Source organism: Capricornis sumatraensis, chromosome 4 (genome assembly GCF_032405125.1).
Source record: "Capricornis sumatraensis isolate serow.1 chromosome 4, serow.2, whole genome shotgun sequence".
Taxonomy (NCBI): domain Eukaryota; kingdom Metazoa; phylum Chordata; class Mammalia; order Artiodactyla; family Bovidae; genus Capricornis; species Capricornis sumatraensis.
Window position 1 is genome coordinate 68757922 of NC_091072.1, and position 223517 is coordinate 68981438.

A 223517-nucleotide genomic window follows, 5' to 3' on the forward strand; every position below is an offset into this window, starting at 1 on the left:
ATTTGAGGCCCGTGGCCTGAAAAATATTAGTATACAACTTGGTATCTTAGTCTTACTATGTACTTTTTGAAAGTATTCCTCACAAGAGAAAGAGTTAAGAATACCTGTTTTATTCATGCCTTTTTTTAAAAAAGAATTCCCTATCTAGTTATATTGTAGTCTTTTTATTGCTGATTTTTTATTCCTGAATTTTTGCTGCTCATGACCAATTTTAATACCACTGTGTTTTCCTTCTATTAAACCAGAAGTAAAAAGTTTAATTGGCAACTCTTAAACTTTCTTTGTGGCACCTTTACCCTTGGTGCTCCAAATCCCAGACCGAGGAAAGGAAAATTTTCAAGTAGCAAATGAAACATTGATCATACATTCCTTAAAATCACTTACCAACAACAATCTATGAGATAGCAGGATTTAAAAGTACATTTGTCTTAAATGAATGCAGTTCTTTTTGCTTCTCACTATCTGGTAAAGAGTGAGAGATGACACCTGAACAAACTGATCAGAGAAGATAAGCATTTATTGCCCTATAAGCGCCTTCCCAATCCTGTCACTTCTGACCACTGTCTTTCCAATGGACACACCTCAAAAATCCTACCACAGAGGTTCTTTATATGAAAAGTCTTGTCCCCATCTAAGGCTGCTGCAGCCTTGATGTGAAGACATTCATAGGAGAACAGCTGGAGAGTTGAGACCCAAGGGTAGGAGAGTTGCCCAAAAGACTTCCCCTCTTTAGGGTACAGAAATGCTAAGAAATCTCAAAGGATCAGCTACAGCTTTATTTCAGTATTTAGTAAATGCTACATGAGGGTGTCCCTGTCCGGCTCTCTGGCACTTGAATCCTGTGTGGAGACGTACCTCCTTTTCCAGGGACTGTGCTGCTGGGAACTTTGGGCAAGTCACTTACCTCTTTGTGCCTCAATTTCTGTATAATATTTCTAACCTACCTCACTGAGGTGGTATGAAGATTCACTAATGTATGTAGTGTGTTTTGTCAATCCTCCAGTGAAAAGCACTATCTAGATCACATTTGGGATCACGTTAGCCAAACGCAGTACATGGCCAAATTAGATGTGTGCTGAAGACAATCAGTCACTGGGTCTATATTAAACAGCAACCAGAGAAACAAATGGCAAACAATTTCTATTTTCAAGTTTCTTTGCAATTTTTTTGGTGCAAGACCATTTATAAACTTTTCTTTTTTCTAACACTAGTGTCTACAGCAGCATTTAAAAACTAATTCTGTTACTTTTTTCTGTATTAGGGATTTAAAGTCTATTTCTTACTGTATACCTGATTGAAGCAGTTCTTGGAGATGAATGTTTTAAATGTCTATATCCAAAAATAAACATTTTGATGTAAATATGGACTGTTTTTGTCTTTTTCTTCCTTCAAATTTTCTAGTAATAGATTTTTTCATTCTAAGTAGCTCCAGAGAAATTATTTTTCAAGAACAAAGTGTCACTGTATATGCTTTGTAAATTAGCAGCTATATTCTGTAGTAAGTAAATGATGTTTAAAGAATTTAAAATAATTCAAATTCTTCTAAATGATGTTAAGGCTATGCGATCTTACTCCTGGCCTCCACTGTCACCTTGGAATTCTGAATGTGATGACGTCTAGACAATGAACATTTCACTTAGTCCAGCAGACTTTAGCCTTGCCTTGTTGACATGAAGTTATTCCAGCAGAATGCCTTTAAAAGATGTTACATAAAAAAGCAAATGATGGCATACTTAGGGACACAGAGAAATAAAACATTTATAACAATTTGGTTAGATCCAAAACAGTAGGAGACAAAGTTAAATACCAACATTATTTCTAAAGGGACCCCACTGGGTTCAAGTTTTACAATAAATGGCCCTTGTTTTGTTATACAGCCACAGGATTTAATTATTTGTACTTTGTTATTTTCTACTAATTCTAACTCAGTGAAGCCAAAATTAGTGAGATCTTCTACACTGTATGGTTAACACAAAATTAAACACAAAACAATATAACTAGAAAAATATTTATTAAGCTTTTAATAAATTATGTGCACACAGCTTTTAGAAAAGGTAGTGTTGTGTAATATATATATAGATATCTTAAGTTTTTTCAAGAACTAGAGGTTTGTAACTTTTACATATAGTAAACCAGAAAACGTTTCTGACCATGTGATTGCTAAGCACCCCAAAGAAGAGGGAATGCAACATAGTCCTATTTAGGCAAAATGCTACCCCCCCAAAAAAAAAATCAACAAAGTAAAATTGATAATTGAAAAACGTGATTCCCTATTTAGTTCCTTTTTATTTGTTCATTTATTTTACATTCTCAAAGGGTTGTCAATAATATTCTAAATATCTCTGACGCTGTCTTAGGGCTTCACTTATCATTACCATAACCTTAAAATCCTGACATTCATGCAACACAGCGTGTAGCTAGTACCTTTTCTTGAGGCACATTCAAGTGTTTTGGCAAACAGTAATAAAGTATCTAAAATGCCACATACATTAAAACTTCAAGCTTTATTGAGTCACTGATTTCATCCCTTTTGATCTGCCTTTTCTCCAAGCAAATCATTCCCCAGGAGATCCAAGTTCCTCTAGTTGTTTCCTTTGTGTTGTTTCAAGTTCTTCTAGTCTTTTGCGAAGTAGAGAGAGTTCCCTTTGATGCTGTTCCTCCTTAAAAGCACAGAAAAAGCATTGCAAGAAAGGCTGTTAGAAAAACTGGTGGAAAAATAACCGTTAGGCAGTGGCCTCAGTGCCTCTTTTATTCAGGTCTGCAACATGTGGCAAGAAAAGGATGACCATTTCAGCAGTCTAACACTACCAGCACGGTCTAGACTACCAACTAGTCCTCCCTTTTCTCCTGCCTCAGGCTGTAGCCTTCAGCCAATACCCAAAGTCTGTTCTTCTCTAGATTTAAAGTTCACCACAGAATAAATTAGATGATAGTAAAGCAGGGCCCAGGTGTACTAATGTGGCAACTTTCCAACAAGATGACTTTAACAGAAGTTTATTATATAAACAAAGCACTTCATCAGAAGTACAATTCAGGGACTCACAACATTAAAAATCTTCCTTGCTTACAACATTACAAAATGTCATTGCTTATTAACAGTTCATCTTCTGAAAGTCATCTGATCAATTTGGTTCCCTCAACATCTCAGGGATTTGATAAAGTAAAACTCACTCAAGTTTTGGAAACAGACAGATCTAGGTATGAAACTCAGCTCTCAGTTATGACCTTGAGCAAGTCACTTCACCTCTCTGACTCAGCTTCCTCATCTGCAAACTGGGAATACTAATATCTCCCCTCAAAGCATTTTTCCATTAGGATTAAATATTGTTCGGAAAGCACATAGTACAGTACCTTTGCATAAATGCAGGTAATAATCAGAATTGTATGAGTGACCTACAAACTCAACAGTCTACTCAAAGACTTTATCAGTTTCTTCCTTTCAGGTCCCCAGTAGGAGACTTTACTCCTAGCAGCATCATTGAAGGATAGATTCAAATCCACTGTGCCTCTCAGCAATTTTTCTGGTAAAGATTTAGGTATTTAACTATTTAAACACATAAAACTTACAGAAGTATCTATCTAACTTTTTTCTCCTAAAATAAATGCCCATACCTGCATGTGAGGAGGAAAGGACAATTCCATGCCTGGAATCACAGTTGATGACTGAAGACTAACAGGATTGATGGATGCTGATGGAGGCATATTAGGAACCAAAATTAAACTTCGAAATTCATTATGTCTTCTCTGTATATCCTTTAGTCTTTTTTGAAGCCTTGTATACTCTTCAAATGGAACGTTTTGTCTTAAAAAGGAAAAGCATTTCTGTTGCTTAATACAGTTATATTCTGTTGAAGAACAGTATGAGTCACAGAACATAATTGGGAGGGAAGGATTTTTAAGATTTACCAATATATAATACTTAAAATTGGAGAAGAAAATGGCAATACATAAAATGCGGTTTACCTAGAAAGATAAACAGAAACATGACATGGCATCTTAGTTATATGTGTTATTGTTGGCCCTGTAGGCTGTCAACTTAAAGTTTTATTTGACAATTAGTCAGAGATTAAAAACATTTTGACATTTTTAATTCTACTCCCCCAACCCATGAATCTTGAAACTAAAAGGACTCCTCAAAAAAAAAAAAAAAAAAGTGCCTTATTTTACTTCAGGAATCAAACAGAAATAGAGAAAATACCAGGTTGAATATTATGAATTTTGTAGGTGAAATACGGTCTGCTGCTGCTAAGTCACTTCAGTAGTGTCTGACTCTGTGCGACCCCACAGATGGTAGCCCGCCAGGCTCCCCCGTCCCTGGGATTCTCCAGGCAAGAATACTGGAGTGGGTTGCCATTTCCTTCTCCAATGCATGAAAATGAAAAGTGAAAGTGAAGTCGCTCAGTCGTGTCCGACTCTTAGCAACCCTATGGACTGCAGCCTACCAGGCTCCTCTGTCCATGGGATTTTCCAGGCAAGAGTACTGGAGTAGGTTGCCACTGCCTTCTCCAAACTATGGTCAAACATAGCTAATTAATTTTGTCCTATTTTTTAATGTACCTAATGACAAAGGTCAAACTACCCAACTTAAGAGAAAATGACATGGATTAAAAAAAACTTTTCAGGCCTTCACAGTTCACCACTTTTTTGGACATTAATTTCCTAATAATCACAAGTAATCAAATATAGTTTCAAAACCATTTAAAGTTCTAGGTGATCTGTGCCATAGCTGCCCACTCTTGAATTGATAACACTTCCTCCACAACCATTAATTTTGAAATAAGTTGAATTTTGTTTTAGAATGAATGTGGTGGCTTCTCACTTTGGAACAGAGAGTATTTGTAAAACTGGCATTTATTCCACAGTCTGGAAACCTCCTGGATGTTCTTAAAAAAAAAAAAAAAAAACCACACACAACTGTTCACATTTTAGTACTAATTATACCCAAAAAGACCAGTGCACATTGTAAAGCATCACTGCTTGATATACAGGCAACTTCCATTACAGAAAAGTCTGATACTGTCTAAATGCTGAAAGTGAAGTCGCTCAGTCGTGTCCGACTCTTTGCAACCCCATGGACTGTAGCCCAGCAGGCTCCTCCATCCATGGGATTCTCCAGGCAAGAATACTGGAGTGGGGTGCCATTTCCTTCTCCACAATGCTGAAGACTTCCACTAATTAGCTGAATTTGAAAAGATTTTAAATCACATGGGTCATACAATGCCACTACTACTAAATTAAAATGGTAAATCTCTGCTCAAAACTGCTAATGATGCAGATTATTAGTTGTGCTTGGATATAAATAAAAACCAGAAACTACTGCCCAATAATATTTTCCACACCAAAACAGTAAAAAACTGAGCCTTGACTCAAAGTTGTCAATTTGAGACAACTTGTTGAGTTGTCAATTTGACAACTCAAAGTTGTCTAAGTGGCCACAATTTCGAACTTGTAATCACTAAACGGTCTTGTCTCAGCAGCAAGGATTTACACTACTCCCGGCTACCAAAGCCAGGGACTGACCTTTCCATCAGTCCCAACCATACAAAACAGAAAAGCATATGTTAAAGACCTTCTGGTTTGAAGAAACATTCAATCAGAAAAAAAAATAGCAAAGATAATGAATGAGGAGTCTAATGAAGTTTTAGGATTGTTTTCAATTTATATTTTAAAAGCAACCCAAGTACATTATACTCAGAAACAAAGTTCTATAACATCAAAATACCACATGGGGCATATATACAAACAAACATATTACCTATTTAACACCTGATTTTCTGTTTCCAATTCTTCTCTCTTTGCCTCTAAGATTTCTACCTTTTCCTGCAGTCTCTTTAATTTGTTTTCATGAAGAGATTTTCTCTAAAAAAAGAGAGAAACAATTAATACGAACAAGTATGGTAATACATACTCTCCTATTTGAACAAAGCTATATAGTGAATATTTTACTCGACCAAAAAAATTTCACTTAGAGATAAGTATTTTCAGTGAATAATCAGAGCAAAGATCACTGGATACAATGCTTATTAAAAATCGCAAAGATAATAATGCACAGATCTAGCTCATACCCTCAAAGTAACAAACAGAACTATTACAAATGCCAAACCAGAAAATTAGCATCAATAAGGAAACTGTGCAGATAAAAATTCTAAGAAGGGAAGAAGTCAAATTTTACTAATGAGTTTGCCTGTCACCTGGTAATCATGAGCTCTTCATTCTCCCAGAAGATATCGTGGGTTTAAAATAACTATAAATTTAAAATTAAAAGCAAGTTTGCAATTGATAAATCACTACCAAAGTAGTAAATTAAAGGATCAGACAGCTAAGACTGATTATGGATGCATCTCAGTTTGAAAGCATGCCTTTCTAAACAGAAAAATTTTCTAATAATATGGAAAAATCAATGTATAATGCAAAACAAGTAAATGAAAAAGGTAATACCTTTTTAATTTTATAAAAAGTTTGCCTTAAAAAAAAAAAAACAACAGAAAAACACCTACAAATGTTGACACTCATTTAGTAACTATAGACCTTTTAGGTTTTTGGTTTCTAACTCTTTACTAAAGGATAACAGGCTTACTGAAGAATGAGTAGAATATAAATGTACAGCAGAATGTAAACCCACAAAGCAAACACTGGTGTCATCTCACAGGTCAAGAGCACTGGCATACCAAAAGGGCCCCTACCATTCCCTCCTTTGAATCTCTACTCTCCCTGTCCTCTGAAAACATAACCAACTAATCTACTTCTAAAGCTGCAGTTTAGTTTTGCCTGTTTTTGAACTTCATGCAAACAGAATCATAGCGCACATTCTTTTACAGATGGCTTTTTTCTTTTACTCAATACTGGGAGATTTATTCATGGTATTGCTTACAGGCAGAGTTCCCTCACTGCCTACCCTGGCACTAAAACCACATTTCTGTCCTTTATTAGCGCAAGTATATATTTATGTATTGACAGATGATTCGGGACTCTATTCACCCACACACATCAAAGAAATCATACAGTGTATATACTTCCATCTCTCGATTTTTTGTTGTACAACATTTCATCTCTATGATTAAGTTGTGTTTATTGCACAGTTCTCTATTGTTATCCCATTATCCATTTTACAAATACCTCATATTTTATCCATTCTCCTCTTGATAACGATTTGAATTGTTTCTAGTTTGAAGCTGCTACAAATAAAGTTTTTATGAACACTGCTGAATATGCTTTTGGTAGACATATGTCCTCATTTCTCTTTGAGTACATATTCAGGAATGAGTCATACAGAATATATATGTTTTAACTTTAATAAACTGGCAGTTTTCTAAAGTGGTTCTAACAAATTATTAATCACATCTTGTGTGCATGCGTAGCTGTGTCTGACTATGTGACTCCATGGACTGCAGCCCACTGGGCTCCTCTATCCATGGGATTTTCCAGACAAGAATACTGGAGTGGGTTGCCATGCCATTCTCCAGGGGATCTTCCTGACCCAAGGACTGAACCCAGGTCTCCTGCATTGTAGGTGGATTCTTTACCATTTGAGCCATCAGGAAAGCCTAGTCATCACCTGCCCACCAGCAATATATGAGAGTTCTAACTGCTCTGCATCCTTACCAACACTTGGTATGGTCAGTCTTTTAAAATTTTAGCTGCTCTGGTGGAATAGGATAATATGTCACTGTACCTTTAATTTGCATTTTCCTGTTGTCTAATGAGGGTGAGTATCTTTTTATGCATACTGGCCATCTGGATATCCTTTTTTAATAAAATGTTTGTCATAGTCTTTTCCCTGTTTAAGAAAATATTTTGAGTAATCTGTTTATTTGTAGGAATTCTTTACATATTCAGAATATGAATACTTTGTCAGATATATGTGTGGCAGATTGACCTCCCAGTGTGTGGTAATATTTTTTCTCTTAAGAGTGTCATTTTATTTAAAAAAAAAAAGTGACACTTTAATGTCTTTATCAATTATATCTCTTAGGACTAGTTCTTTTTTTAATGTTCTGTTTCAGAAATCTTTACTTATCCCAAGATCTGTAAGATTTTCTCCTCAGGCTTCTTTCTAGCAGTTTTGTTTTTTTACCCTCACATTTGGGTCTGTGGTTCATTTTTATCTAATTAGGTTGGGTTAAGGATAACCAATTGACCCCACATCCTTTAAGTCCTCCAGCTTTGTTGTTCTTCAAGATTGCCTTGGTTGTTCTGGTCCTTTGTACTTTCATATGAATTTCAGAATCTACTTTCCAGTTTCCACAAGGAAAACTACTGAAATTTTGATTAGAATTGCATTTAATTGGTAGGTCAGTTTGGGAAGAACTGACATCTTAATAATATTGAGTTTTTCAAATCAACTATGGTATAGTTTCCTTTAGCTAGGTCTTTAGTTTTCTTAGCAATATTTGTAGTTTTCAGTGTAGTCTTGCATATCTTTCATTAGATTTATTCCTATTTTCTATTCCTTATGCTAATGTAAATGGATTTAAATATTTTATTTTCTGTTTGTTGTCTATGTAAAGAACTGAACATCACAGAAATGCAAGTAAAATCCACAATGAGATATCACAACTGTTAGAATGGATATTTTCAGACAAGAAATAAGTGTTGGTGAGAATGTGGAAAAAAGGGAACCCTCTTGCACTATTGGTAGGATTGTGCAGCCACTATGCAAATTAATGCAGCCACTATGGAAAACAGTGGGCTTCCCAGGTGGCTCAGTGTGAATCTGTTTGCCAATGCAGCAAGCACAGGAGACCCGAGTTTCACCCCTGGGTTGAAAGATTCCTGGAGTAAGAAATGGCAAACCGTTCCAGTATTCTTGCCCGGAAAATTCCATGGACAGAGGAGCCTGGTGGGCTACTCTAGTGCATGGGGTTACAAAGAGTCTGACACAACTTAGCAACTAGCATGCACACATGGAAAATAGTACGGAGATTCCTCAAAAAATCAAAAGTAGAACTACCAGTAATTCCACTTCTGGATATTTATCTGAGAAAAACAAAAATACTAACTTGAAAAGGCATATGCATCCCACGTTCACTGAAGCATTACTTACAATAGCCAAGACATGGAAGCAAGTGTCCATCAATGGATAAATGGATAAAGAAAATGTGGTACACACACATTATAATATGGTTCAGCCATTATAAAGAAAATCTTGCCATTTGCAACAACATGGATGGATCTTGAGGACATTTTGCTAAGTATAATAAACTAGACTGAGAAAAACTACCACGTAATCTCACTTATATGTATAATCTTTAAAATAAAATAAGCTCAAAGATATAGTGAACAGATGGGCAGTTGCCAAAGGCAGGGGTTGAGGGATGGGTGAAGTGGGTGAAGCAGATCAAAACGTACAAACTTTCAGTTAAAAAATAAGTAAGTCCTATGGAGGTAATGCACAGCATGGTGATTATAGTTAATAACACTGCATTGCAGATTTGAAAGCTGCTAAGAGATTTATTTATTGACAGAATGTCCACTAGAGAAGGGAATGGCAAGCCACTTCAGTATTCTTGCCTTGAGAACCCCATGAACAGTAGGAAAAGGCAAAATGATAGGATATCAAAAGAGGAACTCCCCAGGTCATTAGGTGCCCAATATGCTACTGGAGATCAGTGGAGAAATAACTCCAGAAACAATGAAGGGATGGAGCCAAAGCAAAAACAACACCCAGTTGTGGATGTGACTGGTGATAGAAGCAAGATCCGATGCTGTAAACAGCAATATTACATAGGAACGTGGAATGTCAGGTCCATGAATCAAGGCAAACTGGAAGTGGTCAAACAAGAGATGGCAAGGGTGAACATCGACATTCTAGGAATCAGTGAACTAAAATGGACTGGAATGGGTGAATTTAACTCAGATGACCATTACATCTACTACTGTGGGCAGGAATCCCTCAGAAGAAATGGAGTAGCCATCATGGTCAACAAAGAGTCCGAAATGCAGTACCTGGATGCAATCTCAAAAACGACAGAATGATCTCTGTTCATCTCCAAGGCAAACCATTCAATGTCACAGTTATCCAAGTCTATGCCCCAACCAGTAATGCTGAAGAAACTGAAGTTGAACGGTTTTATGAAGACCTACAAGACCTTTTAGAACTAACACCCAAAAGAGATGTCCTTTTCATTACAGGGGACTGGAATGCAAAAGTAGGAAGTCAAGAAACACGTGGAGTAACAGGCAAATTTGGGCTTGGAATGCGGAATGAAGCAGGGCAAAGACTAATAGAGTTTTGCCAAGAAAATGCACTGGTCATAGCAAACACCCTCTTTCAACAACACAAGAGAAGACTCTACACATGGACATCACCAGATGGTCAACACCGAAATCAGACTGATTACATTCTTTGCAGCCAAAGATGGAGAAGCTCTATACAGTCAGCAAAAACAAGACCGGGAGCTGACTGTGGCTCAGATCATGAACTCCTTATTGCCAAATTCAGAGTTAAATTCAAGAAAGTAGGGAAAACTGCTAGACCATTCAGGTATGACCTAAATCAAATCCCTTATGATTATACAGTGGAAGTGAGAAATAGACTTAAGGGTCTAGATCTGATAGATAGAGCGCCTGATGAACTATGGAATGAGGTTTGTGACATTGTACAGGAGACAGGGATCAAGACCATCCCCATGGAAAAGAAATGCAAAAAAGCAACATGGCTGTCTGCACAGGCCTTACAAACAGCTGTGAAAAGAAGAGAGGCGAAAAGCAAAGGAGAAAAGGAAAGATATAAGCATCTGAATGCAGAGTCCCAAAGAATAGCAAGAAGAAATAAGAAAGCCTTCTTCAGTGATCAATGCAAAGAAATAGAGGAAAACAACAGAATAGGAAAGACTAGAGATCTCTTCAAGAAAATTAGAGATACCAAGGAACATTTCATGCAAAGATGGGCTCGATAAAGGACAGAAATGGTATGGACCTAACAGAAGCAGAAGATATTAAGAAGAGGTGTAAAGAATACACAGAAGAACTGTACAAAAAAGATCTTCACGACCCAGATAATCATGATGATATGATCACTAATCTAGAGCCAGACGTCTTGGAATGTGAAGTCAAGTGGGCCTTAGAAAGCATCACTATGAACAAAGCTAGTGGAGGTGATGGAATTCCAGTTGAGCTGTTTCAAATCCTGAAAGATGATGCTGTGAAAGTGCTGCACTCAATATGCCAGCCAATTTGGAAAACTCAGCAGTGGCCACAGGACTGGAAAAGGTCAGTTGTCATTCCAATCCCAAAGAAAGGCAATGCCAAAGAATGCTCAAACTACCGCACAATTGCACTCATCTCACATGCTAGTAAAGTAATGCTCAAAATTCTCCAAGCCAGACTTCAGCGATACGTGAACTGTGAACTCCCTGATGTTCAAGCTGGTTTTAGAAAAGGCAGAGGAACCAGAGATCAAATTGCCAACATCTGCTGGATCATGGAAAAAGCAAGAGAGTTCCAGAAAAACATCTATTTCTGCTTTATTGACTATGCCAAAGCCTTTGACTGTGTGGATCACAATAAACTGTGGAAAATTCTGAAAAAGATGGGAATACCAGACCACCTGACCTGCCTCTTGAGAAATCTGTATGCAGGTCAGGAAGCAACAGTTAGAACTGGACATGGAACAACAGACTGGTTCCAAATAGGAAAAGGAGTACATCAAGGCTGTATATTGTCCCCCTGCTTATTTAACTTATATGCAGAGTACATCATGAGAAACACTGGACTGGAAGAAACAGAAGCTGGAATCAAGATTGCCGGGAGAAATATCAATAACCTCAGATATGCAGATGACACCACCCTTATGGCAGAAAGTGAAGAGGAGCTAAAAAGCCTCTTGATGAAAGTGAAAGAGGAGAGTGAAAAAGTTGGTTTAAAGCTCAACATTGAGAAAACGAAGATCATGGCATCTGATCCCATCACTTCATGGCAAATAGATGGGGAAACAGTGGAAACAGTGTCAGACTTTGTTTTTTTGGGCTCCAAAATCACTGCAGATGGTGACTACAGCCATGAAATTAAAAGATGCTTACTCCTTGGAAGAAAAGTTATGGCCAACCTAGATAGTATATTCAAAAGCAGAGACATTACTTTGCCGTCTAAGGTCCGTCTAGGCAAGGCTATGGTTTTCCCTGTGGTCATGTATGGATGTGAGAGTTGGACTGTGAAGAAGGCTGAGCGCCGCAGAATTGATGCTTTTGAACTGTGGTGTTGGAGAAGACTCTTGAGAGTCCCTTGGACTGCAAGGAGATCCAACCAGTCCATTCTGAAGGAGATCAGCCCTGGGATTTCTTTGGAAGGAATGATGCTAAAGCTGAAGCTCCAGTACTTTGGCCACCTCATGTGAAGAGTTGATTCATTGGAAAAGATTCTGATGCTGGGAGCGATTGGGGGCAGTAGGAGAAGGGGACAACCGAGGATGAGATGGCCGGATGGCATCACGGACTCGATGGTTGTGAGTCTGAGTGAACTTCGGGAGATGGTGATGGACAGGGAGGCCTGGCGTGCTGCGATTCATGGGGTCGTGAAGAGTCGGACACGACTGAGTGACTGAACTGAATGAACTGAAGAGACTTATCTTAAAAGTTCTCATCACAAGAAAAACAATTCTGTGGCCATGTATGGTGATGGATGTTAACTATTAACTAGACTTACTGTGGTAATTATTTTATTATACAAGTATCAGATTTTCTCTATGGAAGGTTTTAAATTAAGGATTCCATTTCCCTTATAGATACAGGACTATTTAGATTTCCTAATTTTTGTTAGTTTTATTGACATGTTCAAGGAATTTGTTCACTAAATTGCAATATTAACATAGTTATTTTTATAATATTCTGTTTTAACATCTGTAAGATGGATAGTGATATCCCCCTTTTCATCAGGATTGAACCCGGGTCACCTGCACTGCAGGCAGATCTTTACCGTCTGAGCTACCAGGGCCCATTATATTGTCCATTCGTGTTTATTTACTTATCTACCTATGAGGAGTCTGGGGAGAATCAATTTTATCACCATCTGTTCAGATTGATCAACCTTGGCAAGTTAAATTTTCTCTATTGTATATTTTCTCTTCATTGACTTCTGCTAAATCTACCCACAGAGTTCATAATTCAGTTAATTCAGTGTTTTTTAGTTCTCAATTTGCCATTTAAAAAAATGTCTTCTAGTTTTCTGGTCCAATTCTCAAGCACTTATTCTGGAGCGTACACAACATGGTACTTTTAAAGTCTATGCCTGATAACTCCATTACTTGGATCCCCTGTGGGGGGGTTTGCTTACATTGGTTGTTACTTCTCTTGATTTTCAGTGTTATTTCCTCATGCAACTATTTTTAAACCATTATTAATAGAAATTTGTTAAAACTGATGAACCCGTACTGATACATTATTATTAACTGAGGTCCGCAGTTTTCACTGTCATCCTCTGTGTTGTTCAGGTCTGTGGTTCCATCACATGCATAATGTCATGTATCCAATTAACACATCTACTGTGTGTTAATTGGTCAGTCATGCCCACTGCTGTGGCGTCACACACACAGTTTCACTGCCATAAAAGTTCCCTGTGCTCTACCTGTTTATCCCTACTCCCTCATCTCACAGTCTGGCAACCATGGATATTTTTTCTGTCTTCACAGTTTTGCCTTTTCTAGAATGACATGTATTTGAAATCACATAGCAAACAGTCTTTTCAGACCAGCTCTTTTCATTTAGTAATATGCATTTAAGGTTCCTCCATATCTCTGCATGGCTTAATAGCTCATTTCCATTTTATCACTGAATAATATTCTCTTGTGTGGATATAGCAAAGTTTTTTCTAACCATGCACCTACTTAAGGACGTATTTCTTGCTTCCAACTTTTGGCAATAATGAACAAAGCTGCTATAAATGTTTGTGCATAGTGTTGTGCGTGTGCGTGTGTGAACGGAAGTCTTCAACTCGTTTGAATAAATACTTAGGAGTGTGATCACTGGACTGTATGGCCAGACTATTTCAGCTTTGTAAGAAACTGCCAAAGTATCTTCCAAAATGGCTGTATAGTTTTACAATCCCACCAGTAAAAAAAGTTCCTATTGTTCCATATCCTTACCAGCAGTTGATACTGTGTTTTGAATTTTAGTCATTCCAATAAATGTGCAGTGATGTCTATGTTTATTTTTTATTTAGGGATAGATATTACAATTTAAAAACTGAGGAAGTAACTTGAAGCCTACAATGTTAGTTTCCCTTAGAAAAGATTTATACTTGTTTCTGGCAGGCAGCTAGGAACACCAACAAATAGGGGTTAATTTAATCTAGTTATAAGGACAGATTATCTGAAGTTGTGCTTCAATACCTGCAAGGACCAAGCTATTTTCAGTTCACTCTTAGTCCAAGGGTATATTCCTTCACAATGTCAACCCAAAGCACTAGTGGACTCAGACCTGAGACCCTCTCTCTAGCAGATTCTGAACTCTGATTTTTGTTTCCCTATGAGGTTGTCAAAAGCTCTGCTTCACTTCTCCGCTCTCTCTTCTAGAACTGGCAGTCTCCTCTAAGGGAAAAGCAGCCAAATGCCGTGCTCACCTCTCTAGGTTTCTCTCTCTCCAGGACCTTGGCCTCTTTAATTCTTCACTGCCCTTCATGGGGATATTTTTAAAAATATTTTGTCTGCTTCTTCTAGTTCTCATGTGGAGAGCTGATCCACATATTTCCTAGTCTGTTATTATCAAAAGCATATGCTCCTTTTAGGTATTTTAGTTCAACTATCAGCAGACATTTTAAAGATGGAAATGCTTAATACTTCATTATTATATGATTATATAAAACTTTAATCTTAAAATCTAGTTATATTTCTCCATTTTTACTGCTCATTTAAACTGTAGCAATTTTTCACTTTCACCAAATCTTAACCAAGTATGTATATTTATATACACATACATATACAGAGTACCCACTTAATTGGGCCCTATTTTAATCATAGGAATACAAACTGTAGGGATTTCTGAGGGAACTCCAAATAAGGACAAAAAACATGAGAAAAAGCTTTTTAGAAAGGATAAGAATTGAATAAGAAGAATCTGTAATTCTATAAGAATGTGGATTCCCCTGAAGGTTCTCCTGCAGTGGACTGATGGGTAAAAACATTGTTTTGAAAAGATTAATATGGCATCAATGTAAAAGATGGACCCTGAAGTTTGCCTCTTTAGAGGAAAATCTGGAGATAAGCTTCTTGAAGATAGATAGGGTCATGACACTGTTATCCTCATCATTGTAAAAACAAACAGCCATTTACTGAGCACTCTTCTTTGCCAGGAACTGAGCTGGAATGTTATAAAAGAGCCGCATGGCTGGTTGACTAGTAGACTCAATGAATGCCTTAGACTCTAACATTATCTTAATTTCCTCACAGATCCCTCATTATATTGACTCAAGTCTCCGTCTTCAAACTAACCTGGAGAAACTGACCTTAGTTAAATACGACTCTACTAACTGCACAGTTGGACCTATAGCAACTGAAATATAGCTGGCATGTACACGTGCACACACACATACACAAAATTATGCTGACTAGTCTCAAATTAACCGGCACTAACTTCAAATGGGGCTTCCCAGGTGGCTCAGTGGTAAAGAATCCATCCGCCAAGCAGGAGACATGGGTTCAATCCCTGAGTCAGGACAATCCCCTGGAGAAGAAAATAGCAACCTACTCCACTATTCTTGGCTGTGGAAATCCGAAGGACAGAGGAGTCTGGCAGGGTATAGTCCATGGGGTCCCAGAGAGTCAGACATGACTTAGTGACTAAACGACGTCAAATGGGCCCCAGAGGGTACCTGGGATTTCTATTAATTCCCTTAATCCAATCACTCTCCCAAACTCGTATTCTTTCACAACTTCTGGTCTCTCCTCAAATCTGTTAGACCTCCACTCTTCACAGTCTGAGCTGGTGACCCAGATTCTTTTTCACATTGAGAAAATAGCAGCAATCAGTAGAGAATTTCCACACATTCCCATTACATCCATCAATTTATCAGGAATTTATAACTAAATATTTTGTCGTCTTTCCAGTTACAACAGAGACACTGTGTCCCAATCCCTTCCCCCTCTGAACTGAATCTAATGCCCTTCTGCCTACTAAAACACATTGTCCCTTCATTTGCCGTCTTTCTCCCGCATTATCAGTTTTCCCCCTGCAACTGAATCATCCTATAACTTCTTCTTAAAAGCCGCCTTTGCTCCCACCCCAGCTCTCTGTTCTTCACAACAAAAGTCCTTGGACAAACTATGTTCTACTTCAGTCAGACCTGCATACCTACTATTCCACAGGAACAACTTGGGACAAAGCCACCAACAACGATCACAGGTTGTTGTTCAGTCGCTCAATTGTGGCCGACTCTTTGTGACCCCATGGACTGCAGCATGCCAGGCTTCCCTGTCCTTCATCATCTCTTGGAGCTTGTTCAAACACGTCCCATTGAATCAGTGATGCCATCCAACCATCTCATCCTCTGTTGTCCCTTTCTCCTCCCACCTTCTATCTTTTCCAGCATCAGGTGACCAAAGTATTGGTGATTCAGCTTCAGCATCAGTCCTTCCAATGAATATTCAGGGTTGATTTCCTTAAGGATGGACTGGTTTGATCTCCTTGCTGTCCAAGGGACTCTCAGAAGTCTTCTCCAACACCACAGTTCAAAAACATCAATTCTTGGGCGCTCAGCCTTCTTTATGGTCCAACTCTCATATCCATACATGACTACTGGAAAAACCATAGCTTTGACAAGATGGACTTTTACTGGCAAAGTAATGTCTCTGCCTTTTAATATGTTGTCTAGGTTTGTCATAGCTTTTCTTCCAAGGAGCAAGCGTCTTTTAATTTCATGGCTGCAGTCATCATCTGCAGTGATTTTGGAGCCCAAGAAAATAAAAGTCTGTCACTATTACCACTGTTTCCCCATCTATTTGTCATGAAGTGATGGGACCAGATGCCATGATCTTAGTTTTTTGAATGGTGAGTTTTAAGCCAGTTTTTTCACTCTCTTCTTTCACCTTCATCAAGAGACTCTTTAGTTCCTCTTTGCTTTCTGCCATAAGGGTGGTGTCATCTGCATATCTGAGGTTATTGATATTTCTCCCAGCAATCTTGATTTCAGCCTGAACTTTATCCAGCCCGGCATTTTGCATGAGGTACTCTGCATAGAAGTTAAATAAACAGGGTGATAAAATATAGCCGTGATGCTCTCCTTTCCCAATTTTGAGCCAGTCTGTCATTCCATATTCAGTTCTGTTGCTTCTGAACTTGCATACAGTTTTCTCAGGAGGCAGGTCAGGTGGTCTGGTATTCTGATCTCTTGAAGAATTTTCCAGTTTGTTGCGATCCACACAGTCAAAGGCTTTAGTGTAGTCAATAAGCCAGAAATAGATGTTTTCTGGAAGTCCCTTGGTTTTTCAATGATCGAACAGATGTTGGCAATTTGATCTCTGGTTCCTCTGCCTTTTCTAAATCCACCTTGAACATCTGGAAGTTCTTGGTTCATGTACTGTTGAAACCTAGCTTCAAGGATTTTGAGAATGACCGTGCTAGCGTGTGAGATTGAGTACAATTGTGCAGTAGTTTGAACATTTTTTGGCAATGCCCTTCTTTGGAATTGGAATGAGACCTTTTCCAGTCCTGCAGCCACTGTTGAGATTTCCAAATTTGCTGGCATATTGAGTGCAGCACTTTCACAGCATCATCTTTTAGGATCTGAAACAGCTCAGCTGGAATTCCATTACCTCTACTAGCTCTGGGCTTCCCTGGTGGCTCAGACAGTAAAGAATCTGCCTGGAATGCAGGAGACCTGAGTTTGGTCCTTGGGTTGATAAGAACCTACCTGTAATATAGGAGACACAGGTTCGATCCCTGGGTTGGGAAGATTCCCTGGAGAAGGAAATGGCAACCCACTCCAGTATCCTTGCCTGGAAAAATCTCATGGACAGAGGAGCCTGGTGGGCTGCAGTCACAAAGAGTTGGGCACGACTGAGTGACTAACACACTTATACTTACTTATTCTTTCCTAGAGAATGCCCATGGATAGAGAAGCCTGGTGGGCTACAGTCCACGGGGGTCACAAAGAGTTGGACATGACTGAGCGACTAAGCACACCACTAGCTTTGTTTGTAGTAATGCTTCCTATGACCCACTTGACTTTACACTCCAGGATATATGGTTCTAGGTGACAGATCACACCATCATGTTATCCAGATTATTAAGATCTTTTTTGTATAGTTCTTCTGTGTATTCTTGCCAACTCTTCTTAATATCTTCTGCTTCTATTAGGTTCCTACCATTTCTGTCCTTTACTGTGCCCATCTTTGCATGAAATGTTCCCTTGGTGTCTCTCATTTTCTTAAAGAGATCTCTAGTCCTTCCCATTATATTGTTTTCCTCTAGTTTTCTTTTTAATACTCATATAGCCAAAGAAAATCTGTCTTCATCTTACTATTTTATCATCTTACCATTGTGAAATAAAGTTCACATTATGGGAAGACAAGAAAAATTTAAACATAAAAATTCTTCTCTGCCTTTGGCCTCATCTCCTCTCACTGTGTATCTGTCATTATGCATTGACCAAATCTCCCCCATCAGCCGGAATATCTGCTCAACCATAAATGGCAACATTCTCCTAGCATCAATAAGACAACTCCTTGAAAGATAACATTCCCTCTTGATCTTGTAAAGGGTCACACGACCCATATAACAATGGTGCTTAATTCTGGATTGTGTAAACTGTCAATAATACGTCATTTAATGTACAGCTCTCTGTCTCAAAAAAAACTTAAATAATAAGCTGCATCTTGACTTCTAATGGGGGAAACAGCTCTGAGAGCTTTCTGAGATGCTCTTCGGTTATAATCCTCAAATTTGTCTAGAATAATATTTTACAATTCTTTCTTATATTGACTGATTAATTTTTCATTGACACTGAAGAGCCTCTTGATGAAAGTGAAAGAGGAGAGTGAAAAAGTTGGCTTATAACTCCACATTTATAACTCAAAACTAAGATCATGGCATCTGGTCCCATCGCTTCATGGCAAATAGATGGAGAAACAGTGGCAACCGTGACAGACTTTATTTTTCTGGGCTCCAAAATCACTACAGATGGTGACTGCAGCCATGAAATTAAGACGCTTGCTCCTTGGAAGAAAAGCTATGACAAACCTAGACAGCTTATTAAAAAGCAGACATTACTTTACTGACAAAGGTCCATGTTGTCAAAGCTATGGTTTTTCCAGTAGTCATGTATGGATGTGTGAGTTGGACTATGAAGAAAGCTGAGCACCGAAGAATTGATGCTTTCGAACCGTGGTGTTGGAGAAGACTCTTGAGAGTCCTTTGGGCTGTAAGGAGATTCAACTAGTCAATCCTAAAGGAAATCAACCCTGAATATTCATTGGAAGGACTGACACTGAAGCTGAAGCACCAATACTTTGGTCACCTGATGTGAAGAACTGACTCACTGGAAAAGACCCTGATGCTGGGAAAGAGTGAAGGCCGGAGAAGGGGACAACAGAGGATGAGATGACTGGATGGCATCACCGATGCGATGGACATGAATTTGAGTAGGCTCAGGGAGTTGGTGACAGACAGAGCAGCCTAGTGACTGATTTTCTTCAATTGGCATCCAATACTTTACTGGTTATTTTCCTATCATACCGGCCACTCTGCCTTAACTTCCCAACTTCTAAAGTTTGGAATTCCTCAAAACTCAATCCTCAAACCTGTTCTTTTCTGTCTTCCTTCACTTTCTAGGTGACCTCATTTAGTCACATTGCTTTCAATACCATTTACACATTGGTGAGCCTCAAATCTTTATCTCTAGCCCAGTCCTATTCCCTGAAGTCCTGATTCATATAATCACCAGATTACTTAATGTCTCCACTTGGAAGTCTAGTGGGCACCTCAAAGAGTTAATGTGTCCAAAGGGGGCATCTCTGTTTTATCCCTGAATCTGTCCTATCCAAGGTCTTTCCCATGTCAGTAAACAGCAATTCTCCTTTAATTAGGTACTCAAGCCCAACATCTTAGTCACCTTTGATATATCTCCTTAATACCCTATAACCACTGTAAGCTCCACCTTAAAAAATGTATCCAGAATCCTACCACCAGTCTACTACTAGTTCTCTACAGCTCTCATCTGGACTATGGAAAAGTGGTCTTCCTGCATCCTCTTTGCCCTGCTTACACAACAGGCAGAAATTCTCTTAAAACATAATTCAGATTATATCATGTCTCAATTCAAAACTCTCTAGTGTGTTCCTATTATTCAGAATAAAATGCAAAAAAAAAAAAAAGCCCCAACATCACGTAGCCTCCTCCTACTTCTCTCCATTCCAGCTAATCAGGTCTCCCTTCTTGTATTCCTTCAACATACCAAGTCGACTCCTGCCTCCACCTTTTACTTTCTACTTCCTCTGGAACATTCTTTCCCTACAAACAAAAGATGGCCTCTCCCTTCTTTCCTCCAGGTCTCTGCACAATGTTACTTTATCAGAGCCTTCCCTGATCACCTATATAAACCACCACCCTCTATCTCTACTGGTTTTCCCCTTACCACACATCTCCACCTGATATGTATTTGTTTCTTTACCCCATGTCTCCCATCCACTATCATATAAGCTCCTTAGTACAGTCTTTGTTTGTATATCACTGCAAATAAAACAATACGTAGCATATAGCAGGTTCTCAATAAATTTGTTAAGTAAACTGACTAAATGAATACAGAGAAACTGTGTAGAGAAGAGTCTGAGCTCAGATGTTAGCAATAGGAGTAAAAAGAAATGAGGTGGGCACAGTGTGAGATACATTATAAAGGAAGAGTTCACAGGCTCCAGTGACTGTACTGGGTAGAAGAGTGTCTCCATAATATGTTTACACAGAATGTGACTGTGATATAAAAGGAAACATATTTGGTCTTTTTCCTATTGCTATTCATAATCAGCCCTTTTCAATATTAGCCCTCTGAGTTAATACTAATGAGTTAACTTAGGATGAGATCCCTAGATAGTCTTAAAATAGGACTAGTTACTAGAAAAAACAAGTGGTGAGAAGGTAGGAACTTTCAGCCCTCGTCCCACCTCCCATTCTCAGCTTCTGAGAGGCGGGGTATTGAGACCAACAGCTATCAAATGGCTTAACAAGGATACCTGGAAAGCCTCCAGCACAGTGAGTACACTGATTTGCTAGAAGGGTGGCACATCCCATCCCTTCCATACCTTGCCCTACACATCTCTTCTATTTGGCTATTCCTGAGTCGTATCATAATAAACCAGTAAATATGAATAAAGTGTTTTCATAGAATCTGGGCAGGGGTTTTACAGGCACCCCGATTAACAGCTCTCGGTCAACAGTGGAGAGGACTGTGAACCCGTCATCTGGCATGCGGGCAGCCTTATGAGATGGGACCCTTCAATCTGCAGGAGCTGATGCGGTATCAGAATTTAACTGAACAGTCAGACACCCAGTTGGTATACAGAAAATTATGTAATTGGTTCTTGGTCCTGGAAAACACTCCAGAGTGTTATTTTTTAAAAAAGGGTAGAGTTAAGATGAGAATAGGCCCTGAATCCAACATTGACTTGTGTTCTTATAAAAAGGGAGAAATCTGGACACACAGACAGATGCGCAGAGAGACCACCCTGTGAAGACAGAGGCCCCATCCACCAGCAGCTGGGAGAGAGGCATGGAGCAGACCCTTACCCCAGAGCCCCTAGAGGGAGCATGGCCCTATGGACACCTTGGTTTTGGACTTCTAACTTTAGAACTATAACATTATACATTTCTGTTGCTTTAAGCCACATAATTTGTAATACCTAGTTATAACCACCTTGCTTTACGCCACATAATTTGTAGTAATTTGTTATAGCAACCCTAGGAAACTAATACAGGGATTGACTAGATTTGGGAAAAGGGAGCCCTCAGGATGAATCACAGGTTTGAAGCATAAGTGATTGGAAGAATGGTGCTCCACTGAAAGAAATCAAAGTCCAGAGGGGAAAGTGGCTGTAAGAAATGGTTTTAATTTTGATTTTAGTCTGATACAATCACACGATAATCAAATGGATGCCTTAGTGCTATAAACATTACAACACAAAAGAGAAAAGACAAATCAAAAGATATTGATGCAAGAATCAAAGCTAAAATTTTCCTTTTACCACATTCTAGCCAAATTCAGTGAACTCTCTTCAACAATCATGAGCATTTATCTTTAATATCTTTCTTTCCTGTGGCTTATATAACAACATACTAGAGCTTCTACCTCTATGATCATCTGACCATTCCTCTACTAAATCAGCTACTTTCTCAGTCAACTTAGTTCATAGTCCTTTTATTTCTCAGCCATTCCCCAAATTTGAAGGGTCTAATTATACATCTCTAATCTGAACTACTGACCTTCATGCTTTATGTTCCATTATTTCTGGTTACCTACACAATATCTTCACTTGAGAGTCCAGGACTTGTCTACATGGATGCACTGTTACCAGTTTATACTGGACATGTGTTTAGTCAAATACATCTTCTCTTTGTACTCAACTGACACATGCTCTTTATTTCATTATGACAACTCTTCTTATATCCCCTCATAACTAAAATGCTTCCTATTTTCCTTCTTATTTAGCACTGTAATAGTAATTTTTTTTCTTTTGGAATACTTTTAGGAGTCATCCTTCACCTTCATTCTATACTGCAAGCCCAAATTCCAGACCTCTTACGTCATTTTAAGATTATTGTAATAGCTTTCTAACTAGTCTGTCTTCAAGCTTTCTTCTAAGAGAGTGGTTCTCAAATTTTAGTGTCCATACAGATCACATGGAAGTGACTAATAGATTCTTTAGGTATTGGATGTTATTTTATTTCTCCAATTAGATTATATGGTCAAAAAGGACAGGAATCAACCACGGCTTCTGTTCTGCTCAGTGTATAACATAATGCCAGGCCACAAAACATATTAAATAGATATTTTACAACTTTAAGACTACGGTTCATTTCTTTTTCTAAACCATTCATAACCACTAACCAAGAATTATTTCAAAGACATATACCTTAGAATAAAAATCACAAGTTACTTCAAGTGCCTCAAAAGGAAAAGCACAAATCATTGTCCTACCAAGAGATTGCTCTTCATACTCACACTTAAAGAATATGTGAGGAAAATATAGAGAAGTCATCAGTTACAGAAGGGCATTTCAACTCAAGACACTTGGTCAAGCTTTTCCAAACAATCAACAAAATATCATTACACACTGTCGTTACATCTTTGTGTAATGTCACTTACCAGAAAGGACATAAGCTTTGTGGTTAAAGAGGTTGGAGTTGTAAATGAACACAGTCAGATGGCAGTGAGCCATCTCACCTAGCCTGTAGGAAAAAGATCAAGCTGCTACTCCCCAGTTATAAGAACCTCTCACAGGAAAGTAACTCTAAAGGATTACGATTTCTGCTCTGGAGTTAATACATATTTGACCTGTTTTAAATCTTACCACGTAAGAAAGTTGTGACTTTCGTCATCTAAAGAAATTTTAAAAGTCTACTGCAATTTTATGAATCCTCTTTATGCTATCCTATAAGCCAAAATTTTCATACAGAAACATTAATTTGAATGGGAAAAGGGTCTGAGTTAAAGAAATTAATTTTATAGTGACTGTTTTGCCACAAGAAATAAGACTCATGTGCATTATGGCTACAATGCAGAGAAGAGCAGTAGAGTATCTGGAATCAAAGAAAGGGGGAAACGAAAAGACTAACAATGCAGAAGAAACACAGAACTAAGAATAGAAAGATGTAGGTTTCAGTCATGGCATTCCTAACTAGTCACGTGATCTTGGCTACCTGCCACTTCAGCTTCCTAATCTGCAAAACTCTACCTGAATACTAAGACCTTCCAGCCCTAAAATTACACACACTTGCATACTTTTGACTATTGCCATGTCACATATATTGTCTGTTTTTTCACTTTAACTGAGGTACAGTCGTAAGCCTACAGAGTAGTGTTCCACATGATGGGACAGCTCTGGGTCATAATTATTTACTGAATTAACAACTTTTTACAACTTAAAATCATAATCCACAGATTACATTTTTTAAAGTAAAATAGGTATTTACTATATTCATACACATCATTTGGCAGTTATTTCAGTAGGAAAAACATTCATCCGAGGTCAATACTGATCAAAGGTTATTTTGCAAGTTTCTTAAAATACCACCTTCTCCCCTCTTTCAGGTTCAGTTCAGTTCAGTTGCTCAGTTGTGTCCGACTCTGCGACCCCATGAATCGCAGCATGCCAGGCCTCCCTGTCCATCACCATCTCCCGAAGTTCACTCAGACTCACAACCATCGAGTCCGTGATGCCATCCAGCCATCTCATCCTCGGTCGTCCCCTTCTCCTACTGCCCCCAATCCCTCCCAGCATCAGAGTCTTTTCCAATGAGTCAACTCTTCACATGAGGTGGCCAAAGTACTGGAGCTTCAGCTTCAGCATCATTCCCTCCAAAGAAATCCCAGGGCTGATCTCCTTCAGAATGGACTGGTTGGATCTCCTTGCAGTCCAAGGGACTCTCAAGAGTCTTCTCCAACACCACAGTTCAAAAGCATCAATTCTGCGGCGCTCAGCCTTCTTCACAGTCCAACTCTCACATCCATACATGAACACAGGAAAAACCAGAGCCTTGACTAGACAGACCTCAGTAGGCAAAGTAATGTCCCTGCTTTTGAATATGCTATCTAGGTTGGTCATAACTTTTCTTCCAAGGAGTAAGCGTCTTTTAATTTCATGGCTGCAGTCACCATCTGCAGTGATTTTGGAGCCCCCCAAAATAAAGTCTGACACTGTTTCCACTGTTTCCCCATCTATTTCCCATGAAGTGATGAGACCGGATGCCATGATCTTCGTTTTCTGAATGTTGAGCTTTAAGCCAACTTTTTCACTCTCCTCTTTCACTTTCATCAAGAGACTTTTTAGTTCCTCTTCACTTTCTGCCATAAGGGTGGTGTCATCTGCATATCTGAGGTTACTGATATTTCTCCCAGCAATCTTGATTCCAGCTTGTGTTTCTTCCAGTAAAGCATTTCTCATGTTGTACTCTGCATATAAGTTAAATAAGCAGGGTGACAATATACAGACTTGACATACACCTTTTCCTATTTGGAACCAGTCTGTTGTTCCATGTCCAGTTCTAACTGTTGCTTCCTGACCTGCATACAGATTTCTCAAGAGGCAGGTTAGGTGGTCTGGTATTCCCATCTCTTTCAGAATTTTCCACAGTTTATTGTGATCCACACAGTCAAAGGCTTTGGCATAGTCAATAAAGCAGAAATAGATGTTTTTCTGGAACTCTCTTGCTTTTTCCATGATCCAGTGGATGTTGGCAGTTTGATCTCTGGTTCCTCTGCCTTTTCTAAAACCAGCTTGAACATCAGGAAGTTCACAGTTCACGTATTGCTGAAGTCTGGCTTGGAGAATTTTGAGCATTACTTTACTAGCATGTGAGATGAGTGCAATTGTGTGGTAGTTTGAGCATTCTTTGGCGTTGCCTTTCTTTGGGATTGGAATGAAAACGGACCTTTTCCAGTCCTGTGGCCACTGCTGAGTTTTCCACATTTGTTGGCATATTGAGTGCAGCACTTTCACGGCATCATCTTTCAGGATTTGAAATAGCTCAACTGGAATTCCATCACCTCCACTAGCTTTGTTCGTAGTGATGCTTTCTAAGGCCCACTTGACTTCACATTCTAGGATGTCTGGCTCTAGATGAGTGATCATATCATCATGATTATCTGGGTCATGAAGATCTTTTTTGTACAGTTCTTCCGTGTATTCTTTCCACCTCTTCTTAATATCTTCTGCTTCTGTTAGGTCCATACCGTTTCTGTCCTTTATCAAGCCCATCTTTGCATGAAATGTTCCCTTGGTATCTGTTACCTATTATTACCTGATAATCTCTCACCACTGGATGTCACTTTTGCGCCGAAGGAAGTCAACCCAACCTAACCTCAATAATTAGAATCTGATCTCTAAGATACTTACCTCTAAAGCCTCAACATAAAAGTTTTTCTGTGAAAAATAAAATCAGCCCTTGTAATTTCTAATGATTTCCAGCTAAAACCTGGCTTCAGATGCTTTTAGGCTTCAAACAATACACGGAGGCATAAGTAGGATTTCTGAGATCATCCCAAGCCGTGAAATAGCTTCACTAAAACCCCATCAATATCCATACACTGCTCAGTACTTATATGGGCAGAAGGAAAGAGAAAGAGAAGTGATAGACTCAGGAAAAAGCAATGAAGCAACATAAGTATATTTGAGTATAAAACACTGGTATTCCTATATAATTAAGTACTGTTTCATAATCTCACTGTTATACTACTTTTAGCATACAAAAAAAAGAAATGCAATATTCATAAACCAAGAAAGTGGGGAAGTAACAATGTTTAGGCTTCTCATGTTGTCACTCCAACTATCAGGACAAATTTGGCAGTTAAGTCTAATGACATAAACAAGTCACTAGGAACTGCGTCCTTTATTTCCAAATTCAGAATATATAATATACAGTTCTCTTAAGCAAATATGAACAACTGCACTTAGCAATAAACATACAGACATTAAGACACCAGTCTGTATATGTCCTGAAGTACCTTCATCTCACTTTAGACCTTCTCACTTTCTCACACCAATGCCAGTACTAAGGGAACTTATGAAATGAAGACATAACAACTCATTTATGGGACTTTCTCTTTTTTTTAAACTACGTTCCCCTTCACCCAACATACATGTGCCAATCTTGCTAAAAATAACTGCTGAATTGCTGCCATAGTGAGCCATGGTTACTAATGGGGCTATGCTGCATTCCTTGGGTCTGCTGTTGTAAAAACCACTGACTTAGATGAATCACCTGGTTACATTACTTCCATGATGCCCTGGACTAAATTTTTAGGTTCTGGAGAAAATACGCCTGCAAAGATGAAGTTTTAAAAAGATCATGAGTGTGAGAACTATCACAGGTGTTTCAGAAGCCAGGGGAGTCCTAGTTCCTTCTGCTGGGGCAAGGAGATACTTGCTCCTATATTCCTGAGTTGGAAACAAAAAAGTATTGGAACCACAAAAACAATGTTACAAGAACTGGTTAAGTACAGCGGAAACAGACCTAATCACACTGTAAGTGAAGAATGAGTTAAATGAGCCTTGTATGGGCTGGTCTAGAAACTATCAATGAAAACTACCATCTCTGTGGAAAAACGTATGTGGGTTCTGAAAAACTGACTTGTACACATATTTTGAAATAAACCTGTTGAGTAGTTTGCATGTTCCCAATTTATCTTTGCAAAGTTGACAGCAAAATGTCATGTTTAAATATCAAACGTAACATACCACTAAAGTCTGCTTTAATTATGTATTATATTCTCCTAAAAATAGTTATGTTTTTACTCTACAGAAATAATTTAATAAGAACCACTTGCCTTTTTTTGGGCAATTGCAGCTCGCTGCAATTTCTCTTTAGCTTGATTATACTTTTCTTCTCTGTCAGTGATACGTTCATGAAGCTTATGCTTTTCTTCCAACCATTGTATTTGCTTCTCTTCCAATGCCCTGTCAGAGAATGTATGCAAAACCTATTAACCCTTAGAATTAAATAGACATTACCACAAGTATAATCAAACTCACTACCTCCTCCTTCACCACCTCCTCCCTTATCCAACATAGGCATTCTTGCATGACCACCTATTTCCTAACAGCACCATTAGTGACTGTTTCCTACGAGCCAGCCACTGTGCTTATTAAAAGAGTGCATGTACTACATCATTTAGACCTCATAAAAATCTTTTTATTTTTTAAATGAAGGATAATTGCTTTACAGAATTTTGTTGTTTTCTGTCAAACCTAAACATGACTCAGCCATAGGAATGCATATATCCCCTCCCTTTTGAACCTCCCTCCTATCTCCCTCCCCATCCCACCTCTCTAGGTTGATACAGAGCCCGTTTGAGTTTCCAGAGCCATACAGAAAATTCCTGTTGGCTAGCTATTTTACATATGGTAATGTAAGTTTCCATGTTACTCTTTCCATACATCTGACCCTCTCCTACCCTCTCTCCATGTCCATAAGTCTGTTCTCTATCTCTGTAAATAAGTTCTTCAATACCATTTTTCTAGATTCCATATATATGCACTCAGTTCAGTTGCTCAGTCGTGTCCGACTCTTTGTGACCCCACGAACTGCAGCACGACAGGCGTCCCTGTCCGTCACCAACTCCCGGAGTCCACCCAAACCCATGTCCGCTGAGTTGGTGATGCCATCCAACCATCTCATCCTCTGTCGTCCCCTTCTCCTCATGCCCTCAATCTTTCCCAGCATCAGGGTCTTTTCAAATGAGTCAGCAGTTCTCATCAGGTGGCCAAAGTATTGGAGCTTCAGCTTCAGTATCAGTCCTTCCAATGAACACCTAGGACTGATCTTTAGGATGGACTGGGTGGATCTCCTTGCAGTCCAAGGGACTCTCAAGAGTCTTCTCCAACACCACAGTTCAAAAGCATCAATTCTTCGGCACTCAGCTTTCTTTATAGTCCAACTCTCACATCCATACATGACCACTGGAAAAACCATAGCCTTGACTAGATGGACCTCTGTTGGCAAAGTAATGTCTCTGCTTTTCAATATGCTATCTAGATTGGTCATAACTTTCCTTCCAAGGAGTAAACGTCTTTTAATTTCATGGCTGCAATCACCATCTGCAGTGATTCTGAAGCCCAGAAAAATAAAGTCAGCCACTGTTTCTACTGTTTCCCCATCTATTTGTCATGAAGTGATGGGACTGGATGCCATTTATCTTAGTTTTCTGAATGTTGAGTTTTAAGCCAACTTTTTCACTCTCCTTTTTCACTTTCATCAAGAGGGCCTTTAGTTCTTCTTCACTTTGATACCACCACGCTATTAAAAACTGAGCCCAGTAAAGATGGCAATCAGCCTTGTTATCAAGTCTTAATGTGATGTTTTCTAGCTAGAGTAAATTTCATATACATGCTATTTTCTAGTAACATCATAACAACTTACATCTTTAAAGCTTTTCTGTATGCTTTATGATTTTTTTGTATCCTCACTATAGGCAGTACAAATGAGATATACAAACCCTGAGGAGTCAAGACTGCATGACTAAGGTCATACAGATTTTAAGTGTCTTTGCTGGGACCAAAATCACATCAATGGACCCCTAGTCCAGCTATTTTCTGCTATGTAATCCTATAAATGGGCTTCCCTGGTGGCTCAGTAGTAGAGAATCCGCCTGCCAATGCAGAAGAAGAGGGTTTGACTGCTGGGTTGGGAAGATCCCCTGGAGAAGGAAATGGCAACCCACGCCAGTAGCTTGCCTGGGAAATCCTGTGGAAAGGGGAGCCTGGCAGGCTATAATTCATGGGGTTGCAAAGAGTTGGACACAACTTAGCAACTAAACAACAATCCTATGAATAACATTTAGAAACCAATGATAAGTTGGTTAAATTTGCTAGCTATCCTGTTATTAGAATTCTTAAGCACATGTGAAATCAAACACTTAAAGATTTAATGGATTCCACAAACACTTAAAGGATTCCAAGATACAAATTTCTATTTTTCTTTTTGCAAAATGTAAGCAAAATAATTTGGACTCCGTGATATGTCACAACACATTATGGACAATTATCTTCCTTACTTTTCTTGAAATTCAACCACATATATGAAGCCATGGACAAGCCTTAAAAAATGAAAAACTGAAAATAAGAAAAAAAATTTTATGTGGCAAACAGCCTTCACAAGAAAAAATGTGAAAAGAATAATGTTTTATAGATTCAAAAACTTATAATGATGTTATAATAACAAAGCAAATACAAAACAGTAGTTTTCTATCATATATAAACAGAATTTTCCAGGGAAATCTTGATCACCACAATCATCTCCCTACAGTTTACTAGACTGTCTATTACTAAGAGATTCCAAGATCAAAAAATATAAACAAATAAATGAGCTTTTCAAAGAGAAAATCCAAAAGATTCTAATTCTAGGAAGTAAATTGTACACATCAAAAATTTTGTTTCTGATTTCTGGCATTCTGAAGAATTTATATACTTGAAGTACTAAGAAATATATTGATTTACTCAATGAATAAAGAAGTGTTTCTCTGAAGGTTTTCAGAATACTGTGGTCAGGCAGAATTTTAACAGGTCTTCTTTTTTTAAAAAACCAATCTCAGAGTTCTAAAAGCTCATCTCTAGAAACAGAAAATACATTTCCTAAAACCACTGTACATGTCAATGGGGTATTTTAACTAATTATCAAAATACATTCAACACTGGAATCGTCATTAAAAGAATACAGCATAAAGAAGAAACAATTTGTACATAAAAAAAGCAAACTCTACTTTTCAACTTCTAGTTGTGCTTTTTCAGCTTGGCTTCTTAAATTTCGGCATTCCTGTTTTAACCTCTCCACCATTTCCTTCAGTATTTGGTTTGAATTCAGCAACTCATTTTCTGACTGTGCCAGTGAGGTCACTTGGATCTGCAAACCACTGATTTGCTTAAAAGAGGAGAAGAGAAACATAAGCAAATGCAACAGAATATGAGAGACATAGAAGACACTAAGCATCTTCCCTCACAAATGTCCCACCCAAGTGACGTGCCCTTGGGGATACCCTGGAACAAAATAATAAAAAGCAGCAGCATTAGGATCATTTCTTAATATAACCAGAGACTATAAAGAACCTTATTCCTCAATCTGCAACTGAGTCCTCTCTCCTCTTGCCCAAATAAGCAGGCCAGAAGAGGTACTAGAAACGGGGAGAAGGGTCCTTAGAAAGACAGCAGCAATGTGAGTAAAGAGAATCCAAATATGAGTCTTCTAGCCTCCGAGGAAAGAACAGATTTTAAAAGGTGAGCTGGGAAAGCTGCTAAGAAAACCGTCTCATACTCCCACAAACCTTTTGATTAGTGCTCCATCAGGGGGTTCTGCTTTCTGAACAGTCAAAAAACATAAATACAGGAAGGCTCACTCTCACATTGTTTCTGAGTAGTTTTCAAGCATTCTATACATCAGGCGTTGGGCAGAAGAAAGATAATTTGAGAAACCTAATGAATGGTAGGGATTCCTTTGCCTCTAGAACCATTTATCAAACTGTGAAATGTCACTCAGGCTTCTCTATCCCAGTTTACCTTTATCTGGGAGTACTTCTTCTCACGAAAAGTAGTTGATTATCTAGTTACAAATTAACAGGCTAGGAGATTCACATCACTGCTCTTAAGTTCTATCCAAATAACACATTTGGGACATATTTATACCTACTTCTTGCAAAAGCCATTTTACCAATTAATAAAAACAAGTTCTCATTTTGCTTTCACTTTCTTCTACCTCTAAAAGCCATTCTCTGAGAGAAGTTAGGAGGCAGACAGTTTAAGTGATTTCAGATCAAAAGAATCCATTATAAGACTCAAGAGTCAAAAGAAACCAGATTCTTTATGCAATAAAGAAGAAATAATTCCATTACTTTCTGATGGTAGCAAAGCCACCTACAGAATTATATAGGTACAAAAAGCAATCGTCAGAAAAATAAAGTAAAAAGGTTATGTTTCAGATTTTTATTTTAGAATGAATTTCTCCAGAAGAACTATTCAGTATTTTTAACTGCAGTTGTAAATACTAAATCTGTATTATAGATGGCTCAACAAGTAACCTTCAAAAAGCTTAATACTTTTCCATATCTTCAGGATGACAGAAAGCTCAATACCAATGAAACTAGATAACTTCTGAGTATTAAACATTATGCCCTTCTACTTCAGACTCAGAAACCATAACTATATATGCAAAGCATAAATCATAAAAATGGAATTTTCACTCCTCATAATATGTTTTGCCCATATAAATCTTTCCTGAACCCAAACAACTTTAATTAAAATATGAATTTCCTTCCATAAATACGACTCTAGATTTCACAAGGACGTAATAAAAACATAGCTCATGGAATAAGAAATGCAAAGTTACAAGTCAATCACCCAAGTAACTCAAAACAGGGATGATCTTTCTAATTCATTTTTTTAATTCATAATATCAAAATATTGTCCTTTAAAATGTAATTTAAAAAAACTGATCTTGGGACTTCTCTGATGGTCCTGTGGTTAATAACATGACTGTCAATGCAGGGCACAGGGTTCAATCCCTGATCCCAGAAGATTCCACACGCCATGGGGCAACTAAGTCCACGTGCCACAAGTGCTGAGCCCACACACCACAACTACTGAAGCCCAAGCGCCCTAGGGCCCATGCTCCACAACAAGAGAGGACACAGTAATGAGAAGCCTGCACACCACAGCCAGAGAGCAGCCCCTGCTCACTGCAGCTAGAAAGACTGTGTGCAGCAATGACGACTCGGCACAGCCATAAGGAAGTAAAGAGTGATAAAGACTGATCACGGCCACAGCATAGAAATATTCTAAGAAAAACAGCAATCAGCAAAAGAAACTTAATAAGCTAGAGCTTAAAGAGGTTTAAACACTTTATCTTTACATATCAACCTCATCAATTCATTATCAATTGAAATATTTTCAGAATTCTTACATATAAAATGCCCATAGATTCAAAACACAGATTTTAAGAAGCACTTAAAAAAATAAAAGCAATTTGTTTGCTAAAATAATACCTGTTTCAGGTCAGAATTTTCTTTTTTTTCTTTTTCTGCATTTTCAATATCCACAATTTGTTGTTGAAGTTTTAACCTAAAAGTCACAACCCAACAAAAGATATTATTAAAAATCCATAGTTCATATATTTCACTGAGTTAGACAGTCATCTTATTGAGTGCTCATATTGACACATGGCATTGTCTTTATGCAAAATGGTAGATTCAAAGGCAAAGATTTTGACTTCAAGCAACCAAGTTGTGTTCATATATAAGTAAAATGTAACAAATTTCTACTTCTGCTATGAAAAAAATCTATGAACTATGGGCACAGAGAAGATGAGAAATCAATTCTATCTAGAAGGATGAGAGATTACTACATGGAGATGTAACTCTGATGGGTATGGTTCTGACAAACACAGGGAACAGCCTGAACAAAAGGCTTTGGTGGAGAAGAGCACAATGGGTTAGCAAGGCAAGAGAAAGTAGCCCAGTTCAGGAGGAGCCATCTTACAGCTAGGCAGTGTTTCACAATTTACAACATGCTTTCAGACATACTGCTTCTTCATTTTCATTCCACTAGGTTATACAGCTTCTAAATGTATCTTTAAAGCCTACCATGATGTCTAGAGTATAACAGACAACCTTTAATTAAGGTTGGTCAGTTTAGTAATTTCTCACAATAGTTCTATGGAAGTAACAAGTTATCTTTATAATTCCAAATAATACAGAAAGACAGACTGAGGCTTAGCTAAGTCAGGCCCAAATCACATGGCTACCAAGCAGTCAAATCAAGATGGGACAAAGGTCTTCTCATACCTAAATATTCCTGTGACCCACTTCATTATGCCACAATTATACTGATTTTAAATCCAGAATTTAAAAGAAAACTATCTAGTACAAGACAACATGCTATGTTCTGTAAAATATATTGAGTTTTCATCCCTGAGATGAAAGAACACTTACACAATTTGTGTCCTCTTCAAAAGGAATGATACATTCTCAGCCAAAACCTTAAAAACACAGTGCATCCCTGGTGACCAAAGGACTAACCTCATGAGAAAGACTTTACATTAATTAGCTTTGACAGGATAAGCTCTCAACCCTCCCTTTTAAAAATCCTTCAAACACTTACCTCAAATATAATTTGTTTGGCACGTACTCTTTATAGTTTAGCATTAATAGCATGCCTTTTCAACCTAATTAAAACTGCTTCTTGGGAAGACAACATTCTCAAGGGCCTGGAGTTGTGCTTTAAACACTAATAAAGATTCAGTAAGTATTTGCTGATGGACTAAATGAACCAACTCAAATCTTGGATTAAATATTTAAATGCACAAGGTGGCTGGACAATATGACATGGAAGAAACCATAAAATACACTGCTCCTGAGACAGGTGCACACAAAGCCAGAAACAACTGCTCTAAAGGAAGAGAGCCAGTCTTGCTCTGCCTGTGCTCCCTTGACAGGACCAGTCAAACTCTGATTCTGTAAGTCTAGCTTTACGTAACGCTCTCAAACCTGTGCATTTTTCCCTTAAATGTTTATGGTGTTATTAACTTGGCACTTTTAAGTTGAGTGAGTGAGTGAAGTCACTTAGTCGTGTCCAACTCTTTGTGACCCCATGGACTGTAGACTACCAGGCTCCTGCCTCCATGGGATTCTCCAGGCAAGAGTACTGGAGTGGGTTGCCATTTCCTTCTCCAGGGGATCTTCCTGACCCAGGGATCGAACCTGGGTCTCCCGCCTTCCAGGCAGACGCTTTAACCTCTGAGCCACCAGGGAAGCCCAAGTTACTGAGTTATTAAGGGTTTCTTTCTACGTAACCATGAAGATGATAATAGAGGAGAAAACACTGTGGGTCCTCTCTCAGGTCCAGAGTTAAAGTGTGGCTTCAAATATATCTTGGCTCTTGTCAAGATTTTGGATACACCTGGTAAATCAGTTAAGAAATAAGACCCAGTTATGAAAGTATTCAGTTCAGTCACTCAGTCGTGTCCGACTCTTTGTGACCCCATGAATTGCAGCACGCCAGGCCTCCCTGTCCATCACCAACTCCCGGAGTTCACCCAAACTCATGTCCATCAAGTTGGTGATGCCATCCAGCCATCTCATCCTCTGTCATCCCCTTCTCCTCCTGCCCCCAGTCCCTCGCAGCATCAGAGTCTTTTCCAATGAGTCAACTCTTTGCATGAGGTGGCCAAAGTTCTGGAGTTTCAGCTCTAGCATCCTTCCTTCCAAAGAACACCCAGAACTGATCTCCTTCAGAATGGACTAGTTGGATCTCCTTGCAGTCCAAGGGACTCTCAAGAGTCTTCTCCAACACCACACTTCAAAAGCATCAATTCTTCAGCACTCAGCCTTCTTCACAGTCCAACTCTCACATCCATACATGACCACAGGAAAAACCACAGCCTTGACTAGACAGACCTTTGTTGGCAAAGTAATGTCTCTGCTTTTCAATATGCTATCTAGGTTGGTCATAACTTTCCTTCCAAGGAGTAAGCGTCTTTTAATTTCATGGCTGCAATCACCATCTGCAGTGATTTTGGAGCCCCCAAAAATAAAGTCTGACACTGTTTCCACATCTATTTCCCATGAAGTGATGGGACCAGATGCCATGATCTTCGTTTTCTGAATGTTGAGCTTTAAGCCAACTTTCTCACTCTTCTCTTTTACTTTCATCAAGAGGCTTTTTAGCTCTTCACTTTCTGCCATAAGGGTGGTGTCATCTGCATATCTGAGGTTATTGATATTTCTCCCGGCAATCTTGATTCCAGTTTGTGCTTCTTCCAGCCCAGAGTTTCTCATGACGCTTTCTAAATAAATTATGTAGACATGAAGAGAAACAAAAGTGCCCTACATACAAAAACCAAAGCCAAAGAAACCAAAAAATGATAGAGTATCTGACAATCATTAAACATGAAAGAGGTAAGAGGTAAGACTATCACTTGGTAGACTATAAAAGATGATCTACATAATTCTCTCCAGTTCACTTTGCTGAAGCAGTGCTGGCTTAGAATTCACAACTGATTGGAGATTTTTATTTCTTTAAGGAGAAAATGAGTCCTTGATTTAAGATCATTATAGTTAGGATTCTAAGGGATATTTACATTTAACAAAAAGTAACCTTAACAGGGATAAATTCAATGGTCTTAAATTTCAGTGACAGTAAGACTTCAAGACATGAAGGTATTATTTTGAAAAAGTGCTGAAGATGATTAGAAGGTTTTGAATAGTCAAAGGGTTTCACAAGCCAAAAGAAAATAAGTTTTAAAAGTACAAACTACAGAAGAAAGTACAATTAATTTTCATAAAAGGATCACTAAAGACTACATAAGAGAAATGCAATCTGAACTGAACCTTTCAGGCAAAATAAGAGTCTGAGGAGAAGGTACAGGTGAAGAAGAAGGTAACTGCCAAAGCAAGATGCCAGAGGAAATAAAGGGCGGGATGAAAAGCACTCCTTACTTTGTATATAAAGGAAAAAAAGAATCTTAATAGAAAGGGAGGAAGGGATGGATAAAGATACAGGAATTCTCAGATAGGAGGAAGTGGAAAAAATTCATATCTAGGATCCTTTGCTCAGGTACAAGTAAGAGCACGGTGGGACAGTGGACACAGTTTCCAAGCTGAATGGCAGCAGGGGAACCAGCCTAAGAGACTGGAGGAATTTTTTTTTTAACTACAAGAACTATCAGTTTCATTATCTTCAGTGAAAATGGGGTGGAAAGAGGAAAAAAAAAAAAATAGGTGTCTGAAATGACTGGCTCTAAGAGATGACAAGTGACAGCTAAGTGAAAGGGCTAGGAATAAAGATGAAGAATGCCAGAATTAAGATAAAATAAACAAATGGCTAAGGTGTTAGAAGAGTCAAGAATATGAATAGCTTGGTCAATAACAATGATAGGAAAGGACAGAAAATAGAGAAACACTGAAACAGAAGTGAAGGTCCTCAGGGACCATTGGGGAATATTCTGTATGTCAGTAACTGGTAGAAAAAAAGACAGGCATGAGATGGATGCAAGGAACATCAAAGGAAAGGCCATTTTAACCAAAGTTAGTCGAACAACTGCAGGCGGATTCTTTACCAGCAGAGCCAGAAAGCTGAGCGCCGAAGAACTGATGCTTTTGAACTGTGGTGTTGGAGAAGACTCTTGAGAGTCCCTTGGACTGCAAGGAGATCCAAACAGTCAATCCCAAAGAAAGTCAGTCCTGAATATTCATTGGAAGGACTGATGTTGAAGTTGAAACTACCTGATGCGAAGAACTGACTCACTGGAAAAGACTCTGATGCTGGGAAAGATTGAGGGCAGGAGAAGGGGACGACAGGGGATGAGATGGTTGATGGATGGCATCATCGACTCGATGGACATGAGTTTGAGCAAGCTCTGAGAGTTGGTGATGGACAGGGAAGCCTGGTGTGCTGCAGTCCATGGGGTCACAAAGAGTCAGACACAACGGAGGAACTGAATCGAACTGACTCAAACAATGGTCTGAAAGCAAGAGTGGGATTCACAAACAGTGATTTCTCTTCTTGGTCCCTAGTTGTAGGAGACAGGATGGAGAAATAATTTCTACTTAAAAATGCTGCCAGGCAATATATCATTAGGACAAAGTTATCAGTGGGGGGGGGGGTGTTTTAAAAATGCGGAGACTATAAAAAAATTTATTGATAATGGGACAGATTTCAGAAACTACAGCAAAAATTGTAGGTAAAGGGTAAGTTGAGGAATGAGAAACTATGCGATCAAGTACTCTACATTTTGAAAGTAATTATGAAAGAAACTATCTTTGGTAAGCAGACTGGAAGACCAAAGTACAGAGTATGCAGCTACAGAAAGGTTCAGTGGGAAACATTTAGAGTAACAGTGAGATGGAGCTGTTCTAAGTTCTCTTCGAAGTTCTGTTGTGCTGACTACTGCCTATGTTTTCTATGACAGGCAGCTGATATATGTCATTTCAACATTCAATAACTATTTACTGAGTACCTACAAATGCAGAACCCAGTCCTAAGTGTTGCAGATACACTGGAGAATAACAGACAAAATCCCGTCTTTAAGGAACTTACAGTCCAACAGCACTGTCTGATAGCTTTCTTTAATGATGGAAATGTTCTATAATTTGCACATCCAATGTGATAGTTCCTAGCTGCATGTGGCTACTGTACATTTGAAATGTGGCTAGTATGGCTGAGAAACTAGACTTTAAACTCTTGGCTTCATTCGATGTCAGTCTCAATTGCCACACAGAAGTTGTGATTTCTCTATTGTCTAGGATCCTTAGAATCAGTTTTTTGAGAAAGGCAGTTTTTCCTGAAAGCCAAGGTTCTTGCCCTGAGTGATGGAAATCATCTCTGATCATTATTAGCAAAGAGAAAAGGACCTTCCTGGGAAGATATACGAGACTCTATGAATAGACAGGGAACTAGAGAGCCAGAACTGGGCTAGAGTAATTGGCCTGAATTACAAGCAAGGACATGTCACACAAACTGTCTGGTCTGTCAACAGCTGCCACGTATTTTTCCATCCCTTATTTTGCTGTTCAAATTCTGTAAAAGAACTTGTTCAACTCGCCAAGTCTAAGTCTCCTGCTCCCTACTAAGATGATATGCAATAGATAATTCATCTCAAGATACAGTATAATAAGTAGAAAGGAAGATATATTAGGAGAGAAGTTTTTTAAAATGTTTCTAAAAAACTTAAGAAAAAATTAGAAAGCCACAAACAGAAAAATACAGCTCTGGCTTTACACTGCAAAAATTTTAAATGATCAAGTTCTCTTTCTCTCAGTTAGTTAACTGATGCTATTTCTCTAAGACACCTCTTCCCACTTGTGGTAACAAATTGCACTTTACCACCTCTCCCTCTACATACTACCACCATGCCCACGCACTCAGAGACAGGCAAGAAAACTCTGGCAGAGTCAGAGTGCCCTAACCCTCTGGCCACAGTGGTGGGCCCAGGGACAGGCATATGAACCATACACAAAGTCTTTCCAGATTTTCCTAATTTGAATCATCAAGTGAGAACTCTGCCTCTGATCTCAAAAGACAGTCTCGTCCTCACAGAGAAAGCAGCAGAAGAGCAGCAGATACAGGAGTTAGGAAAGAAGAGAGGAGGCAGGTGAAAGGAGGGAAGAAGTTACTCTCAGCTGGCACATTTGAGTTCCTGGATTCAGCTGTCCGTGAGACCAGCACAATCCCTGTCCTGTCCACAATATATCTCAGCCAATAAAGTAACCCCCCCACTCAGCCACCATCTTTTGTTATGCCTGAGTTAGCTGAAGCTGGGTTACTGCCATAGCCAAAAGTTGGTTGGGTATGTGATCTTATTTAAAATTGTGTAATTTTAACATGTTTTTAATTTACAGGTAACTATAAATTTTACAAACTTGTAGGGGGATAGCCTTTTGAAATACAGAATCCTAACTAGAATAATCATTTTATTATTTAGCCCAGTGATGAAGAAACCATGTTAATGAAGACAAGAGACTGGAATGTAATTAATAGTTGAAAGCATCTGCCAAAGTGATTAATCCCACTTTGTAAATAAATGGATACTTCTGCTTTCTATGCTTTAGACTTTTCATAATCTTCAGTTCAGTTCAGTTGCTCAGTCGTGTCCGACTCTTTGAGACCCCATGAATCACAGCATGCCAGGCCTCCCTGTCCATCACCAAATCCCGGAGTTCACTCAGACTCACGTCCATCGAGTCCGTGATGGCATCCAGCCATCTCACCCTCTGTCGTCCCCTTCTCCTCCTGCCCTTATTCCCTCCCAGCACCAGAGTCTTTTCCAATGAGTCAACTCTTCGCATGAGGTGGCCAAAGTACTGGAGTTTCAGCTTTAGCATCATTCCTTCCAAAGAAATCCCAGGGCTGATCTCCTTCAGAATGGACTGGTTGGATCTCCTTGCAGTCCAAGGGACTCTCAAGAGACTTCTCCAACACCACAGTTCAAAAGTATGAATTCTTGGGTGCTCAGCCTTCTTCACCGTTCAACTCTCACATCCATACATGACCACTGGAAAAACCATAGACGGACCTTAGTCAGGAAAGTAATGTCTCTGCTTTTGAATATACTATCTAGGTTGGTCATAACTTTTCTTCCAAAGAGTAAGCGTCTTTTAATTTCATGGCTGCAATCACCATCTGCAGTGATTTTGGAGCCCCCAAAAATAAAGTCTGACACTGTTTCCACTGTTTCCCCATCTATTTCCCATGAAGTGATGGGACCAGATGCCATGATCTTCGTTTTCTGAATGTTGAGCTTTAAGCCAACTTTTTCACTCTTCTCTTTCACTTTCATCAAGAGGCTTTTTAGTTCCTCTTCACTTTCTGCCATAAGGGTGGTGTCATTTGCATATCTGAGGTTACTGATATTTCTCCCGGTAATCTTGATTCCAGCTTGTGTTTCTTCCAGTCCAGCGTTTCTCATGATGTACTCTGCATATAAGTTAAATAAGAAGGGGGACAATATATAGCCTTGACGCACTCCTTTTCCTATTTGGAACCAGTCTGTTGTTCCATGTCCAGTTCTAACTGTTGCTTCCTGACCTGCATACAGATTTCACAAGAGGCAGGTCAGGTGGTCTGGTATTCCCATCTCTTTCAGAATTTTCCACAGTTTATTGTAATCCACACAGTCAAAGGCTTTGGCATAGGCAATAAAGCAGAAATAGATGTTTTTCTGGAACTCTCTTGCTTTTTCCATGATCCAGTGGATGTTGGCAATTTGATCTCTGGTTCCTCTGCCCTTTCTAAAACCAGCTTGAACATCTGGGAGTTCATGGTTCATGTACTGTTGAAGCCTGGCTTGGAGAATTTTGAGCATTACTTTACTAGCATGTGAGATGAGTGCAATTGTGCAGTAGGTCGCACATTCTTTGGCATTGTCTTTCTTTGGGATTGGAATGAAAACTGACCTTTTCCAGTCCTGTGGCCACTGATGAGTTTTCTAAATTGGCTGGCATATTGAGTGCAGCACTTTCATAGCATCATCTTTCAGGATTTGAAATAGCTCAACTGCAATTCCATCACCTCCACTAGCTTTGTTCATAGTGATGCTTCCTAAGGCCCACTTGACTTCACATTCCAGGATGTCTGGCTCTAGGTGAGTGATCACACCATCGTGATTATCTTGGTCGTGAAGATCTTTTTTGTACAGTTCTTCTGTGTATTCTTGCCACCTCTTCTTAATATCTTCTGCTTCTGTTAGGTCCATACCATTTCTGTCCTTTATCATAATGTTAGCAAAACCTTTTTCTCCACAGGTAGTCTCTTTCTGACCTACCACAAATTCTAAGTAAGACAAGTCACGATGATGATTGTTTTATTAACTGGTCAAAATAGACCTGGTTGATTTAGCTAGACTTAATAAATCAGAAGATCAGAATTGCCACAGGAAAAACAAAATTGTTGACTAGTAAAAAATGCACAAATTTTGTGAATTAACCCTTCTGCTAATTAATACATTTTAAGTTGGTTACTAGGTCCTTATTTTAGTAAATGAGGGTCCATCAGACATTATAAATGACCTGGAGAAACTGAAGAGGAATCAAAAAATGATCAAAGTGGCTAATATAAAATCATTTATATTTTAAAAATACAGGAATGAAAGCTGCTTTATATAGCATAAAAAAATAAGGGTCAAGTTCATTATTGTCTTTATGTGATGACTGCTGCACATTTTATCACTATAGCAACAGAAGCCCTAACCAGGAGAAACAGGCTTAAATTCTAACAGAAAGGATTCTAATTGGCCAAACGGTGGGACCACAATAAGATAAAACATTAGAGTGAGGTTTCTGGGGTGAGGGTGGGCCTCTCTCTCTCCTTTCTGGAGACTGTCAAGAAGAGATTTTAAAAAGAGCCAAACTGTCCTGATTCATTAAAAAAAAAATGTACTCACCTAAAAGCAAAGAGTAGCATAAGATTGACTCTAAAAATCTATAACAGATTTATGATCCTAGAATTGTGGTAGCTAACATTTAAATTAATAGCTCATAAAACCTGAAATTTGTAAATAATACATATATCTTTGCCTGAGGTGATTCTTTCCTGGGTAATGAAAATTAAAAACTGTGTTCCAAAACATAACCTACAGCTTAATTAACATGATTTAAAAAAATAAACTCTCAACTGTACTCTATATAATTAGAAAGTCATTAAGATTTTAGAATTTTTTAAAAAGCAGATATAGGGGACTTCCAGGTAGCAAAAGATAACAGTAAATGCCTAGTTCTATGTTTTATAATATATGTATACACACACAAACACACACACACACACGCACGTCCTACAAAAAATACAGAAAACCAAGATCAAATAAAGCCACACAAAATCACATCTTTCACATAAACAGAAGACAGAAAATACCCAAACTTCAAAATACCTCTAACGAAAAAGAGGAAGTAATTCTAAATCTCCACAAGTGATCTCTTATGCTCCCCCTGCATATGTGCTCACCGCCTGTGAACAAGCTTAACTCATCCATTAAAACAAAAAGGTCTCTAGTTTGGATACAAAGCAAGACCCAGCTACTTGTGTATGCTACACATAAAAGACACATTTAAAAAGACAGACTAACAGTAAGTATACCAGGCAAATGGAAGCAATAAGAAAAAAGGAGTAATAATAATAGTGAAATTCAAGCCAAAAACAAAAGATAAAAAGAAAGTGCTTTTAAATGCTAACAGCCACAATTCATAAGTGTAACTGTTATAATTATCTATATACCAAATAATATAGCAATCACCTATGAAGCAAAAAAATTACAAGAAATGTAAGGAGTCATAGATAGAAGCACATTAAACAATAGGAGACTTTAATATATAACTCTTTGTACAAGACAAATGAACAAAAAATAAAAAGTATGGAGAAAAATAAACACCACAGTTAATAAGGTAGATTTTATGGATGTATATATCAAATTTTAAACTCTTATAATTGAGCACTTTCTTTACTAGTCCTTACGTAACACTCATAAAATTGATCATGTGTTACAGGTCTAAGACTGGGAGAGGTACCCAGGGTAAAAAATTTAATGAGACTCAGCCCAGATTTCCTACAAGTCCAATGTCAACACACAAGAGTACCGCCTTAAATTTTGCACCCTGATTGCCTCACTGGCTTTACCCTAGTCCTGGCCTTGATATATTAGGTCACAAAGAAAACATTAGTATGTCCTATAAAGCAGAAACGGAGAAGGCAATGGCAACCCACACCAGTACTCTTGCCTGGAGAATCCCATGACGGTCGCGAAGAGTCGGACACGACTGAGGGCACAGTAAGAATGCAACCACTCAAGTCAAGGACAGAGGCCTCAGGGGAAACTCAACCTACTAATACATAAGGATCTCAGGCTTCTAACCTCTGGAACTATAAGAAAAAAAAAATTCCATTGTTTAAACTACCCCTGTCTATGGTATTTTGCTATGTATGGCAGCACTTGAAAACTATTCATTTCACCTTCTATTAAACAACCACACCTTCTATTAACACATCTTCGATTAATTCCTAGGTAAAAAGATGCAAATTAAAATTAGAGAATTTCTAAAAAATAATGATAATTAAAACACTACATATCATAATCTCTATGATACATTTAAAGCAGTAATAAGAAAATTCTCAGCACGACACTTTTACCAATAAAAATGAAAGAATGAACATTAGGTGAAGTAAATTTCCAACTCAAGAAATAACCCAAAAAATTAAGGAATAAACTAAAAGAAAATACAAGCTATACAACATGATGTTAGAAAACTAAGAACCCACAAAGCAGCTAGTAGAAAATACATGACTTTAGTAAGGTCACAGAATTCAAGACCAACACATAAAAGTCAACTATATTTCTATACGTGTGTGTGTTCTTTTAGGAGGGGCTTCCCTGATAGCGCATTTGGTAAAGAGTCTGCCTACAATGCAGGAGACCTCAGATGTTAGCAATAAACAATTAGGAAGTAAAAATTTTTTTAAATGACTGTTTATACTCACATAAAAATGCTTAGAATTAAAATTAATACCATATGAGCTTGATATATACAATGAACACTACCAAACTTTGATGACAATAATTAAAGATGACCCAAATATAATATAAATATTTCCAGAGTAGAATCAGTGGTAAAGACTCTGCCTGTAATGTAGGAGACACAGGTTCGATTCCTGGGTAGAGAAAATCCCCTGGAGAAGGAAATGGTTAACCCACTCCAGTATTCTTGCCTGGGAAATCCCATGGACAGAGGAGCCAGGTAGGCTACAGTCCAAAGGATTGCCAAGGACTGGACACAACTGTGTGACTAAGCATGCATACAAGCACAGTGCCAGGCACTGGTCCAAAAGCTGAAAAGAAAACGGTAGGCCTAAGCCAGGACTGGTACCCCAGTTATATTCATCCTCCTGCTTATCATTCCCATCTCAACACCACCCCACTATAGGTATTGAACTTGTCCCTTTCAGGACAGAAAGTGTGTCTCACTTATTCAATTCCCTGAATGCCCAGTATCTAGAATTGAGCTTGGCACAGAGTATATGGTCAACAGATGTTTGCTGAATGGAAAACTTCTGGCTCCCAGTCGAGTGCTCCTTGGGCTTCCCTGGTGGCACTCAGCTCAGTCCAGTTCAGTTGCTCAGTCGTGTCCGACTCTTTGCGACCCTATGAATCGCAGCACACCAGGCCTCCCTGTCCATCACCAACTCCCGGAGTTCACTCAGACTCACGTCCATCGAGTCAGGGATGCCATCCAGCCATCTCACTCTCTGTCGTCCCCTTCTCCTCCTGCCCTCAATCCCTCCCAGCATCAGAGCCTTTTCCAATGAGTCAACTCTTTGCATGAGGTGGCCAAAGTTCTGGAGTTTCAGCTTTAGCATCATTCCCTCCAAAGAAATCCCAGGGCTGATCTCCTTCGGAATGGACTGGTTGGATCTCCTTGCAGTAAAAGGGACTCTCAAGAGTCTTCTCCAACACCACAGTTCAAAAGCATCAATTCTGCGGCGCTCAGCCTTCTTCACAGTCCAACTCTCACATCCATACATGACCACAGGAAAAACCAGAGCCTTGACTAGACGGACCTTAGTCGGCAAAGTAATGTCTCTGCTTTTGAATATACTATCTAGGTTGGTCATAACTTTCCTTCCAAGGAGTAAGCATCTTTTAATTTCATGGCTGCAGTCACCATCTGCAGTGATTTTGGAGCCCCCCAAAATAAAGTCTGACACTGTTTCCACTGCTTTCCCATCTATTTCCCATGAAGTGATGGGACCAGATGTCATGATCTTCGTTTTCTGAATGTTGAGCTTTAAACCAACTTTTTCACTCTCCTCTTTCACTTTCATCAAGAGGCTTTTGAGTTCCTCTTCACTTTCTGCCATAAGGGTGGTGTCATCTGCATATCTGAGGTTATTGATATTTCTCCTGGCAATCTTGATTCCACCTTGTGCTTCTTCCAGCCCAGTGTTTCTCATGATGTACTCTGCATATAAGGTTAATTAAGCAGGGTGACAATATACAGCCTTGACGCACTCCTTTTCCTATTTGGAACCAGTCTGTTGTTCCATGTCCAGTTCTAACTGTTGCTTCCTGACCTGCATACAGATTTCACAAGAGGCAGGTCAGGTGGTCTGGTATTCCCATCTCTTTCAGAATTTTCCACAATTTATTGTGATCCACACAGTCAAAGGCTTTGGCATAGTCAATAAAGCAGAAATAGATGTTTTTCTGGAACTCTCTTGCTTTTACCATGATCCAGCGGATGTTGGCAATTTGATCTCTGGTTCCTCTGCCCTTTCTAAAACCAGCTTGAACATCAGGAAGTTCACAGTTCATGTATACTGAAGCCTGGCTTGAAGAATTTTGAGCATTACTTTACTAGCATGTGAGATGAGTGCAGTTGTGCAGTAGTTTGCGCATTCTTTGGCACTGCCTTTCTTTGGGATTGGAATGAAAACTGACCTTTTCCAGTCCTGTGGCCACTGCTGAGTTTTCCAAATTGGCTGGCATATTGAGTGCAGCACTTTCACAGCATCATTTTTCAGGATTTGAAATAGCTCAACTGGAATTCCATCACCTCCACTAGCTTTGTTCGTAGTGATGCTTTCTAAGGCCCACTTGACTTCACATTCCAAGATGTCTGGCTCTAGATTAGTGATCACATCATCATCATTATCTGGGTCATGAAGATCTTTTTTGTACAGTTCTTCATGTATGCTTGCCACCTCTTCTTAATATCTTCTGCTTCTGTTAGGTCCATACCATTTCTGTCCTTTATCAAGCCCATCTTTGCATGAAATGTTCCCTTGGTATCTCTAATTTTCTTGAAGAGATCTCTAGTCTTTCCCATTCTGTTCCTTTCCTCTATTTCTTTGCATTGATCGCTGAGGAAGTCTTTCTTATCTCTTCTTGCTATTCTTTGAAACTCTGCATTCAGATGCTTGTATCTTTCCTTTTCTCCTTTGCTTTTCGCCTCTCTTCTTTTCACAGCTGTTTGTAAGGCCTCCGCAGACAGCCATGTTGCTTTTTTGCATTTCTTTTCCATGGGGATGGTTTTGATCCCTGTCTCCTGTACAATGTCATGAACCTCATTCCATAGTTCATCAGGCACTCTATCTATCAGATCTAGTCCCTTAAATCTATTTCTCACTTCCACTGTATAATCATAAGGGATTTGATTTAGGTCATACCTGAATCATCTGGTGGCACTAGTAGTAAAGAATCCGTCTGCCAATGCAGGAGACACAGAGATGTGGGGTTCAATCCCTTGGTCGAGAAGATCCCCTGGAGAAGGGAATGGCAGCTCACACGAGTATTCTCGCCTGGGAAATTCCATGGACAGAGGAGCCTGGCGGGCTACAGTCCATGGGCCCACAAAGACTTGGACACAACTGAAGCAACTTAGAACAGAAATACAGTACGTGGAGAGATAGGCCATATTCCTTGACTGGACAGACTTGAGATGATAACTCTTCTTAAACTGAGCTACAGATTCAATGAAATGCCAATCAAAATCTTAACAAGTCTTTGCGATAAACTGATTTTCAAGTTTATGTAGAAAGGCAAAGGACTCAGAGAAGCCAAAACAATCTTGCACAAAAAGAACAAGGTAGAAGATAGGCACTACCTGAATTAAACTTACTATGAAGCCAAAGTAGTCAAGAGAGTGATGTTGGTGTCAAGACAGACATACAGATCAATGAAACAGAACAGAGCAGAATACAGACACACACATATATAAGGCCAATTGATTTTCAACAAAGGTATCAAAAGAATTCAAATATATGAGAGATATGGGCAAAGATTATATGGGAATACTCTGTAGTAGTTTTACAATGTTTTGTTAGCTATGAAATTATTTCAAAATAAAGTTTAAAAAACATGTGCATATATAACCTAATACTCTGTAGTTCCCTTCTGGCCGACTCTTCTGCCATCTGTGAAGCTCGCAATTTCTCTTCACACTGATCCTTTTCAGACTGCCTCCAGACATCATGTTCCACTTTCATTTTCTCTAAATCCGCTAATCTGCTCTCAAGTTCTAGCCTAAAACAACAAATGATAATTACATTACAAGAACTACAATAAGCATGATATGACAGCAAAACGTTTTCATCTGCAAGGAGATTTAACACAAAATAAGGTAATTAATTACTTACTTTTCATCTTGTAATTCCACAAGTTTTTGATAACCTTCTTCTTTGGCAGCTTGTACTTTACGTATTAATTCACGGTCCTTTTCTACTAACAGCACTTTGTGGTGTTCAACAGCTGATTTGAGAATTTCATTGTCTGACTGTAATCCTAGTATTTTTTAGAGAAGAACACTCTACTATATTCAATGTTATTAAAAAGAAAAATTGTAATTAAGAGCAAATATTCATAAGTCAGTAAGACAAAAGAACATAGAAAGTCTCTCCAGATACATATCTCAAAGATCTTTACATTCGTTGACAAGTTTTTCCTAATGAAAAAGAGTACCATTCAGACTTCATCTGTCATTTTATCAAGCATGCACAGGAAAAAACCTTAATAAATGGTATATACATTTACTCATTTGGATCTTGAGAGCTGGGGACATTGACCTGGGTAATATCAAAAGAGGTTTAAATACTTCTAAAAGGGTCTGTAATCTAAATCCCACAGAAAGCTAGCTGGGAAGCAGAGTGAATAAAATCAAAACCTATTAGAACTGTTAGATTTCTAATATAAATTGGAAGCTTTCAAGTGTGTCCAATGAATTCACAAATTTTCCTTGTAATGAAATGACAAGTATTTTGTACATGGAATGATTAAAACAAATTCATATCTAACTCAAAGTTTAAAAAAATGCAAAGCTGACTCTCAAACTCTAAGTTCCAAAGAAAATTTGCTCCCTAACACTATGAAAATCCATGAGTCAACATCAAGCAGAAATGAATAATGAAAACAGTCATTCATCATAAGCTCTGTCTGAAACTGGAGTCTAGTTCAACTAAAGACCAATTTGATGAGAGCTGCAGGTCCAGGCAGCTTATTTAAATACCGAAGAAAAGTCAGGAACAATATAAATTCTGAGAAATCTTGATGATAAGGACATTCTAATGCTAAATTGGAGTTTAAAAATAAGCTGAGACTGAACTAGACCCAACAATCGGCCTAGCATCTACCTAAAAAAACATTTTGACTTAAAAATTGGGCCTGAAACCCACCTACGTTCCTTACATTCTTTAGAATTAAAATGATCTGAGACTAATAATCACACAATCTAAAGAGATTTTAAGTTATAAACCTTGGAAGTATGGAATCCTATCCATAAAGTTTCACTTAATTTATGTATTAATCAAATAACTATGATATAACCATAAGATTGATTTTTTAAGTTACATCACAGAATGGACATTTAACACACAAACAAACACAGTACATACGTGCTCTAAAATTAAAATTCAATTAAGCTTAAAATTGGAAATAAAAATTCAGTTTGATCTATTTTAGTAATCTGAACTTATATGTGACAATAACAGTAAAAAGCACGGGAAGTCATATATTACCATCCAGTTCACTTTGAATTTTATTCCTTTCTCTTTCTAGCTCACTCTTAGCTCTTGCTGCCTCCAGTTTGATGTCTGTTATTTCTAGTTTGTTTGAATGCTTAAGCTCCTTTACCTGTTGATAATCAGAAATTGAAATTACTATTGGTCATTTTCTTGCCACTAAGTGCTAACCCAAAAACATCAGGAGAAAGGAGGAAAACCTTTGGTAGCAGAGTACAGAGAGTAGGCACCTTCCAGGAGGGGAGATGCTTCAGTGCCTAGAACAGTACTTGGCACTGAGGAAACAGTCTGCTTCTAACAGAACCGAGTCACTTCTTTAAATAGCTGTGTGGGGTCATCTGGCTTTATCTGGCCTTTAGAAGTTTAACTGCAAGTACCTAAAATCTAACAGTCAATGACTGAAACATCCTCAGGGAAGAAATATTGATGCCTTCTTCCAAAAAAGAGTGCTGGTGACAAGAAGGCATTTTAGGTATAAGACACAGCATATAAAATATTATAAAAGTAGAATATCAACAGTCTGCTCGGAAAACAACAACCAACTTGTTACAGATACAGCATAGGAAGGTGTGAAATCTGTCAGGGAATAAACCTATATGCCATACAAAAGGACTGTTTATCCTGTTAGCTGTTAAAGGTGATATAATCATCTTTATTTCAGAAAGTTAACTCTAAGTGTGTTGGATCAAGAAACTGAAAAGAAATGAACCAATTATGAGGCAAAGGACGGACAAAGTGGACAAGAAAAAATAATCTATTGAATCTGGTGACTAAATTGCGTGTGTGTGCGTGTGCACAGGTTGGTTAGTAGGTTAAACAAGTACAAAATGTATAAATCTAATTTAAACCTTTACTGCCAAAATCTGATTCTTTTAAAGACCCAAGGTCAATGTAACTAATATTTTCTATACAGTTAACCAACACAGCTTTTTCTCTGAGACATTCCTTTTGAAAGTTGAATGATTATAGTTCACTAGTAGTATTGCTTTGTTTATTCAATAAATATTTCTTGAGCGCCTATTATGTGCCCAAGCACTGTCTGAGAAGCTTGGGCATACAGCAGCAAAGAAGAAAGTTTTGTCTCTCTCATCATCTGCACTACTCTCTAAGTTTCCATATCCCTGCCCTTTGGTGAGGTGTTTCCAAAATTAGGTACAGTGCTATATTGAGGATTTAACCATATAGACATAAAGGTTAGATAAGCCTGCATTCTCACATATTATACTATTGTATAAAACTATTAAATTAGAGGAGAAAAATCACAACTATAGAAAGCCAAATATGTAAAATATAAGATGGTGGTAATAGGAGGATAAAGGATAATTTACTTGAGTGAAATAAAAGCCTATAAAAACTAGAGAAGGGAGCTAGAAATAAATCAGGAAGAGGTCCCAGAGCCAAAGAGGGCAAAGATGAGAAATAGAAGTATCTTACTGGAAAAGACTCTGTCTATGAAAGGTCCTGGAACCGGGGTTTTGCACAAAATCTTCACTTTGAAAAGAAACAAATTAAGAAAGTACTGTGCACTAAGACACAACCCTCCAAATTAACCCACAGATTTGCAAATGACACTACACAAAATAAATACCTCGTGCTGACATCAGATTTGCATTTTTAAATCTTCCTGAGGTTCTTTTCTATGAAAGCAAGTCTCAAAGAACAATATTTACAAAGCTGTTTCTAAATGCTTTCAGAGCAGCTAAAAAATTGTATTCAGTTTAAAATTCAAATTTGCTATAGATTTGAGTTTTTATAATTTCATGGATAGAATTCATAAATGCTTTAAAATTTAAATACAGCTATAATGAAAGTCCAATTTGTATGACAAATGTAATCATAACCTGCTATTATACACTAACTGCAGAAGGTTAAGAATGACATACACTTCGTTAGCAAACCACACTGCAGCTGCTTTATAGATGAGGTAGAAAATCAGAGCCATGTTATTTTGCAGAATCTTTCATTTCAATGAGAAGAACTACAAAATATATAAAATCATAGTTTTAATTCATTCAGAGATTTACTGAAATGAGAAAATATTTTTCAATTAATCTATAATCAATGAAACTGAATAAACAGTTCGGTTCAGTCACTCAGACATGTCCGACTCTTTGTGACCCCATGAACCACAGCACGCCAGGCCTCCCTGTCCCATGACCAACTCCTGGAGTCCACCCAAACCCATGTCCATTGAATCAGTGATGCTGTTAGGGGAAGCAGACTGATTGAAAGCGCCCACCCTGGCCAGGCACCATAGTAACTATTTGCATGAGTTGTCTTATGACAGGAGATCCTGATAAGGCATAGGGAACTCATAAGCCACCACCAACCGGAAGAGTTCCCGAAAGGTTGAATGGAAACACTGGGAGTCCGTCCACTTCCCAGAATCCCTCTCGCTAGCATCCACAGTGGCTGAGTGATGCGTGCACCACCAGGAAAGATGAATGATTGGCCAAAGATCACCCAGAAACTAATCCCATCACCATAAAACCCGAGACTGTGAGCCACGCGGCAGAGCAGTTCTCCTAGGTTCCCTTATCCTACTGCTCTCCACCCGCGTGCCCTTCCCAATAAAATCTCTTGCTTTGTCAGCACGTGTCTCCTCGGACAATTCTTTTCCGAGTGTTAGACAAGAGCCCAGTTTTGCCATCTCATCCTCTGTCATCCCCTTCTCCTGCCCTCAATCTTTCCCAGTATCAGGGTCTTTTCCAATGAATCAGCTCTTTGCATCAGGTGGCCAAAGTATTGGAGTTTCAGCTTCAACATCAGACAGGAAGTTATCTTCAGACTACTACTATTATTAAACTAGTGGTATATGCCCAAGCAACAGGCATTCAAATTTATCTGAGGACCCTGATGAGTTTGTTTTCCTTTAGTGCCACATTTTAAAAATCCTAAAATGACTGCACTCATACTAACAGTTAATTAACTTCCTAAAAGATATTAAAAGGAATTATTTGATTAAAAATGGAAAAACCTGTATGAATATTAATTACTGAGATATGACAAATAAAAGTACTTTCTATGAGTAATATGAACCAAATCCCAAATGGGTATAATAGTTTCTTTCTGCCTCTAGATTCCTAGTTTTTAACTTTTGTAATCAAACATCAAAAACTCTAGGAAAACCAGCAATCTTTTCTTAAATAAAATGTACAAGGTTAAAATGTTGCACATAATTTGAAAAGATTTACAGTCTTCTTAGCTTCCCAGGGCCAAGCTACCCTGTTTGTTTTTCCCACAATGTGTTTTCCATGTAGATTCTAGTCTTTGTGAATCTGCTTTACGCTTTTGACACAACAGAAGTATTACTTTTCAGAGAATATTAGCTAGTATTAATAAAACTTTAAGAAGTATAACAAAGTAGCAAGAATAGGCATTTTATAAGGGTTCAGAATCTGTTAAATTACACAAACACACACAAGAAAACAATATGCATAAGCAAGAAATTCAAATATAGTTGAAAAAATGTATTACTCAAGCAGCTCTTCAGGTAAATTCCAAAGAGACAGTATTCAAACTGATCTTTTTCAAAGGTCAGAGATGGAATGACCTTATTAACTTACATAATAAGGATAACTCTGTGGGATGACTTCCTTAAAACTGTACATTTTATTGGAGTCCTAAAGCTCAAACACCTCAAGAGGTAACAGAAGAATTTATCTAACTGAATATAAAATATTTTTAAGATCATTATTTTTAGGCCATCTTTGGTAATACTTTTTAATTCAAGACATTGATAGTTACATGATATAACTGTTCAAAACCTAACAAACATTTACAAATCTGAATAATTTAGACAAAAACACCCCAGGTGTTCCTTTGCATTGCAAACAACCATTTGTGAGAACTGCAAAATGTTGATGAAAATTTCAAGTTGCAAAGAAAACTGTGACAATGCTTAAAACATTATTTTAAAATTTATCCTTCCAACAAAATATTTTTATAATGCAAGATCTCAAATGAAAACTTGATTTGCCTAAAGTTGATGGGTGGTTTCTAATAGACCATTTATATCCAAAATAATGCAAATGTGCCTTTAACAAAACAGGCAACTCTTAGCAATGTATGTTAATAAACATACAGTCTGAAAGTGGAAAATATATGCATTTGCCACAGAAAAAACTGGGTAGACTCTCTTCCAAGGATGGCATCTGATATTTCTAATATCACAGCTTTGGCCTTTCAGATGCAGAAATCCAATTCTGTCACTGCACTTAAAGACAGCTCTCAAGGTCAGAGAGAGGTTACTAAAGTTTACAAAGTTCACACTACTGCAGTTTACAGAAAGTGATCTATAAAACCAGAAAGTCAGTTTATTAATCATGAGAAAAAAATGTAATGGAAACTAGAATATTCTAAACCTGAAGGACCAGTGCATTCTCTCCCTGTACAAAAGTTTTCAGAGAAAGCTGCTTAGGATAATGCAATCAGAACAAAAGGAATGGGAGGAATTGATTATTTCATAGCCACAACTTAAAACAGATTGAGGTATTCCTTTCCACAGTAAGAATAATCTCTTCAGTGGGACTAGAATACTCACACTCTGCCAACTAAAACTATCTCTTTCTTCTGTCATAAACACCGTTTGACTCTGGACAAGGAATTTATGATGAATACATTACTCCTCTAGATAAGTTCCCTATGGTCTAGAAACTTTGAAGATGATTTTAATTACTCTAATAGAAATATAATACATGATCTCATCAACAGAAATCAGTTTTATTTTCAAGTTCTTCGAGCTACCCCAAGTACTGCTAATATAGGTATATTCAGGTGATAAAGCTAAGTGCTTTATATCTCAGTGCAGAATATCTCATTTAATCTCTGCCACACTCTATAAAGTATTAGTCTTCTTTCATAAAAGAAAATGCTAAAGTCTTCACAGAGAAAGTAAATTGCCCAAGATCACACAGCTAGTAAGGGGAAGAAATGTAATTTGAATATGTCTGACTCCCCCCAGTGCTGATATTCACTACAGTATTCTATAAAGTACTTTCATCATTGGTATCCTACTTCTGGTTACTGGATTCCTTATATATACTGCCTTTGAAGGAGGAAAAAACATCTAAATTTCTGAGAATACTGTATATTAAAGATGCTCAAACCACTATATTCTTTAAAAAAAAAAATGCAGATCATGCTGTTGATTCACTCATTTAACAAATATTTATTGAGTGTCTACTGTACCAGCACTGTTCCAGGAGCTAAGATCTAACAGTAACAAAAGCAATGTCCTGGTTCTCCTGGAGCTTATATTTGATTGAAGGAAAAGGGATAGAAAAGACAAAAATAAACAAATATATCACCTGGCATTAAGACATATGAGGGAAAATAAAGCAGATAAAAAAGACAGAGAGTAAGGTGGAGGAAGAGGGAAGATGGTATTTCACTAAGTGAAGAAACCAAAGTCCTCTCTGATAAGGCAACATCAGAAATAGGTGAGGAAGAAAGCAATATACATATGTGAGGGAAGATCATGCAAGACAGGCAAGCACAAAGGCCCTGAGGTAGAAGCCTGATCCAGGAAGAGTGAGAAGACCAGTGAGGCTAGAGCAAAGTGAACAGGAGGGAAAACGGACTATGAGGACTGGGGAAAGACTGCAGAGGCCAGATCACACAAAGCTCTGACAGGGTAGAGTGAAGAGACCAAGTTAGGAGACTGATCTAAAAACTGGACTAGAGTGGCCACAATAAAGGCGGTTAGAATGGTCAAATTCTACATGTATTTAGAAGGTAGAATAAGACCAAAAAAGAGACTTCAGCGTAGAAAAGTAAGCTACTTAAACACAAAATTCCTTTGTCATTATACAGTCTCAAGCATTCTAAAGAATAAAGTAAATACTGAGGACAACTTACTTTACTGGCCAATGTATTTACTTCCCGTTCGGCTTTATGCAATTTACTAATTAACACAGTGTTTTCTTCATTGCTTGATTGTAGCTCTTTTTCCAAGCGTTCAGCCTGTAGTTTAGCTGACTGTTTTTCAGCCTTTTATTAAAACAAAATATTTTAAAATTTGCTGATGATTTTTCACAATTATATAAAAATAAAATAAGCACTAATAAATGTAATCATCATACTACCTCAAATATTCAAAACTTCAACATTAACATATACCAAAGTAACAAGTTTTCTCAAAGCAATTAGAAGAATTCAAATGAAAGAGATTTGTTCCAGGAAATATGCAAGGTTACCTAGACAACTTACTTATCAACAGCCCCCACCACCAAGCTAAAACTCATATACTTCTCTCAGAGAATACATACCTAACACACGCATTTGATACCTCTTTACTATTATTGTGAACATAATTCAAATAAACATTCTGGAGGATTATAAATGCAGAGAAGATATGAAAAAATATATTACCAGGTAGACAGGAGGGCTCATTTGTGGTATTAAGAAGTGAGAACTGAAAATCTAAAATCAATGGAGATTAAGGAAAAAAAAAAAAACCCAAGAGATGAAAATTTTAAAATCCTCAACTAATCTGGAGCTTCTGGAAGTATGGGGAAAGAACTCCACAGTTCCAGACCTCATCACATAATAAAAATTCTTAATGAAGTTGTCAAGAAAATTCCAGGTTGGTAATACTCATAGTACTCTTTAATTAGAAAGGGAAAAATGAATACTTTTTAAAAATATTTCTGTTCAAAATAGCTAACATGAAAACATTTTGCAATTAAAGGATGAGCTTCAGTTCTATAACATCTCATTTCCTATATATCTTAAATATGATAAGGAGTACATTAAAAATGATTCAAAAACTTATTTTCCTCACATATAAAATGATACTCTCCAGACACAATGAGAGCCAAAAAAACAAAAAACCCAGCAACAAAGAAAGGCATGCTACTGCCATTTACTTATTTTCATCTGACAAATAATAAAAACATAGGCTTTTTTGAAAACATCACAAATAAACTTCCCACCCTGTGTCATCATTCAACTTGTCCTAAAAATAATCACTAAATGACCTCAACACAAAGTTTCACACAGAGATCACATACCATACTCAAATCACAATCATCCCACTTAATCTGTCACTGAGGAGATACGTTAAGGATGGAAGGTTGGCAACATAAACACTTCATTCTGAACTGCCTCGTGTCTAAGGTCCAATGATACTGTCCAATAACAACTTTAGTTCAGAAATCCACTAAATACTGTCAGGAGTTTCATTCGGAAAACAAAAAGGTGACTTCTACTCTTCAAAACATACTAATATACTTCTTTTACCAGTTGGTAGCCTGGAAAAAAACTCACTATTTTGGATTTGGATATTGCATTTTAAATAAAAACTTTGTGCACACTAATTTCCCTCCAGTTCAAATCACTTCACAACTATTTTGAAACATTCTGAAAACAAAACATTTCAGATTGCTCAAAATAAATAAACTTTTAAAAACTATGAAACTAGTATATTTGCTTCACGTAAGACACTAAGCATTATCTGAATAAAATGGTAAAGGGGTCCAGAATTAGCCACTGCAACATAAAAATTACTTTGAGCTGAAGTCTTCTGAGAATCAGGAGACACAGGAAAAACTTTTTTCTTGAACTCCTCTTATCTGTCTAAAAGCAGAGCCTCTAAAAAGAATTTAAGTGTTAGAATTCCCTTCCCCAGGAGTTTCATAACTAGGGAAGATCAATTTCTACCACAGGAGACACCATCACCAGGATAAGAAATCACCTACACAAACATAATCACAAAATTGTCACATCTCCCATTTGTTTTCCTAAGGGCCCATTTACCTTTCCTAAAAGTCATGTTTTCCTGTAATTGTCCTTTCTCCCCATCTCTTTTCCTCATTAAAATGGTGTATAAGCCCCAAATTAAACTGTCTCTGAGTCACATTTTTCTGTGAACTCCTGTTTACACACATGAATAAAAATCTGCCTTTTCTCTTGCTAATCTGTCTGTTGTCAGTTTAACTCACAATCCTCAAACACTGAACCTAAGAGGATAAAGTAAAAGTTTTTCCTTTCCAACAATGGAAACCAAGAACTTCATAGGAGAATACCTAAGAGTACTAATGTAGCTCTGACAGGGCTTTTCTTTCCCTAATGAACTTAGGAATACTTCAGTGAAGGCTTTATATGTATTAGCAGCCAAGCTGAACTTTGTTACTCTGGCACGAAGCTGCCATAAGACATAAGTGCAGTATTTCTGTTGAAACAGGATTTATGATTTTAAGATCGTAAATCACAGAGTAAGGGAATGACTAGAAAGAAATTGCTCTTTCTGGTTTGAGACGATTTTAGTCTTCAGAAACTCAATTTTTAAAAAATATTTTTTAATATTCTACTCTGTGGCATTAAAAGAGTTAAAACATTTCAGCTAGATGACATGACTCCCAAAGAATAAATAATCCCTTTGTAAATGTGGTAGCATAGCTATTGCTTCAATCAAGAGCTTTCTTCTTTATAGAAAGTATATCTACTCTTGGGATTCCACAAATGCGTCAGCATTAAAGTGGTGAGCACATATTTATGCTCTAAAAATCAAAGGTCTGTCAACTGCACTTCAAATTAAAAAAAGAAAAAGGATGCCATAGTCTACCGGGAAGCAATTAAAACCTTACCTCCAGGGATCTGACTGTAGCCTGCATCTCAGCCAACTGCCGCACCTGAATTCTTTGGACATTTTCTACCTGAGCACTAGAATTCTCTTTTTCAGCTCTTAATTCTGCTATTTCAGCTTCTAAACTTTTTAATTTCTGATGCAAATGGGCTTTTGCTCGAACAAGTTGCTCCATTCGTTTGCTCTCTCTTGTGGGATCAACACTGTGCAACTGGTTAAGGAGTTCTTTATCTTCCTCCAATCTTGCAATCTAATAATAATTTGAAAGAAAACATACAACCTTAAATTATCAAATTTTCAGCCATAAACATGCTTTACAAGTCAGCAAATTAAAATTTGAAATTGCACAATACGAAACAGAAAAGCTCAGGTGGTGAATGAAAAAGGAAAGGAAAAAAAATCCTAAAATGTCACGTTCTTCATTCTGTACTTGGCATGACTGAACTGTGAGGGCAAGGACCCTGTCCTATTTTTCTCCCTCCATCTCCTCATGGTGTTTAGCACAGGGCTTCATCAGATGCTGGCTAAAGTTCAAAATTAAAAATAATACTACAGAATAATTTAAAATATGTCCCTATTTTTAAAATTCATCAGAACATTACAGGGACTTATGCAAGATCAATATGCTGATTACTCCTAAGCTTTTCCTCATCTGACAGTAATTCTTTGGCTATATCTACACTAATAAAATCATCTACTCCAAAGCAACTTTATTTATTAAAAAAAGCTGCTTGTCCATATTACTAACTACAAATGTGACTGATGAGAGTTTTAATGATAGCTGAGAGTTTATTAAAGCCCCAGTTGTAGTGATGGCCTAGTTCTTAATTCTCAGATGCAAGAAAGAACTGAAAATCACTACCCCAGGGTAATGACAAATCACCAGGGAACTTGTTGAACAGAAAGACCAATGGTCTTCTTATTCATGCCAACCACTGCAACTGGATCCCACGCACCTCAGCATCAGGAGATTTCAAGCTGCTTCCTAACCTCTAAGGCACTTCAGAGGTCTCTCACCTCCAGGAATGAGGGTCCAAGTAATCAGAGTAAAACTCATTCTTTCCCTTTGCTGATCTCTCCAACTCCCTATCCCCTACTAACAAATCTTTGTTGTTAATCTTTGTTCCTCTTTTTATATATGGGGTTTCTTTAGATGATTTAACTTAAAAAAAAATTCAGTTGTTTAAAAAAGAGAGAGAGAGAAAGAAAGTTAAAAACGACAGCTATAAACATCCCTGGGGTTGTTTTAGCCAGGATGAGCTTAGAAGGCTCACTTTAAGCCAAAAGGACTTAAAGTAATGCTCTGCAGCCTGGGCCAAAATGGCCCAAGAGACAACTGACTGCTCACATTGCTATAAATGAATCTAAGAAGTGCAGTCAATAAGCAACAGAACCAAACATGGAACAATGGCTGCTACTGCTGCTGCTAAGTCCCTCAGTCATGTCCGACTCTGTGTGACCCCATAGATGGCAGCCCACCAGACTCCTCTGTCACTGGGATTCTCCAGGTAAGAATACTGGAGTGGGTTGCCATTTCCTTCTCCAATGCATGCATGCATGCTAAGTCACTTCAGTCGTGTACAACTCTGTACAACCCATAGACAGCAGCCCACCAGGCTCCTCTGTCCACAGGATTCTCCAGGCAAGAATACTGGCATGGGTTGCCATTTCCTTCTCCATGGATCAATGGGCAGGTTCCAAATTTGGAAAGGAATATATCAAGGCTGAATATTGTCACCCTGCTTATATGCAGAGTACATCATGAGAAATGCCCAGCTGGATAAAGCTCAAGCTGGAATTAAGATAGCCAGGAGAAATATCAATAACCTCAGATATGCAGATGACACCACCCTTATGGCAGAAAGAGAAGAGGAACTAAAGAGCCTTTTGATGAGGGTGAACAAGGAGAGTGAAAAAGCTGGCTTAAAAATCAACATTCAAAAAACAAAGATCGTGGTATCACGACCCCATCACTGGTCCCATCATTTTTGTCTATTATAATGTAGTTCAGAGTAATCTGAGAAGGGTGTAAGTTAGAGAATTTGGAATATTTTAAATAAAGGAGTAGAGTCTGAAGTCAGGCTGGTTGATTCCTCCAGTTCCATTCTTCTTTCTCAAGATTGCTTTGGCTATTCGAGGTTTTTTGTATTTCCATACAAATTGTGAAATTATTTGTTCTAGCTCTGTGAAGAATACCGCTGGTAGCTTGATAGGGATTGCATTGAATCTGTAGATTGCTTTGGGTAGTATACTCATTTTCACTATATTGATTCTTCTGATCCATAAACATGGTTTTTTTCTCCATCTATTAGTGTCCTCTTTGATTTCTTTCATCAGTGTTTTATAGTTTTCTATATATAGGTCTTTAGTTTCTTTAGGTAGATATATTCATAAGTATTTTATTCTTTTCATTGCAATGGTGAATTAAATTGTTTCCTTAATTTCTTTTTCTACTTTCTCATTATTAGTGTATAGGCATGTAAGGGATTTCTGTGTGTTGATTTTATATCCTGCAACTTTACTACGTTCATTGATTAGCTCTAGTAATTTTCTGGTGGACTCTATAGGGTTTTCTATGTAGAGGATCATGTCATCTGCAAACAGTGAGAGTTTTACTTCTTCTTTTCCAATTTGGATTCCTTTTATTTCTTTTTCTGCTCTGATTGCTGTGGCCAAAACTTTCAGAACTATGTTGAATAGCAGCGGTGAAAGTGGGCTTGCCCTTTGTCTTGTTCCTGACTTTAGGGTTTATAATAGCCAGGAGATGGAAGCAACCTATATGTCCATCAGCAGATGAATGGATAAGAAAGCTGTGGTACATATACACAATGGAGTATTACTCAGCCATTAAAAAGAATACATTTGAATCAGTTCTAATGAGGTGGATGAAACTGGAGCCGATCATACAGAGTGAAGTAAGCCAGAAAGAAAAACACCAATACAGTATACTAACACATATATATGGAATTTAAAAGATGGTAATGATAACCCTGTATGCGAGACAGCAAAAGAGACACAGATGTATAGAACAGTCTTTTAGATTCTGTGGGAGAAGGAGAGGGTGGTATGATTTGGGAGAATGGCATTGAAACATGTATAAGATCATATAAGAAACAAATCACCAGTCTAGGTTCGATGCAGGATACAGGATGCTTGGGGCTGGTGCATGGGGATGACCCAGAGAGATGGTATGGGGAGGAAGGTGGGAGGGGGTTTCAGGATTGGGAACATGTGTACACTCATGGCGGATTCATGTTGATGTATGGCAAAACAAATATAGTATTGTAAAGTAAAAATTAAAAAAATAAATAATAAAAATAATAACAAATAAAGGAAACACCTGGACCTAAAGCAGCACTTCAGATAGAACTTTAGAACCCACCAGAACTAAAGTGTTCTGAGAGGTTTCATGATGTCTACCAATGTGATTATGTACATGTCAGCGTAAGGACCCAACCAAGGAGGGCATGATCAGTTCTCCTGCTACCAGTGCTATAAGGAAAACAGCATGTGGTAACAGAGACCCAGAGAAGTTCTCCTTTTTGCCACAGGAACTTTGGCTTCTCATGATCCCTACATAATCCAAGGCAGAGCACAGCCAGTTTGGGACACATGATGGAACAGCCTCAGAGACCTGTCATTATGTATTATATCAGTTTTTCATATGGTGCAATGCTCACTGCCCTCTCTCAAGATCTTAATACTTCTGCACTGGATTACTCTTTCACTCATTCAGCCTACATTACAATCACCTGAACCTAAAACTCTCTGTATTGTTCTTCATTACTATTTGCAGAATAATATAAAATCAGAGTCCTAATAAAATGAAAACACAGTAGTACCACATCCAAATAAGAATGTATGCAACTTCAGAATCTCATTTGTATAAAACCCCACACTTAATATGTGCTTACAGTCAAATGCACTAAGAAATCACGACATCTCTTTTTCATAAGATATCTTACTTCATGTAATTTTTAAAATTTAAAGTATAACGAGGAAAATGTGAATTCCTAGCGTGCTCCTCAGGAAAACACTAATAACAAAATTTTCCTGAAGTATTACCATATGAACCAAAACTTCTTTCATCTGTAGAAGTGAAAACGTACACTTATTGTGTGAGTCCTTAATTAATGCAAGAAAATCCAATTATTTTTAATACACCAAGATAATATATTATATACCAGTTAAAGTTGTAAAATTGATAGATGACAAGGGTAGGCCTTACTTTGAAGTTTTACTACTGTTTTGCAATCCACATCATCTCACTAGTTTTTACTTTAATTGTATAGAGAAACTGGAGTGTAAAGATAAGTGATGGAATGAAAGCAGACACCAATTATCCACTAATTAATACTGCTCCTGCATAATCAACTGGGAAATAGAAAGGAGAGAACTTCGGCCTTATTAGAAAGTTTTACTTTTCCAGCTTTTACTAATCATGGCATAGAGCTAGCCATTTATCTCCAGATTTCTAAGAACGTCATAACACATTCCAACTAGAAAATTAATTTGCCACTGGCATCTTAAAATTTTTAATGATTATCATTTGGTCTTTCATGGATGAAAAATAGAATAGCCATCAGATTTCAGATGCACGTTTCATTCTTTAAAAAAAAAAAAGATAAAACTAAGAGAGCACAAATAATCATTACCAGATAAACATCAACCAACATTAGATTTTAAAAGCAAAATATAAAATAAAGCACCATTATCTTTAATCTCAGTAGTTACTCTTCAACATGCTAAAGCTACATTTTAAATTTGAAATTTTTATCATTCCTTTTCCCAGAGGAAAAATTTTATATGTAGTCCCCTTAAATCTATCATTATTATAGATTCAAAATCTTATATAAGTCAATTCATTTCTCTACAACATTACAGTGGTAGATGGCCCCTAATTAACATGGCAACCTTGAATCATTAGTAATTTCAAATTTAAAACTCTGGGCTGGGAGTTGGGGTACTGGAGTTCAGTTAACTTGGCTAATGAGTTTCTGTGAAACTTTGGGCAAGTCCCTTATCTTGTGCTTCAGTGTTTCCATTTAAAATGGAGAAAATAAGACAGTCCTGCCCCATTTCACTGACCATAATAGAAGTGAGATCAAATGTTTAAAAAAAAAAAGGCCATAAATAATTTTTTAATGAAAAAGACTATTATAATTATTTTTAGTTTTTTCAGTACCAAATTCTTAATGGACTCAAATGATCTGAGGTTCATTCAACTTCTTACATTTCAAATAATCATGGAGCAATCTGCTCACTGATAAAAAGAAATCAGTTTGATCTAACTAGTAAATGTTAAAGGAAGGAGAGTATATTTTGGCTCTTAATTCCAAATAAAGACAATGCAATAAATATATGATGAAGATGTGTTTGTACACAGAACACTCCCCATAACAACAGACCGCAAGCAATTTCTTTTTAATAAATTCAACTAGCATTAGATTTCTTATCTGAATGAAAGTGTGTTAGTTGCTCAGTTGTGTCCCAGTCTTTGTGACCCCATGGACTGTAGCCTGCTAGGCTCCTCTGTCCACGGAATTCTCCAGGCAAGACTACTGGTGTGGGTTGCCATTTCCTTCTCCAGGGGGTCTTCCCTATGCAGGGATTGAACCTGGGTCTCCTGCATTGCAGGCTGGTTCTTTCCCATCTGAGTCAGCAGAGAACATAGCAGGATAAAACGGTTATTTCTCTTTCCATCCTGAAAAATCACCTAAAAATAACATGAGGAATAAGAAACACAAATTTCATTTTTGGCAAATTTAGGAGACAAACCACAAAATGGTAAAAGAGGCCGCCTAACTCAACAGACACAGAATACAGTTGTAGACTACAGGCATTGTTACGATGGTAGACGTCAGAAAGAACACAGTGATGGTGAGGGGCACAATGTTGAGGGTGATAGGCACTCCCTAAGGTATAAACTCCTTAATTTTTATCAGTGGAAATAAGGCGCATGGGCTGACAGCCAGAGCTCTCCTGAATATGGTTTGATTTTAATAAGTAGAGGGGGACACTGCTAACCAAGCAATCATACAAACTGTATTTGCAAAGAGAAGTCTGTCTCTGTGGCTATGCATCTTCATTAACTGGGGCAAAAGGAAAAAGGGAAAGAAGAAAAATTAACAGTCAAAAAAGAACATTCACAAGAAAAATGCTGCTATAGAGCAGATGAAAATAATGACAAATATTAGCCATATAATTATTAGCCAATAAAATAATTATGCAATCAGCTCTAAGTTGAGATTCACAAAAAATATATAATCATAAAATTTTATTGACTAGTAGCATAATGACTAAACCAGTATAATCAGTCACTCACCTCTGATTTGTGTTTTATTTTTTCTTCTTCTAAAATACGTGCAAATTCTTCTTTCTGGTGTTCAAATTCTGATTTGAGAAATGTATGTTCATAGCGAAGCTTATTATATTCAGCTCTATACTTTTCCACTTCCTAAATTTAAAAAGATGGTAATTTATCACAAATTTTAAAACGAAATTTATAGTTACTTAAAAAATCACTTTTGCAAAAAATTTAAACTGTTTTATACTGAAAGCCATTCTAAAAGTAAAAAATAAGCTTAACAGAAGCATAAACAAACTTTGGAAAAGTCCTCATGACAAGAATGCTACAAACAGAATTAGCACACTCCTGAAAAGGTTTTAATAAAGCAAATTATCATTAATCTCATTTCCTCATTGATTTTCATAATAGAAATGTGTAGCATGTCAGGAGTTTTGACTTCTTGGCTTAATAAAATAATATTTAAGAATGTAGCACACCTTTCAAAATAGATTTTAAAAATTAATTCTATGAGAGTAGCACTGAAATACTTACACTGCCATGTGTAAAATAGCTAGCTAGTGGGAAGCTGCTAAACAGCACAGGGCGCTCAGCTCAGTGCTCTGTGATGACCTAAAGAGGTGGAATGGGGGGTGGGGGTGGAAGGGAGGCTCAAAACGGAGGCTATATGTGTATACATACGGTTGATTCACACTGCTGTACAGTCAATATTGTAAAGCAATTACATTCAAATTTTTAAAAATAATAAAAATAAAAACTAATTCTATAACGTGAAATGCCATCTTAAAAGTCAAAAAGGACGAATTCTAAGTATGTAAATGGTTATCTGAATGCTTAGCATAATAACCTAAGGTTCAATCAAATGTTATAATGATAGTCCAAGTCAACACACCAGTCTGAAGTGTAACTTCAACCCTCCTGACTAACCAACAACACATGCAATACCTATGACCCAATTCTGCTTCCTAACGATAAAAGTTGATAGCATTCTGAATCTCAAGAAAAACTTAGGTAAAAGAGCAAGGAGGAGACACTATTTCAACATGCATCAGTGAATTAATAAGGAAAGCACACCTTCTAAAATACTCAGCTCACTGTATGTAAATCTTTAGTTGAAAGATTTCTAAGCCAGTTTATTGACCAAGAAAGTGGGTTTCATGATTTTATTATGGACATACCTCAGTTAAAAAAAAAAAAAACCCTCTCACTTAACTTGATCATCTAACTCAGGTTAAGTGATTTTGTTATATCCCCAAATTAAATCTACTCAGTTCAGTTCAGTCTCTCAGTCATGTCCGACTCTTGCAACCCCATGGACTGCAGCACACCAGGCCTCCCTGTCCATCACCAACTCCCAGAGTTTACTCAAACTCATGTCCATTGAGTCAGTGATGCCATCCAAAAACCTCATCCTCTGTTGTCCCCTTCTGCTCCCACCTTCAATCTTTCCCAGCATCAGGGTCTTTTCAAATGAGTCAGCTCTTCGTATCAGGTGGCTAAAGTATTGGGAGTTTCAGCTTCAACATCAGTCCTTCCAATGAATATTTAGGACTGGACTGGTTGGATCTCCTTGCAGTCCAAGAGACTCTCACAAGTCTTCTCCAACACCACAGTTCAAAAGCATCAATTCTTTGGCACTCTCTTCATAGTCCAACTCTCACATCCATACTTGACTACTGAAAAAACCATAGCCTCAACTAGATGGACCTTTGTTGGCAAAGTAATGTCTCTGCTTTTGAATATGCTGTCTAGGTTGGTCATAACTTTTCTTCCAAGGAGTAAGCATCTTTTAATTTCATGGCTGCAGTTACCATCTGCAGTGATTTTGGAGCCCCCAAAATAGTTTACTACCACTAAACTGTAATGCTTTGGTTACCAACAAGGATGATATTCAAAAAATGACTTTATCAAGCCAGAAAATCATTAGGAAAAGAGGATTCCACAACTGTTTTGCTCAATGGCAGTATCACTAGACTCCAACTTTCCAAAGGGGTCCATTGTGAAGGGGACAATATTCATTTGCATGTATAAGGTTCAGTATAATTATCAAATAATGTAATATATAAAATATCTAGCATAGTACCTAATATAGTTAGTATTTGCCATCTTTTCCTGTTCCTTTACCAAACAATTAGTCACATTATACTAACATTACATATGAGCAACATCTCAATTTGAAGAAAAACTAATAAATTTTCACTTTTCTGAGGTTGCCTGAATTTCATTCTTTTATTCAACAAATATTAATTAAGCACCTGCTGCATGCTAAGAGTTTCAGGAATTCGGAGTATAACAGTCAAACAAAACAAATGAAGTTACCTTTTCTCATGCAACTTACATTCTAGCAATTGTAAAGAGAAAAAATGTAAAACAAATACAATAAATATATAGCATATTTAGAAGATTATCAATATTAGAGAAAAATTAAAAGTAGAGCAGGGTAAATGGGCATCCAAAAATCTAAAGAGTGATAGGAAAGGCAGGCTGCAATATTAAATGGAGGCAGTAGGTCAAAGTAGGCCTTGCTGGGAAGGTGAAATTTCAGCTGCCTTGAAGATGAGAAAGTTAACCAAGAGATATACAGCCGGAGTAACAGCTACGGCAAAGTCTCGAACTGCACCACTTCTAGAGTACCAAAGAAACACCAACAAGGTTAATGTGGACGGAGAAACAGGATCTTATCCTGTGCAGTCTTGAAGGGCACTATAAGGACTGAGAGTAAGAATGGAAACCACTGCAGGGCTTTTGAGTAGGAACATGATGCTTTTCTCATCAAGCCTTTCACAGTCTAATGAAAATATAAATACAAATTACTTACTTCATCTAGATTCCTAAAACGTTCTCTCATTGGAGTTTCCAGCTCTTGTTGTATTTGGGCTCGTAAGAATTCCAACTTTTGTGGAGTTAATACCTAATATGTAGAGAAATACAAACAATTCTAAATATAAAATTACAAATATTAAATTCAGGAATTAGACAAATTTTGAAGCCTCTCTCCTAATAACAGTGAAATTCAAAACTTAAACTGGCCAAAGTACTGGAGTTTCAGCTTTAGCATCATTCCTTCCAAAGAAATCCCAAGGCTGATCTCCTTCAGAATGGACTGGTTGGATCTCCTTGCAGTCCAAGGGACTCTCAACAGTCTTCTCCAACACCACAGTTCAAAAACTAAGAAAAATACTGCAATATACTTAACTTTACAGTAACCATTATATAAACAGAACCATCACTTGAAACAACAAAACTCAATTTCAAGCTCTCAGAGATTAACAGACTAACACACAGTCAAACTTCATAAAGATTACAAAAACTTACCAGGATGTAAATCTCTCCCTACAATTAGTTCAAAATCTCAAGTGAAAAATAATTTACACATATAAATACCTAAGAACAGACAATGTAAGCTTCAGTTCAGTTCAGTCGCTCAGTCATGTCCGACTCTTTGCGACCCCATGAATCGCAGCACGCCAGGCCTCCCTGTCCATCACCAACTCTCAGAGTTCACTCAGACTCACGTCATTCAAGTCAGTGATGCCATCCAGCCATCTCATTCTCCGTCGTCCACTTCTCCTCCTGCCCCCAATCCCTCCTAGCATCAGAGTCTTTTCCAATGAGTCAACTCTTCGCATGAGGTGGCCAAAGTACTGGAGTTTCAGCTTTAGCATCATTCCTTCCAAACAAATCCCAGGGTTGATCTCCTTCAGAATGGACTGGTTGGATCTCCTTGCAGTCCAAGGGACTCTCAAGAGTCTTCTCCAACACCACAATTCAAAAGCATCAATTCTTCGGCGCTCAGCCTTCTTTACAGTCCAACTCTCACATCCATACATGACCACAGGAAAAACCATAAACTTGACTAGATGGACCTTAGTCGGCAAAGTAATGTCTCTGCTTTTGAATATGCTATCTAGGTTGGTCATAACTTTTCTTCCAAGGAGTAAGCATCTTTTAATTTCATGGCTGCAATCACCATCTGCAGTGATTTTGGAACCCAAAAAAATAGTCTGACACTGTTTACCAGACAAGTAAAGATGAACAAAAAAGATTTAGTATAGAAAGAATGGTGCATCAAAGGAATGGGAAAACTAAACCTTAGGTAGACCACAAAACCAAAGAATGGATAAAATATTAACAAAATCCCATTAACATGAGGTAAAGACAATCACTGATTATTATTGCTATTGTTAGGAAAAACCATGTTGGCAGCTAAGATTATCATGTTGGATACAGTGGCAAAGTCTTTGTCAAGGGCAAGCAAAATAAATTATAATAATTTGGTATACCACAGGACATCCTTCAGACTTATTTTCAATCAGATAAAGCTGACATTTACTGTTCCAGCAAAATTAATTTAGGCTCCTCCCTCTTCTACTCTTACAGAACTCATATTTTCATAAGGAAGTATATCTGTAAACTTCTTAAAAGAACACGGCCTTTAGTCACCATGTGTTTCTGAAAACTGACACCACGGCCAGTGCACAGGGAACAATTATTTCTTGAATGGATTAATGAATACTGGTTGTGAAAAAAAAATAAAACCTAGTTTGTATTTACATTAATCTCAGAAAACTAAGAATAATGTTCACTGATTTATTCATCAATACTCCAAATATTTCAAAAACAACTGAATGAATGCCTACTACATATAAAGCATCATATAACACATTGTCATCTACATTACATACTGTTTTAAATTCCTTACAAGCATTAATTTTAATTGCCACAACAATCCAGAATATATTGAGTAGCTACATTATCATATCCCTTTTTATCAAAACACACAGAGTCAAACTTCATAAAGATTACAAAAACTCCAGGAAATATATCTCTCCCCCCAAATAGCTCAAATCTCAAGTGAAAAATAATTTATACATACAAATACGTAAAAACAGGCAATATAGTTTTAACGGACAGATAAAGACAAATGAAAAAGATTATTTAGTATAGAAAGAATGGCACATCAAAGGAATGGGAAAACTAAAACTGAGGCAGAACACAAAATCAAAGAATGGATAAAATATTAGATTCCCTGGGGAGAAAAATGATCCTCAAAGGTGGCCTAAAGGCATTTTAGGCAGAACCACACTAAGCACTACAAGAAATTCAGAATCCTGGGACCCTGCATCAATACTGGTTGTAATCTCCAGACTCCGTAACAACCAAGACCACGCTGAAACATCCTGTTAAACACCGCCCAGGTGAGGTGCATCCTGGCTGGAAACAAAAGGGAAAGGGGACCCACAGAGTAGAAGGTTCCTGAATACCAAGTGCATGCTCTTATAACTTACTCAGTACTTACTTTAAATTTTTTCTTTTTACTTGAAATGAATAAACATAATTACATAAATAAAAGAATTCAAACAAAATATAATAGGAAAAATCTGTCCTTTTCTCACTTCAGTCATCTAGCATCCCTCTTAGAAAGCAACCAGTGTCAGTAACTTCCGTAGCCTTCTTCAGGCAGTCTATAGATGCATAAGCACATATACTGCTTTAAGTTTTTACAGAAAGAAAGGCATACCATACACATTTTTCTGCACCTTGTTTATTCATTGAAGGTTTTTGAGCTTAAGATTGGCATCACCACATATACATTTTAGGAAGAAGCAACATGGATCAAAAGTGCTTGTAGGAGAAAACTGGTGGCTATGGGAAGGAGAAGCAATGAATGGGACTAGAGAAACCAAAGAGAAAGTTCCTCTTACAATATGGTTTATGATGTCAAGAGACTAGTAATTGAGTCCAAAGTGCGAAGGAATTGTTTCAGTTAGTTCAGGTACTCAATCGTGTCAGACTCTTTGGGACCCAACGGACTGCAGCATGGCAGGCCTCCCTGTCCATCACCAACTCCCGGAGTTTACTCAAACTTATCCATTGAGTCGGTGATGCCATCCAATCAACTTATCCTCTGTTGTCCCCTTCTCCTCCTGCCTTCAACCTCTCCCAGCATCAGGGACTTTTCCAGTGAGTCAGCTCTTCGCATCAGGTAGCCAAAGTACTGGAGTTTCAGCTTCAGCATCAGTCCTTCCAATTAATAATCAGGACTGATTTCCTTTAGGATGGACTGGTTGGATCTCCTTGCAGTCCAAGAAACTCTCAAGAGTCTTCCCTAACACCACAGTTCAAAAGCATCAATTCTTTGGCAATTAGCTTTCCTTATACTCCAACTCTCATACCCATACATGACTACTGGAAAAACCACAGCTTTGACTAGATGGACCTTTGTTGTCAAAGTGATATCTCTGCTTTTTAATATGCTGTTCAGGTTGGTCATAACTTTTCTTCCAAGGAGCAAGCGTCTTTTTTAATTTCATGGCTGCAGTCACCATCTGCAGTGATTTTGGAGCCCTCAAAAATAGTTTCTCACTGTGTCCCATCTACTTGCCATGAAGTGATGGCACCAGCTGCCATGATCTTCGTTTTCTGAATTTTGAGTTTTAAGTCAACTCTTTCACTCTCCTCTTTCACTTTCATCAAGAGGCTTTTTAGTTCCTCTTCACATTCTGCCATAAGGGTGGTGTCATCTGCAAATCGAGATAACTGATATTTCTCCCAGCAATCTTGATTCCAGCTTGTGCTTCATTCAGTCCAGGGCTTCTCATATTCTGCACTGAAGTTTAATAAGCAGGGCCACAATATACAGCCATGACTGCTTTCACCATTTGGAACCAGTCTGTTATTCCATGTCCACTTGTAACTGTTGCTTCTTGACCTGCATACAGATTTTGCAAGAGGGAGGTCAGGTGGTCTGGTATTCCCATCTCTTTCAGAATTTTCCAGTTTATTGTGATCCACACAGTCAAAGGCTTTGGCATAGTCAATAAAGCAGAAGTAGATGTTTTTCTGGAACTCTCTTGCTTTTTCAATGATCCAATGGATGCTGGCAATTTGATCTCTGGTTCCTCTGCCTTTTCTAAATCCAGCTTGAACATCTGGAAGTTAACGGTTCATATACTGCTGAAGCCTGGCTTGGAGAATTTTGAGCAATACGTAACTAGTGTGTGAGATGAGTGCAGCTGTGCAGTAGTTTGAGCATTCTTTGGCACTGCCTTTCATTGGGATTGGAATGAAAACTGATCTTTTCCAGTCCTGTGGCCACTGCTGAGTGACATATTGAGTGCAGCACTTTCACAGCACCATTTTTTAGGATTTGAAATAGCTCAACTGAAATTTTATCACCTCCACTAGCTTTGTTTGTAGTGAAAGTTTCTAAGGCCTGCTTGACTTCACATTCCAGGATGTCTGGCTCTAGGTGAGTGATCACACCACTGTGGTCATCTGGCTCATGAACATCTTTTTTGTACAGTTCTTCTCTGTATTCTTGCCAACTCTTCTCAACACCTTTTGCTTCTGTTAAATCCATACCATTTCTGTCCTTTATCGAGCCCATCTTTGCCTAAAATGTTCCCTTGGTATCTCTGTCTTGAAGAGATCTCTAGTCTTTCCCATTCGGTTGTTTTCCTCTATTTCTCTGCACTGATCACTGAGGAAGGATTTCTTATCTCTCCTAGCTATTCCTTGGGACTCTGCATTCAAATGGGTATATGTTTGCTTTTCTCCTTTGCCTTTCGCTTCTTTTCTTTTCACAGCTATTTGTAGGCCTTCTCAGACAACCATTTTGCCTTTTTGCATTTCTTTTTCCGAGGTCAGGGACAGCGGCCGAGAGTGCCAGGCTGCCATAGCACAGGAGCAGCCAAGAGAAGCTACCCCACATCCGAGGTCAGGGGCAGTGGCGGGGAGGACCTACTGCACACCCAAGGTCAGGGGCGGCAGCCAGGAAGAGCAACCCCACGTCCAAGGAGCGGTGGCTGTGCGGGCATCAGAGGGCAGACACACTGAAACCATAATCACAGAAAACTAATCAATCTGATCACACTATGACCACAGCCTTGTCTAACTCAATGAAACTAAGACATGCCCGTGGGGCCACCCAAGATGGGCAGATCATGGTGGAGAGGTCTGACAGAATGTGGTCCACTGGAGAAGGGAATGGTAAACCACTTCAGTATTCTTGCCTTGAGAATCCCATGAACAGTATGAAAAGGCAAAATGATAGGATACTGAAAGAGGAACTCCCCAGGTCAATAGGTGTCCAATATGCTACTGGAGATCAGTGGAGATTTTCTGGAGAAATATCCAGAAAGAATGAAGGGATGGAGCCAAAGCAAAAACATTACCCAGTTGTGGATGTGACTGATGATAGAAGCAAGGTCCGATACTGTAAGGAGCAATATTGCATAGGAATCTGGAATGTCAGGTCCATGAATCAAGGGAAATTGCAAGTGGTCAAACAGGATACGGCAAGAGTGACCATCGACATTTTACGACTCAGCGAACTAAAATGGACAGGAATGGGTGAATTTAACTCAGATGACCATTATATCTACTACTGTGGGCAGGAATCCCTTAGAAGAAATGGAGAAGCCATCATGGTCAACAAAAGAGTCCGAAATGCAGTACTTGTGCGCAATCTTAAAAATGACAGAATGATCTCTGTTCCTTTCCAAGGCAAACCATTCAATATCAGAGTAATCTAAGTCTATGCCCCAACCAGTAACGCTGAAGAAGCTGAATGCTTCTATGAAGACCTACAAGACCTTTTAGAACTAACACCCAAAAAAGATGTCCTTTTCATTATAGGGGACTTGAATGTAAAAGTAGGAAGTCAAGAAACACCTGAAGTAACAGGCAAATTTGGCCTTGGAATACGGAATGAAGCAGGGCAAAGACTAATAGAGTTTTGCCAAGAAAATGCACTGGTCATAGCAAATACCTTTCTCCAACAACACAAGAGAAGACTCTACACATGGACATCACCAGATGGTCAACACCAACATCAGATTGATTATACTCTTTGCAGCCAAAGATGGAAAAGCTCTATACAGTAAAAACAACAAGACCAGGAGCTGACTGTGGCTCAGATCATTAACTCCTTATTGCCAAATTCAGACTTAAATTGAAGAAAGTAGGGAAAACCATTAGACCATTCAGGTATGACCTAAATCAAATACCTTATGATTATACAGTGGAAGTGAGAAATAGATTTAAGGGACTAGATCTGATAGATAGAGTGCCTGATGAACTTTGGACGGAGGTTTGTGACACTGTACAGAAGACAGGGATCAAGACCATCCCCATGGAAAAGAAATGCAAAAAGCAAAATGGCTGTCTGAGGAGGCCTTACAAATAGCTGTGAATAGAAGAGAAGCAAAAAGCCAAGGAGAAAAGGAAAGATATAAGCATCTGAATGCAGAGTTCCAAAGAATAGCAAGAAGAGATAAGAAAGCCTTCTTCAGCAATCAATGCAAAGAAGTAGAGGAAAACAACAGAATTAAGAAAGACTAGAGATCTCTTTAAGAAAACTAGAGATACCAAGGGAACATCTCAAGCAAAGATGGGCTCGATAAAGGACAGAAATGGTATGGACCTAACAGAAGCAGAAGATATTAAGAAGAGGTGGCAAGAATACACTGAAGAACTGTACAAAAAAGATATTCACAACCAAGATAATCACAATAGTGTGATCACTCATCTAGAGCCAGACATCCTGGAATGTGAAGTCAAGTGGGCCTTAGAAAGCATCACTACAAACAAAGCTAGTGGAAGTGATGGAATTCCAGTTGAGCTATTTCAAATCCTGAAAGATGATGCTATGAAAGTGCTGCACTCAATATGCCAGCAAATTTGGAAAACTCAGCAGTGGCCACAGGACTGGAAAAGGTCAGTATTCATTCCAATCCCAATGAAAGGCAATGCCAAAGAATGCTCAAACTACCGCACAATTGCACCCATCTCACACACTAGTAAAGTAATGCTCAAAATTCTCCAAGCCAGACTTCAGCAATACGTGAACCGTTAACTTCCAGATGTTCAAGCTGGTTTTAGAAAAGGCAGAGGAACCGGAGATCAAATTGTCAACATCTGCTAGATCATGGAAACAGCAAGAGAGTTCCAGAAAAACATCTATTTCTGCTTTATTGACTATGCCAAAGCCTTTTGACCATGTGGATCACAATAAACTGTGGAAAAATCTAAAAGAGATGGGAATGCCAGACCACCTGACCTGCCTCCTGAGGAACCTATATGCAGGTCAGGAAGCAACAGTTAGAACTGGACATGGAACAACAGACTGGTTCCAAATAGGAAAAGGAGTCCGTCAAGGCTGTATACTGTCACCCTGCTTATTTAACTTCTATGTAGAGTATATCATGAGAAATGCTGGACTGGAAGAAGCACAAGCTGGAATGAAGATTGCCGGGAGAAATATCAATAACCTCAGATATGCAGATGACACCATCCTTATGGCAGAGAGTGAAGAGGAACTGTAAAGTCTCCTGATGAAAGTGAAAGCAGAGTCTAAAAAAGTTGGCTTAAAGCTCAACATTCAGAAAACGAAAATCATGTCATCTGGTCCCATTCAGTTCAGTTGCTCAGTTGTGTCCGACTCTTTGCCACCCCATGAATCGCAGCACACCAGGCCTCCCTGTCCATCACCATCTCCCAGAGTTCACTCAGACTTGCGTTCATCGAGTCCATGATGCCATCCAGCCATCTCATCCTTGGTCATCCCCTTCTCCTCCTGCCCCCAATCCCTCCCAGCATCAGAGTCTTTAAATCATGGGGAAACAGTGTCAGACTTTACTTTTTTGGGCTCCAAAATCACTGCAGATGGTGATTGCAGCCATGAAATTAAAAGACGCTTACTCCTTGGAAGAAAAGTTATGACCAACCTAGATAGTATATTCAAAAGCAGAGACATTACTTTGCCGACTAAGGTCCGTCTAGTCAAGGCTATGGTTTTTCCTGTGGTCATGTATGGATGTGAGAGTTGGACTGTGAAGAAGGCTGAGTGCCGAAGAATTGATACTTTTGAACCATAGTGTTGGAGAAGACTCTTGAGAGTCCCTTGGACTGCAAGGAGATCCAACCAGTCCATTCTGAAGGAGATCAACCCTGGGATTTCTTTGGAAGGACTGATGCTGAAGCTGAAACTCCAGTACTCTGGCCACCTCATGAGAAGAGTTGACCCATTGGAAAAGACTCTGATGCTGGGAGGGACTGGGGGCAGGAGGATAAGGGGATGACAGAGGATGAGATGGATGGATGGCATTACTGACTCGATGGACATGAGTTTGAGTGAACTCCGGGAATTGGTGATGGACAGGGAGGCCTGGCGTGCTGCGATTCATGGGGTCGCAAAGAGTCAAACAAGACTGAGCAACTGAACTCAACTTTGGAATGGTCTTGATCCCTGTCTCCTGTACAGTGTCACAAACCTCTATCCATAGTTCTCAGGCACTCTATCAGATCTAATCCCTTGAATCTATTTCTCACTTCCACTGTATAATCATAAGGGATTTGATTTAGGTCATACCTGAGTGGTCAATGGTTTTCCCCACTTTCTTCAATTTAAGTCTGAATTTGGTAATAAGGAGTTCATGATCTGAGCCACAGTCAGCTCCCAGTCTTGTTTTTGCTGACTGTAGAGAGCTTCTCCACTTTGGCTACGAAGAATATAATCAATTTGATTTCGGTATTGACCTTCTGGTGATGTCCATGTATAGAGTCTTCTCTTGTGTTGTTGGAAAAAGGTGTTTGCTATGACCAGTGCATTCTCTTGGCAAAGCTCCATGAGCCTTTGCCCTGCTTCATTCTGTACCCCAAGGCCAAATTTGCCTGTTACTCCAGGTATCTCTTAACTTCCTACTTTTGCATTCAAGTCCCCTATAATGAAAAGGACATCTTTTTTGGGGTATTAGTTGTAGAATGTCTTGTAGGTCTTCATAGAACCATTCAACTTCAGCTTTTTCGGCATTACTGGTGGGGCACAGATTTGGATTACTGTGATATTGAATGGTTTTCCCTGGAAACAAATAGAGATCATCTGTCGGTTTTGAGACTGCATCCAAGTACTGCATTTCGAAGTCTTTCCTTGACTATGATGACTACTACATTTCTTCTAAGGGATTCTTGCCCACAGTCGTAGATATAATGGTCATCTGAGTTAAATTCACCCATTCCAGTCCATCTTAGTTCGCTGATTCCTAAAATGTCGACCTTTACTCTTGCCATCTCCTGTTTGACCACTTCCAATTTGCCTCGATTGCTCCAGGAGCAGCATGGAACTAACATTCCAGGTTCCTATGCAATATTGCCCTTTACAGCATTGTACTTTCCTTCCATTACCAGTCACATCCACAACTGGGTGCTGTTTTTACCTTGACTCCATCTCTTCATTCTTTCTAGAGTTATTTCTCCAGTGATCTCCAGTAGCATATTGGGCACCTATTGACCTGGGGAGTTCATCTTTCAGTGTCCTATCTTTTTGCCTTTTCAAACTGTTCATGGGGTTCTCAAGGCAAGAATGCTGAAGTGGTTTGCCATCCCTTCTCCAGTGGACCACGTTTTGTCAGAATTTCCCACCATGTCCTGTCCATCTTGGATGGGTAGCCCTAAACGGCATGGCTCATAGTTTCATTGAGTTAGACAAGGCTGTGGTTCATGTGATGAGAGTGGTTAGTTTTCTATGACTGTGGTTTTCAGTCTGTCTGCCCTCTGATGGAGAAAGATAAGAGGCTTATGGAAGCTTCCTGATGGGAGAGACTGACTGAGGGAGAAACTGGGTCTTATTCTGATGGGCGGGGCCATGCTCAGTATATCTTTAATCCAATTTTCTGTTGATGGGTGGAGCTGTGTTCTTTCCCTATTATTTACCTGGGGCCAAACTATGGTGGAGATAATGAAGATAATGGTGACCTCCTTCAAAAGGTCCCATGCATGCACTGTTACACTCAGTGCTCCCAACCCTGCAGTAGGCTGCCACCGACCCCAGCCTCTGCCAGAAACTCCTGGACACTCACAGGTAAGTCTGAGTCAGTCTCTTGTGAAATCACTGCTCCTTTCTCCTGGGTCCTGGTGCACACAAGTTTCTCTTTGTGCCCTCCAAGAATCTGTTTTCCCAATCCTGTGTAAGATCTGGAGGCTCTATGGTGGGGTTAATGGTGACCTCCTCCAAGAGGGCTTCTGCCACACCCAGGTCTGTTGCACCCAGAGCCCCTGCCTCTGCGGCAGTCCACTGCTGACCTGGACCTCTGCAGGAGACACTCAAACACAGTTCTGTCTCAGTCTCTGGGTCCTGGGGTTTGTTTGAGCCCTCTGAGCATCTCTGGCAGGTATGGGGTTTGCTTCTAAATTCAATTTCACCCCTCCTAACATCCTGCTGTAGGGCTGGGCAAAAAGGTCATTCAGGTTTTTCTGTAAGTTGTAACAGAAAAACTCAAATGAACTTTTTGGCTAGCCCAATAATTTAAAAAGAATATGTAAATTTTATTTGGATCCTTTTTCAAACAAACCAACTTTAAAAACAAGAAAGCAAAACTGTGAGACTATTGGGAATATCTTAAAGAAAACATAACATTAAAAGGTTCTAAGAAATAAGCACTTTTAGGTATGGAAATAGTATTGTGGCTACACCTCTGAGGAACTGCTTGGGTATATAATAGAGATATGTACTAACATATCTGGGGTTGAGATGATATGATTAGGTTCAAAATAATTCAGAAGGGTTGAGAGAGAGAGAGGAAAAATGTTAGAAGACAACACAACACTGGCTCTGAGAGGGTAATTACAGATGCTTACATCTGTAATCAGTGATGGGTACATGGGGATGCATCATCCCAATCTCTATATTTTTGTAGTTGCTTCAGATTTCTATAATTAAAAGTTAATTAAAACAAAAGTCCTTTCACTTCCAGCAGATGGAACAGAGATCAACTTTACTCCCTTGTCTGAAACAAATAACAGACTGAACAAAAATCAAACAATGGTTTTCAAGACGCTGGACATGATGAAGCAACAGATATCCCCAAGAGACAGAAAACACAGGAGCTGAGCTTTGGTAAAAGCTTCCAGGCTGTGACAAAGGAAGAGTCTGATGGACCCCAACTTAAGGAGACAGAAGCAAGACTCCAGGGAGACTAGTGTAGCTAGAGTCAACGACTGAGTAACAGAGAAGAGGGTAGCAGGGAAAGAAAATGATGGAGTTCTGCAAAATGACCCTCTCGACTCACTCAGTATTGATCAGTACATGCATGTGAGGAAAATACCTAAGGTCAGGAAGAAACCCACCTGAAAGGATTAGAAGAATGAGTACTCAGAGATTGTGTAGAGTTCCCTTTCCCAGAAGGCACATTTAAAACTTCATTTCACAGAGATATGAGCAGAGTACTCAGAAGAGTCTCAGCAGTGACAAATAGTCAGCACTAAACACTAAACTTCTCTCCCTTAACAAATATTAAGGGCAAGACCCAGAATGACAAAACTGTTTCCAAAGAACTGTGTCCCAAAACAAAGATCAAGAATATTTACCAGAATACAAAAATATCTAGCATTCAACAAAATAAAATTTATACTGTCTAGCAACCAATAAATTTTTACCAGGTAAAAGACCTAAGAATAAATTTTACCAAGGGGTTGAAAAACCTGTACACTGAAAACTGTAAGGCAAAGATGAGAAAAACTGAAGATACTAAAAAATGGAAAGATATTTCATGCTCATGGATTGAAATAATAGTTAAAATATGCATGCTACCCAAGTTCAGTTCAGTTAAGTCGCTCAGTCGTGTCCGACTCTTTGCGACCCCATGAATCACAGCACACCAGGCCTCCCTGTCCATCACCAACTCCCGGAGTTCACTCTGACTCACGACCATAGAGTCCATGATGCCATCCAGCCATCTCGTCCTCAGTCATCCCCTTCTACTCCTGCCCCCAATCCCTCCCAGCATCAGAGTCTTTTCCAATGAGTCAACTCTTCGCATGAGGTGGCCAAAGTACTGGAGCTTCAGCTTTAGCATCAGTCCTTCCAAAGAAATCCCAGGGTTGATCTCCTTCAGAATGGACTGGTTGGATCTCCTTGAAGTCCAAGGGACTCTCAAGAGTCTTTTCCAACACCACAGTTCAAAAGCATTAATTCTTCGGCACTCAGCCTTCTTCACAGTCCAACTCTCACATCCATACATGACCACAGGAAAAACCATAGCCTTGACTAGACGGACCTTAGTCAGCAAAGTAATGTCTCTGCTTTTGAATATACTATCTAGGTTGGTCATAACTTTTCTTCCAAGGAGTAAGCGTCTTTTAATTTCATGGCTGCAGTCACCATCTGCAGTGATTTTGGAGCCCCCCCAAAAAAGTCTGACACTGTTTCACTGTTTCCCCATCTACTTCCCATGAAGTGATGGGACCGGATGCCCTGATCTTTGTTTTCTGAATGTTGAGCTTTAAGCCAACTTTTTCACTCTCCTCTTTCACTTTCATCAAGAGGCTTTTTAGCTCCTCTTCACTTTCTGCCATAAGGGTGGTGTCATCTGCATATCTGAGGTTACTGATATTTCTCCCAGCAATCTTCATTCCAGCTTGTGTTTCTTCCAGCCCAGCGTTTCTCATGATGTACTCTGCATATAAGTTCAATAAGCAGGGTGACAGTATACAGCCTTGACGTACTCCTTTTCCTATTTAGAACCAGTCTGTTGTTCCATGTCCAGTTCTAACTGTTGCCTCCTGACCTGCATACAGATTTCTCAAGAGGCAGGTTAGGTGGTCTGGTACTCCCATCTCTTTCAGAATTTTCCACAGCTTATTGTGATCCACACAGTCAAAGGCTTTGGCATAGTCAATAAAGCAGAAATAGATGTTTTTCTGGAACTCTCTTGCTTTTTCCATGATCCAGCGGATGTTGGCAATTTGATCTCTGGCTCCTCTGCCTTTCCTAAAGCCAGCTTGAACATCAGGGAGTTCACGGTTCACGTATTGCTGAAGTCTGGCTTGGAGAATTTTGAGCATTACTTTACTAGCATGTGAGATGGGTGCAATTGTGCGGTAGTTTGAGCATTCTTTGGCATTGCCTTTCTTTGGAATTAGAAGGAACACTGACCTTTTCCAGTCCTGTGGCCAGTGCTGAGTTTTCCAAATTTGTTGGCATATTGAGCGCAGCACTTTCACAGCATCATCTTTCAAGGTTTGAAATAGCTCAATTGGAATTCCATCACCTCCACTAGCTTTGTTTGTAGTGATGCTTTCTAAGGCCCACTTGACTTCACATTCCAGGATGTCTGGCTCTAGATGAGTGATCACACCATCGTGATTATCCAGGTCGTGAAGATCTTTTTTGTACAGTTCTTCTGTGTATTCTTGCCACCTCTTCTTAATATCTTCTGCTTCTGTTAGGTCCATACCATTTCTGTCCTTTATCGAGCCCATCTTTGCATGAAATGTTCCCTTGGTATCTCTAATTGTCTTGAAGAGATCTCTAGTCTTTCCCATTCTGTTGTTTTCCTCTACTTCTTTGCATTGATGACTGAAGAAGGCTTCTTATCTCTTCTTGCTATTCTTTGGAACTCTGCATTCAGATGCTTATATCTTTCCTTTTCTCCTTGGCTTTTCGCCTCTCTTCTTTTCACAGCTATTTGTAAGGCCTCCGCAGACAGCCATTTTGCTTTTTTGAATTTCTTTTCCACGGGCATGGTCTTGATCCCTGTCTCCCGTACAATGTCACAAACCTCTGTCCATAGTTCATCAGGCACTCTATCTATCAGATCTAGTCCCTTAAATCTATTTCTCACTTCCACTGTATAATCATAAGGGATTCTATTGAGGTCATACCTGAATGGTCTAGCGGTTTTCCCTACTTTCTTCAATTTAAGTCTGAATTTGGTAATAAGGAGTTCATGATCTGAGCCATAGTCAGCTCCTGGTCTTGTTTTTGTTGACTGTATAGAGCTTCTCCATCTTTGGCTGTAGAGAATATAATCAATCTGATTTCAGTGTTGACCATCTGGTGATGTCCATGTGTAGAGTCTTCTCTTGTGTTGTTGGAACAGGGTGTTGCTATGACCAGTGCATTTTCCTGGCAAACTCTATTAGTCTTTGCCCTGCTTCATTCTGCATTCCAAGCCCAAATTTGCCTGTTACTCCAGGTGTTTCTTGACTTCCTACTTTTGCATTCCAGTCCCCTATAATGAAAAGGACATCTTTTTGGGGTGTTAGTTCTAAAAGGTCTTGTAGGTCTTCATAGAACCGTTCAACTTCAGCTTCTTCAGTGTTACTGGTTGGGGCATAGACTTGGATTATACCAATGGATAAACAAAACAAAAACAAACAGATTCAAAGGACAGATTACTAGTTATCAGAAAAGAAAGGGGTTGGGAGATGGGTGATTTGGACCAAGGGGATCAACCGTATGATGATGAATGGTAACTAGACTTGTGGGGGGTAATAACTTTGTAGTGCAAACAGATGTTGAACCATAATGTTGTACATGTGGAACTTAAATACAAATAAAAAATATTTTTAAATTTAGCAGACACGTAAAGAAGCCTGAAAAACCACACTAGGTTGGTGCAGTAGTAATTGTGGTTTTGGACCCTGAATTTTAAATCAGTATAACAAGGCACAAACACGTCTTTATTAATTAAAACAGGAACCATTACAATCAACATACTTTTGCCAATGAGAAATACACTTATTCCTGCAGCAAAAAAAAATCAGTGCTTCAGGATTCGATGAACTCTTGGAAAGTATCTTCTGCGTCCTGCTGGTTGTGGAAGCATTTTCCCTGCAAAAAGTTGTCAAGATGCTTAAAGAAGTGGTAGTCAGTTGGCAAGAGGTCATGTGAATACAGGTACAGATGAGGCAAAATTTAGTAGCCCAGGTTGTTCAACTTTTGAAGCATTGGTTGTACAATATGTGATTGGGCACTGTCACAGAGAAGAACTGGGCCCTTTCTGTTGACCAATGCTGGCTGCAGGCACCGCAGTTTTTGGCGCATCTCAGCAACTTGCTCAGCATACTTCTCAGAAGTAATGGTTTTGCTGGGATTTAGAAAGCTGTAGTGAATCAGACCAGCAGCAGACCACTAAACAGTGACCATGACCCTTTTCTTGGTGCAAGTTTGGCTTTGGAAGGGACTTTAGAGCTTCTTCTCAGTCCAACTGCTGAGCTGGTCGTCACCAACTGAGGTATACAATCCAGTTTTCATTGCACGTCACAATCTGATCAAGAAATAGTTCGTTGCTGTCTAGAACAAGAGAACATGACACTTCAAGACAATGCCTCAGTCAGCTCATGAGGCACCCACTTACCAAGCTTTTTCACCTTTCCAGTCTGCTTCAAATGCCAAATGACCAAAGAATGGGCGACGCTAAGTTCTCGGGCAACTTCTCGTGTAGTTGTAAGAGGATCAGCTTGGATGATTCTCTCATCTGGCTGTTGGTCAACTTGAATGGCTGACCACTACTCTCCTCATCTTCAAGAGGCTAATTATCTTTGCAAAACTTCTTGAATCACTGCTTCACTACATGTTCATTAGCAGTTCCTGGGCCAAATGTGTTGTTGATGTTGTGACCTATCTCCACTGCTTATGACCCATTTTGAACTTGAATAAGAAAAATCACTGGAATTTGTTTTTGTCTAACATTATTTCCATAGTCTAAAATATATATAAAATAAACAGCAAGCAATAATTCATTAAAATAAACATTAAGCAAGAAATGCACAATAATGTATAACATAACCACATTTAAGAATGTACTCCAATATCAAACAGCAAATGCAACAATGCAAAACCGCGATTACTTTTGCACCAGTCTAATAATACCTACAATAGGAAAAGAAAGCCAATCAAAACAACCCAGAGTGATAGAGATCTTAACATCAACAAAGACATTAAAACAGTCATTATAACTGAATTCCACATAAAGTTACAATAAAGAATAAACATATCAAGGAAAACATGAAAAAGATCAAAATTGGACTTCAGGATAAAAACTACGAATTCTGGGACACCAAATGCACTGTGAAATTACTAGCAGATTAGACACTGCAGGAAAAAAGATCAGAGAACTTGAAAGACATGGAAACAGAAACTATCCAAAATGAAACAGAGAGACAAGAAAGATGAAAGATAAAGACATCAGTGCATTATGGGAGAACTTTAAGAGGACTAAAAGCAGTTCACAAAGGAAATCAAATAGGAGGCAGAAAAAAATATTTCGAAAAGCAGTATCTAAAATTTTTCTAAATTTGATGAAAACTATAAAGTCACAGACCCAAGAAGCTCAATAAACCTCGGTACCAGAAACATGAAGAAATGTCCAACAGGAAGTCAACCAAATCACTGAAAAACAGCAATAAAGAAAAAAATTTAAGAGCTGACAAGAAAAAAAGATATATTAGATAAACAGAACAAAGATAAAAATGACAGCAAAAGTGTCTTAGGTAACACTTAAGTGAGAAGACAGAAGAGAAACATGTTAAAGTATTAAGGGAAAAACTGTCAACCCAGAATTCAAAGCTCAACAGAAGTATCTTTAAACACCATTTCTTTTATATATATAAAAGTTGAGGACTTCCCTGGTTCAGTTCAGTTCAGTTCAGTTGCTCAGTCCTGTCCTACTCTTTGTTAACCCATGAATTGCAGCACGCCAGGCCTCCCTGTCCATCACCAACTCCCGGAGTTCACTCTGACTCATATCCATCGAGTCTGTGATGCCATCCAGCCATCTCATCCCCTGTCGTCCCCTTCTCCTCCGGCTCCCAATCCCTCCTAGCATCAGAGTCTTTTCCAATGAGTCAACTCTTCGCATGAGGTGGCCAAAGTACTGGAGTTTCAGCTTTAGCATCATTCCTTCCAAAGAAATCCCAGGGCTGATCTCCTTCAGAATGGACTGGTTGGATCTCCTTGCAGTCCAAGGGACTCTCAAGAGTCTTCTCCAACACCACAGTTCAAAAGCATCAATTCTTCAGCACTCAGCCTTCTTCACAGTCCAACTCTCACATCCATACATGACCACAGGAAAAACCATAGCCTTGACTAGACAGACCTTAGTTGGCAAAGTAATGTCTCTGCTTTTGAATATGCTATCTAGGTTGGTCATAACTTTTCTTCCAAGGAGTAAGCGTCTTTTAATTTCATGGCTGCAGTCACCATCTGCAGTGATTTTGGAGCCCCCAAAAATAAAGTCTGACACTGTTTCCACTGTTGCCCCATCTATTTCCCACAGAGTGATGGGACCGGATGCCATGATCTTCGTTTTCTGAATGTTGAGCTTTAAGCCAACTTTTTCACTCTCCTCTTTCACTTTCATCAAGAGGCTTTTTAGCTCCTCTTCACTTTCTGCCATAAGGGTGGTATCATCTGCATATCTGAGGTGACTGACATTTCTCCCGGCAATCTTGATTCCAGCTTGTGTTTCTTCCAGTCCAGTGTTTCTCATGATGTACTCTGCATATAAGTTAAATAAGCAGGGTGACAATATATAGCCTTGACATACTTCTTTTCAAATTTGAAACCAGTCTGTTGTTCCATGTCCAGTTCTAACTGTTGCTTCCTGACTTGCATACAGATTTCTCCAGAGGCAGGTCAGGTGGTCAGGTATTCCCATCTCTCTCAGAACTTTCCACAGTTTATTGTGAGCCACACAGTCAAAGCTTTGGCATAGCTTTGGCATAGTCAATAAAGCAGAAATAGATGTTTTTCTGGAACTCTCTTGCTTTTTCCATGATCCAGCGGATGTTGGCAATTTGATCTCCGGTTCCTCTGCCTTTTCTAAAACCAGCTTGAACATCAGGAAGTTCACGGTTCACATATTGCTGAAGCCTGGCTTGGAGAATTTTGAGCATTACTTTACTAGCATATGAAATGAGTGCAATTATGTGGTAGTTTTATCATTCCTTGGCATTGCCTTTCTTTGGGATTGGAATGAACACTGACCTTTTCCAATCCTGTGGCCACTGCTGAGTTTTCCAAATTTGTTGGCATATTGAGTGCAGCACTTTCACAGTATCATCTTTCAGGATTTGAAATAGCTCAATTGGAATTCCATCACCTCCACTAGGTTTGTTTGTAGTGATGCTTCCTAAGGCCCACTTGACTTCACATTCCAGGGTGTCTGGCTCTAGGTGATCACCATCGTGATTATCCAGGTCATGAAGATCTTTTTTGTACAGTTCTTCTGTGTATTCTTGCTATCTCTTCTTAATATCTTCTGCTTCTGTTAGGTCCATACCATTTCTGTCCTTTATTGAGCCCATCTTTACATGAAATGTTCCCTTGCAAAGATGGGCTCGATAAAGGACACCACTTCCCTGGTGGTGCAATGGAAAAGAATCTGCTTGTCAAGGCAAGGGACACGGGTTCGAGCCCTATTCCAGGAATATTCCACATGCCATGGAGCAACTAAGCCCATGCATTACAAATACTGAGCCTGAGGTCTAGAGGACGCAGGCCACAACTACTGAGCCCCATGTGCCCAGAGCTTGTGCTCCGCAACAAGAGAAGCCACCAAAATGAGAAGCCACCACAATGAGAAGTCCAAGCACTGCAACCGAAAGTCACCCCTGCTCTCTGCAAGCAGACAAAGCCTGCACTAAGCAATGAAAAGTCACTGCAGTCAAACAAATAAATAACAGAGGCTGCAAAAATTCTCACCAGTATTTCTGTATTAGATGAAATTTTTAAGTCCTTAAGATGTCAAAAACAACACCCAGTTGTGCATGTGACTGGTGATGGAAATAAAGTCCAATGCTGTAAAGAGCAATACCGCATAGGAACCTGGAATGTCAGGTCCATGAATCAAGGCAAATTGGAAGTGGTCAAACAGGAGATGGCAAGGGTGAACGTCGACATTTTACGACTCAGTGAACTAAAATGGACTGGAATCGGTGAATTTAACTCAGATGACCATTATATCTACTACTGCGGGCAGGAATCCCTTAGATGAAATGGAGTAGTCATCATAGTCAACAAGAGAGTCCAAAATGCAGTACTTGGATGCAATCTCAAAAACATCAGAATGATCTCTGTTCGTTTCCAAGGCAAACCATTCAGTATCCCAGTAATCCAAATCTGTGCGCAAGACCAGTAATGCTGAAGAAGCTGAAGTTAAACCATTCTATGAAGACATTCAAGACGTTCAACTAATACCCAAAAGAAGATGTCCTTTTCACTATAGGGGACTGGAATGCAAAAATAGGAAGTCAAGAGATAGCTGGAGTAACAGGCAAATTTGGCCTTGGGGTACAGAATGAAGCAGGGCAAAGGCTCATGGAGCTTTGCCAAGAGAACGCACTGGTCATAGCAAACACCTTTTTCCAACAACACAAGAGAAGATTCTACACATGGACATCACCAGATGGTCAATACCGAAATCAGATTGATTATATTCTTCGTAGCCAAAGTGGAGAAGCTCTCTACAGTCAACAAAAACAAGACCAGGAGCTGACTGTGGCTCAGCTCATGAACTCCTTATGGCCAAATTCAGACTTAAATTGAAGAACGTAGGGAAAAGCACTTAGACCACTCAGGTATGACCTAAATCAAATCCCTTACGATTATACAGTGGAAGTGAGAAATAGATTCAAGGGATTAGATCTGATAGACAGAGTGCCTGAGAACTATGGATGGAGGTTCGTGACACTGTACAGGAGACAGGGATCAAGCCCATTCCCAAGAGAAAGAAATGCAAAAAGGCAAAATGGTTGTCTGAGGAGGCCTTACAAATAGCTGTGAAAAGAAAAGAAGCGAAAGGCAAAGGAGAAAAGGAAACATATACCCATTTGAATGCAGAGTCCCAAGGAATAGCTAGGAGAGATAAGAAAGCCTTCCTCAGTGATCAATGCAAAGAAATAGAGGAAAACAACAGAATGGGAAAGACTAGAGACCTCTTCAAGACAATTCGATATACCAAGGGAACATTTTAGGCAAAGATGGGCACAATAAAGGACAGAAGCGTTGTGGATCTAACAGAAGCAGAAGATATTAAGAAGAGGCGGCAAGAATACACAGAACTGTACAAAAAAGATGTTCATGAGCCAGATCACCACAATGGTGCGATCACTCGCCTAGAGCCAGACATCCTGGAATGTGAAGTCAAGCGGGCCTTAGGAAGCATCACTATGAACAAAGCTAGTGGAGGTGATGGAATTCCAGTTGAGCTATTTCAAATCCTAAAAGATGGTGCTGTGAAAGCGCTGCACTCAGTATGTCACTCAGCAGTGGCCACAGGACTGGAAAAGATCAGTTTTCATTCCAATCCCAAAGAAAGGCAATGCCAAAGAATGCTCAAACTACTGCACAGCTGCACTCATCTCACACACTAGTCAAGCAATGCTCAAAATTCTCCAAGCCAGGCTTCAACAGTACGTGAACCATGAACTTTCAGATGTTCATGCTGGATTTAGAAAAGGCAGAGGAACCAGAGATCAAATTGCCAGCATCCATTGGATCTTCGAAAAAGCAAGAGAGTTCCGGAAAAACATATACTTCTGCTTTTATGCCAAAGTCTTTGACTGTGTGGATCACAACAAACTGAAAAATTCTGAAAGAGATGGGAATATCAGACCACCTGATCTGCCTCCTGAGAAACCTGTATGTAGTTCTAGAAGCAACAGTTAGAACAAGACACGGAACAACAGACTGTTTCCAAATAGGGAAAGGAGTACGTCAAGACTATGTATTGTTGCCCTTATTTAACTTATATGCAGAGTACATCTTGCAAAATGTTGGGCTGGATGAAGCACAAGCTGGAATCAAGATTTCTGGGAGAAATATCAATTAGCTCAGATGTGTAGATGACGCCACCCTTACAGCAGAAAGCGAAGTGAAACTAAAGATCCTCTTGATAAAAGTCAAAGAAGAGAGTGAAAAAACTGGCTTAAAACTCAATGTTCAACAAGCTAAGATCATGGTATCTGGTCCCATCACTCCATGGCGAATAGATGGGGGGAAAATAGACACCTTGAGAGAGACTTTATTTTCTTGGGCTCCAAAATCACTGCAGATGGTGACTGCAGCCATGTAATTAGAAGATGCTCCTTGGAAGAAAAGTCACGAGCAACCTAGACAGCATATTAAAAAGCACAGACACTACTTCACTGACAAAGGTCCATCTTGTCAAAGCTATGGTTTTTCCAGTAGTCATGTACGGATGTGAGAATTGGACCATAAAGAAGGCTGAGCACCGAAGACTTGATGCTTTTGAATTGTGGTGTTGCAGAAGACTCTTGAGAGTCCCTTGGACTGCAAGGAGATCCAACCAGTCCATTCTGAAGGAGATCAGCCCTGGGTGTACTTTGGAAGGAATGATGCTAAAGCTGAAACTCCAGTACTTTGGCCACCTCATGCGAAGAGCTGATTCATTGGAAAAGACCCTGATGCTGAGAGCGATTGGGGGCAGGAGGAGAAGGGCACGACAGAGGATGAGACTGCTGGATAGCATCACCAACTCGATGGACGTGAGTTTGAGTGAACTCCGGGAGTTGGTGATGGACAGGGAGGCCTGGCGTGCTGCAATTCATGGGGTCGCAGAGAGTCAGACATGACTAAGGAACTGAACTGAACTGAAAGGGCATACATGTTGTTTTCTAACAGGGATTGTTCTAAAGACTGATGAGATAAAAATAACCTGTATATTTTTAGTATAGTGTCTGGCACATAGGAGATACTCAAACAATGGCAATTTTTATTCTGTTTGAATACGGACTCCATGAGGGCAGGAATTGTTTTTAGTGTTTCTGTAGTGCTTAAGATGGTGCCTAGCAAGCATTTTTTATATGAATGACATGAATAAATAAATGAGCAAGTCAGAATTGTTCTATTCACATATGTTGCACTTGTTGTTTCATAGGTACTGAGATAGACAGAGCCTTAGTATTTTAGAGTTGATAGTCTAGTTCTTTCATATCTGCTGTGAGTTGAGTTGTGTCCTCTCCAAAGATAAGTTTTAATTCCCAGTGCCTCAGAATGTGACCTTATTTGGAAATAAGGAGTTTTGCAGATGAAAAGGTAATACTGAAGTATGATGGCCCATTAATCAAATATGACTGATGTCCTTATAAGACAGAAACAGGTGGGTGGGGAGTCGGGTGGGGCAGAGAGAATGTCCCATGATGACAGAAGTAGCGGCTGAAGCCCTGCAAGCTGCCAGGCAATGCCAAGGACTGTCAGCACATCAACAGAAGCTAGGACAAGGCAGGGAAGTACTCGTCCTACAGTTTTCAGAGGCAACATGGCCTAGCTGACAACTTGATTTTGGACTTCTGGCCTCCAGAACTGTGAGGCAGTAAATTTCAAAGCAGAATTCCTATTTCAAACGTCTATGACACAGGGCTCTTCGTTCTGTGCTTCACTGCTCTCAGTGTTAGAGAACCTAGGGAACTTGTAAAGTGACCCACTTCCATGTATGGATTGGAGTATGTTAAGCATTTTCTTTCAGATTGAAATACAATCATCCTCCCTATAGCCTTCCTATTGCTTCTTGCAGTGTTCCTTGCCTATGCGTGTGTGTGATAACTCGCTTCCTTCGTGTCCAACTCTTTGCAACTCTATGAACTGTAACCCACCAGGACCCCCCGACCAGCGGATTCTCCAGGCAGGAATACTGGAGTTGGTTGCCATGCCCTCCTCCACTGGATCTTCCCAAACTAAGGACTGAACTTGCATCTCTTATGTCTCCTGCATCGGCAGGCAGGTTCTTTTACCACTAGCGCCACCTGTGTTCCTTGAAGTGAAGTGAAGTGGAGTTGCTCAGTCGTGCCCGACTCTTTGCGACCCCATGGACTGTAGCCCACCAGGCTCCTCCATCCATGGAATTTTCTAGGCAAGAGTACCGGAGTGGGTTGACATTTACACAAAAAAACTCTAGGTATTTATCCACATGATAACTTCCCAAATGTTTGCTGATAAATAAAATTTATCTGGTAAAGTTTCTGTTCTTCAAGATAAACATATCTGGTTTCTGTGTGATATCTACCTGGGAAAAATAACTGAAAGAAACATCTATACATAAACACAATATTGAAGCAATTTAGCTATTTGCTTAATGGATATTTGCAATCTGTACAAATTGTGAGTTGAGTAAAGGTAAGTAAATTCAACAAAGTAAAATCACCAAGAAATACTTCAGTGAAGGTTTTATGAAAGATGATTATTTTAAAAATACACATGTATTACATTGTCTACTTACAAAATGCCTTTTCTGATTTAAGATTTATCATCTCTTTGGCTTTCATGGAACAACAATATAAAAGACATTCATTTAAAGAATATTCTGCATCACTAGTGTAGCTGTAGTCATTGGGGATGAAAATAGTGCCTAGTTCATAGGATACTTTTAAAGGTACAGTGAGTCAATGCATAGAAGTTGTTCATACAGTGCTTTGATGTCATGAGTGGTTAGAGGAAGTTAGCTATTACACTGTTATGTAACATGTTAACAAAATCTTTTCTTAAAAAATGGGAGTCATTTTATGTATTTCTGATAATTACCAAACATATATATGCTTTCTTTGCACCTGGTAATGCAGATTGTATAACCCATGTTTCCCATATTATTTGCCTGCTAGGAAGCTCAGAGCAAAATTTATTACTCAGTTTGTCATTAATTTCTTAAGAATCTCTGGTACAGAGATATTTGCCCCATTAAATCAAAGCATTCTTTGAAAAAACTGGTCTGTATAGTATTATAATATTTAATAGGATAAATGTTGCAGTGTTGAAGATTTGCTTTTATAGACTTAATGTAGGTAATGAAACATAGATGGTTGTATGATGAAGCATTCTTTTAGGTTTGTTTTGAGACAAGTAGCAGCGGTAATTCCATTAAAAATCTAACACAGCATAATTTCCTCCTAATTTGGTATCAGTTTAACCCTCTAATTCTGTCTTTGGTGTATGTCGGCTTTGAGAAAGAGGGAGAAGGAAGGAAGATAGTTGTTTTTTTTTAATGTGTCTGCTTGTTAATAAGTTGCTTATGAAGTAGTCTTTAACCACAGTTAGAGACCTCACAAGGCTGATTTCAGTGTTGTTTTTTCCTTTGTGGAGACATTTTTCTATCAGTATCATTTTCCTGCCATCTTCAGTTCATTTCCTCAGTTGTGTCTGACTCTTTGTGACCCCATGGACTGCAGCACTCCAGACCTCCTGTCCTACACCAACTCCCAGAGCTTACTCAAACTCATGTCCATCGAGTCAGTGATGCCATCCAACCATCTCATCCTCTGTCATCCCCTTCTCCTCCTGCACTCAATCTTTCCCAGCATCAGGGTCTTTTCCAGTGAGTTAGTTCTTTGCATCAGGTGGCCAACGTATTGGAGTTTCAGCTTCAGCATCAGTCCCTCCAATGAACACTCAGGACCGATTTCCTTTAGGATGGACTGGTTGGATCTCCTTGCAGTCCAAGGGACTCTCAGGAGTCTTCTCCAACACCACAGTTCAAAAGCATCAATTCTTCAGTGCTCAGCTTTCTTTATAGTCTAATTCTCACATCCATACATGACTACTGGAAAAACCATAGTCTTAGACAGATCTTTGTTGACAAAGTAATGTCTCTGCTATTTAATTTGCTGTCTACGTTACTCATAACTTTTCTTCCAAGGAGCAAGCGTCTTTCAATTTCATGGCTTCAGTCACCATCTGCAGTGATTTGGGAGCCCAAAATAAAAAAGTCTGCCACTGTTTCTCCATCTATTTTCCATGAAGTAACAGGACCGGATGCCATGATCTTTGTTTTCTGAATGTTGAGCTTTAAACCAACTTTTTCACTCTCCTCTTTCACTTTCATCAAGAGGCTTTTTAGTTCCTCTTCACTTTCTGCCATAAGGGTGGTGTCATCTGCATATCTGAGGTTATTGATATTTTTCCCAGCAATCCGGATTCCAGCTTGTGCTTCTTCCAGGCCAGGGTTTCTCATAATGTACTCTGCATATAAGTTAAATAAGCAGGGTGACAATATACAGCCTTGATGTACTCCTTTTCCTATTTGGAACCAGTCTGTTGTTCCATGTCTTGTTCTACTGTTGCTTCCTGACCTGTATACAGATTTCTCAGGAGGCAGGTCAGGTGGTCTGGTATTCCCATCTCTTTCAGAATTTTCCACAGTTTATTGTGATCCACATAGTCAAAGGCTTTGGCACAGCCAATTAAGTAGAAATAGATGTTTTTCTGGAATTCTCTTGCTTTTTCCATGATCCAGCGGATGTTGGCAAATTGAGCTCTGGTTCCTCTGCCTTTTATAAAACCAGCTTGAACATCTGAAAGTTCATGATTCGCATATTGCTGAAGCCTGGCTTGGAGAATTTTGAGCACTACTTTGCTAGCGTGTGAGACTTCTCTCACTGCTGCGTTTTCCAAATCTGCTGACACATTGAGTGCAGCACTTTCACAGCATCATCTTTTAGGATTTGAAACAGCTCAACTGGAATTCCATCACTGTCACTAGCTTTGGTCATAGTGATGCTTCCTAAGGCCCACTTGACTTCACATTCCAGGATGTCTGGCACTAGATGAGTGATCACACTATCATGATTATCTGGGTCATGAAGATCTTTTCTGTACAGTTCTGTGTACTCTTGCCACCTCTTCTTAATATCTTCTGCTTCTGTTAAGTCCATACCATTTCTGTCCTTTATTGAGCCCATCTTTGCATGAAATGTTCCCTTGGGATCTCTAATTTTCCTGAAGAGATCTCTAGTCTTTACCATTCTATAGTTTTCCTCTATTTCTTTGCACTGATCACTGAGGAAGGCTTTCTTTTCTCTCCAAGCTATTCTTTGGAACTCTGCATTCAAATGAGTATATCTTTCCTTTTCTCCTTTGCTTTACAATTGCTGTACAATGTCACAAACCTCTGTCCATAGTTCTTCAGGCACTCTATCAGATCTAACCCCTTGAATCTGTTTGTCACTTCTTCTAACATAATCCTAAGGGATCTGATTTAGGTCATACCTGAATAGTCTAGTGGTTTTCCCTACTTTCTTCAATTTAAGTCTGAATTTGGCAATAAGGAGTTCATGATTTGAGCCACAGTCAGTTTCCAGTCTTGTTTTTGCTGACTGTATAGAACTTCTCCATCTTTGGCTACAAAGAATATAATCAATCTGATTTCGGTATTGACCATTTGGTGATGTCCATGTGTAGAGTTGTCTCTTGTGTTATTGGAAGAGGGTGTTTGCTATGACCAGTGCATTCTCTTGGCAAAGCTCTTGTTAGCCTTTGCCCTGCTTCATTCTGTACTCTCCAAGGCCAAACTTACCTGTTACTCCAGGTATCTCTTGACTTCCTACTTTTGCATTCCTGTCCCCTAAGATGGAATGGACATCTTTTCTGGTCTAAGTGACAAGCATGAGATAAGCAGAAATAAACAGCTAGTGCTACTGAGCGATTACAGTAAGATATCTCAACTAATACCTAATTTAAAATCTGACAGGTAGCTTTGCTCTACTTTTTGAGCAAATAGAAATGTGAATCGTGTAAAAAAAAGTCAAAAGAAACTGTAGTTAGTACTTTAGTATCAACTATCTGTTACTTGAGCAACTCCTCAGAAATTCAGAAAATCTTCATTTTTAAAGTATGTTTAATTGTGAATTTTTATCAATTCGGACTGGCCTTTCCTCCAATTATTCTAAAGAGTAAGATATTATTTAAATCAGAACAGAAAATATAATTAAAATTTACATAAAATAAAAGTTTTGTGGCTGAATTCTACGAGTAGCTAACATTCAAAAGTATATGAAAGAAGATTAAATTATACCACTGGAGATACAACAAAATACTCATTATGGATACAGAGAGAACTTACCAAATTTACCAAAATTACATATGTATCTCCATTAAACATCTGACTAATTTATACTAATTTGAATGCATTTTCTTACCTGCAGCTTCATCTCTTCTAAGTCTTTAGTTTTCTCAACTAATTCTCTTCGTACCTCTTCAAGCAGCAGCTGAAATTTTTCCTGGTGAGTTTGCTTTTCATTTAAAACACGCTTGAGTTCATTTTGTAACTTTATGTATTCATCTTGCAACCTAATTTTTAGAAAAAGAAGAATTTAAGAGTATCCATTGCTTTTTAATTGTATGACCTTAAAGTCAACCAACACTACGGAACAAGATCAACACCATAGATTCTATTTAAACTTCCAAATATCATTGCTTTACCAAGTGTCACTTAACTATTAACACTGTAATTTCTGAATATAACTTTACTTTGAAGGAAAAAATATTTAGCTACTGAGATACATAAATTTTATATCCCACTTTCAAAATAAGACTTTAATAAATTTATAATCCACTTGATTTAAAGAACATTTACTGTATTCAAAAAGTTTTAAATGTATATTGTACATTATAACAAAATTATACTGTATGTTCCAGGGCAAATATTCAGACAAAATAAAAGTGTGTAGTCAAGCCTCTCACCTCCAAATTTAAATAATTACCTTGTGTGTTCAGCTTTCAGAGTCTGATAATTAGTTTTATGATGTTCACATCGTAATCGTTCATCAGTTAACATTTTTTGGAGCTCAGATTGAGAATGTCTCAGTTCACTGTCTCCACCAGGAGGAAAAATGGTGGGAAAAGCATCCATATTGGTAACTGAGTGGACAACCATGTAAAAATAAGTTCTGGCTTTCTTAATGTCTTAGTTTTCTTTCCAAGAGTATTTTCCACTTTCTTCTTGCTAAGACAGAATCTCAGGAGGTCAAATTATACCTGTAGAGAGACATACACTTAATGATCAGTGAACTTCTTCAGTGTTATATATTTTTATCACTTACTATCCTCCTTATCATTTCTATAACAAAACTCAATTTTCACATTTTCAATTGTTCATAAAACAAAATTCAAAAATGAAGTTGAATCATACCTTAAATTTTCTTTACTTCCATGCAGTTTCTGTGACTATCAAGGTCACATCTCCAAGTAGTAACCTAACTAGAAGTATTGATTCTTCCACTATAAGTAGTCCTAGATTCACATATCACCAACATTTTCTAAAGCTACTGAGGTAAATTTCAAGGGTGGATTCTGGGACAAAATCCATACTCTGAAACCAGGGGAAAAGCCATTTGGATCTTGGTAAGTGACTAGTGAGAGTCACAGTCTTCACAAAGATGAGCTTGAACATGTAATTATGTCTGTGATTAATGTTACAAAGGGTGTTTTACTTGACACAAGGTGACTGCACTTGGGCAGCAGATTCAGAGGAGAAATCTGTTAACACATAAATATTGATCATCTATGTATTATACACTGTGCTAAGGACAGGAAACTCAATCACCAATTCAGGATTATGAAAGTAACTGAATGTGTGCTTTATCTAAAAGTAAAAAACTGACAACAGTGTTCTTACTGTAAATAAAAACAAAAATTTTAATCAAAATAATTCTGCTACTTTTAACTTCATTTATCTTTCTCAAGACTATTATATATATATATTTTTTTTTCCTCTCTCCCTTAGTCATGGGTAATTATGAATTACCTTTCCTTACTACAAGAGACAATCTTTAGCCTACACAAACCAACCATTCGATTGCTGAATCTTGCTTGAAATACATCATTTCTGATAAATTAATGTGATGTCTACATATTACATAAGAAGACTTTTAAACTAAAAATGAGGTCACTTTGGTTTCCTGCTTTGTCTATGAAGAATCTGCCTGCAATGTAGGAGACATGAGTTCAATCCCTGGGGTTGGGAAGATACCCTGGAGAAGGAAATGGCAACCCATTCCAGTATTCTTGTGGGAAATCCCATGAACAGAGGAATCTGGCAGGCTACAGTTCACAGGGTCACAAAAATGTCAGACATGACTTAGCAATGAAAGAACAACAAAAGTCTTTCAAGGACGCTTTACTTCTTATTCTTAGGTTTAATGTGCACAAGGATTCAACCTTTGAAAATGCACAGTGAACTGTTTGTAGCAGCTACCTCGACATTATCCTGTTATGAGTATATATTTTACATTTGCCATGGAATTTATAAACTAGATCATAAAACTGGCATGTAATTTTGATTCTGCTCTTTGATCCAAATTAATTTTTAAGAGACAGAAGCATACAATAAATGTATCTCATATTTTCTATTAATATCACCAAAATGCATTATAAGGCTTTGATTTTAATTAGCCAAAAGCTTAAACTATATCAGAAAAATCAAAGGCTACCCTTTAGTCCTACTACTAGTGAAAGAAAGATTTCCAAACTGAGTTTTTGTTTTGTTTTGTTTTTTGTATTCCAGTTAACTTGACAGTAAGGTAAATACTCTCACTGACCCCCTACCCAAAAATTAGTTAAGTCCTCACAGAAATAAAACTTTCCTCTTGGGAACTGAAATATTCACTAGAAGTACTTACTTTCTAGGATTTAACTAATTTTACAAAATCCCATTCTCATTCACCACATTACCTCATCTCCAATTCTAGCTTCTATGCAAACATATGTATAATTGCCCTCTTATATTTTCCCAAACCAGGAGGATTTCTCTGCTCCAAGATGATGTTTGCAAATTCATTACCTTTTTATATGTTTAAACTTTATTGACTAATAAAGCTAGAATATACCAACACACATTACCAGTAAGTACCACACCGAAACACATGATACACTTTCCCTTCATACACGAAGGGGCTATCCCAGGTGGTTCAGTGGTAAAGAATTTGCCTGCAAATACTGGCGACACAGGAGAAATGGGCTCGATCCCTGGGTCGGGAAGATCCTCTGAGAAGGAAATGGCAACTCACTCCAGTATTCTTGTCTGGGTGATCCCATGGACAGAGGAGCCTGGCGTGCTACAGTCCATGGGGTCACAGAGTCAGACACACCTGAGCAACTAACCAAACATACATGCAACACAAAAAAATCACGTTGCTAATTTCCATGTGTGCATGTATGTTCACATGTACATGCATGTACACACACACAAATCTATACTAAGCTTTCTGGAAAGCTGTTATTTTTGTTCAGTGGCTGTCATGTCTGACTCTTTGCGACCCCATGGACTGCGGCACATCAGGCTAACCTGTCCTTCACTGTCTCCCAGGGTTTGCTCAGATTCGTGTCCACTGAGTCAGTGATGCTATCTAACCATCTCATCCTCTTCCACCCTCTTCTGCTGTTCAAATCTTTCCCAGCATCAGGATCTTTTCCAATGAGTTGGCTCTTTGCATCAGGTGCCCAAATCTGCTTATTTCCTGCCCAATCTTATGAAAATAGCTGGATGAGTACCCAAATGTAATTACTACATAAGAATTTTCTCTGTGACATTGTTTTTAATTAAAAAAATGAAAAAATCAGAAATAAGCTAAACTTCCATAAATAAAGGAAGGTGTATCTACCCTATCATTATAAGTTAGATCTGGCTCCACAGTATGGTGAAGAGTATGAATGACAGATACACACACGTGTTTACACACACACAGTCAATTAGTAGAACAGCAAGCTGAGAATAGTGGTAATTTCTGGGGAAATAATAACTGGGAGACTCTCTGACAGGAAAACTTCTACTTTCAATTTTATTGTTAAATTTTATTTTTAAAAATCACAAATTTTTTTTTTTCAGGTAATGAACAATTCTATCACTATATTCAAATTACCTTCAACCAAATTCAACTACTTTGCTTTCACTCTACCTTCAACATCCTTACTTTCCAGCTTTTGGTACTGATACCAGTATTATGCTACCATTCATCCAAACTTACAACCCCAAAGTCTTCTCTGCTTTCTCACTCAATTTCCCATGCATAGACAACAAATACTCTCTTTAAAATGCACTCCATTCTCTCCATTCCTTCTTGACTACAAAAAGCCAGACTTGTATCACCTAGACTACTAGAGCTTTTTATTGGCCCTGTTTCCAATATTTTCTCTCTAGTCTACCAAAGCACTGCCAAATCAGCAGTCAGAAATTTTATTTCACTTCTCAGTTCAGTTGCTCAATCGTGTCCGACTCTTTGCGACCCCACGACTCACAGCACTCCAGGCCTCCCTATCCATCACCAACTCCCGGAGTTCACACAAACTCACATCCATCAAGTCAGTGATGCCATCTAGCCATCTTATCCTCTGTCGTCCCCTTTTCCTCCTGCCCCCAATCCCTCCCAGCATCAGGATCTTTTCCAATGAGTCAACTCTTCACATGAGGTGGCCAAAGTACTGGAGTTTCAGCTTTAGCATCATTCCTTCCAAACAAATCCCAGGGCTGATCTCCTTCAGAATGGACTGGTTGGATCTCCTTGCAGTCCAAGGGACTCTCAAGAGTCTTCTCCAACACCACAGTTCAAAAGCATCAATTCTTCAGCACTCAGCTTTCTTCACAGTCCCACTCTCACATCCATACATGACCACAGGAAAAACCATAGCCTTGACTAGACGGACCTTTGTTGGCAAAGTAATATGTCTGCTTTTGAATATGCTATCTAGGTTGGTCATAACTTTCCTTCCAAGGAGTAAGCGTCTTTTAATTTCATGGCTGCAATCACCATCTGCAGTGATTTTGGAGCCCAAAAAATAAAGTCAGACACTGTTTCCACTGTTTCCCCATCTATTTCCCATGAAGCATTAAAGAATGCTAAAAGGGTGGAGAAATTAAAATTACTAAAACACTCTAAAAAAGGGTTTCTCAACATAAAAGAGAAGTTTAAAAGGAAAAATATAGCCATATGCTTTTTTTATAAGCCATTTTTAAAACACAAGGGCACAGAAAAGCTGAAATTAAAATCAGAGAAAATAATACAAACACTAATAAAGAGAGATGTTAGAACTAATATTAATAGCAAACAAAGTTGATTTTCAGACCAAAAAAATACTAGTAAAGATGAAAAGACACATTCATAATAAAAGGTTAAGTACACCAAAAAGATGTCATAATTTTAATTTACATACAACAAATGAGACAGTCAGAACTACAAGGAAAAACAGACAAATTCACAATCTTAGGGAGAGAATTTAACCATTATTGTTGGTAACTAATAGAACAAGCAGAAAAAAATTATCAGTAAGAAATACAAACAACTTAAACAACATAATTAACCAACCTGACCTGACATTTATAGAAAACTGTACCCAATAAGTATAGAACAAACTCCTTATAAGCATGCATGGAACATTTATAAATAACCACATGCTGGATCATTTATAAATGACTATAAGACTATGTCAAAGCTTTGACTGTGTGGGTCACAATAAACTATGGAAAATCCTGAAAGAGAGAGGAATATCAGACCACCTGACCGGCCTCTTGAGAAAACTGTATGCAGGTCAGGAAGCAATAGTTAGAACTGGACATGAACAACAGGCTGGTTCCAAACAGGAAAAGGAGTACGTCAAGGCTATAAATTGTCACCCTGCTTATTTAACTTATATGCAGAGTACATAATGAGAAACGCTAGGCTGGAAGAAGCACAAGCTGGAATCAAGATTGCCAGGAAAAATATCAATAACCACAGATATGCAGATGACACCACCCTTATGACATAAAGTGAAGAACTAAAGAGGCTCTTGATGAAAGTGAAAGAGAAGAGTGAAAAAGTTGGCTTAAAGCTCAACATTCAGAAAACAAAGATCATGGTATCCAGTCCCATCACTTCATGCAAACAGATGGGGAAACAGTGGAACCAGTGACAGACTTTATTTTGGGGGGCTCCAAAATCACTGCAGATGGTGATTGCAGCCATGAAATAAAAAGACGTTTACTCCTTGGAAGGAAAGTTATGACCAACCTAGACAGCATATTCAAAAGCAGAGACACTACTTTGCCAACAGAGGTCCATCTAGTCAAGGCTATGGTTGTTCCAGTGGTCATGTATAGATGTGAGAGTTGGACTATAAAGAAAGCTGAGCGCCAAAGAACTGATGCTTTTGAACTGTGGTGTTGCAGAAGACTTTGGAGAGTCCCTTGGACTGCAAGGAGATCCAGCCAGTCCATCCTAAAGGAAATCGGTCCTGAATGTTCATTGGAAGGACTGATGCTGAAGCTGAAACTCCAATACTTTGGCCATCTGATGCAAAGAGCTGACTCATTTGAAAAGACCCTGATGCTGGGAAAGATTGAAGGCATGAGGAGAAGGGGACGACAGAGGATGAGATGGTTGGAGGGCATCACTCAATGGATATATGTTTGAGTAAGCTCCTGGAGTTGGTGATGGACAGGGAGGCCTGGCATGCTGCAGTCTATGGGGTCGCAAAGAGTTGGACACGACTGAGCTGAACTGAACATGCTGGATATCTCACATTAAAAATATACATATCTCACATAAAAATATGTCACATTAAAAAATTATACAGAATATGTTTTCTGACTATAATTTAAAACTCAATACAAAAAGGTAGCCGGAAAAGTTACATATGCTTAGAAAGAAAACATTTCTAAATAACTTACAAACTAAAGAAAAGTGACTGTAAAAGTCAGAAAATATTTAGAACCAAAGGAAAATCGATTATTAAAACTTGGGGGATAAAGATATTTGCTTCCAGGAAGATGGAGCAGATGTACATTTCCCTAAGCCCAGTAATACAACAAAAGTCTCAAATGTTATGTTATGATATGACATATAACATGACTCTGAAAAATGGAGACTAGAAGGAAAATCAGCTAAGAACCCTGGGAGAAAAGAACCAACACAGCGGCAGGCGCCCTGGATTTTCTTTTTTCCTCTTTTATGCCCAACTTGGAGGTGAAGAAGCTGGCAGTGAGTTCAGACCCCTCTCCCAATCCCACAAAATGTTTTAACCCTCTTCTTTAGCCAAACTAACAAGAAAGGGGAAGCCCAGCAAGATTAAAAAAAAAAAATTTTAAGACAATAATGACCTACTACAAGCAAATACTATGGAAAAAATTGTGATTCTACCACTTCCACACAAGCAAAAGCCAAAGCCAGGCTGTAATCCCAACAACATCCTATCAGGGATGATACACAAGCAATCAGGAGGCTGGGACTTTTCATCTCTGCTGAAAAGTAGTTAAGCCTCAAGTTCCTGAATGTCAACGGAGACCACGTGGGTCACCTGAACTTTCACTCCACCAACAGTAAGCATTAGCACATCCCTCAGTCTGCTTAACTGCTGTCAGAGAAGGCCTAGTGGAGAGTGAGGACCGGCACTACACTCAGCAATAACAAGGCCACCCTTTCTGCTGTGTCAGTAGAGACCCCATGAGAAGCCAGAGGCCTCACCAACCAACAATAAAGTGATAATCTTCCACAACTCAGGTGCCAACAGAGGCTAAATGGAAAAACTGGACTTTCATCCCCAATTGGCAATGAGATAGTATTTCCCTCTTTCTCCCCCCACCAAAGAGATGTCCGGAAAAGCCAGCTAAAACAGGTTTAAGTAGAATCCAAAGTCTCATTAACATAAACCTCAAAGTTCCAGGTTTCAAAAGAAAATCACTGTCATATCCAGAATGAGAAAGATCTCAAATGTAAAAAGACAACTGCAAGATGCCAACACTGAGATGACAGAGATGTTAAAGTTATCTGACAAAGACTTTACAGAAGTTATGATTAAAATGCTTCAGAGAGCAATCACAAACGAGCTTGAAATACATGAAAAAAGAGAAAGTCACAACAAACAAATGTCTCAACAAAGAATTCAAGATATAAAGAAGAACCAAGTGGAAATTTTAGAAATTAAAAATACAATGACCAAAATAAAAATCTAAGTATGAGCTCAACAGTATGAAAAGATAAAGAACAAAGAATTAACTAGAAAAGAAATTACTCACTTTGAAAAGACAACAGATTAAAATAACAGATGCTCAGGGACTTGTAAGAAAATAAAACATCTACCATTTGTGTCAAAGTCTGATTCCAGTTATATGATTATCCAAAATAGGTAAATCCATAGAGACAAAGTAGATTGTTGGTTGCAAAGAGCTTGGGGTAGGGAATAGGGAATGACTGCTCAATGGGTACACAGTTTTCTTTGAAGGTGATAAAAACGTTTTGAAACCAGAAATGGTAGTTGTACAACATCATGAATGTACTAAATTGCACTGAATTGCACACTTTCGAATGGCTAATTTTGTTATATAAATTTCAACTCAATTTAAAAAAACTTAAAGCAAACCAAGAACTGAAAGGCACATCAATTTGATACAAGGTGTGTTCAAAAAGAATATAATAAAAACCATGCTTGATTTCAAACTCTTCAATGCTTGCCTTTGAGAATCTGATTAATAAGACAAGGATGTCCATTATCACCAATTTTACTCAACTTTGTACCGAAGATCTGGAAAAAGACAAAGGTATAAAAGGTCAAAAAAAAAAGGAGAGAAAAAAACTTATATACAGAAGTTCTGATAGTATGTATATAAAGTACAGAAGAATTTATAGAGAAATGATTAGAGGAAGGAAGAAGGACTGCTAAGGAGATTAACACAAAAAAACTAACTGTATTCTACATACCAGCAACAGAATATTTTAAAAGATAGTCTTTGTTCATGGGTCCTCTTGATATCTTCTTTTATGTTATGAAATCTTTCTTTGAATCTTTTGTCCTATTTCTTCTGAATTATCTTTTTAATGTACTAATGTGTAGGAGTTATTACCTCATGTGAAATGCCAGGCTGGATGAAGCACAAGCTGGAATCAATATTGCTAGCAGAAATATCAATAACCTCAGCTGCGCAGATGACATCACCCTTACGGCAGAAAGTGAAGAACTAAAGAGCCTCTTGATGAGAGTGAAAGAGGAGAGTGAAGAAGCTGGCTTAAAACTCAACATTCAGAAACCTAAGATCATGGCATCCAGTCCCATCACTTCATGGCAAATAGATGGGGAAACAATAGAAACAGTGAGGGACTTTATTTTGGGGGCTCCAAAATCACTGCAGATGGTGACTGCAGCCATGAAAGTAAAAGACACCTGTTCTTTGGAAGAAAAGCTATGACCAAGCTACACAGCATACTAAAAAGCAGAGTCATTACTTTGCCGACAAAAGTCTGTCTAGTCAAAGCTATGGTTTTTCCAGTAGTCATCTATGGATGTGAGAGCTGGACTATAAAGAAAGCTGAGCACTGAAGAATTGATGCTTTTGAACTGTGGTGTTGGAGAAGACTCTTGAGATCCCTTGGACTGCAAGGAGATGAAACCAGTTCATCCTAAAGGAAATCGGTCCTGAATATTCATTGGAAGGACTGATGCTGAAGCTCCAATACTTTGGCCACCTGATGCAAAGAACTGACTCACTGGAAAAGACCCTGATGCTGGGAAAGATAGCAGGCAGGAGGAGAAGGGGACGACAGAGGATGAGATGGTTGGATGGTATCACCAACTCAATGGACATGAGTTTGAGCAAATTCTGGGAGTTGGTGATAGACAGGGAAGCCTGATGAGCTATACCCCACAGGGTCACAAAGAGTGAGACACCACTGAGTGACTGAACTGAACTGAATATGCATAAGAATTCTTATAAAATTAAAATCACAATGAGAAAACCAAAAAGACTGATGATAATAAGTTTGGAGAAAACAGAAGAGACAAGTGATAGTATATCCACTTTTGGGAAAAACAAGTAGTATCTAGTCCTGTGGTTACTGCTGAGTTTTCTAAATTTGCTGGCATACTGAGTGCAGCACTTTAAAAAACTCATCTTTAGAATTTGAAATAGACTAGCTTTGTTCGTAGTGATGCTTCCTAAGTCCCATTTGACTTCACACTCAAAAAATGACTCTAGGTGAGTGATCACACCATTGTAGTGATCTAGGTCATTAAGACCTTTTTGGTGCAGTTCTTCTGGGTATTCTTGCCACCTCTTGATATTTTCTGCGTCTGTTAGGTCCATACAGTTTCTGTCTTTTATTGTGGCCACTTTTGCATGAAATGGTCCCTTGATATCTCTAATTTTCCTAAACAGATCGCTAGTCTTTCCCCTTCTACTGTTCTCCTCTATTTCTTTGCATTGTTCACGTAAGAAGGATTTCTTCTCTCTCCTTGCTATTCTTTGGAACTCTGCATTCAGATGGGTGTGTTTATCTCTTCTGTTAAAGTGCTGCACTCAATATGCCAGCAAATTTGGAAAACTCAGCAGTGGCCACAGAACTGGAAAAGGTCAGTTTTCATTTCAATCCCAAAAAAGGGCCATGCCAAAGAATGTTCTAACTAGCACACAACTGCACTCATTTTACATGCTAGCAAAGTAATGCTCAAAATCCTTCAAGCTAAGTTTCAACAGTACATGAACTGAGAACTTCCATATGTTCAAGCTGGGTTTAGAAAAGGCAGATTGGCAAATTGTCAATATCCACTGGATCACATAAAAAGCAAGAGAATTCCAGAAAAACATCTATTTCTGCTTCACTGACCACACTAAAGCCTTTGACATCATAACAAAACGTGGAAAATTCTGAAAGACATGGAAATACCAGACCACCTGACCTGCCTCTTGAGGAATCTGTATGCAGGTCAAGCAGCAACAGTTAGAACCAGACACGGAACAACAGACCTGTTCCAAATCAGGAAAGCAGTACGTCAAGGTTGTATACTGTCACTCTGCTTATTTAACTTATATGCAGAGTACAGCATGGAAAATGCCAGGCTGGATGAAGCTCAAGCAGGAATCAAGACTGCCAGGAGAAATAATAATAACCTCAGATATGCGGATGACACCACCCTAATGGCAGCAAGCAAAGAGAAATTAAAGAGCCTTTTGATGAAGGTGAAAGAGGAGAGTGAAAAAGCTGGTTTAAAACTCAAGATTCAAAATACTAATATCATGGCATCCAGTCCCATCACTTCATGGCAAATAGATGGCGGTGGGGGGGGGGGGGCGGGAATGGAAACAGTGACAGACTTTATTTTCTTGGGCTCCAAAATCACTGCAGACAGTGGCTACAGCCATAAAATTAAAAGACACTTGCTCTTTGGAAGAAAAGCTATGACAAACCTAGACAGCATATTAAAAAGCCAGGCTTTGCTGACAAAGATCTCTGTCTAGCCAAAGCATTGGTTTTGCCAGTATTCATGTATGGATGTGACAGCTGGGCAGTAATGAAGGCTGATCACTGAAGAATTGATGCTTTTCAACCGTGATACTGGAAAAGACACTTAAGAGTCCCTTGGACTGCAAGGAGATCATTCTGGTTAATCCTAAAAGAAATCAACCCTCAATATTCACTGGAAGGACTGATGCTGATGCTCCAATACTTTGGCCACCTGATGCACAGAGCCGACTCAATGGAAAAGATGCTGATGCTGGGAAAGATTGAGGGCAAGAGGAGAAAGGGGCTACAGAGGATGAGATGGCTGGATGGCATCATCGACTCAATGGTCATGAGTTTGAGCAAACTCTGGGAGATGGTGAAGGACAGGGAGGCCTGGCATGCTGCAGTCCATGGGATCCCAAAGTCAGACATGACCGAGTGACGGCACCACAAAGCAATATCTAAAGTTAAAGAAATGAATATATATTATGACACAGCAATTCGCTACTTGATATATATCTAATTAAAATGTGAGTAATTGATACAAGTATACCATGAGATACTGTTCACAGCAGTATTATTCCCAACTGAAACCTAGAAACAAATCATACTGCCATTAACAGCTGAAGAGACAAACTGTGATATAAAGGAATCAGCACTATATGGCAATGAAAGCTATACACTCTACATAAGTATCACAAATATACTATTCAAACAAAAGAGAGTCAAAAGAACATATACTCGTTTATTCCAGACATCCAAAGTTCAGAAAAAATGAAAAGAGGACAAAATGAGATTTAGAGAATATACACTTAGGTATGTCTGCGTTGTGAAACAATTCAGGGGGGGGAAAAAAAAAGGAAGTGATTAACACAGAAGTCAGGATAACGTTACCTGAGGAAGGCTGCTAGTAATCTAACTCTCGATCTCGGTTGTGGTTACACTGGGGTTTGCTTTGTAAATCACTCAGATGTGTACTTTTGTGTACTTTTCTTTTTTAAACTTTATTATAATCAACGTTTTTTAAACAGATTTAATTTTTAATTTTAAAACTCAAATTTCTTAACTTTCATTCAAAACCTGGTCTCAGCATCGCCAAGGACCCTGGTCTTTTCCGCTGCCCTGCCAGCATAATGTTGTCTTAATTATCCTCACAGCTGTGAGAGCACCACAACTTCAGACATCACATGGATACACAATAACATGTGTGAAGGACTATTTCTTTTACTAATTCTCTTCTGTTTAATTTCTTTACAGTTTTTGTTTTTAAGGTTAAAATTTACATATAATGAAAGGCATAAATTTTAAGTATACAATTCCATGAGCTCACAAAGGAAGAACCCAAGAGTATTACACTGTTATATTTAAACAAAAGCACATTTTGTTCTTTTACCGATGCGCATTTGGATTGTTTCCAGTTATTATGAATAAAGTTGCTTGTAACAAGACGTTCTATGGACATATTTTCAGTTGGGGAGAGGTGTAAATATATAAGCGGAACTGCAAGATTATGAAGTATATAGCAAACTGACAAATCTTTTTCAAAGTAGTCATACTGTTTTCCATTTCAACCAACGTAAGAGTTCTTTCCTCCACATTTTGGCCAACATTTGGTGTTGTCAGTTATTAAAAGAAAAACTGAGGCACATTAAAATTTTAAAGTTTATAGGAGCATAAAGGATCAAACCCGGATCTCCTACATTACAGGCAGATTCCTTACCATCTGGAGCCACCGGGGGAACCCTCCATAGGAATTCAATTCAAGTCAGTCACTCAGTCCTGTCTGACTCTTTGCGACCCCATAGACTGTAGCACGCCAGGCCTCCCTGTCCATCACCAACTCCAGGAGCTTGCTCAAACTCATGTCCATCAAGTCAGTGATGCCATCCAACCATCTCACCCTCTGTCGTCCCCTTCTCTTACCTTCAATCTTTCCCAGCATCAAGGTCTTTTCAAATTAGTCAATCTTTTGCATCAGGTGGCCAAAGTGTTGGAGTTTCAGCTTCAGCATCAGTCCTTCCAATGAATATTCAGGACTGATTTCCTTCAGGATTGACTGGTTGGATCTCCTTGCAGTCCAAGGGACTCTCCAGAGTCTTCGCCAACACCACAGTTCAAAAGTATCAATTTTTCGGTGCTCAGCTTTCTTTATAGTCCAACTCACATCCATACATGACTACTGGAAAAACCACAGCTTTGACTGGACGGACCTCTGTTGGCAATGTAATGCCTCTGCTTTTTAATATGCTCTCTAGGTTGGTCATAACTTTTCTCCCATGGAGCAGGCGTCCTTTAATTTCACGGCTGCAGTCACCATCTGCAGTGATTTTGGAGCCCCAAAAAATGAAGTCTGTCACTGTTTCTCCATCTATTTGCCATGAAGTGATGGGACCAGATGCCATGATCTTAGTTTCTGAACATTGAGCTTTAAGCCAACTGTTTCACTCTCCTCTCTCACTTTCATCAAGAGGCTCTTTAGTTCTTCTTCACTTTCTGCCATAAAGGTGGTGTCATCTGCATATCTGAGGTTATCAATATTTTTCCCGGCAATCTTGATTCCAGCTTGTGCTTCATCCCAGTCCAGCATTTCTCATGATGTACTCTGCATATAAGTTAAATAAGCAGGGTGACAATATACAGCCTTGATGTACTCCTTTTCCTATATGGAACCAGTTGTTCCATGTCAGTTCTAACTGTTGCTTCCTGACCTGCATACAAATTTCTCAGGAGGCAGGTAAGGAGGTCTGGTATTCCCATCTCTTGAAGAATTTTCCACAGCTTGTTGTGATCCACACAGTCAAAGGCTTTTTGGCATAGTCAATATAGAAGTAGATGTTTTTCTGGAACTCCCTTGCTTTTTCAATGATCCAACATGTAGGGAATATGCTATGCACAGGACTGTACTATAATTAACAGGGCTTCTTTGAAAAATAAGAATGACTTTCTCATCACCCCCAGGGGAAGGGCTGGGAGCAGTAAAAAGCACATCATGGAAAGACATCTTGGAAACGTTCTCTCAGAAACTACACCTTTTGCAAGGATGTAACCTGCTGGATGCAGCAGCAGATGGGATTTCTCAATTAAACCCCATTCCTCACTTGAAAACTATCGGAGGATCGATGGCTGGTTTTATGTTAATTTTTATGTCTTTTTTTCTGTTTCTACATAGTCTGCGGGCGACTCACCAAGAAAGTCAACGGACAACAACAGCAATTAGCGACAAGCAAATTAGCAGTTGGCAAACAGCATAGAAGCTCTGGCTTCTATGACTATCGCTTTGGTCAGTAACCACAAAAAGTAAGCCTAAAAAAATAAAAAAGGGAGATATGTAGGGAATATGTTATGCCTGTACTATAATTAATAGGGCTTCTTTGAAAAGTAAGAATGACTTTCTCATTACCCCCAGGCAAAGGGCTGGGAGCAATAAAAAGTACATCATGGAAAGACATCTTGAAAACAAGATGTTGAAGTACTGATGTGACTGATGGAAAACCATTAGTGACTGTTCCTGTAACCAGAGCCTTGAGGGAGTTGCTGAGAAAGGGCATCACTAAAGGGCTAAACAGAGTACTGAAAGGCCTGAAGGTTTGACATTAAGAACTGTGCAATGTATATCTTTATCCCCAATCTGAGATTGATATCAGATATCAGTATCAAAGAACAGATATTGATATCAGATATTATAGAACAGATATCTCTAGAGCATGTACAGGTAGATGTTAACAATAAAAGGCATGCAGGATTAGGATCTGGTCTTTTGCCTATGAATGGCATCAGCCCCGATCCCCACTTTATTTCTGAGCCTTATTTTTCCTTATTCTTATACAGCACCAGTCCATCAGGTTGGTTTGTTGTTGGGCTGGTCCCAACCAGCAATTTGATGTTGGCAATTTGATCTCTGGTTCCTCTGCCTTTTCTAAATCCAGCTTGAACATCTGGAAGTTCACGGTTCACGTACTGTTGAAGCCTGGCTTGGAGAATTTTGATCATTACTTTGCTAGCATGTGAGATGAGTGCAACTGTGCAATAATTTGAACATTCTTTGGCATTGCCTTTCTTTGGGATTGGAATGAAAACTGACCTTTTCCAGTCCTGTAGCCACTGCTGAGTTTTCCAAATTTGCTGGCATATTGAGTGCAGCACTTTCACAGCATCATCTTTCAGGATTTGAAATAGCTCAACTGCAATTCCATCACTGTCACTAGCTTTGGTCATAGTGATGCTTCCTAAGGCCCACTTGACTTCGCATTCCAGAATATCTGGCTCTAGGTGAGTGATCACATCATCGTGCTTATCTGGTCAGGAAGATTTTTTTGTAAAGTTCTTCTATGTATTCTTGCCACCTCCTCTTAACTTCTGCTTCTGTTAGGTCCATACCATTTCTGTCCTTTACTGTGCCCATGTTTGCATGATAATATTCTCTTGGTATCTCTGACTTTCTTGAAGAGATCTCTAGTCTTCTGCATTCTATTGTTTTCCTCTATTTCTTTCTTACAAAATGTGGTCCACTGGAAAACGGAATGGCAAACCACTTCAGTATTCTTGCCATGAGAGCCCCATGAATAGTATGAAAAGGCAAAAAGATAGGATACCGAAAGATTACCTCCCCAGGTCAGTAGGTGCCCAATATGCTACTGGAGAAGAGTAGAGAAATAACTCCAGAAAGAATGAAGAGACGGAGCCAAAGCAAAAAAAAAAAAAAAATCCAGTTGTGGATATGACTGATGATGGAAATAAAGTCCGATGTTGTAAAGAACAATATTGCATAGGAACCTGGAATGTTAGGTCCTGAATCAAGGCAAATTGGAAGTGGTCAAACAGGAGATGGCAAGAGTCAACGGCGACATTTCAGGAATCAGTGAACTAAAATGGACTAGAATGTGTGAATTAACTCAGATGACCATTATATCTACTACTGTGGGCAAGGCTCCCTTCGAAGCAGTGGAGTAGCCATCATAGTCAACAAAAGAGTCTGAAATGCAGTACTTGGATACAATCTCAAAAATGACAGAATGAGCTCTGTTCATTTTCAAGGCAAACCATTCAATATCACAGTAATCCAAATCTGTGCCCCAACCAGAAATGCTGAAGAAGCTGAAGTTGAATGGTTCTATGAAGACCTACAAGACCTTCTAGAACTAACACCCAAAAAGATGTCCTTTTCATTACAAGGGACTGGAACGCAAAAGTAGGAAGTCAAGAGATACCTGGAGTAACAGGTAAATTTGGCCTTGGAGTACAGAATGAAGCAGAGCAAAGGCTCATAGAGTTTTGCCAAGAGAACGCACTGGTCATAGCAAATACCCTCTTCCAACAACACAAGAGAAGACTCTACACATGGACATCACCAGATGGTCAACATCGAAACCAGACTGATTATATTCTTTACAGTCAAAGATGGAGAAGCTCTATACAGTCGGCAAAAACAAGATTGGGAGCTGACTGTGGCTCAGATCATGAACTCTTATTGCCAAATTCAGACATAAATTGAAGAAAGTAGGGAAAACCACTAGACCATTCAGGTATGACCTAAATCAAATCCCTAGGATTATACAAGTGGAAGTGAGAAATAGATTCAAGGGATTAGATCTGATAGACAGAGTGCCTGAAGAACTATGGACGAAGGTACAGGAGGCAGTGATCAAGACCATCCCCAAGAAAAAAGTGCAAAAAGGCAAAACGGTTGTCTGAGGAGGCCTTACAAATAGCTGAGAAAAGAAGAGAAGCTAAAGACAAAGGAGAAAAGGAAAGACATGTCTCTATGTCTTAGTGAATAGTAATTTCTTTGTCCTGAACATCTTTTTCATCCCCTTTACACTCTGATCATGGCACCCCACTCCAGTACTCTTGCCTGGAAAATCCCATGGACGGAGGAGCCTGGAAGGCTGCAGTCCATGGGGTCGCTGAGGGTCGGACACAACTGAGCGACTTCACTTTCACTTTTCACTTTCACGCATTGGAGAAGGAAATGGCAACCCATTCCAGTGTTCTTGCCTGGAGAATCCCAGGTACAGGGGAGCCTGGTGGGCTGCCGTCTATGGGGTCGCACAGAGTCGGACACTACTGAAGTGACTTAGCAGCATAGTGAATTCCCAGTCAATCTTCAAAACCATGTTCAAGAATGCATTACTTCCTCCATGAAGTACCCCTTGACTCTTGCAAACGTATGTATGTAATTACTTCACCTTCTAGCTTCTAGTTTAGTATATATAACATAGTCAATGTAACGTCACCTAAGGGAAGGAAACATGTCTTACTAATATTTATAACCCCAAAACCTAAAACACATGTACATATGAGCACAAAAACACTAAACGAGTATGTTCACCATCCTAATGCTGCGTTAGCCTCAATTCACTTTTCTCATCCATATTCAATAACTGAGGCTTCCACATTGGGCTGAAAGCTGGCCCCCCAAAATGGTATGTCACTTCCTAATCTCTGTAACTTATAATAACATTAAATAGCCAAAGATGTGATTAAATTAAGGATCTTAAAAGGAGGTGCTTATCCTGGATTACGTGGGTAGGCCCTAAATACAATGACATGTATCCTTGTAAGAAAAAGACTCAAAAGTAGGCAATATGACCAAGAAAGCAGAGATCAGAGAAATGCATTCACAAACCAAGGAATGCCTTAAACCACAGGAAGCTGAAGGAATGCTCTTTCCCTCTAGAGCATCGATCACCTTCTTGGCACCAGGTACTGGTTTCACGGAAGACAATTTTTCTACCAACCTGGGGTAGTGGGTGGTTCAGGATGATTCAAGAGCACTACAGTAGGGTTTGTGTTCCTACGAGAATCTAATGCCACCACTGATCTGACAGGAGCAGCGGCTGCAAATACAGATAAAGCTTCGCTTTCTCACCCACCCATTGCTCACCTCCTGCTGTGTGGTCTGGACTGGGGACCCCTGCCCTAGAGCCTTTAAAGGGAGAGTGGCCCTTAATTTCAGACTTCTGGTCTCCAAACTATGAGAGAATAAATTGTTGTTGTTTTAAACCATCTGATGTGTGGCAAACTGTTATGGCAGCCACAGGTAAATGATACACTGGCTTTCTCTTCAGTCTATTTTTTCACAATGAATTTTAGCCAGTCTGTAAATTTCTTTCAGTTTTAAACTCTTACCATAGTCAAACTTTTCTAATTTTAGCCAGTCAACAGACAGGTATCAGTTCCTCACAGACCACCTAAATACATTAGGCACCTGAACTATACAAAAAGAATTCCTATTATATGGAGTTTACCAAATAAAAAATTCATAATGCAAATTATAAAAAGTACATAATTCAAACAACAATAAAAAGCAGATTATTTTCATCAGCCTATTAATCAGTTAAGCACTTACTAGAAAGCAATTTTTAAAAGACATAGCACAACCCTTCTCCAAATACATCTTCCTAACTTTGCAACTATTACTATCATAAAACCACACCTACACGTCCTTCCTATTACATCTTTAGACCAGTCCCAGCTCCACAGACCCACACATGAAATTTACTTTAACACAGGAGCTGTATTTCTTAAGAAGTGGTACAATGTCTACCCAAAAGGATGGTAATTCAAAATATTCTAAAAGCACAGCTGCTGATGCTCATGGAAAGCTTCCAAAACACATTCCATTAAAAAGCACATACTATGCTTTTGAACATTTCAAAACAATGCTTTAAATACTACATGCCCCAAGGTTAAAAGTCTAGGGAGTACCCACATTGGGCATCACTTCACTTATAAACAAAACATTACAAATAAGTTACTTTAAAATTCAAGATAATTCTATCTATACTAGTCAACCAAACAGCCTTTGGATGGCCATCCCAGGATGTCTTGTATACAAAAAATGTCACAACTTGACACCCTGCCAAAACCTGAAGTGCAGCTGGGAACAGACCCTTCAAAGCCCTGGTAAGGTGCCAGGCCCTATAATTGTGACTTAGAAAGAAACGGGAGGGGAAGGAAAGAAGAAGGAAAGAAGATATGTATTAGAGTGGTTAGCAATCAACCACCAAAGCACTGAATTAAAATGTTATTCTATTCTTATAATTGCACTGTCTGCCTCCACACAGCTTAATTCACACAAAAGAATTCTGGGAAAGTATGATACAGTAACCAGTCAACCTCAAATGCTTAGCAATAAATTATAAAGTCTCTGAAAAGTTGTGATCTGAAAAACAAAGATGACTCTTACCCAAACCATACTTCATTTTCATATTTCTTTGTGTAGGCTCTATTACATATGAGGACTTACAAAAGATGTATGAGTACTTAATACCTTTGTGAGAGCTGCAAAGTCTTCTGTGCTCACACTCCCATATTTCTCCTAAAATAGAAAAGGTGGTAGCTCCTAACCATATGGCTCCTAACACAAAATGAAGGTTGTCTACAGATCCAACAACATATCCTGGAAATTATTTGTTTTTTAAATAAATTCTGATTTAACTATTTCCATGAGATTTATGCTCTAGTCTAGAAAGTTAAATAAATTTTAAAATGTGTTAGGACTTCAACTGATGTTTTTATTGGGGTTAATATAAGCATAAGCATCCAATTTTCATATTTGAGAATCTGCCAGAAAAAAATGTATAAAATTTTTCAGAGCCAAAAAAGGGAGATAAAAGTACACTGCTGCTGTGGCTGCTAAGTCACTTCAGTCGTGTCCGACTCTGTGTGACCCCATAGACGGCAGCCCACCAGGCTCCCCCTTCCCTGGCATTCCCTAAGCAAGAACATTGGAGTGGGTTGCCATTTCCTTCTCCAATGCATGAAAGGGAAAGTGAAAGTGAAGTTGCTCAGTCGTGTCCAACTCTTTGGGACCCCATGGACCGCAGCCTATCAGGCTCCTCCATCCATGGGATTTTCCAGGCAAGAGTACTGCAGTTGGGTGCCATTGCCTTCTCCAATAAAAGTACACAATACAGTTTAATTTTAAAACCATTTATTTAAAAGAAGAAAAAAAAAGAATTAAACAATCAGTACTTACTGAGCGGATACTATATCATATTTACTGAGTGGTCCACTTACTCAAAGGGCTCTGAAGGAGATAAATATGCAGACCATCAAGTCAAGCTGACTTCTCAGCAAGGAAGAACGTGCCCATATTCAGAATACTATGGACAGTTTCTAAGTACCTATTTTATGCCCGATACCTTGCTGAGTACAGGGATTCTGAAATAAAAGAAAATCTGTGCCCTCAAGGAATTCATGGTGGTCAGTGAAACATGTTAACAATAGCTAACTAAAAAACAATGAGAAAATTTACAATTTATTCCTTATTGTACTTAAATATTTTTTTGTTGTGTGGGTATATTATCTATATAAAATAGGCAAATTCAGGGCTTCCCTGGTGGTCCAGTGGTAAAGAATCCTCCTTACAGTGCAGGGGACACTGGTTCAATCCCAGCTCAGGAAAGATTCCACATGCAACTAAGCCTGTGTTCCACAATTACTGAGCCCGTGCTCCAGAACCCAGGAGCCACAACTACCCAAGCCCGGGCACCCTAAAGCCTGTGCTCCACAACAGAAGAAGCCACCGCAATAAGAAGTCTGAGCTCCTGCAAGCCTAAGTGCAGCAACAAAGGCCCACCACAGCCAAAAATAAATTAAAAAGTGAATTCAGAAACTTTTACAACTATAAAGCACAGTAATATATTTATAGGTAGTATGGGTGCACTTGGGAGAGAGGCCAAATGCTGCTGGAGAAGCTGTCAGGGAAGACTTCATAAAGACAGAAATCCTGAGCTAAGACAAAGAAAGGGATGCAAGGAATATCAAGTACAAAGGCATGGAGATGGAGCGATGACGTTGGAGGCAGAGGCTGACAGGTATGGGGGAGCGTTACCAGCCTGGAGAGGTAGGGCAGAGTCCTGAAGTCAGTATGTAGAAGACTGGAGTTCATCCTGAGATGTAGGAGAGTCAACAAAAGGCTTTAAGCTTGTGGCAGGTAAGGGATAGTACAGGGTGGGTTCAGATTGTAGTTCAGAACAACTACATTATCCAAGGTGTAGAACAGATCTGAGGTGGGGTGGGGAGTGAAAAAAAAAAAGAGAGAAGTCCAGGAAAGCAAAGATGAAGGCCTCAACTACAAGACTGGCAGCAGGTATCAATAGGGAAGAGTCTTGAAAATGAATCTGGAGGCAGAAGTAACAGGTGTTAGTAGTCAGATATTGATACACCTCTCAAAAACAAACAAAAAACAATCCACTTTTTTCAAAGACACCAAAAGGCCAAGAAGGAAATCAGGACTTTTTTTTTCTTCTTTACAAATAAAATGGAATCCCAGTTAAAGCAGAAGACTGTTTCAAATATGACAGTTACTTCAAGTACTAATCCTTCACATGAACAAAGAATAAAGCACAGGGACCTTTGCAAAGCATCTGAGTAAATGCAAATACCATCACAGTATCTCTAAATATCTACCTTTCTTCCATAGGGACTTCATCAGTAGAGGGGTAAATGCTAAAGCCGGCTCTGTCAGGAACAAAGACATAAAATAAGTATTTTGTTCCTTAACTGTCCACCTGCTGCTACTCCTCCTCATTCTTTCCTTCAAACAATCATCTCTATAGCAACACATTCTTAAGAAATTTGTGGGTGGAAAGCATATGTTTTTGCAAAAATATGAGAACTCAAGAACATGAGCTACTTTTTTTTCCCCTTTAATACAAGAGATACACAATATATCTTAAAAGACAACTGCAAAATATGAAACCAAAAAAACACACTTAAAAACAAGGAAATGTAAAAACTGGCATTGCACATTTACATGGAGTTTCTTTTTATAGGTTACAATGACACCTTGTGGCAAGATATTTTAAATTATAAGTTATCTTGAGAAATATTTCACAGCAGATATAATAAAACTGGTTTAGAAAATAAGACCAAGACCACACTGTGGAGGCACTATGAACATGTACAATAATCCATTTGGAACATTAAGGACAAGGAGGTTCCTCAAAAAATTACAAACAGAGCTCCATATGATCCATCTGCCTGCAATGCAGGAGACCCAGGTTCAATCCCTGGGTCAGGAAGATCTCCTGGAGAAGGAAATGGCAACCCACTCCAGTATTCTCGCCCAGAGAATCCCATGGACAAGAGGAGCCGGACAAGCTACACCCCACGGGGTTGCAAGAGTCAGACACAACTTAGCGACTAAGCCACCACCAGCACTTCTGGGTATTTATCTGAGGAAAACAAAAACGTCAAACTCAAAAAGATACATGTATCCCAATGTTTACTGCAGCAACCTTTATAAGAGCCAAGACGTGGAAACAAGCGAAGGGCCCATCAGTGGACTGAACACAGAATATGTGGTGAGCTCTGTGTGTGGCACACGCGATGGAGTGTGACTCAGCCGTAAAAAAGAAGAAAATCCTGCCATTTCAACAACACGAATGGACCTTGATGGCATTACGCTAAGTGAAATAAGTCAGACGAAGAAAGAAAAATACCGTATGATCTCTCTTAACTGCAAAGTCTACACACACAAGCACGTGAAAACACAAGCTCAAAGAAACAGAACAGAGTGGTGGTTGAGGTTGGAGGTGGTGGTGAGGGGAGAGTAATGGGTAAATTGCTTTGGGATTTTTGTTTTTCTTAGTTTATTTAAGTTGCAATAATTAAGGACAAAAAATAAACTTTAAAAAATGTCACGCTATCAGTAAGGCAAAAGCATCTTATGAAACTATTCTTACAAAGTCATGCTATTCCCTCCGCTTGAGCCAAAACTATAAGACTTTTAAATGATGCAATAACAAACAACTTCTATAATCTGAGACAAAACTGATAATGTTGGCAATACCTTTACATGAAAATGTTGACATACTGTTTACAAACTATGAGATAATCATATGTCATTAATCCTTTCTTACCAGCTGAATCCTAAAAGATGACGCTGTGAAAGTGCTGCACTCAATATGCCAGCAAACTTGGAAAAATCCACTGTGGCCACAGCACTGAAAAAGGTCAGTTTTCATTCCAATCCCAAAGAAAGGCAATGCCAAAGAATGCTCAAACTACCGCACAATTGCACTCATCTCACACGCTAGTAAAGTAATGCTTAAAATTCTCCAAGCCAGGCTTTAATAGTACATGAACCATGAACTTCCAGATGTTCAAGCTGGATTTGGAAAAGGCAGAGGAATCAGAGATCAAATTGCCAACATCCATTGGATTATCAAAAAAGCAAGAGAGTTCCAGAAAAACATCTACTTCTGCTTTATTGACTACGCCTAAGCCTTTGACTTCGTGGATCACAACAAACTATGGAAAATTCTGAAAGAGATGGGAATACCAGACCACCTGACCTGCCTACTGAGAAATCTGTATGCAGGTCAAGAGGCAACAGTTAGACCTGGGCATGGAACAACAGACTGGTTCCAAATCGGGAAAGGAGTACATCAAGGCTGTATATCATCACCCTGCTTATTTAACTTATATGCAGAGTACATCATGAGAAACACTGGACTGGATGAAGCACAAGCTGAAATCAAGACTGCCAGGAGAAATATCAATAACCTCAGATATACAGATGACACCACTCTTATGGCAGAAAGCGAAGAAGAACTTAACAGCCTCTTGATGAAAGTGAAAGATGAGAGTGAAAAAGTTGGCTTAAAAACTCAACTTCAGAAAACGAAGATCATGGCATCTGGTCCCATCACTTCATGGCAAATAGAAGGGGAAACAGTGGAAACAGTGGCAGACTTTATTTTGGGGGTTCCAAAATCACTGCAGATGGTGACTGCAGCCATGAAATTAAAAGACACTTGCTCCTTGGAAGAAAAATTATGACCAACCTAGACAGCGTATTAAAAAGCAGAGATGTTACATTGCCAACAAAGGTCGTTCTAGTCAAAGCTATGGTTTTTCCAGTAGTCATGTATGGATGTGAGAGTTGGACTATAAAAAAAAGCTGAGTGCCGAAGAATTGATGCTTTTGAACTGCGTTGTTGGAGAAAACCCTTGAGAATGTCTTGGACTGCAAGGAGATCCAACCAGTCCATCCTAAAGAAAATCAGTCCTAAATATTCATTGGAAGGACTGATTCTAAAGCTGAAACTCCAATACTTTGGCCACCTGATGCAAAGAACTGATTCACTGGAAAAGACCCTGATGCTGGGAAAAACTGAAGGTGGGAGGAGAAGGGGACAACAGAGGATGAGATGGTTGGATGGCATCACCGACTCAATGGACATGAGTTTGAGTAAGCTCCGGGAGCTGGTGATAGACAGGGAGGGCCTGGCACGCTGCAGTCCATGGTGTCACAAAGAGGTGGACACGACTGAGCAACCGAATTGAACTGAATTACCAATTGAACAGATAATAACATGAAAATTTTCAATATTAATCTGATAAATAAGAGAATAATGTAAACTACCTTTCATCAAGAGTTTACTATGTTTATTTACTAAACTATGCTAAACACTAGTAAACATAAACCTTATCAATGCAGTCTGCACACAATCACCTTTAATAATTGCTTTGAAATATTCTTCTCTCTTAGTGTCTTTAACACCATGATCACCTCCTATCTCCGATTCTTCTTGTTGTCCCTAATACGTATGTTCTTTCGCTTAGTCACCATGAGAATCTCTAGTCTGATGAAGTCAAGCTGCCTCTCTCACTGCCTGATGTGTTACTGAGTTGGCCAGAAAGTTCTTTCAGGTTTTCCCGTTACATCCAACTTTCTGACCAACCCAGTACATCTATCTATCTGAATGACACTCAAATTCATACCCACTCTCTCTTCCAGAGCTAACTCTTTACCACATGTCCCACCTACAGTGGAAGCTCAGCATAATAAGAATGAAACTCGCTAACTTCAAACTTTCCACCTTCCTCCTTAAATTAAAAAAAAAAAAAATTACTACTACCATCCCCTTATTTCTTAGCACACAAACTATTCCCCCTCTCCTATCAGTAATAATTAATCCTACCTGTCTACCTGTCTGTTGATTTTAACCACTCTTTACCATCACCATTTAGTGCAGAAATCTCAAATACTTTATATTTGGCTTATTTTAATAAAAACCTAAACAGTGTCCTGGATTTTGGCCTTTCCTCATCCTTACAATAGCTTACAAATATCTACGAGGACAATCCTCTATATACTGCTGCCATTATTGTAACGCCTACTACGCTGCTGCTGCTGCTGCTGCTGCTAAGTCGCTTCAGTCGTGTCCGACCGTGTGCAACCCCATAGACGGCAGCCCACCAGGCTTCCTCGTCCCTGGGATTCTCCAGGCAAGAACACTGGAGTGGGTTGCCATTTCCCTCTCCAATGCATGAAAGTGAAAGGTGAAAGTGAAGTCACTCAGTATCCTTCCTATTGTTTACTGGATCAAACCTACACTTCCCAGCCAAACTCAAAGCCCTGCATTAGCCAACTCCCCTTACAAATGCAAACAGTTTCATGTTGCTGCCCCACAGGACCCATTTGCTAGAGCAAATTAAGATGTTTGTCTCTCATACATGGGTTGCCTATTCTTACCTTCACAGTATTTTTCATATGTCAAATTAAAATACCTTCTTAAATCTTTTCAACTAATCCACAAATCAAGATCAGAGTTAAACCTAAAATTCTACCATCTGAATAACCATAAAACTATTGCCAGAGCTTATAGTTAACTCTAAAAGTGAATGTAAGCAATAGCTTGTGCCCATCTTTCTGCTCCATAAATTTCTACCTTCCTTGTGCTTGCCTCACAGTATTTATTCTAAATTCTATCACACAGGCATTTTCCCTTTCATTAACTTATAACTAAGTAATCTATCTTTCCAAAGAGACTGAGATCCTCAAAGGTAAAACTACAATCATCTTCATTTTTGTTTATCACCACAGCTCCCAATTCCAGTAAACTGAGGTAATGACATAAAAGTGATCCACAAAATTTCTGTGATGTGAATCCTACTTTCACATAGGCTAACAGTGTAATTTAAGAGAAAGCTTAGGGAGAATATCATTAAGAACATCATTTGCCAATCAATTATACACGCCTTCTGATATTTATCAATCAAAATATTCCTGTTTTCAAAAAGAATTCTAGGCAAGTGTCTGGTAATCAAAAGCTTTAAAAATGAACATATCCTTTGACCTAGCAATTTCACATGTAGGAAGTACTCTTAAGAAATTAATCAAGAGATGTTCACAAATATTTACATTCAGGAGCCTTCTTCATTTATCATTTAATAAATGTTTATTGAGAACATGCATGCAAAGAGCCAACAGGAGTGGAAGACAGAATCAGATCCCTGCCTCCATGATGCTTACATCACAGAGCAATTTATAATGGATAAACAGGCTATAAAAAGTATATTTAATAGCAAGATATACTATATACATGGATCAAATTACTCAACATTAAGATGTTTATTTCTCTCAAATTCAGTGCAATGTCATTCAAAATTCCAGCAGACTTTTAAAAAATAGAAACTAACAAGTCAGTTTTAAATTTATGTGAAAACAAAAGGACTTGGAATTACAAAAACTCTGAAAAAAAAAAAAGTTGGAAAATTTGCCCTACCTGACTTCATAACTTATTAAAATGCTACAGAAATCAAAACAGTATGACATTCATACCAAGACAGACACAGAAAGAGAGTCAAATTCACAAACAGACCCAAATATACATTAGTCAATTAATTTTTGATAAATATGCACAGTCAATTCAATGGAGAAAGGACAGTCTTGTCAACAAATGGTCCTGGGCCAGCTGCCGATCCATGTGTAAAAACACACGTCGAGTCTTACCTCACATTGTACACAAAATGGACTCAAAATGCAAACACAAAACATAGTACAATAAAACTCTTAAAATCAAACATAGGAAGCCATCTTGATCTTGAGTTAAAGATTTCTTAGATACAATACCAAAAGCATAATCCATTAGAGGAAACAAACTGACCAACTGGACTTTAAAATTAAGAAAGAAAAAAGATACTAAAGGAACAGATAAGCAAGCCTGAAGGAGTAATTTACAAACCATATATTGATAAAGGACTTGCATCCAGAATTAAAAAATTGTCAAAATAATAAGAAAACTCAACTTCACAAAACAAAACAAAAAAATTGGCAAAAGATTTGAACAGGCACTTCACCAAGGAAGATACACGGATGGTTAACTGAACACATGAAAAAGTGTTAAATATCATTTCGTCGTTAGTGAAGGGCAAACTGAAAACACAATGCAGGGACTGCCCTGGTGGTCCCATGGTGAAGACTCCACTTGCCAGTTCATAGGACACGGGTTGAGTCCCTGGCCCAGGAAGATTTCATGTTGCAAGGCAACAAAGCCCACGCACCACAACTCCTGAGCCTGAGCTCCGCAACAGAAGACACCACCACAAGCAGCCTGTGCACCGCAACTGGACAGTAGCCGCCTCCCGCCTCAGCTAGAGAAGAGCCTGCATAGCAACAAAACCCAGCACGGTCCAACATTTATTAAAAGAACCCACAATGCAATATTACTAATTATACACCTATTAGAATGGCTAGACTTTAAAAGGATGACCACACCAAGTATTAACTAGAATGCAGAGAAACTGCAGTTGTTAATAAACTGCTAACGGGAATGTACAATGGGAAAACCGTTTGGGAAAAACACTTGGAAGTTACTTAAAAATTAATCATACACTTACCACATAATCCAGTCATTTCATTTATAGGTAAACATGCAAGAGAAAAATATTTTTACACACATGGTGGAAGTAGCTTTATTTATGAGACTCAAATATGGATCCAACAAGAGGTAAACAACTTGTGATACATCCACACAAAGGAACTACTCAGTAATAAAAGGAATGCATGAATGTGGGTGAATCTCAAAATAACTGTGCTAGGTGAAAAAAACTAAACAAAAATGAGTATACAGACGCTTTACCCTCTAAGCCACCAGGGAAGCCCCTATTATATCAAATTCTCTGAAATTCAAACTAACCTTAGTGACAGAAAGCAAATTGGTGGTTGCCTCGGAATGGAAATGACTGGCTGGTGGAGGGGGCAGAAGGAGGGAAGGATCTCAAAACAACATAAGGAAATTTGGGGTGTGACAAATATATGTAATACCTTGATTGTGGTAATAGTTTTACAGGTGTATACATATAACAAAACTTAAAATTGTTTACTTTTAAAAAGGTATACTTTATTATTATCAATTACATTCAATAAAGCTATTTTTAAAAATAAACATTATGAACTTTAGAAAAAAGATTTTCCTAAAAGAAATCTGTAGGCCCAGATGATGTCACAGTTAACTTTTTCTTAAAGAAAAATTATGAAAGAATACTTAGTAACATTACATATGCATGTTCAGTTGCTTTAGTTATGTCTGATGCTTTGCAGCCCTATGGAATGTGGCCTGCCCGGGCTCCTCAGTCCACTGAATTCTCCAGCAAAAGTGCTGGAGTGGGCTGCCACGCCCTCCTCAAGGGGATCTTCCCAACCCATACAGTGATTCTGGAGCCCAAAACTATAGAGACTATAATGCAATCAGCCTCTTGCATTATAGGCTAATTCTTCACTGCTGAGCCACCAGGGAAGCCCTTTAATAAATTTTTATAAATGTTACAAAAGAAGAAAAAACAAATTATAAAAACGTTGTACAGCCCTTATTTTGCAAAAGCATGTTTACATTACTATATATGCAGAGGAAAAAAGAGAAGATAGACATAAAAATACTAATAAGATTATCTCTGAATCATATGCTTGCCTTTATTATTTGTGCATTTCCTGTCATTGTGCATCACTAAGTCGTGTCCAACTCTTTGCAACCCCCTGAACTGCAATACAGCAGGCTTCCTCGTCCTTCACTATCTCCTGGAGTTAGCTTAAATTCATGTCCCTGAGTCAGTGATGCCATCCAACCATCTCATCCTCTGTCATCCCCTTCTCCTCTTGCTCTCAATCTTTCCCAGCATCAGAGTCTTTTTCAATGAGTCAATTCTTCGCATCAGGTGGCCAAAGTATTGGGAGATACAACCTCAGCTTCAGTCCTTCCAATGAATATTCAGGATTGATTTCCTTTAGGAGGGACTGGTTTGGTCTCTTTGAGTTCAAGGGACTCTCAGGAGTCTTCTCCAACACCACAGTTCGAAAGCATCAATTCTTTGGCACTCAGCCTTCTTTACAGTCCAGCCCTCACTTCACACATGACTACTGGAAAAACCATAGCTTTGACTATATGGACCTTAGTTGGCAAAGTGATGTCTCTGCTTTTTAATATGCAGTCTAGGTTTGTCATAGCTTTCTTCCAGGGAGCAAGTGTCTTTTAATTTCTTGGCTGTGGTCACCATCTGCAGTGATTCTGGAGCCCAAGAAAATAAAAGTCTGTCACTGTTTCCATTTTTTCCCCATCTATATGTCATGAGGGGATGGGACCAAATGCCATCATCTTAGTTTTTTGAATGTTGAGTTTTAAGCCAGCTTTTTCACTCTCCTCTTTCATCTTCATCAAGAGGCTCTTTAGTTCCTCTTCACTTTCTGCCATAAGGGTGGTGTCATCTGCAATATCTGAGGGCGTTGATATTTCTCCCGGCAATCTTGACTCCAGCTTGTGTGTCATCCAGCCTGGCATTTCGCACAACGTACTCTGCATATAAGCTAAATAAGCAGGTGACAGTACACAGCCCTGACATAATCCTTTCCCAGTTTGGAACCAGTCTGTTGTTCCACATCCGGTTCTAACTGGTGCTTCTTAACCTGCCACAGGTCTTGACCTTCTTGACCTGCATACAGGTTTCTCAGGAGGCAAGTCAGGTGGTCTGGTACTCCCATCTCTTTAAGAATTTTCCACAGTTTCTTGTGATCCACACAGTCAAAAGCTTTAGTGTAGACAATGAACCAGAAGTAGGTAGTCTTTTGGAATTCCCTTGCTTTTTCTCTGAACCAGCAGATGGTGGCAATTTGATCTCTGGTTCCTGCACCTTTTCTAAATCCAGCTTGAACATCTGGAAGTTCCCAGTTCACATACTGCTGAAGCCCAGCTTGAAGGGTTTTGAGCTAATCTTGCCAGCATGTGAAATGCTTTAGTATGGTAATTTGAACATTCTCTGGCATTGCCTTTCTTTGGGATTGGAATGAAAACTGACCTTTTCCAGTCCTGTGGCCACTGCTGAGTTTTCCAAATTTGCTGCCATATTGAGTGCAGCACTTTAACAGCATCATCTTGTAGGATTTGAAACAGCTCAGCTGGAGTTCCATCACCTCCACTAGTGTTGTTCACAGTGCTGCTTCCTCAGGCCCACTTGACTTCACACTCAAGGATGTCTGGCGCTAGATGAGTGACCACATCGTCAGGGTGACCATTAAGGTCTGTTTTGTGTAGTTCCTCTGTGTATTCTTGCCACCTCTTCTTAATATCTTCTGCTTCTGTTAAATCCGTACCATTTCTGTCTTTTATTGTGCCCATCTTTGCATGAAACGTTCCCTTGGTATCTCTAAGTTTCTTGACAAGATCTCTCGTCTTTCCCATTCTATTGTTTTCCTCTATTTCTTTGCATTGTTCACTTAAGAAGGCTTTCTTATCTCTCTGCTTGCTATGCTCTGGAACTCTGCATTCAGTTGGGTATATCTTTCCCTTTTTCCTTTGCCTTCTCTTCTCTTCTCAGCTATTTGTAAGGCCTTCTCAGACAACCACTTTTGCCATCTTGCATTTCTTTCTCTTGAGATGGTTTTGGTCACCACCTCTGTACAATGTTACGAACCTCGGTCCACAGTTCTTCAGATCCTGTCTATCGGATGTAATCCCTTAAATCTATTTGTTACCTCCACTGTATAATCATATAAGGGATTTGATTTCCTGTACTTTTCTTATTTTACAACAAACACAGGTTATTATGTTTATAATCAGAGGGAAAATGTTTTTGAGGAAAAAGGAGAGGAACCTCCAAGTCTACTTGAAGACTAGAGTGGCGGTGGGGGGTGGGGGGAGGGAGTCTCTCCCTTTCAGACTGGAAAACAGTGACCAAATATTAAAGAGTGTAAGACTTGAAATTCTATCTCCCACTTTCGTAAAAACACCCAGAAGATCTCAAATCCATTCCCTTCTGTGCAAGTTTATGCAATAAACTCAAAAATACAATTTTTTAAATGTAGCTCTTTTCAGCATCAGATCCATACTTTATAAAGTTAACCATATCTATAACTCAACTTATAATTCCATTATCAATATAATGCCTTTTATCTACAATAACAGTTTAATAATTACCAATTAAACTTCTTTTTCAAATTAAATCCTATAGAATCCTATATTAGAACAGACTGTGTCATTTTTATCCATATATATTAATAATAAAAAAATTTAAGGTCATAACACTATTTTAAAGATACATCAGACCTTTTATTCTTTATCAGTTAATATGCTGTTGGTATCTTGAGTTTTAAAATCCAGCTATCCACCACAGTTGAAATATATATACTGTGTATGTCCTTTATTATGGCTTTGGGAAATGGAGTTAAACAAAATTCAAACCACACCTTGACAGAATCCTGAAGTACTTTCCATTCAGTTTTGCAGAATTGATCAATAAAGGTTAATCCAAGCTTCTTAATATAATATACAAAACCCTCCACAATCTGGGCCCTCTCTACCCTTTCATCCTCATCTCTTACAACTCCCTCATATGTAGTTCTGTCCTAACAACATTAAACTGCTTTTAGTTCATTGAACATACCATGCTTTTTCTCATCCCATGCTGATCTCTCTACCTAGAACTCAATCTCCTAATCTCACCCTTCACTCACTTTTATGTTCAGTCATTCTTTCCTTCTGATAGTTTTGCTTGGATGTCTTCCTTTTCCATTTATCCCAATCCATTCTGAGTTAAGAATTCTTAAGAGTTCTTCCAGAATGCCACAAATTTATCGCTATCAATGTATGTACTCTACCACAATACAATCAACTATTTGTATACCAATCTCTCTCACTAGGCAAAGACCTCCTTGGGATCAAAGATTAGGTCTTAGCCATCTCTATACCCCCAAAACCCTAAACAATAGCTAGAACATGAAGGTAGTTAATAAACACTTGCTAAATGAACAGTAAGCAGTTTCTTCCACTGATCAAAAGGATAAGAAACACAAGAAACTAGCTCAGAATTCCCCAAACCCAAGTGCCTTATAGTTTGAGGCTTGAGGGAAATCATGAAATTTAATTCATGTACATTTGGAGTGATCAATAAATGTCTAATATTGTGCAGAGGATTATGAGTAATATAAAAAAATTTATCCTCCTGAGAGAAGAATACCATACATAAATCAAAAAACAGACCTCCTATTTCCAGCCTGACTGAATGAACAGGTCAACAAATCCTTTCCACAGAACAGTCATAAAAACAGCCATATCAGTGCTCTGGAATTCAATCAAAGGCATTCAACAAACTGAAGTGTTTATTCACAAAAGCTGCCAAATTCTGCGTAACAGCATAAACAACACTGGATAAGAAAACTCGGGATAGGAACATGCTCCAGAAACTGGTAACATCACACTTAACTGTAAAAATCTGTGTATTTTCCCCCCAAGACCAGGAACATTCATCCTCTCACTGAAGAGTCTGACCCACACAATAAGGCAAAAATAAATAAACGAATGCATCAACATTCAGACTAGAAATGAAGTAGAAATATTTTATTCACAGACATGATTACCTATGTAAAAACAATATATAAAAGCTGACTGCATGTTTTATGTGCCAGCAATGTACAATCTAAAAATCAAACTATGGAAACTCCATTCTCATTAGAACCAAAAATGATCAAATTCTTAGGAATAAATTTAATAGAAATACAAGACTTATATACCGAAAATTTTAAAGTGTTGAAAGTAAAGATTTAAATGGAGAGACATTACATGTTTATGAATGGGAAGCCTCAATTTTAAGTTAGCAATTCTTCCCATGTTGATCTATAGATTCAATGAAAATTCTATCAAATCCCAGGAAATTTTGTAAAAATTGATAAACTGATCCTAAATGTTCTATGTAAATAGAAAGGATCTAGAATCACTTTTGAAAAAGTTAGGGGATTTAACACTACCCATCTTGAAACTTATACTATATAACACTACAGGTATCTAGACAGCATGGTACTCAAGTGCAGGGATATAGACAAAATATAATTAACACTCTAGAAATAAATTCAAGTTATAGGCAACTGATTTTCTTTTTTTTAAACAAAGGCTCCAATACAATCCAAGGGGGAAAAGAACAGCATTTTTAACAAATGGTTCTAGGACAAATTGGCAGCCACTTGGCATAAAAATAAAAAAGAAATTTAATTCAATATGAATCAAATCTAAATGAAGGAGCTAAAAGAAAACCCAGAAATCTTTGTGACCCTTAATTATGCAGTTTTGAAACACAAAGTCAAAAATATCCATTATTGTTGTTCAGTTGCTTAGTTGTGTCTGTCTCTTTGAGACCTCATGGACTACAGCACCAGACTGCCCTGTCCTTCACCATCTACTGGAGTTTGCTCAAATTCACGTTCACTGAGTTGATGATGCCATCCAATCATCTCAAATATCAAAATATTGATATACTGATACAAGCCATAAAAGAAACAAATGATATATTATACTTCATTAAGAACTCTGCACTTCAAAGACACCAGTAAGAAAAAAGCCATAAACTGACAGAAAGTCTCTAAATCTGATAAAAAAAAAAACCTTTATCAAAAAAAAAACACCAAACTTTTATCCAGAATATAGAAACTTTTACACCTCAGTAAAAAAAAAAAAAAAGCTAAAAAATTAGCAGAAGATTCAAACAGATGTTCCACCAAAGGCTTATAAATGGGTAATAAGCATATTTAAAGGGCTTTTTCAATGGCTAAGCAGGTAAAGAAACTGCCTGCAATGCAGGAGAGACAGGAAACCGCAGGTTCGATCCCTTGGTCAGGAAGATCCCTTGGAGAAAGAAATGGCAACCCACTCTAGTATTCTTTCCTGAAATATCCCACGGACAGAGGAGACTGGCAGGCTACAATCCAAAGAGAGACAGAGATTCAGACACGACTGAGTGACTAGCACACAAGCACATGAAAAACTCAACATCATTTGTATTAAGGGAAATGTAAATTAAAATCAGGAGTCTACTGATTGGCAGCAACAGTTACTCAGTGGAATGGCTATAATAAAAAAGACAGATGATACGAAGTGTTGATGAGAATGTGCAGAAACTGGAACCCTTGTACAAGTTTGATGGGAATGTAACTGGTCACTTTCGAAAACAAAATTTCGCAGTTTCCGAAAAGATTAAAAATAAATTCTGGGGACTTCACTGGTGGTCCAGTGGTCAAGAATCTGTCTACTAATGCAGGGGAAACGGGTTTGATTCCTGCTCCTGGAAGATTCCCAGGAGCATGCCCAGGGGCAGCTAAGCCATTGCTCCCTAACAAGAGAAGCCACCACAATGAGAAGCCACCATACCGCAGTTACAGAGTAGCCCCCACTCACTGCAACTAGAGAAAGCCTTCACACAGCAATGAAGACCCAGAGAAGCCAAAAATGATAAATTTTACACACGCACACACCAAAAAAAAACCACATTCTCAACCGTTGTTAGAACACTTCTGTAGAGTTTTCTTCCCATCAACCAATTCACTAACTGTAGACTTCTAAAATTTAATTCAGTCTTGACAATAACTACCCAGAAGTAGTGCAGACCCCACAGTTTAAGGGCTCAGTCCAGGTGGTGCTCCCACCTTGGACACCAGTCATACGTCCCACTTCTTCAGGTGGTGCTCCACTTTAGGTGGTGCTCCCACCTTGGACACCAGTCGTAAGTCCCACTTCTTCAGATGATGCTCCCACTTTAGGTGGTGCTCCCACCTTGGACACCAGTCGTGAGTCCCAGGTTGCCACCTATACTTCTGACTAACCACCTGAAAGTCAGGAGTTCCATGACTCTCTCCTTAGGTTTGATAATTTGCTAAAATGGCTCACAAAACTCAAGAGAACAATTTAATACTGCTGCCTTATTATAAAGGATACGACTCAGGAGCACCCTATGCAAAGGCTGCATGGTACAAAGTCTGGGGAAAGAGGCACAGAGCTTCTCCCCTCAGGGAAACCCACTCTTTCAGCACCTGTGTTCATCAATTGAGATACTCTCAGAATTGCATTGCTCAAGAGTTTTTATAGAAGTCTAGTCTCCCTTCCCTCTTCCCAGAAGTTAGTGAGTAAGGCTGAAAATTTCAACGGTCTCATCACATGGTCTTTCTGGTGACCTGTCCCTTCTGAGGATCGAAAGACCCCTTCTAAACCACATTAGCATAAACTTAGGTGTGATCAAAAGGGGCTCATTAAGAACAACAAAAAAATGGGTCTCCGGTTCAACATGGCGTAACAGAAGGACATGTACGCATCTCCTCCTGCAAGAGCACCAAAATCACAACCAGCTGTTGAACCACCATCGACAGACAATGCTGGAACCTACCAAAAAAGATACCCCGTGTCCAAAGACAAAAAAGAAGCCAGAGAGAGATGGGAGGAGAGGCACAACCACCATCAAATCAAATCCCATACCCGCCAGACAGGTGACCCACAAAACTGGTTCTGAACTCCATGTCAGGCTTCCCAGCCTGGGGGTTTTATAAAAGGACTGGGAACCCCCAGGGAATCTGACCTTAAAAGCCAGTGGGATTTGATTATAGGAGTTCCACAGAACTGAGGGAAACAGAGACTCCAGCCGTGGAGGGTGCACACCAAGACCCAGAGGAATGACCCCACAGGAGACTGAACCAAACCTAGCTGCTAGTGTTGGAGGGTCTCCTGTGGAGGCGTGGGTTGGCAGGGGCTCACTACAGGGACACAGCACTGGTAGCAGCAGTCTGGGAAGGTCCCCCTTGGCATAAACTCTTTTGGAGGTCGCCATTAACCCTACCATAGAGCACACAGATCCCAGGGCTGGGTCACCTCAAGCCCAGGAGGTACCAAGTAGGGAGCACAACCCCACCCATCAGCAGATAATGTGGATTACAGATTACTGAGCAAGGCCCTGTCCACCAGAGCAAGACCCAGTTTTTCGAACACCAGTCCCTCCCATCAGGAAGCTTACACAAGCCTCTGAGCCTCCTCCATCAGAGGGCAGACAGAAGAAGGAAGAAGAACCACAATCCCACAGTGGCTAAAACAAAAACCACATTACAGAAAGTTAATTGGGATAAAAAGCAGAAAGTTATGTCCCAGGTGAAGGGACAATATAAAACCCCAGAAAAACAACTACCTCAAGTGGAGATAGGCAACCTTCCAGAAAAAAATTTCAGAATAATGATAGTGAGAAAACAATGGAGAAGATGCTAGAAATGTTTACGAAAGACCTGCAAGAACTAAAGAACAAACAAACAGAGATGAATAATACTCTAGAAGGAATCAATAGCAGAAGAACAGATAAATGACCTGGAGGACAAAATGGTGGAAATCACTTCTGCAGAACATAGAAAAAAGGATGAAAAGAAATTAAGACAGTCTAAGAGACCTATGGGACAACATTAAATGCACCACAGGGGTCCCAGAAGGAGAGAGACAAAAAGAACCTGAGAAAATATTTGAAGAGTAAATAGCTGAAAAATTCCCTAACATGGGAAAGGAAATAGTCAACTAAGTCCAGGAAGCAGAGAGTCCCAGGCAGGATAAATGCAAGGAAGAACACACCAAGACAGATAATCATCAAAGTGACAAAAATTAAAGACAAAGATAAAATATTGCAAGCAACAATGGAAAAACAACAAATAACATAAATGGGAACACCCATCAGGCTATCAGCAGATTTCTCAACAGAAATTCTACAAGCCAGAAGGGAAAAGCATGATACATTTAAAGTGATGAAAGGAAAGGACCTACAACCACAAACACTTTACCCAGAAAGACTCTCATTCACGTTTGATGAAGAAATCAAAAGTTTTCCAGACAAGCAGAAGCTTAAGAGAATTCAGCACCACCAAACCCGCTTTACAACAAATGCTAAAGGAATATCTCTAAATAGAAAACAAAAGGCAAGGAAAAGACCTACAGAAAGTAAACCCAAAACAATTAAGTAAACAGTAATAGGATCATATATATTGATAATCACCTTAAATATAAATGGATTAAACACACCAACCAAAAGACACAGACTGGCTGGGCAGATAAAAACAGGCGCCCGCATGCACTTCTACTCACCACACCGCTCTGCCTGACTCTCCAAATTGTATGTAATTACTTTATACTGTTAGGTTAATCATGTTCCCATTATGGCTTGCAATTTTAATTATCTTTTATTTTTTGTCTGGCTCTTGAGTGTGAAAATTGATCAACATCTTTCACCATTTAACTATTACTCACTCAATACCATTGTATCATGATTGGTCAACAGAAAAGTAATATAGAACTCTATATCACCAAAATTACCATTTAATAGAAAAACCTGTAATCATTTTCTAAAATCCAGATGCATATGAGAATTATTTTGGAGTTTTTTGAAAAATACAAATGCTGAGGAATTGCTTTTTCACCAAAGCTCCAGATAGATATGTGTCTAATGAGCAGCTATGTTTAAAAACAACTAGACTATATGATGATCTTTTACTTTTATCTAGTTTGTTTCACTTTTTCTTTTTCATATTCAGTGCTCCCATTTCATTTAGTTTATTTTCCAATTTCTCCATCTTTTTTTATGTTCTTTCTCAAGCCTTTATCAAGTATAATAGAAAAGCTTTCATATATATAAATATAAATAATATGTATACCATATATATTTTAGAAAACTTGTGAATTTTTGCCTAACTAAAAAATTTATGACATTTTGATTCCATTTGTTTGATTCAGTACGAATAGAATACTAAATTTCTAACTAAAAAAAAAATTGATATGCAACAACCAACAAACTGTGTGGATCACAACAAACTGTGGAAAATCCTTAAAGAGATGAATTACTAGACCACCTTACTTGCCTCCTGAGAAACCTGTATGTACGTCAAGAAGCAACTGATAGTACCAGACATGGAACAATGGACTGGTTCAAAACTGGGAAAGGTGTACATCAAGGCTGTATACTGTCGCCATGCTTATTTAACTTATATGCAGAGTACATCATGCAAAATGCCGGGCTGGGCGAAGCTCAAGCTGGAATCAAGACTACGAGGAGAAATACCAACAACCTCAGATATGAAGATGACACCACCCTTATGGCAGAAAATGAAGAAGAACTGAAGAGTCTCTTGATGAAGGTAAAAGAGTGAAAAAGCTGGCTTACAACTCCACATTCAAAAAACTAAGATCACAGTCCCATCACTTTGTGGCAAACAGATGGCAGAAAAGTGGAAACAGTGACAAAGTTTATTTTCTTAGACTCCAAAATCAATGTGGATGGTGAATGCACCCAAGAAATTAAAAGACGCTTGCTCCCTGGAAGAAAAGCTATGACAAATCTCGACAGTGTACTAAAAAGCAGAGACATCACTTTGCTGACCAAGGTCCATATAGTCAAAGCTATGGTTTTTCCAGTAGTCATGTATGGATGTGAGAGTTGGACCATAAAAAAGGCTGAACACCAAAGAACTAATGCTTTCAAACTGTGGTGTTAGAGAAGACTCTTGAGAGTTCCTTGGATTGCAAGGAGATCAAACCAGTCCATCCTAAAGGAAATCAACCCTGAATATTCACTGGAAGGGCTGATGCTGAAGCTGAAACTCTAATACTTTCGCCACCCGATGCAAAGAGCCAATTCCCTGGGAAAGGGATGCTGGCAAAGATTGAGGGGAGGAGGAGAAGGGAGCGACAGAGGATGAGATGGTTGGATGGCATAACTGACTCAATGGACATGAGTTTGAGCAAATGCAGGGAGAAAGTGAAGGACAAGAAAGCCTGGCATGCTGCAGTTCATAGAACTGGAAAGAGTTGGACATGACTTAGCAAGTGAACAACAACAAAGCAACAAACGTTTACTGTAGAACACAGGGGACTATAGTCAATATCTTATAATAACCTATAATGGAAAATAATTTCAAAAATAATATGTGTGTAAATGAATCACCTTGCTGTTCACCTGCAACACTGTAAGTCAACTATACTTTAACAATATATGTATATATTTTTAAAAGAGTAACAAAAGAATATCACTCAGGAAATTCCAAAAGTTTTAGGAGCTCTGTGTCAGCAATTAGGGACAAAAACCAAATATACCCTATAAGCTTACCATATGTCTCAGCAATTCCACTCCAAGGACTCTACCCAAGAGAAATGAAAACATGTGTTCACCCAAACATTTATGCAAACCTTCATGGAAGCATTATTCACAATAGTTGAAAAATGAAAACAATCCAAAACGTCCATCAACTGATGAATGAATGTGAGCATTTATATGAAAACAATAAAGAACAAAATACTGATACATGCTACACAGATGAACTTCAAAAATATTAAGTGAAAGAAGTCTGATACAAAAGACATTTATGTATGTATTTTTATTCCATTTATATGAAATGTGGAGAAAAGACCAATGTATAGAGAAAGCACGTAATTGGCTTGTGGGAGTAGGCAGTGGATTGACTGCAAACAAGCCTGAGAGAAATGGATAGGGGGAGTTTAATGAAAATGTGATGATGGCTGTACAACTCTACAAATGTACTAAAAAACACTGAATTGTATGCTTACAATCGGGTAGAGAAGTTATGTCTTTTGAACTTTAGAAAATGCGATGATTGGACTTCTGTAATCAAGCCTAAGTTCAATCAGCCAAGCAAAAAAGAAAGAATCCAGGTTCTAATGATGTCACTGACTTGACAATCCTAGAATCACCTATCTGTGGAGTTCTTATATGTGAGTCAATAAAATCTCCTAAAGTTAATAATAAAAGGATAAGAAAGTTCTAAGGGATACAAGAATATGTTCATTTCATTATAGAAAATTTGGAATTACCATCTGTAAAGAAAGGTATCAAGGAAAAGGCAGGACTTCTAGTGGATCTTAAAGGATAAAAGATTATAATGAGGGTGGAGAAGTGGGGAGAACAGGCAGAAAAGAAAAGTGTTTAGAAGAATCTGTAACAGTGGAATGGATAGAAGTTAACATTTAACAAGTGCCCACTGTAACTCAGTCAGGCATTACAACATATATCTTTTAATCCATGTGACTTTTGTAGATAAAAAGTTATCGTTTTACACATGAAGACACTAAGGACCCTAAAATAACTTCTTTTTAGACCTTTTGAGGACCCTAAAATAACTTCTCCAAAAAGCCAAGCAGGTAGTATAATTGGTAGAGCCAAGATTTTAATTTTCAATCTCAGGATTCAGGCCCCAAAACATGTACTTCTTCATCTCTGATACGATGCTAACACAAAGACTTACCGCATTTGCAACTCCAGATCTTTGTAGAGATCATCTTTGCATTGATGAGTTTACATTTACATAGCCACTCTGTGCTTCTTGACTAGCAGCTTCCATTTAAACAATAAGGTGTGATCTACATCCCCTGCCTGCATTCCAAAACTCTGCCTTCTCTGGTTTTGCTCCCTATTCTTTTACTCCACCTTCTCATTACATGCTGATGTTCACCAGCCCCTGTCTACACCCAGGATCTTAACTACTACCATGGCTGACAACTTCTGACTCTCTCTCTCCAATTCAGAGAAACTCCGGTTTTGCTTGTCTGATTAATTCCCTCCAGGCCACTCTCAGATAACTCTTACAGAATTCAAATGGGGCATTCCTCAATCAGAGTGTGTCACGTCTGCAGGTCTAGGCCAGTGGTCTTCCCTACATGCCCCCAGTGAGAGAAGCCACTCAGTCGTGTCCGACTCTTTGCGACCCCATGGACTGTGCGGGCTCCTTCACCCACGGAATTTTCCAGGCAAAGATACTGGAGCGGGTTGCCATTTGAACACACTCTTATTTATTTACTGGATTTATATTACAAATAATTATCCATTCCTCCCACCAAAGCTGCTTGAGACTATGTCTTATTCACAATCTGGTACTCTGGTATCTAGCATAGTGAAAGACACATAATGGGCACTCAAATATTGACTAAACCAAAGAACAGAGGAAATAAGATTTGCTTTAAATTGGAAGGATATAATTTCTTAAAGAATTCTTTGGGAATATATTTTTTCGAGTGAGAAAATAGGCCAAGAAAGGTTAAGTGACTTAGTCAAGCTGTGGTCGCCTGAGTCATAATTCTCTTCCCACAAAATCAGGGTGCCTATCAAGTCCTGCTTATTGATCTACCCTCTCAATGAACCTCTAAAAGTAATATTAAAATGTTATCTAACGAAGAACCATTTCAACTTCATCCATTCCAGCTCTGGCTGGCTATATCAGTTGTAGAGAACTCTGATATTAATGATTATTTACCAGTTTTTTTCTGTCTAGAATAATCTTTAATTGAACCAGTCTTTTCACATGTTCTTCACATGCAATTCAATATATGTTTATCTTGCATCTCTATGTGGAAAACATGAATGCTATAATTTGTCAGCACTAAAAAAAAAAAATACGTAATTATATCATAGGTAATTTCAGTTTGTCTCCCTTAATGTGATTCAGTTGAAAAAAAACAGACTGAATGTGAACACTAGAGATAGGCACTGCAACTTCATTGGGAAAATCCCTGTAGCCCAAAGCTAACGTTGCCAGTGGTTGCTATGCTCGACCACAATCATGTTACTGGGCAACAACTCAGAAGGTAAGACAGCCAGCTCACTAAGAAGCAACTGAATTAAACCAAGATTTATAAAAGGACTCTGAGACTCAACTTTTTAATACCTTTAACTAAAATGACTCTTTGTCATAGTATCAGATATAAGATTTACAGCAAAACTATTAAAATACCTAGAATTTATTTGAAGACCTATCTTGAGAGTGATAAATGTTTTCCAAAAGAGAATAGCTAGGTTTAGGTTCCTCCTAACTCCATGAATTTTAACCCAAAAGTGATTTGAAGTTACAATATTCAGAAAACAAATAACTGGACACTTCATGGCTTTAATTTCTTTCTGGATTATAGCTCAGTTAAACATTAAAAAAAAAAAAAAAAATAGTGCTAGACTACAGAGTCTGTGATCTTTCCAGGACCCAGAGAGGCAGTCCTGATAGAAAAATATAAAACTTAAGAGAACTGTTAATTTATGAGGGCCAAATGAAAATACTAACATAATTTCATAAATTAAGTCTTTACTAGGTAAACACTAAAATGGAAAGGGACAAAATGAGGAAACAGAAAGAGAGGACTGGAAGAGGGCAGGGAAGAGGAAAGGAAGGAAAGGGAGTGGGGGAATTATTTCTTTTAAACCCAGATTCTACTAAAGAAGAACTAGGAAACTGACCAAACTCCCAAGACCACTAGGGAAATAGTGCCAGCATTCCTGAGGGAGTCCTTACAGCTAATAATGTCATGGGAAATTCTCAACTGTTCATACTTTCCAGGAACAGAAACTTTACCTCAATTCCAGTTGAGTCCCCTCTTTTTAATCCCCTTCCTTATGGCTGACAGTGGCCCTTTCTCCCTCAGTTGCTCTCAGAAGATTTTCGTTTACTTGCACTACACTACAGGAGTACAAATACACATTCCTCATCTCTAATAAACATTTATTCAGCAACTCCTATTCGGAAAAGACTAAGGATATAGTTTACTGAGATCTGATGTTCTGCCCCTCAAGAGCTTATCATCTCTAGTTAGGAGGGTAAGAGATACACAGAAATGTTATAACAATACAATATGAAGTTTCAAGTAAGCAGGACTGATAAATACATTCTGCAGAACTTCAGAGGTGGAGTGCAGTACATGTTACCACAAAATCGGCCCCTTGGGTATACTGACGGAGTTAAAGGCACCCGAGAAACAGCAGATGAAAGAGGAGCACTCAGACCGTCCTTTTTCCTCCAGAAGGCAGGAGATAAAACTCCCATGTGAAAGGTGCCCTCCCTGTACCAGGAGGAAGGAAGACATTCTTATCACCAGCGACAGTGAATGAATCAAAGCCAAGAAATTTGTACCAACTTGTTAAACTAACCGTTATCTTCCTGGTCATTTCTCCAATTTGTGCCTCCTAGCCCAAAACTCTGTTTTGTCAATTTTTCACAAATTAGTTTGTCTAAAAGATATAGACCATCTCTAACTTAGGACCTTTTTGACTTCACAATAGTGCAAAAGCAATTCACTGGTTCAGACGGTAAAGAGTCCAGCTGCAATGCAGACCTGAGTTCAATCCCTGGGTCAGGAAGATCCCCTGGAGAAATAAATGGCCACCCACTCCAGGACTGTTGCCTGGAGAATTCCATGGACAGAGGAGCCTGGCAGGCTACAGTTCATGGGGTCACCTGAGCCACTAACACTTTCACTTTCAATTCACATTCAGTAGAAACCGCATTTCGAATTTTTAACTTTGATCTTTTGCCAGCCTGTGATATGCAGTACAGCCCTCTCTCTCGTGATTCTGGGCAGCTGCAGCAGTGAGCTGCAGCTCCCAGCAATCAAGAAGGTAAAGAACTGATACACTTCCAACCATTCTGGACCCATACAACCATTCTATTTTTCACCTTCAGTACAGTATTCACTAAGTTACATGACATAATCAACATTTTTTATTATAAAACAGGCTGCATGTTAGATGATTTTGCCCAAACTTGTAGGCTGATATAAGTCCTCTGAGCATGTTTAAGGCAGGGTAGACTAAGGTATGATGTAACTGGGTAGGTTAGGTATATTAAACGCATCAGCTTACGATAGGGGAGGTAACACCACTCTAAGTGGAGGAAGATTTGTAAAAGCTGCCTGCTCTGGTCATTTTTTCCAGTCTTCATTCTCCGTGTACATGAAAAAAACATTTTTTTTTAAACCTGTATACTGTTCTGTTAATCTATATCAATTTAATTATTAGGCCCAGCCAGAGACCCTAACAGGGTAGAGAATTTTTCCTCCCTACAGAGTCGAACTTTATAGAGAGCATACTATTTAGATTTTAGGAAAGGAAAGAAATCAGGTCAGGTAGGGACAAAGCCATGAAGACTGGTAAGGAAAGGAGAAAGCACATAGGTTTAGAGGATGGTCTGGTCAGAGGATAGCTTTCCTATAAAGAACATAAGCTTGAAAAGGCAGAGTGTGACGAAATTCTGAAGAGTTCAGATAAGGAATGTGAACTTCAGTCAACAGGAAAGAGTATTTCTGAACATTTTTACACAGATTAGACAACTTTAAAAAATCACCTGCTGAGCCTAATACATTACGTATGACAAAGTTAAAATAAAACTCATTTACTTTAGGCAGAGACAGCACCTAGAAAACACCACACATACAAAGAACTCTGACCATTCACTAATCTGTTAGGATTTCATTCTTCTAGGCTTCTTCAATTATAACTTCCCATGACAAAATGCTGACTTCTGACTACTAAGGATTTTATCACACAACATGTATGAGTCATTCTGGATTTTTCTCCTTTGCTCATCTTGCCCAATTCTTGACAATTTCATTATTTTAACATCAGTATACAGGAAAGGAAAGAGGGAAAAGACTAAAACAAAGTCTAGAGATTTTTGAAATAGTCAGGGCATGATGTAAATAACAAAACTTTAAGTTCCAATTCCCTTCACTAATAGTCCGACTTCAAAGAAGTCATTCTCTCAGTGTGTCTCAGGTGTTCTCACCTTTTTCCCATACTTGATGGGTTAATGTATTCAATACCATCCCAAAAGTGGTCTAAAAACTACCTTCCAGCATAATTCATTTTATTGCACTTCATGGTATTGCACCTCACAAACAGTGCAATTTTTTTTACATATTGTAGGTTTGTGACAACTCCGCACTGTCAGACAATGGTCATCACTTTGAGCAATTAAGTATCTTTTTAATTAAGATATGTATATTTTTAGACATAACACACACTGCACCCTTAATAGACTACAGTATAGTGTAAACACAACTTTTATATGCTCTGAAAAATAAAAACAAAAAATTTATGTGACTCGCTTTACTGCAGTGGTGTGGAACCAAATCCACAGTATCCCCCAGGTACACCTTACTTGCCAAACAAATTATATCATTAAGGGTTCAATGAGTGGAGAAGAGTGAGATTATTGGCTAAACCAAGGTTTAAAACCCACCTGTGGGCAGTTAGTGTTTCAATCTCCCAATGCTGTTACCGTAAATTGGTATTACTCTACTACTTGATAAAATTTCTAAATATAACCACACTTCACCTGGTTAGAAAATACTCAGAGGGGAACATCTGACTTCCTATGTCCGAAAAAACCAAAGGATGTAACTCAAATTCACTTTTAACTCTCTGGAGAGTTCTACACAACTCTGAAATTTAAAGCAATCTAATAATTCTAAACAAAGTGAGTTTGAAATCGCAGCTCAATACAAAAGGTGAATATGAACTGCAACCACCTACAGACTGAACCCCTGAATTTAGAAAATTCTGAATCCAGATAATTGTAGGATACATACATTTAATTATATTCTAGTTGAGTATTAGACTTGTTTACAAGAGATGTTGCTCGGTAACAGGAGCAATGCTTTAACAACCTGTTCAGTTTTAGATCTACTCAAGTATTTTATGCTCATAGTCTGAACCCAGTATGAATTATATACTATATATGAGAAACTATAAACAAGTTTCGTGTTATCCTAGACATCAACATTTTACTGAGACAGTTTCATCATTACAACTTTTGTGACCAAAGGCTTTTAAAACACTTGGAAGGGGCATTTTAAAAGCCAAGTGCCCGTTTATTTTGATCAAAATTTGGACACTAAGGGCATATCAAAATGTCCATTAAAGCCCAGCACTCACATATTCTAACGTTATCTCTGTAATGACAGCCAACATCACTGCTAGAATTGTCTTCAGGGTCAACGAAAACGGGAGCATGTTTTTTCGCAAGCGAAACTAGATGTATCACACGTTTGGTCAGTTTTTAAACGGGCTACACAAGCACCACGCCGGAGTACATCAAAAAGCCCCATGAAGAGTTTCACGTGCAGTCAATCGGCTACAGAACATTCTCCCAGCTAACTTTTCTAACACCCTCTCCAACTGCTCCACGAGAAAAATAACAAAAGAACTCAAGGGCAAGTCGTGAAGAAAAAAGCCATGAGTATTCCAAGCCACGGACAAGGCAGCGTTACCTACCAGACTCACACACGGTCCTTGCAACGTGCGCACAGAAAACAGTGACCGGTGTTCTGGCCGCACTCGCCAGGCGGACACCCTCACGGCTCTCCTCCCGCCGGGGCATTGGGGCTACGGGAGGCGGTCCCGCACGCGGGTTGCCGGCCCAGCCCGTCACGTCTGACAGGTCTCGGCTGCCGCTCGTGGCACAGGCTGAAGAGCAGGAGCCGGACAGCCGAGCGCGCCCCTCGGGCTCCCGACCCTAGGGAAATGCGGGGTGTCTCGGGAGAGCTCCAAAGGCAGAGAGGGCGGCGATGGAAAAAAGCCCCGCTCCTCCTCGGCGGACCGGCGTTCTCAGGGGTCCGGGGCCGGCGCCGAAGTCCGGCCGGAAAGGCACCCCGGGCCCGCCGCCCCGCAAACCCCACGGAGCTGACTCGGTACCGAGACCCAAGGGCGCGCGAAGCAGGAAGTCCCGCCCCCACGCCGACGTCACCCTCGCAGCGGACGCCGGCCGCGGCCTCAGGCCGTTAGAGGGAGGAGACGAGCGGCCCGAGGCGGGAGCTGCGGCCGACAACCGCGGGAACGCCAGGCCCGGGTAGCACCCCGAGAGGCCTCTGGGGGTCGCCAAGATCCCCACAGGCGAAAGGAGCGCACAGTCGGGGGCCGGCACTTGCTGCAGGGAGCCAGAGAAGCGCGCAGTTGAGCGGGAAGCCACGCTCCCTCGCCTCTTCCCCACGCAGCGCCTCCGGGGCTTTCCTCCAGCTTCCCGCTTGTGCGCTCGGCCCCGCTCTTCGCACACTTTTTTCCTGTCTGAGGGCTCCGGTGGTGGTCCTGGCTCCACCGCCGCCTGCCTTTGTGCCCGACCGTGCAGATTTAGAGTCTCGAAGTCGCTGCCTTACGTCGGCCGTGGGGCCTCCGCCCACGAGTGCGGAGCCGGCGCGGCCTGCCGGGAGGAAACGGCCAGGTCAGAACCGGGGCCCAGGCGCCGGTCCCCCTCGCCGCCCGCTCCAGATCTCAAAACGTGTCACCACCTCAAATTCAGGGCCCACTCGGGTAACGTTCGGAGAAGGCAGTGGCACCCCACTCCAGTACTCTTGCCTGGAAAATCCCATGGACGGAGGAGCCTGGTGGGCTGCAGTCCATGGGGTCGCTAAGGGTCGAACACGACTGAGCGACTTCACTTTCACTTTTCACTTTCATGCATTGAAGGAAATGGCAACTCACTCCAGTGTTCTTGCCTGGAGAATCCCGGGGATGGGGGAGCCTGGTGGGCTGCCGTCTATGGGGTTGCACAGAGTCGGACACGACTGAAGTGACTTAGCAGTAGCAGCAAGGGTAACGTTGTGAACGGTTTGTCTCTAGGTGGTAAACTAGAGTTGGAAGACAAATTTTAGGTTTTGAGAATGTCAGTTATAGGCCAAGGGCTGAAATAAGGTAGGACTTCAGCCTTTCAGAACAGGAGGTAGGAGGAATGGGCAGCCTGCCTTCCCCCTTCAGATGCCGCCAAGCTTGGGTTTTAATTGTCACCACCCTGTGTAGCACAGCTTATCCCCTCCCCTCCCCAAGGTTAACATTTTCGAGCTTGTGAAAATGAGGAAAGAGGAGTCATTAGATGGGACTGAGAGATGGGTAATGGATGTTAATGGATCACGTAGATGTGGAAGATATATCAGGGAACAAAATACAGAATCCATAAATGAACTGCTGTGTACACATCAATAATAGTAGTTCACATCCTCTGAGCAATTACATGTCAACTACTGGAGTCCCTTTTCAGATTGTCTTATTTCACTCTCTGTAAGATAGATGCGATTATTATTATCTTGATTTTACAACATTACCCAGAGCCTTTACTGGTGACTGATGAAGTCAGTCAGTCTGACTCCAGAAGTCTCAGTGGAATCAATAAACTGTGTGTTACAAATCATTGGTCAGTGGGAAAAAGATTATCTGAGGAATGACTAAACATTGGGGACAGGCTATTCAACTATTTTATTTGTTAAATACCAGATGAATCAAGAATTTAAATGTAAAGAATGAAACCATAAAAATACTACAAGAAAATTGAAGAAACTAAAATAATCCTGAGAAAGGCCTTTTATAAGTATGTAGCAAGAACTAGAAACCATAAAGAAAAAAATGATAAAAATTAACCACATAACGATTGTAATCTACACACAAATAATAACCAATGGAAAATCAATGTGTATCATGTGAAAAAAGGGAAAAGATTCCTAATACGCAAAAAGCTCATAGAATATCAGTTTTAAAACAACACAATAAAATTGGCAAAGGATATCAATAGGACTTTCTTAAACCAAGAAAAACAAACATCTAACTAACAAATGAGAAGATGTTCAAGTTGCAAACATCCTTTTTTTCTTTTGTTTTGTTTTGTTTGCAATACTGTATAGGTTTTGCCATACATTGACATGAATCCAGCACGGGTGTACATCAGTTCCCAAACATGAACCCCCCTCCCACCTCCCTCCCCATAACATCTCTCTGGGTCATCCCCGTGTACCAGCCCCAAGCATGCTGTATCCTGCGTCAGACATAGACTGGCAATTCAATTCTTACATGATAGTATACATGTTACAATGCCATTCTCCCAAATCATCCCACCCTCTCCCTCTCCCTCTGAGTCCAAAAGTCCGTTATACACATCTGTGTTTTTTTTGCTGTCTTGCATACAAGGTCGTCATTGCCATCTTTCTAAATTCCATATATATGCATTAGTATACTGTATTGGTGTTTTTCTTTCTGGCTTACTTCACTCTGTATAATAGGCTCCAGTTTCATCCCCCTCATTAGAACTGATTCAAATGTATTCTTTTTAATGGCTGAGTAATACTCCATTGTGTATATGTACCACAGCTTTCTTATCCATTCATCTGCTGATGGACATCTAGGTTGAACATAGGCAAAACACTCTCCGACATAAATCACAGCAGGATCCTCTATGATCCACCTCCCAGAATTCTGGAAATAAAAGCAAAAATAAACAAATGGGATCTAATTAAAATTAAAAGCTTCTGCACAACAAAGGAAAATATAAGCAAGGTGAAAAGACAACCTTCTGAATGGGAGAAAATAATAGCAAATGAAGCAACTGACAAACAACTAATCTCAAAAATATACAAGCAACTTATGCAGCTCAATTCCAGAAAAATAAACGACCCAATCAAAAAATGGGCCAAAGAACTAAATAGACATTTCTCCAAAGAAGACATACGGATGGCTAACAAACACATGAAAAGATGCTCAACATCACTCATTATTAGAGAAATGCAAATCAAAACCACAATGAGGTACCACTTCACACCAGTCAGAATGGCTGCGATCCAAAAATCTGCAAGCAATAAATGCTGGAGAGGGTGTGGAGAAAAGGGAACCCTCCTACACTGTTGGTGGGAATGCAAACTAGGACAGCCACTTTGGAGAACAGGGTGGAGATTCCTTAAAAAATTGCAAATAGAACTACCTTATGACCCAGCAATCCCACTGCTAGGCATACACACCGAGGAAACCAGAATTGAAAGAGACACATGTACCCCAATGTTCATCGCAGCACTGTTTATAATAGCCAGGACATGGAAACAACCTAGATGTCCATCAGCAGATGACTGGATAAGAAAGCTTTGGTACATGTACACAATGGAGTATTACTCAGCCGTTAAAAAGAATTCATTTGAATCAGTTCTGATGAGATGGATGAAACTGGAGCAAACATCCTTTTTGTCAGTGTACACAGTGGAATGGGGATGCAATTACTGTCATGCATTATTGGTGTGAAATTGAAATTGGCACACCAATATTTATCAAAATTTAACATAAGCATTAGCCTTTGCCCCAGCAATCTCATTTTCTAGTCATACATGCTAAAGAAAATAAAACATTTACAAGGATGTTCCTCACTCCCTTTTTATAATATATGCTTCTAGAAACAGTGTAAGTACCATCACTAGGACACTAGTTAAATATATGATGGTACCTACATACAGTGAAAAACCCCTGAGCTGCTAAAAATGATGATGTAAATCTCTATATGAAAATCTGTCCATAGCACATAAGTTTCTTTTTACCTCTAAAAAGCAGAGTACAGTTTGACTACAGTACATCATTCAGTTCAGTTCAGTTCAGTTCAGTTGCTCAGTCGTGTCCAACTCTGCGACCCCATGAATCGCAGCACGCCAGGCCTCCCTGTCCATCACCAACTCCCGGAGTTCACTCAGAGTCGTGTCCATCAAGTCAGTGATGCCATCCAGCCATCTTATTCTCTGTCGTCCCCTTCTCCTCCTGCCCACAATCCCTCTCAGCATCAAAGTCTTCTCCAATGAGTCAGCTCTTCGCATGAGGTGGCCAAAGTACTGGAGTTTCAGCGTTAGCATCATTCCTTCCAAAGAAATCCCCGGGTTGATCTCCTTTAGAATGTACTGGTTGGATCTCTTTGCAGTCCAAGGGACTCTCAAGAGTCTTCTCCAACACCACAGTTCAAAAGCATCAATTCTTTGGCGCTCAGCCTTCTTCACAGTCCAACTCTCACATCCATACATGACTACTGGAAAAACCATAGCTTTGATTAGACAGACCATTGTTGGCAAAGTAACGTCTCTGCTTTTTAATATGCCATCTAGGTTGGTCATAGTTTTTCTTCCAAAGAGTAAGCGTCTTTTAATTTCATGGCTGCAGTCACCATCTGCAGTGACTGCACCATCTGCATCCCCAAAAACAAAGTCTGACACTGTTTCCACTGTTTCCCCATCTGTTTCCCATGAAGTGATGGGACCGGATGCCATGATCTTCATTTTCTGAATGTTGAGCTTTAAGCCAACTTTTTCTTTCTCCTCTTTCACTTTCATCAAGAGGCTTTTTAGTTCCTCTTCACTTTCCACCATAAGGGTGGTGTCATCTGCATATCTGAGGTTATTGATATTTCTCCCAGAAATCTTGATGCCAGCTTGTGCTTCTTCCAGCCCAGCATTTCTCATGATGTATTCTGCATATAAGTTAAATAAGCAGGGTAACAATATACAGCCCTGACATACTCCTTTTCCTATTTGGAACCAGTCTGTTCCATGTCCAGTTGTAACTGTTGCTTCCTGGCCTGCATACAGATTTCTCAAGAGGCAGGTCAGGTGGTCTGGTATCCCCAACTCTTTCAGATTTTCCAGTTTATTGTGATCCACATCATTAGGGAAATGCAAATTAAAACCATGATGAGATTCCATTACATGGACTAAACTCAAAGTCTAATAACACAAATATTAGAATTTGAACCAGCTAGAATTCATACATTGGTGGTATGAGTGTGCAATAGTAAAAACACTTTGAAAAACTCCTTGGCAGTTTGTTTATAGTTAAATATTCATCTAACCTATCCATGACCCAGCAGTATCTGTTTTAGATAGTTATCAAAGAGAAATGAAAATACATGTTCACAAAGTTTAAAGCAACCTAATTCATAGTAACTAAAAACTAGAAACAACCCAAATGTACATCAAAAGGAGCATAGATAAGCAAATCATATACAATAGAATGCATGTGCTTGCATGCAAAGTTGCTTCAGTCGTGTCTTTGTCTGACTCTGATACCCTACGGACTGTAGCCCACCAGGCTCCTCTGCCTATGGGACTCTCCAGGCAAGAATACTGGAGTGGGTTGCCATTTTCTCCTCCTGGGGATCTTACCCAGAGATTGAACCCACGTCTCATGTCTCCTGCATTGGCAGGCAGATTCTTTACCACTAGCGCCAGCTGGGAAGCCCATACAATAGAATACAACACAGTCATAAAAACGAATTACCAGTATGCCTAACAACATGGATAAATCTCACAGATATCTTAGTTACAGAAGAAGCCAGGCACAGTAGAGTGCGTGCTATATGGTTCTATTTATGTGAATCCAAGAAAGACAATACTAATCTGGCATCAGAAGTTGGCTGCAGAGAACAATGCAAGGCAGATACAAGAGAACTTTCAGGAGTAACACAAAGGATCTATATTTCGCTGCAGTTACACAAGTATACATACAGTTATCAAAGCAAAATGAAATGTCTGAAAACAAAGTTGAAGGACTAAAGCTACAGTAATCGAGATGCTGTGGTATTAGTAAAATAATAGACAAATAGATCAATGCAACAGAATAGGCAGCCCAGAAACAGACACCCATAAACTTAATCAGTCTTTGACAAATAAGCAAAAGCAACACTGGAGCAGACAGTCACTTAAATAAATGCTGCTAGAACAACTGGACGTCCACATGCAAAAATATGATTTTGGACACAAACCTTATACCCTGAACAAAAATTAAGTCGAATCACAGACCTAAATGTGAAACACAAAACTATAAAACTCCTAAAAGATAACTGGAGAAAACCCAGATAACTTTGGGTATAGTGATGACTTTTAAAATTTTTATTTTCATATTTATTTTTAAGTATAATTAACCTACAACACTTGTGTTAGTTCTAGATGCACAACATAGTGATTCCATATTTCTATACATTACAAAATGATCACCATAATAAATCTAGTTACCATCTGTCACCGTACAATATTCTGGAGTATATTCCCCATACTATGCATTTCATCCCCATGATTCATTTATTTTGTAACTGGTGATGCCTTTTTAGATAAAACACCAGACATCATCCATGAAAGAGATAATTGATAAGTTGGACTTCATTAAAATTAAAAACTATGCTCTGCAGAAGACAATGTCAAGAAAATCAGAAAACAAGCCACAGACTGGAGAAAATATTCACAAAAGATGCACCTGATAAAGGACTATTATCCAAAATATACAAAAATCCTTGAAAATTTAATAATAAGACAATAATCTGATTTTAAAATCGGCCAAAAACCTTAACAGACACTTCAACAAAGAAGATAAACAGATGGCAAATAAGTATATGAAAAGATGTTCCACATCATAAATCATCATGAAATGCAAACTAGAACAATGAAATACTTTTCTACACACCTATTAGAATGGCCAAAATTCAGAATACTCTTAACACCAAATGTTGGCAAGGATGTGGAGCAACAGAAACTCTCATTCATTGCTGTTGGGAATGCAGAATGGTAGAGACTCTGGAGGACAGTTTGGCGGTTTCTTAGAAAACAAACTCTTAACCATATGATCCAGCAATTGCACTTCCTGGTATTTATCCAAAAGAATGGGAAACTTATGTTCACATTAAAACCTGCACACATATGTTTTAGCAGCTTTATTCATAATTGCTAACATTTGGAAGCAACCAAGATATCCTTCAACAGGTGAACTGATAAACTGGTACATCCAGATAATGAAATGCTGCACGTGTGTACGTTATCAGTTGTGTCCAAATCTTTGCAACATCATAGACTGTAGCCCACCAGGCCCCTCTGTCCATGGGATTTTCCAGGCAAGAATATGGGGGTGGGTTGCCATTCCTTCTCCAGGGGATCTTCAATATTCAAAGATCAAACCTGTGTCTCCTGCTTGGCAGGTGGATTCTTTACAACTGAGCCACCTGGGAAGTCCATATTAATTATATCACAATAAAATACACATGAATATTTTAAAGTGCTAATAAAGATGATTCTATTAACTGAAATACCAATGTCTGCTAGCAAGGTCGCTTTCTTCCTTATATCAAGATATCCAAAAAATATAACTAGTAATCATAAAGTTTTTTGGTACACACATATTCAGAACAAAAATCCAAACTTTTTATCAAGCTTTTATCAGAAAAGCTTGATAAGCTATCAAGTGACAACCAATGTCTTTGTTTACTATGGCAGATAAATGAAAGAAAGAATGGCTATAATCATGAAGGCTTTGATAATCATGGAGCTAACAAAGTTCACATTACATGCATAAGTGGAGTAACAGGGTCCTTAGAAAATCCCACGGACGGAGGAGCCTAGTAGGCTACAGTCCATGGGGTCGCAAAGAGTCGGACACGACTGAGCGACTTCACTTTCACTTTTCACTTAGCAACCTAATAGAAAATAGTTTTATAAGTTTGAATTTTAAATGAGAGAAGTGAGGACATGTGGAATATTTGATTAAGAATGAGTGATTTAGGATATGGGAATTCTTTTGATGAAAAGCAGGCATTCCAGTATTGCTTTTCACATTTAATGCCTTGTTGCCAAAGCCAGAAATAACGTAGAGGAATAAACTTGTATTTCAGAATGTCAAGGAAAAGAAGTTGTATGTCATATGGCTCAGTGGTAGACAGAACTATTTTTGTATTCTTAAAATTTCACATACCTTATTTTCTCATCTCTTCTTTCCTATTTCTCTTTCATCATGCTACTTTTCCTTCTTGTTTTCTTTCATCTTATTCATTGTTTTCTGTTTTTCGTCCTTTACATCAGGTTAACTTTAGTTTCATGATTGACCTAAGAAGCCATTTTAGGCATTTTTACACTAATTTTACTCCCATCCCCTATGAGATCTTAAACCACAGATATCCTGTATACTTGTTTATGTACTGGAGGGCCACAAAGCACTGTAATATGGAAGGTTCTTCACCCATTGAGAATGCATTCTCCAGATAATAAGTTCTTTTGGGGGGGAAGGATCATGGGGCTTTCCAGGTGATGCTAGTGGTAAAGAACCCGCCTGCCAATGCAGGAGATGTAAGAGACCCGGGTTCAATCCCTGGGTGGGGAAGGTCCCCTGGAGAGGAGCATGGCAACCCACTCAAGTATTCTTTCCTGGAGAATCCCATGGACAGAGGAGCTTGGCGGACTATGGTCCACAGGGTTGAAAGAGTTGGACATGACTGAAGCAACTTTGCAAACAAAAACAAAAAAATCATGTTCTGTTTACTATTGTATGTTCTGTGCTTAATATATAATACTTGGGGCATAGTAGGCAATAAATAATTAGATGAATATTTATTGAATTAAAAGTGAAAATGATCTCTGCTACAGACTTGTCAACTATACTAAAATTCGTGGATCTTTTTCAGATGGTGCTACCTACTACTGACTACTCCACAACCCCTCCACATTCCAAGAATGTCTTCCTGAGACTATATCCTTGTGACCTGGGGGCAGGAGGAGAAGGGGACGACAGAGGATGAGATGGCTGGATGGCATCACGGACTCGATGGACGTGAGTCTGAGTGAACTCCGGGAGTTGGTGATGGACAGGGAGGCCTGGCGTGCTGCGATTCATGGGGTCACAAAGAGTCAGACACGACTGAGCGACTAAATTGAACTAAACTGGAAAGCATTATAATCACAAAAGTAATACTTTGGCAGCCAATTCCAAGAGCAGATTACTTACACAGGAGCTAATTTCATCTATCATAACTGATTTTTCTCTTTAGCTTCAGTTTCAGAAGGTAATCATTTCCTAAACTTTTTTCTAAATTCTGTGGCTGTACAGCCTCTTTGGTCCTTCAGTTCAGTTCAGCTCAGTTCAGTCGCTCAGTTGTGTCCAACTATTTGCAACCCCATGAATCGCAGCACGCCAGGCCTCCCTGTCCATCACCAACTCCCGGAGTTCACTCAGACTCACGTCCATCGAGTCCGTGATGCCATCCAGCCATCTCATCCTCTGTCATCCCCTTCTCCTCCTGCCCCCAATCCCTCCCAGCATCAGAGTTTTTTCCAATGAGTCAACTCTTCTCATGAGGTGGCCAAAGTACTGGAGTTTCAGCTTTAGCATCATTCCTTCCAAACAAATCCCAGGGCTGATCTCCTTCAGAATGGACTGGTTGGATCTCCTTGCAGTCCAAGGGACTCTCAAGAGTCTTCTCCAACACCACAGTTCAGAAGCATCAATTCTTTTGGTCCTTAAAACCCCACTATTCAAGTTTATCAGTTTCAATTGAGAGATTAGAAAATGAAAAGAAGGTGAAGGCTCTGTAGGAGAGGGAGAAAAGGAACAGAGGAAATCACTAAACTCTTCTGTTTCATAATTGTTTTACCTGGAGAGTTCTTTGAGCTGAGGTTTTGTGATCTTGATGACGATGTTCTTGAGTGGTTCTCAATAGAAACATTTTGGCAATCTGTGAAGGAGTCATTAGTTACCTCAAAATGGGGACAGTGCCACCAGCATTTGTGGGTAAGGCCAGGGATGCTAAACATCCTGCAATACATGTGACTTTGGTCAGTTCAGGTCCATGGAAAAGTAGACATCAAGAGATTTGTTGGGGAAAATAGCTATTAAGAAAAAAATAAAGAGGCAGGAGGCCAGGAGTGCCCTCAGACTGATGCAGTTCTGCTACGCATGAAACAAGAAAGAGCTGCCATTCATTCAGCTCTGAGAAGTCTTGGCTAGACCAGTGAGGAGCCTCCAAACAAAGACTGACCATTTGAAGGGCTCCCTATGTGGGTGGGCGTGGCCTGGCTCTAATACCGGAGCTGTGCTCAGTCTTGATGGGGAGCAGTTCGGGGAGGATGAGGCTATAACATAAATGCTGTGGTGGATTCCCAAGGTATAGCACTAGAAGACTGTCAGATAACTATAACATTCACAGCAGTTTCTCTCCCTCTGTCTCTCTCACTCTGTCTATAAAGGAAATTAAAATGACACTTTACTTAGAAACCTTTGCCTGTAAACAAGAGAACAAGGTGATATAAATAAGATCATATGAGACATGCCAAGGTGAATATTTTGATGCTTTCCCTTTTTTTTTTTCTTTTTGCCAGGTTAAAATGTGGTACAGAATAAGTCTTGGGACACAAGAGGCACTTGAGAGCTGAGATCCAGTATGAAAAATAAGATGAATTAACTTACCAGGCTGCAACAATATTTACATTTCTAAGTTGCCCCAAATTTGTTTCACATTTTGAGCTCAAAAGGCTTGTGGGAACTTTAGGGAAACTCCACTGGCATCTTTTAAATTTTGCTTACTGTCCCCAAGAGGAATAGCATCAGAATTTAACAGAAATGGCACTATCTGGCCTACAGTATCAATCTTATCACAGATCCACCCCCTGTGGTTTGCTGTTAAGACTCTTTGAGGGTTCCAGTTCACTGTCAACTTCATTCGAGTTCACAGTTGTAGCATCACAAATAAAAATAATCTTAGCTGATGGTCTGCAACCTTTTGCCTAAGTTATAGTCAGAGAGTCACATTTATTTTGTTGTTTGAAAAGCTTCATATCACCATTAACAAATGTCTTACTAGTGTATTTGGCTAGCATCTGCTGAAGAGGCTGGCTTGGAAGGAATTTTCATATATTTTTTTTAATTTTTATTTTTACTTAATTTTACTTTACAATACTGTATTGGTTTTGCCATACATTGACATGAATCCGCCACGAGTGTACATAAGTTCCCAATCCTGAACCCCTCCTCCCACCTCCCACCTCCCACCCCATATCATCTCTCTGGATCATCCCCGTGCACCAGCCCCAAGCATCCTGTAACCTATATCGAACATAGACTGGCGATTCGTTTCTTACATGATAGTATACATGTTTCAGTGCCATTCTCCCAAATCATCCCACCCTCTCCTTCTCCCTCAGAGTCCAAAATCCATTCTACACATCTGTGTCTCTTTTGCTGTCTCGCACACAGGGTCATCATTACCATCTTTCTAAATTCCATATATACATGTTAGTATACTGCATTCATAGTTATTTTTAATTTGTACCTTGACTTTTGGAGGTGAACTGATGTTATTTTTAATTGCTACTAAAGGCATTTTGTCAAAAGATTTCTTTCTGTTTCCTTCATCTTCATCATCATCTTTATAAGTATCATTTCCCAACATTTCTGTAGCTTTAGACGCATTGGCATCTATTCTTGTTCACTTCATGATTTCTTCACTCCTTCCCTTCTAGTCTCTCTTGAAGGAAGACCTGAGCAGTGCATCCCACAACCACCAGAAACGCCCCCTGCATCCCCACTGATCCACTTCCCCACCCATGTGCTGGGAGCAGCTCCTCTACAGCTTCTCTCGACCTCTCTTCTGGAGCTAGAGCTTACAAGAAAGAGGTTACTGGGACAGTACACTCCTGTTACTCAGTTGATCTCAGGAATGTAACTACTGCTCATCTTCCTCTTCCTCCTCCATCATCTGATTCAAAATTTATGACTCTCTACCTGTCACTCTTCAGGTCTTAGTGGCTTACATGAGTATGACCCAAATGCTTTCTTAATGAAAATGTATATTGAGTGGTAATTAGACACTTCTCAGGCTGGGATTGCTGCATATGTCCTTGCAGTTCCAATTACGTATCAGTAAACCTCCACCTGGTTCACATGCAGTCCACAGGTATTTTTCCTGCCTGTTATATGAAAGCAGCCCCTCCTCTTCCTGTTGATTTAGGTCAGTTACATTTGCCAAGATAGGGACTCCTCTTCTCGCCTGCTGGGGCCTGGACACAAAGAGTTCAAAGTGCCCGAACAGTAACCATAGCCTTTAGTTCAATGGAACTCTTGTGTTCCCTAGCAAAAACGCACTCCCTCTGGGGACCAAGACTTCTAAACCTGCAAAGTCCAGAACTGCAGTCACAGGAAGCACAAAGTCACCCAATGACTCATTGAGATGTTTAGTGAGGCCACTTCTGTTCCGTCCTCTGGACCCATGTATTCTTCCTATTAAGAGCAGTGCCATTCAAGGGTCTCTGATTCAGTTATATACTGGCCCTCTGTCCTCGCAGAATACTGCCTGTAAGCTGGCACCTCAGCTGTGCCTTCAGTACTCAGTTCTTCAGTACTATGCCATAAGGCTGGCAGCTTCCAAATGGTGCAACAGGTGATACAAACAGTACGTAGATGCCTTGGTCATGAGTTCATACTCAAATCACCTTTAATGTGAAGTGGTTCCTTTTTGGATGCTGTGTAGAGTAGGATGTCATACCAGTGGATCTGGCCTTCTGCAAGCTCCTGGATAGTGGTACAGCTGAGGCTCTGCAGGCAAAAAAGGCACACCCATACCCAGAGTAGGCATTTATCCCAGAGAGGATGAACCAGTGGTTACTTTATAAGGGAAAGGGCTCAGTATTGTTGACTTGCCACCAAATCGCTGCTCTATCTCCTCAAATAATAGTGCCATACTGGGGTCTCAGTGTTTGTCTCTGTTGCTGGCAAGCTAGACCTTCCAAGGCAGGAGTAGCTCTACTGGCCTTGGTAGGTGGGATTTCATGCCGGGCTCAGTAGCCTCTGTCTCTACAAACATGGCCATTCCATTCATATGCCCATTGTGCCAGTTCTGGGGTGGGCCATAATAACACTCAGCTGACATCAACTCATAGAATCATTTTATCTCTTTGGTGGTTTCATCCCTTTTCCCATGGTTGATGCTTTCTGGTCAGAATGAAGACAAGATACAAAATCTTTACTCTTGTGCCCACCCTAAATATGCTTGACGACATGCCTATACTCCAGACCTCCCTGTCTCCAACCCAGGCATCTGTATAAATTCTCACCATGGGTCACTTTTTCCACACAAAGTGAATAACCAGCTACACTGCTTAAAGTTTCAGAAAGCTTTTCCCTCTCCACTGTCTTTCAGGGACATGACTGAATGTGGGTGTGATATGCTGCCATCCATTTTTCACCTCCCACCCATATACCAAAGTGAAAGTGAAAGTGAAGTCACTCAGTCGTGCCCAACTCTTTGCGACCGCATGGACTGTAGCCGACCAGGCTCCTCCGTCCATGGGATTCTCCAGGCAGGAGTACTGGAGTGGGTTGCCATTTCCTTCTCCAGAAGATCTTCCCCATCCAGGGATCGAACCTGGGTCTCCCGCATTGCAGGCAGACACTTTACCATCTGAGCCAACAGGGAAGCTCATATACCAAGCCAACCCATTAATAATCAAGCTTGAGTTTTTTTCTCCTCCCTCAGCTTGTCAAATGTGAGCCCCTGTGTGGCCACACAGCCTGAGGGTGGGGTGCTGGAACAAGCATAGTGGGTGATATAAGGGTCTGGGCTACTAGGTCATATTGTTTATTCATGCCTTCTGGTCCTATTGGAGTTTAATTCTGAATGCATCATTTCACCGTATTATGATGAATGGCTGCTGGGCCCATCAATTTTATGACTGGGCGTGTCTGAGAGAACTCAGCTTGTGACAGGCACATCCGGATCCATAATAACTCGGTGTCCCATAGTCTAGCTTTCTGCCCCTACTAGGGGTTGGCACCATACCAGAGGCTGTTTCTTGAGTCAAGTCTTCTGCTGCAGATGGCATTACCTGGCACTGAAATCCCAGGGGCCCATACTGTGATCTCCCACTGGGACTTGCTCTGTGTTCCACACTGGCCACTGCAGAGCCTACTGCTGTTCCAGGAGGCACAGAACTGTGACCCAGAATGTGAGCCACAGTACTCCTAGGTGTGCAGTTTGTGCTTCCAGAACCCAAAGAGGCCCATCAGACATCATGCTTCATTTCTGTGGGAGTTGCAAGATACAGGAACTTGTTTTTCACTCTGGAGGGGACGTCTCCACACGCCAATGCCTACTGGACCTCTAAAAACCTTATGGAAGTGGCATATCCCTGAACCTTCTCAAGGTTTATCTCCTACTCTCTAGATGCATGTATCTTACTGAGGCCTCTAGGATACAGCCACCTATTGCTCATTCTACCCATCAGTATATTATAGGTGTAATATATCAATGTGACGTTCTGCAGGGTGTCCAGACAGTCCAGATCCCTTCAGACTGTATTAAAATAGAGGCTAGAAGAGGTAACATAGTCCTTGGATGAAGCCAGAAATAAGTTCTCTTCCACATCAATGTAAACTGCTTCTTATCCTTTTTTTGGATTGAATAGAAAAAAATGCATTCACCAAATCACTAGTCACATAACATGTACCTGCTGCTGCTGCCGCTGCTGCTAAATTGCATCAGTCGTGTCTGACTCTTACCAACCCCATGGACTGTAGCCTACCAGGCTCCTACATCCACGGGATTCTCCAGGCAAGAGTACTAGAGTGGGTTGCCATTGCCTTCTCCAAACATGTACCTAAGGCCTTACTAATCTGCCCTAGCAATGACAGCATGTCCAACTCAGCTTGAATTGAGACTACTACTTGGCTGAGCTTGCTGTGGTAGTCTACATCACTCTGTGGAATCCAAAGCAACACTAAATACCACCATCTGCTCTGGGACACAGTGTAAGTTTTCATTATCTTAGCTGGACCAAAGAATGATTTTAAAGGCCTCTAGTTGCACTTCTTCACTATGGTAGCTCCTATCCAACAGCCTAACAATGTGGTACTCCAACTGCTAATTATGTCTATTGGATTTACATACTCAGGGACCAGGGAAATGACCAGCAGGTAAGTATGCAGACCCAGTGAATCCTCTGTAAACCAGACTTAAGCTAGGACTCTATTAGCTGCTTCTGTAATCTCCAGCTCTAACAGGAGGGATGATGACATTTTGGGTCTCCAGTTATCAAAGCAATTAGAGCCTCACTCCAAAGCTCCTTGAAATGACCGGTCACTACCCTTTCCCCATCGTACATGACTTAAGTAAATACCCTGGGTCCCTTTGGGGAATGACTGAAGAAATCATTACAATATAGTATACACAATGCTCCAGAGTCCTTCTCCTAAAGACCCAGACACTTCTTTATAGTCAGTAGATTCTAGATCTGAAAATTGGCTCAAACTCAGGAATTGAGCAACATATTGTACCTTTTTATTGAGATGACAGCGCTTAGCCTCCTACACCTCCATTCTTGCTTTCTTCTGGCCAAAGAGGACAATATAAGCATCATAATGAATTATGACTGAAGTGAGTTTAAAATGTCAAATATATTAAAATCTGTAAGTATATAATGATATTCAAAAGTAGGAAGAATATAAATTCATTTGAAGACTAGTTTATAAAGAAAAGGAGTTAAATTGAGCACTTATATTGCCCTACCTGTCCAAATATTTGAAGAGAGAGTTTTAATTTCAAGTAATAAATGAAAAAATATAAAATTAGAATATTTCCATTTTGCATCTCTAAATGAAATAATGAGCAGAGGCCATGATCATCAGTATCTGCTAAGACCATTAGGTGAAAGGCTACTGAGAAACATTGATACAAGATAGACCATGCTGTCAAAATTTGAACCCATTAATCAACCTTTACATCAGGAAAAGAAAAACAGCCAGATATTGATGTGCTTTCTGCTGTGATGCAACAAGAAGGACATAGCACCACCTGTGAAATACTCCTGACGAAAAAAATCAAACATGACCATGATCCAAGCCTCTAGATCTAATAGTTGGTGGTTTAGTAGCTAAGTTGTGTCCTGCTCTTGTGAGCAATGGATGGTAGCCTGCCAGGCTCCTTTGTTCATGGGATTTCTCAGGCAAGAATACTGGAGTGGGTTGCCATTTTCTTCTCAAGGGAACCTTCCCAACCCAGGGATTGAACCAGAGATTCCTGCATTGCAGGCAATTCTTTACTGCTGAGTCACGAGGGAAGCCCAGAGCTAACAGCTAGATTAGAGTAAATACAGAAGTGAAAGAAATGTGACTAACAACATAGGGGCAGAATCAGCAAAATCTTGAATGTTGGAAACTCTGTCACAGATGGTCCAGTTCCTTTAACAAATAAATGGCAGGAAATGAGAAAGGAGAAAAATCATCATAGATTAAGAGAGATTTGAGAGACTTATCAAGCTGAGGCAGTGTTTGAACTGCTCAACACAAATCAAGTATAAAAAGACATATGAGTATCTCAATATTTGCTGATATTTAGGAATTATAACTTTTTTTAGCTGACAATAGTATGTGATTATGGGTTTTTTAATAAAGTAATTTTAATAATAAATTTACTTAATATATCTGAATGTTATCTGGCTTTGCCTTAAATAATCTGAGAAGGTGGGAAATAGTAATCAGGTGGGGAATGTTATGTAGATCAGTGGTTCTCAAACTTTAGTGAACCTACAAATCAGCTCAAAAGATTATTAAAACACAAAATTCCTGGGCCCAACCTCAGATTCTGATTCAGTGGTCTGAGGTAATTGTTGTTCAGTTGCTCAGTCATGTCTGACTCTTTGCAACCCTATGGACTGTAGCACACCAGACTGCCCTGTCCTTTACCATCTCTCAGAGCTTGCTTAGACACATGTCAATTGAGTCAGTGATGCCATCCAACCATCTCGTCCACTGTCGTCCCCTTCTCCTCCTGCCTTCAGTCTTTCCCAGCATCAGGCTTTTTTTCCATGAGTCAGCTTTCCTCATCAAATGGCCAAAGTTGAAACTTCAGCTTCAGCAACAGTCCTTCCAATGAATATTCAGGGTTGATTTCCTTTAGGATGGACTGGGTTGATCTCCTTGCAGTCCAAGGGACTCTCAAGAGTCTTCTTCAACACCACATTCAAAAGCATCAATTCTTCGGTGTTCAGCCTTCTTTATGGTCCAATTCTCACATCCATGCATGACAACTGGAAAAACCATAGCTTTGACTATATTATATGGACCTTTGTCCACAAAGTAATGTCTCTGCTTTTTAATACACTGTCTAGGTTTGTCATAGCTTTTCTTCCATGAAGCAAGTGTCTTTTAATTTCATGGCTGCAGTCATGATCTGCAGTGATCTGGGGGCCCAAGAAAGAAAGTTTGTCATTGTTTGCATTGTTTCCCCATCTATTTACCATGAAGTGATGGGACCAGATGCCATGATTTTACTCTTTTGAAGGTTGAGTTTAAGCCAGCTTTTCCACTCTCCTCTTTCACCTTCATCAAGAGGCTCTTTAGTTTCTCTTCACTTTCTGCCATAAGGGTGGTATCATCTGCATATCTGAGGTTATTAATATTTCTCCCAGCAATCTTGATTCCAGCTTGTGCTTCATCCAGCCCAACATTTCGCTTGATTTACTCTATCAATCAATATTATCGCTCAGTCATGTCCAACTCTTTGTGAATCCATGGACTACACAGTCCACAGAATTCTCCAGGCCAGAATACTGGAGTGGGTAGCCATTCCCTTCTTGAGGGGATCTTCCCAACCCAGGAATTGAACCCAGGTCTCCCACATTGCAAGCAGATTCTTTACCAGCTGAGCTATCAGGAAGCTTCTGATGTACTCTGTATAGAAGTTAAATAAGTAGGGTGACAATATACAGCCTTGACATGCTCCTTTCGCAGTTTGGAACCAGTCTGTTGCTCCATGTCCAGTTCTAACTGTTGCTTCTTGATCTGCATACAGGTTTCTCAGGAGGCATGTAAGATGGTCGGTAACTCCCAACTCTTTAGAATTTTCTGAAGTTGGTTGAGATCTACACAGTCAAAGGCTTTAGAGTAGTCAATTGAACCAGAAGTAGATGATTTTCTGGAGTTCTCTTATGTTTTTCTATGATCCAGCGGATGTTGGCAATTTGATCTCTGGTTCCTCTGCCTTTTCTAAATTCATCTTGAACATCTGAAAGTTCTCAGTTCATGTACTGTTGAAACCTAGCTTGGAGAATTTTGAGCATTACTTTGCTAGCACATGAAATGAGTGCAATTGTGCAGTAGTTTGAACATTCTTTGGCATTGCCCTTCTTTGGAACTGGAATGAAAACTGACCTTTTCCAGTCCTGTGGCCACTGCTGAGTTTTCCAAATTTGCTGGCATATTGAATGCAGCACTTTCACAGGATCACCTTTTAGGATTTGAAATAACTCAACTGGAATTCCATCACCTTCACTTGCTTTGTTCATAGTGATGCTTCCTAAGGCCCACTTGACCTTACACGCCAAGATGTCTGGCTCTAGTTGAGTGATCACACCATTGTGGTTATCTGGGTCATGAAGAATCTTTTTTGTATAGTTCTATTTGTATATTCTTGCCACCTCTTCTTAATATTTTCTGCTTCTGTTAGGTTCATACCTTTTCTGTCCTTTATTGTGCCTATCTTTGCATGAAATGTTCCCTTGGTATCTCTAATTTTCTTGAAGAGATCTCTAGTCTTTCCTGTTCTATTGTTTTCCTCTATTTCTTTGCATTGTTCACTTGGGAAGGCTTTCTTAACTCTCCTTGCTATTCTTTGGAACTCTGCATTCAGATAGGTATAATTTTCCTTTTCTCCTTTGCTTTCACTTCTCTTCTTTTCTCAGCTATTTGTAAGGCCTCCTCAGACAACCATTTTGCCTTTTGCATTTCTTTTTCTTGGGAATGGTTTTGATCACCGCCTCCTGTACAGTGTTACAATGGTCCTGTACAATGGTCTAAGGTAAGGCCAATGAATTCGCATTTCTAACAATCTCTTAGGTGACACTGATGCTGTTGGTCCAAGGACTACATTTAAGTAGCACTGATAAGGATGAAAACAATTGGCTATTTATAATTGATCACTGCTGAAACTAGGTTCTGATAAGTACAAAGTAGTCCATTATACTTAATTTGATTCTGAACCCAATTTCAATGGTGTACAGTGGGTACACCAAGCAATTCTCCAGACTCTAGCTGAGTGGCCTACAATTCAACTCAATTCTGACAGTCTACCTAGAGACAGCATCAGATTCCACAGGTTAAAGGCCCAGTTCCTCAAGGCTGAGCAAACTCCCTTCCTTCAGATGCCAATCACAAACCCAGGTTACCACTTGTACTTCTGACTAAGTAGCTCTATTAATAGATTGGAGGTTCCCATTATCCCTTCATCAGAGTCAATTAATTTGCTCAGGAGAATCATAGAACTCAGAGAAATATTTTACTTACTAGATTCATTTCAGTTCAGTTGCTCAGTCATGTCTGACTCTTTACAACCCCATGAACTGCAGCTCACCAGGCTTCCCTGTACATCACCAACTCCCAGAGATTGCTCAAACTCATGTCCATCGAGTCAGTGATGCCATCCAACCATCTCATCCTCTGTCATCCCCTTCTCCTCCTGCTTTTAATCTTTCCCAGCATCAGGGTCTTTCTCAAGGAGTCAGTTCTTCGCATCACATGGCCAGCATATTGGAGTTTCAGCTTCAACATCAGTCCTTTCAATGAATATTCAGGACTGACTGATTTCCTTTAGGATGGACTGGTTGGATCTCCTTGCAGTCCAAGGGACTCTCAAGAGTCTTCTCTAACACCACAGTTCAAAAGCATCAATTCTTCAGCATTCAACTTTCTTTACAGTCTAACTCTCACATACAAACATGACTACTGGAAAAGCCATAGCTTTGACTAGATGGACCTTTGTCAGCAAAGTAATGTCTCTGCTGTCTAGGTTTGTCATAGCTTTTCTTCCAAGGAGCAAGCATCTTGTAATTTCATGGCTGTAGTCACCATCTGCAGTGATTGTGGAGCCCAAGAAAATAAAGATTACTTACTAGATTACTGGTTTATTATAAAAGGATGTAGTTCAAGAACAGCCAGATGGAAGAGATGCATGGGGCAAGCTTGGGGGGAAGGTCACAGAGCTTCCATGCCCTCTCAGAGTGCACCACTCACCAAATCTCTGTGTGTTCGCCAACCCAAAATGTCTCTGAACCTCATCCTTTTGGGTTTCTATGGAGGCCGCATTATGTAGACATGACTGATCATCAGCCATTGCCAACAGATTCAAACTCCAGCCCTTCTGTCCTACCCAGAGGCGGGGGGTGGGGGGGGAGTAAGACTAAAAGTTCCATTCTTCTAATCAGTTTTGATGCTCTCTTAAGAAATTTCAAGAGGTTTAAGAGCTGTATAACAGAAATGGACATGAATTTGGGCAAACTCCGGGCGACAGTGAATGACAGGGAAGCCTGGCATACAGCAGTCTATGGGAATGCAAAGACTCGGACATGACTTAGCAACTGAACAACATTAATGCCAGAAATGAGACAAAGACCAAATATGTTTCTTATTATAAATCAAAATATCACAATCCTAGTCACTCTATTTTAGCATATGTTTGAAATTTATCATAATAAAAAATTTTTATAGAATATATATGCAGACTACCTGAAATTTGCCATTTACATTTAAATTTGCCAAATTACATTTGCCATTTTCCCCCAAGTATTTACATATTTCAATATGTAGTTTTATTATAAAGAACCTGAATTTATTTACCCTTTGTAATACAGTTAGAGCATTGATTGCGTTATATTTGTGTTTCACTTGAAGATGGTTAAAAATACTTATTCTAAAATGGGAATATTGAGTCCAATAAGGGTGACATCTGCTAATCTAAGACAGTCTATGGAGAAATGCAGGCTATGGAGAAAAGCAAGCCCTGCAGCTGAGTGGGGAACTTCAACGGTAACCAAAGCAGATATATCACCAGACCTGCCAGGATTTCCACTTTCCTAAAAGAGAGGCTTAACAATTCAAAGCATTCTCAAGTCCTCCCAGGATATTTTCTTGTTCACCATTTGAGATTTCCTAACTATTCAAGATGGGAAAATGGTTCTGAAGACAAATTGATTTTTCTCCAAAGAGCAGCAGGCTAGCTATTAATGCTTCAGGAACTTGCCAGAGAGCTCTATTTTCAACAGACAACTACCCAGCACCAGACAAGAAACAGCTGAGAACTGTGTGGGAACGACACTCAAAGGCAGTGGCTGCATGTTGGAATTATCAGGGGAACTTAAAAAGAAAATACTGATATCTGGGTCCCACCCTTCTGATTTATTTATTTACTTTCCACCCTTCTGTTTTAATTGGTCCAGAGTAACTATGGTACCACCCTGGTCATCCAGTGGCAAAGCATCTGCCTGCCAATGCAGGGGACACTGGTTTGATCCCTGGGTTCAGGAAGATCCCACATGCCTCACAGCAACTAACCCCGTGTGCCACAACTACTGAGCCCTCAGGCCAAAACTACTGAAGCCCGCACACCCTAGAGCCTGTGTACCTTAGAGCCTGTGCGGTACAAGAGAAGCCATGGCAATGAGAAGCCTGCCCACCTCAATGAAGACTAGCCCCCCCCTCGCTGCAACTAGAGAAGAGCCCCCGTGCAGCGCAGCCAAAAAGATAAGATAAATAATAATTGTTAAAAAAAGAGTAACTGGGCAGTGGAGATTTCAAGTTACACAGGTGATTCTAATGTGTGAACAACTCAGAGAACCACTGCTGGAAAACTGAAGCAGTGATTCTCAAGATTCAGAGGGAATCGGAATCACCTGGAGGGTGGTAAAACACTGTGGGTCTTGCTGCCGCTGCTGCTGCTGCTAAGTCGCTTCAGTCGTGTCCGACTCTGTGCGACCCCAGAGACAGCAGCCCACCAGGCTCCCCCATCCCTGGTATTCTCCAGGCAAGAACACTGCAGTGGGTTGCCATTGCCTTCTCCAATGCATGAACGTGAAAAGTGAAAGTGAAGTTGCTCAGTCGTGTCCGACTCATAGCGACCCCATGGACTGCAGCCCACCAGGCTCCTCCATCCATGGGATTTTCCAGGCAAGAGTACTGGAGTGGAGTGCCATTGCCTTCTCCGGGTAGGTCTTGAGTGGGGCCCAATAATTTGTATTTTGAACAAGTTCCCAGGTGATACTGAGGGTGCTGGTTTGGAGATCACACTTGGAGAACATAAAGCACTCTGCTGCATACCCTAAGGACAGTGGCTGTGTCAAGGAAAAGCACTTGTGCAACTGAGTTGCTGAACTTGACACTTTTTATGGAACATTATTTTAATTTGAAAGAATGCTGACAAAAGTTGTTCAGACTTGGGAATTTGGGAAACATTTTCTCAAAAAGTGTGCCAGTCACTCTAAGGAAAATTAGTGATAATATTTGCTGCCAATGACCAAATTTGAGCTTGCAAGTGAAAACTAGAAATTTGGAAAACTTGTATCTACCATCATGTGCTTGACTACATACCAATACCTAAAGATTTATGTGGTCAGATTGGTAGAGACATTCGTGAATGTGATTTTCTTCCTTGATACAATAAGATGTGTTAAAATTTGGAAAATCTGCATAACTCAGTGAAGCTATATTTTCCAAATGAACAGTGAATAACGTTACCAAATCATGTATCGGAGACAGAGCCACTGAAGGAACAACTTAGACCATCTGCTTTTAAAGTCACAGAATATGGTGTAGTTTTAGATCCTGTATTACAACTAACCTTTAAAAAACTACCTGCGGAGTGCTGGTATAGTATAAAGACAATCCACAGTTATTTGAAAAGGCCACTAAAATACCCAGGCCCCTTTTCCAACTGCATGTCTTTGTGGGGCCAGAGTTTCTTTATATAATTTAATGCTCTGGGGCAGAAAACTCTCCCCTTCGTCTATTCTAGGTTCTTTGGTTGGCCTAATATTCAGTTCAGTTCAGTTCAGCTGTTCAGTCATGTCTGACTCTTTGCAACCCCATAAACTGCAGCACACCAGGCCTCCCTATCCATCACCAACTTCTGGAGCTTACTCAAACTCCCATTCTCCTCCCACCTTCAATCTTTCCCAGCATCGGGGTGTTTTCCAATGAGCCAGTTCTTCGCATCAAGTGGCCAAAGTATTGGAGTTTCAGCTTCAACATTAGTCCTTGCAATGAATATTCAGGACTGATTTCCTTTAGGATGGACTGGTTGGATCTCCTTGCAGTTCAAGGGACTCTCAAGAGTCTTCTCCAACACCACAGTTCAAAAGCATCAATTCTTCGGTGCTCAGCCTTCTTCACAGTCCAACTCTCACATCCATACATGACCACTGGAAAAACCATAGCCTTCAGACCTTTGTTGGCAAAGTAATGTCTCTGCTTGTGAATATGCTCTCTAGGTTGCTCATAACTTACTCCTCCAAGGAGTAAGCATCTTTTAATTTCATGGCTGCAGTCACAATTTGCAGTGATTGCAGAGCCCCCAAAAATAAAGTCTGCCACTGTTTCCACTGTTTCTCCATCTATTTTCCCTGAAGTGATGGGACTGGATGCCATGATCTTAGTTTTCTGAATGTTGAGTTTTAAGCCAACTTTTTCATTCTCCTCTTTCACTTTCATCAAGAGGCTTTTTAGTTCCTCTTCACTTTCTGCCATAAGGGTGGTGTCATCTGCATATCTGAGGTTATTGATATTTCTCCCGGCAATCTTGATTACACCTTGTGTTTCATCCAGCCCAGCATTGCTCATGATGTACTCTGCATATAAGTTAAATAAGCAGGGTGACAATATACAGCCTCGACGTACTCCTTTTCCTGTTTGGAATCAGTCCGTTGTTCCATGTCCAGTTCTAACTGTTGCTTCCTGACCTGCATACAGATTTCTCAAGAGGCCGGTCAGGTGGTCTGGTATTCCCATCTCTTTCAGAATTTTCCACAGTTTGTGGTCATCTACACAGTCAAAGGCTTTGGCATAGTCAAAAGCATTGGCATTGCCAACGGATGTTGGCAATTTGATCTCTGGCCCAATATTAAGTTGACATAAGACAGCTAAGTAGGAGAAAATTTAATTGTGTACTTAGGGAAGCCTGCAAAGACATGAGAGACTCTACAGCAATCAGGTAATGAAGGCTTATACATCATCCTGAACTTAGGAGGAGAAGACAGGGGTGTGAGGTCTCAAAGGGAAGGAAGATAATTCACAGGAAGAGGAGAAGTACAGATGTTTGGTAAAAAGATGTTTGCCATGTAATGCAGGTATATCTTTAGGATATAAAATGTTATTTTTGGTAATAGCTGGAGAAGGTAGTGGCAACCCACATCAGTATTCTTGCCTGAGAAATCTCATGTCTTCTTTGGAGAAATGTCTATTTAGTTCTTTGGTCCATTTTTGATTGGGTCGTTTATTTTTCTGGAATTGAGCCGCTGCAGGAGTTGCTTGTATATTTTTGAGATTAATTCCTTTGTCAGTTGCTTCATTTGCTATTATTTTCTCTCATTCTGAAGAAGCTTTTAATTTTAGTTAGGTCCCATTTGTTTATTTTTGCTTTTATTTCCAGTATTCTGGGAGGTGGATCATAGAGGATCCTGCTGTGATTTATGTCGGAGAGTGTTTTGCCTATGTTCAACCTAGATGTCCATCAGCAGATGAATGGATAAGAAAGCTGTGGTACACATACACAATGGAGTATTACTCAGCCATTAAAAAGAATACATTTGAATCAGTTCTAATGAGGGGCATGAAACTGGAGCCTATTATACAGAGTGAAGTAAGCCAGAAAGAAAAACACCAATACAGTATACTAATGCATATATATGGAATTTAGAAAGACGGTAACGATAACCCTGTATGCAAGAGAACAAAAGAGACACAGATGTATAGAACAGTCTTTTGGACTCTGTGGGAGAGGGAGAGGGTGGGATGATTTGGGAGAATGGCATTGAAACATGTATAATACCAAATAAGAAACGAATCGCCAGTCCAGGTTCGATGCATGATACAGGATGCTTGGGGCTGGTGCACTGGGATAACCCAGAGGGATGGTACAGGGAGGGAGGTGGGAGGGGGGTTCAGGACGGGGAACATGTGTACACCCATGGTGGATTCATGTCAATGTATGGCAAAACCAATACAATATTGTAAAGTAAAGAAAGAGAGAGAGAAGAAAAAAAAGAAATCTCATGGACAGAGAAGCCTGGCAGGCTACGGCCCATGAGGTGGCAGTGCTAGGACATGACTTAGCGACTAAACTATGACACCACCTCTTCTTGGTACAAGACCCCTATCTAAGTTGTGTTATGTAGTTCAAGGAGAGATGAAAAGTTCTACCTGAGTCTACTGGCCATGATTGTCTTCAATTCCAAATAATTAACATGCCTGGCCTGAACCCCCTCAAACCAAAAGCAGCATATCACAATAGACCAAATGCAGAATCAGATCTGAGAAAGAGAGTTGGGGAAAAAATTGTGAAATAATGTTACACTTCTTGATAATTTTTTTGTTTTGGCAAATATTTAATTTTCATTACAATTCTTAAGGTTAGCATCCTGTAACCTATTATGGTTATTTTAAAGTAAAATTCTCAGTTTTAATTCCTGATAATATAAATATTACTAGATATAGAACATATACATGTAAGCTCATCGAAGCTTTCAATAATTTTTAAAAGCAAAAGGAAGTCCTGAGACCAAAAATAGAACTGCTGCTCTCGAGTTCGAGGAATATTCTATTTCTTGACTTGATTGTAGCTACACGGATATTTGTTTTACAGTTAGTTCTTAAAATATGTATATAAATTTTATGTATTTTTGTGAATGTTATATTTCACATTTTTTTAAGTTGCAATTAAGGTTATTTGCCTCAGTGTAATAGAAAAAGCAGGGTTTTGGAAAGAAAAGATTTATGATTCAAGTTCTCTACCTGTATTAACCTGTTGTAAATACCAAAAAATCCTACGAATACAATGGTATAATACCACCTTCTGTAAAGCATGCAAGTGCTTTATGAACTGTAACATGATGTGCAAATACTGGCCACTATCATTACTGCACAGTATCAAACAGATGTATCTGTTTAAAACTTTCTTCTGACAAAATGTGGTCCACTGGAGAAGGAAATGGCAAACCATTTCAGTATTCTTGCCTTGAGAATCCCATGAACAGTATGAAAAGGTGAAAAGATAGGACACTGAAAGAGGAACTCCCCAGGTCAGTAGGTGCCCAATATGCTACTGGAGATCAGTGGAGAAATAACTCCAGAAAGAATGAAGAGACAGAGCCAAAGCAAAAACAATACTCAGTTGTGGATGTGACTGGGATGGAAGCAAGGTCCGACGCTGTAAAGATCAACATTGCATAGGAACCTGGAATGTTAGGTACATGAATCAAGGCAAGTTGGGAGCGGTCAAACAGGAGATGGCAAGAGTAAAGATAGACAATTTAGGACTCAGCAAACTAAAATGGACTGGAATCAGTGAATTTAATTCAGAAGACCATTATGTCTACTACTGTGGGCAAGAATCCCTTAGAAGAAATGGAGTAGCCATCATAGTCAACAAAAGAGTCGAAAATGCAGTACTTAGATGCAATCTCAAAAACGACAGAATGATCTCTATTCATTTCCAAGGCAAACCATTCAATATCACGGTAACCCAAGCCTATGCCCAACCAGCAACACTGAAGAAGCTGAAGTTAAATTGTTGTATGAAGACCTACAAGACCTTTTAGAACTAACACCCAAAAAAGATGTCCTTTTCATTATAGGGGACTGGAATGCAAAAGTAGGAAGTCAAGAAACAGCTGGAGTAACAGGCAAATTTGGCCTTGGAGTACAGAATGAAGCAGGGCAAAGGCTAATAGAGTTTTGCCAAGAGAACACACTGGTCATCGCAAACACCCTCTTCCAACAACACAAGAGAAGACTACACATGGCCATCACCAGATGGTCAACACCGAAATCAGACTGATTACATTCTTTGCAGCCAAAGTGGAGAAGCACTATACAGTCACCGTAAACAAGACCGGGAGCTGACTGTGGCTCAGATCATGAACTCCTTATTGGCAAATTCAGACTTTAACTGAAGAAAGTGGGGAAAACAACTAGACCACTCAGGTATGACCTAAATCAAATCCCTTATGATTATACAGTGGAGGTGAGAAATAGATTTAAGGGACTAGATCTGATAGACAGAGTGCCTGAAGAACTATGGATGGACGTCCATGACATTGTACAGGAGACAGGGAGCAAGACCATCCCCAAGAAAAAGAAATGCAAAAAACCAAAATGGTTGCCTGAGGAGGCCTTACAAATATCTGTGAAAGAAGAGAAGCAAAAAGCAAAGGAGAAAACAAAAGATATACCCATGTGAATGCTGAGTTCCAAAGAATAGCAAGGAGAGATAAGAAAGCCTTCCTCAGTGATCAATACCAAGAAATAGAGGAAAACTATAGAATGGGAAAGACTAGAGATCTCTTCAAGAAAATTAGAGATACCAAGGGAACATTTCATGCAAAGATGGGTTCAATAAAGGACAGGAATGGTATGGACCTCACAGAAACAGAAGATATTAAGAAGAGGTGGCAAAAATACACAGAAGAACTGTACAAAAAAAGATCTTCATAACTCAGATAATTACAGTGGTGTGATCACTTACCTAGAGCCAGACATCCTGGAATGTGAAGTCAAATGGGCCTTAGGAAGCATCACTACAAACAAAGCTAGTGGAGGTGATGGAATTCCAGTCAAGCTATTTCAAATCCTGAAAGATGATGCTGTGAAAGTGCTGCACTCAATATGCCAGCCAATTTGGAAAACTCAACAGTGACTACAGGACTGGAAAAGGTCAGTTTTCATTCCAATCCCAAAGAAAGGCAATGCCAAAGAATGCTCAAACCACCACACAATTGCACTCATCTCACACATTAATAAAGTAATGCTCAAAATTCTCCAAGCCCCAATAATACATGAAGCGTGAAATTCCAGGTATTCAACCTGGTTTAGAAAAGGCAAAGGAACCAGAGATCAAATTGCCAATATCCACTGGATCATTGAAAAAGCAAGAGAATTCCAGAAAAAACATCTATTTCTGCTTTATTGACTATGCCAAAGCCTTTGACTGTGTGGATCACAATAAACTGTGCAAAATTCTTCAAGAGAAGGGAATACCAGACCACCTGACCTGCCTCTTGAGAAATCTGTATGCAGGTCAGGAAGCAACAGTTAGAACTGGACATGGAACAACAGACTGGTTCCAAATAGGAAAAGGAGTACGTCGAGGCTATATACTGTCACCCTGCTTATTTAACTTATATGCAGAGTACATCATGAGAAATGCAGGGCTGGAAGAAGCACAAGCTGGAAACAGGATTTCCAGGAGAAATATCAATAACCTCAGATATGCTTATAGCAGAAAGCAAAGAAGAATTAAAGAGACTCTTGATGAAAGTGAAAGAGGAGAGTGAAAAAGTTGGCTTAAAACTCAACATTCAGAAAACTAAGATCATGGCATCTGGTCCCATCACTTCACAGCAAATAGACGGGGAAACAGTGGGAACAGTGGCAGACTTTATTTTTGGGGCTCCAAAATCACTGCAGATGCTGACTGCAGCCATGGAATTAAAAGACTCCTGCTCCTTGGAAGAAAACTTATGATCACCTAGATAGCATAGTAAAAAGCAGACATTGCTTTGCCAACAAAGGTCCGTCTAGTCAAGGCTATGGTTTTCCCAGTAGTCATGTATGGATGTGAAAGTTGGACTATAAAGAAAGCTGAGCGCTGAAGCATTGATGCTTTTGAACTGTGGTGTTGGAGAAAATCCTGGAGAGTGTCTTGGACTGCAAGGAGATGCAACCAGTCCATCCTATAGGAGATGAGTACTGAATATTTATTGGAAGGACTGATGTTGAAGTTGAAACTCCAATAGTTTGGCCACTTGATGTGAAGAGCTGACTCATTTGAAAAGACCCTGATTCTGGAAAAGATTGAAGGCGGGAGGAGAATGGGATGACAGAGGATGAGATGACTGGATGGCATCACCGATTCAGTGAGCATGAATTTGCGTAAGCTCTGAGAGTTGGTGATTGACAGGCAGGCCTGTTGTGCTGCAGTTCATGGGGTCACAGAGTCAGACACGACTGAGCGACTGAACTGAATTGAACTGAAATGAACCTCCCTGTTGCCTTTTAGCAGACTTTTGAGTATGCCTTAAACCATTATGTCTTCCGTTTTCCTTTGACTCCCAAAGTACTTGGAGTTAAATTTGTTGCAGTGTTAACAGCACTGCTCTACGTTTGTTACAGATTACTTCTCCTTCAGATCGTTTTTAATCTTCCTGATTTACCTTTAGCTTATGTGTATCTTAATACTGTCAAGGACCTCAAATGCTTTGTGGAAAAAGAGGAAGCTGTTAAATCTTATATAAATTATAAAGGATATTGACAGTATGGGAGAGAAGATGGACCTCACATGTCCTTTTTCTAAAGGTTTTGAGGCAACATTTGTGGCAATCTTGCTTCCCTCTTTCTTCAGCACATCACCCTCAGATAAATAAATAAAGCCCAGGGCTTTTATTTCCAGGCAGTTGTCATAGCAACTTTTGACTATCCACAGCAGAAGGAATTCTCATATCTTAAGCCCTGATTCCAGAAGAGCTAAAAGACACAAAGACTAAAAGGAACAGTAAAGAATGATTGCAGGATGTAATGAAACGGGATATCTGTTATTCAGAACTTTTCCACTAAATATATATACTTCCCCCAAAGGCATATATCCCCTTATAGATTTCAGAACTCAACAGCAATAGACTAATAATAGCTACCATTTATCACTGATTGTATGCCAGACCCACAGAACATTACATATACTGCTTTTTTAAAAATACTTCTAACAACACTATATGTGTGGTACTATTTTTGTCCACATTTTACTTTATGAGGAAGTTGAGTTAGACAGATGAAACAATTTCCCCAAACTCACACAGTATGTGCTCAGCCTTTCTGCCTTCGACAAAGCTGACTGCTTCTTAAAGCACTCTCAAGTTTTCTGGATTTCCTCCTGCTTTACCGACCGGATACTTTGCAGGCTCCTTTCTACTTGATCTTTAAACTGTTGCTGGCCTGGGACTTAGATCTGAGCACTCTTCTCTACCCAGATGATCTCTTCCAGTCCTGCGGCTTTAAGTGCCTAATATGTGCTGATAATTCCTACGTGTGTATCTCCCACCCCAGATGCCAACATGCATGACTCATATAAGCGCTGCTTGTTTGACACAGATCTCTAATGGGTATTTCAAAGATAATCAGTCTTAAAAAGTTCCTGTCCTTTACTCTTCCCTGTCTCAATAAATGACAGCATCGGCTAACCCAGATGAAAGTGAAAGTTGCTCAGTTGTATCTGACTCTTTGTGACCCCATTGACTATACAGTCCATGGAATTTTCCAGGCCAGAATAGTGGAGTGGGTAGCCTTTCCCTCACCAAAATCTTGGAGTCATCCTTGATTTCTACTTTACTTCACATTCCACTGCTAATGTATAAACAAGTCTTTTTTTGGTATATACCCCAAATCTATCTTAAACCCACCTTTTAAAAAAAATTTTTTGGCCACAGAGGATGTGGGATCTTGATTCCCTGACCAGAGATCCAACCTATGCCCCCATTACTGGGTCACCAGGAAAGTTCCTATAAACTCACCTCTTTTCGTCTCCTTCACCATCACTCTGACCAGTGTTAACGCCTTCAGTGGCTTCCCATTGCTCCTGGAATATGACTTGAGCTCCTGACTATCACCTTGAAGATCCTGCACGGCCTAGGTCCTCCTTCCTGCCCGGTCCCCTACAGTTGCCCACACCTCACCCCCCCCCCCCACATTCTTCTTTAGTCACAATATTCTTTCCTTCCCAAACATGTCAAGCTCTTTTCTGCCTCTGGGATTTCACAGTATAAACAGTATGAATGGTTTCAAAGTTCCCTCAGCTCCTCTTCCTAGCTGGCTCTTTTTCATCCTTCATGTCTTACCTCAAATAACTTCTTAGAGATTACCTTATCTAAAAGTGGTTTCCTGTCAGAGTTTTCAGTCAATCACATCATTTTTAATAGCGCTTACCAGTATCAGAAATCTTTACTATCTTCCCTCCTCTCATTTATGTAAGCGCCATGGGGTCAGGGATCCCAACTGTCTTTTTCATTTCTACATTCTCAAAACGTAGGCGCGTATAGGACATGCTAAATACACACTCACTGACAGAGAAAAGGAAGGAAAAAGAAAAAAGAAATCATTCAGTGCCAGGTTCCCATCCCAGGACTATTTTACTCCAAAACGGCTTTTAACTACCTCTCTATTTTTATTTACTTTTTTTATTTCCTTTTTTAAACTGAGATATGTGGAGAAAGAGGAACCCTCATGTTCGGTTGATGGGAATATAAATTGGTATGGCCACTATTGAAACAATTTTGGAGATTCGTCAAAAAATTAAAAAATAGCATTATCGTATATATGATCCAGCAATTTAACTTTTATTTACCTGAAGAAAATTAAAGCATTAAGTTGAATAGACACACACACCGCTATGTTCATTGCAGCCCTATTTACAACAGCTAAGATACAGAAGCAACCTAAGTGTCCCATCAATAGGACAATGAATAAAGAAGACGTGATATATATATGCATATGGATTGTTTCCTCAGCTTCTCTTTCTAATAGCTCACTATTCGTGTATATAAACACAACTGATTTCTGCATGATAATTTCGTATCCTTACAGCTTTGATGAACTCATTTATTAGTTCTAACTGGTTTTTGGTTCAGTCTTTATATATATTACCATATTATCAATAAATATTGACAGTTTTATTTTTTCCTTCCCAATTTGAATTCCTTTTACTTCTTTTTCTTGCCTAATTGCTGTAGATAGGACTTCCAATGCTACTAGAATAAAAGTGGTCATAGTGGGCAGCCTTGTGTTGTTCCTGATCTTACAGGAAAAGCTTTCAGCTTTTCAATGTTGAGTATGACGCTAGCCGTGGGTATATCATTTGTGGCTTTATTTATGTTGGGGTACATTCCCTCTATACCCACTTTGGTGAGAAATTTTATCATAAATGGTTGTTTGAATTTTGTCAAATGGTTTTTCTGCATTGATGATTTTTATTCTTTGTTTTGTCAATGAAGGTTATCATGTTGCTTGATCTGCAGATATTGAACCATCCTTGCATCCCACTTGTTAAATCCCACTTGACCATGGTATATAATCCTTTCAACAAATTGTTGAATTTAGTTTGCCAATATTTCATTGAGGATGAAATATTTTTAGCTTTTCCCTTCCCATTTTTAGCTTTTCAAGATGACTTCCAGTTATATTATTTTGCTTTAACTCAAGATTAATGCCTGAATCCCACAAGACCCTAAGTTGAGATGAAAGTGAAGGAGATGGGCTGTCACAGAACAGAATAGGAAAAGCTCCCAAACAACTGCAAATATACCCTATCCTATAAATTCTCGTAGCTTTGTAGGGGAGGAATAAAGATAGAGGGCACTTTGGCAGTTTTTACCCCCTCAGAAATGAGGGTTAAATTTCTTGAAACAAGAAAACATGGTCCCCATCACATCCTTCCTGACCAAATTCTCAAAGTGTTTAGGGACTTGTTTATAAGCAAAGAATATTATTCCAAAATGTTAATGTTGGGTATAGAATTGACAGTTGTACCAGATTGTTGCCTCTCATTTTCATTCATTAGTGGCACCAAAATTACATTTAAACAACTTTTGAAGAAGGAAGGCCCAGAAAAGCAAAACCTGAAGCATTAGGAGGCAAAGGACAGCCTGAGGAAATTCGTGGACGTAGGGAAGAAAAAATATCTTTTTCCTCTACCTATACAAATTCTAGGCTGGGGCCCTGTAACAAAAGACAAGTTATCAAGAGAAAAGTGAACAAATTTAGTTAATATAAGTTTTGCATAGCATGGGAGGCTTCATAAGGAAGTAAAGACCTGACCTAGTGGTTAAAACTGAGTATTTTTATGATAGGGTTGATGAAATGTGGAAAGTCATGAAAAAATGTGATAGGACAAAGTATGTGTGCCAAGCATAGTAAACTAATGATGACTTAGCAAGATCTGTTCATTCAGATTCTTCTCTGAGTCCTTTATCTTCAGATATAAGGATGCTCTTTCCCTCCAAGTTTAGGGAGGATACATCTCATATGAGGGGTTTATGATCTGCTTCAGAGGAAGGTCGCAAGTTCTTCCTGCCAGGTCATTTCTCAAATTCCTTCAGCTTACAACATTCAACATGCTAAGATGCCATATTTTATGTTAGGGTGTACTCAGCCATGTCATGGATGTTTCTCACAGTTGATCCCTCTGCGCTGACTTAAAATTGCTTGTAAAGTCCAGCCAGTTCCTAGGGAAAGGAACAGGAAAAATGACGCAAGGATGTTCTTTCACACAGAATATAATTCTAATTTATACAAGTTTCCAAAGAATTTAAATCTCAAATATTTCATTCTACTTCTGGCATCAAAAAGAAGCATGCCAAGGCCTGAGAGAAATAAATTGTTATAATCTGCATGTTAGTTGGCTTTCAAAGTAAGCTTGGCTCCTGAGCCTTTTAAATGTCAAGGATTTTAGCATTAAAATGTTAAGCTTTCAACACTTTAGAAACTCAGTGCTAATGTTTTTGTTTTGTATTTTAACTAACAATTCTCTAGCTGAAGTATTTCATCTTCAAAACACTTAAATTCCTAACACATAAGAAACCTGCAGGCAGTTTGAAGAGTTTGGGCCATAATTTTAAACTGCAAGTGAATTCTTCTCTTGACCTTGATATTGATTCGCTGTGACTGTGCAAAGCTCATTTATCTTCCTGCAGTTTCAGTTTTTTAATTATTCAGCATTAAAAACAATACAGATATTTATTTTTAGATCATTGGAGAAAATGGACAAGTCTATGTTATTTGTAGATATACTCATATCTAATTCAATTATGTAAATACTATTTTAAAGTATCTTTCTAATTCTGTACAATATGATTTATAAATTTCATACAGTGGAAACAAAATTTAATTTGATAGTTTGTCAAAATCTAATATCTCCAGCTTTCTTTCAATTAGGGTGAAAAAGCCACACTAGAATTGAAATAATAGAATCTCCAGAGTTAATTCTGTGTTTTCCTCTTCTGCACAGAACCATGCCTCTTTCCTCTGTCTTATAAGTTTTCATCACTCAATGCTCCACTCTCATACCTCTGACTTTGGATCTACAAAGACCACAGTTTTATATGAAAAGACATCTTATATAAGAAAAAATGCAGACATCAAAAAACATTAAAATTCTAGTAAACAAAGAACAGAAACTGAAATTGATAACTTTTCACCTAGTCATTTGGCAAATATTAAAATTAAAGTTGGCCAATGTTAAAAAGAAATCATATTTTTCAATACTGGCTAAGGTATAAGGAAACAGATTTTCACAGAATGCTAGTGGGTGTAAGGCTTTTTTGAGGAGCAATTTGGTAATACCTATCACAAGCTTCTCATTTTACTTTGACCACCATGGTAGTACACAAAGATACAAAAATAATATCAACTATCATTGGGAATGTAAAATCACTGGAACACGTTTACACTGCTAATGGAAATGTAAGCTGGCTTTAGAACATAATTTTACTTCATCTGATGAGGCTGAAGAGGTGCATATCTAATGACCCAGCAGTTCCACTCCTCAGTCAAAAGAAACTCTTGCACGTGTGTTCATATACACACTGTAAGACCAAGAAAACAGAAACAGTCCCAATTGTCAACCAACAATGTAATAGATAAATAAACACAGCAGTGAAAATCGATGCTTTCCAAAACACCCAATGGATGTTTTGAGGAAATGAAGTTGCAGAATAATGTTTACAGTTTGATTCCATTTGTATAAAGTTGAAAAACATGCAAAAGTAATTCATTGTTTAGAGAAACAAATATTGTAAAGCTAAAAACAAAGTAATGATAGATATAAATTCAGGGTAGTGGTTACTTTGGAGGAAGAGGAAGGAGGACAAGTTGGAGAGAGGCACACAAAAGACTCTAAGGGTGGTAAAAACACTGAGTATTTTTCCGTAAGCTTGATAGTGAGTTAAGGGTGTTTGGTGACAACTGTGCTTTTTTTACTTCATTTGTTGTTGTTGTTCAGTTGCTAAGCCACGTTCAGCTCTTTGTGACCCCATGGGATGCAGCACACAGGCTTCCCTGTCCTTCACTATCTCCTGGACATGAGCTCAAACTCATGTCCACAAAGTCAATGATACCATCCAGCCATCTCATTCTCTGTTGCCCTCTTCTCCTCTTGTCCTCAATCGTTCCCAGAAACAGGATCTTTTCACAGACCTGGCTCTTTGTATCAGGTGGCCAAAGTATTGAAGCTTCAGCATCAGTTCTTCCAATGAATATTCAGGGTTGATTTCCTTTAGGATGGACTGCTTAGATCTCCTTGCTGTCCAAGGGGCTCTCATGAGTCTTCTCCAGCACCACAGTTCAAAAGCATCAATTCTTTGGTGTTCAGCCTTCTTTATGGTCCAACTCTTACATCTGGGTATGACTGCTGGAAAAATAATAGCTTTGATTGTATGGACCTTTGTCAGCAAAGTGATGTCTCTGCTTTTTAATACACTGTCTAGGTTTGTCATAGTTTTTACTTCATAAATATTTTTTATCTGCTAAGTCTCTTCAGTCGTGTCCAACTCTGTGCAACCCCATAGACGGCAGCCCACCAGGCTCTGCTGTCTCTTTTTTATCTAGTGAATGGTTTAAAAACATTTTTTAACTTTAATTATTAGTCAAAATGAGTATATTGTTGATATAAAACTTTTGTTGATATAAAAAGCTTTTGTTGGTATAAAAGTCTATACTTATTAGATATATAAACTGCATAAAAGATCCTGAAAGGACATACTCTAATGTATTAATCACTATTATCACTATTATCACTTAGTGATTGAGTTTGGGCCAATTTTGCTCTCATTGTTTTAGTTTAGTATATTATTTGTTTTGTTTTATAAAAGACATGAATTTATCTTTATAAAGACAAAAACTATTTTTAAAAAAGATACAATATTAGGATGTTCCTCACATTACTGTATATATTACATATTAAGTAGTAAAGAATCAGCCTCATCTAAAGAGAGATCTGGCCTTTGCTCTTGGCTTCTGTGAGATACTCTCTATGCTGTTGGAATGCCTTACCTGATAAGAGTGCCTTTGTTTACCTGGGGACCTTGGCCACACCAGACTGTCTATGCTGACAATGAATTGATGGCTGGGGCCTTGAGCCACATGGTATCAACTTAACCCCTGAAGGAGCTGCTTTGAGGCAAAGTTGGCCATGTAACCAGTTGACCATATCTCTGTGTCCAAGCCAAAAAAACTCTGGACATCAAGGCTCAAGCAGGCTTCCCTGGTGGTCAACACTCCATGAGTATTGTCATGTGCATTGTTCCTGAGAGGAGCTAGGGCTGCCTAGGACTCCACTGGGAGGAGACAACCAGGAGCTTTCTGCTTGGAACTCTCTTGGGCTCTGCCCCATGTGCTGAGGCTGAAAATGTGCATACCTAATGACCCAGCAGTTCCACTCCTGGGCATGTAGTCAAGAGAAACTCTTGTACATGTGTTCATATACATACTGTTTGTAAGACCTTGGATGATTTTAATCTGTCAGTAGCCTTCCACTCTAGCAAACTATAGGCATGAATGCAACACCTTCCAGTGTCTTCTGTCTCTCCTTCCAACAAAGTACAGAACCTGAGAATGGTCTTGGAGATCTCCAGACCTGTACTTGGTATCAGAAGTAAGGGTGGCCTTGAGGAGTCTCAAACTTTACACATATATATTACCAACTATTAGCAAAACAAACTTAAAAGCCATTGAAATGTCTAGCAACAGAAAATTAGTTAAATAAATTCTGGTATAACCATAGCTTAGGACACTATTGTCGTTAAAATCCTATAAAAGAATGTTAAAATGATATATTAAGAAACAAGTACTAGACAGTAAGATTTCTTTTTTAGTAAAATGTTTGTAAAATAGAGTCCAAAAAGAGTTTTTGTTGTTTTTTTTAACAAGGTCACACATATTCATCCAAAATCCTCTCCTGAGTTCCCTGTGTCTGTCCCTGTCCCTTCTTTAGTGACCTTCCCTCCCTCTTACATCAATCATGTGGTTCCAGCTATACTGTTATTTAGTCAGTAAGTCATGTCCGACTGTCTGCAACCCCATGGACTATAGCCCGCCAGGCTCCTCTGTCCATGGGATTTCCCAGGCAAGAATACTGGAGTAGGTTGCCATTTCCTTCTTCAGGGGATCTTCCCAACCCAGGGACTGAACCCATGACTCCTAAATTGGCAGATGGGATTCTTTATCACTGAGCCACCAGGGAAGCCCTCCAGGTATATTACCAAATTCTTAATCCATACCCTGCCCTTAGGCATTAATCTGGAGTAGGCACTTGATCTAAGTTGGGCCTGTCACCCTATACTGCCCCACTCACCACAGCTGACTGGTTGAGGAATGAGTCAGCGAGAGTTCTACCGTAGAAAGTATAAAAACAGTTGTCCCTACAGTTTGAAATGTAGGAGCTGCCAGTGGCACTAATGTTAGGAAAACAAGCTCACAGTGAGAAAAAAATACAGCCAGTTCTCAAAAAGACAAATAGGAAGGAGAGTTTTAAGAGTCACGGTCATGTTTGAGACTGGATCCAGTTTTCCTGAAACCAAACTGATTTCTCTTCCCTTTTCCCTTTGGTTATACAACCCTTTAGTTATTATCTTTCCGATAAGTTTCCCCAATTCCCTTAGGCTTCTTGAGATGGAATTATGTTGCTTGCATTTAATTAATAAATAATTGGCCAAATCAGAAACATGAAATATCTTTGACTTCTCTTTTTCCCCACATACACGCGATCACTAAGTTACGTTTGTACTCCTGCATAATACCTCTCCAATCCAGTCACTCCAGCCACTTCTCTCCATCTTCACTGCCGTTGCCTTAGTTAAAGTCACCATCCCTCTTGCTCTCCTTCTCCCACTTTTTATTGTGACAGCTTCCTAACGATCTCCTTACTCATAAAATTCACTTACTCAATAAATATGTATTGAGTGTCCCGTGTATACCAAGCATTTTTTAGGTGCTGAAGAAGTAACCAGCAAACAAAACAAGGCCCCTGTCTTCACGAGGACTCTATTCTCCTTGTGTAGGGGCTATGGTTAATTGATGGGCAAACGTATAATATAATATCTAATGGTGATCAGTGCTACGAAGCATCCATGGTCAGGGCTTTCCTGCTGGCTCAGTGGTAAAGAATCTGCCTGCCAATGCAGGAGACATGGATTCGATCCCGGGTCTGGGAAGATCCCACACACAACACAGCAACTAAGCCTGTGTGCCTCAGCTACTGAGCTGGTGCTGTTGAGACCGAGAGCCGCACATCATGAGCCCACATGCTGCAGCTACTGAAAGCCACACGCCCTACAGCCTGCGCTCTGCAACAAGAGAAGCCACAGCAATGAGAAGCCCACGCGCTACAGCCACTGAGAGTAACCCCCACTTGCTACAGCTAGAGAGAAGCCTGCGCAGCAATGAAGACCTAGCACAGACCAAAGTAAATAAATTTAAAAAACTAAGAGTCTATGGTTCAGTGTTGCAGTAACGATCCTTAGTCACACCCGCCCCCACCGCCCCCATATCCACACCCTTGGGAATTCTCCTCCCACAGTGACTCTGGCTTAATTCTATGCATGCTAGCCAACACGACATCACCAAATGAGGTGCAAGCGGGACACTGCAAAGTGCATGTTTAGTGGACTAAATTCTTCCTTCTGAGAATTCTTCTGCCGCCATGTGAACAAATATCAACCCAGCCACTTCAGCTGTTCCAACTAAGATCTTATGCGTGTGAATGAGGTCACTGAGACCATCTGGTTATAGCCAAACCGGCCCTAGCCAGAAGAACTGCCCGACCAACCCACGGAATGTCAAAAAATAAGCATGTTTGTTGTTTTAAGACACTCGGTTTGGGTATGGCTTGTTACACAGCAAAAGTTAACTATTGATAATAGAACGTTATAATGGAGCAGAACTATGGGAAGCTGCTACTTAAATGGAAGTAGAGAAGGCCTCTGCGAAGAGATGACATTTGAACAGAGAACTGAATGAAGAGAGGAACTGAGCCATTTAGCCATCTGGGAGAACATTCCAGGCAGAGGGAAAAGCATGTCAATATCGCTTTGGGGCAGGAGCATGCTTGGCATGTTAGAATAATAGGCTTGTCCCTTGAATTCAGTGTTCCAGGGGAAAGAGAAATAAGAAATCAGAGGTGGCTGGGGGTCAGTCATATCTTGTTATTGCAAACAATGCTGAAGTCAATAAATTTTTACAGATGTTTTACATAAGTGACATTACAGCTACAGGGGAAGTTCACATAATTAAATGGCTGTATCAAAAGGTTTGTGTTTTGGTATTTTTGACAAGTATTGCTGGATTGCTTTCTATTAGGGTTTGGAATAAGTTACCAGGCTACCAGGAATATGTTACTTGCAATTATCAAACAGAGTATTATCAAACGCATTGGTCTTTGCCAATCAGATAGGTGGGAAAATGGTTTTAATTTGCATGTTTCTTATGAATGAGGCTGAGCAATTATTCACATACTTCAGAGCCATTAGTGTGTTTTTTTTTTTCCCCTGTGAATTGCCTATTTATCTTCTTTGCCCATTTTTCTACTAGATTGTCAATCTTTTTATAGTCCTTCACATACTAGGAAAATTAGGCTTTGTTTGTAATGGAGTCACATTTTGAAAAATAGTCTGGCTGCTGTAAGGAATAGACTGATGGGGGCAGGCATGGCAGCTGGTTGACCTGTTAGGAGGCTACCCTAACGTTCCAGGTAAAAGAAGGTGGTGGCCAGGGTTAGAAATGTAGAGACAGAGATGGTGAGAAGTGGTCAAACTCAGGAGAATGCTGTAATAATATCTAATGGTTATTGAAGGTTTACTTTGTATTATTAGGTAGTGTGATAATGACCCTATAAGCATTTTCTCATTCTATTTCTCCAACAATTCTATGAGGGAGGTGCTATTTTCCTTCATTTATAGAAGTAGGTTAACTGGGTTTGACTCCAAAGTTCTTATCCACAGTGCCATACTTTTTGATAGCCTCCTGCAGCCAAAGTGATCTTTCTAAACTGCAAGTGTGTTCTGGTCACGCTCCTGCTTAAACGCTCTAAAGTGGCTCCCAAGCCTTAGGCATCAGAGTTCACTGAGCATTCAAGATATGGCCAGAGTTAACTGCTGCTACTCCTCCCCACCCCTGGGGCTCCTCCATCGCCTAATATGGAACTGCTCACAGCTGGAAGCCCAGGACACAGCACCCCACCTTCCAACCCAGGCTGCGGCCTCCATCAACAACATCCTCCCCAATCCCCAGACTTTCCCAGACTAAGTCGCACTGGCCCTCCAGTCTCAACTTAGACATTAGCTCCTCTGGGAAATTGTGCATGGAGTCCACTTCCCCAAAAATATCCTGGATGACATAGCCCTTGTATGTTTTATCAAAGGACCCTGCAGTCTCCCCTTCACTACCATCCCTTCTAGTGTCCATAACTCCCCCACAGTCCCTCCCAATTGCACTATAAACAAAACGGAGACAGAAGCAATATTTGTTTTTTTCTTAAACATTTCTATACAATGATTTTAAAAGATAAAAAGGTTTAGGCAAAAAGATTTACATTGTTCACACATCAGATTATAAAATGGCATCCCCTCCCTGTCAGCTAGACAGGGATTCCAGGACACCCCACCTCCACCACTGCCCTGCCCTGCACTTACCAAAATCTGAGGATGCTCAAGTTCTTTACAAAAAATGGCATTCTATATAGCCTCCACACATCAACCAGTACACTTTACATAATCTCTAGACTACTTGTAATACCCAAATACCATGTACATAGTTGCCAGGGTGCAGCAAATTCAAGTTTTGCTTTTTAGAACTTTATGGATTTTTAAAAAATATTTTCAATTCATTATTAGTTGAATTTTCAGATGGTATGGAAGATTAACTGTACAGTGAAAAGTGTCTTTCCCTTCCTCCATCAGTTCCCATTCACTTAGTTTTCCTTCTTTACAAGTAGCTATTACAGTTTCTATTTATCCTCCTGAAAAATGTTTATGCATGATTCAAGACTAAATATATATGTGTATGCATGCATGTGTGGATTCGTTTCTTCTGCAAATATTCCACACAAATGGTAGCATACTAAACGTGTTTTTTATTGCACTTTTTTTTAAAACTTAGAATATTTGGGGGATCTTTTCACATCAATACATAAAGGAGCATCTTCTTCTGTGTGTATGCGTGTAGGGGGAAGGCCAAGAACTACATTTTGTTCACTGGTACATTCCTCACTGCCTCAACACAGGGTCTGGCACATAGTAGGAGCTGTGTATGACTGTTTTACTGAATTGAGGTGAACTGAATTGAATTACAATACAGGAGGTTGATAATAAAAAATGCCAAGGAAATAAATTGTGTGACTAATAGGCACACAAAAATGTGCTCGTCACCATTATTCAGCAGGGGTATGCATTTTGAAAATACAGTGATATTTTACTACCCACTCACCAGAATGGCTGAAATAAAATGAAGTATCTGGAAGTAGAAAGTACTGGAGAAGACACGGTACAAACAGAGCTCTACCACTACCGGTGAGAACGGAAACTGATACAGCTGCTTCAGAAAACTGTCGGTAATAACCACGAAGCTGAACATATGCATAAGTTATGACACAGCAACTCTATTGCTCCATATATGTCCAGTGGAAACGCTATATAAATTCATCAAAAGACATATACAAGTAAGTATGCAGTAATGGCTTATCTTTGCCCAAACAAAGGTTTGATTCTTGAACAGCTGCTAGGAGGTAACCGCTAAGCTCTTGACGTCGTGACTAATAAGAGTTTCCTTGTTTATCTGGGGGCTTTGGGGCATCCCAGATCACAATGTGATTGATGGTCAGGGCCTTGAGCCACAAGGCATCTATCAGCTTGACCCCTGGAGGAGCTGGAGACTAAAGACAACCACGTGGGCAGTCGCCATGTCTACCTGACCTACCCCCAGTAAAGCCCCTGAACACTAAGGCTGGGGTGAGCTTCCCTGGTTGGCAATAATCTGCACATACTGCCACACACCACTGCTCGGAGAAGTACATGCTATCTGCCACTGGGAGAAGACAGCAGAGGCTCACAGCTGGAACCCTGCTGGACTCCGCCTTATGAATCTTTTCCCACTGATGATTTTAGTTTGTATTCTTCCACTCTAATGAACCATAACTGAGTATAACAGCTTAATTTCTGAGTTCTGTGAGTCCTTCCAGTGAATTACTGAACCGGGCAGTGGTCTTGGGTATCTCCTTAATGACAACAAGAATATTCAGAGAAGCATCATTCATAAAAGACAAAAACTGGAAACAACCCCAAGGAGAATAGTTAGACTGTTGTATAGTCATACAATGGAATGCTCTACAGCAAGAAGCTAAACCAACTATACCTACATGCAACAACATGGATGAACTTCTCAAACATAATATTGAGAAAAAGAAGCCACACAAAGAGTGTAAGCATATGATCTCACTGACAGAAGGTCCAAAAACTAACCTATGGTGACAGGAGTTAGGACAAGGTTGCCTTGAGAATGGAGCAAAGAGACAAGAAACTTCTCTAGTGTCTCTTCTTAGCTCCCCTGGTGGTTCAGGTGGTAAAGAATCCTCCTGTAATGCAGGAGACCTGGGTTTGATCCCTGGGTTGGGAAGATCCCCTGGTGGAGGGAGGGCCTGGCAACCCACACCAGTATTCTTGCCTGGCAAATCCCATGGACAGAGGAGCCTGGCGGGCTACAGTCCATGGGTCACAAAGCGTCAGACATGACTGAATGACTAAGCACTGAGCAACCCGATTCAAAAGCGCACCACCCTCAGGACTCAATCACTTTCCCAGGGCCCTACCTCCTAATACCATCACTTTGGAGGTTAAGTTTTCAACATACGAATTAGGGGAGGGGGAGACACAACATTCAGTCCACAACACAGAGAGGGGGCACAGCGCTGTTTCTGGGGCACTGGTAGTGCTCTGATTTCTGATCAGTTCAGTTCAGTTCAGTTGCTCAGTCGTGTCAGACTCTTTGAGACCCTATGAATCAAAGCACGCCAGGCCTCCCTGTCCATCACCAACTCCCGGAGTTCACTCAGACTCACATCCATCGAGTCTGTGATGCCATCCAGCCATCTCATCCTCTGTCATCCCCTTCTCCTCCTGCCCCCAATCCCTCTCAGCATCAAAGTCTTTTCCAATGAGTCAACTCTTTGCATGAGGTGGCCAAAGTACTGGAGTTTCAGCTTTAGCATCATTCCTTCCAAAGAAATCCCAGGGCTGATCTCCTTCAGAATGGACTGGTTGGATCTCCTTGCAGTCCAAGGGACTCTCAAGAGTCTTCTCCAACACCACAGTTCAAAAGCATCAATTCTTTGGTGCTCAGCCTTCTTCACAGTCCGACTCTCACACATATATGACTACAGGAAAAACCATAGCCTTGACTAGATGGACCTTAGTCAGTAAAGTAATGTCTCTGCTTTTGAATATGCTATCTAGGTTGATCATAACTTTTCTTCCAAGGAGTAAGCGTCTTTTAATTTCACGGCTGCAATCACCATCTGCAGTGATTTTGGAGCCCCAAAAATAAAGTCTGACACTGTTTCCACTGTTTCCCCCTCTATTTCCCATGAAGTGATGGGACCAGATGCCATGATCTTCATTTTCTGAATGTCGAGCTTTAAGCCAACTTTTTCACTCACCTCTTTCACTTTCATCAAGAGGCTTTTTAGTTCCTCTTCATTTTCTGCCATAAGGGTGGTGTCATCTGCATATCTGAGGTTATTGATATTTCTCCTGGCAATCTTGATTCCAACTTGTGTTTCTTCCAGTCCAGCGTTTCTCATAATGTACTCTGCATTGAAGTTAAATAAGCAGGGTGACAATATACAGCCTTGACGTACTCCTTTTCCTATTTGGAACCAGTCTGTTGTTCCACGTCCAGTTCTAACTGTTGCTTCCTGACCTGCATACAGATTTCTCAAGAGGCAGGTCAAGTGGTCTGGTATTCCCATCTCTTTCAGAATTTTCCACAGTTTATTGTGATCAGGATGGTGCTTATAAGGATGCATTCATTTTGTAAAAGTTCATGAAGTTTGACAGAGGATTTGCACACTTTTCTGTAAGTATATTATACCTCAATAAAAATTTGTACTCCCCTACACATCTATTATAATGCCAATGAAAGAAAAAAAAATGAAAGGAGAGAGGAAGAAGGGGAAAAAGAGAGAAGAAGGACACTGACCACACTAAGTGCTGGCAAGGATAAGAGAAACCAGAATTCTATCCTGGGTGGGAATACAAAAGAGTACAGCCCCTTTGGAGAACAGCTTGGCAGTTAATTACACAGTTAAACACACACTTACCCAGTAACCTGGCAATCCCACTCCAAAAGTCACCCAAGAGAAAAGAAAAATTATCGTCACACAAAAGCTTATATACAAGCAAACAGCTTTACTCATTATCTTAAAAGAGACTTGTAAGAATGCAAATGTCCCTCCACAGGTGAATGGATGAATGAACTGTGATGCCTCCAATAATGGGGTAATATTATTCTACTCAGCACTGAAAACGGGGGAACTGTTGACCCACACCTGACCTGGATGAAGTTTATGCAAGTGAAAGAGGTCAGACTCAGAAGGTGAGGCATGGCGTGATTTAATTTACGTGACAGATCAGACTGCCTAGCTTTTGCGGAAGGGGCTGACCACAAAGGGGCACTGGTTGGACATGTTATATAACTTAATTATGGTGCTGGTAGTTATACAACTAAATGTGTTAGTCAAAACTCAGAACTATACACTTAAAAAATCTGAGTGAGTTTTACCGTACACCAAGTCTTCTTCAAAAAATCTAACAGATATATAAAAATGCTCAAAGCTTCCTTTAAAATGAAAACAATAGGTGCCACAAGAGATGTAATATGGATAAAGCACAAAATATGGAAATTTTATTTCCAAGTGAGAATCAGGAAGGCTTCATGGAAATGTTAATATTTACACTGGGCCTCGAATGGAAGTAATATTGGGGCAGTCACCATCTTGAAGAACTAATTTCCAAACCTGAATTTTTAGGAGAAACTATCAGAGGAGATCAGATATCTGCCCTTCTGCCATTAGCACATCCTATGGTGACACAAACCAACGAGAATCTGAGAGCCACTCAGCCCCGCCTGTCATCACCTGACAGTCACACAGTCTCTGCTTCAGAAATGGTTCAGGGGCTTAGAAAAAAAGTCCTTGGGTCTTCCAGAGAATTCCAGACTTCTCCCACGTCTGTCCCTTCAGAGCAAGAAGGAATGACCCATTAATTTAAAAAGGCTAACACTCACACAGCACTTACTACGTATTAGAACTTATTGGGCATTTTCTGTGTGTGCGTGTGTGCACTCAGGCATGTCTGACTCTCTGCGACCCCATGGACTGCAACCCACCAGGCTCCTCTGTCTATGGAATTTTACAGGCGAGAATACTAGAGGGGTTGCCATTTCCTCCTCCAAGGGATCTTCCTGACCCAGGAATTGAACCCCATTTCCTGCATCTACTGCACTGGCAGGCAGATTCTTTACTGCTGTGCCACCTGGGAAGCCTGTACATGTGTATTTGTTGCTGTTCAGTTGCTCAGTTGTGTCCAACTCTTTTGTGACCCCTAGGCTCAGGTGGTAGAGACTCTGCCTGCCAATTCCATGGGCAGAGGAGCCTGGTGGGCTACAATCTATGGTGTCACAAAGAGTCGGACACAACTGGGAGACTTTCACTCACTCTGTACTGTAGCCTGACAGGTTTCTCTGTCCATGGTGTTTTCCAGGCAAGAATACTGGAGTGGGTTGCCATTTCCTTCTCCAGATATAGATACAGATACACACACACACATATACACATACACATATATAATCTTTAATATAGTATATATAAAGTATATGCATAAAATAATAAATATATCTAAAATTTGACATATGCACATATATGTATGTGTATATATTTATACACTACAAATGTATATTTTATATTCTACCAATATATACTTACACAAGTTTATACAGACACAATTTTATGTTTAATATATAATTTATTAATATACTTAATCTATTAAAAGTAATTTGCCGACTATGGTCCGTCTAGTCAAAGCTATGGTTTTTCCTGTGGTCATGTATGGATGTGAGAGTTGGACTATGAAGAAGGCTGAGTGCTGAAGAATTGATGCTTTGGAACTGTGGTGTTGGAGAAGACTCTTGAGAGTCCCTTGGACTGCAAGGAGATCCAACCAGTCCATTCTGAAGCAGATCAGCTCCGGGATTTCTTTGGAAGGAATGATGCTAACTCTGAAACTCCAGTACTTTGGCCACCTCATGCAAAGAGTTGACTCACTGGAAAAGACTCTGATGCTGGGAGGGATTGGGGGCAGGAGGAGAAGGGGACGACCCAGGATGAGATGGCTGGATGGCATCACTGACTCGATGGACGTGAGTCTGAGGGAACTCCAGGAATTAGTGGTGATGGACAGGGAGGCCTGGCATACTGTGATTCATGGGGTTGCAAAGAGTCAGACACGACTGAGCGACTGAACTGAACTGAATTAAAAGTATCTGTGTCAATGATGTGGTTAAGGAACTTGCTCAGGGTGCGACATTCTTAAGTGCTGAAGCCAGAGCTGGAATCTGAGCAGCCTGGCTCCAGAGCGCCTGTCCTGACCACCATGTTCCAGTCCCTCAACATACCAGTGAGACTGAAGGGAGATCCCTGCAGAAGCCTGGTGTGGCAGTAGGCACTGGCTTCCTACCTGCCCTTCCACAGCCCTAAGTGCAGAAGGCAAAGCAGCCATGAGATCCTCCAGTCTCTGCAGAAATGCAGCTACCCCCAGTGACCAGAGCTGTTTCTGCCAAGTGATAAGGAAGACTGAATCACCAGCTGGAAGTGATTTAGCAGAGAGCTGCCTAGTGCTAATCGGAGTCAGACAGCCTTCCCTTACACCCTGGCTGCCCGCTTCAGTCACTCAGGGACCTGGAGTAAGTGACTTCTTTTTTTTAATTTGTTAATTGGAGTATAATTGCTTTACAGTGTTGTGTTGGCTTCCCAAGTGGCTCAGTGGTAAAGAATCTGCCTGCCAACGACAGAGACTGGAGTTTGATCCCTGGGTCAGGCAGATCCCCTGGAGAAGGAAATGGCAAGCCACTCCAGTACTCTTGCCTGGAAAATCCCATGGACAGAGGAGCCTGGCGGGCCACAGTCCATGGGGTCACCAAGAGTCATTGTGTTCATTGCTGCTGTATTACCAAGTGCATATTTCCCATATGCACACATATACCCCCTCCCTCTTGGACCTTCTTCCCAGCCCACCCCACCCCCCACCCATCTAGGGCATCCCAGAGCACTGAGCTGAGCCCCCTGAGTCACTTCTGAACCTCCCTGTGCTTCAGCTTCTTTGTCACAGAAGAAAAGCAAGACTGCCTGCCAAGTGAGATCACACTAGTAGAAACTTAGATCAGCACCTGGCACAGCCAGTGCCATTGTAAGAAGTCTGCTGCTTGTGGCAAACGTGTCCCCTGTGGTTCTGACGTCATCCTCCTCCACCCCCCAGCTTTATTGCAATACGCTTGACATACAACATTGTATACGTGCAACATGTATAGTGTTGGTCTGACACACTGACAAGCTGCAAAATGATACCTCCACAGCCTTCGCAGACACCTCCATCCCATCACATAATTACCATTTCCTTTTCGTGGTGAGAGCTCTTAAGATCTACTCTCTCTGCAACTTTCAAGTTCATAATAGAGTATCAGTAGCTATAATCACCATGCTGCACATTATATCCCAGAATATGCTCATCTTCTAACTGGAAGTCTGTACCCTTTCCCCAGTATCACCCCTTTCCCCCAGCACCTGGTAACCAGCACTCTACTCTCTGCCGCTCTGAGATATTTTTGCATTCCACACATAAGGGCCTCCCTTGACCTGCTGGTTGCTGACTCTCTGCTTCTGACCAAGATCTTCTCCTGTTCTGCTGCCAGTATAGGGCAGCTTCCCCACCGCCTCAGCCTGGCCAGTGCGTTTCCCAGTCAATCCCTGCCACCGGCACTTTGTCCTTTTTCCAGCGATCATCACGTTCTTCACCGCTTCAAACATCCAGCATTAAAAACTCATTGGCTCCTCTCCTTTTTCCATCTCACACAGCCCGGCCATGCCCCTCAGGAGCAGGAGTCTAGGCCCAACCACAGGCCAGGATAAGGATCAGGAAAGTGAATTCGTTAGTGGTTAACATTTTGTTTGATGCTGTTTGTAGGAGGGGAAGCCTGCACTTTCTGCTCCCTGCAGCTTCATGTCAGGGCTGTGACTGCAGGCCTTTTTGAGACTGCAAATAGGCCTGACCCAGCTGGCCAATCTCAAAGTCCACGTCCCCAGAGTACACCACTGCTCCAAACTGGAGTCACTGAACTTCAACTCCCCCAAGACCTGGAGGGGAACAAACACCCCAGTGTTGCTTTAAGTGTTCAAACCAAGACTCTGGTGCCACTGATGAGAAGGAGTAAGCAGGAGTGATGGGGGAAGAGATGCAGTTTCCCTGGGTCTTTGCACATCGTATAATGTACTAGAAGAATTAACTTGCAAGAACCCTTTGAACCTGGAAGAATGTCCCCAAAGTCAGTCTGGATTTTTAAAAATCTGTACTTCCTCCTCTTTCTCATTTAAAATTTCACTTCTCTCTGTGAGCCCGTCCTGTACCTTCTCTTTCCTTCCAAGTCATCGCAATCGATTTATAGAGTCTTAACAGCAATATATTTGCTCCCTCGGCCTCTTGAGCAGCCCAGCATGGGCATGAGACCTAACTCAGGCAATGAAACATGGGGAAATCGAAAAAAAGGGTTCTAAAAAAGATTTCTTTCTAATAAAAATGGGCACAGGGAGAGAAAGTCCTCCCTCCTTGTTTGTTGGCACATCTCTGCCCACATGTGATGTCTGGGTTTCATCTTTTCTCTTAAATGTAGAACCCTTCTTCCCCTGGGGTCAGGCCTGGCTCTGTGTCCATCCTTAGAAACCTCAATCACACATGACTCCACCCATTTCTTCTCTGCACTTCTTTCAGTAATTCAACAGATATTTATTAGGCACCTACCTTGCACCATATTCTTGAAGCTAGAACAAGACCAGCCAGGTCTCTACTCTTGGGAAACTTCATCGAGTGAGCTCCTCCTAGTACAATCTCGTCAACTGTCTCTGCTGCCCGTTTCCGTTTGGGGACCCCACCATCCCTGACACAGCACATCTAAAGTCAAAGTCACTCTTTCCACCCCCCCAAAACTGATTTCTCCAGCACCCTCCATTTCTTAGAGTCATTAAGTCTACTGTTATTAAGTGCCAGAGGCTGGAGCTACAAAGATAGGACAGTCTCTGATGCACAGAATAATCAGAGTGGAAGGTGTGCCACAAGAGAGGTGTGCCCAAGATAAGTGGGAGGAGGGAGTGTCTGAACTCCTCTGAAGGAGTCAAAGAAAGAGAAAATGGGGAGAGGAAGGAGAGACTGAGCCAAAAACGGAACCTTGGAAAATGCTAATAGGGGGCAGAACAGTGTCAAACGCAGCAGATGATGACAAGGCCCCAAAAGATCTTTGATGTGTTACATCTTGATGAGAACAGTTCCGTGGAGAGGTGGGTTGGTCTGTGGTAGGTGGAAGACTAAGAAAGTGGTAAGAAAGACTACTTTTACATGCTCAGCCTCTAGCCTCCCTTCCGGTAACAAGGTCTTGATTTTCCTTTGGGACCACTCCTCTCCCTCTGTCATTGGTTGGGTAGAATTGGTCCCACCCCCAGGTCCAGAATGCAGCCAATCAGATCACACTATTCGTTGCCATGGAGATTTGCTTAGGGGTGTGCTCCCGATGAAACTTGAGCCGAGAGAAATCAGCTGGTGAAAGTCTTAGGAAAAAACTCCCCTACACCAGCTGGTAGCCTGGGCTCTTACCGTTTCAGAGTTGGACTACTGCACCAATCTTTTCACTGGTCCCCCTGACTCCTAATTCTTTATACTAACCAGAGCTTCCACACCGTTTTTCTCAGCTCTGCTTTCACATTATTCAAAAACTCTTGAGCAGCCACCATTCAATTCATTGCACCTAATGCTTCATATTCATACTCCACAGCCTGTGTCCAATTTACCTTTCCTTGCACCTTCCTGTCATCAAAGCTTTAATTATCTCCCTCCTCCTGGACTTCCTACCCCTTTCTTTTCTATTATTCAAACCTTCTTCATCTCTCAACGTCCCAGCTCAAATGCCATCTTCCCTGACTACCATTTGGTATCAATATGAATTGATGGCAATTTTTGGAAAACATGATTTATTGTCTAGTTATCTCATTTTACATATTGCTTTTTTTTTTTCCTTCCACATTACCCTGGAGGGAAGTTAAAGACAAAGACTGTGTCAAGTTACTGGTATACTGTGTGGCATTTATGACAGAGCTCTGCACAGTCAACTCTCAAAAATTTTCTTAGAATGATTAATAGACATTTCTCAGTTTGGCAATGGAAATGGAGCTGAATGTAGAGCTGCAGTTTAAATGAAGAGAAGATGGACTTCCTTGTGGACCAGCAGCTAAGACTCTGAGCTCCCAAAGCAGGGGATCCTGGTTCAATCCCTGGTCAGGGAACCAGATCCCTCATGCCTCAACTAATAGTTCACAAGCCACAGTGACGTCCCTGCATGCTACAACTAAGACATGGCACAGTCAAGTAAATAAATAAATGTCAAAATAAATGAGGAGAAGAGACATGCTCAGAGGGGAAAAAGCTTAATGGATATGAATAGTCTGGTCAAGAAAACAAAGCTAATGGAAAGTTCTTGTACAAACTCAAACTTGCCAAGGCAAGGAGACAAACCTCAAACACAGGATGGGGGCCATGGAGACAAGTTCTGAAAACCCTGGACAATCTGTGATCAAAAGGGTGATGAGGGATGGGAAAGCCAAGGAAAAACTAAGTGACCTGGTTGAAGGAATCAGTGCTGGGACTTCAGCAGCAAGGCCTCAGATGACCTAGAGAGTAAAGGATAAATTGTCCTTGGAAGTAGCACTCATTGGATTTAGGACACATTCTCATTCTTTTCAATGTTTATGTGGAATAGTGATGAGGAACCGCTGTTAATGAGGTTCCAGAAGACCTCCCCATTGTCATTCTCATGGTGATTTCCCATCAGGCGTACTTGATGATTCCCTCATCCTGAACTATTCTCTTCATTAACCCTCTCTTTCTGGGTTACGCTCCTAAAGGACTGGCCCTTCCCTCTCAATCTCATTTACTGTGCCATCTTCATCTTCTTGGCCTCTAAGCATCAGAGTGCCCCCCGTCTTCCTGCACTGACCTCTTGTCTAGATTTGTGCTTTGGTCATGGGGGATTTCATTCAGATCTAGGCTTTAAATCTAGGGCTTTTATGAGCTTTTGACCTAATTTTGCACCTCAAGCCCTAACTTCTCTCCTTTTCCTTGAACTCTAGATTTGTATATTCACAGCCTATCCTACATCTCCACTTGGAGGTCTAATAATCATTTCAAACTTATTATGTTCAGAATTAAACGTTAACACACACACACGGTGCCAAGTCTTACTTCCCCTGCATTCTTGACCACTTCTGTAAATTACTGCTTCACTCTACAAGTCATCAGACACAACTCCTGCACTCATCCTTACCTGTACTCTTTCTCACACCTGACATCCAATCCATCAGCAGATCTGGTCAGCTCAGCCTTTGGAATCCATCTTGATTCTGAAACATCTCATCATTTCCACTACTGCCATCCTAGTACAGTCATTTCTAGTGCCATCATTTCTCATCTGGATTTAAAATGGCCCTGTGATTGGCCTTTGCATTTCTGCCTGTGTTGCCTACCACCTCTTTCCGCAAAGCCTCCAGAGTTACCATTCTGCAGTGTAAGTAAAGTCTGATTAGCTTGAAGCCCTCCAGTGAAATTCTGACCCATGCTACAAGACAGAGGAACCTGAAGGAGTTATGCACAGTGAAATAAGATAGACACGAAAGGATATTATCCAATTTCACTCATATAAGGTAACTAAAATAGTCAAACTCACAGAGATAGAAAGTAGAACTGTGTTCTACTGCAAGGAGAGCGGAATGGGAAGTTATTATTCAATGGGTACAAAGTTTTAGCTTGGAATGATGAAAATTTTCTGGAGATGAACAATGATAATATGTTAATGTACTTAAATGCCACCAAACCGTACACTCAAAGTGGTAAATTATATACCTTCCAAAGTTTTTAGCCCTATAAAACGTTCCCGTCTCACTCAAGGTCAAATCCAATGCCTTTACCAAGGCTATAAGGTCCTACAGCCTTGGGCCCCTGCCCCCTCTCTAACCTCCTCTGCTCCTGCTGTTTATGCCATCCCTGTGCTCCAGTCACACCCACCTCCTTGTTCTTCTTGAAATAAGCTGTAGACACTCCCACTCTGCAGTCCATGGAGTCGCAAAGAGTTGGACACAACTGAGCAACTGAAAAACAACACTTCCACTCAAACATGCCAAGCCCGGTTCTGCCTCAGGACCTTTGCATATGCTGTTCTTTCTCTCTGGAATACGTTCCCCCTGAAGTCCATGTGGTTATCCCTTTTATTTCATCCAGTTCTCTACTTAAATGTCTCCTTTGGAGCAGCAGTCTCTTCACTATCACACATACCATTTCCACTCTTTACAATCTCTCTCCCCAGATTTATTCTCTAGAGCACTTATCAGGACCAATATCTGGCTTTTTTTTTTTTTTTCATTTGTTCACTTATTGTCTGACTCTCCCCATTGGAATATAACCTGAGAACAAGGATGTTGTCTGGTTCACTGACAGATCTCAGCTCCCTACCACAGTGTCTAAAATATAGTAGACACTCTAAAAATATTTGTTGAATAAGTGAAGTTTACCTATTCTCAGCAAGTGCCAAAAGATACTAAACCAAGAGGCTATTTAGATGAGTAACTAATATCTGGATAAGTAAAACAGATTTTCTTAGAGGAGGTATGCAACCCAAATTGCTTTGTGTTTTTTTTTAAGTGTGAAACACATGTTCATTATAAAAATTTGGATAACACCAAAAAGTAAAGAAGAAGCTAAAAGCTACATGCTTCCACAATTACCTACATGGGTATTAGGAAGTCATCCAAATTTTTAAATGTATATGCGTATTTCTTAGCCTGGGTGCTCTAAAAAGCAGAACCGAGGGTTGAAGCGCTGAAGAATGAAGAGAAGAGAGAGCATGAGGCAAGGGAAGACGCCGAGCGAGGCAGTGACATACTGCAATGGGACAGAGCAAGTCAGGCTGCCGACTCGCTCGCTTAGCAGGAGGGACCCTGGGAGGCTTGCAAAGACAAAGCACAGAGGAAGAATGCAAGGAATGGAGATGTATAGGGAAAGTACCACCTAATTCCTTCTGATTCCATCCCGTCTCCTAATTTCTATCAAAGTTCACACATGGAACTAACTGTCCTCAGCTTCCAAGTCACATCACACAGCCCCTTGGTGGCTTCCTATGAAACCAGATCCAATGTGTCACGGTGACATTTCAACGGAGTCTAGAGGTGAAGAGGTGACTTGGTGTGGTACACCAACTGACAAAAGAGAAAGAAGGCAGTCAGGATTTTTTGAGAAGTTGCATGAGACTTGTATCAGATATGACATTTTAAACAAAACTGGAATCATACTCTTCACGGTTTGTTTTCATTGAGATATAATTCATATACCATAAAATCCATGCTTTAAAGAATACAGTTCATTGGTTTTTAGTATAGTCACAAAGTTTTGCAACCACTGCCACCCCTATCTAATTCCAGAACATTTTCCACTATCTAAAGAAATCTCACACCTATTAGCAATCACTTTCTAAACCCACTCCTCTCAAATCCCCAGAAACCACTGATCTACATTCTGTCTGTAAGTATGAGCCCCCTCTGCACATATTCTATCAGTGGAATAATACACCACGTGACCTTCTGTGTCTGGCTTCTTCCACGCAGCACGTTTCCAGGTGCATCTGTTTTTGAGCGTGCATCAGTACGGTATTCCTGTTTACGTCTAGATAGTATTCCATTGTAAGGACAGACTACATTTCATTTATCCATTTATCAGCTGGTGGAAATTTGGGGTGTTTCCACTTTTCTGGCTAATATGAAAAATACTGCTATGAACATTCATGTACAAGGGTTTATATGAACATATATTTTCATTTCTCTTGCACATATACCTAAGAGTTTCATATTTTCTTGTTTTTTTTTTCACATCTTTTTTTTAACTGAAAGCTGAATATTTTAAATAATATAATGTAATAACTCTAGAAACCCCAGGCTTTGTTGAGGTTCTTGCTCCTGATGGTTGCTGTTCGTCTAGCCTCTCTCTGAACTAATCTGTAAAGTCTATTCTTTCTTGAATGAGGCCACTAAAGTATCTGCTTAGCATAGTGGCCAATTTCTTTAAATACCTAGAGCCAAGAAGTTCACCAGTCTTTGTTGAAGGGCTCTGTGTACACATTGGGAGCACGCTTTCAGCATTCAGATAGTGGAAAGGCAGTTCAAAACTCCCCTTGACCTTCACTCACTGCTGGCACGGAGACTCAAGCTGAGCCACGGCAGAGAGCGAGGCCTGACTCACACCTCCCTGAGCCTGCACACATCCATGATCAGAGGCACAACCATATGCATGCACGCTGCCTTCTAGATGCCCAGCAGTATCTTGGAGCCTTTCAAAGCCCCCTGTTGGCTTCTCATTCTCTAGACTTTCCTTTCAGCCTACTGTTCACCCAGTCATCCACCACCTAAGGAAGCCAGTGATTTTTGTCTCTGACTATTCTTAATGGAGAAGGCAATGGCACCCCACTCCAGTACTCTTGCCTGGAAAATCCTATGGATGGAGGAGCCTGGTAGGCTGCAGCCCATGGGGTCACTAGGAGTCGGACACGACCGAGTGACTTCACTTTCACTTTTCACTTTCATGCATTAGAGAAGAAAATGGCAACCCACTCCAGTGTTCTTGCCTGGAGAATCCCAGGGACGGCGGAGCCTGGTAGGCTGCCGTCTATGGGGTCGCACAGAGTTGGACACGACTGAAGCGACTTAGCAGCAGCAGCAGCAGCAGCAGTATTCTTAACAAATACCCCTGGGGAAAGGTCTTCACAATGGTCAACCTCTGGATGAAGTCAAAGAAAGCCAGCCCTGTAAAAAGGATCTTTCAGGGAACCAACCGCTGGATAGGTCAAATAATGACATAGGCTTTGAGGAGCTCCAGCCCTGTTCTGCGCCCTCTGGTGGCTGCCAGGTTTTCAACATGATCGTGTGAAGAGGGCATGGCAACCCACTTCAGTATTCTTGCCCAGAGAATCCGCATGAACAGAGGAGCCTGGCAGGCAACAGTCATAAAGGGTCGGACATGACTGAGTGACTAAGCACAGCACAGCAGAACTGGGAAGAGGTGGGTGGAATGTAGCTAATTAAAATGCAATGATGCTCACTGCTTTTACTGAAATCCAGTCACTTTTTTTGAATCAACATTCTCTGGTTGATTCTGACAACTTTGCCAGTTTTCTCATTGCTTAAACAGGACTGAGGATTTTTAGAAGTCTGCTATTTTCTCTGACACCACTCAGTTTTTTAATATTTGTTTTTAGATGTTACATAATTATTGATTATATTCCCAACACTGTACATTTCATACGCTTGAATCATTTATTTTGCAACTGGAAGTTTGTACCTCTTAATCTCCCTCACCTATTTCTCTTCTCTCCCCAACTCTCAACTCCCATGAGGAGTAAGCCAGTGAGAAAATTCTCAGGACTATGTCACATGGCCATCATTAAACATTAGGAGGGATTAGGAAAACAATACCTTTCCCTTTACAAATCAGTAATGAAATATGAGGTTTGATAGAGCTTTTGCATAGTCAACTGTGTTAAGACAGCAGAAGTTAAAATAGTGCTGTGTAACAAATCGCCACGGAATTTAGAGGTAAAAACAATAAACATTTTTTTTTTCTTGATCACACCTTCGATCAGCTGAATGGCTGAGCTAGACTGGATTTGGCTAGACTTGCCTATGGTTTGGCTCAGGTTTGCTCTACATGTGGTCATTTTTGTTCATTTATTTTTGTTTTTACTTTTTCTTATAAAAACATATACAGAAAAGAATGAAAAACATATATACGTGTGTATGTGTATATATATATATATCTTAGTGAATTATTATAAAACAAACACTTTTGTAACCACCACCTAGGTTAAGACATAGAACCTTGCCAGAACCCAGAACTCTTCCTATATGCCCCCTCCCAAAGATAGCCCTCCCCTTCCCCACAAATAACCACCATTCTGACTCTTAAAATAATTACTTCCTTGTACTTATTTAATCATTTATGATCACATCCACAGACCCGATGGTTTTAAGAACCATATGTTTAAGAACTTGGGCCTGGACTTTCCTGGTGGTCCAGTGGTTAAGAATCTGCCTGCCAATGCAGGGTACATGGGTTTGATCCCTGGTCCAGAAGATTCCACATGCCATGGGGCAACTAGGCTCATGTGTCACAGCTAATGAGCACATGTGGCCTAGAGCCCACGCTCCACAGCAAGAGAAGCCACCGCAGTGAGAAGCCTGTGCGCCACAACTAGCAAGAAGCCCCCCTCACTGCAACAGGAGAAAGCCCACGCAGCAGTGAAGACCCCGTGCACTGAAAAACAAATTTAAAAATTAAATTAAATTACAAAAATAAAAGAACCTGGGCCTGCTGACCTATAGACTGTCCCACAGCCTGGATTCCACCAATGCTTTACTCGTGGTACAATGCAACATATTCCTTTGCCCTTTCATATTTTCTGAAAATAGGCAGCTGGATCTAGAGGCTGAATAAAATCAGCTTTAACCTGTTTTTACTTTCTGGTAAGGCTATAGGTGGTATCTGGTTTTCACTGCTTTTTTTTTTTTTAATGTTATCAGACTTTAATGCTCAATGCTGAGATCCTTTCACTCATTTGAGTTGTAAAAAGATAACAAGATGTCTATCATTTCACCTTACTTATTAAATAGATTAAATTTTTAAGAGAGAACACATCCTCTCATGTATTAATGGTTAACCAGTGGTACAGCTTATGTGGGAAAGGCAGAATCATGCTTGTTTCTTTTCCTTTATTTATCTAGTTTTCAAAAGAATGAATTAATTTCCTATTATCCTCCAAAGGAGACCAATTTGGTTTTTATTTTTACGAATTCATGAATTTAAATGCATTCAATGTGTTCTGATGCATGACAACTCTTATCCTCATTGCAGCTTAAATTGTCTTATCTTTGAACACTGGGAACCTCTTCAAGTTGACTTCTGTGTCATTTTGACATAACTCTAATTGTCTTTGATCGATTTCTTGCTATCTGGTATGACAAAAAATGTTCCAGGATAATTTTTGCCACAGATTTGGAATCTGTCATTTCTTCAAGGAGTCCTGGTTTTCTTTTAGTGGAAAATGGCATTTCATAATCACAATCTCTTATGCTATTGGATGAGTTGGTCAATATTTCTGGTCTTTGATAGTGGTCAGAACTAGGAAATTTATTTTTTTAAGATGAAACATTTCATAAGTTCACAGTGATATTTCCAATCCAAATTCAGGACTATGAGGGCTATTCTTTAATCTCTTTTATATTACTCCTGAATCTCCTCGGTCCATACCAAGAATTCTTGTATGGTTCTCAAAGACATAATTAATGACAGAATATCTCATGACTGCTCATTCACTTTACTGTACATTCTTTACAGAAGAGATTCTAAATAGTAATACTCAGGATACTGTTGTTTCTTCGTTAAGTCATGCCTGATTCTTTTGTAACTCCACGGACTGTAGCCTGCCAGGCTCCTCTGTCTATGGGATTTTCTAGGCAAGAATACTGGAGTGGAAACTTAAAAGCTTTTGCATAGCAAAGGAAACTATAAGCAAGGTGAAAAAACAACCCTCAGAATGGAAGAAAATAATAGCAAATGAAACAACTGACAAAGGATTAATTTCCAAAATATACAAGCACCTCATACAACTCAATACCAGAAAAACAAACAACCCAATCAAAATGTGGGGAAAAGACCTAAACAGACATTTCCCCAAAGAAAACATACAGATGGCTAACAAACACAAGAAAAGATGCTCAACATCGTTCATTATTAGAGAGATGCAAATCAAAACTACAATATCACCTCACACCAGTCAGAATGGCCATCACCAAAAGTCTACAAACAATAAATGCTGGAGAGGGTGTGGAGAAAAGGGAACACTCTTGCACTCTTGATGGGAATGTAAATTGATACAGCCACTTTGGAAGACAGTATGGAGGGAGATTCCTTAAAAAACTAGGAATAAAAGCACCGTATGACCCAGCAATCCCACTCCTAGGCATATATCCTGAGGAAACCAAAATGGAAAAAGACACATGTATCCCATTGTTCAGTGCAGCACTATTTATAATAGCTAGAACATGGGAGCAACCTAGATGCCCATCGACAGATGAATAGAAAAAGAAGTCGTGGCATATATACACAATGGAATATTATTCAGCATAAAAAGGAATGCATTTGAGTCAGTTCTAATGAGGTGGATGAACTGAGAACCTATTATACAGAGTGAAGTGAGTCAGAAAGACAAAGATAAATACTGTATTCTAAGGCATATATACAGAATCTAGAAAAATGGTATTGAAGAACTTATTTCCAGGGCAACAATGGAGAAAGAGACATAGAGAATGGACTTATGACATGGGGAGAAGGGAGGAGAGGGTGAGATGTTTGGAAACAGTAACATGGAAATTTACATTACCATATGTAAAATAGCCAATGGGAATTTGCTGTATGGCTCAGGAAACTCAAACAAGGGCTCTGTATCAACCTAGAAGGGTGGGATGGAGAGGGAGATGGGAAGGAGGTTCAAAACAGAGAGGATATATTTAAACCTATGGCTGATTCATATTCAGGTTTGACAGAAAACAACAAAATTCTGTTAAGCAATTATCCTTCAATTAAAAAAAAAATAAAGAATACTGAAGTGGGTTGCCATTTCCTTCTCCATGGGATCTTCCTGACCCAAGGATCGAACTCGTATCTCCTGTAAAGCAGGTGACACTTTACCACTGAGCCAGCAGGGAAACCCCAATATTCAGAACAACCACCACCATTTATATTACTAAAAACAATTTTTAAAAACTTTGCATACCCTACCTCCATTCTCATTTCATTTTTCTTTTAATTGTACAACATCCATATTGTCAAAACATATAGTCATCACATACTATATTCTCTCTTTCACTCTTAGTTGGCCTTCAACTATAAGTAACTATACATGTAATGCTCAGCATAATTCCTTATATTAAAGTCTCTCTAGTGTCGGAGGAGGCCTTACAAATAGCTGTGAAAAGAAGAGAGGTGAAAGGCAAAGGAGAAAAGGAAAGATATACCTATTTGAATGCAAAGTTCTAAAGAATAGCAAAGAGAGATAAGAAAGCCTTCCTCAGCGATCAATGCAAAGAAATAGAAGAAAAAAATAGAATGGGAAAGACTAGGGATCTCTTCAAGAAAATTAGAGATACCAAGGGAACGTTTCATGTTAAGATGGGCTCAATAAAGGACAGAAATGGTATGGACCTAACAGAAGCAGAAGATATTAAAAAGAGGAGGCAAGAATACGCAGAAGAACTGTACAAAAAAGATCTTCACGACCCAGATAATCACGAAGGTATGATAACTCACACCTAGAGCCGGACATCCTGGAATGTGAAGTCAGGTGGGTCTTAGGAAGCATCACTACAAACAAAGCTAGTGGAGGTGATGGAATTCCAGTTGAGCTATTTCAAATCCTGAAAGATGATGCTGTGAAAGTGCTGCACTCAATATGCCAGCAAATTTGGAAAACTCAGCAGAGGCCATAGGACTGGAAAAGGTCAGTTTTCATTCCAATCCCAAAGAAAGGCAACACCAAAGAATGCTCAAACTACCACACAATTGCTCTCATCTCAGTTCAGTCAGTTCAGTTCAGTCGCAAAGTCATGTCCGACTTTTTGTGACCCCATGAATCACAGCACGCCAGGCCTCCCTGTCCATCACCATCTCCCGGAGTTCACTCAAACTCATGTCCATCGAGTCAGTGATGCCATCCAGCCATCTCATCCTCTGTCGTCCCCTTCTTCTCCTGCCCCCAATCCCTCCCAGCATCAGAGTCTTTTCCAATGAGTCAACTCTTTGCATGAGGTGGCCAAAGTACTGGAATTTCAGCTTTAGCATCATTCCTTCCAAAGAACACCCAGGACTGACCTCCTCTAGAATGGACTGGTTGGATCTCCTTGCAGTCTAAGGGATTCTCAAGAGTCTTCTCTAACACCATAGTTCAAAAGCATCAATTCTTCGGAACTCAGCTTTCTTCACAGTCCAACTCTCACATCCATACATGACTACTGGAAAAACCATAGCCTTGACTAGACGGACCTTTGTTGGCAAAGTAATGTCTCTGCTTTTCAATATGCTATCTAAGCACTCATCTCACATGCTAGTAAAGTAATGCTCAAAATTCTCCAAGCCAGGCTTCAGCAATATGTGAACCGTGAACTTCCAGATGTTCAAGCTGGTTTTAGAAAAGCCAGCGGAACCAGAGATCAAATTGCCAACATCTGCTGGATCATCGACAAAGCAAGAGAGTTCCAAAAATACATCTATTTCTGCTTTATTGACTATGCCAAAGCCTTTGACTGTGTGGATCACAATAAACTGTGGAAAATTCTGAGAGAGATGGGAATACCAGACCACTTGACCGGCCTCTTGAGAAACCTGTATGTAGGTCAGAAAGCAACAGTTAGAACAAGGCATGGAACAACAGACTGGTTCCAAATAGGAAAAGGAGTACATCAAGGCTGTATATTATCACCCTGCTTATTTAACTTATATGCAGAGTACATCATGAAAAATGCTGGGCTGGAAGAAACACAAGCTGGAATCAAGATTGCCAGGAGAAACATCAATAACCTCTTATATACAGATAACACCACCCTTATGGCAGAAAGTGAAGAGGAACTAAAAAGCCTCTTGATGAAAGTGAAAGAGGAGAGTGAAAAAGTTGGCTTAAAGCTCAACATTCAGAAAATGAAGACCATGGCATCCGGTCCCATCACTTCATGGGAAATAGATGGGGTAACAGTGGAAACAGTGGCTGACTGTATTTTTCTGGGCTCCAAAATCACTGCAGATGGTGATTACAGCCATGAAATTAAAAGACACTTGCTCCTTGGAAGGAAAGTTATGACCAACCTAGACAGCATATTAAAAAGCAGAGACATTGCTTTGCCAACAAAGTTCTATCTAGTCAAGGCTATGATTTTTCCAGTAGTTATGTATGGATGTGAGTTGGACCCTAAAGAAAGCTGAGCACAGATGAATTGATGCTTTTGAACTGTGGTGTTGGAGAAGACTCTTGAGAGTCACTTGGACTGCAAGGAGATCCAACAAGTCCATCCGAAAGGAGGTAAGTCCTGGGTGTTCATTGGAGGGACTGATGTTGAAGCTGAAACTCCAATACTTTGGCCACCTGTTATGAAGAGCTGACTCATTTGAAACGACTCTGATGATGGGAAAGATTGAGGGCAGGAGGAGAAGGGGACGACAGTGGATGAGATGGCTGGATGGCATCATCGACTCGATGGACATGAGTTTGAGTGAGCTCTGGGAGTTGGTGACGGACAGTTAGGGCTGGCATGCTGCAGCTCACAGGGTCGCAAAGAGTCGGACATGACTGAGCAACTGAACTGAACTGAATTGAACTGAGTCATTGTGGTTATGTAAAACTTGTTCTCTACCAGATTCCTGAGGAAATACCCATAGGAAGAATATTCCCTAAGTCCCTTCACATTCATAACAGCTTCTCGGTCCTTGAAAATAAGTCACATTTTCTTTACTTGGAATCACAATATACTATCCCGATATGCTTTCTTCTGACATAAAGTGCTACAATCAGAAAGTCTATTAATAAGAATAGAGACGCAACATAGAGAGTGGACTCATGGACACAGCAAGGGAAGGAAAGGGTGAGACGAATGAAGAAAGCAGCACTGACATATTTACAGTATCATGCGTGAAACAGATGGCCGGTGGGAAGCTGCTGCATAACACAGGGAGCCCAGCCTGGCGCTCTGTGATGACCTAGAGGGGTGGGATGGGGGTGGGGTGGAAGGGAGGCTCAAGAGGGAGCGGGTATATGGACAGTGATGATGGATTCGGGTTGTTGTATGGCAGAAACCAACGTTGTAAAGCAGTTATCCTCCAGTTAAAAATGAATATATACATATTTCAAAGTCTAACAATAATCTTCCTTCCCTTATAAGCTACACGTTCCTTTAACCTAGATGCCTAAAGATGTTTTATCTCTTTTTCTTTAAAAATCCAGAAATTTCACTAGACTATGTCTTGGTGTTGGTCATTCAGTTCCATATTCTCATATGCATAGTGTGTTCTTTAACATGTACTTTCAAATCTATTTAATTTCAGAAAAAAAAGTCCTTGAATGATAATATTTAGCATTTGTTCAATTCTCTTGCTTTTCTTCTTAGGAAATACTGTTCACCATATGTTGGATCTTGCTTGCTTACACTTATTCAATAGTAGTACTGTCTCTCAAACCTTTATCTCTTTCTCAATTTATTTTTTATTTTAAACAATTTCCTCAGTTTCATCTTCTATTTCTCTTAAGGCATTATCTGTGTATTTATTCACTGGCTTCCCTACAGGTTAGCCTTCATTTATTTTATTTCTATGTTTTCCCTAATTTCTATCACTTCACTTCTAAAGTTTTGTATTTCTTATTTAGTCTTTCATGTCGTGTATGTATTTTAGCTTAATGTCTTAATGTCTTTCAGCTCATTGTGAAATAGTACGTTATATTTTGCTTCTTCTTTTTTATTTTTAAGCAAATATTTCTGGCCTGCTTTCATTAACTGTAGGGATATCATTCTGTTCATTATTCTAATTTTTCTTGGAATAACTTTGTATAAGATTTGACTTTAATACTTTTTTGTTGATCATTTTTGTATGAATTTAGTTTATTGAGCTTTTATAAGATTTTTTACCAAGGATAATGTTAACTTCACAAAGCTACCCATTGTGTTGTGTTTCATAGAGTGCAAAAAATATAACAGCTTGCTTTGTAAGACTTCCTAGATGTGTTCCACTTTTATCTGGACTGCCTCTCCTTCATCTCTATAGTGTCTCTTCTGCTCAGTTTTAATTCCACTCCCAGCAGCATTCTCAGGGAAGCTCCCTGTCCTAAAGGAAGCCCTTGCTGATGAGGTTTGAGAGTTCACAGGGGAGAGACTGCTCCACACCACTCAGGCTTTACTGCAGGCCTGTGCACTCACCTGCTAATTGGACTGGCCACAACCACTTCAGCTGTTGTTCTAAAATTAGCTTGCTAAGCTTTCTAGTGAATACCTGTTGGATATTTCAGGGGTTTCTTGTTCCCAGGCTTGTTAGCTGCCCCACTGCTTTTTCCTGCACAGAAGCTGATACCATACAGGTCTTGTGACTATCAATGATTTCTCCTCATCTGCTTGTATTTCAGAGGCCAGAGGGATACTTTCTCACCTGGTTTTGTTGGAAAATTGGTGGATTTTCGGTCTTGTTACTCAGTTGCTCTCTGGTTTTTTTTGTTTGTTTGTTTGTTTTGTAGTGATTAGATGAGTTCTAAACACTATTCTGCCACTATCATTTCCACCTTCTCACATCCATGTGTTCACTCTGGGTCTCAGACTGAAGGGTCAGGAGCACACAGGGGAAGCTCTTCTTACAGTGAAAGGAGAAAAGCAAGAGAACAAATCTGAAACCACAGTTATGCCTAAATCTCTGCTTGCAGGACACATTTGTTAATACTCCATTGGCCCAAAATAGCCACAAAGCCAAGCACAGTATTGATATGCAAGAGAGTACACTTCGCTTCCAGGAGAAGGGACTACAAAATCACGCAGAGAGCAAGATGAGGAACTGGGAACAATAACGCCATGTTCCACAACAACCACCTGCATTCACTCCAAAGCCTTTTTCTCTTCTTAAAGATCTTATTTTATTTATTTTTTGCAGGTTTAGATTCACAGAACAAAGGGAACAAAGATTTCGTATATCCCCCTTACACTCACACATGCAAAGCCTCCCCCTTAACAACCCCCACTAGAGGGATGCCTTTCTCACAACTGCTGAACCTACACTGATGCATCCCAATGGCCCAAAGTTCACAGTTTACACTAGGGTTCACTCTAGATGCTGGATCTTCTTTGGGTTTGGTCAAGTGCATAATGACATGTATCCACCATTAATAGCATCACATCCCTAAAAATGCTCTGCGTTCCACTTACTCATCCTTCATTTCCCCTTTGCCTCACTGATTGTTTTTTTCTGTATTCATCCTTTTGCCTTTTTTAGAAGGGCATATTGTTGGAACTATGGCCTTCTCAGACTGACTCTTTTCACTTATCAATATGCATTTAAATTTCTTCCATGTCTTTTCATGGCAAGATGACTCATTTCTGGTTTCCTTGTCTGGATATACCAGGATTTATTCATTCACTCACCTACTAAAGAGCATTCAGATTGCTTCTAAATTTGGGCAATTATGAATAAAGCTGCTATAAACATCCATGTGTAGGTTTTTCTGTGGACATAAGTTTTAACTCTTTGGGTACACAACAAGGAACACAATTGCCAGATCACATGGTAAGAGTATTAATTTTGTTAGAAATTGCCAAAGGCTTTTTCTAAATCTTGCTAGTTGTTATTGTTTAGTTGCCAAGCCATGTCCAACTCTTTGCGACCCCGTGGACTGCAGCACACCAGGCTCCTCTGTCCAAGTGTGATTGCCATTTCCCTCTCCAGTGGACCACATTTTGTCAGAACTCTTCATTGTTCTTCTTGGGTGGCCCTGCACAGCACGGCTCATAGCTTCATTGAATTAGGCAAGCCCCTTCATCACAACAAGGCCATGATCCATGAAGGGGAAATCTTGCTAACTTACCTTCAAAAAATGGTTTGCTATAATAATTATACTTCTATCCATCGATATGAGAGTACCCATCACATTATACTCATCATTATCAAACATTTTATATTGTTAATTTAATAAGTAAAAATATGTACATGGTTTAATATTCAGACTGCACCTCTTCTATTTTGGGGAAGTTTAATCTTTTTTCATTAGTTTATTAAGCCATTTCTTTATCTCCTTAAGAACTTATCTCCTCATGTCCTATATCCATTTCTCTACAGCAGATGTTGCTTTTCTTGTTGATTTATAAGACCTCATTTCATAGTAAAGATTTTAATCTTTATCTTTCATATTTCTTGCACAGATTTGTTCCAATTTGTCATTTTCATTTTGCATCATTTATCTAACTCTGCATAACAAATTGCCTTAAAACCTAGTGTTCTAGACCAAGTAACATTTACTATTGCTTATGAATCTACCGGTCAGCAGGATGTATCTGATGACCTGGACCAGGCGTGGCTGATCTCGGCTGGGCTCACTCATGCATCTGCTGTCAGCTGGTGGCAGGGCTAGGGGGCAGATGGTCTAGGATCGTCTCACGCACATACTGGCTGTTGGCTTACTGTCAGTTGATGCAATAGGGATTAATGGGCCATGTTACCACCATACTTTTTTTTTTTTACTGTGTTTACATTAGCTAAATATAAAAGTGTAGACATTTTTAATTTTATATATTCAAAGTTATCATTTTAAAATCTGATTTCTTTGTTGCTGTTGTGCTGGTAAAGTTCTTCCCCAGTTTCAAGGTCTGGTAAATAGTCACTTACATTTTCTTCTACATTTTTATTGTTTTAATTATTACTTCTATTAAATCCATTGGAAATTGCTGGGTATGAAGTGAGAATTTAAATGGTTGTTTTTGAACATGCAGTTAACCAATTACCCAAGCACTATTTACAGAATATTCATTTCCTCTTCGCATGAATTAATGACATCATTTTTCAATCACAGAGTAGATTAGGATGGAGTCCTTGGGTCCGCTTTTGGGGCTTTTGCTCTCTGCCACTCACAAGTATGTCTATGGGTTCTTGTACTGCTCAAATCTATTTGGTCAAGAGGTGGAAGGAACTCAGAGTTGGGATGAGATTATCATCAGTATCTCGGCACATTAAATTCATACTGTCTCAGCCCTTTTGAAGACCAGGGTTCAAGAAGAGCTCTGAAAGTTCAGGAGGGAAATAGGGGATCAATCCAGACCTCTCAGAGGGCAGAAGTCTTTGAGCAGAGAAAGGGCACTTATGAAGACGAATGTCCTAAGCTAGCATTTGTTGTAAAAGCAGAAGAAAGACATATAAATACAGTCTTGATAAGAAAAGAAAACCTTGGCTTTTCCCCCGTATCTGAAGTACCCAAGATGCTCCTGCAAGACCAGAGTCCGGCAGAGCCATGTGACCGACAGGTGCGGAGGAAGTAACTGCGCAGTTTGGAACGTTGGGCTCCAGCCTTTCACGTGCGGCAGAATCTGTGCTATATACCGATTTTCCTTTGAATAACAGGCTTAGTGTAGATTGTCAAGTTTCTGGGGGGATCAACACAAAATGATTCCCTCCTCAAGTCTATCAGTTATGTTTTGTGGAACTTCCTTTTCCCACTGGGTAGCTGGCTCCATTAGCTATGTGTATTATCAGTCTGATTCTGAAACATTTCATCATTTGAGTTATCAAAAGATTCTCTTCGGTTATTAAGATTAAGCTCTGCTCAATTTAAAATTTCAGTCTTATATTTGATCCGAAGCTTTCCTCGTTGCCTCTAATGCAAACAAGGCCCTAAGCTTTAGCCGATCTGGGGGTGGGGGAGGGGAGGGTAGACTTGGTCTCTTTCTCTCTCCTCTCCCTCCCTACGCTTACGCTTCTGGCTGTGGAGGAAGACTAAGAAAAGCCAAAGGTGAATATGCCTCTTTGTGATTGCTGGTGACAGGACTGTTGGTCCCTGTGGCTGACCAAGTGGTCCTGAAGTCTGCCCTGGGATGGTGCCTAGCAGCTTCTGGTGGTCCAAGAAGGACCATGTGGCTTCCTTTTCCAGTCAAGCCCTACGTGACACCTTGCGCAGCATTTCTCCAATGCACAGGTCTTTCTGCCCAACACGTGGCCATCTTCCTGCAAGTCTACACCCCCAAACTCCAGGGCCAGTGTTCAGGAGAGGGACCCAACCGTATTCTTAAACCAAGAGCGTCACAGGACCGTCCTCTCAGGTAACACCAGCCTGTGACTGACCAGCATATGTGCTCCGTCATTTCGGTAGTGTCCGACTTTTTGCAACCCCATGAACTGTAGCCCACCAGGCCCCTCTGCCCACGGGGTTCTCCAGGCAAGAATACTGGAGTGGGTTGCCATGCCCTCCTCCAGGGATCTTCCCAACCCAGGGATCGAACCCACATCTCTTGTATCTCCTGCACTGGCAGATGGATTATCTACCACTAGCACCACCTGGGAAGCCCAAGCTGTTACGTTTCCATCCTATAAAATCTTCCTTCTGACCTCAGCAGCAGGTTCTTGCAGACCTCAAGGCTGACCACAGCCCTGGACTCTACATTAAGCTGGGCTCTTGGTGCCCCAAGTCTCTACCATAAAGGTTATATTATTTTTATTTTGATGACTCAAGTTATTAAGTATCTTCTCATTATAATATCTTAGTATTCAACCAAGGTATAGTCACTTTCCTAAGACTATGGACCAAATCAGCACCATGCTCAGACTAGAACATAAAGTGTCAGAACATATGACCCAGGTTTTTTCCATCAGGAGAGAATTTCTTGGGCTTCCAAAATGACAGGAACTAAGAACCCGGCTTTGGTGTTAGCTCTCAGCCTAGGAAGAAACACTTCCTAGCTGGGTAATCTTGGACAACTTACTTAACTCTTCTTACTTTCAGTTTCCCCACCTGGAAAATAAAGGTAATAATAACAGTGTCTATCTTATAGGGTTATCTTATAGGGTTATGTTGCTTAAATGAGATCATGCAAGAAAATCCCAGTGCCTGGTACCTAGTGAGTTCTGATTTATGGTAGTTATTGTTTTGTTTTGGATTTTAAACTGAAGTATAATTGATACACACTAATATGTTAGTTTCAGGTGCATTACATAATGATTGGATATTTGTACATATTGCAGAATGGTCACCACGATAAGTCTAGTTAATATCCATCACCACACACAGTTGCACAAGTTGTTTTCCCTTGTGATGAGGACTTTGAAAATTTTCTTTCTTAGCAATTTACAAATATGCAACACAGTGTTATTAACTATAGTCATATGGTAGTAAGTGGTGTTCTAACCAAGTGAATCTCCTCAGGCCACTGTAAATTGAAATATGTCCAAATGTCACTGCCTTGATGATGGCTGAGCCCTGTTACCGGGGTTAACTCCCAAGCAAGAAAGCAAGTGTTCCTTCCATCTCTGCAGTGCGTGCTCCATTCTGGTGGTGAGACAGAGTGGAAGTGAGTGTGAGGAGGAGCATCTCTGAGTCAGTATATGGGTACCATCACATTAATTTGCATATATATTTCTTTAATGTTTTCCAGCTGCAGACACAACCACACAATGTACTAGAAAACTCTTAAAATATTATTTGGTGTTCCTCAATACTGAGACCTACTCCCTTATGACAAATTGCCCAGTAGTGGTCAAAAGTCAATTCACATTAAAGCGCAAAGATTATGAGACAACTGACGCTTTAAAACAGTCATTCAGTGGTATGTTCATTATTCACATTGCATCCACTCTCAACCTACCCTCTGGGTTTCTTATTTTATACTTATTTCCAGATTAATAGCCCAATTAAAAACATATCGACTAAGGCCCTACTAAAGGCAACGACCCTCCTTCCTGCTACCAGCTCGCCCTTTTAAAATCATCCTTAAAAGCAGAGGAAAAAAATGGCACGGGTGCTACCATTTCTGGACAAACTCTGCCCCCTAGTGTTCATTTGCACACGTGCACACCAGCAACCTAGCATCTCCTTTGTTAGTTTTTTCCTCCGGGAGACTTGAACAGAGGAGGCTTGTCACGCCCACACCCCTGCCTCCCATTAGCCCGCTCTGTGTAGATAACCCACCAGAAGGCTCAGATGTTATTTCTGTCTCATGTATTTGAAATTAACTTAGCCCACCAATCTCATTCTCTGACAGAAAGTGTCCCTCCATGGAACACTAAGGATCACCCACGGTGCGGGAGGGCAGAGGGGGTGCCTGAGGTCTCCTGGAAGCCCTCCCCCCAGGGGAGCAGGGTTCACTCAGGCCCAGGAAGTGGGGCCTTGGCCAGCTCACGTGACCCATCTGGGAGCTCGGTTTCCTCGCACAGGAGAGGAGTGGAGCAGGCCCCACACCCGCGCATCTGTTGCGTAGGAGGAGAACTAGGCATGCCGGTACTGTCATGGACAGGGTACTGAGAGTGGGCACAGGGCACGTGCCTCAAGCTGTGGGACCCTGGATTTTCATAAATTCACTCTTTCAACACTGAGCTTTTCATTGTATTAAATGGAAACAAGGACTTTGTCCTACCAATGGCATCATTCTCTTGTGAAGAGCAAGCGAGAGAGGGGCAGAAGGGGCTCCCCTAAATGTGCTCTAGGAGTCCCTGCTGCAGAGTCACCAGGCGTTGTTCACGGTGCAGATCCCCAGACTCCATCAGAGAGGATGGAATCAGAAGCTTGGGTGCAGAATCAGAACCCCTAAAGATGCCCGTGTGCCAATACCCTGTGATGATGTGACCTTACATGGCAAAAGGGACTTTCCAGGTGGGATTAGAGTTAGGATCTTGAGATGGGAGATTGTCCTGTGCTGTCAGAGGGGCCCAGGTAATCACAGGAGTCCTTGGAGGGAAGCGGGAGGCAGAGAGGCAGAGAAGGTGTGATGACAGAAGTAGGGATCCACAGCCATGAACAGGAAAGTTGGCAGCCGTGAGCCAGAAGAGGCAAGAAACACATTCTCCCCGAGAGCCTCAGAAGGAACCAGGCTCTGCTAACACCCTGCCCTTGGGCCTGTAAGACCCTCTTCAGGACTGCTGACCTCCAGCACTGTAGATAGTAAACTTATGTTATCTTAAGCTACTAAGTTTGTAGTTATCCGTTACATCAGACTCAGGACACTAATAGAGCATTGGGGTGGGGGCACGGTGGTATCATAAATCTGCATTTTTCACAGATTCCTTGGTGAGATCTTTGTGCAACACTAAATTTAGAAATTGGAAGTGTGGTGAGAAGAGGCTGGGGACCAGGAGGTCTGGATTCAGCCTGCCTCTGGCGTCATTAGCTATGTGACTTTGGCAAGATCATTTCACTTTGCTGAGCCTCAGTTTCCGCATCTGTAAAAGGGGGCAGTTTGCAGAGGGATTGCTAAGGATTCTTTTGCCAGGAGCATTCTGAAAGTCTGAAAGAAAATAGAGAAGCTCTTCGAAGAGAGTCAAGTCTGCTCAGTATGGGTCTTAGTCCTCAAATCTCCTAGAAGACATAATTCTTTGAAGTACTAATTCTTCTTTTTATACAGCACTTCCTGTGTGTCAGGTCTTGGTCTAAGCTCTTCACTTACGTGATCAGCTATCTGTGGGGTTATCTTGGCACAGCAATTATTAATGTGCAATTAATAATTAAATGCTGTGGGGGGAATGATTTCTAATCAGGAGTCCGATCAATAAGCCAGGAAGCAGGGGAGCCGTAGGCACCATCTTCAGCTAATTAAGGGGGCAACTCTGTGTCTCTGCTATGAAAAATGTCACCAAATATTACAAGCAGCCTGAGGGGTCTGGATAGAAGGGGGAAGGGGCTGCTGTTGCCAGGCAACGGGCTCCTCACCACTAATCATGTGCATAAAGCCGTGGGTCCTGTTCTCAGCACAGCCAGTGGGCCTCCCTCTTTCTCCCCCGCTCCCCCTTCTCCAGACAGCTGGCCTTTGGGCTCTGGTTCCAGACACCTGGATCCTGAATCAGGCCCAGGACCCCCTCAGTATTCCAGGGTTAGTGCTACTGCTAAAAAAGCAAAATGACACAGAAAACGCTCCATGTCCATCTCAGATGAGCTGAGCCCTGGCACTGATATTCCAGAATACCTTGAATGAGCCATCACCCCAGAGGCTGGCTTAGATTTGAGAAAATCCCTTTCTGACCCCCGCATTCAAGGGAGGCTCTTGCTGTTTGCCATGTAGATGCTGAGCAAACACGTGGGTCCCTGGGCTGGCTTTCAATGTGCTCTGCAAACACTTCTCTCTGGATACAGCCAACTGTCCAATTATGCAAGATGCAACCCTCTTCCCCTGGGGATTTGTTGTCTTAAAGAGTGAGGACCCAGTGTGATCAAAGAGTTTACATAGTACATGTTGTACAGAGAAGATGCACCCACTGGGGATGATGTGGTCCCATGGGGGCCCAGCCATCTTCCAGAAGAGAAGCGCAGAAGGCTGTTTCATCTGTGACTCCTTCTGGAACACAGCAGCTCAGGAATAGCCAAAAATGGAAAAAGTGTTTGCATCTGCTTGCTTCCAAGACACACAGGCTCTCTAGGAGAATGGAGGACTATTTTTGTGCTGCAGGGGCAAATGCCACATTTGGGATGTTGTGCTGGAATTACCAAAGGGAATTATCCTGGAAGGTTATTTCAGAGAAAAGACATCATCACAGGCATCATCAGCTAAAAAGACATCACTCCGCAATGTATAATGCACCAACCCAATGACCTTCCACAGTTATAAAGCTGGAGCTGCAGTCCTGTGCTGCAGTCAGAAAAGGGGACTGGCCTTTCCGAGGAACCCCTGAGGGGTTGGTGTCACCCCCAATGCCCAGGCAGGCTGCACAGCACCTGGAGAAGGGCTGCGAAATGCGGGGACACAGCTCGGTCCCCTGTCACTGCCCTTCCCTCTCTCTGCTTGAGCCAACTGGCCTCCATGTTGTCTACTCAGAACTACCCGGTTCAGGCCTTTGCACGTGACCCCTGGATTCTCCATCTGAATTCCGGGTGACCGGACACCTTCTCTGACCATCACCCTGGCTAAGATAATAGATCTCCCACCTGTACAGACTCTCTTCGCCATGTTTAATTTTCTACAAAGTACCTGACTTTCTCTCTCTCTCCCTTTCTCTCTTTCCGTCTGTCTGTCCATCCATGCATTTTATTTGATCATTGCCTGTTTCCTTTACTAGGTTCGTGAGGGTGGGACATGAGTCTGTTTCATTAATACGAACTGCTGGGTCCCTGGCACCTGCCACGTGCCTGCAATAAGACCAGCCCTCAATTAACATTTGCTGAGTCGAACCCAATGACTGTGATTCCACTCTTTTCAGGAAGGCACAAGGCCCTTTACTCCTGTCCTCCTCCCCCAGGCACCCACAGCCTTTCTCTGGAAGCAATTAAGGTATGAGCTTCTGGTGTGTCTTTACTAAGAGGTAACATTTATTCCAACCACACACACATAGTTACCTTTCTCCCACCCACCCTTTTTAAAACACTAACAATAGAGTACTTTATATTTCTTCTACACCTTCCTTTTTTCGCTGTATATATCTTGAAGATGATTTCATGTCAGTTCACAAAATAAACTTTATTTTTTTCTACAGTTTAGTAATATTCCAAGGTATGGATATACAGTAATTTACTTCCTTGGTCCTTTATAGATAGATATGATGGTTGTTTCTCATCTTTTGTTATTGCAAAGAGTGCTGCAAATAATCCGGTCTTTATGTCGTATCACGCATACGTAACCATATCTACTGACAAATTGTTAGAAGTCAGATTCCTGGTCCAAGGAAGATATATGTGCTTGTAATCTGGGGAGATAGTGCCAAAGTGCCCCCCACAGAAACCATATTTACATTTCTACCAAAAAGTTATGAGAAAGGTTGTTTCCCCACATAAGTACAGACTTTCTTTCCCCTCTATGAATCTGATGATTGGAAAGTGATATTCAATGCTATCTTACTTTGCATTTGCCTATTGCGAATAAGATTTAACATCTCTCCACCTCTCCATATGTCTAAGAGGGCTTCCCAGGTAGCGCTAGTGGTAAAGAACGTGACTACCAATGCTGGAAACATAAGAGCCGTGGGTTTGATCCCTGGGTTGGGAAGATCCCTGGAGGAGAGCATGGCAACCCACTCCAGTTATCTTGCCTGGAGAATCCCATGGACAGAGGAGCCTGGCAGGCTACAGACCATAGGGTGGCAAAGAGTCGGACACGACTGAAGTGACTTAGCACCCACGCACCCTTATGTCTAAGAGGCGCTTGTATTTCGTTCATGAACTGCCTCCTTTTCTATTAGATTGTTGGTCTTTTTTTTAAATTGATGTATAGAAACTCTGATATATTGGGAAAATTAATCTGGCTGTGATATGAGTTACAAATATCTCCCCTGTATGTCATCTGTCTTTGGATACAAACCGTTTTGTATGTCTCCTGCCTTTCCAATTTTTAGCCTAACTTCTGCATCCGTGTGCGCATGTGTGTGGCTGCCACCTTTTAATTTGCATTTTATCTTGTGCCATCGTATGTTTAGCAGTATTCTCGGAAACTGTACCTTTTCCAAGTTTGTTTGAAATGGTGCTTCCCTGATGAGGCTTTTAGGATCCACCCTCACCTCTTGATGAACTGGGAGGTGAGCCTATTTCTTGGAATCCAGAGAGGCTTGGAAAGCACTCAAACCGGAGAACCCTCATCTGCCTGATGTCAGCTCTTATAAGTCTGTTTCAGAGAGTGATGATTCTTGACTCTTTTTCAGGATTCCAAAACCTACCACATGTCTAAGTCTTTAATCCTCTCTCCACTCTTTACAGGTACAGGAGGTGGAAGCACCTGGAAAGCATTTGCTTCCAGAGAAGAGGAGCCGCGCTCTCATGTCACTCTGCTTGGCTGGAACCCACTGTCACTGTCAGCCTCCATGGACCTGTCCTCCTCTCACCCGTCTTCCCATCTTCCATCATCGGCACTCCCACCTCCCTCCTGCTCCACTTCCAGCCCTGGTGCCCCAGTTCTCAGCCTTGGCTCCAGGCAGGAGGCCCCTTCCCACCTCTTCACTGCAGCCCGAGCATGGGGGCTGATCCAGGTTTACTGGGGCCTGAATCATGTTCACTCTTTTAAAGAACGTGAATGCAGGGACTTCCCTTGGTGGTCCAGTGGTTAAGAATCTGCCTTGCAATGCAAGTGATGTGGGTTCAATCCCTAGGCGAGGAACTAGGATCCCACATGCTGTGGGGCAAGTAAGACCTTGCAATGCAGCTACTGAGCCTGCATGCTGCAACTAAGATGCAACACCGCCAAATAAATAAATAGTCAAAGAACATGAATGCAAAATGACAAGTGCAAAATTAAATATGAAAATGAACAGAAGGAGTAAATAAATCATAACAAGTTACAAACTTTGAAAAGTGGAAAAATATCACAAAACACAAAATACAGACAACCTATTTGCTAGTGTTAATTAGTTGTCTGGCACACTTTAAAATACTATTTTTCTTCCTGTTTGGCTGCATACTGTTTGTCTCTTAATATGACAGTCAGCTAGAAATGCCATTGTCTGTCAAGGGAACAGAAAGAGACTTCAGGTTTTTCTCTAGCATGGTTGATCATTTAGAAAAGCTGATTTTAGCTTCACAACCTATTATTGGGAATGTCATGGTAAGACATAGTTCAATACATTAGGAGGCATGTACACAGACATACCCACTGTTACATAAATCCTACAGGATTAAATCCACAGGAATTCTAATAAATTCCATTTTTGCACAGTTTGCATCAAAAAAAGAAAAAATTGTAGTATGTTTACTTTATAACAGCTTCACCTGTTATATTCCTACAGGTAAAACTCTCCCTAAAGGGAGAGTTTTAATTTTGACCAGAAGTCAAGACTTCTGTCCTCTGTTTTATAACTTTACACATCTGATGACTGGAAGGATTTTTCAGCAGACCATCTTTGGCTCAGTACAGTTCCAACTTGTTTACACTCCCCACACACTTCTGGAGGTGGGCGCTGCAGGGCACAGTCTTACCATCACATGACCATGAGCCCCTACCTTCTTGACACCAGGCAGAGCGAGTCAGGCACTCGGAGTATTCCTAAAACCCATTCCTACACCCAGCCAATGAGTAAACTTCACAAAACAACTGGAGGCCACATACAAATATCCCATTTGACACACAGTAAGTATATCCTCAGCTCAATTTCTCCCTAGATGGTTTTCAAAAATGTCCACAGTCATGTCAGAACTGGGGGGAGGGAGGGTTTGATCAAGGGGGTGTTGAAATGGGAAGAGACTGAAGTGGTTCAGTAATTGCAGCTACTGCATTGCCTAAAAATTCTGCAAAAGCATCTGAAAATGACTCCCAACTAGGGTGGAGGGACTCATGTGTGAGTGGCCTTGAAGCTTAAGCTTCATTAGCCTCAAGAGAGATTCAGCCTTCTGTCTCCCCACCCCTCGCCCACTGCCTAGCCTTCATTCAAAATAGCCTCTATATATGTCAACATGATTTGGACATCCAGGGACAGAAACCCCACCTGAAACAAACTGAATGGAGGATACATCAATTTCCCAACTGCTGGTCTCAAGAACAACTGGGACCAGTGATGGAAACCCTGACAGGACTCTCCATCCGTCCTTCTCTCTACACCTCAGTTTCCAGCTCTACAAGGGCAGATTGAATCTTTGACCTCACAGGAGGTTTGCTCTCCACCAAACACACATTCACATCACCTTGCTTTGCCACTTAAGTGAAACTGAAAGTCATTCAGTTGTGTCCGACTGTTTGCAACCCCACGGACTATACAGTCCATGGAATTTCCCAGGTCAGAATACTGGAGTGGGTAGCGGTTCCCTTCTCCAACTGATCTTCCTGACCCAGGAATTGAACCAGGGTCTCCTGCATTGCAGGTAGATTCTTTCCCAGCTGATCTACCAGGGATGCCCTTAAGGGAAACCCTCAAAAAACTCAGGTTGGGTGAGCTGGGGTCATGTGACCACTCTAGGGGATCACCATGATGGACAGCTCCCCACTCGATCTTCAAGGCTGGAGTACGCAAGAGGAGAGAGGTGCTGTGTAGACAGTACTGCTCCCTCTCACAAAGACATCCATGTCCTCGTCCTTGGAACTGTGACTGTGTTATCTTATGTGGCAAATAGGCTTTGAAACTGTGATTACATTAAGGATCTTGAAATAGGGAGATTATCCTGGATGATCTGGGTGAGCCCAGTGTAAACACAAGGCCCTTCTAAAGAAGGAGGCAGGAAACTCAAAAGACAGAGATAGAGATGTGGCAATGGAAGCAGAGAAATAGGGGCCGTGAGCCAGGGCATGCTGGCAACCTCCATAAACCAGAAATGCCAGTGAACAGGTTCTCCCATGCTGCCTGTGGAAAGCTGGTAGCTTTGCCAAGGCTTGCTGTTAGGACTTCCAGAACTGCAAGAAGATGAATGTGTGTTGTTTAAGCTAATAAATTTGTGGCAACTTATTACAGCAGCAACAGGAAACGAATATGGGTGCGGTGTACTGGACTTCCTTGGTGGCTCAGATGGGAAAGAATCTGCCTGCAATACAGGAGACCTGGGTTCCTGACAGAGGAACCTCACAGGCTACAGTCCATGGGGTCGCAAAGAGTTGGACAAGACTGAGCAACTAACAGGTGCTGAGAGGGTAACAAAACACAAGCCCGCTGTACCTTTCCTCCCTTCCTTCCTGGATCCTCCCATCTTTCCTGGATCCTCCCATCTGTTACAGAGCCCACTGTGTTCTCCCCATATTCCTATGTTGAACTCCTAACCCACCATGCCTCGGAATATGTGGAGATAGGGTCTTAAAGAGGTAATTAAGGTAAGATGAGGTGCTATGAGCGGGCCCTAGTCCAGTGTGACTTATGAGAAAAGGAGATGAGGGGCACAGACACAAAGGGAAGATGACATGAAGATGCAGGGAGCAGGATACCGTCTACAAGCCCAGGAGAGAGGCTTCAAGAGAAACGAATCTCACAGACACCTTGACCTCTGACTTCCAGCCTCCAGAATTGGGAGAAATCGAATTTCTGTTGTTTAAGTCACCCATTGTGTGCTGTTTTGTTACGGCTGCTGCTGCTAAGTCACTTCAGTCGTGTCCGACTGTGCGACCCCATAGACGGCAGCCCACCAGGCTCCCCTGTCCCTGGGATTCTCCAGGCAAGAACACTGGAGTGGGCAGCTCTAGCAAATGAATACACCATCCTTCAAGGCAGAGTGAAATTCCACCTCCTTTCTCAAACTGTCTTTGATTAGCTTGGCATCAGTGAAGTCGTGGTCTCAGAAAAGCTAGTGGCTGAGAAAGAAGGACATCCTGCCATCTGCGACCATGTGATGGGCCTCAGGCCTAAGTGAGACAAGTCAGACAGAGAAAGACAAGTGCTGCATAAGTTCACTTACATGTAGACTCTAAAAAAGCCCAACTCAAAAGCAGTAAAGTGGTGGTTACCAGGTGATGGGGAGCTGGGGAAAGGACAGATGATGTTTAAGGGTACAAACTTACGACCAATACTAAATAAGCCCTACAAATCTCATGTTCAGTGTGGTGAAAAGGACAACAACATTGTATTACGATCATCAAACTTCCTAAGACTTAATGATTCCGGCCACTAAAAAGAAAGGAAAATTAGGCAATGTGATAGAAGTGCTACACTGGCTAGAGTCACTTCAATAAATGCAAGGGTCCGAAATCCAAACGCCTACAGGGCCAGGAAGAGAACTGACAGGAGGGAGCCGGCTAAGGAACACAGTGCCTGCAAATCTCTGTCAGTGACCCAGACCATCATAACAACAGCTCCCCTCTCAGTCACCCCGTCTGCTTCCCCTTCCCTCACCTTTATGGAGGATGGGAAACATTCTCTTCTCTTCCTGGTAGTGCCAGGGGTTGAGGCGGCCGTGCAAGAGGAGAGAGGCACAAGGTTGGCCCTCGTTCTGCACGGGGTCCAGGAGCCCGTGAGGAAAGGGGCTGCAGGGAGCTAGGTGCAGCCCTGCCCTGTGCAAAGGGGCAGCGCAGCTCCAGCCGGTTGTCACCAAGGCCAAGTTGAGGCCCCAGGGCTGCTAGAGTTTTCCAAATTGTCAAAAGAAACTGGAAATCTAGATTTAAAACAAAACAATAAAGCTGATTTTTAAGCATTGGCAACTAATTTGAAAACTTGGGGGAGACTTCCCTGGTGGTACAGTAGTAGCTAAGACTCAGAGCTCCCAGTGCAGAGGGCCCAGGTTTGATCCCTGGTCAGGAAACTAGACCCCTCATGCCGCAACTAAAACTTCACATCCCACAGCTAAAGATCCTGCACGCTGCAACGAAAACCGAAGATCCCACGTGCCTCCGCTAAGACCTGGTGCAGCCAAATAAGTAAATAAAATGGTAGAAAAAATTAAATTGTGCTAGCCACTTGACACCCTTTAGGATGACTATTAAAAAAAATCAGAAAATAAGTGTTGATAAGGATGTGGAAAAATTGGAACCCTGTGCGGTGTTGGTGGGACAAAAGACAAATACTGCATGATTTAATTTCTGAGGTGTGCAGAGTAATTAAACCAGACAGACAGAACAGAGGATGGTGGTTGCCAGGAGCTGAAGATGGGAAGTGGGGATGGGGAGCAACTGTTTAATGGGTGTAGTATGTGTGTGTGTGTGTGTGTGTGTGTGTGTGCACTCAGTTGTGTTTAACTCTGCAGTCCTGTGGACTGCAGCCCGCCAGGCTCCTCTGTCCATGGGATTCTCCAGGCAAGAAGGTTGGAGTGGGTTGCCATTTCTTTCTCCAGGGGATCTTCCCGACCCAGGGATCGAACCTGCATCGGCAGGTGGAATCTTTAGCACTGCGCCACCTGGGAAGCCTGTTTAATGGGTACAAGGCCTCAGTTTTTCACGAGGAAACACATTCTGGAAGTGGATGGTGGCGGCAGTGGGACAGCAACGCGAATGTGGTTAATGCCACTGAGCTGCGCACTGAAAGCGACTAAGACAGGGGACTCCACGCTGGGCACACTTGGCCACGCTACAACAATGGGGAAACCACAAAGCCTGTGCTGGCGGAAATTGTAATTGCCGAACAAGATGCACATAAGGGCTCCATTCAAGCCACAGGCTACCAGTCCGCAAGCTCTTGCTTAATGCTTACTTTTTTCTAGTTATTTCACGTGTGTGTGTAATATTCACTCAACTAGAAAGTAGAAAAAGCTATAAAAGTAGGAGCTGCGTCTTACTGTCCTTCAGTGTCCTCCAGGTCGTCTGCAGTGGGCAGCTCACAGGTGCCCTGCAGAGTATCTGATGATGCACACACACACACACACCACTCACATACACAAATTCACACATTCACACACCACTCACACACACAAACCCACACACACCACTCACATACACACCACTCACACACACAAACACACACACCATTTACACACACACCACTCACACACACGAACTCACACACACCACTCACACACACACCACTCACACACACAAACCAACACACCCCACTCCCATACACACCACTCACACACACAAACCCACACACACCACTCACATACACACCACTCACACACACAAACCCACACACACCACTCACACACACACCACTCACACACAAACCCACACACACCATTTACACACACACCACTCACACACACAAACACACACACCACTCACATACACACCACTCACACACACAAACCCACACACACCACTCACATACAGACCACTCACACACACAAACCCACACACACCACTCACACACACAAACCCACACACACCACTCACATACACACCACTCACACACACAAACCCACACACACCACTCACATACACACTCACACACACAAACTCACACATTCACACACCACTCACACAAACCCACACACACTCACACAAACACACATTCACACACACCCCCCCACACACACTCACATATACACTCTCTCACACAAACTCACACATTCACACACACACACTCACACAAACACACATTCACACACCACTCACACACACAAACCCACACACACTCACTCACATACATACTCACACAAACTCACACATTCACACACCACTCACACACACAAACCCACACACACCACTCACATACACACCACTCACACACACACACCATTTACACACACACCACTCACACACACAAACTCACACACACCACACACACACACCACTCACACACACAAACCGACACACCCCACTCACATACACACCACTCACACACACAAACCCACACACACCACTCACATACACAAAGTCACACATTCACACACCACTCACACACACAAACCCACACACACCACTCATACACACACAAACTCACACACACCACTCACACACACACCACTCACACACACAAACTCACACACACCACTCACACACACACCACTCAGACACAAACCGACACACCCCACTCACATACACACCACTCACACACACAAACCCACACACACCACTCACATACACAAAGTCACACATTCACACACCACTCACACACACAAACCCACACACACCACTCACACACACAAACTCACACACACCACTCACACACACACCACTCAGACACAAACCGACACACCCCACTCACATACACACCACTCACACACACAAACCCACACACACCACTCACATACACAAAGTCACACATTCACACACCACTCACACACACAAACCCACACACACCACTCACACACACACCACTCACACACACAAACCCACACACCATTTACACACACACCACTCACACACACACACACCACTCACACACACACCACTCACACACACAAACACACACACCACTCACATACACACCACTCACACACAAACCCACACACACCACTCACATACAGACCACTCACACACACAAACCCACACACACCACTCACACACACAAACCCACACACACCACTCACATACACACCACTCACACACACAAACCCACACACACCACTCACATACACACTCACTCACACACACAAACACACATTCACACACCACTCACACAAACCCACACACACTCACACAAACACACATTCACACACACCCCCACACACACACTCACATATACACTCTCTCACACAAACTCACACATTCACACACCGCTCACACACACAAACCCACACACACTCACTCACATACATACTCACACACACAAACTCACACATTCACACACCACTCACACACACAAACCCACACACACTCACCCCACACACACACTCACATATACACTCTCTCACACAAACTCACATTCATACACTGCTCACACACACAAACCCACACACACTCACATACTCACACAAACACACATTCACACACACACACCCACACACACACTCACATATATACTCTCTCACACAAACTCACACATTCATACACCGCTCACACACACAAACCCACACAAACTCACACATTCATACACCGCTCACACACACAAACCCACACACACTCACTCACATACACAAACACACATTCACACACACACACTCACACACTCTCTCACACAAACTCACACATTCACACACCGCTCACACACACAAACCCACACACACTCACACAAACACATTCACACACACATCCCACACACACACTCACATACACACTCACACAAACTCACACATTCATACAAACAAACCATTTACACAGACACACTCACTCACACTAGCAACTAATTATTACAAAGTGTGGTATGTGGAGCTGTGAGCAGAGGGACTGCCTCCCAACTGCCCAGGAGTGAGGGAGCACCGAGTTGGGAGCGCTAAAAGGACATCATCTGACGAGAAGGTGGAGATGCTCTGTCACGAGGGACAGGCTGAGGGTAGGCGGATCAGGGAATTTTCTGGAGGTTCACCCTCAACGCAGTGGGGATGAGAAAGTGCCGCAGGCTCTTAAGCTGATGGTGACAAGACCAGAGCAGATTTTGAGATAAATCCTAAAAACTAGAGCCTGGAATGCCCTGGCTGACAACTCAGGACAAAGCTCAGTCTCCCAGAGACAGCTCTGTCGGGCCTTGCGTATGTGTGGGAAGAATGGGAAGACTGGGACCCGGGGAGGCACTGGGGGAGCAAGGGGGGCTTCAGCAAGAGGGGTGATGACTTGGTGGTGTGCCCCATTCAGAGAAAACTGCTGTGTGTGTGTACACATATGTGTGCACACCAGTAGGCACAGTAATTCTCAGGTGGACCCAGGCAAGCTGACCGCCCACAGGTTCATCCAGCTTTGTCTCTAAGAATTAAATTGACATGAGAGAGATGAACAGGAGAAAGTCAAACAGAGCTTAATAACATGTACGTGGGAGAGACTCAGGAAAACTGCATAACCCACCAAAACAGGTTCATAACTAAAACCCTCACCTTAAGTACCATCTTCAGCTAAAGATACAAGAGCATGTTGGGGGTAGTGGTCTGGGACCTCAAAGGGGAGTCAGGCAACTGACATGGAGACAGAAAAGCAAGTGTTTGATAGACAAATGTTTGCTGGGTGGGCAGAGATGGTGGGCCATAGAGAGGGGTTCTACCAGACTTCGCTGGTCCCTCCCTCTCCACCACTGGTTTACGCTGCAGTCGTCTGTGGTGATGGACCCCCTCCCGGGACAGGCCCTCTGTCTACACTCTTTGGGCAGTCAGGGGGAAGGTCAAAGTTTCTTCCTGAGTCTTTTGGGTCATGATTGTTTCCAGCTCAAAATAACCCACGTGTGAAAGAGACACTTTGTGGGGGATGCATTTTGTTCCCCTCCACTTCCTCTACGTGTGTATGCCAACCAGTTCCAGACCCTGGTCAGCGATGGGAGGTGGTCTTGAGATCCAGCCATCAGATCATCTTTGGCCCCTGGGGACATCTGGAGGAAATACTGAGCACTCTCACTTTAAATGGCCCACGCACTCAGTAACCCGTGGCAACCCCTAGAGGCTGCTACAACCTCAGCAATGAGGAGGACTGTACCCAGGGAACTTGGTTCCCCAGATGAGAAATGGCTGAGCCTTGGTGATCACAGGACATGACCACCAACTGTCTGCACGTGCCTGCAGCTCTCATGTTGATGAGGTCTGAAGGGGGAGATGCCCACTCCCCTAACATCCTTCTCTGAGAGGAGAAAGAATCTCAGAAGAAATGACGTGAACAGCAGAGGACACTTCTCTGGTGGTTCTCTGATGGCCAACAGTGACTGCATGTTTCTTAAGTCTATTTCGCTACATTTGCTCAGGGGCAGATCTTCAGTCCTGAGACTTGAAACAATTTCTTCAGAAATAAGTGGGCTTCCCTGGTGGCTCAGATGGTAAAGGGTCTGCCTGCAATGCAGGAGACACAGGCTTGATTCCTGGGTGGGGAAGATCCTCTAGAGAAGGGATAATTAACCAGCTGCCATTAGTGGTACCTCGTAAAGCCCGGAAAATACTGTGGTCAGAAAAGTCCCGCTGAAGAGGCAAGTTGGGGAGGCTTGCGGCATGTGGATAGGACCGCTGTTGTCAGCAATCTATGTTAAGAACTGGGTGACATCTGGGCTGCTGGCCCCAGGGATTTTGTACTTAGCAGTGGAGAGGTACCTCTTCATTCCCAATCTTGACTAGTGGTAAAGATGTCAGATGCCCACGACTGATCAGGTGATCGTGATCGATACATAACTCATATCACCATCCATTTCTGTATACAAATGGGGATGCTTCTAAAGGGGCCAGGGTACTGCATAGCCCCATTAGCCTCTGGTTTCCCCCTCTCTCCCTGCTCTGGATTGCAT

The 223517-nt window shown here is 40.2% G+C and overlaps 1 protein-coding gene and 1 non-coding gene across 3 annotated transcripts; both read right to left on the reverse strand.

Annotated features, from left to right (window-relative positions):
• Positions 1–2093: 2093 nt before the first annotated feature.
• Positions 2094–139572, reverse strand: CEP83 (centrosomal protein 83). Of its 2 annotated transcripts, XM_068970942.1 has the most exons (16): positions 139426–139572; positions 93835–94108; positions 93271–93421; positions 66380–66472; positions 63580–63711; positions 57256–57504; positions 54527–54658; positions 48665–48779; positions 47291–47435; positions 47028–47177; positions 32662–32737; positions 30391–30548; positions 27460–27589; positions 5756–5859; positions 3613–3802; positions 2094–2660 (listed from the first exon to the last, which is right to left on the reverse strand). In XM_068970942.1, the coding sequence occupies exons 2-16, from the start codon at positions 94005–94007 to the stop codon at positions 2556–2558; spliced, it is 2103 nt and encodes a 700-aa protein (XP_068827043.1). In that variant the 5' UTR covers positions 94008–94108; positions 139426–139572; the 3' UTR covers positions 2094–2555. The 2 variants fall into 2 exon arrangements, with proteins under 2 accessions (XP_068827043.1, XP_068827044.1); XM_068970943.1 differs by lacking the exon at positions 57256–57504.
• A 13510-nt stretch (positions 139573–153082) lies between these two features.
• On the reverse strand, positions 153083–153154 carry TRNAC-GCA (transfer RNA cysteine (anticodon GCA)). The gene has a single exon. It is a non-coding gene; the product is annotated as a tRNA-Cys (tRNA).
• Between the last annotated feature and the right edge of the window lie 70363 nt (positions 153155–223517).

Bases quoted from the DNA above. Each gene is read 5' to 3' on its own strand.
- CEP83 (XM_068970942.1), bottom strand. From the start codon at position 94,007: ATGGTTGTCCACTCAGTTACCAATATGGATGCTTTTCCCACCATTTTT. The intron at 66,473-93,270 runs GTAAGAAAATGC...TCTACATATTAG, and splicing joins TAGAAGAGATGAAGCTGCAG to GTATTAACTCCACAAAAGTT. The intron at 47,436-48,664 runs GTAATATATGAC...AAAAAATACTAG, and splicing joins AATTCAAAGTGAACTGGATG to GATTACAGTCAGACAATGAA.